The 222,743-nt window shown below is 44.8% G+C and overlaps 1 protein-coding gene and 1 non-coding gene across 3 annotated transcripts; one reads left to right on the top strand and one right to left on the bottom strand.

The window, feature by feature from the left end:
• Window positions 1–44,551: 44,551 nt before the first annotated feature.
• On the top strand, window positions 44,552–189,526 carry HMGA1 (high mobility group AT-hook 1). 2 transcript variants are annotated; one of them, XM_069238849.1, is made up of 5 exons: window positions 44,552–44,860; window positions 53,654–53,765; window positions 59,460–59,540; window positions 79,841–79,891; window positions 186,952–189,526. In XM_069238849.1, exons 2-5 carry the CDS (start codon window positions 53,664–53,666, stop codon window positions 187,015–187,017), a joined length of 300 nt encoding a protein of 99 aa, XP_069094950.1. In that variant the 5' UTR covers window positions 44,552–44,860; window positions 53,654–53,663; the 3' UTR covers window positions 187,018–189,526. The 2 variants fall into 2 exon arrangements, with proteins under 2 accessions (XP_069094950.1, XP_069094951.1); XM_069238850.1 differs by lacking the exon at window positions 44,552–44,860 and adding an exon at window positions 45,790–45,814.
• LOC138302259 (U6 spliceosomal RNA) lies at window positions 50,637–50,743 on the bottom strand. The gene has a single exon (XR_011205351.1). It is a non-coding gene; the product is annotated as a U6 spliceosomal RNA (small nuclear RNA).
• Window positions 189,527–222,743: the final 33,217 nt, after the last annotated feature.

Genomic DNA, 222,743 nt, shown 5'->3' with positions numbered 1-222,743 from the left:
ATCTGTTTGATTCACCTGCACTGCCTCCACAAATCAATCTGAGGATACTAGCCTCCAGTTCAAAGTACTTGACATTAAAGTATGTTTTACAATTTTCAGTTGTACATATAGCCACTTTATTTATATACACTTTATTAATATGTTAATATAATTTAATTTTCCAAGCAGTCATGGCCTCCTGAGGAGGCTTCGCAGACCCCCTGGTGTCCCCAGACCACACATTGGGAACCTCTTTAAAGAGGATGGCAGTAGGAAATACTCTCGCAACCATACCAGGTGATAGAACCCATAGCATCATTCTTTCCTTATTGTGATACACCCCAGGGGACACAGAATAGATTTTGGGAACCTCTCTCCCCACTTGTTATGTCCAACAGTATGCAAAAGTAGACCAGACTCTTGCATGTGCTCAGAAGTCTGGCCTTAATTTAAATCTGCATCCTTATGCGCTTCAATGACAATTCGTACATGTTTGATGAATGTGTAATTAAGTACGTATTCAGGAATTAAATCCAGGGTTTTAGAAATGGCCTTAAAGCATAACTTATTTCTACAAATTGTGACAAAAGTCGTATATGGATCTTTCGAACCCCAGCAATTATACTACTAATGCATTGACAGACATTAGTGAGATAAATGAAATAAACTCGATAAAGTGCTTCAATGAGGCTAGAAAACTGGATGGAAAATACAGGAATTCTCTTCTGCCCTGTCCAACTTTACGAAAGCTGCCGCACTCAAGAGATCCACCTGGCTTCACACTGTCACTTGTGACGCTGCTTTTAAGACGTCTGTGCCACTTCTGCTTGCTTTCATCATCCTATTGCATAGAAAATGCTAGCAGCATCAGATTTCGAGCAAGGCGACCTTGCCCTCCACTTTGTTTCTTTTCTCTCTCTAATGTTCAGTAGAGAGAAATTTCATCACGTATACCCCCACTAATGTTTGGTGTGCTCCTTTCACATTGACACCCTGGAAACTGATTAATGTTTGGCCCATGTAAGGAGTAAATCATGACCAGTTACAGTGGATAGGCTGGCCAGATAAAAACTTTGTGAAACCCTGAAAGCATAACTTGGTGGGTGTGCAAAACGTTTAAGGGTATCTTCACCTTGGAATGCCTCCTCCTCCCCCATGGTAGAAGATTAGCAACCACATAAACGTATATTATAATGGATCAATATTACTTATGAGTATGTGTATTTAAAATTGTGAATTCACTTTTTGTGAATATAAATAAGCCACTTACACGAGTCAGTGGAATTTACATAAGCATCTGGCTTGCTTAGTACGGCTTTGAGCCCTTTGGATGAGTTCTGCAGAGATGTTTGTCAGAAAAGCCTTTGTTCAGATGTGAAAGGAGTGCATTCAAAGTAGTCGACGGTGATTACTGTCCCATCGCACCCAGGTATGTGGTGACCAACAGACGGCGGCAGTTGATTCTAGTCTAGGCGAAACAGGACGTTTAAACTGTCCCTACGGTTGGGGGGAGTCTATCAGCGTCTCTCCTTATCGTGACCATGGAGGATACGGTAACAGCATAAGATGATAGTTCGTTTTAGGCTATCCTCAGCCTTCAATGCGGGTGAGAAAATCCGCATAAACTTTGTTCTGGGGGGACCAAACCTCCAAATCCTTTAGGCATATGTTGTGTAGAGGAAATTTATATCAGTTCCCCAACCAAACCAGTTCTGACTGCCAAGTAACCTCCTTCCTGTGTTACACAGGACACAGTTTAGAAATGTGAGGTCCACGGCTAAACTTATTTATACCTCTCAAGACCAATACACAAAAGCCTGACAAGCACAAAGCGGCTGCTCACCTGCCTTACTTCTGCTCTTCAGAAGGTTGGAAAGATGAACTTTGCTTGCCTAGATTATTTTTTAAACTCAGCTTGCCTTTTGTTTGGTCCCAGCTTTGCGTCATTGTCCCAAAGAAGGATAAACACTGACCTCTGTTCGACCATTAGTTTGGACTTTGAGCCGACTGCTGGTTGCCATATTACTCCAAGCCAGGAGTAGACACAGGGCCTGATTACGACCTTGGTGGATGGGATACTCCATCACAAACGTAACTGATATCCCGTCCGCCATATTACAAGTTCCATTATATCTGATGGAACTTTCTAAAACAGTGGGCGGGATATCAGCCACATTTGTGAAAGAGTATTCCATCTGCCAAGGTCGTAATCAGGCCCATGGACTCTTTTGCTGCATCCTGTCTTGAAAGACGTGGCTGTCTGACAGAAGTAAGGAGAGTTAGACCACTAGTCAGGAGGATATGGAGCAAGAAAATCACAGCAGACGTAAGCCTGCGTCAAGGTCATCTTCATGGACCAAGCCACCCAAGGGGAAATTGCAGCCTGTCTGGTCATAATTCACCCAAGAAGCATTTGCAACTAGAGGGAAAGGGACTGGAGAGAAGCATTCCATGATGGTAAGTGTGGTAAGGGTTCATGATCTAACCCATTCCAGCCCTGACTGCAAAGTAATCACTCCATTTGCAGCCCTTGTGGGACAAATGAGAATTTCTTTTCACCGCAGGGCTTGTGGCAGTCTCCAATTGGTCCATCCCATTCATTTCTGAAATGACCACCATTTCTATTCATGTTTGGCTCAATGCCCCAATTTCCAGTGTTCAGTCCAAGCTGGTGGAACCTGTTATTCCAGTGGGAGGTCTGGTTCACCTATGGCAGGCAGCTAAAAATCTTGACCAGAAGTGGACATTTTTGAAATTCAGGTCCATGAAATTTGGTGCCTCAGGTGATGTCCTTGTGGGAGCTTCTCTTATTCCAGTAACCACATCTCGTGCATTCACTTTAGCCCCTTTGAGCTCCTAACTGGTCTTACACTTGAACAAAGTCTTCGTATTTACACGGAGTACCAGATTCCTAGTAGCCCATTAACTAGTCAAAGACATTTTGAAAACTTGCCTTTGACAATAATATGTTTTAATTCAGGTGAGACCTGCCTTCCAGTTCGCACTGTGGGTTTTTCAGCATGAAGGCTTTTGGGCTGTTACATTAAGAAATAATGTACAGGGCTCACAGCTCCAGAAGGGTGAAGTTTTGCGGTCAAAGCAACTAACTGCTATGGAGTTCTCCATAGCAGAGAACTATGCAGAGGGGAAAGAAAAATAGAATACCCATTCCAAACACACATTATTTTTTTGCGTTGGGAAAATAGAAGCACCTTCCCCAACCCTTCTCAGAAATCGGAGAGTGATCCATTCCCCTTTCCATCCTGGAAAGGAATTTATGCCAACCCCTGACTGGCATAAAAATCCAATCCTTTCCAGGATTAAATGAGGAAGAAGAGTAGGTTATTAAGGCCAACAAACATCCGTGTATGTGGGTGTTCACAAATTCCAAGACTAACCCCACCTTGTAACACCCTTTTTCACACCCCTTGAATTAAATTTCCAGGTGCAGAGAAGTCAGCACTCACGACAGAGATCTCTGGATGTGTAAATGGCCTCATGCCTGCCAGGAATCCCTCTGTGAACTCATTTTATTTGTAGGTAATATGTGAATACACCCTCTAATCGTTTTAAAAGCTATAACTCTTAACGAACATTGACTTTTTGTTTCACCATAATTATGTGTGTCATACGGTACTTGAGTTTCAAACCATCTTGAAGGATGCCTTGGCCGCATGACTTGCCACTATTGGATACTCAAGTGTACAAAGGGTATAACTTAGTTGTCCAGAAGGAAATAAGTATGCAAAAAATAATGATGGGCTGGGACATGGTCCCAAGTAATTACCAGTGGCTATAATTAATTAAAGCATTCCATCCATCACTTTTTTGTATACAACAGGAAGAAACAATGGCAGCTGAGGCTGGAACACACAAGTGATAAACAAAAGTGTCCAGTATGGGCGCTTCACAATAAATACTGACTGCCATTTACAGAAAAAGCCTCACCCTGTAATCACCATTAACTGTTGAGTCTCTCTACTAGACTCTATACAAAACAAGCGAAAAAATGGCTCATTTTCTCACATGCCAAACTAACAATAACTTGCTTGCTATTTAGCACCTAGTACCATACCTCTGCCATATGTAATTGCTGTAAATAGCAGGTGTTACTCTCACACAACCTAATGGTACTCACATTTCCAACTATGGCTAGAGGGAAGGCTGATTTGGCAAATCACACCCAATGTCAAAGGAATTTTTTTTATCACTGACTCATTCTGAATCTCAACCCACACACACTGATGTCATGCCCCTTTGACATCACTGTTTTATGTATATGAGCGTCCCAACAGCATGTGTATAACAGTGTGTGCCCATTACATCAACTCTGCTGCCTCACTGTTTGATCTTTATTACTCTCTCCTTCACCTCCCCATCAGCATCTCTATGCCACGGCTTCTTGGAAGTATATTTGCCATGTATTCAGCAGTCCTGCTATTGTGTATCTTCATGTTCACAAAAGTTTCTTAATGTTACATCTGTAAGTGTCTATGTGTCAGATGTCTATTTGTGAAGGCACAAACCACCCAGAACCCGAATCTAAGGGTCAGATGTAGGAAACTAAAATTTTGCGACTTGCAAATTGCGAGTCTGATCGACTCGCAATTTGCAACTCGCAAAATTGGATGCAGAAAGGTGTCTCAGACACCTTCTGCGACTGGCTATGGGGTCACGAAGACCCACCTCATCAATAATCACGAGGTGGGTCGCAGTTTGCGACCCCATAGCGAGTCCCTGCACTCACAGGGATGGTGGCCTGCTGTAGTCAGCAGACCTCCATGTCTGTGACTGCTTTTTCAATAAAGCAGTTTTTTTTTCTTCATTTTGCAGCCCGTTTTCCTTAAAGGAAAACGGGCTGCAAAATGAAAACTAAACCGAAACCATTTGGTTTCGTTTTTTTCAGAGTAGGCAGTGGTAGTATCAGTCTTCTCCATTTAAGAAATCTTTACTTTGTTAAGGCCTTAAACAGAAAGTGTGTCAGTGAGTTTACCTGCATTAACTGTGGTTCCTTGTTTCAAGGCGATATACCCTGCATTTCTTTATTTTATTCAGCCTTAGACAGGATGTTGTTAATTGACTAGCGCTTCTTTTACAGTGATCTACGATTAAGGGTGACTCTTTGTTGCCAGGCCATGCGCAGGGCATCTGTTTACTTTATTTACACCCTACACAGGAAATGTGTCATTGAGCATTGTCTGTTTTATAATCGTCTGCAGTAAAGGCGATTCTTTATTAAATGTCAATGGGCACCTCATTCTCTTTACTTTACATAGGCCTTGGGACGCGAGCGACCGAGTTGTCATTTTTCCATGATGTGCATTAACGGGGATTCTTTGATGCAAGGCCATACGCACTACATTCTCTTTACTTTAACTTGGCCTTTGACAGAAAGTGTGTCATACAGAGGTGTCTCTTTCACAGTTAGCGCATTATAGTCTCCATTGTCCTGCGAATGCAACTTTCAGGAAGAGCATTTCATTGCATAGTCTCAGCAACAAGGTAAACAAGCAGTGGCAAAGGCGATACACTGTGGCCATGTGAGATCTATTGGCTTTGTTGGAATGGTGTGGCGTGAAGTGGAGAGGTATTATGTGGCATGATGTAGCACTGGGTGGGTTGGAGTGGAGATGAGTAGCGCTGAGTGAGTGAACTGTATGGCATGGAGCGGAAGGGCATCGAGTGATGTGTTTTTGAGTGAAGTGGAGTTGAATGGAGTGGCATGTTACAAGGTGCTTCAACATCTCGTCAGGGTTAGTAAGCACTAGGTAAATACAATTACAATTGCCTAGAGTGGTGTTGCACTGAGTAAATGGAGTAGAGTGATACTTTATGGTGTGGAGTTCTTTTCTGTGGCGTGAAGTAGAGTGACATTGTATGGAGTGGAGTGCATTTTGTGGAATGGAGTGGCATTTTGTGGTGTGGAGTAAAGAGTGGCACTGTGTGTGGAGTGGCATTGGGTGGCATTGAGTGCCATTATGTGTCATGGAGTAGAGTGGCATTTAGTGCAGTGGAGTGGCATCGTGTGGAATGGAGTGACATTGTGTGGAGGGGCACTGTGTAGTGTGTAGATGAATGGAGTGGCATTTTGTGGTGCAGTGCAGTGGCATTGCATGGCATGAAGTGGAGAAGCAATGAGTTGAGTGGCACTGTGTGGCAGGGAGTGGAATGACAGTGTTTGGCATGGGGTGCAGTGGAGCAGCATTGTGTGACGTGGAGTGGCATTGTGTGGAGTGGAATGAAGTGTCTTTGAGTAGAATGACACTGAGTGGAGTGAAGCGGCGTCAAGTGGAGTGGCATTGTGTGACATGGAGTGGCACTGTGTGGTGTGGAGTGATACTGTGTGAAGTAGCATAGAGTGGTCTGGAGTGGCATTCAATGGGGTGGCATTATTTGGTGTAGAGTAGAATGGCACTGTGTGAAGTGAAGTGGTATTAAGTGAAGTGGAGAAGCATTGTGTACAGTGCAGTAAGGTGGAGTGGCATTGCGTGGCATCAAGTGGTATTGCATTGAGTGGTGTGGAATGGAGTGGCATTGTGTGGTGTGCAGTTGAGTGGCATTATGAGGTGCTAAGATGAGTGGAGTGGCATTTTGTGGCACGGTGTAGGGTCAGGTGGCATTTTGTGGCTTGAAATGGAGTGGCAATGAGTGGAGTGGCATTGTGTGGTGGCAAGTTGAGTGACAGTGTCTGGCATGGGGTGGAGCACAACAGTGTGGCATTGGGTGGAGGGGCACTGAGTGGAGTGAGGTGTAAATGAGTAGAATGACACTGAGTGGAGTGAAGCAACGTTGAGTGGAGTGCCATTGTGAGTGGAACTGTGTGGAGTAGCATAGAGTGGCTTGGAGAGGCATTGAGTGGAGCATCACTGAGTGGAGTGGCACTGGATGGAGGCGAGTGGAGTGGCGTTGTAGTTTGTGAAGTGAATTGGCATTCTGTGGTGTGGAGAGGCATTGTGTGGAGTGTCATTGCATGGAGTGGATTGTCATTGTGTGGCATGGAGTCGAGTGGCCTTGTGTGACCTGGAGTCAAGTGGCACTGTGTGGCACTGCATGGAGTGGCACTGTGTGTTGTGGAGTGTTACTCTGTGTCGTGGAGTGGCACTGTGTGGCATGGAGTGACATTGTGTGGTGTGGAGTGACTTTGTGTGGTATGAAAAGTTGCCCGAGTTGTCACTGAATTACCCTATAGCGATTCCAACTGGTGTGCTATGTAAATGCTTTTAAAATGCAATATGTTAATAATTATCTTGGCCTACAACCTATGTAAGTATCTGCTGCCCTTGATCCAATGCAGGAGCTTGTTAGTATTTACAATGTTTCTGTGAAAACTGGTTTGTTTACAAAAAATGTGCTTTAGACTGGGAGGGGCTAGCGAGGGAGGGAGCAACATAGTTCGTACCACAATAAAGAAGGTGGAGCCAGGTGGTGGCAGTGTTGTAGAGCTACAAATGTTAAAAGCCTTTTCCAAACAGGAGTATCAAATGTGCTCAGTACTCACTCATGATAGATAATGATAGTAAAATCACCTTGTTGTGAGAAGAGATGAACAGAATGGACTGTTGGAGGTTTAAACCAAAGATTTTCCAGATTGACAATTGGGGAGCTCTATGACAACTCTCTCAGATGTTGGGGTTGTGGGGTAGTAGAGGTAAGAGGTGAGTGGGCGGGTGAAGAAGCAACACTGACATGGGGGATGGGAAGAAGAAATAGTACCTCTATCACAGAGCAAGCAGTGAATGGACACTAATTAAGATGAATCAAATCAATCAATGCTTGGTCCATGATCCACAGAAAGAAAAGGAAGTGATGCCTGGCATGCAGTGACCAATTAGGCGGCAGCAAAGAAGGGTGACACTGATGTCAGTGAATGGTAAGCAATGGGCAGGCTCCAAGCCCTTTATAGTAAACAATACCCCTAGAAGCAACAGTCCATGAACGGTCGGGTCAGGTGAAACTTAAAAATAACCTCCAATTTGAGACTGCCTGTGTCTGCCTTACTTGCACACCACTCTTATTCCAGTATGTAGGAGGCTGGCCCTCTATGTAGTGTACAAACTAGGCACACTGAGTAGGGCGTCCAGGCTACCACACATTGGTTTCCAGAGGCAAAAACTAGATCACCTAATGCTCTAATGATTGAGGTAGCTTGGTCGAGCAGTTAGGCTAATCTTGGAGAGGTGCAAAGCATTTGTTGTACTCAGGGTATCAATCATGCATCTCACACATTCGAAGGAGTAACTCGAGACCAATTTATACAAATACTTCAGATTTTTATATATATTTTAAGATCAAGATTGTCAAAATTAGTTAAGTACTTTTTGGGTTATGAATTTTTTAGGTTTTAATAAATTCAGTCTTTCTGCGCCTAGCTATGCACCATAGGAATCAATAGGCAGTCATTTTAAAAATGCATATAAAATCGTAAAGGTTCTACTTTTGCAGGTTGGGCCGAGGTCATTGGTGGGCACACTGTGCCAGCTGGAGAGGCTCGGGCGGCTCTTGGTTCCGGTGGGAGCAGCGTTGGAAAGTCTCTTGGAGCAGTTACAGAGCCACTCAGGGGGGCCACTTGGAAAAGGGTGGTTCTTGCAGATTTAAAGGTGGTGCCTTGGGGTACCCTTGGGGTGTCGAGGTTGCAAGGGGTGTGGGATCTTGGGGGCACAGCTGGTTCCTCGTTGCACAGCGCTGGGCGGCCGGGTGCAGGGCGAGTTGTTGATCCAGGAGCTCTGCGCAATGGAGTCCCTTGCAGCTGGAGGTAGGTCTCTTTGAGGGCTGCTTACAGGACAACAGGGGCACTGTGGTGGGAGGTCCAAGGTGTTCCTGAAGTCCCTTGGCTGGGGCTTCCTCCTGATCCTTTTTAAGCTCTGGGGTAGCTGGTTTTCTTGGTGTTCAACGTCCACTGACCAGTACCCAGGGTATTGGTATGGTATGGCCACCAGCAGGCACAGTGCAGTCAAACTTGGCATACTTGCATGGTTTGTCCTGGCGGTCGTCCGTGTGTCGTTGGCTCTGGCTGCAACGTCCGGTTCAGGAGATATCAGCCAGTCAGTGGAGTCATCCTCACTGGGTTGCTGGTTCTTGTTTGGCTGTAGAGTGATACCTCAACTCTGGAGGGAGATCTCGGGCTATTGGCAAAGATTGGAGGTCCTCAGGGTTTGTCGAGGTCAGTCCAGTGGTCAGCTCCTCCGCAACAGCGATTGTCGGGTTCCAGCTGCCGCAAGCAGGGTTTGGCGCCTTTACTTGTGCAGCAGGTCCACAGTTCTCGGGCTTTGGTTCTTCTTGATGCTGCCTTCTCTTCTTTCTTTCACATCTGATTTCTTGATCCAGGGATGCCCACTAAATACTGAATTTAGTGGGCATTTTAGAGGGAACCTGGGAGTGTCCAATGGGACACATACCTTTGGGTGGCTACACCCACTATAGTGACCACTTCCTGTGAGAAGGGTCACCTCCCTAAACCTCATTGGCTATTTTTCTTCCATCAAAGATGGAGAAAATTAAATGGAGGGTTCACCTCACAGGCTACACCTTGGGATGGTGCATGCCAGGTGGGGCTGCTCCTCCTACACTTTGTGTGGTTTCCTGTCTTTGCTCCCTCCAAAAGTGGAGGTTTGTAAAGGGGGAGGCCATCTGCTGCTAGCAGCAGGCCTGGGGGTTGAGTTTCAAGAGTGGTAACCCTTTGAAGCTCACCAGCAGGGCAGGGCACATTCCTGGGGGAGCGGCTGTTAGCACCTCCACCCAGGAAGGGCATTGTTTTACAAACCAGGAAACAGGGCTCTTCCCCAAGGTTTGTACTTTGGCTGTCTGGAGGTGGCAGACTGGATAGAACCAGTCAGCAACCATGCCAGGATAGTTAGCTTATGCAGGAGGCAACTCTGAGGTGACCCCTGGGTACATTTTATAATAAATCTAGTACTGGTACCAGTTTGGATTTACCATTCTGAGTTGTTTGATACCAAACAACCCAGGGATCAGAGTAGTCATCTTGTAGCTGGGAAACTCGTGTTGACCAGTGTCCAGCACAATACATGAAGATGGCTGCTCTGTTCACTCACAATGTCCCAGGTTTGGCAAGGACACAGTGGGGGCATATTGCTCATGCAATTTTAGGGAAAGAACACTGGCACTGGGACCCTGCTCAGCAGGATCCCAGTGCACTCCAGTCCAAGTTGCATTCAGAAACCAGACAAAAAGTGTGTGGGGTGGGTGCTGCAACAAGGTGCCAGTTTCCCACACAGTAGCAACACATAACCTCCTTCATTCTGCATTGCTATGTTCCTTTCAGCTTGTGCTTGTTTTTCTGACCTCTCTCTGTCATGGTACATACATGCAGATTATCTAGAATCTTCTCTGACCCTCTACTATTAATAACATCTCAAAATGTGCAACTGTGCGCGCACCAAATATGGCCTTATATATTTTTTTGACAGCAGGGATATAGAATGAGTGATACATTATTGAAAAATTCATTGGTGTAGTGGAAACAAAATGTAACTAACATTTTTGGAATCTGATAAGTGGAAATTGAAGCTTTGATGATATTTTATGAAAAACTAAACAGTATAGTTCAGTGGATTCAACACAGAGTTAACATTACCTGGATACGCAGGTTTAAAACTAATGTACATATAAAACAGACCAAACAAAGCACTGTCTATATCTGACCAATTTCTATGCAGGGAGGGGGGGTGATCAAGATCCCAACACACAGTCAAATTTTATGTACTAAACAAAAATAAATGTTTACGTTACTTTTGAATACGGACAACAAAAGTTAATTAAAAATATCAGTTATGGGAAGTATTCTAAGGATAGCTGCAAATAAGAAAAACTGCTTACTCCTTGAGGTAAGGATGAGTTGAATTGTACCGGATTCATTTTAGCTTCACACACTCTACCATATTCAATTGAATAACAAGGATCATACAAATTGTGTGGCACTTGTGAGGCCAGATTAGACAGAGGCCATCCTCTGGGGTGATAGCCAACAAACTTTGATAGCACTAAAAAGGTGTTCAAATAGCCCTTATAAGGCAGCTGAAAGCCTTTGAATATGATTGCTGTTGTTAAAATCCTTTCTTTGACCCTGAGATATCCAAAGCTAACCAGAAAAGGACAGGGGTTGTGAGGGGATGGTTCTGACTATCTGGTCCACCCTGATTTTTTGCTTTTGGATCACCTGGTTTTTGACTGTTTACTGTGAGGGAGCCTCATAGTTTGGGACTCACCCACAGTGAACTTAATGTAAAATGAACTGCACATGTTTACTGACGGTGCCGCCTTGTTAAGCACAGGCTGCTGTGAGGCAGTGAGAGTAGGAGGCCCAGGGCTGGTTACACGCATGTGCTCCTGTGTGAGGGATGTGTGGGGAGGATTCCTGGCATGCGCAGCCCACGAACTTAGCTTGGTAGCCTGGTGCAGATAGGACCATGCAGAGTGGGTGGTAACCTGGAATAGGCCTTATGAGATAGGTGTACTCATGTGAGTGATAGTCAGTGTGCTTACTGTTTTGATTGCATGAACACTACATTTTATGTCAATGGGAAATGCTGGCCTAGGGCGCAACTCCAGTTCCCCAAGGTCCACAGACTCCAGAGTCACACCAATGTACACTATAACCTGTATGAAAAGAATAATGCAGTAGGTTACAAGAGCATATTTGTACAGGGAACTGCACATCCAGGGATGTCATCTTTCTGTGACTCAGCTCAGGATTAGGGCCAATTAGTGCTCTGTCCAGTTGCAGGAGAAGAAGATCCTTGCATCAATCAGTCAGCTGTCATTCTGTGCCAGGAATCGGGCCTCAGAGGCCCTGGAAGGAATGTCAGGGAGGAGGGTCCGAGTCTCTCAGAGAACATGTGGAAACTAACTCCTGGACAACGCCATTTTGAACTATCCCAGAAGACTGTGCAAGAAGGTTCGGACAGGGGTCGAGAAGTAATGTGGCACATCTGGATAGGCTAGAGGTGCAGCCCCGCTGGTCACTTCCACCCCCACTTAAAAGATCTTGCACAGGGGAGGGCTCTCTCCAGCCAGCCGCAGCACCACAAAGCATCTGCCCGTGGGAGCAGGCAGACTTCACTGCTAAGCCGCCTCCTGTGGCAGCACGGGAAGGTGCTGTCCGCGCAGTGAGCCAGCGGGTGCGCCCAGGGGTGAATTTCCTATGTCGCTCCACAACAAAGGGCTTACCTGGTGATGGGGGGTGCCTGGGTGGGACCGGACACCCTCAAGACAGTGAGAAGAACTCTGGCTGCAAAGCAGCTCTACCAGCACAGTGGCGGAGCCGCTTATAAAATATGAATGCTCCAGCGAGAAGCACCTCATAATGCCCTGTGGGGCCCCAGCCCCGATTTTACCGCAAAAGCTGACAGTTTTGGGCTTGTGGTGGCCCCAGGAAGATGGAATCACCACCAACATATCACTAATAATTGGGGTTAGGGAGTTGCAGGAAAAGTGCAGCCTCCCCAGTAGGAGTTGCCCAACGTCTCCACCCTAGGTTGGGTGGGACTTAAAGATAATAATCCCCAAAGGGCTACAATGTGTTTTCAACCAAGTTCCAGCTGGAACTTTTGTTCTGGAGTAGTGGAATTGCACAATCTAGGCAGCGAAGATCATGGTTACAGTCCTTGTGGCCTTAATGGTGATAACAACAGGGATGTTGTAACTGAGAACACCCTCTGGGGTGAAAGGCTGCAATTGCAGGTTTTTATTTACAGTAATGAAGTCCCTTAGGGACTATACGCTAAAATGGTAGCATGTTATGCTAACTGTGTTTTAAAATGTAAAGACGCCCCCCAGGAGTGAAAGATGGTATTACATTCTGATTACCAACCAAGTGAGGCCCTTTAGGTACTGTGTCAACTGTGCATCATCTTTGTGTTGAATACTTCAATGTAGATTAGGATGAACCTTGGCCCACACCCATTAGGGGTGTGGGTAGACTACATATATCATGCTGAGAGTGATCCTAGCAATGCCAACCACTCCAGCCTGCTTATAAATGTTCATTGGCAATGCCTTTTTGAGTAATGAGTGACAGCCACAAGTGCTAAAAGTAGATGTATTTTATTGCCAGTATCAGGTGTGCTTACTCCCAAGTTACAGTCAAATATTGCATTAGACTACAAGTGAATGTTCTGCAATGTAGATTGTTGGGTTACAACTCCCCCTGGGAGAGACACAAATGATTACACAATGCCATCCAAACGTAATTCCATCACCTTGTGTATACTTGTAAATTTCTGCGTAGTATTGAGTAGTGTGTGTAATATACACACTTTCACTTTATCAAAAGAAAACGCACAGATTGGACAATCATTTATTGAGGGTTATTCTTGTGTGCTCATGAATGATGATTACTAGCCCACACCACCTCCCTTGAGTAAGCCTTGGACTGCTCTGCAATGCTACCCTATGAGAGTTAAGCACTACAATGGGGTGTTTGGTTCCCAGTGGTGGTCGAGTGCAGACCCATTAATTGTGCAGGCCACAAAACTAATGACACACCCTCCAACAGGGGTATTAAGCATTAGTAGGTTCTATTGAAGGGACATGATAGGCCTGCAAAGGATCTTTAGGCTCAGGAGTACCTTCCAGGAAAACATGATGATGGATCAAGTCTTTTATTAATTTAACTGCGTCCTTGCCAGTTTCACAGCCCTCTGAAATCCCCACAAAGCCTAGGTTGGAGCGCCTGGCTTGATTTTCCAAATCATCCATTTTGATTTGTGCCTCGAGGATCTCCCATTTCAATTGAGTTATCTGAGGTTCTATGCATCCTTGAAAGTCCTCGAGATCCTATATGCGCTTTTCTGCCTGCAACAACCTTGAAATTAATTTGGAGTAAGTTCTGGTTGATGATGTCTAACTGTGCCTGGACTTCCAAGTGGGCTTTTGCCTGGGCTAATCTCAATGTTTTCAATTCTCTTAGGATTGGTAATAGCACAGCCCCCAGCTGAGTGTCCTTCTCTACCTTGGTTGGTATTTCATTAGGAAGCAAATCACTACCACTCCTTTGAGACAGCATTGATCAAAGTACTGAATCACCTTTGATGCCCTCCTCAATGTCTGGTATCGTTGCTCCCCCCAAAGAACTGCCTAGTGATGAAATTGGGGGCACAGACTGGGGTATTTCCTCTGTATCCCCTCCTTCTGGTCCAGGCGTTGTTGCAGATAGTACCTTACTTTCCAGTGATACTGGATCAACCACCTTGCAATCAAACAGCTGGTATAAAAGTTTCTTGTTAACCCCTATTAGGGTTTTCTCTGCCGAAGCTGGCATAGCCAAAATATTAATTGTGTGGGCTGGTGGCGGTGAAGAGTTCATCGTGGTCGCCTCTGTTTGCCTATTAGCCGCCCGGCCCTTGGATCACGGGGAGGAGCTAACCTTCTTAGGACCCTCGTCCGGCGTCTCCTGACTTTGCTTTGCTGAATTAGTATTGTTGACATCTGGAAGGTTGTAGTGCACTTTCATCATTTCAGCCACCTTGGCTTTCCCAGGAGTACACTCTCGCCCTGCAGGGTCCTGAAATATAGCCTTCTTCATCTAGCCAACCAGCTCAGAACTGGGGTGGCCAGGCAGCTAACTGTACGAAGTGGACCTGTACCTCAATCAGTGGGAACAGTCTAAGCGTCAACAGCCGGGGGCCAGCTACCTTTTAAAGGGAAGAACAACACCATCACTCACTTGTGTCAGTTGCATGCTGTTATCTACTGTCCTTAGCATGGAGCGGATAGGTTGGCAGCTATATGAGAGGGAGGGGTAAGAAGCAGGAAAGTAGGAGCCAGAACACGGAAGACCGCAAGCTGCACCTGCACCTAGGTGAGCCGCTTCCGTAGTCTCACCAGCCTGCCCCAGGTCACCATTGCAAGACTGCTACCAGCATGACCACTGCCAGCAAGACACCCCATGTTGCATCTGCTCACATTCTGGTTTGCTTCTTCTGAATGAAGAACTCCGCCATGCTCCCCAAACACACTGCGTACCATCGCCAACATCAATGCGCCAAGGAGACAACTTCTGTACTGTCAAGTCTCCTCAGCACCACGGTGTCCAGTAAGCGAGACCCCGCCCCAACTCCCAAAATATCTCAGCATCAGCAGCTTGTCACCGTCGGGAATTTAAACGAAAGACTGAACCTTTGAAAAAGCAAAGCATCTAGGCAGCTACTGTTCAGCAATCTAAAGCCCACTCTCATGTTTTGCAAAAAACAGAGGAAGCAAATGAATTGTTACAGTCAAGGAAGATAGGCCCTTACTCAAAGAGGACATTGCAACACCGACATTAGGGGGTATTGAAGGAACTTAAATCTTACGGATTGACAGTTGGGGTGATCGCTGCTATCAGCTGCTGACGTTTCGGCGGGGGGGTTATTGGTGGGCAGTTCACTGACTAGTAGTCAACTAACGCAATTAGTTAAGTCAATTCTATGTAGTATATATGGCATTGGTGTGCATGGTTTATTAAGTGCTGTCTAGATTTAGTCATAATAGGCTGCATTGCGATTTCTCCCATATATGTTTTGTGTTTCTTTTTTTTTTAAAGATATCTTTTCAGAGGTCGATGGTTGGCCCCCAGAAGACAGCTTCTTGGGTGCGATGTTAAGGCACCCAGCTACAGGGCAGGAACTGGAGAAGGTCTGGGAGGTGGGAGAGTCCCAGGTGTGGAGGGTTCTCTGAGTCAATCTGCCTCAAGGGTGGAGGGAGGAAGGGAAGGTCTTGAGGTGCTGGGGGGCAAGGTGCGTGTGGTGGGCAGGGTGGTAGGATTCAATATACAGTAAAACGATGTAGCAGTGCAACTATAGGGTCAATTGTCGGCCAGTTACCAAGCACAGGTGTGGTGGGTACCCTAACTACTCTACGATGAGTTATAGATCACTCATTATTTTGTCTTGCAATGTGAATGGTTTTAATAATCGACCGAAGCGGAGTGTGATGCTGGTGTGGTTTAAATCTCTTAGGGCCAGTATAATTCTGTTGCAAGAAATGTATTTTTAAATTAGCTGTACCCACAATTACATTTCCCAGCTATATTCAGCATGTTTTCTTAGCTACAGCTAATTCTATAGTCCGCGGCATCGCAGTATTAATTTGCAGAGATTGTCACTGAAACAATTAAGGTATACAAAGATCCTAATGCTAGATGGATTTGGGTCCAAATGAAACTGCACAACAAATTGAATAATTTTGTTAGTGTTTATGGTCCAACTGAGGACGTGCTCGAGATGCTGTCCACTCGTTATAATTACGCTAAATAGACGTCAGGCCCCTTAGTGATAGGAGGTGTTTTTAAAATACTTTTGCGATACTATGGTGGATTGCTCTTGGGTGAATAGATTGCAGGTGAAACCCAGATCCAGTAAACTTCTTCAAGCTTTTATGCAGGATTTTGCTTTTTATTGATCCTTGGTGGTGCGATCATCTTACGGATAGAATGTATACCTGTCATTCTCAATGATTTCACACATCTTCACGCATTGATTTTTTCTGTTTGATTTTGCTTTATTTGGCAAGAGCACAGTCCGATATATTAGCAAACCCTTTCTCGTATCACGCTGTAATCACTCTTAATCTCAATTTTTTATGACAATATTATTTGCCATCCAGATGGATTTTTGATAAATCCCTATTAGTTAATGAGGCATGGGTGCCGCAAATTCGTCTAGCTTTGCAAGACTTCCTGGAGTGCAATATCAGTCCCGCCACTGAATTTGCAGTATGGGGGCTTTAAAGACTTTTGCCAGGGGGAAGGTCAAAGCCTTCACCTCGCAGCTGACACAATCATGGAGAATAGCTTATCAGTGTTTGCAACTAGCGTGTAATCAAGCAACTGCTGCTTATTGAGCAACTACCACACAAGAATCGAAGGTTAAGTTAGCTTAAGCTCAGCACGCTCTTAAGGACCATTTTCTGTCTACAGAGATAGTAAATCATAATACAATATTACAGCAAAGCTATGAAGAAAACATGCATATAGGGAATTATCTGACCAGGTTGGCCAAGCATAAGGCAAACACGCATTGTAATAAACATATTTATGATTTGGTTCTTGTGGCCCCTACTTCCGTTCCACAATAGATGGCTAAGATGTACCTCTGGCATTATACTGATTTGTATTCCGATGTACTAAACCCGTCTTCAGAGGAGATTGCGCGATGGTTGACAGACGTGAGTATTCCCTCTATTACAGCTGAGCAGGGGGCGACATTGATTAGTCCCATTACTTTAAACAGGAGTTGAGGCAATCTCAAATGTTAAAGCATCTGGAACAGATTGGATCGCAGCCGAAATATACGAGTTGTTCGCTCCTCTACTGAAACAATTCTTAGTACTTTTATTCCATAGTATTTTGAGGGGGAACAAGGTTCTGGACACTTTTACTCAAGCAGTGGTGGTTAGATTTTTTAAGAAGGGCAAGCCTGCACGGGATGTACATTCCTATTGCTTATTAAATTCAGATTACGAGGATCTTGGTAAATCATGTTTCTCGCTTAGCAGCATCGTTATCCATTCTGATTAGAATAGTTTTGTTCGAGACAGAAGTATGTCAATTAATACACACTATCTGATTCAATCGATTGATTGATTTACATCAAATCAAATTTGAGCAGCTATTATATTTTTAGACACAAATAAGGTGTTTGACAAGGTCCAATGGAAAGTCCTCTTTGCGATAATTATGATGTTCGCTTTTCCGATAAAATGTATTCAAGTAATTAAAAATCTTTACATGCATGCAAAAGCATCAGTAGTTGTTAATGGAAATTTAGCAGAGCAGGTAGAAATAAGTATTTAGCCTCTGCTCTCTGACAAGATGATTCAATTCTAGCCCCGGTCACGTGGTCTGCTAAATTAAAATTATGTGCAGGATGATTTGGCACTTTATCTTACTGCTGATACGGCCAATATTCTGCGGGCCTTCGCAAACATTTGTCAGTTTACAGCAATAGGAGGTTACACAATAAATCACTCAAAATCCGAAGCTACACTGATTATTATCCCAGAGGTATTACCTACGTCTATGCATGCCCACTATTCGCCAATGAAGCCCATAAGATATCTGGGGATTTGGGTTTCATCTAAACGTGAGAAGAACTAGGCTCTTAATTTTAAGACGACCTTGCAGAAGATGCCTATGTTGAAGCAAAGGCAAGAGATTTTCCTTTCAATTTTGAGGCGGGTGGCGTTAGTTAAAATATCCATCCTTCCCCTATTCCTTTTTCTATTTTCCAACATTATAACTAAATTTCTGCAAGCTTTTTTTGAGTCAGTACATAGGGAAATTAGACAGTTTTTGTGGCTGGGTTAAAAAAACGAGACAAATCCCAAGCTTTACAGTCGAGCTCTGAAGAAGGAGGTGTAACTTTGTTTAATCTAAAACATACTGTCAGGTGTCTTTGCTCGACTGGTGTAGGAGACTGGCCTAGCTTGTAGTGGGTACCAAGGGGTACTTACACTCTGTACCAGGTCCAGTTATCCCTTATTAGTGTAGAAGAGGTGTTTCTAGCAGCTGAGGCTGTTAGAAGGTAGCTATAGCAGAGCAGCTTAGGCTGAACTAGGAGACATGCAAAGCTCCTACTATACCACTGGTGTCATATGCACAATATCATAAGAAAACACAATACACAGATATACTAAAAATAAAGGTAGTTTATTTTTATGACAATATGCCAAAGTATCTCAGTGAGTACCCTCAGTATGAGAATGGCAAATATACACAAGATATATGTACACAATACCAAAAATATGCAGTAATAGCAAAAGGAAGTAATGCAAGCAATGTAGAATTACAGTAGATTACAATAGGAGCACATAGGTATAGGGGCAACACAAACCATATACTCTAGAAGTGGAATGCGAACCACAAATGGACCCCAAACCTATGTGAGCTTGTAGAGGGTCGCTGGGACTGTAAGAAAACAGTGAGGGTTAGAAAAATAGCCCACCCCAAGACCCTGAAAAGTAGGTGTAAAGTTCCCCAGAGAGCACAGAAGTCGTGATAGGGGAATTCTGCAAGGAAGACCAACACCAGCAATGCAACCAAAGTGGATTTCCGGACGAGAGTACCTGTGGAACAAGGGGACCAAGTCCAAGAGTCGCAACAAAGTCGAGATTGGGCAGATGCCCAGGAAATGCCAGCCGAGGGTGCAAAGTAGCTGCCACCGGATGGTAGAAGCTGTGGATTCTGCAAGAACGAAGAGGACTAGGAACTTTCCCTTTGGAGGATGGATGTCCCACGTTGTGAAGAAGCTTGCAGAGGTGTTCCCATGCAGAAAGACCGCAAACAAGCCTTGCTAGCTGCAAGGGTTGCGGTTAGGGTTTTTGGATGCTGCTGTGGCCCAGGAGGGACCAGGATGTCACCACTTGCGTGAGGAGACAGAGGGGGCGCCCAGCAAGACAGGGAGCCCTCACAGAAGCAGGCAACACCTGCAGAAGTGCCGGAACAGGCACTACGAAGAGGAGTGAACCTGAGCTCACCCGAAGTCACAACGACGCCAGAGGACAACTCAGGAGGTTGTGCACTGCAGGTTAGAGTGTCGGGGACCCAGGCTTGGCTGTGCCCAAAGGAAATCCTGGAAGAGTGCACAGGAGCCGGAGCAGCTGCAAATCACGCGGTACCCAGCAATGCAGTCTAGCGTGGGGAGGCAAGGACTTACCTCCACCAAACTTGGACTGAAGAGTCACTGGACTGTGGGAGTCACTTGGACAGAGTTGCTGAGTTCCAGGGACCATGCTCGTTGTGCTGAGAGGGGACCCAGAAGACCGGTGATGCAGTTCTTTTGGTGCCTGCGGTTGCAGGGGGAGGATTCCGTCGTCCCACGGGAGATTTCTTCAGAGCTCCTAGTGCAGAGAGGAGGCAGACTACCCCCACAGCATGCACTACCAGGAAAACAGTCGAGAAGGCGGCAGAATCAGCGATACAAGGTTGCAGTAGTCGTCTTTGCTACTTTGTTGCGGTTTTGCAGGCGTCCTGAGCAGTCAGCGGTCGATCCTTTGGCAGAAGGTGAAGAGAGAGATGCAGAGGAACTCTGATGAGCTCTTGCATTCGTTATCTACAGAATTCCCCAAAGCAGAGACCCTAAATAGCCAGAAAAGGAGGTTTGGCTACCTAGGAAGGAGGATAGGCTAGCAACACAGGTAAGAGCCTATCAGGAGGAGTCTCTGACATCACCTGCTGGCACTGGCCACTCAGAGCAGTCCAGTGTGCCAGCAGCACCTCTGTTTCCAAGATGGCAGATGTCTGGAGCACACTGGAGGAGCTCTGGGCACCTCCCCTGGGAGGTGCAGGTCAGGGGAGTGGTCACTCCCCTTTCCTTTGTCCAGTTTCACGTCAGAGCAGGGCTGGGGGATCCCTGAACCGGTGTAGACTGGCTTATGCAGAAATGGGCACCATCTGTGCCCATCAAAGCATTTCCAGTGGCTGGGGGAGGCTACTCCTCCCCAGCCCTGACACTTTTTTCCAAAGGGAGAGGGTGTAACACCCTCTCTCCGAGGAAGTCCTTTGTTCTGCCTTCCTGGGCCAAGCCTGGCTGGACCCCAGGAGGGCAGAACCCTGTCTGAGGGGTTGGCAGCAGCTGCAGTGAAACCCCGGGAAAGGCAGTTTGGCAGTACCCGGGTCTGTGCTAGAGACTCGGGGGATCATGGAATTGTCTCCCCAATGCCAGAATGGCATTGGGGTGACAATTCCATGATCTTAGACATGTTACATGGCCATGTTCGGAGTTACCATTGTGACGCTGTACATAGGTAGTGACCTATGTATAGTGCACGCGTGAAATGGTGTCCCCGCACTCACAAAGTCTGGGGAATTTGCCCTGAACGATGTGGGGGCACCTTAGCTAGTGCCAGGGTGCCCACACACTAAGTAACTTAGCACCCAACCTTTACCAGGTAAAGGTTAGACATATAGGTGACTTATAAGTTACTTAAGTGCAGTGGTAAATGGCTGTGAAATAACGTGGACGTTATTTCACTCAGGCTGCAGTGGCAGGCCTGTGTAAGAATTGTCAGAGCTCCCTATGGGTGGCAAAAGAAATGCTGCAGCCCATAGGGATCTCCTGGAACCCCAATACCCTGGGTACCTCAGTACCATATACTAGGGAATCATAAGGGTGTTCCAGTATGCCAATATGAATTGGTCACTAGCCTGTTAGTGACAATTTGTAAAGAGAGAGCATAACCACTGAGGTTCTGGTTAGCAGAGCCTCAGTGAGACAGTTAGGCATCACACAGGGAACACATACATATAGGCCACAAACCTATGAGCACTGGGGTCCTGGCTAGCAGGGTCCCAGTGACACATAACAAACATACTGAAAACATAGGGTTTTCACTATGAGCACTGGGCCCTGGCTAGCAGGATCCCAGTGAGACAGTGAAAACACCCTGACATATACTCACAAACAGGCCAAAAGTGGGGGTAACAAGGCTAGAAAGAGGCTACTTTCTCACAACTGGCGAGGTCTTTTGGTTTGATCTCTCATAACACAAATTTGTATTTAAATCTTCTGCTAAAAGAATCGGAGGTTGGTTTGTTTCCCTTTCTGAAAATCCCCAGGTTACCCAAGAATTCGCGCTACAAGACTTGATGGCTATTGTTGATAGGTTGAGACTGGCTGCATATAATTTTTAATTGTCCACATCTGAAAAATTTCTGGCTAGGTTTTTTTTCGCGGACTTTGGCTAAAACTGCAGCTTCATGTTTTTTGACAATTCACAGATTGCATTATTTGGCTGGACAGGGGCATCTTTAGGTTTGACTGCTGGGCAGCAACAGTTGGTATTCATTTCGGCTTTATTTGCCAGATCCCTGATTTTATCAAACTGGAGGTCGGTCAACACTCCATCGGTTGCAGAATAGGTAACACAAATTAATAGAGTTTTTTAGGGAAACATTGTATGAAAAGAGGTTAGGTTCTACACTCAGATTTAACAAAACTAGGAAAGATTGAGACCAGTAGATGTTTTGTCGATCAAGGATGGGGAGAGGCTGTCTTTGTTTCATTTTGTTATTTATGTAGCATTAAGGCGGGGCAGTTTTGGTTTATGAATTTCCACCTCGATTCATGTGATGAATGCTATTTATTGCAAATAATGAACTGTGCTTTTTCAATATTGTGGTATACTTACCGTATTTTCCGGCGTATAAGACGACTGGGCGTATAAGACGACCCCCTACTTTTCCTGTTAAAATATAGGGTTTTGGCTATACTCGCCGTATAAGACTACCCCTCTTCCAACGCACACCTAATAAAAATGAAAAAACATCAGATTTGATTTTAATATGGTAATTGTAATTCAAATGCTTATGACATGCAGGTACTTAGTAGGAAAACTGTCACTTATAAACATAAGGCTGTTTGTCATCAAACATGTAAACATAAAACAGTGCAAGTGGAATAGCCTGGGGCACGCGCAGGAACACACGCCTGTCCAGACAACTGCCAGCGAGGGTTGCAGCACACTGTAAGAACAGCTCAACTCACACGCGACCGATCAGCTCCGTGTCCACAAGTAACTGAATCTTGTGGGATGCGGAACCCATCATACGCTTGGAATCGATGTCCAAATGCAGCGCACGGTGGCTCAGCTACAGGGCGCATGTCCCTGAAGTTTCAGCACGCCATATACCGGCGTATAAGATGACCCCCGACTTTTGAGGAGATTTTCAGGGGTTAAAAAGTCGTCTTATATGCCGGAAAATACGGTATTTGGTTTTGGTACATCATGAAAAATGTTACAAAATTTTAAAAAAAGATAACACGAAAAATGTGCTACACATCTTTGCACTGCAGTAATATCTATAACATCACCAACTGGCATTACTGTAAGTATTCATCCTCTACCCGGACAACCAATCAGATTATGTAATTTTACAAGACTCACAAGTGCTTATGTCATACATGAGATTAGATTGGACACCACAAGAAAAGTATGATAAAAATGGAATGAACATCAATGGATTTTTCAAACTGGCAATTAGATGTCACCATTGTTGGTATATATTGTGATTACAAGTATCACTGTACAACAACTGAATCCAAATTTTGGATGTGGTACAACCGTTAAAAAAGAGGCAGAGATATGAACAGAATTGCCAATCAGAAAAAAAAATATGTGGAGGAATGCGGAGAGATCAGAGAGAGTTGCCACCCTCTTGTAGAGTTGCTACCATCTCCTACCTGGCCAGGGCACCAGTCCTCCAGGCTATTCGAGGCCATCCTATTACTTCAATAGTAGGTTAATAAACACACAGGCTCCTATTCAGCCAAACAAAGGGCTTAGAAAAAACTACCTTCCATTATCATCCGCGTCAAAAGACAAATACTACAGGAGTCACGGAGCTCAACTCCACAGTCAACCACAGAGGAAAGAATTACATTTGCTCTAACTGGCAAATAACAGTAGCTTTTAAATGACAACAAATATGGACACTATCAATTTAGTTCCAGTACAATTTGCAGCTAACTGTGTAAATTATCAAGCATTACTATATAAATCTACCTCCTGCACGACGTTGCATGCCTATGTACAGGGGCATCCTCCCAGCATGAGCATAACTAAGCATGAATCAATAACCAATAAACTCCATGAGTATGTTGTTCTCCTAACTTTTTGAAATTCAGCCTTACAGTTGGCTTCAACTAATTTTCATGACAAATTGGAGACGAATGGCATGACACCGAGACCCCAAACAGCATGACAATTCTAGTGTGCACCTGCATGACAATGCTGCCAACAGTGTGAATCACATTAATAACTCAAATACATAACAGCCTCACCTGTGGAAATAATGGCTATATACATTCTCATACCACACCGGGTGGATTGTGTGCTGCTTGGACTTTTCTGAATGATTGAGTCATTCTGGAATATTGATGGAAGATTTGACAACTGTGTTGTAGCACTAGGGACACATTTTGTGATGTCGTCTGATTCTCTCTTTAGCATTGCAGTGTGTTGATCGCTGTTCTTTGTTTTTTGGAATGTAGTAAAGGAGTGAGGAGGATTGAGAGGTAACTCTTTGTAAATTGTAACCAGATATATTGGAAAAATGAAGAATCTATGCCACTGTAATCTCAGCCGCCATAAACATTCTTTACTTTTCCTATGGTGTCTGTCATTGCAGTGTTTGGCTTTCTGTTAATATCTGTTTCGCTACCTTATCAGCTTGGGCGACCACACATTGATTTCAAACTGCCTCCAAGCTACATATCAATCTAATGAGCAATGTGAGCATGCCGGAACACATAAGGGCTGATTTTGACTTTAGTGACCTTGGGTATTGGACTTTGGTGATTTTGGGTATTCGCCCGCCATCCTGGGGAACCTCTGACCACCTAATCTAGAGTTTTCTATCAACCCTCTAAGAAATTGTAACATTGACAGGAACAGCCACCACAGAAGTTCATGTAAATATTGTGAAAGTCTGAACTGTTTTGTTTTTAAAAACTGAAAAAAATAATGACTCCACCTTATGGGAGTTTTCTCCTGTGGTGTGGAGGTTATTATTATAGTTTTTCCTTGTCCCAGGCAGTGATGAACAATAAAAAAAAAAGCGTTCCAACCACCTACTCTAAATTGGGCAAGCAGATGGGTGGCTAATATCCCACGGCATGTACTCCTTCGGGCGACCAGAGGAGCATGTTGGCAACAGAGCCAGAGTAGGCTCTGCAGGGATATGTTTAAGGTCCGTCCACCTCTAACTCAGGCTTGGGGGACCATGAGTTTCGCAGTGAGGGTGCTCGTTCACCGTTGCAAAGGAACACCCTCTCAGACAAATTCTAAATCAGTCCTATGGTCTTACAAGTGGACCCGAAGAACTTACACACCTCATCACAAGAAGCTGTAGGCATCAGTCTGTGATAGGAAAGCTGGCATGGTATAGATGGCCCCTGAGACAGTCGAGAACACTACAAGGCCCCACTAAAGTCAGACTCCACACTGCACAAATGCCAATGACACTTCATTGTGTGGGACATTATCTCATTCTGTGCCGTTATGTCCTAGTTCTCTAATTGTCTTTTGAGGCTATTTAGACCGTGTCTGCTTGCTGCGTGATTGCTTTCCCCATGCCCATTCCTGAATACTCTGATTCTCTCATTACAATCCACTATGTGGCTATCTCTGTGAAGAACAGCGATCTCTAGAGACTGCAGTCTCTGGTTTTATATTGATTTCTACATCACTGTAATCTTACCTGGGTTTTGTTGCGCTGTATCACCACATTCTCCATGTCCTGTGGCTTATGACGAACATTGTGTAATATACCTAGTGTGTTCATACCAATGATGTGTTCCTGAAGTTCTGTTGGGTGTTTGAAGCCCCGCATAATGTACATAGTGGTTGGAGTGTATACGTTGATGTGACCTATATATTAGGCACAGGGCATCACGTTTGAGGGCCAGATGCAAACCCCATTAACTTCAGCCAATGAGCTCTCTACATCATACTCTTTCTCCATTATCCCTAGCTTGTAATAATCCACCAGGACACCGACAGAGTGTCACGCAAGATCCTTTATTGGGAGAAGATCCCTGTGGTTTGCCGTAGAGGCCAGCTGCATCTCACCTGGCTAGAGTAGAACACCACTGGAACAGGCTGCACAGAGCATTCCAAGTGCTGAGCAATCTGCTATGTATGTATGTATGTATGTATGTATGTATGTATGTGTGACTTGAAGACTTGAACACATCTCGTTTCCTCACAAAACAAGAAAAGGTGCCACCATTGTTCCGTTTTTTCTTACAACTGTAAGTATAAATAAGGGAAAGAAAACCTAAATAGAAAAATAAAATCAAAAGTTAAGAGAACTCATTCTAGCATTACTTTAAAGTCACAACACACTTACCAAGCCCAGGGTTCTACATCAGCGGTTCTTAACTTTCTGACTTCTATGGACCCCTAATGAATCACTGGTGAAAGCCAGGGTCCCCATCTAAGCAATTTCAACCTCTAAGCAATACACAATACTACAGAACCAAGTATATATCAAACAACTACACCAATAATGAAATAGTATACTTAACTCACAAATAAAAAGATGTGAAAATCAAAATGTTAATGGGAAAGTTGAAGTTTTCAAAAATGTAGTTTTATTTGTAAAATTCGAAGAAATGTGCTAGTTTCTAGCTTATCACTTTGTCTTTTTTTGCACCTTATACATGCTCTTTATGTGGGCACCAACCAGTGTATTCTAGAATATGTTTGCTGCACTTGTGCTGTCCTTATGACTCAAGCTAAGTGTACCAATTTAATTTATAGAAATCGGTTTAGAATTTCTTCACATTTACAGAGCGTTTCAAAAGTTCCGTTTTGCTTTTAAGATTATGTACTTTTTTTATAATCTGCGAATATTTCATTTTTTAAAGAGTGTCCAACCTCCAGAGTAGGTGTTGTAAATCCCCAGGGGTCCCCAGACCATAGGTTAATAATCACTGTTTGTTGTCACTAACTCTTTACGGTTGTATTAATTAGTGATAAGTTCCTTCTAAGGACAGTCTTTTTGTACAGCAGGCAGACAGGCATGAATACCGTGATTTCTGCTCATGGTAGGGTGGCGTGCGCAATTTAATTCTACCCATGTTAATATTTTGGAAAAAAATATGAAAATTTACTGAAAGATATACAAAACAGAAAAGCATATAAAACATCAGTGGGTACATCTGCAGCGCCACATGCAGCCTTAGGCGTCTTCAAAGCAACCAAGAATATTCTAACAGTGAGCAACGACAGGACACATTATACAAGTAATTCAATACAAAGGTCAATTGGATTGTGAATGTTAAATCCGAAACAAGTAAAAGAGATGGTTGTCCCTTAATCACCAAGAATGAAACAAGCCAGCTATCCTTGATGTCATCTTTGGTCTCACCGAGAAGTATAAAAATATAGAAGAGTGAGCTAGCTTGCAAAGGAAATTGTGAATTCCACCCATTTCTCAAGAATCTGCTATACACCAGCATTAGTATGCAAGGGACTGGGTACTCCCAACTCGTTCTCCCCCAGATGTGGATGTTCAGCCCTTGGTTTGGCCACAAGTTTTCTGACTGGACCATCGATCAATAACTGCTTTAGACCAGTGGTTCCCAACCTTATGACTTCTGTGGACCCCCACTTTATCATTACTGGAACCCAGGGACCCCCACTGAATCATTATTGGAATCCAGGACCCCCGCCACCACCACTAAGCCATTATTGAAAGCTGGGGACCTAATCTATTAATATTATTTAATTTTCTAACCAGTTGCAGACCCACTGAGGAGGCTTCGCAGACGCCCATGGGTCCCTGGACCACAGGTTGCAAACCACTGCTTTAGACTATGCCACCAAGGTATGAGATTTGCTGGATTAGAATGGAATGGAATATTTGGGACTCAGCTGAAGACAAGGGCGTGGAAAAGGCCTTACATTGGCTTTTAGGAACCTTCTGTCTAATTTGTTAAGTTGAGACACCAGGGGGAAATCTTGAAATGGTAGAACTGTCCACCTTAATGGGCAGAATGTTCTAATATTACAGACCTTCTGTCCCGACCTATAGTCAATATAAGCCGCAACCAGCTCTCCTATTATTAGCAATCATCTGCAGCCTCGGCCAACCCAGCCCCGGCCAACCCAGCCCCTCGAAGCCATCAGCTGTGAGTCCTAATGCTAAAATATTCTGAAAAAAAGCATACGAATTCTGGATATAGTAGGTATTGATTTTGTGACAAAATCGGAATCTCGTATTACTTCTACTTCCTGCGACAAAAGAGCCAAATGGAACCAAAAGCTTCATTATCTATGTGCACGAAACTCGGCCCTCTAAAACACTTTTCTTCTGCTCCACTCTCAGTAACACACACTTTCTTGTCTTCCTCCCAGTCTAGGAGGTTTGCAGAAATATGTTTTTTTTAAATGGATTTATCTGCCCTATATTTCCTTTTGTGTATCGTATTTTACATGAGACTCTCAATTAGACATTTAGACTAGATATTCAGACATGCAAAACAGTAGCATGTCTTGATATAGCAGTAACTACTGAGCTTCGAAGCACTTTAGTAAACTGTGTAACTATGTATTCATGATCGGTGCTTTATCTCATCCTAACAATTCTGTAAAAGACTTTATAAGGGCTGACACACGGGATTAGTACTATACGAATAAAACAGCTGGTCAGTATGATTAACTGGAATAATTAAATATGCACATGAGCACATTTGTTTCCTATCACCTACTAGCAATCTCATATCCGGATAAGGGCATTAAATGGCGTAGGGGCGTGTATGTCGAGTAACAAGAGTACTTACTTAATTCAACTTACAGCAGGTACCCAGTTCTGGAGGCAAATGGTGCATCTATCCTCTCTCAGTTATACCTCATTTCCCCAGAACATTGACCTGGCTGCAATTTGACTACCAGAGCAATATTTCCGTTTCCAATCACCACCGACCCTCTATATGCGTATGTAATGGCATTTGTATATTTGTATAGTGCACACCCAGCTAGCGAGAAACCCATGCCTTGAACAATGGGTGAGAGCCTTGAACACAATTCAAGATCATTACAGGGAGGGGTGGCCACATGGACTTGTTATTGCTTTGAAGAGAAAGGTTTTCAGTTGCTTTCTGCATTGCAGGACGCATGCTCATGCTGTTGGGGATGTTGTTCTACATCCAAGGTGCATAGTTTGAGAAGGCATGTTTTCTTGCATTTCTTTGACCTCAGTCTGGCACTGTCCTTGCTCCTGGTTTAGGTAGCGCATTTTTCTGATAGGTATGGGGCAGTGCATTTCAAATGACTATGAAGGTGCAGGTTTTGATGGTGTTGCCGGCTTGCAGGAGAAGTCAGCATTGTTCTCTCAGTGGTGGGTGGATGCCTTTCTATTTCTTTGGGTCTTTGATGAAACACGCTGAAGGTTGAAAGGCTTCTTTCAAGGATGCAAGTGGTGTTCGGGAGGCTGTTGAACATAGCGCTGGATCCATCCATATGTGGGACTGACGTTGATTTTGGCTTCTGCTTTTTTCAGGTGACAGAGCAGAAAGCTTGTTGTGTTTGTTAGGTACTGTCTTCTGTGGTCTTATATTCTCTCCCGTAGTCTTCGTGTGAAAGGTCTGTGAAGTGTGTGATACATGGCGGAATGTGAGTGTGTGAGTACCACCAGGGGCTTTTGGGAGCCCCAAAGATAAAATGGCTGAGCAGAAAATAAGCACCTGGTGGGTTGTCACATTTGTACTTAATATTGAAACCTAAATTTAAGCTTATGGAATTAATTAAACCTCTTCTGTTTGGACTTATTTTTGATTTAACATTGGAGACGAGCTTGGTTAAGAAGCAAACCCAAAAGCCTACAGGAAGAGGTAAAAGGATCGACCTCAAGGAATCAGAGAAACTGGAATAAAGTGCAATCCACAGAAGTGGATCTAATGAATGAAGGTGCGCCCCACCAGAACAACTGACTGTGGCAGGCAAAGAACTTTGAAAGGAGAAGATTAAACAAAAAGAGGAGCTGAATGCACCGGTGATGCTCTGTGTGAGCCAGAAAGCAGAAATAGTCCTGTAACACCTGTCTAGAGCTGAGAGGAACTCTGCATTGCACTTCAATCTATGGGTTCATTCCCTAGTGTGTCAGACTCCAGCATCTGGAGGAAACCCCAGTGGGTTGGTAAACAGTAGAACTGGCATAGTGCAACTGCAAGAGATCTTGAGCCAGTATTCAATGTCTCCACATCATAAGCTAGAATGTTTATATTGAGTGGGCTGGTGGTTGCTCCATGTTGATTTTAGATAGTTACGCTTTGCCTCAATTTAAAATAAATTGCCATTGTAAGCTTTGGTGGTTGCCTACTGTGCATAAGGATAGGTATGAAGGACAAGCTCTGAGCTTGGGTCTGCCCAACACTGAAGCGCACCTGAGAGGAAGGAGCCAGTGTGAGGGTGCACTGTGAGTGTGAGGTCAACAGACACAAGAGGAGCGCTGAGCAGAAGAGACACTTGCCCATCTGTGCTGTTAGCTTTGAGTAAATGCGGTCTGACATTAGGGTAGGAGGCAGGTGAAGTTTTCAGGGTATTTCTAAAACAGAGAGCGCTGTGCAGAATCAAACAAAAGTCTTTTTTTAATCAAATAATGGGCTCTAGTAGGGGTTTTCTAAAAACTGAATTGAACTGTCCAGTGCACTTCCATTTCCATTTTGGTAGACAATATCTTTGGTGGCATGTGTATGTATTAAAATAGAAAGGTGATATAACTATCCTTAATCCTTCTACCTGCCTGATTTTTCCCCATGATATCTCCCTGCTAACGCCTCAGTGCTCTAGACCCTACTGTCCCTCGAATGATAACCTGAGTCTTAATAGCTTGGCACCTTTTGGAGAACAGTTTGGTAATGGTAATCCTAGACAGGTTACCAGGACACTCAGCCATACCTTGAAGCATCTAGAAGCCTAAGATCAGCTAGTCCCCGAGGCTGTCGCCTAGCCCATTGGGCTACTCCAGGTACATTTTCTAAACTCAGACCATATCCTTATTCATGGGCGCCACTGGTTTTATGCCGAAAATAAACAATTGTAGTCGCATTGTAAAAAAAAGCCAAAATCGCCGAGTTATAAATTAATTATTTGCTTTTGTAGTAACTGCTCTGTTTATCATGGATGCTCCACTTTAAGGGGTTCCATAATCCATATATACCTTTGTGCACTCCTGAACACTGGGCTAGCACTGCACATATGATGTCCAAAAGAGCACGCAATAATAAATGAAAGTCAACCATCTTGTGAACATTAGTTACAAGGAAGTGTAGGGCTCTGGCCAGAGTTAAAGTAAGTTATAGTAAGTGATTACAGGAAGGATGTGTTATAACAAAGTAGGTGTTATTCACGTCTCGACTTTCTCATTACTTGTAGTTTCAGTCGTGCTAATAAAGAGTTGCTGTATTGTCTCTCTTCGTGCTAAAGGAGAGTGGAGCAGTGATCACGTGCAGTAATGCCAAAATGCATCATCAGAGGGGCATCACTGGAGGCTTTGATTCAGGGCGGTGCCCATTATGATTATTGGCCAATCCATCCAAGATCCCCCCTCTTCTAAACTGTATTCTGCAGCAGTGCCACCAATGGGCAAATAGTTGACACAAAGGTAGAGAATTAATGCAACGGACTGTGGCCTGGTACAGCTCACACGCTCTCACCATTTTTAGGTCGAGCTTAGCAGCGAGCAAGTGCTGCTTTTCCGACGTATTGGTATGTATCTGGGCTTTTAACCGCGCCCACCTCATGCCCATCACTACCACTCGTTTGTGGGCCTGCCCTTCAAAAATCCCTTGATGACATTGGTAAATGGTTTATCTTTGTCCCTCCATGGGGATGTTTTGTTATCACCTTGGCTATTGCCCCGTTACATGGCTAATTGCATTTTGCCGATAAGTTTGACTGTGAGCAAACTTCTTTTTCCCTCTGTGTATCTCTTCACGCTGATGCTCATGGCGGCGTGGCGCTGTGAATCGTCTCACTTATGTGAAACTGTTTTACTTTTAATTTTCAATTTATGTGGCAAGAAAAGTTGGATTAGGAGTTTGCAACGCTAATAGCTCTAACTCGAGTAAATGCAAGACCCATTGCATTGCAAATGCTTGCTACTCACATTATACTCAGTGTAAAGAGAAGGCTTACCATGTGTAAAACCGGTGAAACACCCTCACTTGCTTCCTAAAATGTCACCTTGTAAATTAATTGTGCACATTTTATAAGGACTAGCTAGCCTTCTTAGCTTTGTGTGCTAACAGCAAACTAATCTGTTCGAGATATATACGTGTATCTTGCTGTGTTGAGCCTGATTCCTTGCAGGCAATGGATCAATCTTTATTTTTGTTTAAAATTAAAGAATGTGTCTGATTTACGTTTAACATAAAAATATATGTTTGTAAGCTAGATGTTTAAAATGTGTTTATAAAAAAATATTTCATTAATGAAGGATCAGGGGTGTCACCCTAAGAGGATATCTGGTCATGTTCAAAGAGATGACAATGGAGGCTAGCAATGAGAGTAAGCTTGGAGCCATGAAGTGATGGACACATTCTCTTGATATCTTCTCAAATTAATTTTTTGAATCTTGCCAAAAAGGCAAATTTCAGTGAAGGGTCGTTAAGCCAACAATCCAAAGCTTTTTTCATTTGAAACAAGGAACTCCTGTCCTTCATGAATACCATGGTTAAAGCTCCACACAGAACCGAGTACTTACCTTTCAACCCAAGCTCCCTCGTAGATTACGGCCTGCTCTTTGGCAAGCTGGCATCGCTGCCTCTGCCTATTCTGGGTTCCTTCACCTGGCGAATGTAGGCGAGGCTCTTGGAAATGTAGGAACAAAGTTCATATCATTCTTGTTTTAATGTTGGCTTGGCTTCTTTCGAGGGGCTGTCGTCCCTCCTTCCACAAGTTCCAACAGGAGCCTAAAGTGTGTGAAGAATGTTGCTATTTGCCAGGCGTGGCACTGCGTTTAAACATGTGGGTATAGTCAAGCACCAACTTATTTCACAGGGTGGAGCAGGCGGTGTCTAGAAGACAAAAGCACAGATTGCAAAGTCCCACGAATTCTTCCAGTTTACCACATGTGTAACCATGCAACATTTGAAAGAAAGCTCAGATAAAAGCCTTTTGACCGCTCCACCCCAGCCCCCAAGATCCTGCTTTGGTTCACTGTTGTATTGCAAAGGGGTTGCAATGCATGATAAGACAAGCAGTATAATAAACAAAGAAGTAATCAGTTCCAGGTATCATCACAATGTCACTTTCGGGGCACCGTAGGACTCTCTGCGAGGATCCCAAGGACGCAAATAACTGGAGCACATGTGCACAATGGAGCATGTTTGCGCTATGGTCAGAATAAGGAGCTGGTTATCCTTCTTACATACTTTCCCTAATTTTCTTCCAAGAAGCTGGTTTATTATAAACCCCACTAGAGTGCACCTCATTATTACATGGTGTGATGGTGAACCATTGGCCAGTGGGTCCTGCTTTGGGGAGGACACGCCTTGTATTGGACGTGGGGGCCATGCTACCAGTTTATTTCATGGCATTTGGAAACTACCAGGACCCGAGGTTAATTCTGAGCACCTGCCTCTTCACTTCCATCAGCAAATACCTGTTCCTGGTTCTGCCCAGCAGGGAGCGTCTGGCACTCATACATCTGGCTCACTGCGGTTCAAGGAAAGGCAGAGCAAGGGATCATCTTCTTCCTTTATATCCCATGCGGATGAACCAGGAGCATTGTGGAAGTAGATAGACTGCATGCAGAGAAGCGTAGGATGAAGGCCACAACAGCAGTATAATAGTGTATCCCTGTTGCGGGATCCAGCAAAGCATTACAACCCTGAGGCAATATTTATAGTGGACAATGAGAGGACACAGGTGTATAACATCCATACGGAGGTGGGCTGATGGCATGGCACCTTTTTCAGTCTGTACATTCCAGAAGGTCATAATGTAGAGTAACAGTGCCCCCGAAGAGCAGTAGCAAAGTTGCGAGGAACCTCTTCCTTAATATGAAAATATCTTCTCGAGGTCAACTTTTAGTTTACATACTACAAGGCAAGATCCATACCAAATTCTGCAATACGGGCAAATGCATCATCAAATACAAATATACTGTATCCTGCTTTAAAAAAAGAAACCATCCCCCATACTTAATAAGGATGTAAACCATGCTACTATGTTACTAAACTTTTAAACAAGTATATGATCCATAGGTTGAAGACTCTGCTTGATCTGATTTCATAAAATTCCCTAATTTACATTATAATTACAACAGACCTTTTACCAGCAGCTAGGGTATTTTTTAAATCATAACAGCTCCTAGAAATTGAAACATGAATTCGATGTAACTCACAATAGTACAATTCTTTTAAAAACCTAACATTACTTCCTTATGACCCTGCTGCAACACTTTAATGCTACTCTTACTGCCTGTCCGCATCCTTTCCACAGCATTTACTTAGAGAAAAAAAAACTACCTTCTTCCATAAACTGTGGAGTGAAATGGATAGTAGAGGTAATAGAATAAAGAGACCAGAGAGTGTTCTGTTGGAAAGTAAATAAAGCTGGTGGTCCCTGCGAGGGGACGCTTACTTGTGTTATTGCAGAGGATACCTAGGTTAGCTATCTGGAGGACTTATATGGCTCTCTGTCTATGCTGTCTAATCACCAGGTGGGCCCTCCTCGGAATATGGGGCCCAGTTAGTTTTCCGTAAAAGAGATCAGGTCAGAAATTTACCATATTAAGTTAACTCTGGCAGCAGGTCCAGATAATATCCCGCTGTCTTAATTAAGACAAATAGTGATTGGTGGGGTAGGGTTTATTCTCATATATTTGGTTGGATAACCACAACAGGGCAATATCCTCCTCCGTGGAGAGACTCTGTTGTGAAACCAAAACTCAAAAAGGCAATAGCACACAACCCTCACACTATACGCTGATTAGCTACCTGGATATTTCTGAGAAGGTGTTTTCAACAATTCCATTGTTACATCTGGATGAATGAGCATGTGGAAATAAGCCCATCCCTTTGGAGCAGGGAGAGTCCCAAGAGGGCCACTCTACCTCTTCTTTAAGTTCGTTGTTTTGCCAGTTGGACCATCATCAGGAAATCCCTGGCAGTTAATAGAAGGATGTGCTGTTGCTGACACAGTGGATAGGGGTCTGCTTTGGGAAAAACTTTGCTCCTGGAATATACCATCTAACTTAGAGTGATTCAGGCATTACATTCTGACTACTGGGCGCAGGTGGAACTTGACAAGTCCAGGAGTTTATCAAAAAAGATCCCAATTCAGAATGGTGTGCATCAGGGGTGTGTCCTGTCCCCGACGTTCTTCAGTCTATTTTTAGCAGATTTACCAGCAGTTTTAAAGTTATCAAAATCGTTTTCACCAAAGGTTGGGGAAGTGCATATTCCATAATTGATTTTGTTAAATTACCCCTTCCCCCAACACCACCTCCCTCCTGATTGGTCTAGAAAATAAATTGGACTCCCTCGATACCTATAGTAAACAGAACAGTAAAATGATTTACCAGTGGAATTGGTTGATCCTTATAAGTATTTCGAGCCGACTTTTTATAGCAACCTAAAGTGGAATGTTCACATGGGGGAGTGTTAAGTTCATATCCTAGTTACAAGCAGGATGCCTAGTTAAGTTCAACCAGAAGTATGGGGGCTTGTCACTTACTCCTCTTATGAAAGCCTAGAAAGGAAAAAAAATACCCACCGGCATTGCATGGGGCAGAGATTCTAGCACTTGATCCCTCTTGTAATTGGGGACCAGTGGAGGGTGCAGTCCTCAAGAGCTTTCTGTCCCTTCCATAGGAACTATGATGCAAGGTATAAGAAGGGAACTGAAATTGGTCTTCCGGCAGCTGCTGGCCAACCCCTGCATTTTGAGGTTTCTCAACAAGTTTTCTCTGGACGAAGAAGCTACAAGGTTTCCAAATTATGCTGGGAAGAAATTCTTGCCAGTGAAAGAAAGTGGACCAGAGATGTTTGGCCTAGAATAAGAGATATTGAAAAAATGCACATCCTGTGGGGCCCATTAGAAATGTGGACTCCTATTCCAAGTAAGCAAACTTTGAGGGAATCAACCGAGAAAGTAGGTTGCACATTGGATATAGCTTACTTTAGGGAGAAATGCTCTATAAGCCTAAAAGTGAAGTGCCTTGGCCAGGAAGCTCGTTTTCCCAACTTGGGACAATATCCAAATCCTGGATTACATTTGGAAATTTTAAAAAATAGACGGGGGTGTAGCCCAATTTTTTGGAGGGCCAAATGGTATAAAGAGGTATGGAACAAAAATGCTTTTGTGTGTGCCCCCTGAATGTGAAATGCTCATTGCATCATGTACTCATGGATTGTGTTTTTTTTTTAATAAGGCTGCCCGCTTTAAGTTTTTAAAACCTTTATTTTTAAAGTATTAAACATATTCTAGGGTGGATGCAATGAGATTATTGTCTGAGATGTGTTTAGCGGATGTTGCAGTAGGAATTGCACATTTTTCTGCTTTTAGTTAGCCTGTGCTTTAAAAATGTATTCAATTAACTTGGTTTTAACTGTATGTATTTGTGGTTTTAGGTTGTTTTTAGAATGTATGTATTGGGTTTTAGAATGTTTTATGGACAGTTGTCCCAATAAACTCATTGTAAACCTGAACGCAAATTCTAAAATTCAGCAAGCGTGGTGAGGATCCCTCATTACAACTGCTCATTTCCCTTAGAACTGCAGTGAACACACTCTTGTGACGAACCTTTATGGGGGTAAGTTACCTTGATGTGTTTATATCGGATGATTACAAACTTGACCCTTCACAGTTCAATCATTCGGGTCTTTGTCTCAGTCCTGGCTGATGCCAAAATATAGAAACCAAATGCCTCACTGCCTCACAATTTACTGCTCTCAAACTGATGATGTTAGAGCAGTTTAAGGTCTCTAAAACTGGAACCTATCTCTGGATTGGAAAAGTCCAGGAGAGGGATCAGATGGGGCTGTAAATTAAGAGACAGCCCTGGGCTACCCTTTTGAAGGCATCTTCCAGGTGACAAAGGATCCTTTTACCTCTTCTACTCCTTCCTACCAAACATTATCCTTTACTTCAGCGCCAGCTCTTATGTTCCAATGACGGCATCACAGGAGACTGCAGCTGTGGATGGCAGTGGAACGTTCTGCACCACAGAACACACATGTACACCCCCTGCTGCCCCTGCTCCCGTTCTCTGCCAGCCTTTTCATGGCAGTGCTACTGCCATGAAATGGTTGGTGTTCAACGAGGTTGTAATCCCAAGGGCGGCGCAAGCAGCGCTGCCCTGGCAGATTAGGACCACTGCAACCGCCAGACCTCCGGGATCTCCGATCCTGCCGGAAATGGCGGTTCCACTGCAGCCCAACCGCCATGGTCCTAATATGGTGCCCGGACCGCCGCATTGTTAGAGGAAGTATTTTAATATTGAATTTGGTTGTTGTATTGTAAAGGGTTCCGAAATGAATTACTCTTTTGTGAAAAGATAGGTTCTTGTCTGTTGTGGGGGCATCAAACATTTCAAGTGCTGTTTATGGACTATGACTTTTGTGGTTTGTATGGACCATCACCTCCTTTTATACATACATATTTTATTGAGAGCTGGGATAACATTAGCACTATTTGAAGTTAACATGTGTTAGAAAAATATCCCTAAAATATATTCAATTATAGCTAAGTGTGCAATCAATAAGGCATAAAGTGAGAGCAACTTGAGCAGAGACTCTGACATAAAGTGCAATACAGATAAACATATTTTGGGATCCAATCTGATCAATGCTTAAATGAATCAGCTTTTTAGTAAATAAATAAGTAGAAACATAAATAGGCACCAAATTAACAACATGTTTTTTTTGTTTCTTTTTTTTTTTACAAAAGCTGCTTTGCTTAAAACAAACGTTCAGGGAGTCTTTTAGAGCTGATTTTGCAACCTCGAAGGAGGATCAAAACAAGATAAAACAATAAATATGCATGTGTGCCAAAAAAACACAGTACGTACCACTGAGTTCTCCTTATTAAAATCTTTCTTTACCCAATCTACTAGAAAATACCCCAATTCCTCTGAAATTTCATATCGAGGCACTGACGCTTCTAAAATCATTCATCTCTCTGAATTATAAATTTCATTTTCACCCACCAGATACACACTAGGTCTATCCCTTGATTTACCTTGAATTAGTTGCAATTAAAGGTCAAGCAACTAACACCCCACCTCTCTTTCCCCCTTCCTCCCCCACCCACCTTTCCCCCTTCCTCCCCCACCCCCAGAAAATCTCCATCCCGAGTCAATGCAGCCCACTGACCTGGAAGAACAGTGACTCCCAATAATGTTAAGCTGCTCAAAAATAACTGCTCCCACAATAAAACTAAGTGAGGGCAGCACCACATCATATGTTCCCAAGTTCAAAAGCAGAGTTGAATCAAGTACAAGCAAACACGCAAAAGAGCTGGCTATATAATGTAAATTTTTCTTCTGTCTCAGAACGGGTCTTTAACTATTTATTTAACAGAGGAACCCCTCATGGGTTACCCCACAGTGCACGTGCAAGGTAGTAAAAGAAAGTGGATTGCCCCTTCTCCTATTCTGCCAAGTTAAAAAGTATCATGGACTTACCCAGGGCTCATAACCATCTGTGGAACTTCAAACAGCCAAAAGAAGATTCTTCCAGAGTGGTACGACCCCTTCCAGGATATTCAGCTTAAGCTTCATGCATGTACAACTATGAATTTCACAAAGCCTTAATTAAGTTCAAAACTTGGACATCTTTAAAAATGTAGGGCTTCTCACCTTGACCAAGAAACAAAAATGCTATATTCCAACATCATCTGATAGAATATAGGACAACGAAACAAACTGGACTGAACATTGCGTAATATTATATTAATGTTTTGAGCCATAATACCAATATAATACTTTTCAGGACCTGGAAAAGCACTTCGACCTTGGGAAAGCCCCCTTGTAAGTTTCCTAAAACTTATAAGTCTACTTTTTCCTGTCCATAAAAAAGGGGCTTAGCATCTGAATTTGTTTCTGAAAAAAGAAAGACGAAAATTTGTAAAACTTGAGGGAGAGTAACCGCTTTTAGCATGTTAAACTATTCAATTAGAGGCAAAGGGATTGTTTGCCGGGTTAGGAATTCAATGTCAATCTTTCCTAGCAATGGTTTTAAGTTCAGCTTGTACAATTTTTAATTCTATAACTTACCCCATCACTCAGGGGGGATATAATTGTGTCCCTAATGAAATTTCAGAAACAAAGCGCCATTCGAATTCAGCAGGAATAACCTTGGTTTTCTGAAGATTAGTTCTGTAAGCAAACACTCTGCAAAGTCCTATTTCACTTCAAATACCCTAGATATGTTTACATTTTCAGAATAAAGAAACTGAGACATATCGACTGCATGAGTACGCATTTTAGGTGCTCCAATAGTATACAGCCTTTGCTCTGGATTTTCAGTGCAAACAGCAGAATATTAAGTACAAGAAGGAGGGGTGGAAACAGCTGACCCTTCTGTGTGCCACACTGACTGTTTAATTTACAAATGTCTTTCCCTTCAATAATCAGAATCAAAGAATGACCTGTGCATCAGGACCGTAAACATCAGGCGAGCTGGGAGGCGAAACCCATTTACTCAAGAGAGCAAAATAGGTAGACTCAGTTCACCCGGTCAAAGGACTTTTCGGCAACCAACAAAATATATAAAGGAGTTTTCAATCTCTCAACAAACTCAATAGTTTCAATGAGAAAACACGTACTGGCAGCAAGTAGCAGGTGAAAGTAAACCCAGTCTGCTCCTCACATTTCAACAGAGATATTACTGTGACAACCCTTCATGCAAAATTTCCATAAGGGCATTATACTCGGAGTTTTACAGACTAATTGCACTGTAGGAAGTGCATATGGAAGGTTCTTTCCCGGGCTTAGGAAATATTACTTAACTGCTATGCTTACATGAAGAGGGATTTTGATGAGGAGTGGCATAAATCTCTTATTCGTTTTTTTTTTTTAACTTCCAAAAGGCATGGAGCGTACTATGATTCTTGGTCTAAAAGGATATAATTTTATGTTGGTATGTCTGTCAGGGATTAGGAACATGGCAGCTGAATGCTCTCAAGAGTGCCCCTTGACAAGGCAGAGAGTAGGACTTGCTGTTGTTATGGAAGGATTGAAGCAGGATGTGTGTAGTTAATGTTTAGAGGAGGATAGGATGCTTACCAAACACAATGAGCTGCTCTTTCGTAGTTGTCTATGTTCACGCAGAAGACAAATGGATGAATTAAGAACTTTCAGGACTCGATGAATTCATTAAGCTTCATGGGTTGCAGCATACTGAAAGGAGAGAAAATTGTTACATCATAAATATTGTTCATGAAGGACATGTAGTTGGGAATCAGACTAAGAGCTAAGTTAGATCACAGAACTGGGGGCCAGGTACAGATTCCCAAGGAGGACATAAAATGAAGCACTAAGTCAACAAATAGGCCGGTTGTGATATGTATCGCCACACTCTAAATGCTCCACTAACGCAGGTCAACTGTACTACAGAACTGCATATGAATCAGAGACAAGACAATGTTTGAAATTTGATATTTACCAAATAGAGAAGAACTTTGAATAATATTCCTATAACCCTGAAGAATTCCCCCCTATGCGGATAGGGATGGAACAGGTTGGCTGTGTGTGTTTTAATCCTGCAACAAAAAATGAAATAAGATGTTTTTAACAACAATCTGGATCGTGATATCATTGAAATGGATTTATGACTGGACTTCTTGTTAAATTGGATAACAAATTAATGGTGTTCCCCTTCTGCTATGTATTTATAAATTGAGGCACTGTTTTGTTGTGTTGCAAGTGATAAAATCAACATAGTGAATACATCCTCGTTGGCACCAATAAAGGTACATATGAAACCATGGCGCAAATTAGCTTTAGACATAACTGGACCATAGACCATTTGGAACATGGACAATTTATGATTGGACTTGCCAAATATCACCTTTGCTGTGTGATCACCAACACTGGGCATAACACACTGTCCAACGTAATCAATTCTTCAGAGAAGATTTTATAAATGAGGGAACATCCACTGTCCCGGTAACTGATAAAGCACTGCACTTGACCTCAAATATTATGAAAATACTGTGCAAAATGTCTGTAACATGCACAAGGGCTGCCCTATACTGCCCAAAGGCAAATGATCTGTAGAGAAAATAAATAAACAAATGTTTACAATTGGCTTGCAAGTTAGGTGTGAATGCTGAGAAAGTTCTTTCCTATATGATTTAGAGTTACCATCCCACCCTGAACAGCATAAAAGACGTTTCTCCATTTGTGACCCACACAAGCAGTCACCCTGGTGCTAAGATGGCTCCTTTGTGGCAGAGAAGATGCCATTCCATGTGGGCTGCAAGAGAATCTGTTTTGAAAAGGGTAATGACCAACCCTTAAAAATGCCAAGAGAAAATCAGTATGGAGATGCGAAGTTGATGGAGGGTGACATTGGTATTATCAAGATGCCTGACACGGAGTAGGAGAAGTTCTAATACAACTACCCCTGCACCTTAAATGATGTTGTGCCCATTGCAATGTTCTTAAACTGAAGAATGCATAACCAACAAATGCTCCATTTTGTACCAATTCCCAAGCACAAGTAAGGATCCTGATGCCCAAAACCGTGGCAGCAATATTTCCAATTCTTTAGCAGAATCATCTGAAGAGTCTGTAACTATTTGTCAACTTCCCAGAGTCTGAACACCTACCAAGTAGTACAGTGGATATGTAAAGTCATAATTCCTGCTGATTTAAACTTCAACCCCTACCTTCTCTATATGCTATGATGTATTCTCACAATTTTAAATTGTTTCTTTACCCTATGATTACATATTGAGATGCATTGTCGATCTATTCTTGCTTTCTTTTCTCTTTCCACTTCTTCTTTCTCTTGTTCCATCTTCCTGCCTTCTCCTTATATTTGAATGTTATTACTATTTGAATGCTAAGATTGTCTCGGCCTACCTTTTGCTGTGAGACAGAGCAGGAAAAGGTACTGATGTATGTGAATAGACCTTTCAATCTTCAGAGTTGGCTATCGTCAGTGTTTAATTTGAGAGGTGGGCCCACAGGTATTCATTTTTTTGGAAACAGCACCTATTTTTCCTCACCATACACTGAATACAAGCAAGAGATATACAAACACACAAACAGCAAGGAGAAAAAGAATAATGGAAAGACCGGCACAAAAGGAGAAAGGAGGGACCAAGAAGAGTGAGATAAAACGTCAGAAGTGCCTGGTAGAGGATTTAAGAGGTCTGAGGTGAATTTAAGAGAATGCAGCCTTGGAATTTGGCAAGCAGATTTTTAATAATGCAGTCGGAGCAGAGCTTTGGGCACTGGCCCTCATTCTTTTACAAATTAAGTACTGGTTAGCTTAATTATCTCATATGTCATTACGTCAAAACAGTTGCATATTTTATGCTCAAGTTGCAGTGATAGCTCTTCCACTTCTTACTTCCTTCCTGAGACATAAATATACTTCCATGTGCACATTGCTCCCCTTTAAAAAGTTGGGTGGCTCTTGGTCAAGTCACCAACTTTAATTACTACTCCAACTGTTATTTCACACATTGTTGTCATTATTTCACTCATCTGCAAGTATTCCTGCCTTGTAAATTACGGTCTGGATTACTGAGTCTTCTGAGATTACCCTTCCCCGCCCCCTCTTGGACTAAATGTACACAGTGCTCCATGGCCTATATGGCTTGATTAGTACCATGTGGATTCCTATATATTTTATCTTCTACTCCCACCCATCTCCTAAAACTCCCAGGATTAGCCGAGATCCAGCAAATTTTAGTAGGCAGAACATCTAAACAGCTAGTGCGCAAACCCAACAGGAAGCAGTACCATTCCTTTAATGCATCCAATATAGTGCAGAAGACACACCATATAGTTCATAGTTCGAGCAGGGCTCCGAAGGGCGTTCAGTATTAAAATGACAATATAAAAACATGTCACAGGTGATATGTTTGCAACGGTAAGACGCATTAAGATGCAACCATTGGATCCCAGGGTTAAGTAGGATAATTGGAGATAATGTGAACAACCTGAAAGCAGTAAAGTTTGCCATCTTCTGCCAATAAGTCCCAATGGTCAGAGTACTTAAAATGAGCATTAATCCAGTATGTACAAATAGATCCAATTACTGCAACCCTACAGAAAATACTTGCTTAAGAACGGTTCCATGTCCCTCCTAGCTCACACCCTAAAACACCCTGGTTAACTGTGCCACCAGGGTTTAGGTCTCTGTAGCTTCAGGGCATACTCCATGTAACATGCTCCGTGGTGGACTTTACCTCTCCACATGCTGTGCATATTACAGTCTCAACTTTAGAATGCAGGCAACTCCTAAAATGGTAGGTATGTGTGGCTCTGTCTATTGTCACACTCGCCCATACAACTCATGCTCATGTGTATCGCTGTTCACTGCAATATATTTGATGCACCTCATTGAACTGCAGGTACCTTACTCAATATGTCCTACATAGGTCAAGCTACAATAGGCAACCTGTTCAACCTTGCACTTCAAAAGGGTGAGAGTAAACCAATACAAATTAGAACACTTTGTAACCTGAGCAGGCATATGAAGAGCTATATAAATACTACAATACAAGAGTGCCATGGACCCCAAAGGAGGCAAGGAAATTGGCCCCTGAATGAGTATATGCAAAACCATAATTGAGGGACAGTGGGCTGATCATGGGCATGGTACTTGACCAGTAGAGGTGGACAAGCCAACAAATTAACAGTGAGAGCAGATCCAAGGGTGACTAGGCTCTAAAAGCCTGTGCACGAGCTAAGCCCTGAAAATAGCTGACATCTAAATCACGCAACAAACTTCACGTGGAAATATGATAGTGCCTTTAAAACAAAAGTTATTTCTTTAACATGCAGAAGAGTTCCACATGAGATTATTTTTGTACAGAGCACACCCTGAACTCACGTATTGGAAGGTGCTTTGATATGGGATAATGAAGAAAAAGGAGGCTCTGTAAAAGAAAATATTTGTCTAGGATCACACAATTTGGTCAAACAGGGAAGCCAGGAACTGCCCCGGTTTTTCTGATTTCATGTTATATAATACGCCCATTATATGCCTACTCTTTATCTCCTTTTAACACCAAAAGTTTATGCTTTGTTTTCAATTCTATGTGCATGATGGGAGAGAGTAGGTGGCAGACAGAAGCCACATTAAAGCTCGGCTCGTTTTGGGTTTAGGATTCAAGAAGACCTCAAGCTGAACCTTAGCAAGAGCCGGGCTTCAGCCTTAAGTGGCTTGCCCACCTATCTGTTGGACAGAGCTACTGCGCTGATAATCTGGCCTGGAATCATCTGCCAGACAACTCAAGTGCACCAAACCGGATTACTAGATGACAGCATGTCAAGACGGACACACTATTCCAATATTGGACTTTTCATTCAGTAAAACATTGCTCATATGGGCGTTAGATCAATTCACTAAGCTCACGTGAACAACAATTCCCACAGTGCATTCTGTTGTTAAATGAAAAGTTTGGCTGGTGCACTGTCCTTGGTTGCACAGAGTGATTTGGAACTTTTCTTTCCAACATGTCACCGTTGGTCACATTATCAATCCCACTTGCTTCTGCTGAACTGACTCGAGTGTACCTCTTCCAGAAGGCACCAGCTTTGCAACCGAAAGCTCGGTACAAGAGGTGGCTCGGGATCATGTAGTCATTAATTAACCTCAAACATATGCACCACAATGTGACAGCGAGAACAGCGTCCTGCTGCCGACAGACACACCGCAAAATAAGCGTGCTTCGCTGATAAAAATGTACGCAAAGCTGACGGCGACTCAGTCGCCTCCCCGAACCCGCAGCAGCAGGCATTCATTTCAATAGCGGAAGCGACGGTGTGAAACCGCTCTGTCCTTTTAAATGAGCCCCTGCGCCCTGGATGCCCCGCCTTCTCGGTGACCTCACCCTCCCAGGCCCGCCCCCTCTGAAAGCCCTCCCTGCTCCTCTCTGTGTCCTTATTTCACTAGCAGTCTGTGTGATTTGGCTATTTTTAGCAGCTTTGGCTGCCTTCCAGGGGAGTCCGGGTCCTTCCCCCCCACCTCCCTCTCTCCCCCACCCCTAATGGTTTTGACCCCGCTTCCTTCCTTTTGGAAGAAACGAGGGTTTTTTAATTATCATCATTTCTATAAAGCAGAGGGGCCTCCGGGCTGGTGCCTGTGTTTCTCTCTGTACTTGTTTCTGAGCAGTCTCTGCCAGCAGCAGCCAGAAGGTGGGATTGTCATAAGTGGAGCAGGCGGAGAGCAGAGGCGCTCGCTGCGCTGTGAGTATGGCTGGCTTCTTTCTCCTACGATACGACGGCTTACCACTTACTTTTTAAGTGTTTATTTGTGTGCCTTCGCCTCCTGGTGTTTTCCTCTTTTTTGAGTCATACATTTATTTGTGTATCTTTTATGTATATAAATCCGCTTGTCTATTTATTAGCTACATGTATGTATGACTTCAGGTGATGCTCAAGGCGCGCTGATAACCTACGAGTCGCTGCCTCAATAATTTGCCGAGGGCTTCAGGGCATAACATATGTATCTATTGTGCTTCTTTAGCGCAGCGCTGCTTAGAGCAAATTGAGACTTTTGAGCGCTTTGCACAGGGAAAGTAAGAGAACGGAAAAATACATCACCTCGAAAACATCAATATACAATCTGAAAACATTTACAAGCCGAAGCATACAGGAACAGCCTATGAGCACTTTACATAGAACGTACTTCGAAGTACATTACAGTGGGTGATCAAACTGTGCAAATGCTAACTACAGTTAAAACTATGCGCCTCCACCCGGCACCTTGTATGAAAAGCCGGTGCCTTCGCACTCTGCAAGTAGGTAATCTTTGCATTAGCATTTGTATAGCGCACAATCTGCCACTGGCATGGCATCGCAGCGCTTGGTCCACGTTATACTATGCTATTTATATGTATGTAGCACTAAAAAGCCCAGAGAATTGCTAGGTTCTCAGTGGTGGAGGGAGTAGGAGGCGCACCTTGTTTTTCACGGAGTAGTGTAAATGAGGTGGGTGCCCCTCGAGTCCGCTTGGATGGGTAATTTGCCACGGGGAGTTGATAGTCGCCGGGTACCAGAAACATCTGCCACCTGTGGTGGATTTAAAGAATAGTGGACCGGAGTCTGGGAGTGGAGCGCAGGTGGCTTTTGGATTGGTCGATAGTTAGTCTCTGTTTGGTGAGCGGTGCTGTTGTATCCCATTTAGCTTTGGGTGTGATGGTAAGTGAGGCGCACTGTGATATATGTGTATATCAATGTACACGTCAACCATAGGTCGCCTCTATAAGCAGTATTTCACATCTGCTCACTATGCATGTGTTTATTATATCCATGCGCCTAGTAGCTCACCTGCCACCTGTTACACATCCTGTGTTTGAACTACATGCATCGGTGTAGCGTATAAATACATGCATGCTTTTACGTGCACCTATGTCTTTCTATTTCTGTTTTATGCTTGCGCCACTCTGTGTATTTAGCTAGTTTGTATATATGCTTTTTATACGTTTTAGAAATGTATCGGTCTCTCCTGCAGAATATGTTTGTATCTATCCTGTAGTTGCGTCTTTCCTGCATAGGTGCCTGTTCTCTTCAAATGGAATTTACATGCATCGTTTCTCACTCTGCGTCCTCTATATGTAACTTTGGTACGTCCGTGCACTCGATACCTTTACTCTGTATATATCTCCTATAAGTGCATTTCCTCTGTTTGTCGGCCACACCATACGTATGTTCCCCTTTACGTGTGTGTCATATATAAACGTGCCTGTCCTACGGCCGTACATTTCCTCGATGTGCGTCTCTGGCGTTGAGCAGGTTGTTCCGGCTGACCCCGAGGGTTACTCTCGCGGTCCCTTTCATGGTACCGGATGAAGTCGGTTCCTCCAGATGCGCGCGGGGGAGGGGCTGGGAGAGACGGCGGCAGCTGGTAGGATATGCGAACACGCAGAAATCCGTCCCAGCATTCACCTTATGCCGTCTCTAACTCCACTGTTGTGCCACATTCCGCCCCTTCTCTCCAGACCCTTCACGGATGTTTATGGGGTTCAGAATATGAGGGACCCTTTTATGTTAAATTACGTATGTAGCTACGGTTGGTACCCACTGCCTTTGTTGAGGTCATTGTACATGCTGAACAGTGTAATAGCATTCCATGGCCATAAAGAGGGGGTGTATATAAGGTTTGCATAATTAGCTTTTGTGTAATTACACGAAATGGAAAACCGTAATTTTAGAGCTATATATATTGTGAAAAACACGTGCAGAGAACAACAGCCGCTCACGTTCTGGTCGTTTGCATTGTTCCAGTGCGCCTAAGCTATACTTTTTCCCCCCGCAATTACGCCATGTGCTGTAATGGCTTAATTTTGGGAATTTATAATAGAATGCATAACACAAAATCCCACGAGATTATGCTGGCGTAATTTGCCTGGGCCCAGGGCCTCTTTCCCCACTCATCTTTCAATTCTCTCTCAAAGTCTTTGTAAAAATGTTGGGCGCAGAATTTTCAAAGAGGCTGCTTTTGATAATTGGCTGTACGGAAAAGGACAGGGCATTGGACATTTTTACCTGAACAGACAACTACACAGCTCCTACCCGAATTGATGAAACATGCAACCCTTCACTGAGGTAAACAAAGCGTTTTGGGTCTTGGACTACTGCAACTCGAGCGAACTGCTGAGTCTTTGGAAAACCCCTACCTAAACTAAAAGAGAACAGTGAACCAAGACACTCTGTAGATGAACTGAGGTAGAACCCCCCAATAAACCTCCCCCTTGAGGTTACATTTGGACAGGGACCATGGGCAACCCATTACCGGGCTGCAGAAAGCTAAAGCCACAAGACAATCCCTGCATTACATAGCAAAGGGCAGGAAACTGCGTATACACTCTGAGAGTCGAGGAAAGGGCAGGGCTCTGGAAATACCTCTGAGGATGCGTAAGGCAGGGGCCACCTGGGAGCACCAGCCTGGTGAGTGGAAAGGATAGGGTGTAGCGACAAACCTTACCTGAGCTCACAAATGGAAATGGGCCCTTAGCAATCTTCAGCTGAGGAACGTATAAAACACCTGAAGCATCTTGTTTGATGATAGGAAATGGGACAGCCCAAAAACAGTCAATGCTCTTGAGATAATGTCAGAGCGCTCGCGCCACCCACACCTCAACTGGGTGAAGTACAGACCCTTGGGTTATCCTGCCTATCTGGGTAATGGGAAAGATACTCAGCAATTTCTGATTGAATATGAGAAAGCTGCTGCAAAAGAGGGGCCTAGTGAAAAAGAAACGGACACCTAAGGCAAAAAAAGAACCAAAGGAAAGAGAGATAGCCCAAACCCTGGACCCAACAGAAATCCAGATGGTTCCACTCAGTAAGCTGAACAAGGGAAACCCCCAAAGAGGGGGAAGTCCAAGGCGGAGCCCCACAAACCCCAACAACAGAGGACCCACTCAACACAATCACCATAGAGACCCATCGAAACCAAGGACAAAGAGCCAAAGGCCACCAAGCAATGGGAAGAAAAGGTCACCAACAGGAACCACAAAGCCCAATCAGAGAAAGGGCGCACCAAACCAGGAACAAAGGCAAGCATCCAGAGGAAGATCCGGAAAGAAGAGGGGAGATAGGCGAAGGAAAGAGCCCCCCTACTAGACCATCAACCCAACATGTCAGAAGCGAAAGAAAGTTGCCCTGGTTCCACCATGGGGCAAAACAAAAAACACCAAGCTCCACAAACAACCCAGCACCAGAAACGGCTGGCCCATCAGGAAAGGCAAAAAGGTCAAAACAGACCCCAAAGTCAGGGACAAGGCCCGCAGCCAGCAGTCCAGCTGGATAGAAAACAGCCCCTGAAACAAAATAAAGGTGGTCTAGCATCAAAACATCTTGGAAACCAGCAGGACCAACACCAGAACACCCTGCCACCGACCAACACAACGAACAGACAGAGGCGCAGGGAAAACTACACAAAAGTGGAAAGGTGCCGCCCAAAAAACACAAGAACTCCAGGACAGGCACTGACCAAAAACAAGGCACCCTCACAGAGAAAGCAGCTTCCAACGACACCACCACCAGAGGCTGAGAAGAAAGAACAACCACAACACCAGCCCCAACAGCGACACAACAGAACCCCGTGGACCGGAGTCGCTCGCTGGGATGGTCACACCAAGAAGACAGAGTCCCAAGACAACAAACAAACAAGACCCTGCAGGACCCCATCACTGGCACCCCCATCAGGGGCACAAAAAGGGGACGCCCCAAAAGGCCAAGGGAAAAAACAAACATCCCGTCCTGAAAGGAAAAGCCAGAATCGACACAAAGACAAGTGTGACAAGTCGAGGCCACAGGCAAGAACCCAATTCAGAAAGGCCCCCCCCCCACGCAAACCGGAGACCCCGCAGAAAGGGAACAGTGAAAAGGCAGAGTCAGAGAGGCCAGCGACCCACAGATCTAAACAACACACAGACCTAAAAGAAAGTTGGAGGGAAACAACTCCTACCATCCCAGATGAGGGGCGGAATAGCATGGTACACCCCCAGGGACTGACTGAAGCGCCAAGCCGGGCTAACAAAAACACTCCAGACACAACAGACACAGAAACGGGAGGAAAGAAGCCCCGATCACGAGACCAGAAACAGACAGCACACAGAGGGCCCTAAAGACCCATAAAACCTCCAAATGGCCAACCAGACCACCACAGCCACCCAAACCGGAGGCAGGAGACAGCCAATGAAGGGGGAACAGGACCGAAGCCTACAGCATGCCACCGGTCACAATGACCCGGAGCCACTGACCAGCCACACCTCCAAAAGCGCGAGGCAAGAAAACCCGCAGGATAGGGCACAGAAAACAGGGCAAGGACCCTCCCATCAAGAGCCCCCAATCCACAGCAGAAACAAATTTGAGGCAGGAACCCACCGGACCGCCGACCAGGGTGCCAAATAAACTCATGTGACCACAGCCAGAGCCCCAGGGAAGAAGGAAGTCGGCCAACGAAACAGCTGCAACAACCCTGCATATGCCATCACAGCAGCCAACAAAGCAGAGCACACCGCAGCAACTCCTAAAAGGCCATAGCCAGGGAAACGAAGACCAGCACCAAGTAGAGCATCAAAGCTGCTGAGAAAGATGAGTGGACAAAACCAGCGGCCCCACAATACGAGTCCTGACCCAGAGGTGAACGGGACAAAAGTGACAGCGGAGAGAGCGGCGCAAAGTGCAGTAAAGGCAGCCAAGCCAAGCAGGGGAGACAAGAATAGAGGCCAGAGGAACATTGCCACCCACCGCCCCCCAAGAAGAGCACAACAACCGCAGAAGTGATTGAAAAGGAAAGAGAGCAACAACCTGCTCTACCACCAGGACCCAACAGGAACCAGAAGGCCATAGGAACCCAGCAAGAGGGGAAGAGCCGGAAGCAAAGCCCCCAAACCGCTCCCCCAGAAAGGACAGAACCCCACAAGATGATCTGCACAGGAGCCAAAGAGGCCACCACGCCAAACGGGAAACCAAAAGCTGCACCCAAGAAGTAGAGGGTGATCCAAAAACAGTGGCCAAAGAAGCAGAACAGCACACCGTCCCAGGCAGGGCCACCGCAAGCGGGCCAACAAGCCGCGCCCTAAGGCCCCAGTCCCAAAACCAGGACCCGCAACACCTCTCCCACAGAAGAGGGGAACCCATCCAAAACCACAGAGGGGGGCGAGCAACGGACTAGGGGAACAGGCACATCTAATAAGCCAGAAGCCTGTGAGAGTGCATGCCCTCGAAAAGTAGGGAACAGGCAACCAACACCCTCACAGAAGGGAAAGGACCAAAAAAGACCCAAGTAAGAAACCCCACAACCAGCAGTGAGAGGAGAGACAGAAACATATAGGCCACAGCACGAGGATCGGGGACCTGAATCCTCAGGCCACAGACTACCCCTAGAGCCCCATCTAAAGCTGAAATGTATAACCCCATCAAGACATCTGAGGTGAAAAGCAACCCCACTACCATGCTCACAGCACGGGAAGGCACACATTTGCACAGCAGCTCCCCCTGCCAATGGAATTCCAGCAGGGAATGTTTCACGAAGTTGCATGTCATCCTAGCACAGGGGCTATGCGAACCATCACTGTATCAATCCAGTTGCAGTATATGTGCTGCCAAAGGGAGCACCCACCAAATGCAAAGCCAGGATGCAGGTGGCCCAGGAGGCGCAAGGCCGGAGCCGCAGGAAGAAACGCCGAGAACTCAAACATGTCCCCTTCAAAGGAAAGAAAGAAACATCCATGTATCCGAAAGCAGCCCAGCAGGGAAATTACATCAGACACTCTGGACCAGAAGCTCTGAACCCTGGGTAGCACCACCAAAAGTCATCCATCTTGTGGCAGATCTAAACACCTCCAGCCATCTGCCTGCATCACTGCAACACCTGAGAAAGACACGCAAAAGACCAGTGTCCACGGGGTGGAAAAAAGACAGCGTAACAGGGCCACACTCTGCAAAGGAAGCCTGAGTAGTGCCAGTAACAAATGCCGCAAGGCAGTGCCGGTGAACCGCGGAAGGTAAAGGATGCTCGATAATCGCAAGAGCACCAACATACCCCTGACAATAGCACCAGAGGCGCCCGAGATAATATGCCCCCGCCCCCAGATACCTAAAAGACTCTTGGAAGGCTACAGAATTCATGAAAGCTAACCTCATCACACCAAAACCGTGGTAGCCAGGCATGAGGTCATAGGGGACCTCAGCAAGACAAGAAACGGAATGTGCAGGCGACTGAGTGAACGCACGCCCCAGCAGACCAGCAGACCAGCACACAGCACCACAAAAGAGAAAAAAACAGGCACAGCCCCGTCCTACTGTTCAAGCACTATGCTTCCAATATGTGCCAGAATCCTCCAAGGCGCCAACCTGGAAGCGCAGCCCCAGCCACAGCAGGACCGCTGGACTCTGTCACAGCTCCTGCAGGCAGCGCTCTGACTGCAGTCACACAGTGGACAGGAAGCGCCGCCCAGTCAGGAATGCACCGCCCGGAGCGACGCACACAGTGGGAAAACCAACAACAAGGTGCCCCCAGGCCACACCGTGAAGGGAGATGACAGAAGAAGGCAAATCCAAAGGAGACAACAAAAAAAAGAACAGGACGAGGAGGGGGTGGAGGGAGTTTTTATTTGGAGGAGAGAGGGATCTATTGGAGGCAAGGGGGCCTCATTGGTTAAGAAGAAAGGCGAGGGAGGGAGGGGCGGGAGGTAATGAACTTTGTGTTATCCAGAAATATTTTTTCATTAGATAACACACACAACCAGTAATATTTGCCTGAGGAAATGCCCTGCCCACTGGCTAACACATTCACAAGTGGAGGAAACTACTGATAATAAAACATAACTTGTTATTTCTATAACGCTAGGGGTTGCCATTGTATAGCACTGTACATAACAAGTGTTACTGTTCCTCAGTTACCAACGTCAGAAGGTTTACAAGCATTGGCATTGGCAATAAGTCTGGTTTTACAGGAATGTTGTATGGTAATGGAAAGCATTCCAAGTAGATAGCATGAGAATGTATATGTATTTGTGTGGAAACAAAGAACTGTAGAATAATATTGGTGTAAGTTAAACGATCAAGTGATACTTGCACTGTCAAGCGAGACAACTACAGATCCATGTAGGTTAATGACTGGCATCTTCCCATCTGTGCTGCTGCCAGAGAATAACACCATAAAGGATCTAGCTATCTAAGACACTTTAATAGCCTTACAATGTAATTTATGTGCCTCTGAAAGTTCAAGCTCAGTCAGCTGGATAAATAAAATGACTACTGCTGTGTGGAGGGCAAGCACTTTTTTGTGGGAGCTCACACCCTCTGCCTAGTCAAAACATGCACTCATGGCTCCCAGTGTGTTGGCTGAGCCAAAGCCCATCCCCTCGTGATTCTCACATTATTGTTTGGCGACAGTTGTGCTGTTAAGACAGACCATTAGAGGCAGATTAAAGCCTGTCACAGTCTGAGCTTATGACCTACAGGTTGCACACAGATGATAGCAATAAACATTCTTGCTAGCCTTGCAGTGCCCCTGGATAATCCCTGCATATGCAAATCCCCACCAGCCATGGAGTAATGGAGTGACGAATAGCTCCCCACTATTATATTAACTTATCAGCATTTGCATAGCTCACTTCTACAATTTCTTTGGTCTTTCACTTTCAGAGTCTCGGTGCACTTTGAGATCCTGGGATTGCCATTGGCTGGAGCCATGGTGGCCCGTTGTGCTTTGTAATGTGAATATATGGGTAATGTGATGTAAAGATTTATATTGGTCGAACCGACAAAGTAAGACCTGTCTGATCATGTCAAACATCTTTAAAGAATACTGTGTGTATGGAAACTTGTGCTGAAGGATTTTACCGTTTGTTACGTTCCACTGCGGTTCATGGTTGGCGATTTCTTATCAGGAGAAGGCTGTTCTGTTGGAAGGTATCATAGCCAATAAGAATGCATGTGTGCCTGTGTGTGTTTAAACTATATTGTTCTGAGAGATTCTGATCTAGGTTTTGAATACTGATGTGTGCCAAGGCAGCAATGCTTTGTCAACTATATGGTGTTAAAGCCTCTTGCACGTGTGACATGGGCTCTATCTAACATGTTTTGTTGATGAAGGGCAGGCTATAAGTAAATCCAAAGAGTACTGAATAAGATGCATTGATGGATTGTAAGTGTTGCTTGGAGTTTGGTCCTAGAAGAATACACCGCATCTCAGACACATGATTGTTGTTTGCAAGCAAGGAGATCAGTCTAATGTGGATTGTTGGGTGATTGTGTTTTATTTCTTTATGTTCGGTTCATTGTGATAGCAGACTATAAAGATTATCTGTATCTTTCAGGATGAATGAAAGAAGTTTTGTTGAGTGTTGAGTGGTCTAATGAAGGACATTCTTGAGTAAAGTATTTCCCGCCTCATACCAGTTTGAACTGTGTGGTTTCTCTTCCGCCACTCTTGGTTGTTCCTGATGAGGGCCTAGGGGGAAGGGGGCACCTCATGCGAGCTCTGTTTTTTCATCAATAATGTCACCTTTTCTGTTGCAGTGGAAGGAAGATGAGTGAGTCAACTCCAAAAGGAAGCCAGGCCCCATCAAGCAAGCAGGAGAAGGGGACAGAGGAGAAACGAGGGCGAGGAAGGCCCCGAAAGCAGCCCCAGGTAGAAGCTTCAACCACTTTACATTCTCTGAGTGAGTGAGAGAGGGTGTGTACCTGTGTGTGTGCATGTACATTACATCGCTGAACCTGAAAGTGATATGAATACCATGGTTAGCATATAGTGTACCTGACTCTCAAATGGTAACAAGACCAAGCAGTCAGTGTGTATTACTGGAAATGGTATTGGTTTGGGCCAGGTACTGTATTAAAGAATATTGACACACAATAAAGGTTTGTTGCCATTTATGTTTCTTAGCTGTTACTTTTTAAAATAAAACAAAATCTTTTTATTGCATACAAATCGTGCCCAGCCTGCAGTAAATGCAAAAGTTGACAAAATCACAGGATAAATATGTTCTAAGCACAGGGTCAAACTCGAGCATAGAAATAGCACTCATTACATACAGAACATGGACACAGCACATGAGGTCCATCTGAAACCATTGGAAGCCCACCCATCCGCCCCTGTTGCTGCACCACCACCCCCCACTCAAACATCTAGCTATGACTTTTTATAATCAAAAGGAAGCGTTGGTGCGATTTTTACCTTAAAAACAAACCAAAAGCAATGTCACCTGAACATGGCGGAAATATACTTAAAATACAAAATTTAAACTGGAAAACAATGAACCATTAAACAGTATGAGTGCTTCCTACCAGGCAGGTGTAAACAGTACAGTTGTACAAACTTATTTTAGTTTCACAGGAGAATGTTTCTTATTGACACAAAGAAAAGGTACTATTGTCATTGAATTACGATAACATAAAAACATTTTAAGCAAAAACAAGAGTGGAAAATTTAAAAAATGGTAAAGAATGAGAAACAAACATTTGCAAAGTAAAGTGTCGTCCCACCAGCTTGGGTCTTGCCATGGTAGCTCAGTTGATTCTACCTAAGCAGCAATTACAACTGCAAAGCCCATCCTGACAATGTGGCAAATTCAAAATTAAGTTGAAGCTGGGAATGGCACGTCTTGCTGTCAGTAAAATGTCCGACTAGTCCCCTTTGAGCTTCTGGGCTGCCAGTAATAGTCGTGGGCGCTGCCCAGTATTTTGAGACACTGAAAGGGAGTTGAACATCTCTGAGTTCAGTTCAGGGTGTAAACACGTGTGCAGGGATCTAGTTGAAGTCTTGATGTAAGCACACACTGGAGACTGTTGACTGCAAGCATTAGTAGCTTGGCCCCTACCAGTCTCTGTATTGGAACATGAAAGATCCTGCACATAGATCACCAGAGGCAAGTCTAATGTTTCTCTCGTGCCCATAGGAGTTGTACAAGAGCATCCCATTTCTGGATGCCACTAGGGGAAAAGGATTCGAGTTATGAGGAACTGTGTGGACCTTACTGGAAAGTCAAGTTGACCTTTCTCCCAAGTATGCAGGCAAAGTGGCCTGTGCCCCTAACTATAGTATCAATTCCTCAGTTACCGCAATGGCTGGTGTCTCCTTAGACTTGGTGCACAGAGCTCCTGCCTCAGGTAGGGGTAAGGCACACACTTGATGCACGAGTTGGCCAGCAAGGTCAGCTCTAAGACAAGTGGTACTATTTTGCTTTCCTGTTCCTTCCAGATTTTATTTTGGGTCACGTAAGTTAACCCCAGTTGTTTGCCATCCATTCCTGGAAGCGGTAGACTTCTCTGAATCTGAGCCTGAGTCTTCTCCTAGCAGATTACAATATGTATTTTTCAAATCTGATTAGAGATCCATTCATGTCCCTTCATTGCGTATGTTAGTGGGGTTCAATAGATACAGAACATCACTGGAGAAATCTGTAACACCGAAGAACACCCCATCTTGCAAACAATATTTCATTTCAATTTTATGTTATGCTCTGCCACCCCCACTGTTGGTGTCCTGATAAAAAGGATATTTGGCAGTCAAATTCTTTGCCCCTAGCATGACCCATGGATGTCGGTCTGCTTAAAAGTAAATCATGATCCACTGTGCTGAAGGTGGCAGACGGGCCTGGCAAGCACAAGTTAGAAATGGACCAAGTCCACCCTCTAGATAAAACTGAACCACAGTTTTGTCAGTTTGGTGTGCATTGGTATCTATAACGTGAGAAACGAACTGTGAAGTAATGAGCCACTATACGAGTAGGGAATAATTCAGGATCGCATACAGAAAGAGCAAAGGAGGGGAGTGAGTTGTCAGAGGCGACCTTCTGGGTTGAGGCCATTGAGCTCCTATCAGTGATGGGTGATTGGGGCACAGACTGGACTGCAATGAACGCACATTGTGACTATTCTCTAGGTGGCCCTGTATGAGAAAGAAGACCTAATTTCCTTGGTTTTGCTAATTTTGTAAGAGTGGCTGTACAATTGGAATCACCAAGATTTCACTGTGGACTCTTCAGACTTCTGGGGTGAGAGATGTTAAAGAAAGACAAAGCTGGTAAGAAATTACTTGCTTATGTAACCCTAGTTTCCTTGTTACCATTCGGGCATTGCACAATGCTTGCAAAGACCTGCTCAGGAACAGGATACCTAACTCACAGAGCTGGCACTGCTATATGTGCATTTCTTTAGTGCATTCCATACATATCACTGCCTTCACCTGGGCCATCTGGTTCAGTAATCCTAAGTACATCATGAATAAAGACCTTCACAAATTAGAAATTGTGCCGCACTTTGGTTTTTGTTTCCATATTAACAAGAGCCCTGCTTCTGCAGGTGCCCCCAAAGGCTGTCCCATTCCAGATAGGAACAACATAGTCTTCCCAATAGCTTGGTCACAAGGATCATTTGTAGGGACAAATGTGGACACATTTCCATCTGGCCCTGGCAGCAATTAATCATTCTACAATGAGACACTGTATTTCCCATCACTTCATTTCATACTGGAACATCTCCATGCTCCCTAGGGATCATACCACAATCTGGCAGTCGTGTGAGCTGTTGTGAAGGTATAATGCTTCTATGTCTTTCATGGGTCTACTGATCAATAGCAGGCGAGCCTTGAAGCTCTGCTTGGGAGTCTGTGGTGTACCACCTGGCTATCTGTAAACTCTAAAGCAAGGCCCACCACTAAGCATTGAGTGAAGGCCCACCTGTGCCCTGCCCTACACACCCAGGTTGGAAGCCTATGATGGTAAGCTGCCATGCGTCCCTCAGTATTCTGGTTTAGCTGGGTTCCTGAAGACTCCTCTTCAGTCCCATCATGTACTGTAAGGACAGGTGAACCTCTGCAGATCTGCCCACCACAGACTCGAATGAAGCTTCCTGACTTATCCAGTCTATGGTTTCTAGATGGTGTCATCCCTTCTCCCGCTGAGACACAGCCCAAGCTAAAATCATCGTGGAGCACACCCCTCTACATGGCCAGCAATCCGGACTCTACCAGAGCAGCATGTTCCTTGATCCGCCATACCAGTGGAGTGCCGCACCCCCATGAGGACATCCCCGCCCAGGGCAACTCGGCAAAACCATGGCTCCAGAGTTGCAGTAGTCAATCGCAGTTTCTTTCCCTTGAAAGTTTTTAGGAATTGAGTTATCAGTTTCATTTTCCTCTCGGCTGTCATATTGACATCTCCCTAGGCCAAGGACTAAACGGCCCCTCAGTAGCTCGATGGATGCCCGCAGCATTGCTCCAATGCTGGAGTGAATCCTGTACCCAGCTTTCAGGAAAATGTTTTGTTCCTTCAGGCAGTAAGGATGTCAGCAGGATGTCACACGGAGAGGAAAGGCTGGCCCGGGGCTCAAAGTCTTTGTTTTTTTACTCCTTGTGTTGCCGGTCATGCCCAGCCCCCCTCCTTCTCACTTAACGTTTTCTGTCTTCATGTAGTGCTGTCTGAACACTACTTCCTTGGTTTTTCGAAAGCAGTTTTCATAAATAAATTTTTGTACTGCTAGTTAAGTTAAAAGTGATAGTACTTCTTTTGACTTCAGATAACAGTATGGTTGGTTCCTTTTCACCAAATTCTATAATTTTGGGGAAAAAGGTAACCTGTTCATCTTTAGTCTAACAATGCACCAATAACCTCCTAGTAAACACAGATAAAGAAGTGCTATGACTAAGATGTCTAATGTTCAAAGGAGTTTGGGACTAGTTGCTTAGCTAGTGACTGGGCAACCAGCAGACAGGTACACAAATCCTCCCTGCCCCAGATAACCTGCAACATGTGACTGTTCACGTTCCTATGTACCTCCTTTTAACTTCAGAACTGTTATTTGCCAGAAATAGCAATGCTTGTAAACTGGGTGAACTCCAGTATTCAGTGCTGTATATCTACGGTCATTGTATACATGGTGGAGGAGGCTAGATTTTATTTTTGCTGTCCTATACCTCATCCTGTTTGTAACATTTAGCTGTTGCATTTGACCCTATCATAGTGGTAGTTTTTGTAAAGTGATGTGTGCTACATAATGCTGTCTTGGAGCACTCACTAGGGTAGTACAAGGTGAAAGGTAAAATTAGTGGCTGTGCAGATGAACAAGTCTGGCAATCGATTGTGTTGAGACCAAAGATAGGGCACACCATCTTATTTATTTGTAACCTTTACCCAGATGGTAAAGAGCTGCACACCGGAACACAGTTTGAGTAAGTTTATTCCAGCATAGTTGGGGTGGAAAACACCTACGCTTTTCGGCTGATAAACATCCTTAGTCACGATGCACGACGCCATCTTGAGCTCATTTACATATAGTGTAGAAGTGAAAAAACGAAATAGAAAACATACTGGATACGCCAACCTGCTGCCATTCATAAATCATTATTAGTGAATATACACGATATACAGACGCAACTACATAATCTTTAAATAAAGAGCTTTTGTGACATAATGAAATATTCAATCACAGCAATTGCAGTATATCGAGTGAGATCATCCCTCCAAAATACTATCAAACTTTCTGTTCTGATCTCCCACAATATAATGCAAAAATATTTCATAATAATCCAGCCCAAGTGGACGACTATTCATGTAGATTGAGCAACCCATCAGGGTTTTCTCACCCACCCATATTAATCTTCTTTCCACAAAGTGCACTAAAACAGTCACATGATTATGAAAGGATAATTACATTTGAAGTTGCTCTAATTCTCGACAAAAACAATGCAATGCTAATTATACAGAAATATAGTAAAGTATATCAAAAATATGAAACACGTGCTAAATAAGACAAAATCAACTTATGCAATACTCTAGCCAGAAATTCAAACGAACAAATGTCCTCTGCAAAAACACATCAAGCTAGTGTAGGCAATGCCCTGATATATTAGCTCTTGAATCCATCTTCACAACAATTTTCATGAAACCATCCCGGTATAGTGATGTTTTAACCAATACCATCACTTACTTTTATCTTTGGTATAAAAATACTACGTTTTGTACAAGTTTTTATGTGTTCTAATTTAGATGATTTGAAATGCCTTGCTTCCGAAGAAGTCATGATGTAAGTCCCAAAACACATCAAGATTGTACAACATTTATTTTTAACAACTCAGAATTGATGAAAATGTACACTAAATTAATTGGGGGTTTTTTGTGAAAAGGAGGAAGTTATAATTGAATTTTGCTATTAATGGAAGAAACTTCCAATAATGGTGTGTGCTCTAGATTTGAGGAGGATTTCTTTGATGTTGCAGGTTACATGTATTCTGACTTTCGGAATGCCACTATAGAAGTATCTCAAAGGCCAAATTAACAAAAAAAGTGTTCAGATGTTTAACATCTCTCTTCTTCCTTCTGGATAGGAGCCCAGTGAAGCACCCACCCCCAAGAGACCGCGAGGGAGGCCAAAGGGAAGCAAGAATAAAGCAACATTAAAAGGCCGGGTAAGTAGTCATTGACAATGTTTACCGAAATTCATGAGAGTATTGGAGAAAATGTCACGCACCTTAACCACATTGATGGCACCACAGACCGTGAGATGTCACCAGAAGCTGAGCGTCTCAGCCTCATTATTCACACGAGGTCGATAATAACAAATTCTGCAAGTGTTAAAATAACTTCAAAATGCAACAGGAGTAGATCCATTGCAACCATATTAATCACACTGGAGGAGCCTATGGACACAAATTCAACAACTGATGACTGGTAAGTAATGCCCCTGACAAACGATTTGCACATACCCTGATTTACACTGAATGTCTGCATTTACACTGCTGAATTTGGCTGCCCTAATTTCAGGTTTTTAGTGCAGAGTTCATGCTTCAAAGACGATTTTCCTTGCAAAACGTCAGCAGACCTGCACACTAAAATAAAAATTCACTGTGTGAGTAGGAGGCCTTGGAGAGGGCAGGGCTATATGCTGAGAAGTACCTAAGGCACTTTTGCACCCCCCATCAGCTCGCTCTCCTCCAAAACAAAAAGCTTTCTGAAGCTGGTGCTGATGATCTGGTGGTGTTTCACACCTAATGATGGACATTGGCTATTCAAAACCTTGAAAGAAAACCTGGAACTCCACTCTGTAGGGGTTTCCCTACCACCGTGTGATATCTCCCATGTGATATTTCTCTATCACTGTGCGATATCTTCTCCTCACCGGGTGGGGGTGATTATGTATCATGTGAAGGGAGCTGATATTGTGTGACACATGGTAGCACCATCTGAGTTGGCAGGTCTGCTGAAGTGATTATTGGAAATAAAAGGAAGGGGCTCCATTGACCACTCTTTACTGCTTCATCTGAAAGGCAATCAGTGATGTATTTTGTCAAGTGGTGTGTCAGAAGAACTATTACCTCCCACCAGGCATTGTAACAGAGCAGGCCTTCCGGCACTGCCCACAAATTAACAAGAGATAAACCATTATAGAGGCTTTACATGCTCTTTACCTGACGTACAAGGGGAGACAGGTTATTTTGCTTTCTATAAGATATTCGGCCTCCTGTCTTCATGAAAAACATTACATTTATTGTAAAGTGGCATCTGTGTGCAGGTGTATATGCATAATTATACCAAAAATAGCCCTTTACATAAAACAGAATGTAGCCAGCAGGATAGCTGAGTAACTTGAACAATCGGTGTTATGCCTTTCACAAGTTTAAGTCATGGCAAGCCCAAACAGCTGTAGTGTGGTATGAAGTGCTATAAGTTATTGTTAATATATAATATAATTACTATGGTACGTAATAATAGGTGTGAATGGGTAGTCAACAGTACTCTTTTATTGACCTCAGAACAATGAACCTATCAGCTCTGCAAGTATTTAAAAGTATGCCTTTCTGGTTACAAGTGGATGTTTGTAGCAGGCACGTAATCCACCTGCAGGTTTTGCAATGATCTGTTAAAAATGCACAACCCCACTGGACTATATTAATAGGATTAAAACGTGATCTACGGGTTACACACTTTATGTTTACTTAAACCAATAACCAGCAGATTACACACAGATTTGTCTAGCCAAGGCAACACAACCTGACCTTTCTTGCCAGTATTATTTATCAAAGGTTGTTGCATACACACCAGTTACCAGCAGATACACTTGCAGGCAAATATAGCTAGTGAGATACTTCAGTGGTCCGTGGTAACCGAACACCACAGGTTTGACTCTTTTTGCAGTCTTTCATTTTTCTTGGGTGAATAAAACAAATACCACTGACCTGGGTAACATGTAAAAGTGTGTGTATATTCACTAACCTTTGTTAAAAAAACGGGGCGTGGTGGCGCGGCGAAAGGGTGTTTCACTTTCACATGAACAGAGTTAAAACATCAGATATTGCTTGTAGCAAAGGTGCAACAATCTATAAATATCCACACATATATACATTAAAGTGTCACAGTCAATACAGATCTTAGCCTTGGGCCTGCGTAGCCCTGGTCCTTCTGTAAAAAGATCTGGTTTTGAAAGACGTCTCAGTAGACCGGCCTGGTGACATTTTAAGTATAGATGTGGTACAGGAATAATGACACAACTCACTTTTTTGCCACATTTGCTACCTGCTCAATAGCAAATCCAGCCAAGGCAGGACCAGCTGTACCGGGCATCGCAGGTGTTTCCCCTGGTAGGCTGAAAGGGTTGGGGAGTGCTTTTGTTACTGGGGGACCGGTTTTGCAGCAGTTTCAAAAGCACTGCAGAGTTCTTTGTGTATCCAACAGTTTTCAGGCAACGATAAAACTGCCAATATAACTCTGGTGATTAATGTACCTGCTGGAGAGAGATCAGAGTTTTGTCTAGTGGCAGTTTTGGCTCATCTAAGGTAGGGCAGAGGGTTCATATGCCTGCTGCAAAAAACACGTACTATGCAGATTACAGAACAGCACTAGTGTGCATAGCCAATTGAGATACTGCTTTTGTCATAGAGATTCTTTTGTTACTGTGCAATTCATAAATTACAATTATAATCTAGCACAGTGAGCTATGAATTGCCATCAAAGAGCTGCATGCAACGTGCATGGTACAGGTTAGAAAGTTATGTTTCTTTCCAGTCTTTGATTATCCTAATTTTGCTAAGACGCGTTTGAGTAGAAATAAATTGTTATTAGTAAAGTCATCCCTAACTTCTGTATTACATTCTGAATCCTGAGTTTATGCTTCCCCATGCCAATCACTCTTAAAAAATGAGAGAGAGAGAGAGAGTTTTTTTAATGGAAAGTGCTCTAACAACCTATGCTGGTAAGGGAGGTGCTATAAAACAAATTAAATGTATGTGAGAGAGGGCTATGGAGAGATGAGAGGCACTGTTAGAGGGTGATGGTGAAGGAACCATTGAAGAGCCCCAGTAAGGACTGCCATATCCTGTAGCTCTGTAAGGTCATCATTTACTATGCGTTAAAAAACTAATAAAATTGAATATATAATGATAAATGGGTTGTAGAATGCACAGTTTTTGCCATTTTTTCCCCCAACATTTCTTGGCCACCCAAGCCCCATTGTTTTGGTCAAGCTCACATGATATGCATCCTATGTGGGCTGGTCTGTCAAAATTTGCCAGGGCTGCTTTGGGGTCTCAGCCCTGCCCTGAATACAGCAAATAGGATTTATTCCACACTTACGCTTACCTCTCACATTCGAAAGACCAATGAAGCATACTTATGTTTTGCTTCTTTCTATAAACTATAGATGGTAAGACTAATGGTTAGGAGAAACCTTATCTTCACTTGCTTGTTTAACCTGGGCCAAAACTGTGTAAGGTATATTATTTGTGTTTGAAATATACACACAAATGTATTATTTCCATTGAGTCCCAGAAAAAAACCCTGTATAGACTAATGTGGGATTTGACCATCTCAGTGATGTTCTCTCCAAATATCCCATTTTAGGGTAATCATATTTTGCTAAGTGTGCATCAACTTGTATCCTATTTTTTGTATAACTTTACTACATCCTGATGGAGACCACTTACGTTTCTAAAGGCTCCTCCCATTAGTCCCTGTATTTGCTGTGTAGAGGTGAAGCTGTGCCTTTCTCTGTGAAATTACGGAAGGGCTATGTAGACTAAAGAGAAATTTGCAAGAAAGGGTATTGTGAAGAAGAACATGATCAGTGGCCTTACATTTAGGAAATACAAATCTGATTGGGAAAGAAAAGCATGTCAGCACAGAAATAAACAAGCACTGGCAATTCCAGTAGGTCTGACTAAAAGTGCCTTTTCAGTCTTTTTTTTTTAGTTTAGGCATCAATAAGTCATCATACATGCACTCTGTCTCTTATCTCTGTAGTCATGCATCCATTCTTCCACCCACTGACTCATTCTCGCATTCACTCATTTATTTACCCATCTAGAATAAAATGCACAAACATATTCACTACCCATATACAAGATAAACTTTAAGAATAAAGCTAGAAAAGGGGAAAATGCTAGTGCCTAAGTGTGGTAGGCACACACTTGCAATAATTATAAGCAATATAAACAATAAAACATAACAGTGAACTGCAAATTAGAACAGTATTATACGTGGTGTGTCTTTGTTTTAAAGTTCCAACTTGGCCACCACGTTCAGAAACAACAACAATACTATGCACTGCACAATACCATTGTGAGATGGCCACTCAGTAAACATTGCACTATGTGACCATCTTGGAACGGTATTGTGTCTAGTGTATCACTGTTGTACTGATCTAAGATAGCTGAAATGTTGCTACTATATGTGGCTGCTATTGTAGAACACTACAACTTTGGACATTAACATTCCAATATACTCAGAAATGTAAAAGTAGTGCCCACATGGGATGCAGGACACTTCATTTGGAATGAGCAGCGAGTTGCCCAGCAGCACTGTCTGGCAAACTGCCAGGAGCTCTAATAAATAACAAACAAAGAAAAAAGAAGGAAAACATGAAAGAGATCTTATAAAAGAAGAAAATTGAAAACTAAAGGACTGGCCACGGACCTTGGTACTGGAAGTGCACTCACTGATTATCTGAGTGCCTTTACCTTAGTCTCTCCTAGATGCAGCAGTACTGGGGCAGGGAGGAGCAGCAACGCTGGTGCTGAAGGGAACAGCAACACCGAGGACTGGAAGGAACAGAAGTACTGGGGTGAAAAGAACACTGCCTGGACCTGCAAGGATGAGTCGTAGAGGAGATATACAGGCCAGTAATACTGGGGGTAGGAAGGGACTGTGGTACCAGGCTAGAAACGTGCGTGGTGTATTATATATAGAAGGAGCGGTAATATGGGACCTGGATGTAATAATGGAGTATGGAAAAAAAACTGTGCTAACGGAGCAGGAAAGATCAGCAGTACTGGGACGAAAGAAATAACAGTCCCAAAAGCTGGGAAGAACGGTATCCTCAAGGACACTGACAGATTGGGCTCCGGCGCTGGGCGACAGCAGAGCTATCCTTCACTTGCCACTGGCATCAGAGCGAATCATTGCTGAGGTGAGTTATGCTGCGTTCAGTGGAGAAACCTTATCACTCGCTCCCCAAAAACCACATAGTCCAGACCTGGCTGATCTACCACTAGGTGCAGGCCTGGCTGTCCATCTGTCCGTGATCACTTGTCTGTGAGTACCTATCCATCCAAAGCATGTAGTGTAGGATACTAGACTGCATGAGGCAGGAATCAAGAAGCAGAAACATACAAAGGCATGCCTATCAGTTCTCAGAAAATCCTGTGACAAAGAGCTTCCGGGTCAATCATCTATCTCAAGATACAGAGAGCAAACCAACAAGGGAACTAAAGACGGAAGATTGGTCCCGTGAGCAGGAAAACCTAGACACGGGGACAGCCGAGAAGAGGGGCGAAAGGCCACACAAAGACTGGTGAACACTGCGCTATACACAAAATAATATAACCTCGTTACTGGTGCTTCAAGGAACAAAAGTCCGGCTAAAAGTTGCAGTTCACGTGAAGCTGGAAGGAAGGGTGTCTGGGGGCTGGAACTTGACATATTAATGCGATGAAAGCATCGGAAGTTCTTGAGCTGAAAGGATCCGTAGCGCCGAGGCTGGACAGGGCATTAGTACCGATGACTGTCTGGAAGTAACCTTGTGAGTGAAGGTAGACGGGACAGCAATGGTGATGGGGCTATAGGTATGCCAGTAGTGAAGCTGTAAGAAAAGTTGGATGTGGGCTTCAAGGGGTTGGGTGCCAGCCAGGGCTTTGCTTGTGGGGACATTCTGCAGAGAGGAAATCGTGGCGAGGCCACATAAGGCTTATGGTTCGAGGGCCAGACCCATCATGGCGTGGAGAAAAGATGAGGCACTCGAGGAAGCACTTATGGGTTATGTTATTTCGGTTTGGGGAGCTGGGATGGAATGCGTAAAGTTTGATTTGGGCTGACTCACATCCTCTGTATCTCTCTGAATCACGGGGCGGCGTCGGAGCATGACTGGTGCAGCAGAGCGGGGGTGCACTGTGTGTCTTGCAAGGCGGAAGTCGGGTGTGTGTGCTATACAAGGTGTGGGCGGTGAGTGTGTGGAGCCTGGCAGGGGGGTCGAGGATACAATAAACACTGGGCTTCTTCTAACGCTCACTAGATTGACAGGTGCACCTCCCCCAGTGTGCAGGGTATCTGTGTCACCCAGTTCACGGTCTCCGTCCCTCCAGTATTTTCTTCCTGTCTGGCGCCCCACGAAGCGCAGGGTGCGCCACATGCAGGTGACCTCACCGGACATCAGGGAGGGGAAGCGTGAGTAGAATGTGCATTGAGGTCTGCTCGAAAAGTGCCGGAATTTCAAAGCCAATAAAGCGGGAATGTAGACGGAGCCGCTTGCACGACATCTTAACATGGGACCACCCTGGCAGCTCAGAAGGCATAACCCGTTAATAATTAGCATTTCACACCAAAAACACCATTATTTAACTTTCAGCTCGTCTGTATCATGGCCAGCCGTTTCTTGTGATGGCATGTTAGTGCACCCCGCTTTTAAATACGTTTTTGTCCCCGGAAATGTAGCTCCTGTGGTCACGCAGTGAGTACATCAGCCCACCTGTAAAATACAACATGGTTAAATTCACCTGTTAGCCAAAGCGTTTCACAATTGATAGACTTGGGAGTCAGTCTGTTTTTCTAGGGTAATCTGTGTCCACTTCTTTGAAGGGAAGTCAGTATGGTCTTTTTTTTGTCCAGTGTTGCTTCCTTAGTACTTGAGTTGCGTCACCTCCATTGTATGGAAGTCGGTGCGGCCTTCGGGTGTGGGAGCCAGTGTCACCTTACTATACACGAGTCAGTGTCAGCTTCTTCGTCCAGGAGTAACCGCCGTCTTCTTTATGTGTATGTGCTATTTGTATAGTACAGACTTGGTCATAGACAGTAGAATGCAGTTACAGATGTTTTTGATATATCGAGTTCCGAAATATCGGCTTGCACTTATATAGACTGCACAGTATCGACTACCAATAGGTCATTGAAGTAAGTTCCCATTCGTGATTGTATATTTACTACTCTAACTCCACATCTAGTCTTCTAGATAATATATTGGTAAGTTGCTATTGCGCAGTCAAAAGAAAAGCATTGATATATGGGTAGAACATCCATAGTACAGGATTTCAAGGTCCTTATAGTAGTTCAGGAGTCAGCACCATCTTCCTTGTATGGAAGCCAGTGTTCCAGTATGACCTGGTTCAGTGTTGCCTTCTTAGTCTTCTTAGTATTGGAGTAAATATTGCCTTCCTAGTACAAGAGACCTAACACTGTTCTCCTACAGGAGGTCTGGCCGCCTTCCAGGAAAATGTGCCCTATGGTTCTGGAGATTAGATGTGCTGCAGCATGCTCTGAGGTTGGTCATCAGTTCACCTTTCTAGGTTTTTTAACCCTTCTTATCTCAAACAGTTTGTGACTAGGGTCAGTGTCATTACAGAAATGAGTAGTGTCTAGAGATGGACACCCTCATTAGTGAATCCTGCCTCACAAAAAGGTAATGTAAGGGTGAGCAAGGAAAACGTAATGAAACAGGTACACTTCCACTTATGCTGATGCAGTAGTTGTTCACTTCCCTGGTAACAAATTAGCAAGAGCCAAGACTGAAATAGCAATGAATATCCAGTGTTTGTTACATGGCATACGCCTTTCACTAAACAATGCAAATCATTAAAAGTAATATATGTGTACACATTATCACTACGACATGCAGCCACTGAACTACAATGTGGTCTCGTGGCATTGGCTTGGGCAGCTCATCATTCGCAGCTCACACCATGGTGCCTTTCTTCTTTCTATATGTAGTCCTTTTCTTGAGAGTTCGCCACATATGTGATTGAAAAGCCAGCAGGGTCAAAGCAGTTAGTGGCACCGGCCTGTTGAGAAATCTGTCAGTTTGGCTGCTGTTGCTGCTTTGAATGTATTTAGGGTGCACTGTAGGGGAGACAGAGCCGATGGAGGCAAAAGGCGAGGAAAATGATAGGACTGAGGAGTTTTGAAAATATTTGAGTCATCGGTATGAAGGGAAGCGTCAGGCACCTTTGGTAACCATGTGCTTTATAAGCTGTGTAATCAGTCCTGGCAGGTAGGTGGGAGATGGAGTTTAAAAGGGAGAACTGACATGAAGGTTACTGGAACTCTGGATGAGGTATGCTATTCCTTCCAGGAGGTGCTGGTCAGGGCTGAAAGATGTTGTGAGGTGTGATGGTGTACTTTAAAAGGATTCTCTAAACATCTGTGGTGGTATCATCTTTACAGTTTGGCGACAAGTGTTCTAGGTAATGTGCCTTACCATGATGAGGACCTCTCTGTACTGATACAATGGAGGGTTACTGTCAGTTGAACCCAGCCTCACGGCTGCAACAATCGCATTTCAGGCCTCACCAGTATCATCCATTGAGACTGGTTGTATGTCAAAATACTCAAAAAAATATTGTTCTCCAAACTCACCATTGCTAGAATGACAGCTATCAAAATATTGTGAAGGTAAGCGTATATGTAAGTAAGAATAGACTTGCTATTTTTAACTTCACTTTTGCAACACAAAAGGATGATGGACGGAGTGCTGAACAATGCAAACACTCACCCCCAGTCACAGATCTGGGTTTAATCCATCGTTTTTTTCTCACCATGCCACCCCAGTTTGGACCCAGCCATATGCAAATCAGTCTTTACCCTGTTCCTCATGGGAACAGTCCAGCCCGAACTGCCAAGCCAGGTCCTCCCTGGACCGGAAACAAGCATCCTGGGACCAGTTTCAGGGTTTCACCCTTCATCAGCCAGGCTAGTTTGAATTGAGTGGCACAGTGAGCACGGGACCCACGTCTGGGCATACCCTTCCTACTTAGGGCAACTTTAGCAACACAAAAGGTTGATGGACAGAGTGCTGAACAATGCAAACACTCACCCCCAGCCACAGATCTGTGTTTAATCCATCATTCTTTTGCCTACCATGCCACCCCAGTTTGGACCCAGCCATATGCAAAGCAGTCTTGACCCTGTTCCTCATGGGACCAGTCCAACCCAAACTGCCAAGCCAGGTCTTCCCTGGACCAGAAACAAGCATCGTGGGACAGGTTTCAGGGTATCAACCTTCATCAGCCAGGCTAGCTTGAATCCAGTGGCACAGTGAGCACGTATATATATATATCTGTGGGCAAGGTCGGAATGACCGAAATGCGTCGGGCGGCTTTTGTAATGGCCGCGGTTTGAATTGAACAGAGCTCAGCATTAAAGTACTACGATTACTTTGGAGTGCAGTTTTTTTCTTTCGGTAATCGAAGGAAACAGTGGGATGTGATAACGGTTTGTCTGGCCATAAAACCAGCACCACCGAGAAATTAAAGTGCGCTGGAGCACGCCAACCAAGGACAGCACGACGAGATATATATATATGCTTCAAACTGTTTAAACAATCCAGCGCTGACACACCAAGGTTCTTCCACAATTTTCACTTTTAAACAAGAATCTTCACTTAATGCGTTTCAGCCGTACAAGACAGCCTTGTTCACAACTGGGAACCACTAATGTTTTTCTGGTTATATGCGATCACATGACTATTTCATCATCATAGACATAAAAGTTAAAAAAACAAAACTTAATTCATTACATTAACCTAAAAATTTCTCACATAATCCTAAATTGTAATAAGCAAGACTTTTGTGTGGGTACTCTTTCTGATATTTTATTCCTTTCATGTACCTAATAAGAAATCTACAACACTGATTTATCATTGTGCACACTCATGCAATACCTTTCATCTTGAATTTAGACAAGAAAACATACGAATCCTTAATCCTTAATGCACAACCTGAAGCCATAATTAAGAATACTTCATGATTCAAAAATGAAAGGGTACCCTTCTCAATAATGCATTATGTCTAATGTTATTTTGGATATTTAAACACTAGCGCGCTAGCCCGCATGATGTAATTTGCGTAGACGATTAATCACTAAGGGAGTAAATACTGTCAATTGTTAATGGGAGAACCAGTATACAGATGCTCTACAAGCAAAAAGGTTGTCTGTTAAGTACAGTGTCATTTTTATACAATTTTCTCCCATAGTACACTTTATATACAGAAACCTAGATAGATCATTCCCAAGTGGGTCACACTGTCATACTTTAGCTTACTGTATTTGTAGGAATGCAACCTTTTGGCATGGTTAGCCCCCCACCTTTTGCCTAGTATCTGATGTAATTTCGACAGAAAGTGCACTGGGGTCCTGCTAACAAGGTCCCCAGTGCCACATCTCTTTCCCCAAAGCTGCACAGTTCTTTCCCCAATTGGCAAAACCTTTAGCACCCTCCGTAAGTCCCTGGTAAATGGTACCCCTGGCACCTAGGGCCTGTGGTAGTAAGGAGGTTCCCTAAAGGCTGCAGCACGAATTATGCCACCCAAAGGGACCCCTCACCACGATCTTGCCAGGCTGCCATTGCAGGCTGCGTGTGTTGGTGCAGAAAAAAGTGAAAACATGACACGGCACACAGTCTGTGTGCCATGTCTCCTAACACTGCATGCAATATATATGTCACCCCTCTGGCAGGCCTTACAGCTCTGAGGGAGGGTGCATTATATTGCATGCAATGGCATATCTGCATGAGACATAGTAAGTGGCCAGGGAAGCCATTTTAACTACATGTGGTGGACACCTGTCATTACGAGTTCCCCAGCTACATGATGGCTTCACTGAAGATAGGGATGTTTGGTATCAAACATCTCGTATGGGTGAACCCACACTGATGCCCTTTTTGGATTCACCAAAACATGCACTCAGAGGACACCTTAGAGGTGCATCTACTGTGTTAACTGACTGATCCTAATCAGTTCAGCCACCTTTGCCATATTTCTGACCCCTTTAGGTGAGAGCCAGCTCTCTTGAGGTCCAGAGACAAAAGCCTGCACTGTCAACACCTCCCCGAAACAGGATGGACATTCCAGGGTAGAAAGCTTCAAAGGCATAGCTACCTTTGTAATGCGGCCCAGGTTTTTCCAAATGGCAGAGATGACCAACCCCCCTGTCCTGACCCCACTTTTGGTGGCAAGAAGGCAAGAAAATTAAACAGATTAGGAGGTGTGCCCACTTCATGCCAGTCCCACTTCAAGGACGAGCTGAAGTGGACACCACATTTTAGATTCCTCCATCTTGGTTTGGAAGGAATTAGATCACTAGGGTCAGGGTTATGCCCACTTCCCAAGCAAAAGTGGTCATAGAAAGGGTGTAGTCACCCCAAAGGTGGTCAACCCATTGGCCGCCACCTGGCACTCCCTGTAACACCCCTAAATTGAGTATTGAGGTGGCATCCCTGAACCCCTGAACTCAGAACCTGGCGATCTAAGTTGAAAAGGACAAAGAATATATGCATCCGCAGAAGAGGAGAAGAAGCAGCAGGCCTGCTACCAACCCCACTGGCCGGCACGCACTCCTCAACGGACTCTGCACCAGAAGATGCCTCATCCTGCAGCTGAACCTCCAGAAACCTGGTAGGACTGCCTGCACTTGAAAAAGACTCATGTCTCCTGTGAGCAGCGGACCTGCTCTCCAACCAACTCTAAGCAAATGACTCTGCAGCCTCCAGAACTGCAAAGACCCGACACCTGAAGTCACCGCTGCACCCGCTGTCACCAACCCGAGTGGGAGTGGACCTCTGGTGCCAACAAGGTCCCCCAGCTGTCCAGAGTCCAAGTCCATTGTGGGTTCACCCCTCCTGGACTCCCTGAAGTCTCAAGTAGCCTCTGCACGCAGGCCCTTGTTCCCGCGGCTTCTGTGGTGAGAGAAACCCGATGCCTCAAGCAAACGCTGCACCCATCGCCGAAGGCCCGATTTGAAGTGGACCCCTGGTGTCAACGATGTCCCCCAGCTCTCCTGAGCTTGGGTCCACTTGTGTTTCACCCCTCCTGGACTCCACGACGATGCCTGCAGCCTCAGACCACAGGACTTCCAACTACGAGTGCTCCTGGACAAGGATCACGACACCCCTGCATCCATCACCCCTTGGGCCCTGGTGAAAAGGACTAAAGGTGCATCTAAGCCCCGAGCACCCCACGTTTGCAGTTTACCTGTTGGTTGTCCCCAACTGGCCCCCCAGCCAGAGCCCGCAGCCTAAATCAATGGGGACTAATCCCCATTGAACTACTATGGGCACCCTATGCCATACTACACCCCTGCACCCAGCCGCCCCAGTGCTGCCCGGAGTGACCTGTTGTTGTGGTCCTGACTCTTGCCCAATACTCAACTTAAGCCTTCAAGATTGGTCCCGTGAGTCATTGTAAATTGCTTGTTTACTGAATGTGTTTTCTTCTATAGGCTAACACTGAAGAACTCTGAAACTGCAGTGTCAATTTTTTAGAAGTGAAAAGTATTTATGTTTAAAAACGTACTTACCTTCTAACCAAGTTCTCAGGTTTAAAGTATATATAAAAAGAAGTGTTATTTTTCTAAATTGGTCTTGGATTTATTCTTTTAGCGTGTGTCTCATTTATTGCCTCTGTGAGTACAACAAATGCTTAGCACTAGCCTCTGATAAGCCTAACTGCTCTCCCACACTACCACAAAATAGCGTCCTGTTTACTTCTGCCTCTGCAAACCAGTTGAAGGTAGACTGGACTCTCTGCACAATGTACTTCTTTTTAGTGCACCATATAGAGAGCCAGCTTCCTACAGCTTTACTTTATAATTTGCTCCTCCTTCTATGTCCATCTCTAAGGCCCTAATTAGACTCATTATAAATGCATCATTCAGACTGTACAGTGATCCACTCATGAAATCCTGAATATATATATATATATATATATTCCCCCAAATCATTTTTTATCAGTTATCCCTGGGGAGGTGATAGTCCACGGAGCCAGGGGTTCCACATTGCCCCTGTATAATCATAATATGTAGCCCCGGGGCGGTGGTAGTTCCTGGGGCCCAGGGGGGGTCCGCAGTTACCCCCTATTCATTTTTATATGTAGCCCCAGGGAGGTGGTGGTCCCTGGGAGGGGTCCGCTAGGCTCCTCCTGAATATTTAGCGCATGAAGGCCAGGGAAGTGGTGGTCCCCGGGGTTTCTTAGAACCTTGGGAGGGGGGCCCGTGCGCCCACTCTTTATTTTTATTATTACGTATACCCCCGGGATCTGGGGAAGGCAAAATTAAAAGCAAGACCTGGCTTTTTTTAATGCACAGCAAAATTTGCAAATAATCGCAAATTTTGCTGTGAATTAAAAAAAAAAAGCTTTTTTGCCCTGGCAGGGTCCCAGGGGGAATCCTGCACCAAGGCTAGGGGCTTAGTGTAATCGTACCCTGCCCTATTTTCTTTTTTGTTTGTTTGTTTTTGAGACTCGGCTGAAGCTAATTCTCAAAATGGCTGCCAACACTTCCTAGTTGTGTTGGCAGCCAATCAGACCTCTGCACGAGATCGGCAGTATTCACGAATTCGTCGTGACCCTAGGTATACAAATTTGGATTTCCTTTAATTTCTCGTAAACTACTGAACGGATTGACACCAAATAATGAGAATTGTGATCTGTGGACAAAAAAGCTACCTTTCTGCTAAATTTGGTGTAATTCCGCCAAGTGATTTGGGCTGCAGTTGTGTCTAAAGAGTCTGTGGGAATTAACATAGGAAACACACTTTTTTTTTTTTTCCTCCCTTCCCTCTTTTTCTCGGTCCCGCTTGATGGATTACCCCAAAACTTTTCATGCACAACAAGATTCTAAGGGCACATTTTTGTGAAAACTTCAAGATTCATCAAACGGCGCCAAGATCAAAAAATGCTTTTTTCAATGGAATCTAGGTCCCACCTATAATTACCTACTGGCGACTACCAGTAGGTAAATATGACTATGTGTATGTATGTATGTATGTATGTATATATATATATATATATATATATATATATATATATATATATATATATATTCAGCAGAGGCAGCTGGTAGCCTTGGAAAGTGGTGGGGTGAGCGAAGTGCCCCACTACCCCTTCCCACTAAAAGCACAAAATAAAACACTGCCTCCCTCCAAAAGACCAAATAAAAACATAACCACTAACTAGCTACAAAATAAAACACACCCACTACACTTAGAAGCATTACACATTTTTAATAAATAAAATAAAACAAAATGGTACTTACCCACGGGCTGCGCATCCTCCTCTGTGTTCTTCTCCTGCACAAAGAGGTCCCCTAACCAATCCAGACTCTGCTCTCATACTGTTAACCAGCATGAGAGAAGCACCAGGATTGGATGGAGCGGGTTGACTGGACGCTTCTTCAGGCCCTGGAGGCCTGTGGTTGTTCTCCATCAGCTGCAAAGTGTGCATGTCAGGCTAGCCATCGTAAGCCAGCCAGCCAAACTGACATGAGCACTTTGGAGCCTCCAGTCAGAAACTGCTCCAGTCCTCTGTGCCAATTGGCAGCACAGGAAATGTCCTGCATTTCTCCTGGCTCAGAGGCAGGTGGCTGTGGTGCGGCTCTGTTGAAAAATTAAACTTCAAAGAAATCATTTCATTGCCATTTTATTCTTCACATTTAGCACAACTCGCAGCTCACCCGCCCTCATGAAGAAACTGCTGCTGATATTCACTAGAAAAACAAAGGCTACGGGGGCGTTATAGTTACATTCAGATTTTACACACAGAAACGGATAGAAATCCAGCAGTTATAGTTATATTTATCTCAAGAAACTATAACTCACGCCCCCACCATGCACAATTTTCTCATCAATAATTTTATTGCAAATGTTGCAGTGATATTATCAGTGATGTCATAAAATATATAGACTGATGTTATATGTGATGTAATTAGCAGTGCATGGCGAGGGTGCAAGTTTTATAGTTATGTTAAGGGCACGAGTTAAAGGTTTTTTTTGGTTTTGTAACTATAACGTTCCTGTAATCTATGTTTTTTCCAGTTAATTTCTAGTTTTTTTTTTAACATTAAGTAATGTTTAATTACCATTTGTTAATCCAACAGCTGCTGCGCACTGCCGAAGGCCCTGTAGCCAGCCCCCTGCATGCAGTCAACCCCACGCTGAGCATGGCCTTTGGCCATCCGCGGCGGGGGGGGTGGGCCACAAGGTCTGCAGCCAACACCGCTTATGCAGCCAACCCCTGCCGCGCATGGCCTTCATCCGTGCACAGCAGGGAGTTGGCCATAAGCCTGGCCTGCGACCAGTCGCTGTGACCAAACCCCCCCCTCCCCCCCCCCTAAGGCACCCAGCCTGTGGGCCCCCTTCCAAGCCACTTTTAGCCCCAGGAGCCCCATCCCCCGGGGGCCTGCACATTTTCTTTGGGGAGGGTGGCAGGGGATCCCCTCCATGGGGCGATTTCAGACCTAGGAACCCCATCTCCTGGGGTCTGGCCATATTCTAAATCGGGAGGGGGCTTCTGTGGTGAGAAAAACTCGACGCATCAAGCAACCACTGCACCCGTTGCTGCTGTTCCGAGTTAAAGTGGACCCCTGGACCCCAATGACGTCTCCCAGCCAGTCCCTGTGGCCAAACCCCCAAAAGTTGCCAACCCACAGGCCACATCCCTGAGCAGATTTTAACCCCAGCAATACCATCCCCCAGGCGACAGCACATTTTTGGGGGGGAGCGGGCACAGGGCCCCCATCTCAGGCCGATATTAGCCCTGTAGACCCCATCTCCCAGGGGTCAGCCATATTCTAAATAGGGGAATGGGGGGCATGCAGCCCCCACCCTTAGCACCCCAAGGCTGACTTCGGCCCTTGGGACCCCAGCTATCGGACCTTGCATTGGCCCGGGGAGGGGTATGTGCCCCCCCTTCCCCGGGCCAGTTTTTGCCCCAGGAACCCCATCCTCCGGGCCCCACAATTATATTTAAGGAGGAGTGGGGGCATGTAGCCCCCCTCCCCAGGACAATTTCGGTCCTGGGTATTTCCCTTCCCCTGGGCCCAGCCAAAGTTCAAATTGGCACACAGCCCCTCTCCCTGGGCCGATATCGGGCCTGAGGACCCCATCCCCTGGCACAAGGCCAATCAATAAAGGGGGGAGAGGGACATGTGTTCCCTTCCCTGGGCTGATTTTGGCCTTCGAGGACCCTATCCCCCTGGTCTCAGCACATTTGTTTAGGGGAGGGAATACGCAGCCCCCTCCCCAGACTGATTTGAGCCTCGGAGGCCTTTTCCCCCGTGACTAGGGCCCACAAAGGGTGGGTGCCGTGGTGCCCACCGAGGGCACCCACAGTGTCCTCATTGGGGACTGCGGGTGGAGCCCTAAGGCCCCCGTGTCCCGAGCAGACTCCCCGCATTCAGCAGGAGCCAGCATTGCTCCTGCCCTCAGGCAGCAGCTACAAATGCTGCTCCCTGCGGGCGGGAGCAATATTCATAGCTGCTTCCCTGCCCGCATTACTGTGGGCAGGTAAACAGATCTGATGTCCGCTCCCAGCTGGCGGCAGCATTTTTAAAACTCGCCCACCTGCTGGGAGTGGACTTCGTATTTGCTCTCGCTTGGCAGGAGCTTTGACATTGCTCTCGCCAAGCGAGATCAAACTCAGGTTTCCCTTCCCACACCAGTGCAGGCAAGGAAACCGCTATGTCCTGGGGTGGGCACCCCGGGACATAGCAGGAGCCGGCCCTGGGGATGGCTCCGGGAGGGGGGCTGCATGCCCCCCCTCTTCTTTCTTATTGAGGCCGGGGGATGGGGTCCCTAGGGCCAAAATCAGCCCAGGGAGGGGGTATGTGCCCTCTCCCCCTTTTCAGCTATGTCTAGGGGGTGGGGGTGGGGTACCCAGCTCTGAAATCTGCCCGGGAGGGGTACTGTGTGCCCCTCCCACTTAATTGTAAGCTTGGGCCTTTGGGGATGGGGTCCCTGGGGACAATATCAGCCTGGGGAGTGGGCCCACGCACTCCCCACTCCACCCAAATCAATGTATTCCACCCCCTCCTCCACCCCGGGACCTGGCCCAAACGGGGGCATAAAAAAAACTAGCACAGGCAACCACACTTGTTTTTTTAAATGTTGCTGAGGATCCGCTGCAAAATTAAAAACAATATTTTTGACACAAGGCGGTGTTCCTGTGTGACACCACCACCAAGCCTGGGGGGGGTCAGGTTATTCCTACCCTGCCCCCTTATGTTGCATTTTTTCTTGGGACTCAGTCGTGTCAGAGACCCAACATGGCTGCCTCCACTTTCTGGTTGAAGTGGTGGCAGCCAATCAGATCTCAGTTTGGGATCTCTCGGATCTGCGGACCGTGCGCTACTCTAAATATACATATCTCTTTTTTTCTTTAACTCCCAAACTACTGAACAGTTTTACATCAAACTTCAGAAAGCACTGTTTCTGGACCAAGATCTAGGTTTCTGCCAAATCTGGTGTATTTGCGTTCAGCCGTTCGAGCTGTAGTCATGTCTAAAATCCCTATGGGAAATTGCATGGGGAAAACTGGTTTTGGAACAAACCCTTTTTTGGCCCACGCTCGAAGAATCGCCCTGAAACTTTCCAGACAGAAGCTGAAGTGAGTGGCAAACTGGTTTTGAGAATTCTGTGAAGATTTTTCAAAAGGCCAAAGTTGCTAGCAAAACAAAAAACACTTTTACTATGGAAACTATACCTACTGGTGACTGCCAGTAGGATATATATTTATATGTGTGTGTGTGTGTGCGTGTGTATATATATATATATATATATATATATATATATATATATATATATAGTGTGTGTATATAATCACCCAGTGATGGTCGCCCCTGGGTAGTTATAATTAGGTCAGCTTTTTCATAGGAAAAGTATTTCTTGTTTTGCTAATAACTTTGGCCCCATTTGACGAATCTCCAAGAAACTTACCAAAAAGTGCTACTTTTTGACTACTTTGGAAAGCTTTGGGATGATCCATCAAGCAGGAGTGAAAAAAAAAAGGAGGTCCCAAAATCCCCATGCATTTACCATAGACTTCTTTAAGAAGGGTTACGTCATAAACTGCTGACCAGAGTTGGATCAAATTTGTCAGAAAACCAGATCTTGGTATGCAGAATGTGCTCTTTTGATTTGTGTAAATCAGTTCATAGGTTTTGAGATATGAAGGGTCAAAAATATTTCTATATCTGGACTGCTGTGTTCACAAGAGGCTCGAGAGACTCTTGTGGGAGCACCAATTAAAAAACAGAGCGTTGTGATTGACGCAAGGAGCCATATTTCCTTTAGGCCATCTCGCTCCTATGGGATTCACATTCCGTTATAGTTAGGTGAATATGTCAACGACAACATTAATGTTTTGAACTAAAAAAAAAAAAAAAAACAAGGAAACTCACAAGTTATAGTTAGCAAAGCTAACTATAACTTGCACCCCCGCCTTGCACTGCTTTTTAAATCACATGTGACATAATTTATGACATCACTCATGATATCTCAAATGGAGAGGGCGCAAGTTATCGTTCTGATAACTGGTGAATTTTTGTTTTTTTATAGTTCAAAACGTTAATGTCACTGACATTCACCTAACTATGGCAGTACTTTAACCTTTATTTTGTTAGTGACTATATAAATGTAATATATGTAGAGTTAAGTAAACAAATTATTTGTCTATATACACTTGCCTTCATCATACGTTTCTAGTCAATATTCTGACAAATTTTAATAGCACAATATTTAACATTTTATATTTTGGTAATCTACTATTGAGACTGCCTTGCAAATGGGAACTGAAGGTACAAGAGTCCTTTAAACAATGTGCTAACTGCAGTCAGTACTCGTGGGATGTGCAGCAGATACACCTACATATTACCACATATGGAGAAGACCATGCCATAGAACATATATATGTATATATATATATATATATATATATATATATATATATATATATATATATATATATATACATATTAGCTGTGCACAAGTTGGAAACACAGAGGAATTAACCTTGATAGTAAAGCGGACATTTTACACACAAGCACAAGGTTTCCAGGGAATAAGAGGAGAAATATCAAGAGGTCTAGAGGACACTACACTGAAATTGTGAGTTTGGAACCTTTGGAGCTAAATTGAACTGAGATTCACCCATAATCCATCACAATAGGATGTCCAAACTGTAGTGAAAGGAAGAGAACAATCAGTAAAATGTGTGACAAGTGCACCCTCAAACCCAAGCCTGATGGGCACACGTTGGAGTCGTTAATCTTTTAAAAGTTTATATTGATAGGAAAAGGAGATGGTAGTTTGGGTGGAACAAGAGAATGATTCATACAGTGAAAAGGTGAATAATATAGCATATTTTGGTGTGGGGGACCAGGGAGTAGGAGATGGCTGATATCACGTGATGTCCTCTGATTCAGTAAAATACAGGTGAATTGTTGGCTCTTAAAACATTGTAGATGATGTGTTTGATCTGCTTTATTGTGTACTCTATCTTATTTTGAGACTATTTCGGAGGGCAAAGTAGAATTGTTAGGTTAATGTGTACTATGTTAGGTCAAAAGGTGAGAACTGCAAGGGGTAAATGTGTATGTATTCAAACAGGGAATGTAGATTCTGAGCTCAATGCATATGAGAATGCTTTAAATAGCCCATCGTCTGTATTCTACTAAACCTGTATTGATATCGAGCAATCAAAGCCCTTTTGTGTGTTGGAAAATTTCTGGAAGAATTTGTTTAACAGTGTTTTTAAGAGAACGGAGAGGCAGAGGTTATCAGAGTAAGACATATGTTTACATATGTTCACAAAAGGCTACAGCTTGAGAGGTGTGATAAAGGGCTCTAGAATGAGTCAACTGTGTGCATATGATAGACGTTCTATAGTGAGAGAAATCTGTATGTGCGGGGGGACAAATGCGGGCTCCAGAGGTTTGGACAGCCATGTATGCAAGAACACAGCCCAAGGGTAAGATTTTCCTGTTCACACAAGAGGACAAATGAGGGTTCCTGGAATGAAGTGTCAGTGTTTCAGAGAGGATAGATGGAATTCCAGGGTGAGAGACAGTCTTGTGTGGGGGTGGACAGTTGAGGCACCCCAAAGTGAGATAGCTGTAAACTTAAGGATATACAGAGAGCCCCAGGCTGAGAGTGAACCGTGCAAAAGAGTGAAAGGTGTTAGTGCACGTGTGCGTATGCCTGGGTGTGTCTGCTTGCATGTGTGTCTGTGACGGCCATGATCACTCTAAAGAGGTGGTTTTCTGTCACAAAGTTTGTGACCTTCTAAATTCAGCATAATATGTGAAAAATATGGGTTGAGGACACAATGAATTGATTGTTGTCTTCTAAAATGGTAAATCATCTGCTCAGAGCCCTATGACATATAGAAGTGATAAGGGAAATTGAGGGGAAATCTTTCAAAATCAGTTTTCCTCATGTCCTAATGAGTCTGCTTTCTTTTTCTAGAAATCTGGAGTCTCAGTCGGACAAAAACCCAGAGGAAGACCTAAAAAACCGGTGAGAAGGAACTGTTGTATAAGTGTGAATTCTTCTTAGTTTGCCTACGCCCTGGAGTACATGGCAGATAGAGAAAACTGCTCTGTCGTTCAACTGTGTCTTCAAAAAGAGGCTTTGTCGCCAATATTGTAGTACATTGTTTAAGTGTGCATATCTTAACCAACTACTATTTTTAGAGTGCATTGCAGTGCTGTACAAAAATCATAAAAGGAGAATAATGAAGCTGAGATTGTACTGTGCGGTTAAACGGAAGATAAATGGAAGATGGAGAGGCTTAGAAGGAAAGTAATCTTATCTTAACATTTCTCCTGAAGAGGAGATGATTATGGAGTCCTCTGATTCTCTGAGGTGGGTGGTTGTTCAAAGACCATGATCCTCTGCTTCAAAAAAAGTAAGGGTTGGCAAAGTCAATCGGCCTCGTCTTTGCCACCTATTGACTTTGCCAATTGTTTTTAGCTAAGCTGCACAGCATCACTGATGCAGCACAGCTGAAAAATAGCCTTCAACATGCCCGCTTTATTATTTTTTTAGCTACTAGCTGATCAGATTTGGATATGTAACTAAAATAAATGTGCAATGTGTTTTTTTTTTTTAATTTTGTTTTACATCTGGGTTGGAAGCAACATAGGGGGGTGGGAGCAACACGAAGGGCGCAGGTGTAGGTCGAAACAACATGAGTCAGGGAGCAACACAGAGGGTGAGAGCGGAAGCAACAAAAGCTTAAACAAAAATAAAAAGTAGTGCTTGGAAAGGGATCAGTGGTAGGATACGAGTAATGTGCCTATGCTCCAGGGAAGGGACAAACACAAGAAGAGGAAGGAAAGCCCACAAAAGCAGACAAAGGGGAAGCAAGCAAAACAGCCAGTGATACGCATTGCATGAGCACTAAGCCCATTGTGAGTGAACGATATGTCTTGCTACAGACAGCACATGCACTGTCTTATAGGTGAAACCTAAAAACTGCAGGGAAGCAAATTGGACCAATGTGGAGCATGTTCCAGACATGAGCGTTGCCCATTTTGTATTCAAATACTAGGGTCTGATGATGAACCCATAGATGCTTTGAACGAGACCCTGCACAATGGGGCCCTTATCTAGAAGGCTATGGCACAAGAATGCTAAAGGTTACAGGTATTCAGTCAGGCTGTGGAAGGTGGGAGTGCTCAGCTTAAGCGCTGTTGATGATAATCCTAACTCTACCACACTTCTGTTCTTTTTAAGTGCTATTAAAAACAGATTTTACTTTTACCCAATTAAATGATGAACACTTTAATAGCCTCACAAGGATAAAAGGCTGAGCTTGCCTCAGAGGGTTCAGAGGCAAGGTTGTAACTTGTTGAACCTCCTGACCAGTGTGTTGCACCTGTCAAAGTGGAATCTCTAAATGGATGAGTAAAGGAAGAAAGCATTACCAGTGCAGCACACGTCCTCTCTAATATTACAATACCATAAAAAGTGTGTGTAGTTCCGAAATGCTGACCCAAGCTGTCTGTTTTGATAGATTGGCCTAAATTAGGTCATCAAAGGCAACTTAGTTGTGGAGCACAAGCCCTCACCCACCAATTGGTGGCATGCTTCATTATCAGACTGGTGTTGCAATCCCAAAAGGCCCTGCAAGGGGGCTCTTTGCTGGAGATCTCTTTCAACAAGCCTAAGAGTCCAGAATGCCAGACTCACACCCTAAAAAATCTTACGGAGCGAGAGGTATATGTGCAAAGTAGTTTGGCCAAAAAGAGATGGAAGGAAAGGATTAAAATTAACTAAAGGAAATCTTTATATTCAGGGAGCCTTTCTTGGGATTAAAAACAGTGGGGACCCTTTGCAAAATAATATTTCTAGTGATCATTCGAAACTGGTCAACATGTTTCTTGTGTAATGTTGTCCTCTACCAAATCAGTGGCAATTTATCAGGATCACAGTTACTTTGCTAATCTATGTGAGTCGGTCGCCTAATCAGCAAGTGTACGAAAGCCCACCTCTTTTGACCGAGAATTGGTGTCAAATAAACCTAGCTATGTTTAATAACAGTATTTTGTTGCCCATATGCAGGAAAGAATATATTGGTTCTCTCTACCCTCTCCCTGAATTAAAGTGCTAGCCACAAGAGCAAGTGGAAATGCCTTCTGAAAAGCAGAGCATAAGTTTAGTAGGGCAAGGCATCCAAAAACCTACACCTGCATGGTGGATCTCAGCCTGAAACTGGTACCCTTCTCCAGCTCCTGCATGGTGGGAGCATTATTAAAACGTATAATTGAGTGTGTCACCCTAAGTGGGACAGTTATTCCCAGACAGGGGTCCCATGTATACTTTGTCACTGGAACCAAGCTGGACCTGGCTGATGAGCAAATAACTAGGGTGAGACCAGTCCTGGGTTGCTTGTGTTCTGGTTCAGGGAGAACCTGGCAGTTCAGAATGGACTGTTCCTACTGGAGCAGCATCAAGACTGATTTGCATATAGCTGGGTCCAAACTGAGGTGACATGGTGTGTAAAATAACAATGAATTGGGATGCGGCCCAAGCGGTAGGTCTTCCCCCAAACCTTTTGCTTGCTTGCTTCACATTTCTGCTGATTTCTTTTTGTTGGCCTTAGGACTGAGCACTTTACCACTGATGACCAGTGCTAAAGTGCATGTGCTCTCTCCCTAAAAACAAGCTTTGATTGGTATGTACCTAACTGGCATAGTTAATTTACTCATAAGTCCCTAGTAAAATGCACTACATGTGCCAAGGGCCTGTGTTCCACAGACGGGTTCACTCTAACTCCACGTGGTCCTCATCTATTGGAAGACAGCTGCATGCTACACAGCTTCTCCAGTGCCATTTGCACCAAACATCCCTTTATGTGGTCTCCACACATGTTCGGCGCACTGACAGCATGGAAGCTGAGCCCATGAGAGCAGGAGGGAGTGCTGACGTTAGATTCAGTTTGCGAACAGCGCATTAGTCACATTCCAATTTTGTGAATACTCATGTATTACCAAAAATATTGTTTTTAACACATGCCAGCATCCTTTGTTATGTTCGCCGATACTGGGCACCAGCTGGGAAAGTACCAAAAAATATAAGCTACTTCAAGCACTGCACACCATGGGCCATGATAGACACTTAATACACTGGCTTTATCGGGGGACTTCGTGCACACCTTATGATCTGCCTCAGAGCCTTAAAAACCAAATGGGAGGTAGATCTAACCTCCGAGATTTCGGAAAGGGAGTGAAACTTCTTACTGAAGTACCCCAATAAGATCTTGCTTCACTCGAGATTTAACTGTATCCAATTCTCAATACTACATAGAGCGTACCTTTCATCACAAAGACTAAACAAAATGTTCACCATGTCCTCCACAACATGCCCTCTGTGTCACGCAGTTGATGCAGACCTTGCACATATGTTATGGCAATGTCCCTCTCTATCCACTTATCAGGCATAGTGACAGCACTATCTGAGTTAACTGGTCAGAATCATTCGAACACACTAGAGCTATGTATTTTAGGCCTATATCCCAGGCCTAAAAGCTCCAAGATGATGACACACTACACAGACTTGGCTGTTGGCAAAGAGACTATTAACAAGGCATTGGAAGTCCCCGCAGGCTCCACTAGTGGCTCAGTGACAGGAGGAGGTCGCTCACTGGGGTCTGGCTGAAAGTGGGGAAACCCATATCACTAGAATGGTATGGACTGTTAGAACATTTCAAAGTGCAGAATGAGGCAGTGGAAGGGGAGTAATGAGCGTAGACTTCTGGCACAATTATCCTGGGGGGGAACCACTTTGCAGGCTTTGACCCCCCCCAGCTCTCCTCTGTACGGAACAAAGCCTACAATATGGCGGTGATTCTAACCGCGGCGGGCGGCGGTCGCCGCCCGCCATGCGGTTACCGCCAAATGACCGCACCGCGGTCACAAGACCGCGGCGCCATTCTGGCTTTCCCGCTGTGCTGGCGGGCGACCGCCAAAAGGCCGCCCGCCAGCACAGCGGGAAAGACCCAGCAACAATGAAGCCGGCTCCGAATGGAGCCGGCGGAGTTGCTGGAGTGCGACGGGTGCAGTAGCACCCGTCTCGAATTTCAGTGTCTGCAATGCAGACACTGAAATTCCTTTTGGGGCCCACTTACGGGGGCCCCTGCAGTGCCCATGCCATTGGCATGGGCACTGCAGGGGCCCCCAGGGGCCCCGCGGCACCCCCTACCGCCATCCTGTTCCTGGCGGGAGACCCGCCAGGAACAGGATGGCAGTAGGGGGTGTCAGAATCCCCATGGCGGCGGAGCGCGCTCCGCCGCCATGGGGGATTCTGCAGGGCAGCGGGAAACCGGCGGGAGACCGTCGGTTTCCCGCTACTGATCGCGGCAGAACCGCCGCGGTCAGAATGCCCAGCGGTGCACCGCCAGCCTGTTGGCGGTGCTACCGCGGTCATTCGCCCTGGCGGTTTTTACCGCCAGGGTTAGAATGACCCCCTATATCTTCATACTAATTCCAAATTAGACAAGCACCGGCCCGCTCTGCATCTAGTACAAAACAGTAGCAATACAACAATGCATGTATTGTCTTATATTACTTCACATACACAACCCTCCATGAATACTTCAGTCACCAGGTGACGATGTTTAGTTGCAATGGGGCAAGGGGTTGCTAATATGTATAATAATTGGACAGTGCTCAGTCTGATTTAACGGAATTGTTATACTGTCATGTTATGTATAATGTTATGACTTTGCCTCAATATGTTACAAATCTGTTGCTTATAATTAAAATGCAAAAAAAAGTGTTTAAAAAAAATGTGCCAAGGGCCTGTAGTGGTACTAGCATAGTGCGACTAGTGGGCCTGCAGCACTGCTCGTGCCACCCACTTAAATAGCACTTTAAAACGTGTCCCAAGCCTGCCATTGCAGCCTGAATGCAGTGTTCCTGAATGCATGTTGACTTGACATTCAAAACCCCTTGCCAAGCCTTAAGCTCTCCTTTTATTATATATGTCACCCCTAAGATAGGCCTTAGGTAGCCCATAGGCAGGGTGCTATGTAATTAAAAGGCAGGACATATTCTTTTAAGCTTTACATGTCCTAGTAGTGAAGAACTCTCAAATTCATTTTTAATTATTGTGAGGCCTGCTTCTCCCATAGGATAACATTGGGGATTCCTTATTACATTTAATGAGCTGGAATTCCTGATAGGGAAGGAATAGACCTCTCATGTTTAATACCTATGGAATTGTAATGATAAATCCTCTTTGTTACAATTTTGAAAAACCCACTTTTACAAGTTGACATTTTCCTGCTGTTAGCCCCAGCAGCCTTTCTCCAGTACATGTCTGGGGTGGGGTAACAGCTGGCCTTAAGCATTCCTTCTAGACGACCATAACAAAGGTGTCCTGATTGGCAATCCTGGGCAGGATGGGAGGGAGGAGTTGGCCCAGCCTTACACTTACACCTGAATAGGCTGTGTCCTTACCCCCACACAAGGGACTGCTTAACCCTCTTTAGTGAGCCTGGAGCCAGGGCAGGAAGGAAGGAACTCTGTGCACTTCAAATCCCTTCCTTGAAGTCCACTACTTCAAAGGCACCACTGGGTGTAAGGACTGGACTTCTGACCTTACCAACTCAGTACACTTCCAGACCTGTGGATACTCTGCCAAGAAGAAGAGCTGATGTGCTGTTACAAGGACTTGTACTCTGCTGGGCTGCTGCTCTGGAAGAACTGCTTTCTTGCTGTGCTGACTTGCTGCCTGCTGCCTTCTGTGTCTGGGTGAGAAGGACTGGACCCACAACACTTGAAACTAGAACCAAAGTGACTCCAAGGGCTTGCTGGCTTGCCTCCTGTTTTGTGAAGACTCCGGGACACAAATTAACTCCATCTTATCACCTACAGCACCTGGACTCTGTCATCTGTGAGTCTTGCCCAGCCAAATGGTGCCAATCCAGTTCTGTGCCCTTGGAAGTGGGCATAAAGTGCTGCTCCAACCCAGAATCCATGCATCAACCACGTTGTGCTGCTCGGAACCAGCACATCTCCTGATGCATTACCACTGCTGCGAGGATCGGGGGCATCTCATTACTGTCAATGTGGCAGATCACCTCCAGTTCCAATGCATCTTCGACTCTGTGTCATTCGGAACCGAAGCATCACTTACATCCAAAGGATCGATGACTATGCATCACTTCTTCTGCTCCTCGTGTCTCCCTCGATGTAACCAAGGTACTGTTTTTAGCGGACCAAAGTTGTTCCCTGTATCCGATCCATGCTCCGTCGTGGTCTGCCTGACTTTTCAGATTTGATCCAGTCCAGCACGACCAGATATCCCCAGTTGGCGCTTTATGCTATTAAGCACTACATTGCAGTGTATTCTTTAAAAATCAATTTCTCGAGTTCTACTAATTGGATTTTGGTTGTTTTGGTCTTATTTTGTTCATTAAAGTAAGCTCTATTCTTCTAACCAGGAGTGGTATATTTTTGTGTGGTGTTTTCACTGTTGTACTGTTTGAAGTGTTGCACAAATACTTAACCTATTGCCTCTTAAGTTAATCCTGGATGTTCTGTGCCAAGCTATTAGAGGGTGAGCACAGGTTAATTTAGAATGTGTTTGTGACTTACCGTGACTAGGATCGTGGTTCCTGCTTGGACAGGGTACATACCTCTGCCAACCAGAAACCCAATTTCTGACACTTAGTAATTACCAGAAGCTGAGATTAATTCAAGCATTCCATCCATCACTTTTTTGTGTACTTGAGTGTGACATTTTACAGAGTAGCATAAGTAGACATAAGCAATTTCGGTTACAATGATGGAGATCCTTCTCAGATGAATTAGTCACCCTCAGACACTCCAGAATAATGTGAGTCACACTTAGAGCTTGCGGCCCATACACATATAAGGCAGTCCTCTCGACCCATCATCTGTGCCTACCCTTGTGACTTTGTACTAAAGGAACAACTAAATGGACCCCAAATCATTGCAATGTAGACTCTCCAAGTGAATTTAACAAACCACGACTGGGATGAAAGCCCATCTCTACAGTAGTTTGATCACCCTACTGGACTTGGAGACCAGTTGTAGACAACAGGACAGGATCTGTGAGCACCTACGTGGTTTGTCTCCATCACTAGTGAATGTTGATGAAATGGGTTGTCAGGAGATGTGTCCAACAGACTGTGGGAACACAGGTCAGCTATTTGCTGATTCCAGTGAGCCAGGCATATATGCTGAACAAAGGCGTGGGTCTACCCAAAGTGCCATGCCGATTGCTGAATCTTTTCCCGTGCCGTACGACTGTCCTAGAGAAACCACCCTCTTTCATATGGCCAATGACAATCAAGCTGGTAAAATGAGTTAATCTCTCACTATTGACATTTGCTCTGATCTGTAGGTCACAAGCTGGAATGCCAGCAAAGCAAATTCAATCTTCCATTCCGCTCAGGTCACTGGACTGAGTATGTTTAAATTTGGTTATTCTGATACCTATAACTTAACATGGCTTGTAGAAAGGACAGAAGCGTGGTAGCAGTATATTGCTATGTTTCTCCGAGACAGGAAGGGAATGAGGTTACATATACTAACTGTCAACATCATGAGAAGTATACCTCAGGTATATATTTTGTTGCTTACCCTATCGTTTTATTGCTTACCATACCGTTTACACCATCCTTAGTTTTTATCTATGTGGGAAGTACATCTCTATAGTGAACACTTCCACGTTCGTAATGGATAATCAAAGGATTTTTTTCTATTTGAGGGACAATAGCGATAAAATATGGAGCAAGATGAAATGTTCAGTGGTGTGCAGTGTCAGTATTGTATGACAGACTGGTCTGTCTATCAGAGAAATTGCAATTGTCAGAGGATGGGAGCTAGTTTAGGGCGACCTAACTTCCTGTTTCGGCAAGTTAACATTTATTGTGGCTGCCCATGTGCTATGTGATTCATATTTTTGTGGTTATTTGCTGACTGGTGCATAGAATATTTTTTGCATGTCAGGTGTGGATCCAGGGTGGGTGCTAGTGGTAGATGACAATCCACAGCAAAGGGCAACATAGCCAGTCACAGCAAACAGCACATGGTGAGCACCTGTGACAAGTAATAGTGCAAACTGCAGTTGCCAACATGACCTGTGATAGGGGTGTGGTAAGTTTCAACACTTGTTTGAAGTGCTGTTGTGGTGTCCTGGAAATGAGTAAGCAGCTGTGGTCGCCTCTAAACTCTACTGCTCTAAACCACACTGGCTGCTCAGCTGGTCCACAAGGCACAGCCAACTCCTACAGAACAGTCCATCCCAGACCAACAGAACAAGTGACTGTCCAGGTCTGAAGCTTTGGACCAAACAACACTTTCACTTCTGGATGAACTCAAGGATGGCCACGGCAATGGAAGCTTTGGTTTCTTCTTGTTCTTCTGGGAGGTATCTTCTACATGACTGGTGACAGGAAGATGTGTATTCTGCCGGAAGGTTGAGGTATTCTGAAGCAGCACTCCGTTTTGTTGCAGCAGTAGGACGTTGCAGCATTGTATTACTTCTGAGAGATATTAAACTTTTGGGCACCATCCCCTGCCTTACTGCCATACTTGGAATATCTGCAAAGTGGCAGCACCAACAAACTGATGCTCATACACTTGTGCTGGGACAAAAGAATGCATACTCAGTTCAAAAATGAGGCAGCCAATTTCAAGGAAACTGAAGAGTCACAGGTATTCCTGCAGTCCCCCACGACCATGCAACCCTGCATTGCTTCCAGAGTTCACATAATAGGTGGAGATCTGCTGACAATAATAATTATACAGTGAACCAAAAAGCCACTTACTCCCAGTATTCCAAAGAGTATCATGCAAACATTCCTGTCAAATTAGGCTAGATCATAATACTGGACACCACGTTAGCCTGGTGGAAAGTGACTAACACTGACCCCATGGAAGAGTCAGAAGAACTAGAGCATGGGGCTCACCGCTTGCTGATATCAGTACTTTGGCTACCAAGACCTGGTGTACTGGTCTCATACAGGGAGCACAGGCTCCCGCTCCTGCCATTTTTCTGATTTTCTTGAAAATGGATAAAAATCTGAATGGTGCGACCACTGTAAGGCCCAGGTTCATGATTATCCTGATGCCAACTGAAGAGAGGAAATATTCTGCATGCCCAACATACCCCTTAACTTACTTCTGCTGGTCACCTCCACCTTAGTCTATTACTGAGTCGTCCCAGATGCATTATTGTCCAGAGATCTGCTTCACTCCCACTACAGGTGTGCCCCAGCATAAAACCATTATGAGGGCAGAGTACATGTGACATCTTTGTGAGAACATGGCATGGCATGAATTAAAGAAGATCATGGAAAGCACTGCAGATCCCAATCTGCTCCAGACTGGTGGTCCATGCCATCCTGGTGAGCACACCCGTACCTGGAGGAAACAATGTGCACCTCCCCCCTAAACAATCAGTTGTCACAACCAGGTTCTCTGCCAGATAATGCGCTGCTGGGCCCACCATATTGGCTATAGAATGAACAGATGGAGGAAGGCTGAAATGTCCTAAAGCTGTGGGTAAAAATAGTTCCTCTATGTGTGTAAATGGGTTGTGAAGTGCAGAGCATAAGGCCTGTTGGAGAAATATATTTGCTGGGTTTGGCATGTGGGCCACCAGGTACAAAGAATAACCAGCAAGGAGATCTGCACAGTGCATCATGAACATATGAGGCTCTTGGATGCACCCCGAAATAGTATGCAGGTCGATCCAGCTAGTCTTAGTCCTGGTATATGCAATCTGATCTTCCTGCACTCCTTGGTCCCACCCCATACATTGACAGGTAGAGTTAACTTTGATGTCTACTAGTGATTGTAGGAAGGACTGAGCTGATTACAGAGTAGCCTACTGTAATTACTACTGTTATTGTTTTTTTTTAAGTTTGCAAAACTAGACACTCGTTATTACTAGACTGGTCCCAAAAGGAGTCAGTTGGTTTTGTGTGAATATAGTGAAGGAAACTTGATACAGGTGACTAGATTACTTACAAAACAGACTCAGTAGCAGTATGGCAAGATAGCCATTCAGCTTCGCAGATAAAATGGGTGATTGCCTCTCCATTGCCAGCGTCTGACTGATCTCTCTGTATGACGTGTGGCTACAGATGCCTGCTGGTATGTAGTGAAGATCTGAGTTTTGTATCAACATGTTTTGAGTGCAGTGCAACTCAGTGTGTTGCTGACCCTCCCTACCACCCCAGGGGGTATCTCTTGTTAGGAGTGTCTTGTTGGAGTAAGTGCTGCATCCTGGATTGAGGTTTGGGATATCAGCATGAGACACGGCCTGACAGTCCTGGGCATTCATCGAGAGGGCACTGTGCCCTAGATTTTTTTGCAGTGTTTGTGAGCTTGTCTCATCACATAGGTGCATAATGGGGTCCAGGGTATAAGCGTGGCTCACTGAAACCAGCAAATAGCTGACTTGGGTTCACATAGTGTGCAGGTTCAGGCTCTTGACAACCCATTTCATCAACATGTATTGCTAATGGAGAAAAACCATGTAGGTGCTCACATTCCCTGTCCTATTGTCCACAGCCTGTCTCCAAGTCCTGCAAGGTGGCTGAGCTACTGTAGAGATGGACTTTCATCCTAGTGGTACTTTGTTAGAATGACTGTCAGAGACTCTTTTGCATATTGATTTTTCCTACTCATGTTCTTCAGAAAACATTTGAGGCAGACCCAGGACACACTATCTCTATTTCTCTGTGTAGTCTTATTTATACAGAGTTAGACAACTCTGCAGAATGTGGAGATCTCTGTGGGTGACAGTAGAGGGGTAAGCACCATGGATAAATGCATGGGGCGGGTACCTGACCCAGACCTTGTAGTTGCTATTCTTATTTTGTGCCCAGGCAAACTGTCCACTTAGTGCTGTCTCTAATCTGTATAGTTCTCAGGATCTGATCTGGACCCATCTCAGACCTCCTGAGGAGGGGTGAGTAGAAGTATTCCCAAGGGGCAGATCTTTGATGGCTCAATTACCCTACTGCATCCTTGTCCAGCTCAAGCATCTCAAAGGCTTGCACCAGTCAAAGAAAAGAAGTTTCTATGTTGGAACTGTAAAGGGGATATTTCTTCCATGGGAAAAAACATGAAACTTTCAGACACCCACATGTCCTTTGTGAGGAAAAATTAAGGTAAAACTCTTCGTTGGGCAACTCGGCTACCCAGAAGATGTGAGGAGGGTAGGCACCCTTTCCCACCCTTTCCCACCCTTTCCCACCCTCAAGACACATTACACAGAGGCCCCATTGACTTGTTCGTGAAGAAGTTATCATGCATTAGCACAAATGACGTAAAGCAGTGTGACCTACCGGTCCACGCTAATGAACTAGAAGACTGCCTTTGCACAAAAGGACTAGGCTCACCAATGAATACAAATGTCCTTGATTGTGCACCCCCATCCTCACTCGACATAACATCGCTCAGAAAAAAAGAACTCTGACAGGCCCTGTAATTTGGGTTTCCTGTCACTTGGATCTCAGTATTGTAACTAACATGTAGTGACTGCAATCCCTTATCTACATCAGGCAGGCCACCAACAAAGGCAGCAGTGACTGGGTGAAGGCCACATGAATGAACTAAGGTTAAGGGACTCACAAGTGCTCAAGAGTCTCTACCCCTAACTTTCCACAGCAGTTGTCCAGATGCCATCAGTGGCTGCCTTACAAGCCATGGCATCTAAGATGAGAAGAGCCGGTGATCTCTTGCACAGACTGAAGATACCAACCCTTCACCAGCATCAACCTAGCACCTCACATACCCATCCTCATGTGAACTCTACCCTGCTATTTTGAAGAAACCATCAACTTGCCAACAGTCATCTAAAAGTTGCAGGATAGTCTGCAGATGCAATGGAAGACACAGCCTGCAATGGAAAATACACAATAAATATGTGGACACGCTGTCTGCATTCAGGATAGCTGAGAAAGATTTACAACCAGATAAAATGTTACAACTGTTACGGCTCACCTCCAGTTTCACAGCCTGGTTTCTCACAAAGACCTGCTGTGTTAAATTTAACTAGCATGTGTGGCTGTAGATACACATACTTTGCATAAGTCCACAATCTAGTGTTGGGTCTGGAGTGTTGCAAGTTGTTTTTGTTCGAAGAATCTTTTCGAGTCACAGGATTGAGTGACTCCTCCTCTCCATAATACTGCATAGGCATTGAGTCCTTTGTTAGATGGTTTTTTCTCCACTGTCTAGTTCGGACGTGTGTTCCTCTCGCTCCGGTTTCACCTCGGCTCGGTCAACTCTGAACTGTTCTCTTCTGTCTCTCTATCAGCGACAGTCTTGTTTGTACTCTGATCGGGTTTTCTCTATGTTGCATGGTCGGTCCGAATTTCTGCTCCAGTAACCAGCTGACCGCCCTTCGGGGCAACCTCACCCGCCTCTGGCCTTCTCCTCCACATGTGTCAAACTATGCAAAGCTAATGAAATGTACTCCATTTCAGTGTTGCCCTCCACAGCAAGCTAATCTTGAGTTGACGTCGTCAGATTGCCTTTCTAGGAGCACCCGGTGAAATCCTGGAAGTCTGAGACTCCTGAGCTTTTCAGTGGGACGAACCTGCAAGTCAGGCCGGGTCGCAGTCGACATAAGCCTGCTTCACTTTTACGACTGCGAGTCGGTAAATTTATAGAGCGTTTTTCCAAAAGTTCTCTAAACTTCTGGATCTTTCTGCAGAAGGTCTTTAAAGGTCATTTAGGAGTCCACAGCTCAGCCCAAGGTTCCAAAAGCTCGGAGGTGCTCCTTGAGAGCTAGGACTCCAACTCCCAGAATGCACCTGGTTCAAATCAAAAAATGACCACTAGCCACTGGTCAGCTGGTCAGTTCCTTCAGGTTCTGATGCAGGGGACTATGGTTAGGCTGGCCAATCAGAGAAGAGCACTACAGAGCGGAAACTGGTAACTTTTAGGAAGAGTTCTTAAACTCTTTCCCTAAACTAGTTATATTACATCCAACAATGGCAAGTTGTTGCATTTATTATAGCAATCAGCTCCTTTGGAGAATTAAAATAAAGTCTCCCCATTTTGGCCTATGGAGCCTATTCACTACAGTGAGGGAAAACGAATTTGGCCACTTTTCCTCACCAGGGCTTATAAAACATATTTTATAAGGCCCCTTCTTATACTTACACTGCATCCAACCCTGGTGACACCTAGGGCACACCCTAGGTGTGACATATATAAAAAATAAGGTAATTTGAGACTTTGGAAGTGTTTCTAATTCCAAACTCGATTTTTCATGTAACTTTAATTTAAAAGCAGCTATCAAGGCAGGCCTGCCTTTAAAATTACCCTGGGCACCTCAGAAGTGCACCTATAGGGGCACTACCTATGCTGGGGTCCCTAAACCTACATACCTTGCCATATACTAGGGACTTATAGGTAGCTTGACATAGGCAATTATAATTAGCCTAATTTGCATGCTCATTTTACACAGAGCACAGGCCCTGGGACTGCTTAGCAGTACCCAGGGCACCATCAGAGTCTGGAAAACACCAGCAAAAAGTGAAAATTGGGGCAAAACGTTAGGGGGCTTCTGCAATCAGCCCAGTTTTCTCATACACATGTGTCCTCCCTCCTCCCCAGACAACTGCAGCTGTTGCAGTTACATTAACATATACAAATTGTGGTATGTAAATACATTGTATGGCCATCTCTTTCTCTTTACTCTCTAAACATTACTTACTTCACCCGCCTGCGGGAAAACAATCTAACAAAGGACTCGATGTCCATGCGCATTATCACTGAGAGGAGGAGTCACTCAGTCTTGTGACTCGAAAAGATTCTTCAAACAAAAACAACTTGCAACAATCCAGACCCAACACTAGTTAGTGGACTTATGCAATGCATGTGAACCTACAGCACTACATGACACAAACAGATGTCTACTGGGTAAGTAACATTTTCCTTTCTTAAAATTATTATTTCTACTTTTTATGGGGAGCTCCGCCCTAGTGGTGTATATCTCCACCAATAGGTGGAAAGATACTAACAGTAACTTTTCGGTCTAAAATCAGTCATAGCCTCCACCCCCTAATTTGAGGGGGTTGAGGCTTGTAACTCTATATCTAAGTGTAGAGCTATGCATAAAAATAGAAAATTCCATCACTGAGGAAATTTACACTTAGCTTTAGGTGGAGATTTCCACGAGGAAATCTACACATGCAAACTTATCTTTGTGAATAGGGCACTTTGTTTCCATGTTCTTCATCTGTGAAGAGCAGGCCTATGCAGCATGGTACTTCTAAGAACACACCTTGGGGTGTACTGCAGACTTCTCTTGCCCCAGCTTTTATCTTCAGAATTACGGCCTCGGACAACCTGCACCCACATATACTTAGCCAAACACTTCTCATATATACTGACGTCTAAACAAACCAAGGTTGTTTGTTGCTTTCAGTCACTGTTGCTAAAGGATACCTAACAGCTGTTCCTTCCACCCCTAACCAGTGTGCTGCAGCACTGCCACCTACTGACTCAAAAGGAGTTGCACAGAGCATTCAGCCTCCTAAATCTTCAGGTCTGAGAGCTGGCTCAGCATGCATGCAGTGTTCATGCTCAGTGCATGTTTTTTGTAAGGGTGGGCTGTGCACCAATATAGGAGAGGTGATACAAACTTGTAACATAGTAGAGGGATTGAATCGTAACTGTGCTGTACTCTGGTAATGACAGATTGTGCTACAGTAATACAGCCTAATGATGCTGCCTTTCTCAAGCCTATGCACTCTGCAATACTAGAGGTGATACAGTTATGCCTTCCTATTATATGTAAGAGAGGGAATCGAAGTGGGGCAGCCATCAAATTCAAAAGGAGAGGCAAGCCATGGGTCTGGCTTGGCCCTTAGAGCTAAAGCAATCACAAGACACATCATGTCTGCTAGACATATCTTCACTTTCGTGGTCTACATTTAATTAAACCTGCAAGCCTAGTGTGAGTGGGATAAACACCCATTTTGTATTTTTTCAAGCTCATACTGTGTTTTCCTGGCTCTTGAATTGTCTTTCACGGAGCTGCCTAACGGAGATGGAGAGCGGGAGGCTTTTTCGGTTCCACATTCATTTGGCCCCCTCAGCCATACATCTATCCATGCTTGAGTCTCCCTAGGCTCGTCCGCCTATAGGAAGGAATGCAATCTAGTTATACAGGAGAAGTGATGTAGTTATGTCAAGATGCTCTACTATAGATGTGTCAGTGTATCATAATACAGCAAAGAAAAGGCACTCTGGTCAACGTGCTATAATACTGTTGACTTTTGCTAGTGTCAGAGAAACGTACTTTCCATATAAATTATGCAGCTGTTGCAAGAGGATCCAATTAAATACTCTGTTTATGCGTACTGCAGTTTATCTGTAATTAATTTTGTGGTATGATGTTGGATGTTTTAGAAAGAGAGAGGCACGTCCAAAGTAGCGAAATAGCTCTTTGGTCGAAAATAGAGGTGTAGATGTAGAGAAGTTGGGGTAATTTATGTCAATTCTGCCTGATGTCAAAAAAGGCTCACCACGTAGAGTTTTTGATTTTGTGCAACACTGCTGACTGATCTGAATATCTACAACCGTCTATAAACTGTTTTGGTACAGCGACTGACTAGTGCATGTGTTGACACCATACAGTGTGAATGCTCAAGCTGTAAAATGACCATATGTAATGTTTCATGCTACACTATGCTGTTTTCTTATTGATAAACTGTTGATCGTCCATGTACAGGTTTTGACGTTGTACGGTTACATAATGAGCCTATACCACACTTCTTGAATTCCGCAAGAAGCTGAATACCTGGCTTTTCAGGTAGTCCCTCTAGGGGTGCCTAGACTCAAAACTGCTCAGCACCAGGATACCCTTTCGGATAACAATGAGCACTACAAATCTGCATAACATAACAATGTTGGAAAAAAATAGCACATGTACATATGTTGGTAATGTGTTTTGCTAGTGTCCCTTCAGTAAGGCGCCAAACATATTTACAATATGTAGACAGCAGGCTTTGAATGTTCCAGTCGTTTATTTCACTTCCAGGTCCTTTCATTACTTTCCCTGAGGTGGACACACCTACGGGGAGAAGTGAATGTTTTCAATGGGCAAGTACCTATGAAGGGCTCGAAAAAAATCAGTCAAATGTGAAACACCCCAATGAGCATTTGGGAGGTTTCCAAAAAGGCCCATGCTTCTGAAGGCCTGCAGGTTGGGGAAGAGTTAGTTGCTAAGCAGAGCTAATGGGATTTCTGTGAGATGTGGAGAGGTTGATGGCCTTAAAGGACCGCTGCATTGCTACTAGATGGCATCAAGTCACGCATGACATCTTCGCCCAGTCCCTCCATTTTAGTCAACCGCACTTGAACACACCTGTCAACTCACTGTCATTTGATGGATGTCATCCTCTTTTCACTTATATTCACTCTTGTAACGAAAACATCTCTGTAGGGTCACCCTAAGTTCACTGATTTCAGTGGGTTCACCCTATGAAACATTTGACTTTACTCACATTTGAGAGTGATCGGGTTGACAGGTGTGCTTGAATACTGGAGATTTTGAACCCATACCTATGATGGTGAGGTGAAAGTACCAAGTCTTAGAATGCAGACGCCCTCAGGCAGTAAAGCCAGGATTTGGTTGACATGGATGGCAGGTGGACCCATTTAAGAATGGCAGTTTCAGCCAGTCAGGACATTTTTAGTCAACAGCATTTTGTATGCTGGGAGTTTTACGGCCGCTGTAAATAATACATAAAAAATTTAACTATGATTTTAAAAATGCAGATTGCGGTTGGCTAAAAAGCCAGGACTGACTAAAGCTGCCGCACCAGGGACCCGCAGACAGGCTGGGTGTGATGTGTGCCATACAAGAAATGGATGGGCACTTGGCATACCTGCTTGGCTGGGGGCAGAGTCAACGTGTCAGGTAAGGTCGGTTGTCTTGGAAAGACCCATAAAGCTGGGGAAGAGCAAGTCACTTTTCAAGGTCTACCCTGGAATATATAAATTTCCGGTGAGGCTGGACAACTTACACTATGTATGGCCGGCTCGTAGTCAGCGCCAGCCATATTAGCCGTGAAGGGAAACCGGATTCCCGTGCCGTCTCGTTGAGAGGCTTACGTAGTCACTCGTAGACCAATTTAGCTTCGGAAAATGCCCTCGAAAGATCACTTGTATTCATCCCTAAAGCATTTACTAGTTTAAACACAAGCGGTGGTTTCTGGCCCTTTTCTCCGCGTGTTGTGACGAGTTTTGAAGCCAAACTCATTTTTTTTATTGCTGTTATGCTTTCCTCTCCTAAAAACCCATGCTCGCCTCAGGGCTGGCGCGCTACCAGCAGGAGAGGTGGCGTGGGGGTGGTGGAGGCCGCTTAGAGAACATCACACACAGTCGACACACATGCTCAGAAAAACAAGGCCTCAGTGCCAAGTGGAGCACCAGTCACATCCTGCGTGTGCTAAGTGCGCAGGGCTGCGGCGGGGACATACTGTCCAACCCCGCTCGGTGATCACAGTCCCGGGGAATTTATGAATGAGAGAAGGGGGGTGAATCATCATGAGCTCGTATCCCGTGACTCACACTCAGGCGTGTGTATGCGCGCGCGCACCTCCCCGGGGACAACAGTGGCCGCTGCAGAAAGAGTGGCGGAAGCGTGACAATTCTTTTAAAGATTTGCAGTCCTTTTCATGTTAAACCATACTCTTTTTTAATAAAAAATAAATCCAACTCGTAGAAGAGAGTTCTGTTTAGGACTGTTCGTAAAGGAAAAACTATACATATTAACGTGCTCCATATGGTGCCACCGGGCTTTGAGTAGGATGAAAAACTCAGGTCTCTCAAAGGGGCGTGGTAGTTGTAGTTAAGGACGTGTCATAAAAACACATAAGCTAAAATCTGTGCATGGCGTAGCGTGCTGCACGATTGGTATTTTGCTACTTTTTCTGTAATTTCTTCCAGATATATGTTACATTACACCTAGAACTGAGGGTGAGACCAAAAATGGAGAACTCGATAGGGACCTGTCACAGGGCCTGCTTTCTAGAACTAGCGGTGCTGAGCACCAGTAGGACCCAACCCACTTAAAGCCCCTGGGCGCCAATTGGCTGGGGCATATCTATCAACTTACTCAACCTCATTTGGTCGGTGTAGTTCTCCTTTCAGTTATGTACACCCTCCCAAAAGCAGCACGCCTCCAGAATTTCATTAGGTCAGATTTTTTGCAAATATGCATCGCCTTTTTTTCCATTCACTTTGATGGCTTCACCTTCTTTCAAGAGCTAGTTGATTGAGAGTTACTGGCGGTCCTGAACATTTTGAATAGGTGCAGCACAAGCCTGGGATTTACAGTACCTGGTGCCCGCCCAACTGAACCATTTTTGAGAGGCTGGTACCTCTGTTCTTTTCTAAAACATAGTTACTTAGGCTGTAGATGGGCTGCTCCAAATAACAATGTCTTACTAGGCAACAGCTACTTCTCAATGCGCAGGAAATCAGTAAATCAATGGAAAATCAAATATTTTGTAAACGGCCCTCTTCATTTTCAGATCTTTCCCGAGAAAGCGCATGCATTATCGCTGCAGGATCTATTGTTCTAAACAAAAAAAAAAAAAAAATCTGAAAAGGGCTCACAGCCTACCCATTACCTCACTCTCATTTATTTGGTTTTCAGTCAGTGATTGCAGCTGGTTTCATTTTGTCAGTTTCTCCAGACTGCTCAGATGGCTTTGGGAGGATTTTGGTTTCACCTCTTTAGATTCGACACACACCAGCTTCGAGCCCGCGCATACTCCTGTTTGTTGCTTCCTCTGTCATCGCTTGCCCGTTGCTGCTTGCACCCGCCCACCTCCTGTTGTTGCTGGCCTCCCGTAATGTTGATTGCCCCATATCTGTGTAGCTTCCTCCCTCCCACGGTCCCTCCCTTTGTCCATGTAGCCTCCAACTACCTTAATGAAAAAGGTGCAATGACAGAGCTGGCTGCTAACACAGCTGTTTTAAGATGTGACATCTACAGGTAAGATTATCGGGTTTTATTTTTAAATTAATAAGAGGTGTTCTTCCTCTTTTCATTTAGTATGAGATGATGAGAGAAGAAACCTTACTTTGCTACTGCATAGTGTACCTGTTCTGTGAGGAAGCAAACCTTGCCGTGCTGCTTCCTGATTTGCAAGTGTGCTGCAATGGGGAAAGCTTACACTGCTGCTCTAGCTGTACCAGTCCACTGAAGGACTGAAGCTTATAAAGTTGCTGCAAAATATGTGCCTGTTCTTAGAAGAAGAGTTGTTTCCACTCCTGTTGCTCCATGCCCTGTAAATCATTAGAGACAGTTTCACAATAATTGATGTGAGATACAAAGACCTATAATCTTGTCAAAGGTGCCTGATTTCATAAAGGCAATATTCATGCGCCGGAACATGATGGCAGAAAAGAGAAGTAGCATCCGTTGTTAAATCCTCCTGTTTTTAGTCTTGTAGTAGGGAGGCACCAGTAAAAAGTATTTCTAGCTCACCCACACACAATTTTAAGAGAGATCTGAGTGTAACAATGGTTGAACATAAATATTGAGTTAATGGACATAACTTGACTCAAGCGAGAGTACTCCGCCCTGTGCTAGATGTGGGATCCTTTGAGGAAGCATACTACACTAGGTAGGTGAGGGTTCCCCATCCTGGTGTGTACATAAATGTATGGTACTTTCATAAGAGGTGTGGCTGTTTCTTCCTGGCTGTTGTACCTCTTGTATGTTTATAGAGATAACACAACAGTCATTTACTCCTGTCAGTCTCTCTTGTATGTGTTAGCCACCTGTTCTGTATGTGTGAGAGAAACACGTGATGTCCAGCCTTCTTTTGCCACCTGTGTTTTACTTCATCTGTGTTAGGAAACATTTAGTTGATGCTGCCCATGTTGTGCATTTTTTGTGTTGTGAAGCTCTGTATTACATCTTTCACTTCAGAAAAGAAAAAAGACGATTTGCATTTCTAGTGCTTGTTTAATGCATGATGTGAATTAAAGAGCGAACCCTCACAAATATGTGCGCAGAACTTACCTTTGGTTTTAGGTGTGAAACAATCAGTATTTTAAATGGATTAGACAACTGTAAAAATGTAAAACCAAGCCGACAAGTGGCTTAACGTCATACCTAACGCCAGAAGCCAATTCTGGTATTGCAGTCAATTGAGCTTGCATGCTCAGTATTTGAACCTATAATGGCGGCGTTAAGAGGAAAGCTTCAAGCCAACAATGCAACATGCTATTGGATAAAAAGCCAGGAACTGCAGATTTTTCTGTTTTTTAGCTAAAAATGGCTTTATTTTGGATGTCTCCCGCCTGAAATTGCCTCTCCCTCTCTAGAAGTCAATGGGAGGGATGCATTCTCCGGATTATGTTTTTTAAAGGCTCCGACTTTCCTCTTCTAAAATGTAGGCATGTGTGTACTATAGGCAGGGTCACTGGAATTATGCAGCAGTAGTTGACAAAATTATGCAGATATGAAAGGAAAATTATGAGGCATAATACAGGCAACCTGTACTAGAGTTATTTATTTTGCTATTTTTGCAACTATTAAAACTGTCTGGGCAAAGTTGCACCACATTATTAGCAGTTTAATATCTGAATACAGCTATGAGTGACTCAAAGGTGACCAGTTAAACTTCACAAAGGATCTGACACTGCTCAGAATTACATGTAGTGATTTTAGTTTTTTTTAAAGATTGCTTTGTTTGAGCTAGAAACAATTTTTCTTTTTTGGTGAACTACTCAATTTATGAAGCAGATAGTGCATTATGTTGTGAATGTAGACAATCCACAATTTTTACACAAATCTGCGGCTGTAGAAACGCATAATTCCAGTACTGATTGGCAGACTTTTTAAATGCAAAATAAAATGTAGTTCCTGACTTGTAGGCTATCACGGGTTAAACAACCCAATGAGTGAGAGTGGAGTGATAGCCTTTCAAATGCAGGTGTCAGCCTCTCTCTGCCAATGGGCTAACGTTAACACTCCTTGGCCAAACAAAAGGGTGTGCTGAAAATATATTTATCAGAACAATTGGAGCAGCTGTAGCTAAGGTGTCTGAAGAACCCCTATTCCTGAGCTCAGCCTGGATGTTGATGTGAATTAGGTGGAGAGCCTACAGCCGTCCCCTCCTTGAACAAGTGCAGTCCATGCTGCAGGTGCTGCCTAGCAAGGGCCGCCAACGTTGAGGCGTATGCTAGGGTGACCACATTTTGAAAACCAAATGCTCTGATATGCCTCTGACAGAATTTTGCAGCTATAGAGCACAGATTGTCCTGAATAAAAGTGCTTACCAATATAGAAAAGGGATGACAATGACATCCTAAGGTAACATTATTGGTCTCAATTTGTTCGTGAACTTGACACATATCGTTTGTATCACTTTAAGGGCATCTTAATAAGTGCTCATAACGAATCCTGCACAGTGCACATGACGACTCATCTCCCTGAAAGCTTAGTTGATGATGTTTAAAAGCCAGGCCATAGGAACATTTACACACATTTGCCTTGTAGACTCTGAAAAACTATAACTGTCCTAGCAGATCTGAGATGCCTGCCCACCCTGCAATCAGCATTTAAATATGTGAAACCTTCAGGCCTGCCTTTTTAACCAGTAGCCCTTTGATTGCCAACTTTTTTTATCACTTTGTGGGCAGGCTTTTTTCACTTTATACTTCAAATGTTAAAATGCAACCTACAGTTTCAGAATATAATGTAGGTACCATGTGTAACACGTAGCCATGGAGTTAAAGTGAATCACCACGATTGCACCGTGAATCAGGATTGTACTTGAAGTTCCAAAGTCTTCCTAGTATTGTAATTTAGTTTAGTTTATATAGTGCTCCAAGCCCCTGATGAGACAAGAAATGGCACTAGCAGGCAGCTATGTGAAATCAATCAATCAATCAGTGATTTGTTAAGCGCGCTACTCACCTGGAAGGGTCTCAAGGCGCTGGGGGAGGAGGGGAAGGGTACTACTGCTCGAAGAGCCAGGTCTTGAGATGCTTCCTGAAGGTCAAGAGGTCCTGGGTCAGACGTAGGTTTACTGGGAGGGAGTTCCAGGTTTTGACGGCAAGGTGGGAGAAGGATCTACCGCCAGATGTGGTGCGGTGAATGCGGGGAACGGTAGCAAGGGCGAGGTTGGTGGAACGGAGTTGGCGTGTAGGGATGTGAAAGTTGAGACGCTCGTTTAGATAGGCCGGTCCGGTGTCATGGAGAGCTTTGTGAGCGTGGATCAGGAGCTTGAAGACGATCCTTTTGTTGACGGGGAGCCAGTGGAGATCTCTGAGGTGGCTGAGATGTGTTCGTGGCGAGGGAGGTTGAGGATGAGTCGTGCTGAGGCATTCTGGATGCGCTGGAGTTTGCACTGGAGTTTCTTCTGGAGCTTGGCAGTTATTCCCGCGTAGAGGGCGTTGCTGTAGTCCAGTCTACTGCTGACGAGGGCGTGTGTGACCGTTCTTCTGGTTTCCACGGGGATCCATCTGAAAGTCTTGCGGAGCATGCAAAGGGTGTTGTAGCATGAGGATAGAGAGAGAAGAGTCCAGTATGAAGCCGAGGTTGCGTGCGTGGGTGGTGGTGTAAGAACGTGGGTTTGTTGTGTAGTCTATCTGGAAAGTGTTTTGGTGTAGTGCTTGATAACCAGAGTGGTGCTCCTATCTCTTAGTATGTTGCTGCACTTGAGCATACAGTGCGGGAAAGATGAGCGAGGGACAGAACTACAAACCTCTTTATTATTGTGTCAGGTTGAAAGGTTGGGGTGTGGTCTTTGTCCGAAGTGTTTTGCTGTTGTCCATGTTGAGAGACATGTTCTTATTGCACCTGTGATCATCCCTACCAGGGTAAATTCTGGGTTGTGGATGAATATGGTCCCGAGACTTGTCCATGTCTGCCTTGTGCGACAGATTGGTCTTGGCTCTTATTCAATGCAATCTGGCATTAACTGATTGGTAAGTTAAACATGTCTTGACTGCATTTCTGCATTCTTATTGGGCATAGATGTTTCTTGTCTCGTATGGAAGACTACGTGGAAACTATGTTACGTTCTTTATTTGGTGTGTCACTCTCAGCTCCGCTGACAGTGGAGAGAGCACATAGATCCCGAGGCCCCCACCTGGAACTACGGCTTGGCCCATCATCACCCGATTATTAAATTACAGAGATAGAGACAATGTGCTTAGACTTACGAGGGACCGGCAATCACTTGACTACCACGGCCTGACTGTCTCCTTTTATCCGGACTTCACAGTTGCAGTGCAGGCAGCTAGAAGAGACTTTTTGCCAATCAAACACTCCTTCCTCAAAACAGATGCCAAATACTCTCTGCGGTACCCCGCTAAGCTCTGAATCTTCCATGCCGGAAAAAACAACCTACTTCACAGACCTGAAGACAGCTGCAAGATTTATTAAAGGTATTCCGTTAAAGACAGTCGTACCATGCTCTGGCAGTGCCAACTTGGAACAGAACCCCCTCAACGATAATAAGTAGGGGCTGTCGCTCTTGCCCGTTGTTGCCTGACTGGCAACAGAGACCACTGGCACTGCTGGACATGAGCACCCGAATACGACCTACTATAGGAACTCGGGGCCTTATTACGACCTTGATGGTAGGGTTTCCTCCATCACAAATGTGACGGATATCTTGTCCGTCGTATTACGGTCTCCATTGAATATAATGGAGTCCTAATACGGCGGACGGGATACCCGCCACATTTGTGATGGAGAAAATTCCTCCATCAAGGTCGAAATAAGGTCCTCGGTGTCCATGAAGCTCCAGGCTTACTCTATGTGCATGCTCAATCAGACTGTGCCCCGACGAGCGCTCTCTTTTGTTGCGATTTCTTCCCTGGTGCCCAGCTCCCTCCATCTGGGCATGTGTTGGGCTTCCAGAAGCCCCTCTGGGATGAGTCCCTGGATGTTCCTCTTTACTGGCCCTTGTAGCCAGGATTGGGGTAGGTAGGTGGTTATCGGCCAGATAGGGGGGTCGAAGTGGATAGATGGTTGCAATGTTGTTGGGGTACTTTGTTGGAATGTCCCCCCCCCCCCACCACCTCCTCCTTGGTTCTCCTCCCATTACTGGTCCCTTCCCATCCTTCCACTCGGTGCATGTGTATCAATGCTATGATGCGCAGCTAGGCCTGGCAAGCGCACAGTGATCCTGTTATATCAGCCTAATGGTATCATGCTATGACACCAATCTCCTGTATAACTTGGAGCGTCCAGGGAATAAATGATAGACGCAAGACACGCCAGGTGTTGGCGTATTTGCAGAGACATGGCACTGACATCTGCTTCTTGCAGTAAACCCATCTGGCTGAGGGCACGCTCAACCAACTCCGAGTAGGCTGGATTGGAGAACTCCAAATGGCACACTATTCAAACTATGCCCGCAGGGTCACCATACTCCTGCGAAAGGGCTTGCCTTGGCACACGTGAAAAGGTACTTTGCTACAACCAAGACCATTATGTGCTACTGGCAAAGTCACTACAATGACACCCACTTAAGCTTCTCTCCATCTATGGTCCTAACATGGATGGCCCCGAGCTCTTCGCAGAGTTAAGAAGGCTGGCGGGGTCCCTCAGTCCTGGCGGTTTGCTGTGGGATGAGGACTTCAATGTGGTACCAGACCCCTCATTGGACAGGTCAGGTGACTCCAGGAGGCCTCACCCACACGCGGCCACCCTACTACACTTCATCACGACAGACAGTGATCCTATTGACCTATGGAGGGCCAGTCATGCAGATAGCGGTGAGGGGACCTGCATTACCACGTCCTATCTCACCTGGTCGCAGATAGACCTCTGGTTACCCACACGAGATATACATACATAGACCAGGGAGGTCCTCCACATGCTGCATACACTTTCGGACTATGCTCCAGTCCTGCTGTGCATAACATCCCCAGACTATAGAGCATACGCTTTTACATGGCGGTTGCCCTCCCAATGCGTTGTGGGATCAGGTGTTCAGGGTTGAGGTGCAGGCCGATATAGTTGAATATTTTGTGCATATTCAAGGCGCAGTGGAATCACAAGCCACTTTATGTCTTTATGACTTTTAGCCGTTCAAAGCTGTTATTCGTGGGGCTTGTATTGCCAAGCAAGCTGGGGTGCTGCTGGAGCTGCAAAAAGATCTGTTGCATCTGGAGTCTGAACTCAAGATATTAGAGCTGCAGTTTTTCATTGACCAAAGCAAAAACACACTGGCATCCACAGTAAATTAAATGACTATGAGGAGGCAGTGCAGTGGGTGACACACTATCTGTCCAAAGAGAGCCGAGCTCAATGATATGGGGAGGGAGACAGAGCGGGTAAAACACTAGCGGGCATGCTACGCACACCTTGGGCTAATGACCACATAGCAAAATTGACAACCGAGAGCGGTGAAGCGGCAATGGGCATGACAGCAGTGCAGAGAAAAATTACTAATTATTATTCTTCCCTATACCAGACCACTCAGACATCTGAACCTCCAGAGTTCATTCTTTGATACGTTACAACTACTTTGACTTGAGGACAGACATGGCAGGTTTTTAGATGAACCCTTCACTGTGGAGGATGTAGCTCAGGTGATAAGTGCAATACCTGGGAACACGACTTCGGGTCTAGATGGACTCACAGCTGCATTTTATAAAGAATACGCTCCCCTCTTAGCTCCCCACCTCCTCGCATTTACAAGGAATCTCTGGAGGAGTGCTACCACCCTCCCTATGTGAACCACTAAGAATCACAATCTTAAAAACTGACAAGAGCCCACAGAAGTACGACTCTTACAGACTGCTTTCCATGATCAATACAGACAAAAAATATCCTTGACAAACTGATCGCCTCCAGACTGCTACTTTTACTCACACTTATCGTTCGCCCAGACCAGTCTGGGTTTGTACCTGGGCACTCTACAGCCCACAATCTCCACGCCTTCTTTGCCTTTCTGCACACCATTGAACCTAGTCTTAATGCTGCAGCAGTTTTCTTTGATGTCAGTTATGCCTTTGATTTATTAGAATGGCCATACTTTTTCACATTGCTGACTCGCCTTAGTATCAGCTCTAGATTTCTCAACCTCATCTGCCTTCTCTACACATGCCCTGTTACCTGCCTCCTAATTAACAGACAGATAACCCCACTATTCCCAGTGACACAAGGAATGCGACAGGGCTGTCCTCTGTCACCTCTTCTCTTCGTCATTGCAATGTGACGCCCCTGGCTGCACGACTTCGCCAGCACCTTTCCCACCGAGGCGGCCACGTGGTGCGGATATCCATGCACGCTGATGACACACTGCATGTCAAGCACCCTCACAAGAACTTGGATCCCATAGTCAGGGAGTTCACCACATTTGGAGGGGTCTCTGGAATCACCATAAACTGGACCAGATCAGTAATATTTCCACTTACTTCAGCAATCCAAGAGATGGAGTCGGAATCCCCCCTTCACTGGACGACCGACCCGATTAGATACCTAGGGATCTGGTTGAGCCGGGACACAGACGTTCTCTGGTGCTCCAATTACAGCTGATTGATGGGCTGGTTGGAGGACCGAGTTGAGGCATGGTAAAGTCTTCCACTCTCCTTGACCGGCAGCCTTGCTCTAGCTAAAATGGTTGTACTGCCTAAGTTTTTAAACCTGTTTATTTATCTCCTCCTTCCTCTGATGCAGCACTTCAGGCGCTTCTTATAACCCATGCATTGTCCGGTACACACATCGCCTGGGAGGTTCTCACATTACCATTTGAACAGGAAAAACTTGCGGTGCTGAACATAGATCTCTACTACTACAGTGCGCAAGCACAATTTGCACACTACTGGCTAGTTTCCATCCAATATCCCGCCTGCCCCCCTCCCTCCTAAAGCTGCCAGCCACCACTGCAATTCAAGTAAAGCAGTTTATGATTAATTCACCTTCTGCACAGCTACATGAGTAGGTTTGAACACCAGTAATGGAAATTGGAGGGAGGTTAAGTTTCCCGCTGCAGAGCTCAGTGTACTCCTGGGGGGGGAGGGGGTCAGTTGGGAATCCCAGTTTCCCATTCTGTATTTAACCTGCAGATTGCAGGTTAGAACCCCACATGTGTCCGCTCAAAGATGTTCATCCTTGCAAGGGTACCATTACATTGGGTAATAGTTACAGATATTAAAACACAAGCTCGAAACGACAGGTTTAGTACTTTTAGAACGCCGTTGTTATGTGGTCCCCAAATAGTATTCCCTTAATATTCAGCCTGAGCAGCCTGTGTGTATCTGTCATACTCTCCAAGCCATCAATGCACCCTCCAATAAGAACAAATCCCCCCACCCGCCCAGCACGCTGAAATGGGTGGCTATTATGTCACCTGCTCAAGTTCCCAAATGAAATTCAGCTGGCAGAATACATTTTTAATTGGGACTAAGGAGTAAGTTACAAAAAGTTTGCTCATTATAGGTCAGAAGGATCATTCGTAGACCCGAGCCCCAAAGATGAATATGTTAGAAGTATAAGCACACATAGGAACGGGTGTGGCACATCACTTACTTGCCCAGTTTAAAAACAGTTTAAAGTTTTAAAGTGCTGTCGATCCACATCCTACCAATCCATAAAAAATGAAAAGTACATGTAGAATTATTGGTATTCCATATATCCCTCCTACCAGAACCTCAAAGGCGGGGGAAATCACACTTTACATGGCGCCTCTGAGCGCGTGACCTACTTCCTTCCCCACCTCCCCATGTTGCTGCTCAAAAACCGCATAGATTGTGAAGGATTCCGTTCCCAGCTCAGAAAGGAACAGATGAGCATTTTAATACCTGAGGGTTTGACTCGGGAACGCCTGCTGTGCTGTCAATCGGGCGCTAAACCTTTAAACACCACCTTTGCCTTTCCCTCTCCTGTAGGCAGCATCTGCCTATCCTCTCCCCTCCCCCAGTGACATGTCTCTCTCGCATGGTATGTCAGAACTTCGGGTGCAAAGCGAATTCTGCTCCTAACCTATCCACCTGACCAATCAGAACTCGCTCTACGTACTGTCACTCAGACATGCACAGGATGCCTTCAAGTGCTGTACTCCTGCTGCCAAGGAAAATGGCCGTCTTTGCCTATTCTGGTAGACCTAACTAGGGCACTGCCCACCTCCCCTCCACAGAGCCAGCAGCGGCCGGCAGAGCTCTCATCCTGTTTCCACTACACATTTGACGTGCCTCTTCAAGATACATGTGAACGCCTCTCATTCTCACCAAACTCCCCCTGTTAAGGAGAACGCCTTACATGCAGCCACTGCTGTGATTTCGAAGCAGGATTGTCACCTTCTTTTTCCATCATTTCAGGACGCCTTCGGGCAACTTGCCTTTCAATCTGTGTAGCTTGTAGATAAATATTCTGAGGAAGTCTAAGTGGATTATATGTTGCAGCCATCCATCCGTGCTGTGGCTACAGGTCTGATCTGCTCCAATCCATAGTTGGTTTGTAACGGGGGTAGTTGATTTCTCATTGTGTGTAGTTATAAATGTATTCAATTGACTACTATGTTTACGCAGAGGCAGGGGAAAAGATTGGACCGAGTCTTCGGCAAAGTAAGGAGGCCAAGTGGTGTGTTGCATACTGCATGGTGGATAGTGTGTAGTGAGTGCAAAATATCCACAACCTGATGCCAGCACATCAAACTTTTAGTTGGGGGCAGATTTTACACATCAGCCAAGGAGGCCCGCACTAAGGCAGGGGATACGATGGGTCTATGTCAGCTGAGACCATGCATCAGGCCCCGGGCATTACTTTCAAGAAGCACCATGTTTTAGCACGCTTACGCCAATTAGAGTGAACTACAACTGCCAGAACGCATGTGTTTGTTATGTGCAACCTACAGTTGAAAAACACGGAGTCCTTGCAATACTGAGTCATATGGTTACCCAAGCCTAGAGCAGGGTTTCCATGTTTCTTGATTTTCGCACATCAGTCCCTACATTTCTTGTGGAAATAATACCACATTGTAACTCTATTCTGAAATATTTTGCATTGGATCACACTAATCACAGCCTTTTAACCATACAAATGTGCTTTTGAAACCGGGCAATTCTCTGTTAAGGCTTCACAGGAAAGGGAGCATCCCTTCTAATATTCCGCTATACAACAGTAACAAACAGCCTTCAGAGCAGGGCCACTTCCCAAACTTTAAGATCCAGGTTGAACTGGTGAGGTTCAAGACCCCTGGTGGATGAAAATGTTCATCTGAGTGACCTTTTACACCTTTCCTTACAATGTTGTTCTTGTGAGTCCTGCTTGGGATCCCTGAGCCACCCATTAGAAGCACAACCGTCGGGAAGTCAGTGAAGTTCTGTAACGCTTTGTACCTCCAGTTCTCCATAAGGCACAGTATGTCCATCTACTGCTGAGGGAGGCAGAAACTAGAGGTGGTACAGCTGGTCAGCCATTAGAAAGCTTACATGCACCTGAGCTCTTGACTCTTGGTTTGGCCTCTGTGTAGAGTTCCTGCCATTCCTGGTCCCCTACCAGGGGGAATATTGTCAGTGCCTCCACACTTCTGCACGAACTAGGGCATTATCAATCCATAACCGACTCACACTACAATAAAATGGCCATTTCTTGCTCAAGGTCTGGTGTACTTGGGGCCTGTATAGAAGAAAGTGGTCTCTGCAACCACGTCTCAAAGCTACAGTAAGTCATCTTGCAGAGACTTGAAAGACTGAACACAACCCCTAGCTCTGTGGGTTAATGCAGATTGGGGCACCAGGAGCCAAAGGACTTTGGTCACTAAAACTAGCTTTCTCCTGATCCCTCTAGGGCCAGCATTTGGCAGCAGACAGTAGTAGGGGACTGGGCAACAAGTGAAGGTCTGTACATGCCTCTGGGTGAACTCCTCAGATGTACTCTCCTTGTGTATGATTGACATGTTTTCCTGTGTGTTGTTTCTAAATGTAACCTTCCCCTGAGCGATCCTCACCTTCTGTTTTAGTTCACTGCTTTCGATTCTATTGAAAAATACATTCTGCTGTCCTTATAAGTACTTCTATCATATTTGCTACGAATATTTCAAAACCCTATGAGATTTGTTTACAGCATTTCCTTTTTTGCTGTATCAAAGAATCTCAAACTGTATGTAAACATTAGTAAGTAGCTTACTTTAGAAAAAGCCACACATTTGTCGTCAGTCCTGAATTTGTCTGATTGGTCATTTACTTGTGTTATGTTTGCATCCGTTTTGAACATTAGCCTTTACCTTAGACTATACAGTTTGCTTTAGCAGAGCACCACATTTGAATCATCAGACTTTAATTCGTGAGTTTCTTTCATCATATCTTTGAGTTCATGTATGTTTACTTCCCTCTTTAGCCAACGTGTTTTACTGCTTGTTGTCTTTTTTTCAAGACTGAGGATTTAGTCCATATTTGCATTTGAGAACATGGTCTTGGTTATTTAAAACTGCCTACGAGGCTTCATTCAGGACAAATAAGGCGAAGCTACTTGTGCTAGTTTTTGAGTGGTTCTCATTTCCTCTGTTTGCTGTTCACTAGGCTTTCTGTGCTCAAACCCGTAATAAATGCTGCTGCGTGTTAGTACATGGCCCTAACTCACCCACCAGAGATTAATCTTATCGTAGCTCAGACTTGCAGCCACTTTCTGCTGCCCACCCGATTCCTTGCCCAGTGTAGTCATCAGGATCCAGGGCAGACTCAGTGCATCTCAGGCAAGAGGCACGGGCACTTCTCAGGGGACCCACGGTCAGTGGCTCATGAAATCCTGATGAGCCATTGTCCCTGGATAAGGTGACACCAGCCACAGCCTTGGGTTTAGAGAGGAGCTCGCAGGTGGGAGTCCCTTCAGATCTGTAGCCCCAAATGCCACCCCTCAATTCCAGACTAGGCTTGGCTCAGACTTCCAAAACATTCTCAGACAAAATAGATTCAGGCCACACCCCACCTACGTAATTGTATTAACTCTCAATGTACATTGCCACCTATTCAGCTTGGGCAGTCCCTGGCTTCCTCCCTGGGTTATTAGGGAATGTTGTTATTTAGATGTTTCAGCTCCTGTAAACACTGTACTTCAGGCCTGCCACATTTGGAGCCCACCTTGGGCTCTTAGATAGGACACTCGCCAACCTAGACTAGCCTTCTCTGTGGCCTCAAACAGAATATACGTGCCCAACATAACATTTACACATCCACCACTCTTTATGTATGGAAAAGCCTGCAGTTGAATAATGCCTAGAGGAGAGAAGATACTTTTTAGTGCTGGTGATTTGTTAACTTGTGTTGGGCGCAAGGTGTCTTTGAATCCACAACAGTGTAACACAGGTTTACAGTCCTAAGACTTCCTTAAAATGTTTCTTTTAGAGTTGTTATTTTGAGTCATACCATTTGACCCAAACAATCAAGTATCAAATTAAAAGTGCTTGTGAAAGGAAAGTACAGAACTATAAACTCTTGCATCAGAGGTTCACTGCATGGCTTGGAAAAGCTTTACTGCACTGCCCTGTCTGTTTTCCTGACCTGCTGTTTACTTTTACATCATTATTCGCAACAATCCACAAACTGACTGAAAGTGCTCATCCTTTTATGAAGTACACAAGTTGATAGGAGATACATGCATAGTATAGTCCCAGCCACAGGGAAGGTGGCCACTGCCACTTCTTAACAGCCTATAAATAGACTAGACATGGTGGCAGCAGATCATATATCAGACATTTTTTACTTGCATCCATGGTGGATTGGCCACATAATGGTTCCCCCATGTAAAGGCCATACCAGCCCTCCATAATGCTATATAGAAGTTAATGTGTATGTATATATATATATATGTATATATATATATAAATGTATGTTTGATGGCATGTGTAGCTGCAGATACACATGCTGTGCATTATCCTGCCATCTAGTGTTGGGCTCGGAGTGTTACAAGTTGTTTTTCTTCGAAGAAGTGTTTTCGAGTTACGGGATCGAGTGACTCCTCCTCTTCAGTTCCATTGTGCATGGGCATCGACTCCATTGTTAGACTGTTTTCTTCCTGCTGTCGGGTTCGGATGTGTTTCCTCTCGCTATGAGATTTCGATTCGGAAAACTCTGTAAAACTCTTTTTGTCGGTATTGTATAGATCAGGTTTATATCCTTCCATCGACACAGCAGTACCATAGGGAAAACAACTTTGTTCGCCCTTCGGGGCGTGTACGCCCAACTCGGGCGACCGCATGGAAGCCTCATGGATCGGACTCCATTCCGATTCTGTCCTCGGTGCCACGCAAAGTACCCGTACGAAGACCAGCATTTGGTTTGCAACCTTTGCCTTTCCCCAGATAATCAGGAAGAAAACTGTGAGGCCTGTCAATCCTTCCGATTGAAAAAGACTCTTCGAGACAGGAGGGCACGAAGACTCGAAATGGCGCCGAGAAGCGGTGAACATCTTGACGTAGAGGAAGAAGAACTGATACAAACCGAAGTCTCGGTTTGAGATTCCGAGTCCGAACAGGAATCAGAAGAGGACAGACCGGTCACAGCAGGACAACATGTGAGTACGTCTGCCCCTGTACCCTCACAGAAGTAAAAACACCAGGCCTTGGGTACACCACTGACAGAAGGACATGACTCAGCCTGGAAAAAGACTGGCGGTGACCACCTTACCAGTTCGGCACTGAAAAAGGCCACTCCTACGAAAACATCGGAGACTACAAAACGCTCCATGTCCGACTCCAGTAGACACAATTTTTCAGAGTCGAAAATTAGAAAACCACTTTCGGAGCCGAAACCTTCATCCTCATCATCTTTTTCGATCCCGAAAAAGCATGCTTCGGAGCCGAAAAGGCCAACTTAAACAGAGGAACAGGGACTTTCAAAGAGACTTAAAGAAAGCCACAAAACATCTGAAGAGGAGTTAGTGGTACAACCAATACTAGAAGTTATGGATGAAAGGCAATCCAGGATCCACATCCATAAGGAAACAATGAGAATTCTGACAGCACCTCCTTTAAAAACAAAAAGGAAGCTAGCTTTTCAGGAGGAATTGGACACTATGCAGCCTCCAGCAAAAGTGCCAATGCAGAAGGAGAAACCACCACCTCCTCAATCTTCTCCTCCTCATTCACCTCCTCAGTCTCCACACCTACCTACCTCTCCTCCTACTAGTCCTACACCGGTGCAGTCACCAACTCACCCTTATGATTCACAACAAGACAATGTGGATCCATGGGACCTTTGTGACCCAGATCCCATTCCTAGTAACAACCCAGACAGCTATCCCTCTAAACCATCACCACCTGAGGATAGTACTGTCTATAACCAAGTTATAGCTAGGGCTGCAGCATATCATGGTGTCACCATGCATACATAACCCCTAGAATAGGATTTCTTATTCAACACTCTATCCTCAACACATTCTAGATATCAATGCCTTTTGATGCTCCCAGGCATGGTAAAACATGCAGATCAGATATTTAGTGAACCTGTTAAAGCACATATCATAACACCAAGGACAGAGAACAAATATAAACCTGCACCCTCTGACCCCGACTACATCACCCATCAGGCACTCCTGATTCTGTGGTAGTTGGCACTGCCAGGAAGAGAGCAAATAGTCATTCATCAGGAGATGCACCCCCTCCTGATAAGGAGAGCAGGAATTTCGATGCTGCAGGGAAAAGAGTTGCGTCCCAGGCAGCAAATCAGTGGAGGATAGCCAACTCCCAAGCACTATTAGCTCGCTATGACAGAGCCCATTGGGACGAGATGCATAATCCAGCATCTCCCCAACGAACACAAAAAAAGGGCACAACAAGCAGTGGAAGATGGGCAAGCCATTACTAACAATCAAATACGATCTGTCCTAGATGCAGCAGATACCGCTGCTAGAAGTGTCAATACTGCAGTCACAATATGCAGGCATGCATGGCTCAGATCTTCTGGATTCAAGCCAGAAATACAGCAGGCTGTGTTAAATATGCCATTCGATAAAAACATCTTTTTGTGCCGGAAGTAGACACAGCCATAGAAAAATTGAGAAAGGACTTTGACACAGCCAAAGCAATGGGTGCACTCTACTCTGCACCATACAGGGAGTCCTTTCGAAAACATCAATTTCGAGGTGGTTTCAGACCACAACCAGCTGAGGCATCCACCTCTCAGGCAAAGCCAAACTATCAACCCCAATGCCAACGGGGTAGTTTTAGGGGCACTTATAGAGGACAGTACCCCAGAAATAGAGGAAGATTTTAGGCCTCTAAACAGCCTCGACAGCACCCAAAACAGTGACTTCTCTCATTCCCTTCCAGTCCACACCTCTCCTGTTGGGGGAAGACTACAACAGTTCCACACAAATTGGCAAAATATTACCACAGACAATTGGGTGCTATCAATTATCCGCAATGGCTATTGCCTAGAATTGATACACACTCCTCCAAATATCCCACCAAGGTCACACAAACTATCCACAGAACACACCATTCTGTTACAAGAAGAGGTCCAATCTCTACTACTCAAACAAGCAATAGAATTGGTGCCACAATCTCAAATAGGAACAGGAGTTTACTCACTATATTTTCTAATTCCCAAAAAAGAGGGCACCCTCAGGCCAATATTAGACCTTAGGCCTCTCAATCTTTACATCCTGTCAGAACACGTTCACATGGTAACTTTACAGGATGTCACCCCACTACTACAAAAACAAGATTTCATGACTGCTTTAGACCTCAAAGATACGTATTTTCATATACCCAACCATCCTGCTGCACACAGAAAATATCTCAGGTCTGTCATTCAGGGAAAACACTACCAGTTCAAGGTGTTGCATTTTGGAATAACAACAGCTCCAAGGGTATTCACAAATTGCTTAGCAGTTTTGGCAGCATACCTAAGAAGACAACATATACATGCCTTTCCATTTCTAGATGATTGGCTAATAAAATCAAACAGTCATACACAATGCCAAAATCATACGCATTATGTAATACAAACCTTACACATACTAGGCTTCTCAATAAACTACTAAAAATCACACCTTCAACCAGCTCAAATACAACAATATTTGGGTGCAATACTAAACACTCCGCAAGCTCTAGCGTATCCAAATACACAAAGGATACAAGCTTTCCAAAATTTAATCACACAAATACAAACAAATCAACAATACACTGTCAGATTTGTCATGAAAATTTTAGGAATGATGGCATCATGCATTGCAATTGTGCCACACGCAAGATTAAACATGCAGACCCTACAACAGTGCCTTGCACAACAATGGTCCAGGCACACGGTCAACTTCAAGATCTAGTGTTGATAGACAGCCAAACGTACATGTCCCTTCAGTGGTGGAATTCCACAAATCTAAAAAAAGTGCAGCCATTTCAAGACCCTGTGCCTCAGACCATAATCACAACAGATGCATCAATGATTGGTTGGGGAGCCCACCTAAACAATCACAACATTCAAGGGCAATGGGATTTAAAAACACAAACAGCTACACATAAACCAATTAGAGTTGTTATCTGTTTTTCTAGCACTCAAAGCTTTTCAACCTCTTCTCACACAGAAGAATGTTGTTATCGAAACAGACTACATGACAACCATGTATTATCTCAACAAACAGGGAGGGACACATTCATCCCAACTGTCCCTTCTAGCACAAAAAATTTGGAAATGGGCAATCCACAACCAAATTCATCTATTAGCACAATACATTCCAGGGATAGACAATCAATTGGCAGATATCCTCAGCAGAAATCACTAACAAACTCACCAATGGTAGATTCTTCCTCAAGTACTTCAAAAATACTTTCAAAAGTGGGGGACACCAAACATAGACCTGTTGACAACAAGCGAGAACACAAAATGCCAAAACTTTACATCCAGACACCCGCATCCCCTATTCAAGGGCAATGCTCTATGGATCAATTGGTCAGGGATATTTGCATACGCTTTTCCCCCTCTCCCACTCCTTCCGTTTCTAGTCAGCAGGTTGCGTCAAACTTCACTCAAAATGATACTCATAGCACCAACATGGGCACATCACCCGTGGTACACAACATTTATAGATCTGTCAGTAGTACCAAACTCCCAACCAGACCAGATCTGTTGACACAAAACAGAGGCCAAATCAGGCATCCAAATCCCAAGACAATCAATCTAGCAATTTGGCTCCTGAGGTCATAGAGTTTGGATATTTGCAACTCCCATCAGAATGTATGAAAGTTATTAAACAAGCAAGAAAACCCACTACTAGATAGTGCTATGTAAACAAATGGAAAAGATTTGTATATTTCTGTCAATCCAAACATATTTACCCTCTAACAGCATCAATACAAGCGATTGTATGTTATTTACTTCATCTACAAAAATCTAATTTAGCATTTTCTTCAATACAAAATCATCTTACTGCAATTTCAGCATATTTACAAAATATACAACATAGCTCTTTATTTAAAGTTCCTGTCATGAAAGCTTTCATGGAAGGTTTAAAATGCATCATTCCACCCAGAAAACCACCGGTTCCTTCCTGGAATTTAAATATAGTGCTTTCATGACCTATGGGACCACCATTTGAGCCTATGCACTCGTGTCAAATTCAATTTCTAACATGGAAGGTTGCCTTCCTAGTGGCAGTTACTTCTTTAAGAAGAGTAAGTGAAATCCAAGCCTTTACTCTTGAAGAATCGTTCTTTCAAGTACACAAGCATAAAGTTGTACTAAGAACAAACCCAAAATGTCTTCCAAAAGTGTTATCGCTATTTCATATAAATCAAACAGTTGAACTGCCAGTCTTCTTCCCACAGCCAGATTATGTGGCAGAGAGAGCTCTACATAAATTAGACATCAAAAGAGCTTTAATGTACTATATAGATAGAACTAAACCGTTTAGAAAGACTAAACAACTATTTGTCGCTTTCCAAAAACCTCATACAGGCAGTCCCATATCAAAACAAGGTTTAGCAAGATGGATTGTAAGATGCATCCAAACATGCTATATTAAAGCAAAAAGACAGCTCTTAGTTACTCCTAAAGCACATTCTATAAGGAAAAACGGTGCAACAATGGCTTTTTTAGGAAATATACCAATGGTTGAAATATGTAAAGCTGCCACTTGGTCAACACCACATACATTCACTAAACACTACTGTGTAGACGTATTATCACGACAACAAGCCACAGTAGGCCAAGCTGTACTTAGAACATTATTTCAAACAACTTCAAATCCTACAGGCTAACCACCGCTCATTTATGGGAGGACAAACTGCTTTGTAGTCTATGCATAGCATGTGTATCTGCAGCTACACATGCCATTGAACGGAAAATGTCACTTACCCAGTGTACATCTGTTCGTGGCATGTTCCATGCAGATTCACATGCACCCTCCCTCCTCCCCGGAAGCCTGTAGTCGTTCAAGTTATAAACATTTGTACATATGTATATACATTTACATGAGCATGGACATCTCTTACTTTTTACCTATATACTCTATCACTCCTTCCTGTACCCTCTGCGGGAAAACAATCTAACAATGGAGTCGATGCCCATGTGCAATGGAACCGAAGAGGAGGAGTCACTCGATCCTGTGGCTGGAAAATACTTCTTTGAAAAAAAAACAGCTTGTAACACTCCGAGCCCAACACTATATGGCAGGATAATGCACAGCATGTGAATCTGCAGCGGAACATGTTACAAACAGATGTACACTGGGTAAGTGACATTTTCAATATATATATATGTATATATATATATCTGTGTGTGTGTGTGTATATATATATATATATATATATATATATATATATATATATATATATATATATATATGTGTATATATATATATATATATATATGTGTATATATATTACCTAGTGGGGACCGCCAGCTATAGTTAGGACCATTTTTCCATATAAAAAACGTTTTTTTGACTTGCTTATATCTTTGGCACTGTTTGACAAATCTTCATAAAATTTTCCCAAAAAAGTGCCCCGGTGATTCTTGTTGCGCATGGAAAGTTTCGGGGTGATCCGTCAAGCGAGGGCTGAGAAAAAAGTGGAGGGGTTGTCAAAAAAGTTGCGTTTCCCATGTTAATTCCCATAGGATCTTTAGACACGACTACAGCCCGAACCACTGGACGGAATTAAACCAAATTTAACGGAAAGCTAGCTTTCGGGACGCAGATACCGCTTTAGCTTATTTGGTGTAAATCCTTTCAGTAGTTTTTGAGAAATTAAATGCAATCCAAATTTGTATATCTGTGATCGTGAAGACTTCGCGAACAATGACAAGCTTGGGCAGGGAAATGCACAGCTCTGATTGGCTGCCAACACTTCAAACCAGGAAGTGTTGGCAGCCATCTTGGAACTTGGCTTGAGCTGAGTCCCACTAAAAAAGGTGTAAAAAAAAAAAAAAAAAAAAGACAAGGGGCCAGGGAAGATTCACCCTGACCCCTGAACCCTTAGCTCTTGTGCGGCGGTCCAATAGGGACCCTACCAGATCAAAAAAGCATTTTTTCCTGCAAATTTGTGGGAAAAATTCAAATAAAAAACAAGCACGTGCTCCCACACTTGTTTTTTAATAAGCCCTCGTTGGGCCGGGTCCTGGGGGCATTGTTAATTAAGATGGGTGGGGCCTCTTGGCCCCCTCAGCCCCAGGTACCCCCACCTCCCTGGGGCAGTTGTTAAATCTATGTGGGGCGCAGCCCCCCTGCGGCCCCGGGGACCTGCAGTTCCCTGGTGCTATCATTTAAATCTATGTGGGGAGCAGTGCTCCTGGAGCCCCATGGGCCTCTACCTCTCTGTGGGTATGCACGATGGAGGGGCCCCAGCAGCCCTGGGGACCACCACCTCCCTGGGATTATCATTTAAATCTATGCAGGGGGCGCTTGTGTCTTTCCCCTCCCCCCCCCAACCCCCCCCCCCCCACCCCAAAAGCCCAGGGGACCACCACCTCCCTGTGGCAAACATAAATACTATGTCGGCCCCCAGGGCAAAGTGTAAAAAATAGAAAGGGGTCATTTTCGGACCCCCTACAGCCCCGCGGACCACCACCTCCCGAGGGCTATGCATGTTGGTGGGGGGCCGCGTGGCCCCCCTCGTAAAGTTGCTGATCTGCCTGGTGGCTGCCTCCCCCCCAGGACCGGCTCCTGCTATGTCCTGGGGTGCCCACCATTGGGATATAGCTGTTTGATGTGGCTTGTCTGCAGCTTTGAAGCTGCCGCCAAGCCACAGCAAACACTCCGGTCCAATGAAGGTAGATCTGTGAAACAGCTCTCCCTTCATCGGAACGGAGGTTTCCTCTGTCTCCTTGCCTGCAAAGATGCAGACAAGGAGACAGAGGAAACAATTGCTCTCACAGAGAGGGAGCTGCTTTAGCTGCTCTGTGACAGCAATGCTGGCTCCCACAAGAGGTGGGGAGCCAGCTGAGACTGTGGGAGCCTTCAGGCTCCCCTCCCCCACCAATGGTCCCCATCATTGTGACTGAGTGCCTTGGGGGGGCACCCAGGCCACATGGCCGGGCCCTTCGGGATGGAGTCCCTGGGGCGGAGATTAGCCCCGGGGAGGGGGCCATGTGCCCAAGATCAGCCTGGGGAGAGGGGCTGCATGGCCCCTCTCCCCAGAAAAAAAAATGAAATATTCATTCCAGGCCCGGGGCAGAGATTGGGCGGGGGAGGTGCCACCCCTTCCTGAAAAAAAAAGAAATATTTAGGCTGGGCCCTGTGGAAAGGGGGTCTGCAGGCCTGAGATAGGCCTGGGGAGTGGAGGGGGGGCATGTGGGGTTAGGTTGTTGACAGCAGAGACTAGCTGCAGGCTAGACCATGTGGCCAACCCTGCTGCGCACGGCCATCGGCCCTGCACAGCGCAAGGTTGGGTGGCTATTGGGGTTGACCGCAGTTACCTTAGGGCCTGAGTTATAGTTGCTTGAAAGAACTCTAACTGTAACTGCTGAATTTCTATGGTTTTGTACCTATAAATTCAGAATCTATCTATAACATCCCTGTAACCTTTGTTTTTTTAAGTGAGTACATTGGTGCTAGCCAGTTGGTAGTTATAGTTAGGACCAACTTTTTCCATAGACAGAGTGTTTTTTGTTTTGCTTATAACTTTGGCGCCGTTTGACAAATCTTCATGAAATTTTCAAAATGAATACAACATTCAGTTCAGCTGCTGAGTTTAAAATATCAAGGTGATTTATCAAGCGTGGACTGAGAAAAAGGGGGGGGGGACACTCTTTTACCCCATTCTATGAGTACAGGATTTTTTTAATTTTTGAACACGACTACAGCACAAACTGCTGAACGGATTTGCACCAAATTTGGCAGGGAGTTAGTTATTGGTCCAGAAAACGTGCATTTTATAATTTGGTGTAAATCCATTCAGTAGTTTTTGAGTTATTTAAGGGTATAAAATTATAGATTTCAAGGGACGCTGATCCACCTGTGGAGGATTGGCTGATGTGGTGGAAAAGCAAGGCTATGATTGGCTGGCCGTAACGTGAAAGGAAAGTTGCGGCCGCCATTTTGTTTCTCACACCGGCCTGGGGGAGGTAAAAATATAGTGTGAAAACATATATGGGATCAAGATATAGGTATCCTGACCCCATAGGGCAGATGGACCCCTTAGAGACCCCCTCATGAGCAAAAAAAATCCCCCCCTTTTTTTTTTTTTTAACCTATCCACGGGTCTGCTGTGGGTCTCAGCGCGCCCCCTTTGTAAACTCAGGAAGGATCCGCAGATCCAGGGAAAAATGGAAAAAAATACACCCACTGCATCCAACCCAATGCGCAGCTTGGCTCTGGGTGGCCGTGTGTGGCGGTGGTTATAGTAACATGCATGTATAAAAAGAAAATCATAGAAATTCACTTATCTGAAGAAACTTTAACTCGTGCTGGAAAGTAACTTTTGGCAACGAGTTATAGTTTCTTGACATAAGTATAACTATAAGTATAACTATAGCTGCTGAATTTCTTTGGTTTTGTATGGGTAAAACGTCAACCTAACTATAACACCCATGTAACCTTTGTTTTTTCAGTGTATATGTATATATGTATATATATATATATATAGAGAGAGAGAGAGAGAGAGAGAGAGAGAGAGAGAGAGAGAGAGAGAGAGAGAGAGAGAGAGAGAGAGAGAGAGAGAGAGAGAGAGAGAGAGAGAGAGAGAGAGAGAGAGAGAGAGAGAGAGAGAATTTAGTGCTCTGCATTTTGGGACACCTGGATATATGGAACTTACCATATGAGTTACACAAGATGGTGCTTCCCCTGCTGGCTTCACTTGTCTGTGGTGGACATAACACCCTGCCTCTTCCTTTGTTCCCCTGTTCAAGGCACCCTCCCCAATATTTGGAGTTAAATGTGCAGGCTGTCTCCTAGTAAACAGAGCTCTGTGGCTGAGCCAGTCAGCCTCTAACACACAAATATCCTTGACCAGCTTTACCTACATGACCTGCATGGAAAAGCCTACAAAACTAAGAACAAGGGCCAAGCATGCGCTTCATGCTGACTGTAGAGAGATTTTTAAATTAAGCAAAGCTCGCACTATGGTTGACTCAGGCGTCCTACCTGTTCTGTTGATGTGCACAGGAGACTTACAGATGGAAGTCTTACTAACGTTTGGGGATGGCCATATCTAACAGCCCCCCAAGGGACCCTTATGTCACACCTGCTGCAAGAGCTATGTTCCAGCTGTCCAGATTTTGGAATCACTTGAAACATCTTTTATCAAATGATCCCACAGCAATAACATTTTAAAGTCATAGTAGGAATCTGTAAACTACATTTCCCGTTTGGGACTGGCCAAGACGTTGGTTCAAGTGGGTGCCCTAAACTGACCACCAGGAACATATAGCTGTGCCTGGCCCATTTCGAGTTTGGTTTCCTCAGGGAACTTAATAGTGGCCACTACCTGCTACTACCCTTTTCCCTCTGTGAAAGACTGAACTAATTTCAGCAAGTTTAACTGGTCTCACCCAGGACTGTACTGTACTGTAGTGGACACCAACTAGGGGATTACTGATAGCTCCCAGTGATAGACATGAGCTCATGACTGTCACAGTACTACTGCTGCTCTTCAAAATACATGATGTGCCTTGCTGTCCCACCCCAAGTGGCAGCGTCTCACTTAGGGCTGATGTAATTTTGTGGGTCATGCAACTTGTATAAATGAAGTAAGGATGCAAAAGTGGTTGCTTCTATTAGGGATGAACAATGCTGTTATGCAGGTCAGTGATAGCCATGAAGGGAAATATTGAATTATGCTAGAATTCGAAGAGCGGAATTGAGCTTTGTAAGGGTGCATAGAAGATGCAGAATAGGAACTGGGAGTAAATTATATTATTCATGAAAGGTTTGAGTGAGTATCTGAACTGGGCGTCAACGTTTGAGGGGTTGTTTAATCTATTATAGATAGAGCAGCTTTTAGGTGTTTTCCCCTCAAAGCTGCATCAGCACTTAACTGATTTCGGATTTGCTGAAGCCATGGCATTTACAGCAATCACTGATAAGTGGGTGGTGAACTGGGTAAGGCAGAAGGGTCGGGTAGTCATCCAGCTAAAGGCCACGGTGAGAAGAGTAACCTGCAAAAGACCCATATTTCAAGAAATGTCCAGTGTGGTTATAAGGTTCCCTTTCAAGAAAAAGATAAAAGGAAATGGATCCTTTCTTGAGGGTCTCACACATGGTGATAGCAGCGATAGCAGCAATGTGCCTTAGAGCAAATCCAGAGATGGTTGCTGGAAGTGTGAATGTTTAAATCTATTTCATTACAGCAGATCTCTAGCCTTCTTTTCAGTACAGATGAAGGCTGTTGTAGTGAACCACAGAGTTATTGTTAGTATCAGGGAGAGAATGCATGAAACCTAAACCCTACATCCTTCAAACAGCCAGAATTACCTGGTGCGTCATTTTGTTGACCCATAAAGGGACACTGGACAGCCTGTGTCTGATATGTGAGCAGTCTATCAACCCACTGTCATCATGGATCCACTGGAGCTTGCAAAGGTTTTAGCTATCCTTACACCACCCTGGAACTTACGATAAATGGTGAAAGCAAGATAAGGTCCAAGTAAGGCTAAGGAAAGACCTCAACATGGATTGACTTTAAAGTTTGGGGACCAGTGAGCACTGTGTTAATCTAAGCACAGACTATCACCAAGGCAGAGTCAAAGAGAGGAGATCCCTCGGAGACTACTTCTTCCCAAAGACAGAGGTGCCTTTTGGAAGGCCTAGCTACTGCAGATATGCCAATGCAGCAGCCTGAGAGCCGCTCAAGAGGTGACGCTGCAGAGTTGTGGCCCAGGTCTAGATCTTGGAAGCCTTACTTCACAGTGAGCTCTTGTATCTAGTGTCTGTAGAAGAGAGTAGTCTGGGAGTTCATCACGTAGACCGGAACTTGTAATGCAGCTGGCCTATGAGGTTCTGTTGTCAGGACGCTTGGAGATTTAAAAGGCCAATATGATGCCATCCCCATTTTCTATTAAACCAAAATACAATTCGAAACTGGACAATATTGCTTCTTGTGTCCATCTTGTAAAGGAGGGTTATACTCCTATATGAGAGGAGCAACAGACAGACTCTTCACTGGATGACATCGATTCCTGTCCTGTGTGGCAGTCGCCAACTAGTTACATTAGTACTTATAATGTTCTGATACAGAAAGCTGCTACAATCCAGTCCACATCAAGAGCAGAAATTGCCGGATCTAGACCTAGGTTGCACTGATATTCCGAGAGCCACACGCTTTCCATTGCCACAGAACCTTGGATGCCATTGACTGTGTCACGGACAATCATCCAGTAGTTACAAGCTTTCCGGGTGTGCCTGAACAATGCAGCTACCTCACATAAACAGACTATGAAAAGTGACCAGCAATTCACCACTATGTTCCCTGAGCAAAGTATGTACCTGTGCAAGCAAACTGATTAAGACTGAATTGTATGCTGATGTTGTGCGTGGCTAGATTTCAAACCTAATATCCTTTTATTCTTTACCATCCTTCTGCAGCTCCTAATTTAATGATAACAGTACAGAATGTTACAGAGAGTCTTGTCACGCACTCACCTGGTTCCGACCGCTGAGACCATGCTAGACCTCTGATCCTATCTGGGACAGCAAATGAAACAAGTAACCTTAATTCACCCACTGCCTCAGAGGGGAAGGCGGGCTGGGATAAAACAAGAAAAAAGATGGACTTGCGTCTCAGGATCTACTCTGCATCCTTGCAACACTGTACAGGAAGATCTGGACTCCCTGGACCATAATGTGTGGATGTCAGTGCGGTGCACTAGAAACAACAAGAAGAGTAGTTTACTAACAATCCTTAGCATATGGTGTTTAACCTCTTAGCTGCTGGGCCTTTTTTTCCCCCCAGTGAGGAGCCCTTTTTTGGCTATTTGGGGTAGTTTGCTCTTAGGCCTTCATAACTTTTTGTCCACATAAGCTATCCACGCCAAATTTGTGTCCTTTTTTACCAACTTCCTAGGGATTCTAAAGGTACCTAGAGTTTCTGGGTTCCCCTGGAGGAGACCAAGAAATTAGCCAAAATACACATAAAATGTTGTTGTTTTTAAAAAAAGGGCTGCCGAAGAAGGCTTGTGTTTTTTCCCCTGAAAATGGCATCAACAAAAGGTTTGTGGTGCTAAAATCACCATCTTCCCAGCTTTCAGGAACAGGCAGACTTGAATCAGAAAACCACATTTTTCAACACAATTTTGGCATTATACTGGGACATATCCCATTTTTACTATTTTTGGTGCTTTCAGCCTCCTTCCAGCTAGTGACAGGAATGGGTGTGAAACCAATAATGGATCCCGTAAAGCTTAGCATGTCTGAAAAGTAGACAAAATTCTGAATTCAGCAAGGGGTCATTTGTGTAGATCCTACAAGGTTTTCCTACAGAAAATAACAGCTGAAAAATAAAATATTGAAATTGAGCTGAAAAAAACAGCCATTTTTCTCAGCGTTTTACTCTGTAACGTTTTCCTGCAATGTCAGATTTTTTAAAGCAATATACCGTTACGTGTGTTGGACTCTTCTGGTTGCAGGGATATATATTGCTTGTAGGTTCATCAAGATCCCTAGGTGCCCAGAGCCAATAAATGAGCTGCACCTTGCAATGGATTTTCATTCTATACCGGGTATACAGCAATTTATTTGCTGAAATAATAAAGAGTGAAAAATAGGTATCAAGAAAACCTTTGTATTTCCAAAATGGGCATAAGATAAGGTATTGAGCAGCAGTGGTTATTTGCCCATCTCTGAATTCCGGGGTGCCCATACTAGCATGTGAACTACAGGCCATTTCTCAAATAGATGTCTTTTTTACACACTGTCTTACATTTGGAAGGAAAAGATGTAGAGAAAGACAAGGGGCAATAAAACTTGTTGTGCTATTCTGTGCTCCCCCAAGTCTCCCGATAACCTCATTTGCGTGGGTAGGCCTAATGCACGCAACAGAAAAGGCAACATGGACACATCACATTTTTACATTGAAATCTGACGTGTTTTTTGCAAAGTGCCTAGCTGTAGATTTTGGCCTCTAGCTCAGCCGGCACCTAGGGAAACCAACAAAACCTGCACATTTTTGAAAGCTAGACACCTAGGGGATGGGCTGACTTGTGGGGCTCTGATCAGGTTCTGTTACCCAGAATCCTTTGCAAACCTCAAAATGTGGCCAAAAAAACACTTTTTCCTCACATTTCGGTGACAAAGTTCTGGAATCTGAGAGGAGCCACAAATTTCCTTCCACCCAACGTTACCCCAAGTCTCACGATAAAAATTATACCTCACTTGTAGGGCTAGGTCTAGTGCCCGCGACAGGAAATGCCCCAAAACACAACATGGACACATCTCATTTTGACAATGAAAACAGAGCTGTTTTTTGCAAAGTGCCTAGCTGTGGATTTTTGCCTCTAGCTCAGCAGGCACTTAGGGAAACCTAGCAAACCTGCACAGTTTTGAAAACTAGACACCTAGGGGAATCCAAGATGGGGTGACTTGTGGGGCTCTGATCAGGTTATGTTACCCAGAATCCTTTGCAAACCTCAAAATGTGGCCAAAAAAACACCTTTTCCTCTCATTTCGGTGACAGAAAGTTCTGGAATCTGAGAGGAGCCACAAATTTCATTCCACCCAGTGTTCCCCCAAGTCTCCCGATAAAAATGATACCTCACTTGTGGGGGTAGGCCTAGTGCTCGCGACAGGAATAGACCACACAACGGTCAATGTTGGTACTTACATGAGGCAACTGTTGACCCTGGGGTGATCCATTCCTTACACAGGCACTAGGTATAGGCACTCAAGTGGGGTAGTGTTTTTATCAGGACAGGTGAGGAATCACTGGGTGGTAGGAATTTTGTGGATCGCAGCATATTCCTGTAGTTTGTGTGACAGAAATGCAAGAAAAATTGAGTTTTTATTCAACATTTCCTGCTTTGCAGGGTATTCTGGGTAAGAAAACTTTGGGGAATCCACACAAGTCACACCTCTGTGGACTCCCATGAATGTCTAGTTTCCAGAAATGTTTGGGTTTAGTATGTTTCCCTATATAGCTGCTGAACCCAGGACCAAAAAACACAGGTACCTGCCTTACAAAACCAGTTTGTTTTGTGATAGATCATTTCGATGTCTCCACAACACAATTTGGGCAGTGGAATTCTGGGCTGAACTAAATTGGGGAGCTCCCAAGAGAGCACCCTCTCTGTGCTTGCCCCCGCATTCACCTGCTCTCTAGGTTGGGCTAACCCACTATTGCCCTGTTGCACAGACTGTGCTTCCGAAGGGACAACAGGACTGCCCTAATCACCTCCCTCACAATTTACTGGAAGGAGTTATCCAATGGGACTCCTCCAACTGAAAAATCAAACCGAAAAATCAATCCCAGAGTCTGTGCCATTGTCCTACCTATCCCTCAAATGCTGTTTCAGTATCTGCTGTCTCAGTCTCTGATCCTATGTCAGAGCTGTCCTATATAACCAGAGTGACGTCAGCAGCAGTCATCCATCAAGATGCCATCTCTGCTATTGGCTAAACTGTTGCTCTAAACACTAGCCTACATAGACAATCACAAAATTGCTGGTGTGTGTGTGTGTGATACGTGCAACAGTAGAGGCCACCCTACCTGCGCTTCTTCCCTCAATCAGCACGTTCTTTCAAGACACTCAAACACCTTGTCACATACCATTCGTCACAGTCTTTAGCACCTCCTGCCCCCAGTCCAACAATCATTATTGGTGCTCCCACTCTGTCCTCCTCCTCTGATTCCCTCATTACCACCCAGCAAACGTGCTCTTCATCTCTTTATAGCCCCCTCCCACCCCGCAAATACATTTAATTTGTATTATAGCGCAGGTAGTGGCTGACTTTACTAACGTACTCAGCTATTTACTTAAAATACAGATTTGCTCTTTTCAGTAGTCTTATAAACCTTCTGCGCTTCTATATGGCACTAAAACTGCCACTAGACAAAAGTCTGATCCTTTTGTAGCAGAAACATAATCACAAGACTTACTTGACTTCTTTATTGCTGCCTAAAAGCTACAGTTGAAATGCATCAGTTGAAGCATGTGCACTGCTTTGAAAACGCAAGCTGCAACTGCAAGACAACTGGTGGCATATATAGATCACTTTTATATGTGGGTCTGGTTATCCTGGGGGCCTATTGCAGCCCCCAGGGAAACCGCACATGCACTGACAAAAGTGATATATATATATATATATATATCTACGTGGATATATCTATAGATAGAGATATATATAGATCTATCTATAGATTTCGCCATGTAGATAGACATATCTATCTACATGGATTGATATATCTATATATATATCTATCTATATATATATATATATATATATATAATGTATTTTTTGTGTGGTATTTGTAGGGTTTCCTTGGGGCCAAAATGCCCCCCAGGGAAACCCTACAACTACAAAAAAAAAATTGCCCCCATAGGGGGTCGCCCTGTAACCCCCTGTCAATTTCGTTTTTTTTGTTATTTTTTTTTGGGGGTAAATTAGCCCTTGGGGGTGACGCGATCGCACCCCCCCCCCCCCTCCCGGGGCCCCAAAATCAACAATAAAAAATATGGCCCCACAGGGGGTCGCCCTGCCTATGGGCGACCCCCTGTCAATGTCCTTATTTTTTATTTATTTTTTAAATAGCCCCTGGGGGTGGCGCGGTCGCGCCCCCACAGGGGGCCCCAACATTACATTTTTTAAATATGGCCCCCGGGGGTTGGGGGCGGCCCATTTTCCTAGGGGGGCCGACCGCCCCAAGTGAAATCCCTGGGATCTAGTGGCGTTTCCTGGCCCCCCATCACAGATCGGGGCCAGGAAACGCGTTCAGGAAGGCCTCGTATGAAAGGGGAGAGTCTCCCCTTTCATACGAGGCCTTCCCGAATGTGGGGAAGGCCGTTTGGGGCCGTTTTCCCCATCGGAGCAGGAAGCGGCCCTACAGCCACTTCCTGCTCCGATGGGGAAAACAACAGTGTGACGTCAGCGCAAAGGGGCGGGTGGGGGGAGACACGGAAGCTCTTCTGTGTCTCCCGGGGATTAAAAAAAAAAAAAAAGAAAATCCTTGGGTGCGATGCACGGTGTCGGCCACTGGTCGTGACCCGCACCAGGGAGGTAGTGGGTTAAACAGTTATTTGCAACAATATCACTTACAGTCTTCATCGTAAATTTGGCCTGAGAGCAGATACAAATTCAAAAGGAAAAAAAAGCAGAGTTTCCTTGCACTCCACTGAATGTCCAATATAACAAAGTTCAGTTCAAAAGTTTGAGAATCACAATTATTCGCTCAAAGTCTTTTCAAGAGTACAAACATGAAGACCATTAGATCAAGTTTGGAGCCCCCACAAGGTAATGTGTTAGGAGCGCTAGGACTTTCAAAACATAGGCACACATTTAGTCCATATTTCAAAAATGGGTTGAATCTCCTCAAAGGATCTCAGTCATAGACAGTGCTCAAAACTGAACTGTGGATTAGTGCACACTAGCATGAGAAACAGTACTTATCCTAGAAATAGGTTCTTCTGCAGGAATCCGGAGGAAGGCCGAAGGCTGAGGTGCAAGAAGCTACAAGAGGAGGTTGAATAGTAGCTCAAGATGTGAAGACACTGGAGACATCAACGGAGTCAGGATCATGGGATCACAGGAAGGCTTGGAAGACAAGACCGCTGGAGGTTCCAGGCGACTCAGAAGGTGAGTGCAGGGAAGATGCTTGTGTAGGACTGGAACAAGGCCAAGCACGTACTCTGGGTTTTGATGGGGTTTATATACTTGATTGGAATACTGTTCCAGAAGAGCACGTGGCTCACATGGAAGAGCTGGAAGTTCCTACAGAAACCTGGGAGAAAACACGTGGTAACCTAAACGTAACGGATGTGACTCCCTCCAGGTGCAGGTGCAAATGATGGAAATCTGTTACCCAACTGCCAGAAACAACTGTCAATAGGTCATGTCAGTTGGTGCCAATAACTAAGGCAAGTAGAAAAATACACATAATAGTTACATGCAACAGGTAAAGACGGATTGAGCTAATAATTAGGAACCACGTGATGCTCTTACATGCATGTTACCAGGGAAAGCAATGGTACCGGACGTTCAAGGGGTGAAGGGCTCTTGGAGGGAAACAAGGGTTTGCAGGAGGACGTGAGGTGCCACTGGGAAAAGGCAACATGAGCCCTTAGTGCAAAACCCGCTGGACAGAGGGCACAAGAGGGGTTTGTGGCAAGTCTTATTAAGTGTTAATGCCATAACAAATTAATTCATTTACCCATCATATTACCATCATTATATTTTGGGCATGCATTGTGTTTATTGTGGATGATGCATATACTGCATCTACCAGATGTTCTAACCCTCACCAACTTCTAAAGGTCAGCCTTGATTGATCGACTTCACCACCTCACTGAAAGTCAATGCCAAAAGAGGAACTACTTGGCAATTTAGTGAGCTAGAATAGCACCTGCTTCCTGTGGTTCAAAGTACAGTGACAGTACTAATCACAAGGATTGCATAACTGCCCGTGGGTCACACAGGTGCCAGAGAACTGGCCTTACATACCCCAAGGAAAAGATTTTTATGAAAAAATTAAGCTGTGAGTGCAAAGTTCTGAAAATATTTTGAACGATTGTTTACATCCACTGTGTAGTGGTAAGCACCAAACAGCGTTTAACCCACAGCCAGGGCATTTGAATTTACATGCATATAGACGGTATGCAAATAACTAGAATTTTTCAGCAGAAGCAGCTGAAGGGTGTTCTCAGGAGGCTGACTGTGAACAGGGAGATAGTGGAGCCTAAAACTAAGGGGTTGATTCCGAATTAGGTGGTAACATCAAATTCTGTGGTTTGTGGACAACAAGTCATTTGCTATATGAATAATTGTATTTAACAAAACCATTATCTCATAATGAACAATCAACAGTACTCCAGAACAGACACGACCCCATGTGTTATTCAGAATTATTAACATATTTGTAGAGCATTATGATTTTTGCACCTGTACCTGATGCATTATATTATTTTAGTCTTTTTCATTTTAGGTGTTGTAATCTGTACCTATTGAAACGTAAACCTGTGTCTGGCAGGTTACACTTTGTACACATTGATCCCTACAGAAGACACACTAGTGAAATATTTTTCTAGGTTGTCCCCTCCCTCCATTAGAGATCTAATTTTGGCACAATTAGTATTTTTTCCACCAACAAGCCTGCAGCCCAACCCCCCCCCCACCCACATCCCACCGACCCACACTGACAAAGGTGCACCTAAAGTGGAGGAAAGAAAGTTCAGCAGGGCATCTAAGCTTGTGCCAAATGTAAGACAGAATACCTGAATAGTTCCAGAGTTATATTTGGGATCTCAACTAATGTTTTCACCCACAAATAAAATGGGATATTCCGTAGGAGATTTTTCTGCAAGCATTACTGCGAAACCACTAAACAAAATGACACCAGATTTTTATGGCATTTTTGCCATCCATTGCTTTTTATTGTCTTGAGGAAAATCCTTTCAGCCTCTTTGGAAATGTAATGTCATCTAGGGGATCCCTTATAACCCTGCTGCGTCAGGGCCAATTCCCAATACAACCAATAGATTTACACAGAGGGGATACATAACCATTATTATCTCATCAATGAAAATATTAATTAATCATTGGATAAAATCCTACTTATTTAAGTTTTTTTATTTTCCTTTCTTAATGTATATCTCTTTTTGCATTACTCCCATATGACATAAACAACAGGAAGTAATATCCTACTAAAGTCGTTACTAAAAACAAGGACTGCCTCATTCCAAAGACTGCTTACCTGAGGAAAGGGCTTAGCAGCGGATTTGTTTATGAACGGTTAAATGGAAAAGTGCGGTGCAATAGTTTGTTGTTTTAAATTATTTCACTAATTATATGTCAGAGTATATGTATAAAAGTGTTTTGTACATGGTGTGTAAATAAGGGCATTGGTTGCGTTTTTATGTTGTATGTATATGGGAGTAATGCAAAAAAAGATATACATTCTTTGGAAATGTAAGGCAAAATATGAATGTCCAGTGCGCATCACTTAACAATTGGTGGTATTCCACCCAAATAGATAACTCACAGTTTTGAGTGGTTGGATTCCTCTGGCTACAGAAGTACTGGGTTTGCAATTTCCAGATTCAGTTATCCAGAGTCTGCAAACTCCAGACCTGGGCATTCCAGGCTCGGATGCGGTTGCACATCCTGTGAAACAACTTCCGGGAACATGCAGAGACTGTACCGGAGCTCATCCCGTATCCTTCTGACCACTGCAGTACCATGGGTGGAGCATACAATGCTCTTCACAGAGTGTCCCTTCCCGCCCATTCCTGCCCACCTGCTCTCCTCCCCAGCAAGGCTGGGTACACAAGGAGACACCTGCCCATTATGCAGAGTCCCTGGCCACAGGGCTCCACCTCCTCCCTTCCCATCAAACCCCACCCCGACCCAAGGATCACAGGTCGATTCGGCCAGGGCTGTATGCTCTCCTGTCCCCTCCTCACCACCCAGAGTAGAAAAGGGGGAGCTGAAAAAACTCCCCTCAGCTTGTCCAAGGACAGGTGAGTGTTGAAAATGTCCCACCCAAGCTTTGGCCAAGTGCATTGGGGATGCCTAAGCCCTTCGCTTTTCACATTCCACAAGATGAAGTGGGGAAATTACTCTTTCCCACTTCATCTTGACTTGTGGGCTTTACAAAAAAAACTCAGCCCACCCCAATTGAAAATAGGGCACTGGAATGGGTGGCATCAAGCCTGCTCCTTTGTGGATCTCAGCATTGCAGGCCACAATGAGGGGGTGAGTTGGCACCTGCTATTGCACTGTTTGCAGTTGGCTGCAGGGCATAGAAGTGGTTCATTTGCCATCCCTCCCTGTACCCTGCCTGCAAACACGGTGCAGGGATAGGTGTCACATTTGTTTTAGTTACTCATTTAAATAGCTGACCTGGCCTGATCGGTATGAGGGTGTTTTACATTGCCACAGCATTAACACGTTCAGATTACTTCTAGATGGGGACAGCTTTAACAGTTTTGAACATAGAATGATGTGCTCAGTGCATCTCTGCTGTAAAGTCAGGGATTGCTTTATAATGCTTAGTCTAGGATTTGTCTGGAGGGGTGAATCTTGAGCTGCTTTCAGAAGAAAGAGAGTAGAGTCAGAGTTGTGAGGTCAAGGTTAAAGAGTTTCAGGCTGCAGTGGGTGCACCAGAGAAAGACTGTTTTCTTGCTGCAGATTGTTGAGTTCCCCTACCTCGAGTTCGCTAGTGAATGTATATGTGGTATCCTCACTTTTCACTTTGGCCCTGGCATCACAATAATGTAAGCAAGTGCATAGAGTCCCTGACTGCAAGAGGTCCTGGACCTGTCCTCTGACATGAAGGGGAACACCAAGTGTGTCCTCATTATTGGCAGTGGACTACTGTGCTTGTAATGAGAATGTAGCTCATAGAGCATTGGAGGAAGAATGCCATGGATGAGAGACTTACAGTATGACCAGACCCTTTTATCTGGGTCATTTGGTGTCGTAGTTGGACTCTCTCTCCTAGGTGAGACTGCTGGTTTAGGGATGACAGAACTTTTGTTTGTCGGCAACTAGGCCAACCCTACAACAAGTCACAACTGTCAGCCCAACCCTCCCGGTTAACAAGCAGCACCTCCCCAAAAACCCAGACAGTAAAAGATGATTTCTGGCAGCCTTACACAAGGACTCTATATTGTGACATCTCAGGGGAGTCGTGGTGGAACGGAAATTACCCTTTTCTCACGTTAGCAATAAGTCTCAGTCACACACAGGCAATGAAGGAGATGCAGGAGAGTTTTCAGTAGGTTTATTGAAAAGAATGCAATCTACAGTAAAATGTATGAACTGCAATGATTAGGAGAATGCATAATAAAATAAGCATAGTTGTAAAGTTGAGAGTTGTAAATAAAAAGACCCCCTCACTTATCTTGCAATAAACATGAAATGTAAAATCCCTAGCATAGAAAACCTAATCCCTAACCTAACGAGAGATAAGTGTGATAAACCTAAACTGCTGGTACCATGTCCATGAGAAGCGCCTCCCAACCCTCGTTACCTTGGAATGAGGTCTAGGTCAGACTCCGTGGGGACACAAAGGCTTAGTTCTGCAGCAGGGTGACGGGCAGCATAGAAGGCGTAGATGGCATCTGGTAGGTACCCCTCTGATAACACTGTCTATGTGAGATGTATTTATAGAGAACATGTAGGGCACCTGATGCAGGTATGTTCCAAAACCATAGATAAGGGGGCAGACTTGTGGCAGCAATTATGTAAACAATTCATACCAAATGTACATTATGTTCCTGTCTCACGTAAGTGGGAAAGGGACATGATGTGAATACCTATGCACCTCACTTGATTATGACGCAGAAGTGACGCCTTCACTGAGTGGCAATGATAATGCAAATCAAAACATTTCTCTAACTGTAAACAATAGCAGCCATCTTAAAATAAATAATAAAATAAATAGGCTAAGATAGAGCAAGCTAAGTAGGTTAAAAGACACTAGTTGACGGGGCACAGGCCTCCAAGGCAAAGGTCTAAGCTAATTTCCTGCTTCCCAATAAAAACTAATATGGATTCACCACACCCTGCCCATTGTCGTAACAAGGATGCCAATACATTAAAGAGGGTGCATGAGTCCAAGCTAAAATGCTGTGAGCTAAAATCATACTAAAACTGTCTTAAAGACTAGGCTAAAAACATACAAAGAGATAGAATGTCGACCATGACAAGCACATCAGGCCAAATTGGAATCAAATTAAGGCAATTTGGCATGAACGTTTAAACTTTAGAATAAGGCCAATGGTCAAATCAGTTAACAATTGTCGTGGTCTTGAAGAATGTCTCTGAAGTAATTGAATGGGAGCGGATCCAAGAATGACTCCACATTGTCAGATGTCAGATCGATGACTGGATTGGCAAACGGATGCACGGAGCAGAAGTGCACAGGATCACCTGCGTAGGCAGCATCATCCATAGTGCCTGTTGGAGCCAGATAGCTCAAAAGAGGCGGCTCATAGGTGGCCTCCCGAATCAGCCTCAGTCTCATGGGGCACGACCGGGAATGAACCCTCATCAGGAACATCAGCAGTTCCTTGTCGACAGGAGGCACTGGCGGAACAGAAAGACACACTGAAGGTAGACACTCGAAGAGGCACCAGGTGCAATGAAAAAAAGGTTGCACACACTACAAGACTAGTCGGAATGACAGTGACATGCTCCACCTCCTCCAGCAATGGGGCACCAAAGAAATGCACCATGCGATCACAGCTCAGCTGGGCTGGTGGTAGTAGCTCCATCACTCCGCTTAGCTGAGAAGGCACAACCATTGTGTATTAAGAATAGCAGCAGCAGTATTCCACTAATCCGTTCCAAACTCACAGGAAAGCTGCCAAACACACTTCAAAAGAGTGAATGGATGACGGATGGAATGACTCCGAAGACAGCCTGGAAGATGGAAATGAATCCAGATCCAACAGCCTTAAAGAAGTGTACAATCCCCGCAGTGCTTGAAGCATTGAATATTCTGGGAACCAGCTCTCCAAAGTGCTTGGGGAAGTTGGTATTTATCAGGGATTGTATCTCAGCTGATGATCTTACTATCGGGAGAGCATACGTTTCTCTGGCTGATGTTGACGCCACTCATATTTAGAACAATAGCGCCTTTAGTTTAAGCTTGTCATAATTTACGTTAGTAGTATTAATGTGAGGCCAAGTCTGCCACTCTTAGCTCGTGTGTGTGGGGGTGTGGTGGGAGAATAAAACATGTCCACAACAAGTTACAATTTGAGAGACTGAAATTGCGTAGGCAATTCCTGATCTCATTCCGCAACAGCTCTCATCGTTCAATGCCACATAACTTCCATTCAAAAGTATATGAAATGCTGGAGCAATCAAAGGGACAGGAGCACCCATCAGAAAACCTTCTGTTTCACTGTTCAGACATTTGAACTGGAAAGTCAACTCCCACTCTTCTTTAATATAGCTATCTCCTACCCGCTCTCTGCTCACAGCAAAATGTTTCAAACATTTTGTGATACGAAAGATAGAAATTGGCAGATTTATAACACCATGTACAAGCTATACTGTTGAAGGACTTTCTGCTACTGTGATAGGCAGCTTTTCTATATTAAGCATGGTGTAACTTGCTTCCTTTTTAGCCATTATCTGTTGTTCCCTGGACAAATTAAAAGCAGCAAACAAGTTACTAATGTTATTGTATTTCCATGGGATGCGGCCATTTTTCAGAATCTGCAATGTCCAACCTAACTGCATGATGGAACGCAGCAGACTTTGTCCATGTTGTAAATGGGACATGTCATTCTGTATGAAATCAATCGCAGAAGACAATACGTTATTAAGGGTGTATATTCTGTTGGACAGACTATCCATGCCATTATCGACAACAGCTAAAGCCTTTCCCATATTTTCCTTATCTATCTGCCTTAACCTTGAACCTGCAGCCGCTTCCATTTGAGAAAGCTTCCATATATTCATTGTATATGGCATACAGGAATCATTTTGAGCGGGGCTTTCTTGGACCCAGCAAAAAATATTGCAAGTCTGTTTCCTCCGATACAAGATTATGATGTTCCTTAACTGCTACTCAGGTCTAAGTGCGTAACCGTTGTTGGCACAGTTTATTGACCCTGTATGTGGTAACTATACCTGAGTGTTGACCCTAGACATAGCGAGGGTCTGACCGGCTAGTCTTGAAACCCCCTGAGGAATTCACAAAACACGCCTGACACCCATTTGTGTCTGTTGGCCACAATAACCACCCGCTGGGACTTGAAAGTGTGAAATTATAGGTACCATCCTGAACCAAGCATTTAAGTCTTCCTCTGTGACATTTAGGAATTGTTGCCAATCAGTGAATTTGGCTAGTGTGGGGATACTGGGCGCATTAATTTATTTTATTTTTGCTAACTCTTGGCATTATGTTTGTTGAGCCGTGTCATTTAAAAATATCATTTGAACAGGAATAAGGCATGCTCTAAACAAAGCTTCCCGACCCTGAATTTGCTAATCGTGTGTTCCCCATACACTTTTCACATCAATAGTGCTCTCCCAGTGTTCATAACCTTCAATGGCAAGTTGGGAAATAAAGGAATCTGAATAGATTAATTTGGTATTGGTTAGCAAAATCTTATCGCATTTTGAAGGGTGGCAATTTGAAGTAACATGACTCCTTATTAGTAGTTTTATGCCCAGAAAAGTATGCAAATTTATCTACATATGTTTTGGGGCACCCCACAGGTGGAGTTGAACAATGTTCCCACTGTGTGTGATTAAATATGATTAAATACTGATCTATGTCTAGGTGCTCGGTGCAGATAGTAATGTCCCCAATGATTAGAACAGAGCATTTCCCCATAATTCGCGGTGTTCATGTACACATCATCACTTTCAAATACAGTGTAATCCTGCAGCTCAGTAAGCATTGAATCAACTTTTTGAACATCCAAGTCATCAGAAACAGTCATCAGAAACATCAGAAACAACAGCAGGTGTAACTACATCAGTCATAGATATTTTGAATACATCTGGAATTTGAATAACCTCAGTAGGCTCGTAAATATCAAAGGGAACTTTATCCCAAACAATCCCATCTGGCATTGGTACTGCTGAAATGTTCACAAGGGACAAGTTTCTTCAGATCTTTTGTGAGGAGAAATATGGTGTTAAACCTTCATCTAGTGGCTCAGCAGAAGAGCGTTCAGGAAGCTAATGACCATTAATCAGGAGAAAGAAAACAGTCACAAAACCAATCCATAACAGAAAGACAAGCAATGTCAGATATATCTGCAGATAATACCATGGATAAACCAAATAGTTATTTTTAAGCCATGTATACAGCTTACGTGTCTTTGAAACAGTTTCAGTTACAGGTGCAGATGAAAATGAAGAAAAGTAATCTAGGTCGATGAAGTAACCAGAAGCAGTCTCTGCGAACACAGGAGCCGGTGCATAACTGCTTGATGGATCCATTTCATGTGGAGGTTCATAGTAGGCGATGTCGTCAGTTTCTGTTGAATTGGAGTAGAAGACAGTCACAGCTTGGACAGTTCTTGTTGGTGAAGTGGTAACAGGAATCAGCAGAAGCTCATTCTCTACCCTACCCATGCTCAAGGAGGCATTTGTAGCATTGCTGTACATGCTGGTATACTCTGAAGTGCTGTTGGGTACTGAGAGGAGACCGGGGACTACCCAAGAGACCTGTAGGTCTACTATACAGGATCAGCCACATGATGCAATTTGATGTTGTTGATGGAGACAAATCTGTTCGCTTTGGAACCTGGCAGCAGTGGTAGAATGACAGTTCTGCCGTCTTGTATTCCCAGCGTGTAGAAGTTGTTGGCAAATCCCTTATTCCTAAAGTGGCAGCACTGGCGGATGAATTATCACAAAACTGCTGAAGCTCCTGTAAGACAGTGAGGCGTTCATTTATGTCAAAAGGTGTGTCTGTTGCCACCATACCGGGGCCATCTAGATCTGGGCATACATAGGCATCCCAAACAGGACCTCATAAGCAGAGCGTCCTCCCAAGGACTCTTGGCAGATTATTCAGTGCTCTCTGGACCCCATATAGGTGATGAAATCAACTGCGGCCTGAACCTAATACTCTAGCTGTTAATGACTTCTTTAGGTCATGATTCCTCCTCTCCACAACAGAATTTCCCTCAGGATGATATGGGGAAGAGTAATGGAGTTCAACATCCATCGTCCTTATGATGTCCCTCAATGCCCTAGAGGCAAAAGCAGGACCCTATTCCCAGTGGAATGCTGCAGCCACATACGTACTAATAAAGACCAGCAAGTCTTTTATAATAGTTTGGGCATCAGCCGACTACTGTGGCCATACCCACAGGAATTTAGAACAAGAATCAACAGCGACTAAAATGTATTTGTGTGCACTATCAGGTTGCAAGGGACCAGAGTGGTCCAGGTACAAACATTGTAGTGGCCTATTGGACACTAAGAGGGATGCCTGTGGCAGGGGTTTGATGTTTGAGCCCTTGATTTGCCAGCAAATGTCACAGCAAAGGACATAGTGCTTGGTCTGTTTGTATAGACCTGGCCACCAGAAGCGTTTCTGTAAGAGTTATAATGTGGCTGCGACACCAGCATGAGCAGATGCGACACCCTCATGCGCTGCTTTAATGAGACCTAATCTCTGGTCTTTGTTGGGGATCAGTCAATCTCCAGCCACAGGAATTGTTGCAATGGCAACATTCTGTGCACTGATATGATATGAATATTTAATAGAGTACACTTTTGGGAGAGGTTTGCCTTCAGCCGAAGCTTTCACAGCAGCCAGAATTTCATTATCCAATCTTGTGTAGGAACGAGTCACTGCAGCAACATAAGCCATAGCTACTGAGGATTTGGCTGCTTCATCAGCCAGGGTGTTTCCAATAATGTGTACTCCTACACATTGATGGCCCAATATATGGACTACGTGGGCCTCTGGTAGCTTATCCTTAAGATCAGCCACCATCCCCAACAGTGTTCTGTGTTTTATGGTGATCTCCTTTGTGTCTTTGAACCCATTCAGCTGCCAATGATTAAGATAATCATTGTAGGACTGGACACAATAGTATGAATCACTCACAATCAATGTCAGCTGTTCTGGATCCGTATGTTCCAGTGCCAAGATGAGAGCTTTAAGTTCAGACAATTGTGCTGTGCAGTCTCCCAGGGTCTTCGTGTAGGTATTCTGAGGGTGGAATACACCATCCTTCATCACTCGGCTCACGGCTGCGCAAGCAGCTGACAATTGGGTTTTTTTGGTACCTAAAGGTGGTTGTGCCAAATCATCAGTGTAAATGACTGTCTGATATCTGTCAAGTGGCAAGATATTAAGAGGTGCAGTGTTCTCCTGTTCGTATTGGAGAAATTCTTGTGTTTGAAGTTTTGGGTCAAAGATGTAATCAACATCAGGGGCAGTCAGGGAGGCTGCCCAATGAATCCAACATGGATGTAATCCTTTAGCGTTAGGATCGCTTGTTTGGTGACAGCCTCTAAGGCTGGCATCGGGGTAACGACAGTAATGCATTTCCCTTGGGCAGTTGGCCCTTCCTTGATGACAGCCATTTGTATAGCAGTCAGAATTGTTTCTGTGGGTGTAAAGCGTTGTTCTGCGTTGGAGTATAAATGTGATTTATATGGTGAGGGCACTGTGTCGCCCTCATTAAAGGTGACATAGGGAACCCGATGGCACCAGCAATTATTCTGATGACCAAATTTATTTTGTTGTCACTTGTGTGTAAGTGTTTTCCTTCTAGCATGTCTTGCTGCAGTCCTCTAAGGATGCACATGTGTTCAACTGTCCGGTGTCTGTTTGAGAAATCTGGACAAATTAAATCATAAGAGTGGTTTGATACGTTGTGCATAATCTGGAATGTAAGTTCTGACAAAGTTGAAGAAACAAAGTAAAGACTGCAGTTTCTTGATCATGTTTAGTGGTTGGAGTTGAGCACATTTTTCTAGAGAGTGTGGGGTCAGGCTGTTGCCCTTGTTTAATAGCTCATATCCCAGGAACGATACACTGAGAAAGGCTACTTTAGTTTTCCTAAAATTTAATTTGTAGCCAAGGGCTACGAATCCTAGAACAATCCTATCTACCCTGGTGATATGAATGTTGAGGTCGTCATCTGTGAGATAGATGTCATCTACATAGGACTACGCATCAAGATCAATATCATGCAGTATTGATGTTACACGGGCTGAGAACATCCCTGGGCTGTTCTTATAGCCCTGGGGCAAATGGCAGAAACGTTTTTGCGAGCCAAATGAGAATGCACTCAGGTCCCGACTTTCATGCGCTACGTTTTGGCAGAAAAACCTGTTGGAAATATCAAAGGTTGTTTTGTATTTTTTACGCACTATGTTGTTAATTAGTGTGCTACTGTGTGCATTTTGTATTGCATATGTGCGTGTATAGTTGGTTAGGTGCCTGTAATCTAAGACTATTTGATGGTCTGGTTTTGCACTGGGAATAACGGGTTATTTATTGCAGAGACACAGGGCTCTATTACCCCCTGGTACTTGAGCTGAGTGAGGATCTCTCTCACTGGAGCTTAGCCTCGTGCTAAACAGGATATTGGGGCTGAGGTATAGACCAAATATGTATTACATGGTAGCAGGAAATCTCTATTCCCCCTCCCCCCAGCGTGTTTTCTCTGTAGTGCAAGTGCCCGTGCCATAGCCCAGTCAACAGCGTAGGCTTCTTTTATCGCTTTCGGAACAAGATCCCTATTAAGTTCATCCCAAAAAATTACACTAATGGTGTGCTCTATGTCTCCCTCAAAATGGATATTTAAACCATAGGCCTGGTTGGGTGGGAGAACGTGCCTGTCCGCAGTCTCGACTGCAAGAAAGTTGTTAGTTGCTGTTGCATCCAGATGATCTTTCAGACTCTGGCGACAAATTGTGACTTCTGCCACGCTGTCTGCTTGTTCTTCAGCAATGTTGTCAAGTTTGCTGGCATGTTTAATGGAAATTACTGCCACCTTTTTCTTTTTAAATTGTGGCTTATGTTGTGGGGATTTGACTTCTTTCTTGTCTGAAGACCTCTGTAAGTCTTTCTGCTGTTTCTCATAGTCAGGAGTTTGCTCTGACCAGTCCACTCTCTCACTACGTCTATCTGGTGTATCCTGAATGGAACAATAGTGAATTATTATATCTGTCAGGAGCCTTTATATTTTCTCTGTTTCTGAGATTATATCTCCTTTCGGAGTTCTCCGGATGTGGAGAATCTGCTGTCTGACTTTGTCTGTCTTTATTTTGTTTTTGTTTATCCCAGTGTTCGTTAGAACCCTCTTGTGCTTGTTTAGTACCATCCTTAGGGGTGGCACTCTGAATTTCAGGCTTTTTCGGCTTGACTCCCAAACTATCCCATCCTATACTTGTATAGATGTCAGAAATATTTTCGGTAGTTGCCACTCCTGTTCCAGCTGTGGAATCTCCTCGAGCCGCTGGCATATTGCCAACGCTACTGCTTCTCCTTCAATATTACTGAGTATTACTGAGGAGACTGTGTCGAAGTTATGCATCAGTTTCATTCCCAAGTCTAGGGCTAGAGCAGCCCCGTGCTCATTTTGAATTTGTTTTAACAGTTCCAGTAAATTGGCAAGTGTTGGGGTACGATGCGTAGTAGTGTAAATTGCAGCTAAGACTGTACCCCATGTGGTGCAGTCGTCGACTGAGGGAACCATTCCAATTAGCAAGCACATTGTGAGAATTCTATGTTTATCTTTGGTTCCCGAATGGGGAAAAACTGCTTCCAGCTGGTTAGTTTTTTGTGCTATCCAAAACTGAATCTTTTCACGTTCTGAGGGCTCTTTGCCCATAATAGAATGTATTGCTTGTGGGTTAATCCCACTAGCAGCCAATTGGAGGCAAGCTGGCGCAACCCGTTCTGGGGCGGTGTTCAAGGTCCGCATAGCGAATTGTACTTATCGTCTGTAAAGTTGTACTAGCTCATTGTAAAGTGCGTGGACGTCGTCTATTTGCCAGTGGTGGCCGGCAGCTTTAGGAGGGAGGGGGCCGGGCGGGACACACACACACACTCATTCTTTCACACATAGACATGCATGCACGCAAGCACATCCATTAACAACACTCATACCATTCAAACATGCACGCACACACGCACCAAACATTCATTTTAAAAGATCACACACACTCATTCTTTCTCACACACACATGCACGCACATCCATTAACTCTCATAACACTCAAACATGCATGCGCGCACCAAACATTCAATTTAAAACATCACACACAGACACACACACACACTTACCTTCAGGAAAGCAGCAGTCCCAGCCTCGTCACAGAGTGGGATGGGGTCAATGAGACTGCTGACCCCACCCCACTCTGTGACAAAGTGTCACTGATTGACACTCGCCCTGGGCACTTCAGGGTTAAACTGAAGCACCCAGGGAGAGTGTCAATTGGTGACGCTTTCCTCGTCACCCAGGGGAGGGCCTCGAGGCACCTTTGCTGAGCCGGGAGGTCACGCCCATAAGAGCTGTGACCTCCTCCGCCCAGCAAAGTTCAGCTCAGGCAGCCAGGAGTGTGCGCAAATCGTGCATGTCTGCTCTTGGCTGCCTGAGCTGAACATGGAGAGTGTCTTGTCAGGCTGACCTTTGTTCAGCCTGACAGACACTCTTCATGAGGGGCAAAAGGTGGGGGTGTGTGGCCCCTCCGCCCTAAAGGACGGGCCGCCACTGCTATTTGCATAGCCTGTACGCCAGGATGTGTTGTGCTTGTGGCAAACATGGGCCACGTTGGTCCATCATTACTTAAAGGACCTAATGTCATGGGATGTATTACATGAGGTTGGGCGCCATTGAACCAATTTTGATGTTCTTGATAGGAAAGTAATATCTTTAGATACTAATATGCTCAATACTGCTGCGGTACGTTTGCAATGTGTGAAATGTGTACATTGTAGTGTCTTCCTCAGGAAAGGTAACCCAGGAATATAATGTTTCTGTTTGGTAAGCCTCATGTGCTTCCACAATAGATGTGACATCCCCGCCCTCATCTGTTAAGCCATAGGCTACTAAACATTGTGTTAAAGCATGTCTGACATTTTCTGAAATGTCTGTGGCATATTAACCATGTTGAGTAATGGGTGCAGAGATGGACCACCAAATGGGGAAAAGTCCTTTTAAGACTTCAAGCTTGAACAACTTACAGCCTAGTAAGGTGCTCCTTGTTTAGCTGAGGAGCATGATCCCCAAGACCACGGACGTCTCCATATAATGGTACTCATGGTACCTGCTGTGTGTGAGACAGACATACTGAGGATAGCCGTACATTAGTGCCAAAACACCATTGTTGGTGGCGCCATGTCGTAGTTGGACTCTCGCTCCTACGCAAGACTGCTGATTAGGAATGACAGCAGCCCGGATGTTCTTTTGTCAGCCTAGACATTGCCACAACTCACCCTTGATGGGAAAGCTGCACTGGCTCCCAGTAGCCCAGAGGACCATCTTTAAAACAGGTTGTACAATTTTTAAATCTCTCAATGGCATAAGTCAAGCCTTCTACTAGAACTCAGTGCTACACCCCTAATCGACATCTCAGATCAATCCATCTGAACCTACTGAGTGTTCCAAGAAGCAAAAGGAAGAGGCTGGGTGGGGCTAGGTTCTCAGTGATTCCTCCCCACACTTGGAACACTCTCCCCTTTGATTTGAGATGTACAGAAAACTATGTGGGTTTCAGAAAACAATTAAAAACTTGGCTGTTTAGACAAGCATATGGCCAATTCTTTTGCATGAAGTTGTTTTCTTACCTCAGCCCCAAAACACCTTTTTGGTGTATGAGTGCTCAGATATTTATAACATAACATTTGTGTGTGTAACAAGTGTAACATTTACAAGGTGTGAGTTAGCCAGAGTAGTGAAGGCCAGTGGGATGCAATTTGGACACCTGTGGCCTGGCCTATCACAAGATGGAGGGTGGAGGTGTGTTGCTTGTATTCCTGTTGCTGCCGGGAGGAGTTCCAGACAGTGAAGTAAAGAATGGAGACAGGGCTACCTTTATGAACTTTGTGAGCCTTTTGGTTAGCTAGGAGCTGCTGATTAGTTTCCCTGAGTACTGCCGTCTGGTGGATGGTAGGGAAGAGGGGTGAGAATGCAGAATCTTGTGAAACAGGAGGCAGTCTCCAGATTAGGTCTGACATCTTTGGCTTTCCTTAATTACTCCCCAGACACTCACTTTCTTTCCTTGCAGAAACTGCAACACTGCGGTTATACAATGGGCAAGGTTTGGTCGGAGCTGAAATTATGTGACCACAAAAGGCCCAGTCAGGGCTGGATCTGCTGAATACAATAGGATTTTACTTCCCTCAGAATCAAGTGTAGGAGAGTTGCATGAGGCCCAGTTTGTAGAGCCTTAGTAGGACAGTCCCCAGGCCGCCAGTGGCAGAGAGCATCAACTCCCACGGTTGAGGCCCAGTACCCCTACCTGCCCGCACAAATGGAGTTCAACACAAGTTATGAATTTGAGGTTTTTTAATCTCCCCTTTCCATTGGGCAATGCATTGGTGTACACGCTACTTTCTCCCTTGGTTAATGCAGTAGTATTTCAATTACTCATACAACCACAAACAGACCATCATACATCACCACACCCACAATCATACGACAACACACTCTACATCATATGTCCACACAACCAACATGATAGGCCAATTCACTTGCAATCGGGCTCCACACAACCAGCCTCTTCCATCCATTATACTTCCATACACCCACCATCAGATAGTCGCACAACCACCACACTCTGACATACTTACAAACTTTCACATAATCGACCTGTATGCTAAACACACCCACCGTAATGCGTCCACATTATATGCCACCACACCCATCCTTTGTGTATATACCCACCATCAAAGATCCAACCAACATCGTACATAAACATACTTCCTATTATATGCCAACACACCCACCATCATACAAACATACGACTAGCATCATAGGCGAAGACACCCACCATCGTGGGTCTAGACAACAACATATTTCAATATAACCTCTGTTGTATACCTCACATATGATACCCCACACTTAAGACAACCCACATAAGCAGCAACAAAGAAACAAAATTCCCTAAAAAATTAAAGTAGAAAGGGAGTGAAGATTGAATAATATGTTAACAACAGCTTCGCCAGAAATCAAGGAAAGTTATGAAATTCAAATCCTTAGTTCCTTACCCCTATGGCAATATTAAAACATATTACCATTGCACAAGTGAACCACAATGTGTTTTTATATTACATGCATATTTTGGGCGCTTATCATGAAACAGGTTTAAGTAAAACAACAATGGAAATACTGGACTAGACTCGTTGATTGTAGAAAAAGAAAGTGGAAAGCAATTATGTAGTAATTAACATATTCTTTAGGATAACCCGCCCTTTAATTTCTTAAACATTCAAGCTGTAGAAATCCGATACTGTTTAAGCCACTACCGTCAAGGCAGAGCTATCAGATCAGTTGATCCTGATTGCAATTAAAATATCCAGCTTTCATGAATGGACTATTAATCAACCAATTAGTAGTGTTTATTGCCAGATCTTTGAAGTTACCCCTGTAGTGTTGAGATAGCATAAAGGGCCCTGACTCAATTTAAAATATACATGCTTTGCTTTCACGTACAATCTTCTGATTAACCAACGAGCAAAGGCTACTAAGCACAGGGCTGTTTGAAACTTCTCGTACCCCGTTCAGCAACAATGTGCCCTGATTGCAATTTGAATGTTCTGGTTTCGGTTTAGCGGTTATGAAGAGGTTTCTAATTAAACAAAGGGCTATTAAGGCTTAGATTGTTATAATTTCTGCAAAGTACGGAAACATAATTCACAGGTCCCTGGGATATATGGATTTGTGTTTCACTACATTTTATGTAACAAAAGCACACAGTCATGTCATATATGTGTATGCACAATCATTAAGAAATAGAAATTTCTTTAACTCGATGACAGAATGTAATAATTAGCTCGTTGAGGTAGTGATTTAATAGACCTGAATGTTATGAAAGGCATTGCAGCACTAAGAAAATATTGCAAACCACCAAGATTTATGATCAAATTTCTGATTAATTTTTGTTGTACTTTTTCGTATAAAAGTAACAGATTAGAAAAACAGTAGTGTTTGGGCAGCTAGTGACTCCTTGGATCACAACAGGCAGTCCAGGGAGGTGTGAGCTGCCTACAGCGATTCAGATTGGCTTTCCTCAGACAATCAAAATAGTCCCATAGCATCCTTTCAGTCAAATAGGGCCATGTGATAACAAGTAGCATGTACACTGGTAATTTCGCAGCAGCCCAAAGACTACTACGAAATTACTGCTTGAATTTAGCTCTTCTTTTAGTAATCAGAAATGTATCCCCAGAAATTTGCTGCTTCATACCTGGATTCAATTCTGCGTACTAGGGAAAACAAAATTGCGTACCCCTACAAGATAATGATTTTTGGTGGATGAGGTTAGGATGTATTATTAACTGCTTTCTGTCTGCTAACTCGTCACCTATCCCAGGGCAATTCGACTCATTGTAGATTATCAAGCACCATTCAAGCACAGAGAATGGACAACAGGAGTGGGAAACAATGAAAAAAGCAAATAGAGGCTAACCTCACCCAAACCCACCTCTGTTTATTTGATAAGGGGCCGGAGCCTCACAGCCCAGTCGGCCATAACACATCTGTTTTCTAGATCTTGAATCAGAGATGTTTGGATTATTACCTGCGTTCTCCATGCATCTTGACCTTCAGGAATTTGGACAGATAGCCATACAGTTTTAAGTTATCTAACCTACCTCTGCTTCCTGTGTATCTGGAAGTGGAGTTGGGTAAGACAGCAAATTTGCGGAAGGAGCAAGCCAAAGCCGAGCCAGGGCTCTGTCTTGGTTTTAGTGCCAATGCACAAGCTGAACCGTCAAAATAGTTGACTTAGTTGTGCGTAGGGGTCAATATTCGGCATGTAAATTGAGCAACAGATGTCATCAATAAACATGATAAAGACTTTGAAGTGAACTATTGTTCTCTCTTCTACATTTCTAAGTGTCTTAATTAACTATATAAGATTATATCACTACATTGAGTGACACTTTTTAAAATCAACTGAAAGCATGAACTAAGAAACATTCAGGAACACTACCATGACCTGGCAATGTTCAACCAAGAGATTTCAGTTTATCATGCTAACTATATACAAGGCCGATATAGTTATTAAATGTGATTCAAGATTACTTTCTATTAAACTATATGCAAGTAAGGTTTTTGTGTAGCACAGATCCTGAATTTAATTAGTTCATGTATTCTCTAAGAGGTTGGTCAAGGAAGACAAGACACAGTGAAGTAAAAGGATTTTCCTTGGTGACACAATTTGGTCAAGTGCGGACGCTGGGATTTGAGCCTTTTATTGGCTTTCCTATGGTTGCATGCTGTGCAGATAAGCCACTGGAAGGGTATTTCATTCTCATTAACATTTAAGAATAAAGGTTCAATAATGTGTGTTCAATTATTTCATGTGTATATCTATCTATCTATATATATATATATATATATATATATATATATATATATATATATACATACATATATATATATATATATATATATATATATATACATACATACATACACACTGGTAAAAGTTTCTTATGGTTCTGTGAAACCAAAAAATCCTATAAAATCGACAGTTAAGGTATGCAACACACAACGGACACCACAACTTCCTCCTTTGCATGTGAAAAAAGAGCGGCATGGTATGTACTACTTTAACCTGCCATGTACCAATTCCGTGCTATGCACAATGTCTGCCCATGTGCGTCAGGGATTGGTTTCAGGATCTGGCCGCATTTGCATCCTACCAAGGCCTGCACCCAACCATTGCCACGATGAGTGGACCCTTTTTAAACAAAATTTGAAAACTTTCAACTTTTGAAAGTCGCTAATTTTCTTCTGTCCATTTCTGAATAAAACAAATAGTGGCTGTGTGTCTTTGAGAATTTTAGAAAATTCAGATTTACTAAAGGCTAAGTGCATTCTTTTGTTTTTTTCATATACTTTTTCTACTCCTCTGATTGAATCTACCTATCCTGTTATCATCATGCCTTCCCATTTTCCTAAGTATAATATATCAAAACGAACTAAACTGATTTTTGAGTAAGTTTCTACTTTCTTGCCAAGTTTGGTGGAAAAGGAACCTAAAAAGAGAATGCATCTTTATCTCCCATCCTTCTACATTTCCTTCCCTGTATGGAACTCCATGAAACTTTGCACGTTTAAAATTGCCCAGTTTCCCTAAGAGTGCATAAAATTTCGTGGAGATTTGTCAGACAGCACCAAGGTGTTACAAATAAAAACAAGCATTTGCAATGCAATAAGTCTTGCATTTGCTTGAGTTAGAGCTATTGGTGTTGTAAATTTATAGCTGGACTTTTCTTGCCACATAAATTGGTCAACCCTACCTCATAATTTGGTCCTTTCCTGCCTTATAATTCCAGTGGCCCTGCATATAACTAAAGCACTTCCATTTACCTTCTTCCTCTATCTGCAGCCAAAAATGAAAATGTTGCCATTTAGCATCCTAATTTAAATCTGCCATGCTAATTCCAATAGAATACCACTTTCACCACCCTACCATCAGAGTTGCTAGCTTTCTAACACAATTCCCAAAAAAAGACACAACAGTCACAGAGGAGTAATGACAGAAATAAACTAGAAGGGTCATTCAAACACATCAAAAGTGTTCAAACAGTCATAGGGGGTCATTCCGACCCTGGCGGTCCATGACCGCCAGGGCCGGGGACCGTGGAAGCACCGCCAACAGGCTGGCGGTGCTTCCTGGCTAATTCTGACTGCCGCGGTCAGAAAAGGGGAACCAGCGGTTTCCCGCCGGTTTTCCCCTGGCCAAAGGAATCCTCCATGGCGGAGCTGCTTGCAGCGCCGCCATGGGGATTCCGACCCCCTTCCCACCAGCCTGTTCCTGGCGGTTTACACTGCCAGGAAGAGGCTGGCGGGAACGGGTGTCGTGGGGCCCCTGGGGGCCCCTGCACTGCCCATGCCACTGGCATGGGCAGTGCAGGGGCCCCCTAACAGGGCCCCATAAAGATGTTCAGTGTCTGCTTGGCAGACACTGAAAATCGCGACAGGTGCCACTGCACCCGTCGCACCGCAGCAAATCCGCCGGCTCCATTCGGAGCCGGCTTCATCTTTGCTGGGGCTTTCCCGCTGGGCCGGCGGGCGATCTTTTGCAGATCGCCCGCCGGCCCAGCGGGAAAGTCGGAATGTCCCCCGCGGTCATCTGACCGCGGGGCGGTGTTTGGGAGGTTTCCGCCCGGCGGGCGGCGCCCGCCGGGGTCGGAATGACCCCCATAGTGTAATTGGAATGTAAGTTGGCCTGAATCATGTTCATCGTTGCAATAAGGAGACATTAATAAAACATATAGAATTATCATGTTAACCTAATAAAATATTCATCTCTCACCTACTGCTATTTACTGTTTGGGTGTATTCTTCTGTCTGCACCCAGTGCTCGCATTAAACTGCATGAGGGACTGCTTCAGATCACTGTGATGTGCCTCGCTCTAACGTGCTCATATTGCATGAATAAGAGCATTAGACCTAGACCTATTGCCTTTGCTCTGTCTTGTTATATTAATGAATCTGGCTGGTCTGACAGGAGAAAGGTGGATTTTTGGGAGAGGCTCAACGCTTCAGTGACTACAGGTAAATAATTAGCTAAACAAAGAGGTCTTGGCGCCCCTGCCGAGTTTGTTCCTCGGGTTACAGCTCTTCCAGAGGCACATGCCAAGGGGAACAGAAAAGCGTCCTTTTACATTTTATGACTTTGCTCGGCTGTCCTACTTGCTACCAGTTTTTGCGTTATAAAAAAGATTTTAAGGAATAAGAGGGTCAGTGTGTGGGGTGCCTGATCTGGTTCTAGTATAGAACACATCTCCTTATTACCAGTGGCGTAAGGAAACTTGAGGAGGCCCCCCTGCAAAGAACCTGGAAGGAGCCCCTTTCCACCTGGACCCAGTCAGGGACCTGTCGTCTGTGCACAGGGTACTGTGCTGAGGGTGTTCCCCGACGCTCACTCCACCCACGGATCCCCCCCCCCCACCGCACCGCGGGGGCCTTTGTTACACCTCTGTTTATGACCAGGTTTGAGCTCGAGCCTTCCGTGGCTCACCCACCTCTACCAGGAGGCCCTAGATCTAGGTTGGGTATGCAGGCAACCAATGATTCCTAACTAGTTCATGATTTAAACCCATAATTCACAGGTATGAGTTTATTCATGTGAGTTGCAGGTTTTGAAAAAAGGTTGCTTTTCAAAATAAAAGCTAAACATTTCGAATAGCATTGCACTTTGAAAGAGAGGGAGAGAAGAGGCACGTGAAAAAGTGAGGGAGACAGAGCGAAGAAAATGCAGCGAGGGGTTGGAAGTAAAAGAAATCGAGACACAGAGTGGGTAGATAAACAGATGTCTAGAGAAGCAACTGGAGGGTTTCGGGAAGAGGCACGAGTACTGCAGGCAGACAAAGACATAAATAAGCAGGTACAGAAGAGAAAAGATGCAGTCGGCTTGGTGTAGTGTGAGCACACCCCAGACCTCTGGCAGAAGGTGTCCTGCTCCATCAGGCAAAAAGCATACCCCTGCTTCCATTCTCAGCCGCTTGCACCCCTCTCCCACTCCAGCACGCCTAGTCATATGTTTGTTGCAACCCTGCGGCAGTGTTTTTAGGCATGGGCAGTGTTCACAATTATCCACGACCCCACCTTTCAGTGGCTTCCTAGAAAAGAAGTCCAGCTGGTTCACATATATATATTTTTTTTTATTTGACAGCTTATCAAATTTTTATTTTATTTTTATTTGACAGCTTATCATACCTGGCTTGCCCAGCCTTAACCTTCGCGCTCTCTGGCAGTTTGGTGGCAGCTTAATAGAAAAAAATATGTTTTGTCTCATGTCTCCTTCCTTACCTCTCCTCTCTTTTCTACCTCACACTTTTCTTTATCTCTCTCCCCCTAACTCTGCATCATCATGTACCTACCTCTCTGTATTTTAACTCTGTTTCTCACCTATGTCCCCCTCACCTTTATTGAGGCACCTCTCCTTGCCCTATCTCTCTGTCATGACCACACATCCCTCCCCCTCCACCCCTTCCTCCTCCTGCTCCTCCTGCATTTATTTATTTATTTGAGGATTTTAAATAGCAAAGACTTTACCTAGCAAGGTGTGTTAGTGCGATTCACAAAGTATACAACCTTCGTTTTTTTAGATATATTGAAGCACATGTTGCTGTACCGTGTTTAATATGCATTGGTGTTCCCGAGGGCTCTGGTCAAAGTCGATTTTAGTCCAGGAGCTCCATAAATAACAACGTTTTGGGGGACAACAAAGATCTATATGTTTCAGTGTAGATAGGCAGGACTGTTGCAGTGCACTCTGTTCCAGCATATGACTGGGTGGTTTCTGAGGGGTTCGCCCTGGTTGTTCTAGTGGTACCCTGAGGTAAGTGAGTCTTAGTTTGTGTTGGGGATATTTTTAGTTCAAGGAATTATCAGATCAATGGCGTTCTCTCTGAAATGAAGGATATACAATGAAATTGTAAATCTATCTCTATCCACTTAGGTTATAGTTATACTTTATAGAGAGGGTGGCCCATTCGTTTTTTTCCATTTGGATTTACCAATAGATGAACCTAATTGGAGAAGATAGCAGGGCCATTGAGGAGGGATTGTTAGAAGAGTAGCGTTTTCACCTCCGCTTTAAAGATTATGAGAGAGGGATTGGTTCTAATTGAATGGGGGATGTTGTTCTGGACCCTGGGGGCACATCCCAAGAAGGGTTTTTTGAGGGTTCTCTTTCTTTTGAAGGGGGTATTTTAAGAAGGAAGTTGTTGAAGCTCTACAGGAAGTGTTGAGCTCCTGAGGAGGTCAGTTTCTCAGCCAGAAAGAGTGGGGTCTTTGTGTGAAAGACGCTGTGAATAATGCAGATCAGTTTCAAAATACTTCTGGCTTCAATCACTAACCAGCTTAGTGAAATCAGAGTGAGTGTGATCTCTGCCTCAGCTCTTTACTGCACCACATTCTTGTTTCTGCCTCACCTCACTATATCACTCCTCCATCTCCTTCACCTCTCCCTCAACCTCATTTCGCTCCTTACCTCACCTCTCTATCTCTTACTCGTCCTCTCAGCCACATGTCTATCTCAGGGCTCTCTGTATGGCGTTTCTCTTTCTAACTTACCTTGTCTCTCTCCATCCCACCTCTCACTGCCTCACCGCTTATTTTACCTCACTATTCATTCACTACCGCATGACTCTACTTTCCCTCGCCCGCTACTTCATCTCTCTCACCACCCTATTCCTTTCTCACTAGCTATCTTGTCCTCTCTTCTGTGTCATCTACTCCTCTCTCATCTGTCTGCACATTTCACCTCTGCCACTCTTTACACAGCTCACTCTACCTCACGTCATGTTCTGCCTCATACCCTCTCATCAGCTCTCTTAAGCAACCTCACCCATTTCTTTACTTTGCCTCATTCTCTCTGTCATCCCTTGTCTCTCTACACTTCATCGCTCCTTCTAAGCTTCACCCCTTTCTCTGCCTCACTACTCTGTTTATCTGATCTGTCTATTCCACTTCTCATTTTGCTCCTCTCTGAGGTTCACTGCTCGTTTTCTAGGTTGGATCTCTCTATGCTATGGCACTACCCCACCTGCCTATATTTGCCTACCTGCACCTCTTTCTGCCAATACTTGTTTCTAACCCTTCCATCTACCTCACCTATAACCACCGCTCCCTCTCTATACATTTCTTGCTCCCTATCTCTAGATTCTTTATCTGTCTTGATGCCTCTCTCTCTACATATCTGCTACTCTTCTACCTCCCCATATCTTTCTGGCTACTTTACCTCCACCTCCGTTCTCCCTGTGCTCCAGCTCTCTAGCAATGCCGTTCTCCCTGGCCTCTCTGCCCTTCTCCTGACTCACACTCCATTCCTTCTCTTCCTAGCAGATGCGTGAGGTGCCCTCTAGTGAGAGTGTAGACATAGGAAGATGAGAGGACACACAAAGCAGGACAAGAATGCTGTAGAAAAAATGATCAATTTCACTGATTGTAGGAAGTTGGCTCTGTATATACTATCTCAAAGTGAGAGATGGTGTGCACACAATCCAAGGGTTCCCCTTAGAGGTTGATAGTGGCAAAATTAGATAATACTAATGCTCTATTTTGTGGTAGTGTGGTCGAGCAGTAGGCTTATACGAGGGTAGTGTTAAGCATTTGTTGTACACACACAGGCAAAAATTAGGACCACACTCAAAGACTTAACTCCAGGCCAATAGTTTTTATATAGAAAAATATATTTTCTTAATTTATTTTAGAACCGCAAGATTTAAGATTTGAGGTAAGTACATAAAATGCAAGGTACTTCACATAGGTAAGTATGGAACTTTTAATTAAAGTAGTAGTACACATTATAGGTTAAAATGGCAATAAGCTATTTTAAAAGTAGACACAGTGCAAAAAAATCAACAGTTCCTGGGGGAGGTAAGTATGATTAAGTTTCTCAGGTAAGTAAAACACTTACACAGACAGTCTCCTGGGCAAAGGCAGCTCACCGTTGGGGGTTCAAGTCAACCCCAAAGTCACCGCACCAGCAACACAGGGCCGGTCAGGTGCAGAGGTCAAAAGAGGGCCCAAAACATATGTGCGCCTATGGAGAACAGGGGTGCTCCGGTTCCGGTCTGCTGACAGGTAAGTGCCTGCGTCCTCGGGGAGCAGACCAGGGGGGTTTTGTAGACCACTGGGGGACACACAAACAGGCACACAAAACACACCCTCAGCGGCACAGGGGCAGCTGGGTGCAGTGTGCAAAGTTGGTGTCGGGTTTGCTATAGGAAGCAATGGAGGGACCTGGGGGTCAGTTAGGCGATGCAGGCAGGGCACAGCGGGGCTTCTCGGGCCAGCCACTGACTGGGCTAGGAGAGGGCCGCCTGCTGGTCACTCCTGCACTGGAGGTTGGTTCCTCTCGGTCCTGGGGGCTGCGGGTGCAGAGCTTGGTCCAGGCGTCGGGTTCCTTGTTACCAGGCAGTCGTGGTCAGGGGGAGCCTCTGGATCCTCTCTGGAGGCATCGCTGTGGGAGTGAAGGGGGGGTCGACTCAGGTTACTCACGTCGTCACAGTCGCCTGGGAGTCCTCTCTGCAGTGTTTGTTCTCTGGAGCTCGAGCCGGGGGCATCGGGTGCAGAGTGAGAAGTCTCACGCTTCCAGCGGGAAGGGAGAGTTCTTTCACAGTTGTTTCACAGTTGCAAAGTTGTTGCTGTTGTTGAACAGTGACGCTGTTCTCTGGAGTTTCTTGGTCTTTCGGGTCCAGGGAAGTCCTCTGAGGTTGCTGATCCCTGTCAGATACGTTCATGTGCAGGTTCTTTGAGTCTGGAGACAGGCCGGTAGGGCTGGGGCCAATTCAGTTGTCGTCTCCATCATCTCTGCGGGGCTCTCAGGTCAGCAGTCTTTCTTCTTTGTGTAGGTTGCAGGAATCTGATTTCCTGTGTTGAGGGTCGCCCCTAAATACTAAATTTAGGGGGGTGTTTAGGTCTGGGGGGCAGTAGCCAATGGCTACTGTCCTGGGGTGTGGCTACACCCTCTTTGTGCCTCCTCCCTGAGGTGAGGGGGGCACATCCCAATTCCTATTGGGGGAATCCTCCAATCTTAAGATGGAGGATTTCTAAAGGCAGGGGTCACCTCAGGACACCTTAGGGGCTGTCCTGACTGGTGGGTGACTCCTCCTTGTTTTTCTCATTATCCTCTCCTGCCTTGCCGCCAAAGGTGGGGGAAGTGGCCGGAGGAGCAGGCATCTCTACTAGCTGGGGTGCTGTAACAAAAGGCATGAGCCTTTGAGGCTCACCGCCAGGTGTTACAGTTCTTGTAGGGGGGGGGGGGGGGTGAGAAGCACCTACACCCAGTACAGGGTTTGTTCCTGGCCACAGAGTGACAAAGGCACTCACCCCATGTGGCCAGAAACTCGTCTAGTTATGGCAGGCAGGCAGAAACTGGTCAGCCTAGCACTAGGAGTCGGACTGGTATTCGGGGGGCATCTTTAAGATGCCCTCTGGGTGTATTTTACAATAAATCCCACTCTTTATGGCTATCCTGCACTTACAATATCTAAGGATTTGCTTAGACACTGTAGGGGCAATGTGCTCATGCACAACATATGCCCTCACCTGTGGTATAGTGCACCCTGCCTTAGGGCTGTAAAGCCTGCTAGAGGGGTAACTTACCTATGCCACAGGCAGTGTGAGGCAGTGTGCATGTGCTGAGTGAGGGGTCCCCAGGGTGGCATAAGACATGCTGCAGCCCTTAGAGACCTTCCCTGGCAACAGGGCCCTTGGTACCAGGGGTACCATTTACAAGGGACTTATCTGTGTGCCAGGGCTGTGCCAATTGTGGGAACAAAGGTACAGTTTACGGAAAGAGCACTGGTGCTGGGACCTGGTTAGCAGGATCCCAGCACACTTTCAATCATAACTTGCATCAACAAAAGGCAAAAAGTCAGGGGGTAACCATGCCAAGAAAGGCATTTCCTTACACTGATGGAATTGCGTAAATCCTCAGAGCAGAGTTTCGGTTTCACTGTTGCAGTAAGAACTCCTTTTTTGAGGGGTTATTTAAATGCAATCATACATTTTAGCCAATTAAGGCTACTGGCGGTATAAGACTTCTTATTTTAATGTTATCAACTACTTCATTATACTTCCACCGGGTCACCCCGCCTGCGTCACTCCTACAGTTGAAAGGAAAGGCTTATTAGATACCAAATTTCAATGTAAAAGGTTGTTCAAAATTTGAGTGGGGAGTACTGGACAATGTTTCCCGCTGTTTTATGTTCACCTGTTTCTGAAAGTTTCACATATAAATTCAATATTGTTTTGGCATCAATGGGCACTCAAATTAGTTAGAAATAAGTAGTAAATTCAAAGTGGTTCCGATTAGGGAGCTGAAAATGTGCATTGGCTTTGCCCTAAAAATCCTTCGGATGGCACTGCCCTCCGAGGCGGCTTCAGGGCTCCCAGAGACACTGCGCGAAAAGGAAACTTTGAGCTACGATGGTGACAGTGGAGTCCAGCCCTCGACTGGCTCTTTACTTGTGTGTTTTCTGTTTTTGTTTTTTTGGTTCTTGGCAGAGATCCGGTCTTAACAAGTCAGGTTGGGTTTTCCCCGACCGTTGCTCCCACTCGAATCCCTGGAGTGTGTACTTGGGGTTTGGCCAGACTCCAGATTGTATTTACTGTTGTGGGTAGAGGGGGAGGGCCAGTCTGCAAGCAGAGGAAACATCAGTCAAAAACAGGTAGCCGGACGCCCTCTGGTGGCCCATTTAAGGCAGCACCACAGAGATAGTGGTGGATTGTACACACATATTGCTCATTACAGAGCAAGAACAAGGCTCGTAAATTGGGCATGGAACGGGAAAACTCAGTTTCATACTAAGCTGGACCAGCCACTTTGAAGACCCATCATCATCGCAAATGAATTTTATAAAACCAGTAAATCCTTGCCTGTGTTTTGGAATGTTGGTTTCCTTCGTATTCGTGGGTTCCCTCTGAGGCACGGTGAACTCTCACCTCTTGCACCATTTGGTGACAGTTATTTAATTCCGTTGCTGAGAGAACTGTTGTAATTAGGACGCGGGTTGATTGTAGCCACTAATTAACGACTCGCTTCTGTTCCCGCTGTGGCGCGTCCAGTGACAGTGCCTAGAGAGAGGCTTTGTCCACCGAGGAAAGATGAAGCCAGGCGGAAGCGTGCTGTCAGGAGCGAGGACGCTCCCCGATTGATGGAGTCTCATTAAACAAGACCTTTTGAGAGGCGAGATCGCTTGCAGATGGATGGACTCGACACATTAAGCAGCGCCAGTGTGGCTGTATTGTGGCAATCACTGAGCTGCTAACTCGAGCAAGTGTGACTGTGGTGGGGTGGTTTAAGTGATCTCTAGCAGGTCATGGGAGACAAGGGTCTGCCAGAATGACATTTTAAACAAGCATTGGTAAAGCCAGTCGGTCGCACCTATGCCAGAGCTATTGGCTTTGTCAGTCTCTTAGACCTGTGGTACAGCAGCATGACTGAACGTTAAAGACGTATTGTGACACAACCAGTGCAGGCCACATCATCCCCTTTTTTGGGAGGCGGGATTGAAGGTTACAAGCAGCAACAGGGAGAACGGGGCAAGAAGCAAAGCGGGCGTAGGGACGTGGGGGGTGGGATTGAGCAATAACATGAGAGGGACGGGCCAAGCAACAACAAGGGAGGGGAGCAAGGGGGATGCTGAGGGGGGACGAGGCAAGCAAGATTAGGAGGGACGAGCCGAGCAGCAGTTGGGAGGTACACGGCAAGCAAAAACACAGGAGGGAGTGGAAGGGGCAGCGCGAGCAACAATGCGGGAGAGGGCTGGTGCAAGCAACAGCGCAGGAGGAACGAGGCAAGCAACAATGTAGGAGAGACGTATGTGGCAAGCAACTACGTAGGAGGGGGCCACAAACCTGAGAGGGACGGGGAAGCAACAATGTGGGAGGATGCTGGTGAAAGCTGCAACAAAGGAGAGGGTAAGCGACAACGATGGGGTAAGCAACAAGATGCAGTCGGGTTGGGGGATTGTGCAAGCAAACTCATCGGTATGGGGTGGAGGGCTGTAACAAGCAGCAATGCAAAGGGGGAGAAGGAGGGGAGGATCCACAATGCTGGAGGGGGCAGGAGATTTGGGGCAAGCAACAAGGTGGGAGGGAGTGGGAAATAAAGAGCAAGCAATAACACAGGAGGGGGTGTGAGGGACGGGGCAAGCAACACCGGAGGGATGGGAAAGCAATAATCTGGGGGGTGTGGGTGTAAGCAACAACACGGGCAGAGGTAAGAAACAACACGGATGGTGTGGGGGGGTCAGTCTGCAATACTGTAACTAAAACAAACAAGCACTTGCAATGCAACGGGTCTCGCGTTTGCTCATGTTAGAGCTGATAGCGTTGTAAACTCATAACCCGACTTTTCACCTATCGGCAAAAGTGCACTTATGCACGTAACCCGAAAAAGTGCAATTAACTATGTAAAGCGCTCGACTTCTGCCAAGCGAAATCGCGCTAGTAAATTAGAGAAAAAGTAGTCCACGAGCCGGACAGGAAACAGCGAGCCTCGCATGTTTTCTGTACTTGGTCGATGGGCTCGAGGAGGGCTAGCCACCGGAAAAGGCATGACGTATGCATGCCTTAGACTAATGAAAGCAAGCAGATTTTAATAGGCAAGCCCACGAACCAATGAAAAACACAGACATGACGTCGACAGGGCTCCGAGCCCTTTTCGAAACACTAAAGAGTCTCGCTGCGATACGCATGCGCGAGAGCATGCAACGCAGGCTCAACCCTAAAAAGTAACTCCGAAAGCACGAGCAGTGGAAGGTAGGGGGCAAGGAACCAGTACTTGGGCCATGCTCGAGGAGAGGGACAAACACAGGAAGAGGAAGTGAATTTGGTGTGCCCTGACATAAGAGAAGCAAGGAAATGAGAGTGACCATGAAGCCAACCAATGGTAAGAAATGGGCAGGCTATACGTCCTGTACAAGTAAACAAAATGTCTTGCAAGCAGCAAGGCATGCACTGTTGCAGGCAAGACCTAAAAAGGTGTGTTTTCATCTTTTGGCAGAAGGATGAATTTTCTAAAGTAATATGAAGCTTGATGGGCAGAACGTACTAGATCCAAGGATATGCCTGTATCAAAGTCTAGGTTCTATAGTGGATAGGTATTTCCAGGAGTACTATGTCGATACCTCTAGAAAACTGAATTGCCCTTTATGGTGCACACATAGCCCACTTCCTGACAAGAAAGTTCCATCTCATGTAGAACGTAAGAGACCCAGTGCTGATATTAGCCTCTCTTTCTTTTCCAGTACATAACATCTTGTGCGATCTGCACTTGTTAATTGACTGCTTCCGGGTAAGATTCCAGATGGCTGTTCTAGCCTTTAAAACTCTGTAAGGTTCATAGCTTCTCTTCATACTCACCAGGGTTGCTTTCTAACATACTATATCCTCATAGGGTACAATAATGTCCAGACAGAGCATTTCAATGGACACCTCACATCAGGCACGCAACGCCCATTGGGCCAAAAGGGCTTCAGCCCCACCCCCATGGTGTGCTGTAGCCAGGGCTGCTGTTGATTCAGGGGGACACAGTGTTCTTTTAGTTGTAATGTGCGCTAGCCTCATGTACTTCACAGGACATCCAAAGTCCTTGAATATTGGAGGAGGCTTTGTTTTTTAAGTTTCCTTTTGTGCCCCATGCAGTTTCTCTCTCTTCAGCCAACTTGCAAGGCGTCAGATACTTGGGACAGATAAACGGGGATGAAGAGCTACAGTAACATATCTCTCTCCATTGATAAATACACTGCAGTGGTGCCTTGTAACAGATTAACTTTTTAAAAGGGGAGATAAGTATCTTTTCTTTAAAATGTAAATGAGCAAGACAGCTCTGTTGTCCATCCTATAGAACGTTCCTAATGCTTTTGAGACCCACAGCGCTTTTACATCAAAAACAATTAAATATCATGAAACTTTTCTTCTTTTTCTTAGTGCCTTGAAACCATTCCTAACATAAGGCACTATTTAAATAAAATCTTGAATAAAAACCTTGCATTCTGTCATGAGGTTCCATCAATGATTTTAATTAATGGCCCAGCCCTCCGCATCCATCCGTACTTCTACAGTGCAGTAGGTGTGGGTGAACTGTGAAGTGCATCTGGCATTTTCCTTCCTCTGAAGCTGCTTTGGGGTAATTGGTTAAACTTCCATGCCCTTTATCTGCTTAAATCACTGTCTTTGCACCTTTGAAAAATAGAATCCTGTTTAAATGGATTTGATTAGTATTTGTCTTAATCTGGATCTTTCTGATATTTCGTAAACCCAAGTTCATGCACCAACTAACAGTCCAGTTAAGTCTGCCTCCAAAGCTTGACAGGCTGGCTCAATTTGAGGCCTACAAAACCATTTTTCTAATGTAATTTCTCAAATACTTCTGAATGGATTTACACCAAACTAAGGAAAGGTATTTCATGAGTAAACATCTATTGTCATGCAAAGTTTGGTGAACCTCCATTCAGCTATGTTTTTTTATCGGTCAACAGCTTCCTGTCAGAATTAAAATGGGAAACATCACTATTTTCACTTTTCTGGACCCCCTTCTCCATTTGTTTTGTCCTCACTTGATTGATCAGCATAAAACTTGCCATGAAACTTGCCATGCCAAACCCCAGTGGTCAAGGTTTTAATTTTTAATGTTTAAAGACTCAGGAGAGCTGCAGCAGATTTCATATTACAAATGCTTTACACTTTGAAACAACTCATTCACTGTCAGGTGGCCTCTTCAATGCGCTTTTACTTTACAGCACAAATGTAACCCCTTGCATCCTGGTTTTGGTTAATTATATTTTTTAACTCAAATGAAGACATAGACGTTATACACTCGATTCACAATCTCTGGCAGAATCATATTTTAGAGAAAAGTACACACACTTTGGCATAGACAAATCAGTAATGTTATAAGATTTCGAATGCTTTGGTTCAATGCCTATCTGAAAGGAAGCACTTGGGCATTATCCCCACGGTCACAGAGCACTTAATTTATTTGTTTGAAGAAAGGGCAGAGGCTATTATTGCATTGAACATTGTGCATTGGAGAACAGACTGTTACTTCATGTACTATATACATAAACCGCACCAGGAGTGTGTATGGGGGTTGGGTGTTGAAGAAAATGGAGGTAGGGATGTTAATCTAGTTCATACTCTACATTGCAACTTTGTGCAAACACACTACTGGAAAGAATTGTGGCTAGGGCAATTTAGTGTGGCAGTTCATGTAATTTTCATATGAAAACTGTAAAATGTTGATTTAGTAAAATGAGGCATGTATCTTTTAGACCTCTCACAAGAGAGCATGTCTGTGGAGGTTGATGTTTCTCTTACACCTCCCTGTTGTAGCAATAATTGGCATTTATTTTTTTCACTAGTTTTATGTTGCCCATTGACACAGGATGCAGCACACGTGGATAATTGAAGAAGAAAGTTAAGCAGAAATGCAGTCTTGAAGTCCATCTCTTGCTGATATCTCTGGAATATGGGCTAGTATAGGTTGACAGCAGAATATTGGAGTCCCTGCACTCAGAGAAACTGATTGAAAAGCAATAGACTCAACCAGTCCTGTTTATTGCCTTGAAGACTGTGCAGAAATGGCCATTTTGAGAATTGTTGAAAGGTGACACTTCCCTATAGCCCCCTCTCACACTGGAGTATATATGTAGTGAAGGCCTACAGATATCTGTGTTCCTCTTTTTCTCCTTTGTTGTGTTATGTTGTATGGCTATGTAGAGTGCACTAACAGCTAGGAGGGAAACAAAGCAGTCAGAGTCTAGCCCTGCCTAGGGTGGGCAGGATTATTCAAAGAGCCAGATCTTTAGCTTCTTGAGGAACTCAAGAAGAGGAGGAGGAGGCTCCAGGAGAAGGCCTGGTTTCCATTTATGTTTATGCATAGAATGGGTGCAAGTAGAAGTCCAGCTGAGCAGGGGTGTCTGGTAGGTTTATGAAAGGAGATGCAACTGTCTGGGTAGGCAGAGTTGATGCTGTGCAGTGCCATGAAAGTGTGAGTGAGGAGCTTGAACTGAGCATGTTTGTGTATTGGGAGCGAGTGGTGCTCCATGAGGTGTAGTGTGATTTGGGTTCTGCATGGGAGTTTGAGGGTGAGTCTGTTTTAGAAATGGGGTCTTTGGTTGGCAGTCAGGTTACCCGCTGTCCAAGCAAGGACCCTCACTCTAGTCAGGGTAAGTCACACACAATCCAAAATATCCTGTGCCCACCCTCTGGTAGCTTGGAACTGAGCAGTCAGACTTAACTTAGAAAGCAATGTGTAAAGTATTTGTGCAATAAATCATGCAGTAACACAGTAGAACACCCAAAAAAATATACCACACAGTGTTTGGAAAAATATATAATATTTATCTGGTAAGATGCAGGTCAAAACAATTAAGATGCAAGAAGTAGATGTTGAAATATCACTGTAAAAATGATAGAAAGTGTTTTTAGTCTCTTAAAAGCAACAAATGTCTCTTGCAAGCACAAAGTACCTGGTTTGCGTTCAAATTCTCTGCAAGGGGCCGCAGAGGAGGAGATGCGTGGAAAACGGGGAGGTGTGCGTTGAATTTTCCGGCGCACACAGGAGATGCGTTGTTGAGTTTTCACGCAGGGCAGGCTTTGCGTCGATTTCCGGCACGTAGGCTGGGATCTGCTTTGGGCTGCGGGGTTTTCGGACGCCCCGGGGACGATGCGTTGAAGTCGGCGCTTGCAGGACGAAGTCACAGGGTCTGCGTCGATCCGGTGGGTGTTGCGTGGAAATCTCTACCGCACGGCAGGCGTTGCGTTGATTCCTCTCAGTAAGTCGGGCTGCGTCGTAACAGCTTTTCGTCGATTCAGTGGGCCATGCGTTGAATTTCCGGTCGCTACGTTGGCGCTGCGTCAAACTTCTCCTTGCAAAGACGGGCTGTGCCGTTCCGGTTCGGCGTGCAGAGATTTTCTCACCGCGATGCAGGTTGTGCGTCGTTTCTTGCAGGATGTGCATAAATTTTTGCCACACAGGAAGTTCTTTTGCAGGAATGAAGTCTTTTTGGTCCTGAGACTTCAGGGAACAGGAGGCAAGCTCTATCCAAGCCCTTGGAGAGCACTTCTCAGCACAGCCAGGGAGCAGCAAGGCAGCAGTCCTTCTCAGAAAAGCAGTCAGGTGATTCCTTTGGGCAGCCAGGCAGTTCTTCATGTCAGGTTGCAGGTTCTGGTTCAGGTTCTCTTCTCCAAGAAGTGTCTTGATGAAGTAGAGTGTCTACCTCAGAAGTGTCTGAGTTGGTAGGGGCAGAAGTCCTGTTTAAATACCCAAGTGTGCCTTTGAAGTTGGGGAGACTTCAAAGAGTGGCTTAGAAGTGCATAATGTCCCCTTTCAGTTCCATCCTGTCTGCCAGTGTCCCAGTAGGGGGTGTGGCAGTCCTTTGTGTGAGGACAGGCTATTGTCTTTTGACAGGTAAGTGTCAGCCACTCCACTCTCCCAGCCCAGGAAGCAGATGTGTGCAAGTGCAAGTGTGACTGAGCATCCTGTCTTTGGGGTTGTCTGAGTGAATGCACAAGGGAGCTGTTAACTAAACCTAGCCAGATGTGGATTGGAAAGCACAGAAGGATTTAAGTGTAGAGAAATGCTTACTTTCTAAAAATAGCATTTCTAAATAGTAATATAAAATCCAACTTCACCAATAAGCAGGATTTGGTATCACCATTCAGGCCATACTAAATATACCTTGCTACTCCTTTCAGATCAGGATCTACCACTCAAACAGTATATGAGGGTAGTCCTAATGCTATCCTATGAAAGGAGCAGGCCTCACAGCAGTGTATAACGAATTTAGGAGTTTTACACTACCAGGACATATAGAACACACACATTCATGTCTTGCCTTTTACCTAAATAGTACCCTGCCCTATGGACTACCTAGGGCCTACCTCAGGGGAGACGTATATGTAGAAAAAGGGGAGTGTAAGGCTTGGCAATTACTTTTAAATGCCAAGTCGAAATGGCAGTGAAACTGCACACAAGGGCAGTGCAGAGGCAGGCCTTTGACATGGTTAGGGGGCTACTTATGTGGGTGGAACAACCAGTGCTGCAGCCCACTAGTAGCATTTAATTTACAGGCCCTGGGCACATGTAGTGCACTTGACTAGGGACTTACAAGTAAATTAAATAAGCCAATTGGGTTTGAGCCAATGTCACCATGTTTTAAGGAGAGCGCATATGCACTTTAGCACTGATTAGCAGTGGTAATGTGTGCAGAGTCCTAAATCCAGCAAAAATGAGGTCAGAAAAAGAGAAGGAGGAAGGCAAAAAGTTTGGGGGTGACCCTGCAGAAAGGCCATTTCCTACATATCCCCCTTCCAGCCTAAAGTCAGGGTAGGCTAATCAACACTCTGATGGACTTCCCTGCTTAAGGCGATAGAACATGGACAATGGCCCACTACTTCAGGGGCACTTGCCAGTTCTAAGCCGTTCTGAACGTAGTGAGGCTCCTCTGTCTATACTCTCGGGGGCCACTGAACTGACCCATGGGGAACCCTTCTCCTCATCTGAGGACCCCATCTGTGAAGCTTCTAACTTTAATTTGCTCACAGATGCAGACAGTACCACCATGGCCAACAAAGTGATTTGGCCCGTTCCAACCCTTGGGTCTGACTTCTGTCCCCAATCCAGGGAGAACTCTGTCCACAAGGACAGTAACCAAAAGATGCCACTGACAGCTGTCAGTTTCAGGAGCCAGGCCCCAGACCATCCACTGCTAAGTGGAGACCCTGAGTGGGCCTTTGGATGAGCTTCACCTCCAGCTGGGGGGCTGGTAGGGAGCTCCCAAGGGGCTCCTGAGGCATCTCAGAATGGGGTGCAGTAGCCCCAGGGGTCTTGCACCCCTTCTCCATTCTACCTCCCACCAGTTCAGGTGTGGTACCCTGACACTGGTCACTCGGCCCAGGGTCTGTACCCTGAGGCTGAACAGGGGACAATGGTGAGTCCTTCCTCACCTTGCTTCTCCCTCTGGACTTCCGTGCCCTCCTCTGAGGAGTGGTACTTCCAGACAACTGAACAGTCAGGGGGCCCATAGGGGTCACCCCTCTCAGCTCACGTGACACCGGGGAGCTCCCATCGGGGGATGGTCTCTCAGTGCAGACTAGGTTACCCTGCTTGGGTCCCCTGTGGGAACAGTCCAAGCACTGGGGCTAGGAAAAGGGCTTCCTGAGCCTCTGCCCACCCCACCCCACCCCACCTCTCCTCCTACGTTTAGAAGGGATATGGGACCCTTTCCCCTCTTTTACCATTATGGGACCTATCTGGGTCACTATGCACTCCTCCACTCTGTTGAGGGGAACCTAAACCACTCTCCTTAGGATCACTCCCACCAGCTTTTTCAGACACTCTGGTACTCACCCAGAGGTCTGCCTCCTTTGCAAGTTCCCTTGGGTCAGGGAACTTACAATCAACCAAGTGCTGGCGTAGCTCTGGAAAACAGTGACTGAACATGTGCTCTCTGGCCATCAAATTGTACAGCCCCTCAAAAGTGTTTACCAAACTACCCTTCACCCAGCCATCCAGTGCCTTGCAAAAGTCTCCTACAAAATCCCCCCATGACTGGTGAGGCAGTTTCCTACTGCCCCTGAATCTCAACCTGCACTCCACTGGGGTGAAGCCATATTTCTTGACAAGTGTCTCCTTCATGGTTGGATACCTCAATCTGTCTCTCCCATCTAGGGCCAGAAGGGCATCCCTACCATTACCAGGTATATGCCCCCATAGGACAGCCCGCAATCCTCCTCAGGGATCCCGTGTGCCACTAGGGTGACCTCATACACCTCAAGCCACTTGTCTGTGTCATCCCCTATCTAAAGTCAGGTACCAAATATCTGGGTAAGTTGACCTCTTTCTCAGCACTGGACATTGTCGTTTTGGTGCCACCACTGGACTCTACCTGCTGTGCTTTTAAGTCCAGTTCCTTCAGACTCAGTTAATGAGCCAACAAGATTTTTCTTTCTGCCAAAGCCCTCTCAGCCTCAGCTCTTCTCTCCTCTGCTAGGGCATTGTCAGCCTCAGCTCTTCTTTCTCTGCAGCCAGTTGAGCCAGCTGCACCCTCAGGTCCTTCTCAGCCTGTCTGTCCCTAAGCTCCTCAGGGGACAGGGCATGGGAGGAGACTCTGCTTCCTGCATATTGTCCAGCAGGGGACTCACTCTCTGTGGGTTCCCTTTTCTCCTCTGGAGCCACTGCTAAGTCATTTTTCTCCTCCTCATCATCATCCTTCTCAGGGCCATCACCTCTTAGGTCCTTTGCTGCCTGTTCCTCTTTCCAGCCTGCTTCCTCAAAGTCTACAAAGGCATCCTGCAGTTCCTGCTTAGTGGATCTCTTTGACACAGCCAGGCTCTCTTTGCAGAGCTAGCTCAGCCTTGGTGAGGGATTCAATGGGGACTGTATCTGACTTGTCATTGTCTTCTATGAAGCTGGTATCCATTTCCAAGCTGTACTAAGGTATCGCAGGCACAACACAAAGTTCCAAGTTTACGAAGGAGAGGTAGGATTCAAATTTGAAAAAAATTACCAATGGAGAGAAAAAAAGGAGCAGAAAAAACCTCTAGTAATTACCTTTAACTGTGGGTAGGTAGTGTACACATAGCTATTGTATGTCACTGCACAAATACAAGTCCTATCCTCACCGCTGATCTCCAGTGTTAGAAATTGGGTCTTTGGTTGGGAGTCAGGTTACCCCCTGTCCAAGCAAGGACCCTCACTCTAGTCAGGGTAAGTCACACACAATCCAAATTATCCTGTGCCTACCCTCTGGTAGCTTGGCACTGAGCAGACAGGCTTACCTTAGAAGGCAACGTGTAAAGTATTTGTGCAATAAATCATGCAATAACACAGTAGAACACCACAAAAATACACCACACACTGTTTAGGAAAATATATAATATTTATCTGGTAAGATGCAGGTCGAAACGTTTAAGATGCAATAAGTAAATATCACTGAAAAATGATATAAAGTGTCTTTAGTCTCTTAAAAGCAACAAATGTCTCTTGCAAGCACAGAGTACCTGGTTTGCATTCAAATTCTCAGCAAGGGACCGCAGCGGAGGAAATGCGTGGAAAACAGGGAGGTGTGCGTTGAATTTTCAGGCGCACACAGGCGATGCGTTGTTGAGTTTTCATGCAGGGCAGGCTTTGCATCGATTTCCGGCGCATAGGATAGGATCCTCTTCCAGTTACGGGGTTTTCGGATGCCTCTGGGACGATGTGTTGAAATCCGGCGCTTGCAGGACAAAGTCACAGGCGCTGCGTCGATTCCTCTCAGGAAGTCAGGCTGCGTTGTTCTGGCTCTGCTTTGCATCGATCCAGTGGACCGTGCGTCAAATTTCCAGTCGCTGTGTCGATCTTCTCCATGCAAAATTGGGGTGCGTCGTTCCGGTTTGGCGTGCAGTGATTATCTCACAGCAATGCAGGCTGTGCGTCGTTTCTTGCAGACTGTGCGTCGATTTTCACCGCACAGGGAGTTCTCTTGCAGGAATGAAGTCTTTTTGGTCCTGAGACTTCAGGGAACAGGAGGCAAGCTCTATCCAAGCCCTTGGAGAGCACTTCTCAGCACAGCCAGGGAGCAGCAAGGCAGCAGGGCAACAGCAAGGCAGCAGTCCTTCTCAGAAAAGCAGTCGGGTGAGTCCTTTGGGCAGCCAGGCAGTTCTTCTTGCTAGGTTGCAGGTTCTGGTTCAGGTTCTCTTCTCCAGAAAGTGTCTTGATGAAGTAGAGTGTCTACCTCAGAAGTGTCTGAGTTGGTAGGGGCAGAGGCCCTGTTTAAATACCCAAATGTGCCTTTGAAGTGGGGAAGACTTCAAAGAGTGGCTTAGAAGTGCACAAGGTCCCCTTCAGGTTCCATCCTGTCGGTCAGGATCCCAGTAAGGGGTGTAGCAGTCCTTTGTGTGAGGACAGGCTACTGTCCTTTGACATGTTAGTGTCAGGCCCTCCACCCTCCCAGAGCTGTCAACTAAACCTAGCCAGACGTGGATTGGAAGGCACAGAAGGATTTAAGTGTAGAGAAATGCTCATTTTCTAAAAGTAGCATTTCAAAAATAGTAATATAAAATCCAACTTCACCATTAAGCAGGTTTTTGTATCACCATTCTGGCCATACTAAATATGACCTTGCTACTCCTTTCAGATCAGGATCTACCACTCAAACAGTAAATGAGGGTAGCCCTAATGCTGTCCTATGAAAGGAGCAGGCCTCATAGCAGTGTTAAACAAATGTAGAAGTTTTACACTACCAGAACATATAGAACAGACATGTTCACGTCCTTCCTTTTACCTACATAGTACCCTGCCCTATGGGCTACGTAGGACCTACTTTAGGGGTGACGTATGTAGAAAAAGGGGAGTGTAAGGCTTGGCTATTACTTTTAAATGCCAAGTCGAAGTGGCAGTGAAACTGCACACACAGGCACTGCAGTGGCAGGCCTGAGACATGGTTAGGAGGCTACTTATGTGGGTGGCACAACCAGTGCTGCAGCCCCCTAGTAGCATTTAATTTACAGGCCCTGGGCACATGTAGTGCACTAGACTAGGGACTTACAAGTAAATTAAATAAGCCAATTGGGTATGTGCCAATGTCACCATGTTTTAAGGAGAGAGAGCATATGTGATTTAGCACTGATTAGCAGTGGTAAAGTGTGCAGAGTCCTAAATCCAGCAAAAATGAGGTCTGAAAAAGAGGAGGAAGACAAAAAGTTAGGGGGTGACCCTGCAGAAAGGCCATTCCCAACAATCTGGGTGCCACGTTCTGGATGGTGTGATGTCCTCTGGTGAGTTGCTTGCTGATTCCTGTATAGAGAGTGTTCCCATAGTCTAGCTTGATGGTGACTAGGGCATGTGTGACAGTCTTTCGGGTGTTGCTCCGGAGCCATTTGGAGATTTTATTCAGTATTTTTAGGGTGTGGAAGCAGGATGCTGTAATAGCACTGACTTATGCGGTCATGTCCAGTTTGTTGTCAATAATGGTCGCATGATTCCTGGTGTGGGAGCTGGGAGTGGGGGTGTGTCCAAGGTCAATCAGCCACCAGGGGAGTTTCATGGTGATGGTGTTCTTGCCAAAAGTCACTACTTCGACCTTTCTCGGTGTTTAGCTTGAGATATCATCTATTTGGTTCTTCAGTCATCAGGCTGTGAATTAGTTGTGCCTGAGAGAGAGTATGAGGTGCATGATAGTGTAAGAGAGGTTGTTGATGTGGCCGCAGATGACCCTGGTTAGAGAGATCATGTAAGCTTTGAAGAGGGTGGGGCTGAAGGACAAGCCTTGTGGCACTCCACAGATAAGTTTGTGGGTTTCTGATGAATATGTGGCCAGGCTGGTAGTTTGTGTTCTGCCTATCAGCAAGGAACATATTCAGTGGAGAGCAGGTCCTTTGATGCTGGTATCCCAGAGGCATCAGATGAGGAGGTGGGAAACTGTGTCAAATGCTGCAGAGAGGTCCTGGACGATGAGGGTCGCTGTGTTTCTTCTGTACAGGGACATGCAGAACTCATCTGTGAAAGAGATGAGCGTTGTTTCTGTGCTGTAGTGATATATGGCATGTATAGGTTTTTGTTGGTCAGTGGTAGGTCGCTCCCCCTGCCGCTGCAGCTCCTCCAAGTTCCCGAGTTCCTGTGTTCCTGAGACCCACCTAACTGTTAGTACCCCCCTCCTCCCAGCCCCTCGCCCTGCCCGCGCCACTCACCTTCTCTCCTGCTCCTGCTTCTTTTCCTCCTCTCTGTCTCTTCCTCCTCGCTCCCCCTCTGCAATCTTCTTCTGTGTTCTTCTGTTCTTCTCTTCTGTTCTTCTGTTCTTCCCTTCTGTTCTTCTGTGTTCTTCCGGTCTTCTGTGTTCTTCTTCTCTGTTCTTCTCGGTGCTTCTGTGTTGTTCTTCTCTGTTCTTCTCTGTTCTTCTGCTCTTCCGATCTTCTGCTCTTCCGATCTTCTGTTCTTCTGTCTTCTGTTCTTCTGTCTTCTGTTCTCCTGTCTTCGGCTCTTCTACCTCCTCCGTCTTCTTCCCCCGAGCCTGCCCTCCTGCTCCTTCCTCATCCCCCTCCCTCACTCGCCTCCCCCTCTCTCACCCCTAGCTAACCCGTTCGCTATCTACCTCCCTCACTCCTCCTATCTTCCTATCTCTCTAGCTCCCTATCTCACTATCTAACTCCCCCACTCTCCACCTCCTCCTACCTACCTATCTGTCTATCTATCTATTTCCCTATCTATCGACTTCTCTATCTATTTTCTCTATCTATTTCTCTATCTCTCCCCCCCTCCCGCCACCCCCTCTACTACCTATCTCCCTATCCTCTCACTCTACCTCTCTCCCTCACCCACCTCTACAACCCCCCCTCCCCTATCTTCACAACCCTACTCCTATCTCTCTCCCTAATCTCCAAACCTCCTAACACTCACCCTCCTCCACCCTAAACCCCCTCCCCCAGCTCCTCTCACTCTACCTGTCCCCCCCCTCCCTCGCGCTTTCCCGCCGCGACCTCCTGCACGCCCCCGCCCCCCTGCTCCCATTCGCCCCCAGCTGACCCCTCCCCCCCCTCCTACCTCTTATGGCGGCCGCTGCGCGACAGTGGTAGCGACCCTTGACCCAAGGGTAGGTCGCTCCCCCTGCCGCTGCAGCTCCTCCAAGTTCCCGAGTTCCTGTGTTCCTGAGACCCACCTAACTGTAAGTACCCCCCTCCTCCCAGCCCCTCGCCCTGCCCCGCGCCACTCACCTTCTCTCCTGCTCCTTTTCCTCCTCTCTGTCTCTTCCTCCTCGCTCCCCCTCTGCAATCTTCTTCTGTGTTCTTCTGTTCTTCTCTTCTGTTCTTCTGTTCTTCCCTTCTGTTCTTCTGTGTTCTTCCGGTCTTCTGTGTTCTTCTTCTCTGTTCTTCTCGGTGCTTCTGTGTTGTTCTTCTCTGTTCTTCTGCTCTTCCGATCTTCTGCTCTTCCGATCTTCTGTTCTTCTGTTCTTCTGTCTTCTGTTTGCTCCAAAACCTGCTTCCTAGCTCACCCCAAACGCACCCATGGACCCTTCGCCTGCAACTCCTGCAAACGCATCTTCCACCACGCAACTACCACGACCACAAGCCCACGCGCCATCAACCACCTCAAGTGCATCCTGATCAACGCTCGTTCCGTCCACAAGCACGCCGTTGAACTTTGGGACCTCCTGGACTCCACAGCCCCGGACGTCGCCTTCATCACGGAGACATGGATGAACGCCTCCTCTGCTCCAGACATCGCTACCGCCATCCCCGAAGGCTACAAGATCTCCAGAAAAGACCGCACCAACCAAGTAGGAGGAGGTGTCGCCATCGTCTTCAAAGACTCCATCAGCGTCACCACCTCCACTGAAGACTCCCCTCTCGCCGCTGAACACCTGCATTTTCAGATTCGCACCGACCCAAGGACCACCCTCAGAGGATCCCTCGTCTACCGTCCTCCCGGACCTCGCGCCTCTTTCAGCGACGCCATCGCCGACTTCATCTCCCCGCACGCCCTCGCCTCACCGGACTACATCCTCCTAGGCGACCTCAACTTCCATCTGGAACAAAACAACGACCCCAACACCACCACCCTGCTCGACAACCTCGCCAACCTCGGCCTCAAACAACTGGTGAACACCGCCACCCACATCGCCGGACACACGCTCGACCCTATCTTCTCCGCCAGCAAACACATCTTCTTCAGCCACACCTCTGCCCTACACTGGACCGACCACAGCTGCGTCCACTTCACATTCCGACGCGAGACCTCCCACCTCCGCACTCAACCCACCCCTCGTCGACAGTGGAACAAGATCCCTGAAGAGCAACTCTTCTCCGCTCTCGCCGCCAACCAACCCACCCTCACCACCGACCCCAACGACGCAGCTCTCAACCTCACAAACTGGATCTCCAACTGCGCTGACAACCTTGCTCCCCTCAAACGCACGCATCGACAGACCAACACCAAAAAACCTCTCTGATTCTCTGACACCCTCAAAGAATCAAAGAAAACTTGTCGTGCCCTTGAGAAGGCCTGGCGCAAGGACCACACCGCGGACAACATGACCGCCCTCAAGAACGCTACACGCGAACACCACCACCTGATCCGCACTGCCAAAAGGAACTTTTTCACCGACAGACTAGACAAAAACAGCCACAACAGCAGAGAACTCTTCAGCATCGTCAAAGAGTTCTCCAACCCCAGCGCCAGCGCCAACGCCGTCACGCCCTCACAGGATTTGTGCGAATCCCTCGCCACTTTCTTCCATCGCAAGATCAGCGACCTCCACGACAGCTTCGGACACCAGACCCAACCATACACCACTGAACCCGCTTCCCCGGACATCACCCTCAACAACTGGACCCACATCAACACGGAAGAAACCAAATCCATCATGAACTCTATCCACTCCGGCGCCCCTTCGGTCCCCTGCCCGCACTTCATCTTTAACAAAGCCGACGACATCATCGCCCCGCACCTCCAGACCGTTATCAACTCTTCTTTTTCTTCTGCTACCTTCCCCGAATGCTGGAAGCACGCTGAAGTCAACGCCCTACTAAAGAAACCTACGGCTGACCCAAGCGACCTGAAAAACTTCCGCCCCATCTCTCTTCTACCTTTCCCAGCCAAGGTAATAGAAAAGACCGTCAACAAACAGCTGACCACCTTCCTGGAAGACAACAACCTGCTCGACCCTTCACAAACCGGATTCCGAACCAACCACAGCACGGAAACCGCCCTCATCTCAGTCACAGACGACATCAGAACCCTGATGGACAACGGTGAAACAGTCGCCCTCATTCTCCTCGACCTCTCGGCTGCCTTTGACACCGTCTGTCACCGCACCCTAATCACCCGCCTACGCTCCACCGGGATCCAAGGCCAGGCCCTGGACTGGATCGCCTCCTTCCTCGCTAACCGCTCCCAAAGAGTTTACCTCCCTCCGTTTCGCTCAGAACCCACCAAGATCATCTGCGGCGTACCTCAAGGCTCATCGCTCAGCCCGACACTCTTCAATGTCTACATGAGCCCCCTCGCCGACATCGTACGCAAGCACGACATCATCATCACCTCCTACGCCGACGACACCCAACTTGTACTCTCCCTCACCAAGGACCCCGCCAGCGCCAAGACCAACCTACAAGAGGGTATGAAGGACGTCGCAGATTGGATGAGGCTCAGCCGCCTAAAGCTGAACTCTGAAAAAACGGAAGTCCTCATCCTCGGCAACACCCCGTCCGCCTGGGACGACTCCTGGTGGCCCACGGCCCTCGGCACCGCACCGACCCCCGCAGACCACGCCCGCAACCTCGGCTTCATCTTGGACCCTCTTCTCACCATGACCAAGCAAGTCAACGCCGTGTCCTCCGCCTGCTTCCTCACTCTCCGCATGCTCCGCAAGATCTTCCGCTGGATCCCCGCCGACACCAGAAAAACCGTGACCCACGCCCTTGTCACGAGTCGCCTGGACTACGGCAACACCCTCTACGCCGGGACCACCGCCAAACTCCAAAACCGCCTGCAACGCATCCAAAACGCCTCGGCCCGCCTCATCCTCGACGTACCCCGCAACAGCCACATCTCCGCACACCTGAGACACCTGCATTGGCTCCCAGTCAGCAAAAGGATCACCTTCCGTCTTCTCACCCACGCACACAAAGCCCTCCACAACAAGGGACCGGAATACCTCAACAGACGCCTCAGCTTCTACGTCCCCACCCGCCCCCTCCGCTCCGCTGGCCTCGCACTTGCTGCCATCCCTCGCACCCGCCGCTCCACGGCGCATGGGAGATCTTTCTCCTTCCTGGCGGCCAAGACCTGGAACTCCCTCCCCACCAGCCTCAGGACCACCCAGGACCACTCCGCTTTCCGGAGACTCCTAAAGACTTGGCTGTTCGAGCAGCGATAACCCCCCCTTTCCCCCCTAGCGCCTTGAGACCTGCACGGGTGAGTAGCGCGCTTTATAAATGTTAATGATTTGATTTGATTTGGTTGCCTATGGGTGCTAATTGCAGGGCTGGTGGCAATTTTGGAATACATCAAGTGGGAATGGTGGGTTGTGGTTCTTGTCTTTTTGGTGAAAAAGCATTGTTGAGTGAGGCATTATCTTTGTTGTCAGGAGCCTGATCCCTGGATAGACTAAGAGAGAGCTTGGCTATGTGAATGCTGTATGTAAAATTATGTGCACACACTCTGCTGCTTACAACAAGAACCTCAATGATAAGTTTCTAATACTGCAAACAGATGCAGAAGTTGGTGGACCTGGTGTTTATGAAGAGACAGTACACTATAACAGCAGCACATCCCTTGTATAGGTACTGCATCACTGTGTCTAGCCTTTTCAACCTAGTGTAGTGTGGCAGCAAAATACTTGTGAACCCTTACTCTGCCGTGAACGTAAACCAAGGCCTGTCTATGCAGCATAACTCCAATAATAACAGGTTACCAATAGAAACACATTACACAAGGGAACTACACTACTTTGCGCACAATATGTGCTATTTAAATAATAAGTGTTTATGTCATACTTTTTCCTGTAATTGGTATAGATTTTTAGGACCACCCGTACAGAGAATTTGGACATTCATCCGGAAAGCAGTCTGAAGACATTTGTGACAAAAATATGCATTTTATAAAACACACTGCCCTTCCAACATTTAACCCTAATTATTTGAGTGGGTTTGACCCTGTATGTGCTGTGGGTCATAAAAGAGAATTAAAAGCTGGTTGTTATAATATGTTATTACGCTGTACTGTTCCTCGGCGACGCACAGGAGTGTGCTGCGGAAGGGACTGGTGAGGATATACTGTATACAGAGCGGAGGCGGAGCCAGGTGCAGGAGCGCAGAGTAGGAGCGGCGCAGGCAGAGTGTACGGTGGTGTACAGCAGAGAGTGGGGGCAGAATGTTGACGGGGTCTGAGGCAGCATTTGAGTCCCCCGAGTACCCCCACTTCCCTGAGGTCTGGGAGGGGCATGGCAGTTGGGCAGCGAGTCAGTGGGACAGCGAGACAGCAGGGAGCTCCAGCCCAGGTGAGCTCTGTGCTTTGTTGTCTGTGCGGTGTGGCTCAGTGCCCGTGTATTGGATGTGCTGTCTCTGTCTGCCGCTAATCTTCCTGCAGTCACTCAGATTTGATAGTACCACCCACGCAGCTCCAACCTTGCTTTTGCACCTGCACCCCTGACGGCAATAAGCAACAAACAAACAAATAAACTGAGCAAAGCCAAACGAGCCTGGCCCGACCTCTCCATCACCCTGTCACACCGATATGGTATTGCTGCTATCTGCATTGCATCCTCATCAGCCATACCCTGATTACCACTTGATGACTCGACTACTCGTTAGGAGTAGAGCAATATGGCGTAACATAGTGCTGCACTCTGCACTGCACGTTCTGTGACCTGCATCTTATATTGGAGCTGTGCTGGTTTATATATTGTTTTTCATTAGGAGCATTGCCACAGACACTGCCTTTCCAGCAGAGCAGAGCAGAGCAGCTTCAGAAGTGTGGAATAAGCGTGTACTAAGCATGCTCGTGCCCCCCGGCCTAAATTGACGAAGTGAAGTGATGAAGAGAAAGAGCAGCAAGTGGCAGGGGGTGTGGCGGCGCTCAATATTTTCGGACACTGTCAGATACTGCCACATTAAACTAGCATTTACACTCAACTAGCAGCTAATCTACGAGGTGGACATTGAGTGTGCACAAATCTAAAAAACAGCTCACAAAATTATTGCAAGTCCTTGTAAAATCTAGAAACTTGGAAAAGTCGGAGAATCAGAAGTCACGTGTCAAGAGTTGCAAGACAAAAAAAAAAAAACACCAAAAAACACAAAAATCAGAGCTGAAACTTGTTATGACATCCTTAGACCGGACTCAGCCGCAAAGAGAGGAGTTGGAGCTGGGGTTGGAGTGGTTCAACGAAATAACGATCTCACAACCACGCACAGCAGTGGCAACAATAATACCACCTAGATCATTGTCTGTTCTGATTCCTCCGAGTACTCTGAGCCCCTTAAGTCCCACAGGATACCTGAGGGCAAGAACCGAGATACAAAGGACATAAAAGGTGCAAAGGCCACAAGCAAAACAGGCAAATCATAAGAGGCAGAAGGAACAGAGGGCTTGCAAAATATTTAGTGAAAACTGGAAGCTGGTACACAGAATTTTCTCTGCATGGACGGGAATTAGTAAACCAAGGAGGCAGCCTAAGGTAGCAGACCTGACTCAATCAGCATTCTAGGTGCTGGGCCTGCATTGTAAATCGAATATGTCTAAAACAGGAATCGAAAGTTATTGGTGTCATACGAGTCCCACAAGCATGCAGGCCCTGCAAGCCCCATGAGTCCGATACCATTTGGGACAGAGCCCACAGAATTCACAGAACCCATAGACCCCATAGACCTGAATAGTTGTGTTGGATATGTCAGTGAGCTGACCTTGGATAAAAAATCTTAAAGACTTAAAGATGGGCCAAAAGCGAAAGGTCCCAAAAGTTAGTAAAACATACATACACAACTATTTCACAAGAGAAAGGAGTGGATTTTGTACCATGGGGCAAACTACTGAATCCACTATATCCACGGATAATCAAGGCTCATGGGCCACCACTGCCTCGCCAGAACTGGCTTTTGACCCAGCAATTAAGTCAACGTAAATAGAGCAAGCACAAGACAATGCCAGCCGTGCTGCTGACATAGACAGCAGCATGGATGCTTCAACTAATGGGGAGCTGATAGAGCTGGCGGACACCGTAACAGGAGAAAGTATGAGCATGCATAATGAGAACCATTACAGTCTTACCACCGAGACTAACACTGGTAATAACATTAACACCAATCAGATGGTCGCTGTTCACCAAGCTGAAGCAATAAGAATAGCCCCGATTTCTAAACGGTCAATGAGGGGGCAGGCAGTGCTTCCAAGTAATAGCCAACTGCTAACAGCGGCAGAGATCCATCAGACAGTATTATTCCAATCAGTGGAATCGCACGTACAAGAGTACCATGACAACAGTCTGACCCATTCAACCCCCTCACAGGGGGCACAAAAGGGCTTGCAGGACTTCATTGCATAGTGCAATAGCCTAGGAAGGCTGGATACTGCAAGAAACAAGCCTGGAGCAACCAGGCTGAGAGGATGAGCTCAGGGGAGACCACAGAGAGGACATAGGAAAAGAAAATTCACCCAATGAGGGGTGGGAGGGAGTGTGTAGTGCTGACTGCATCATAAATACTATCAACAATTCCCTTCTAGCCGCAGTTAAGGCTTTCACATGGCAGTCTCATAAGATGGAGATTAATTTAGAATTAACCCACATGCTGGCCCAGAATGTACTTCTGTTAGATAATAAACTGAACTCACTAATCGGGAAGCTAGATAGGTGGGACCACAGATGCACACCTGGCAAGGGAGTGGATGGGAGCCATACGGAAGCAATTATTGATACTGCCAGAGCTGCTAACTAACCTTATTCAACACTGCAAACCAGCTGGGGAAACCAATAAAAAAACTGGCAGTAGGTGGCCTGGAAGCAAGATATGCCACCCCTCAAAGTAATTAGTAAAGGGAGGTCCTCCACACCCACCTCTACAGCTGAGGAGGTGGAAAGCAATGAGAACGAATCAAGAAATGAGCCTCCTTTCATTTTGCTCCCACTTTCTCCCACTAATATTGTGGCTAAAAATAGCCCAGAAGAGCCAATTCCGGAGATAGCCTCAAACCAACTGTGTAAGTTCGATACTGGGAACAATCAACAGCCCAATTAACAAGAACACAGAAGAAGAAACTGAAAAAAACACTCAAAGCCACAAAACAAAACGAATAGACAGAGACATACTAGGAAAACATCTAACGACCCCAGCAATATCCCAGTTCTGTTGGAGCCTTACCCAGCCTTTAAGCAGAGATCGGGGTCTGCTCCCTCAACTGACACTTGTTCAACTGGGGAAGCCCAGACCGCCAACAACAAGCTTAAATCTCAAATTACTAACAATAAGGATGTCCCGGCCAGCAAAGAAGATCATAACTTTCAACTTGCCAGCTTTGGGATGGAAGACCCCACTGTCAAATCTGGCCAAGCACCCCCCCATAGCAGTAGGCCGGATCAATGGAATAGATGACCCAAGGATAACAAAGGGGCCATCACAGGCCAGTTAATAAGAGCCTGCAAAGGATCAAGAGCACAGGGGGGGTGGAAATTCTATACAGGGCCATCTTTAAGACAAAATCTGTGATCTATCAACCTGGCTTGGAGGGAATGAGGAGCATCACAGAAGGCAATCTAGAAAGAGTGCCAAACAATGAGCCACTTGCAAATAATGGTGGCTCAATTCTAAAACAAAAATGTAACAGAGAAAATTGGATGCACGCCATTGATTAGCACTTGGCCCCTGAAGATACTACACTTGAACTCCATAGGGCAAAGGGGCTAGAACCTCGCAGGAAACAGGGGGCAAGTAGCATAACACTGAATCAAGGAAAGCAAACATTTAGGCCAGCAAGAATACAAAAAATACACAAGAAAAATTACATCCACAGGAATATTAGGGATGGATCAGGAGAAGGCCTGGGGTAGAGAAAAAAGATGTCAACCTTTGATCACACATAGTTCTGAGCCCTATCAGGAATACGTTAGGGCATTAAACTTAAAGGGGGTATTCTGACCCCGGCCGGCGGCTGAAGCCGCCGGCCTGGCTGGGACCGCCAGAATACCGCTGCGCGGTCAAAAGACCGCCGCGGGTATTCTGGGTTTCCCGCTGGGCTGGCGGGCGACCGCCAGAAGGCTGCCCGCCAGCCCAGCGGGAAACACCCTTCCATGAGGATGCCGGCTCCGAATGGAGCCGGCGGAGTGGAAGGGGTGCGACGGGTGCAGTTGCACCCGTCGCGATTTTCAGTGTCTGCATGGCAGACACTGAAAATCTTTGTGGGGCCCTGTTACGGGGGCCCCTGCAGTGCCCATGCCATTGGCATGGGCACTGCAGGGGCCCCCAGGGGCCCCACGACACCCCATACCGCCATTCTGTTCCTGGCGGCCAAAACCGCCAGGAACAGGATGGCGGTATGGGGGTCGGAATCCCCATGGCGGCGCAGCTTGGATTCCCCAGGGCAGCGGGAAACCGGCGGTACACCCATGGGAGCACCGCCAGGGTCAGAATGACCCCCAAAGTCTGCAAACTCTCAGGAAAATATTGATCAGTCGACAATAATCTTTACTCCATTATACGTCTCTCAGGGGCCATGGGATACTCTTAATAGATCAAATATTCTACGATTATTACATCACATATGACTATTTGAAAATCTCACATCGGAAGACTTACTGACTGTGATTTTTAACACCTACACACAGATTAGTCAGAACGAATCCCCACTGACTGTATGGTCTGAACTAAGTGACATCGTAAGAATCTTTGAATACGAAGGGCTGCTGGAAAATAGGGGCATAAAAATAAGTAAGCCAGCCGTAGAATGGTATCCCCGAGTCCTAGCTGCCGGAAACCAATCAACACACCTGGATAGGAAACCATTTAGCTCTTTAAGAGGAACTCCGGTTATGGAACCACTGATGCTAGAGGAAAAAATAATGATACAGCTGACAAGGAACACAGGAGAGTTTCAATCTGATGGGATAAATGATGATTACGATAATGTGAGGAGGCAAGGATGGGAATGGCTCCCCACAGCTCTGACTACCAAAGGGAAAACGTATATTTAATTGCAATTGCCCTCCCTTAAAATTTCAATTCTAAACAATCAAAATAATTAGTTTGAATGTGGCTGGTTTGGCCAGCTTCAGTATTAAGAGCTTTGTAAACAATGCAGATATCATGTGCTTCCAAGAAACATGGTCGGCAGAGCCACTGACTATACAGGGTTTCACCACAATTCAGTTTCCCGCCCACAAAAAAACCTGTTTGGAAGATATATTGGAGGACTTGCAGTTAACGTTAAGTTAGACTTGGCTGTCAAACTAGTAACTTGGGAGATATCAATCAATCAGTGCTTGTAAAGTGCAACTACTCATCCCGTTAGGGTCTCAAGGCGCTTGGGGGGGAGGGAGTGTAGCATATATTGGTAAGGTGGTTCTTAAAAAAGCCATGTCTTCAGTTCCTTTGTGAAGCTGAGGAGGGAGGTGGTTTGTCTGATGTGGAGAGGAAGGCGTTCCAGGCGGTGGTTGCGAGGTAGGAGAGGGAGCGTCCTCCTGTTCTGGTTTTCCTGATGCTGGGTATTTCTGCAAGAGAGAGCTGGGCTGAGCATAGGGTCCTGTGGGGTACGTGGAAGTTGAGTCGCTGGTTCAGGTAGACTGGTCCTGTGTTGTGGAGGGCTTAGTTTGCATTGGTGACGATCTTGAAAATTATTATTTTCTCTATGGGGAGCCAGTGCAGTGTACGCAGGTGTTACGAGATGTGGCAGTGTCGAGGTAGGTCGAGGACCAGTCTGGCGGCGTTCTGGATGTTTTGTAGTTTGAAGGTGATTTTCTTGTTGATTTCGGCATAGAGTGCGTTGCTGTAGTCCAGTGTGCTGGTGATGAGGGCATGTGTGACGGTCTTTCTATGTTCGAGGGGGATCCACTTGAAGGACTTGCATAGGAAGTGGAGGGTGTGGAAGCAGGTGGAGGTGATTGAGTTGATTTAATGGTTCATGCTAAGGTCAGAATCCAGGATGATTCTGAGGTTGCGGGCTTGGCTGGAGGGGGTGGGCGGGTTTCCAAGGGTGGGTGGCCACCAGGAGTCTTTCCACGCTTTGGGTTGAGGGCCCATGATGAGTACTTCTGTCTTGTTTGCGTTGAGTTGAAGGCAGCTGTTTCTCATCAAGTTGGCGACTGCTTCCATGCCTTTGTGGAAGTTGTATCTGGCTTTGTTGGGTTCATTGGAAACAGAGAGGATGAGTTGGGTGTAGTCAGCATAGGAGATGATGTTTATTCCGTAGCTTCTGACGAGAGTAGCTAGCGGGGCTATGTAGACGTTAAACAACGTGGGGCTGAGGGAGGATTCCTGGGGCACTCCGCAGGTGGTGGCTGTGGGATCTGCGAGGAAGGGGGTGAGTCTCACTCGTTGAGTTCTGCCAGAGCGGAAGGATTGGATCTAGTTGAGGGCCTTGTCTCTGATGCCGGCTTCGTGGAGTCTTCTTATCAGGGTATGATGGGAGACTGTGTCGAAAGCCACCTAGAGGTCTAGTAGGATGAGTGCCACCATCTCTCCTTTGTCCAGCAGGGAGAGGATGTCGTTTTTTGCGGCGAGGAGGGATGTTTCGGTGTTATGGGGTTTTCCTGAATTTGGATTGAGAGATGTTGAGGATGTTGTGGTCTTCTATAAATGTGGAGAGTTGGCTGTTGACTGCTTTCCCAATGAATTTTACAGGAAATGGAAGTAGGGAGATGGGCCTGAAGATTTTGAGGTCGTGGGGTCTGCCGAGGGTTTCTTGAGGAAGGGGTTGATCTCAACGTGTTTCCAGCCGTCGGGGAAAGTGGCAGCAGCCAGTGAACGGTTGATGGTGAGGCAGAGCTTGGAGGCGATGATGTCTGCGGCTCTGTTGAAAATGTGGTGGGGGCCTGGGTCTGTAGGGGCCCCGAAGTGTATAGACTTCTTTGTTCTCAACGTACCTTCGGTGGTGAGGGGGGTCCAGGTGGTGACTGTTGGTTTGTTGGTGTCGGGAGTAGGTAGAGGGGTTCTGCGCGTAGGTTGTCCTTGCTGAAACTGTCATAGATGGTCTTGATTTTGTGGTGTAACTAGGTGTTGAGTCTGTCACAGAGGTCCTGTGAAGGTGGGATGTCACTGGTGGATTGGGCGAACTCCTTGATGATGCTGCTGAAGAGTTCCTTACTGTTGTGTGCTTGTGAGGAGATCCTGTCTTGTATAGCTTTCTTTCTGGTGTTTCTGATGAATTGGTGGCGGCGGCTCTGAAGTTGCTGTGGGCTTCTGTGGATTTGGTGTTACTCCATATTTTCTCAAGTGCGTCTAGATTCTCGGAGTTCGGGGGTGAACCAGCTGGCTTTCTTTGGGTGGGTGCTGTTGTTCTTTTTGAGGGGGGCTATGGTGTTGGCGCAGTCGGCGATCCATTTATGGAAGGTGCGTGCTGCTGTGTTTGGGTCGTCGTTGTGTGCGATGGTGGGGGCTGTGATGGTGAGGGCGGCAGTGAGCTGATCATCGGTTAATCTTGTCCAGTTTCTATGTGATGGTTGGTTTGGGGTCTGATGACAGCGAGTGTGTTAAAGGTGAAATGGAAGCATCGGTGGTCTGTCCATGGGAGTTCCGTGGTGTGACTGAAGGTAGCAGAGGTTCCTGTAGTGAAGATGGGATCAAGGATGTGTCCTGCTGAGTGTGTTGGCTCTGTCACGATCTGTCTGAGTTCTACGTTGTGGAGGTTGTCTAGGAGGGATGCGGTGTTGGGATCTTGTAGATTCTCGAGGTGGAAGTTGAAGTCTTCCAGCAGGGTGTAGTTGGTGGCTGTGATTGCTTGTGCGGAGATGCAGTCCTTGATGGAGTCGGCGAAGGGTGTATGTGGCCTGGGGTGGGGGGGGGGGGAGCCGGTAGATGAGGTTTCCCCTGATGGTGGATGTCGGGCTGGTGTGTAGCTTGAAGTGGAGGTGTTCCATCAGGCTTGTGGATTCTTCGGAGTCCTTGGAGTGTGTATTCAGGTGGAGGTAGGACCTGTGGACGATGGTGATTCCCCCACGAGGATGGCTGGGGCAGTCTTTCTGGGAGATCTTGTATCCCTGGGGGATGGCGATGGTGATGTCCGGGCCTGAGGTGGTGTTGGCCCAAGTCTCGGTGAGGAACGCGACGTCCAAAGTGATGCTATCAAGGAGATCCCAGATTTCGGTAGCGTGTTTATGGAGGGAGCGGATGTTGAGGAGAATGCACTTCAGAGTTTTCGGGGTCGGAGAGTTGTTGTGGGTGGGTTGTGCTGGGTCCAAGGTGTTGGTGGTGGTGTAGGTTTGGCGGCAGCTGAAGGGAGCGTGGGTGTTACCTGGAGATGCTTGCTTGCAGTTGTTGTAACAAGTAACATGCAAGTGATAACCATTCATGGCCTAGCCTTTTGTAAAAATAAAATAAAAAAAACATCCTGGTAACAGTTGGAAACATATATATTAACCCCTTTCAAGGAAAGAAACAGATGATGGTTAAATCAATTTTGCCCTTGCTGAAGGAGTTTTTACATGAACATCCAGATCATGAATATGTGATTGCAGGAGACTTCAACTTTCGCCAACTTGGTCAGGAAACAGGCCCCTGTTGAGACCCCGCAAGATCAGTCTTAGAAACTTTCTTTAAAGAGTATGATCTTATAATGACAGACTGTAGCAGCACAGCAGTGGGCACACCCATTCCAACGTTTAGAAATATTTCCACAATAGACTACATTTTCTTAAGCCCAGCATTGACGTGTAGATACTCGATCCACAAGGTGATTACTAGAACTGAAAGTGACCATAATCCAGCGGTAATAGAAGTTGATCTTGGCGCAATGAGACATGAACCCTATAAAGCTAGCGGCCATCAACCTATTGCTGGCTTATGCCCATTAACAAAACAAATTAAATGGAGCGCATCTTACAAAATAAAACATAAGGCATCGAAGCAGGCTAACGGCACAGTAAAACTTCAATTTGGGGTGGGTTGTAACAGAGTGCAGGTTAGCCACACCGAGGGCAAAAGACAAAGTGTGGGCAAGCTGGCAGCAACCAAGGAATGTATACAGACAAAAAAAGGAAGTTTTGGCAGGTTGAAAGGCGCTATAAGAGGAACAAAACTCCTGCAATGGAAGTCCTCAGGAGCCTGGCACAGAAAGAGTACAAAAGAGCAATATGATTATTGAAGGTAAAAGTGCCCGAAGAATGTTGGAAACTCTTGGTTGCACTGCTGCCACCTAATAAAAGTAGAGAATTCTGTGACTATATCAATTCTCTGCTATATGCATCAAAAACTACCGTTAGCGTGATTTCTGCCAGTGATTGGGAAAGGCACGTGGGAAATCTTTATGTGGACCCAAAGTATGTAGAGGCCCAAGAACTTGCCAGGGGGCATCACGAAGTAGATGGGCTAGATGATAAGACAGTAACAGTCACTATTAAGACTGTGCAAATGGTGCTTCTGGCCCCAATGGTCTTCAGGGGAGCATATTCAGAGATGATCAAGCTTATTGGGATGAACCTCTGACTGCTCTATTAATGACTGTCTACACTACTCTGTGGTCCCAGAGGCCTGGAAAGGTGCAATACTTCAACCTATTTGCAAAAAAGGGGGCACTACTCTACCTGAAAATTATAGGTTGATAGCCTTACTAGATGTAGATGGCAAAGCTTACGCAAGGGTCTTGCTTCAAGAGTTTGAAAGCTGGATATCTGCAAATTATATCATACCTACATACCAAACCGGCTTCAGACCTAGTTCTCCTACCTTAGATAATGTCCTCGCACTTTCATATCTAGGTAAAAAAGCATTGAAACCATCATCTCAGCCGATTTGTGCATGTTTTATTGACTATAGTGCGGCCTTTGATGGGGTGGTGCGCCATATCCTTTGGAAGAAATTGGCGACTTGGGGGATAACAAGGAAACTGCTTGCATCAGTAATGGCACTATATTCCAACACTTGGGTGCATATAAAAATGACAAACACACATGTAACCAGGAAGATCCTCCACAACAAAGGTTTAAAGCAGGGCTGTGTTATTGCCCCCACACTTTTTAATTTATACACAGCAGATCTGGGTGCGGAGTTGCTTAGAGGAAATACGATCCCTCGGAGACTGGGACAAACTGTGCTCCCCATAATCCAATATGCAGATGATTTTGTCTTGCTCGCCCAAACCCGGATAGGGCTAAAAAGGGGTTTAGATATACTGCACAGCTACAATGAACGAAATGCCTTAAGAGCAAATGCAACAAAAACCAAGTCCTGGTCTTTGGCCGCCAGGTAAAAAAACATCAGAGAACCTGGAAACTTAGACCACTAAGCATAGAGATGGAAGATAAATATCACTACCTTGGTGTTTGGTTATCAAACACATGGAGAATATCACATCTGGTAGTGGCATTGGCATCCAAAGCAGAAACAATCTCTTATGCATAGCAAAACTCCATCAACAGCTTAAGGTCCCAATATCAGAGGCAATAAGGAGAGTGTAAAAGACGAAATTGCTACCTGCAATTACTTACGGTCATCTTGCATTCCCTGGCAGACTGCCAACTCCATTGGAGAGTTGCCAGATGGGAGCCTATAAAAAGGTATTTAGGATCCCCATATCAACTAGGCATGCAGGGATACACCTGGAACTAGATACATTAAGAATGGACATAATGTGCAAAATGGACATAATAAAGTTCCATCAGAGTGTTTGCAAGGCAAATGTCGACAGCCTGAGAGGGGCTCCGAAAGCAGTCTTCAAAGACTAAACCAGCAGTTGAGCCATCTGTCTAACACAGGCCGAGGAACAGTTCAATCTGGCTCCCTTCTATACTTGAGATCCCTCTATCATGAAGGCGATGCTGAAGAAGAAAGAGATAGGTGTGCAAGCCTCTAGAGATCAAGACATTTTAACAATCAGGGATATCAGCAGAGCCAAATGCTTGCGTGAATACTACGCAACCACTAAAGGCCAGCCTTACATTGAAAGCACCTTTAGGAGCTCGAGCATTCTAAAGCATCCTGCAAATGCGCCTATTAACTCTTCCTGTCTGGAACTATTGACGTAAATGGAAGATGTTGCAGGGGCACTTGCAGGAATGTACTCTGTGTAAATATCACACTGAATCTATAACACATCTTTTATGCTGCTGCCCATGTTTGGCCTCAGAAAGATGTCAACTTTTAAAACCCCTGTTGTTGAAACACAGAGTGAGAACATACAAAGAAGCTATAAGATACATATTTACTGCAGTGGTCCCATGGAACTGGCCTGCTTTGGGACATTTTTCCATAAAATGAGAAAGGCCCTACATCATGCACGGGCCAAATTAGTACAGGAATTTACAGGCGGAGTGAGATCTATAAAGAAACGGCATTGACGAAATTGCTCCTACCTCCTAAGTGACTATACATTTCTTCTAAATGGTCCTGGGCACTGGAATGGTGAGATGTAAGAAGTTACCTCTTGTCACTGTTTGGCTAAAGAGCAGGGGCTTATAGAGTCAGCACTTGCACTTCTTAAGGCCAGAAACATGTCCACTGAGTTGAGAATTAAAGCAGCTTAGGGCACACGGATGCTTGCACTTTTTCAATATGAACGCAAGGGGCCTATGGGAGTTAGCATTTGTACTTTTAAACGCTTATTATAGTTCTTAGCGCTGAGAATCAAGCAGCCCATGGCAGAGCCCATGACACTGAGACCGATAAGGCTCTGTGTTCAATAAGACGGGTGCATGGAATGTATTATTTAGCATTTTACTCCCAAGAGATTGACTAAATAGTGGGGCACTTGGAAAGTTAGACTCGGAATTTTGCAAACAAGTGATTAGAGGCTATTAATAACTCGATGTATATGAGCCTAGTGATCTAACAAACAGAAAGTGCTTGTGCAGGGAGGGGCAATGGAAGGTTATGTTTTTCAATTGTAGAATTTCAGGCTGTTGCACGTTTGGGTTATTTTAAACCTATTTTATATGTATTTATTATAGGATGCCATGTGACTTATTTACCCACACAAGTTTTATGTGGGGTTTGTGTTGGTTAATAGTCTTTGCATTTTATGGGCGTTTATCCTCTTTTATTGTATTTGGTGCAACAATTTTAATTAATCATGCATTAAGGATTCATTCATATTGTTCCTGTTTCGTCTGGAGTGATGTGCCCACCGGACAAAGCACCAGATTGGACGCTTCCTTAATGGATATAGCTTAATCATGCAGTTCCCTCCCCCACCCAAAGGTCAGGTCTAGTTGCAGCCCTGCTGCACATCAACCACACATTCCTGAGTACAGGGCTGGAGGTGTAGAACTCATTTCCAAAAGACACAGACCTGACAAGTGGAAACACTCAAATTTCTAGAGGAAATACTAAACACAAACAAAACCTTCAGCTGAAGTTGCTCTATCATAAGTTTAGTGTTGTGGAGAAAAGTAAACTGGTGGATTTGACACCTCAGAGATCTCTTCAGGACTCCTCACCTTCCAGAGCAATAGTGTAATAATGTAGCCAAACACTGAAACACCTCCCGAAGCTCGTTTTGGCCTGCGTTCGAAAGCAGCTCTAGAGATGCACCTTTCTAGAGTATGTTCTCATCACAAAGGTTTCATCTAGCAGAATGTTTGTATATGTTTGGTTTATTTGTTCTCCTTTTATGTATTCATGTTGCATAAAGTAAGCTGGCAACTCATGCCTTTACTCTTCAAGATTAAAAGTCAAGATTATGTTGATTTTGGAAAACTAGCCATTTGTTCAGCGCAAGCCTCTAACCTTTGTTTGCATTCCTCACCCACAGGAGAAGGAAGAGAAGGATGAGCCTTTATCACAGGAGTCCTCGGAGGAGGAGGAGGAGGAGCAGTGAAGCTCACTGGCTGGATGCTACCTCATTAACCAACATGCAACTGCTGATCAACCTCTGGACAGAACAAAGCCTCTTCCCCCATATGCCAATCCTCCATTTCACTGTGTTCCCCACCTTGGTTCCAGTCATAAACCCTAGCCTATCCCACATCCCTCCAGTGCTCTAATCCTACAACAGCATCAGAGAGGAACAGGCTTCGAGAACAAAACCCTCAGTACTGTGGCTGCCCATGGGGGCGTGCATGCTCTAATGCAAAATTATTTTTATTGTAAAAGGGCAGAGAAAACACAAAACACTTTTTTTTTTATATCGGACAAGGTTACACTTTAACCTAAAGAATATAATATAGGGCTTTTTTCATTTGCTTCAGGTAAGCCATTGAGAAGGCTTTCTTTTTTGGGGGGCAGTTGGAAGCTGGCTTGGTGCTAAAGACCTTGACTGCTGTTAGAGTGTGTTAAGGAAGGTTGGTAACGAGGACTTCTTTCTTGCTCTTAGGGCTTTTCTAATTTTGTAGGTAGGAACATTGGTTTTAAAAAGACTGATCCTTTGCTTCTTTTCTCAGATTTTCCTGACGTGTCATCAAAAGTAAGATATAGGTTATTCACTGATATCTGTTACCTGAAATATCTGCATGCTGGAACATCAAACTGTGTAAAGAGTGTTTCAGAAGGAGTGAGCCTTCCTCCTACCCTCCCCTACAGCCAGATGACATAGACTTGTCTATTCTCATGCTCTATTAACAAATGCATGGGATAAAAATATGTCTCCAGTAAAGAAGAGGTTGGGTTTTCCTTGGATTTTTCAACAAAGGACATATTATTTACAGAAGAGAGGACCAAAATTTCTAAAAAGTAATTCTTGACGATTTTAACACACATCTCCTTTTGGTGACTAACTGTCACATCTTTATTCTTAGTAAGTTCAACACTTCAGTAATCAATAAGTTCGGCACTACAGTGCACAGAATTGATGCCTTATTAGGCTGTCTTCCTTCTTGGTTAACTCTAGAGATTATATTGATCCCAGATGGAATATCTCAAAATTGACTGTGGTATAAATTACATTTTTTGCAAGTCTTAGCTGTTTATCCACCTATTGCTTACTAAGAATACATTGTCTTCAGACAGCACTATTTACAATCACTAGCTTAGATTTTTTTATGGTTACATTTCTATTGATTTGCTTGCCTTGACAAAGTGGAAGTGTTGCACAAATCACGTTTTGACTATTGCATGGTCCTGATTTTATTAAGTATTGAAGTGATTAAGAATAAAGATGTGACGGCTGTAATCCTGAAAAGGAGATATGTGTTTGAATCATCAATAGTTATTTTGGGATATGCATGGGTCTACAATTTCATGTTTTATCATACATATTTAATATAGGCACAAGTGCTTCACTCTGTTGTTAAAAGAATGTCCATTCAGGCCAGGTTTTGTTATATTTCCTGGTTTTCATCTAATTACACACAAATGTTGTGTTTCCCTCATCTCTTCCTCCTTAATTCCACAAGATAAGGCTATAACAAATTGGACTGTTCAATTCTCCCAAAAAGAAAGCTCTTATCAAAGATTATTTATAGCCTCAGTGTTGTGGACCAAATCCCTCGGCTTCTTCTGAGAGAGAAGGACAATACACTCCTAGCACTTCTTCCTTCAAATGAATCAATCATCCATTTATCCACAGCCTCAGTGCATTGGAGAGGGCCTTCCATGCAATCTCAGTGCTCCCTCAGTTGCTTGGGACCCCTCATCAGCCTTCAAAACCTCCTGCGGTGATGGATAATTCCTATGCATTTAGAACCCAATCCTCTTCTCCTTCTTCCCCTCAATATGGAAATTCCTGAACTGTGCCTCATTATTGTAGAGGAGCACTGACCTCACTGATCCTCAATCTTTCATTACATTCCCACACTTTGCACCAATAGCTGCCTCGTCACTGGCTCTTGATATTAGCACCATCAGCTGCTCCTGTTTTTTTTTTCACATATGAGCTTACATGCGGGGACTTGTAGGCCCAGACCGCTAATGGGAAAAAGCAGAGCAACAAATGCCAGTGTGCAAACTGCTGTTGCACAAAAAGCTAACACTGACTGAAGCTTTCACACATGACGTGGTCAGTTGGCATCTATATTTACATGGTCAATAGCCTTCCTTAGAGCCTTTTGTATCTGACCTAATGGGAATTCTTCTATAAAGCGCTACTTTGTCATTCTTCAGCACAGCCCCTATTTAAACTTACCCATGCTAAATGTGGACCCACTTTTTTGTGCTCTGATCCATCTCTCTATGGGTCCCCAGAGCAGGCACTGCCTCAGATGAGGGGTTTTACAGAACATGTGTTAAAACTGTTTCGCCATCATAATTGTTATGTGCAGTCAGACTTCTGTTTTTACTGGTTTTCCTTTTTCGTTTTGTTTTTGGTTTCATTCACAACTACCTCTGGTTACATTATGTTTCATGTTCAGATCCACAAATATCAATATTAAACTTGTTACATTGATGCTAAATTTGTTGTGTAGTTTTTTTTCTGCTGAGTTGGAGCAGCTGTAGTTTCTGGATGACCAAAGATACATGAATGATGGTGTTTGTTACCAAGAGAGACCTGCTGTGGTTTACTAAAGGAATCCATGCTAACAATGATGCAAAGCTGCAATCCAGTATTTCTTCTAACATTGGATGTTTTTTCATAATTGTTGTCCCAATTTACAACAAGTAAACAAACTTTTCGAAAATAACAGTATTGCAACCGTTTGTAAAAACAGGCAAGGAAAGGATTGTGTCCTAATGATCTGGACAATCTACTGCTTAGGACAATTCAGTACTTGAAGACAGTGGAGAGAGACAATATATATGTTGTGACTCGTTCCAGTACAAACCTTTCTGAATTAAGCTATCTTCCAAGCCTTATGGAAGGCAACCCATGGTTAGAGTTGCTTCCTTTTTTTTCAAGCAGGACTCACTTGCTGTATGCAGGGGAATGTACTAGTATTGACAGACACCCCATGTTGACAGGATGACATGGCTCTTGTCCCGGGCTTTCCTTTTACAAATCAATGCCAGCGTTCTCAAGTTTCAAGATTCCATGCACAAGTTGCTTATCTAGGGCAGGTTTTATTTACTTAAGTTCTGTGACTTGGTATCATGTTTATCACATTATTAATTCAGGAGTATGAGGGTTGCTTAGCATCTGAGGAAAATGACCTCTTGACCCACCAGCTTCACTCCATTTCCCCCCTCTCCTCTATATTGTGCTACAAATCCTAATCCATTTGTTAGCTGTGTGTGTTCCTGTGTGACGGAGTCAGAGATCTTTTCTTGGAATTTCCTCCTCATGTGTGCTCCTGCTCTTTGATGCCTGGGTGGGTGTCGGTCCCCTGGGCAGCATGTGAGTGTTGCCGTCTCGTAGTCCGGGGCCCGACAACGAACGGTTTGCTTGCTCCTGAGGGGCATTGTTAAATGGTGAATTGTAGTTAATATTGCTTAGTTTTTCATAAAGGAATGTTATTATGCCACTATTTTCCCAAGTCATTATTGTTCTAGAATGTATAATGTAAATTGTACATTTTATTTGCTGCTGTGTTTGGTAGCAGTCCTGGATTCTTCTTGGAGAATAAACTTTTCGTGTTAATTGGGCCTCCTTCAAGTTTCAAGTATTTCCTTTCATCGGAATATGGAACATAATTTTGGCGACAAAAACTTGTGGAATATCTTTCTGAACCCACTGATTGAGAGGCCCTGGTGATTTATTATCTCCTACGTATCTTTTGAGGCCACATTTGAGTATTTCAGTCTTCTCAAACGTGGATTTATATTTTGCTTTTACTCAGTGCCCTCCTGTGAGTGATGTTTTGTGTTTGTCATATACTGTTACTATGGCTTTCCTTGCTGCTTCTTTAGTGGTTGGAAGTTAAGCAGCGTGCACCTTTCAAAACATGCAATTATCTGCATTTTAGGGAGCAAGCATACCTACCGGCATTTTCAGAGTGAGTGCATTCTCAGGATGCACTTCTTTGCTGCATTCGCTCTCCTGTTCGAAGCTACTCCTTCTGCAGTATTGCTGTCACATAGACTTTATCTGCCAAGCCCAGATCACTGTGGAAAATACGTCACGTGTCAGCAATTTCCTTATGTCATCAAAACAAGCCCTATTGGCCTCGGAAAGACGTTTTCTCATGTCGGCGGCCATTTTTGTGCTTTTTGATCTTTGCAATTTTACAGTATTACCTGGATGTTAAACGAGTTTACCGTTATCACTGTTATTTCTTCATTGCACTGCCTGTCAACACGCTAACAGATAAACCTGAAAAGATTATTTGTATTGCTTATTGACACAGTGACCGGCACACCTATAAATTTCAGAATTATTGTGTTTATATTAGGATTATCTACATGGTGCTAGGCACACCTGTGCGAGTGGATATATGTATTGTCTTTACCATAGATTATTACGGTATTTCTGAAGTGTTATATTTACCCTTAATTGTTATTTACTCTCTATTGTGTTATTTCCTGTGCTGTGTTTGTTGTGAATATTTATATTCTCATTTCAGCGTCTAATAATGTTGTGCAACCTCCTCCATTTCTACAAAATCCTGGAAGACTTACTATATCATTGATGAAACGATTGAGAGTTTTTGAAAGCTATTTAGTTGCAAAAGATGCTTCAAAGTATAGCACTATTTATTTTACAGCTTTATTATTCAACCACAGGTCTTTGATAATTTGTCTCCTGCAACAGCACCATCCGGAGATGAGTCTTAGGGTGTATACACAGAAGCCTTAGCTTGCATGAGCAAACAATATTCAGATGAAACATCCGTTATGCTTGAAAGGCATATATATATATATATATTTTTTTTTTAAGAAAGCAGTTGGTGGATGAGTCTATTGAGGATTACTTAGCAGTATTAAGTAGACCCTGCTGATAAGTGCGAGTTTGGAGCAAATCTTGATGTACATCTGAGTGATCAACTTGTTTTTAATTCAAACAAAAAGATTGAAGAGTGTATCCTAACATGTAAAAATCCTTCTCTTAATGAAGTCATGGATATAGCTAGAAGTATAGAGCGATCTCTCATCTCCTCCAAAATTATAGTTGAGGATGGCAAAGCTATTGTACAAGTAGCAATTGTAAATAAGGATGATGTAGTTGAAGTATTTGCAACATCAAATAAGGATAATCAAGAAAGGTACTGATAGAAAGTGCTACAGATGTGGATCAAAATATTACTTAGGTAAGTGTTTCATGTCTATCTCAGGCAAAGAAATGTACCAATTGCAAGTAGATTGGACATTTTCATGCTGTGTTATGTTCAAGTAAAACTAAGTCAAAGGTCAATAAGGTATGTGTTGATGATGAAAGGGTCGCCCAACACCATACTTTCTGATCTGACATTTGAAAGAATGTGGTCAAAACAATTATTGTGACAGTCTGATGTCAATCTGAAAGCATTTGGTGACTATGATATTATAATGAAAGGTTTCTTTATAGACATTTTGAAAATCAAAGGCAGAGAGGTGTTCTCTAAGATATATGTAGCTGAGAAAGGTAAAGACTTAACGGGCTGGCAAGATCAGGCCAAGTTAGGCATTATGTTGAAACCAAGGCATGAAGAACCTTTTGTCCTTGGAGATGTCCTATTATGTCTGTAGATTATTCCCATATAGAAGGTGGGAATGAAAAGATTGATGAGTTGATTAACAAATATGATCAAGTATTTAAAGATGATGTTAAATTTGTTTGTGGTTTTGAATACAAGATCAGACTGAAAGGCAATGCTACTCCTGTTATACAGAAAGTCAGACCTGTGCGTCTTTCAGTCAAAGAAGATCTTAAAAAACAGTTAGATGTTATGTGTAATCAAAGTCTTATAACACCTTTAGAGTATTCCAAGTGGGTGTCCGCATCTGTGATTGCCCAAAACAAATCAGGAGACATATTCCTGTGTGCAGACGTCAGAGTACTCAATCGTAATATACTGATTGACTGCCAACATGACATGTTGGCTAAGTGAGGTTCTAATAGGTATTTTTCCTATTATAGACCTACTGTCAGCGTATCATCAGATACCTCCTTCTAAAGACTCCGAACCTTTAACAATGTTTATAACTCCATTTGGAGGGATCATGTTTTTGCAGATGCCATTTGGCTTGGCGTCCTCTGCTAGTGTTTTTCAACGGTTCACTAACAAAATGTTTAGCGTTGAAACTAACATTTAAGCATTTCAAGATGGCATTCTTATTCATACTGAGAATCTAAATTTTGTTTTGAGTCAATTGGAAAAACATGGAGTTACAATCAACAAACAGAAATGTACCTATCTCGCCAATCAAGTTGATTATTTGGGTCATAACGTCTAATGTCAGGATATCAAGCCCAAGGCTTCCTTACTGAATGCTATCACTGATGCTCCAGTTCCTAACGACAAATATGCTGTCAGGGCATTTCTTGGATTAATTGAGTATTGTGCCAGATTTGTCCAAGGGTATGCCTTAGTAGTACAGCCTCTACAAGAGTTGTTAAAAAAATACTAAGGGCCAGGTTTACAAGAAGCTGGCACAGTGCGGTGCTGTGCCAAAATTAGGAGTGTCACGTTTTAGAATGCAGGGATGTGCGATATTTACAAAAATACGATGCACCCTGCATTTCCCCCGTGCCGGCATTAAATTAAGCAGCTTGCGCCAACGCAGTCATCCTTGCACCATAGTGCAAGGGTGTCTGCATTGAGGGGTGTTCCTTCCTGCACATAAACAATCATCCATGGCATTTTGCTTATTCTATATGTGCTGCAAAATGCAGCACACATAGAAAAAGCAAAAAACATGGAAGAATAAAAGTATTTCTCCTTGTTGCGACATGGTAACTCCACCCCTGCCTCAGATTTATGAATTCTTGTAAATCTGGGGCAGCGTCAGAAGCAGTGGGTGTTGCAGTGGAACGGCCACTGTAACACCAATCGCATGCCCCTCTGACGCTGAAAAGTGCATCAGAGGAACCCATAATTACAAGGAGGCATAAAGTAAAAAGAAAAGTGGCATTACACTTACTTGTAATTATGGAGAAGTGGTTAGCGCCACCAAAGCATCACAAAAAGTGCTAGGGCCTTGTAACTCTGGCCCTAAGTTTCTGTGGTCAGATGAGGAAAAACAAGCGTTTTATAAAATGAAGGGTTTGATAGTAGGTGCACCAGCCATCAAACCCGTGGTGAAAAAAGTGTGATCACTGTAGATGCAAATTCTATGGGACTGGGTGCGGTTTTAAGTCAGATTGTGGATGGGCAGGAAAGCACTATTGCTTTTGCATCTAGAGAATTGACTATGACTGAGAAGAATTATAGTACAATAGAACGAGAAGCACTAGCTTGCTCTTGTACAGCTGAGAAATTCAAAATGTATGTGAAGGGAACTAGGTTTGATTTGGTTACAGATCACAAAACATTAATTTACATGTTGGGAGAAAGCTGTTCTAACAAAGCATCATCTATCACGGTTAGGCTTTTGTCAAGGTTGCAGGAATTCAATTTTGCCATAAAATATGTGCCAGGAAGGAAAATCGTAAGGGCAGATTGCCTTTCACGGTTTCATTGAAAATGAAAGCGAATCAGGATATGTTGAAGAATATGAATGTGTGATGATGGTTTCTGATGCTACAGAGCATTTTGATATTACAGACGTTGAGTTGAAAGAGAATTCTTCTAAAGACGTGTCTCATGAGTTGATTTAGAAGTACCTCATATCTGGATGGCCTTGTGATAGGAGTTTGAGTTCAGGACTACGCCCCATTGCAAAAGTTGCATCAGAATTGTCATTACTTAACAATTTTGTTTTCAGACAGGATGTATTTGTTCCTCTCATGGGTTTGCGCAGAAAAATAATTTCCTTTGCTCATCAGGCACAATTGTTTGTTACAGCTACTGTTAAGAAAATAGAACAAAATTATTGGTGGGCAGGAATCAATGGTAAAGTAAGAGCTTACATTGACAAATGTGCTGAATATCTATGTTCGGATAAACATTGGAAGGTTAATACCAATCCGTTGTGTCCAGTTGAGTGGCCAGATAGATCTTGAGAAAAAAATAGATATTGATTTTGCAGGACCCTTTAACATTCTGAGGAGTGAAACAAGTTTCTTATTGCTGCAGTGGACTATTTTGCAAAATGGTTATATTTTGCTTTTGTCAGAGTTAATGACATGCATTCGGTGGTCAAGTTTTGGGAGAGGTTGTTTCAGGAGGAAGGACCACCGAAAGAATTTGTAACAGATAATAGCATGCATTTTATTTCTGAAGAGACGAAATTGTTTTTCAGAAAACATGGACTGAAACATGTCAGAGTTCCAGTGCATAGTCCTTCCTCCAGTAGGATTATTGAGGGCAAACCCCATGTTGAAGGACGGTATACAAACAGTGGTTGCTAACAAACTGAATGTTGGAGATTATTTGCAACGGAAGGTATGGAGTTATAACATCACTCCTCATAGCACTACTGGTGTTGCACTTTTTATTCTTTTAAGAGGTAGGAAGCCAATTTCATCTCTTAATCCGGCATAGTTGAGTGAAAAAATTGACAACAAAAATGTTGAGTTGAATTTGGAAAAAAATCGTAAACAAGTTAGGACCAAGTAGAATGATGTACATTTTATATGCTGCTGTGTTTAAGAGCAGTCAAGGGTTCTTCCTAGAGAATTAACTTTTTGTGTTAATTGAACGTCCTTCAAGTTTCAAGTATTTGTTTTAATCGGAAAATGCAACAGGCATACATGCCAACTCACCCCCATTTGACTGGCATTGCCTGCTTTCACTCATATTCATCTCTCCTGACAAACAAAAAGTCTCCTTAGACTTCACTCTCTTTTCAGACCTATACCACCCTCAGTATGCATACACTTGAATGGGATCACCCTCTTATAGCATCTGACTCTACCCTCACTGGAGAGTAAACATGTTGACTGGTATGGAAGGGTACTCCCTTTACAAAGAGAGTTGGCCTGAGCCATTGAGTCTGTGACCAAGTGCAGAGTGGTGGTGCAGATGGTGCTGCCTTTCAACAGGTCCTGCCGTTGGGTGCCTCTGCAAAAACAAGCACTTGGGCTTGTGCATTTATGCACATGGAGATATCAGAGGGGCAAGATCCTCGCCACAAACAAATGTGAAAGTGCAGGTTGTTTTCGAAGCTGTACTACCTGATGTTGGTTGGGTGGTGGCCATCTTGGGGTCAGGATCTGCCTGAGGTGGGTTGGCGTGGAAAACACAGATGCAGTAAGTATGTATTCATTGCAAGGTACTCTGACCCTCTGTGCATAAGCCTCTAGTTTGGATTGTTCCAATGAACTGCAATGTTCCCCTGTGATAATATTTCCCAAGACGATGCAGGACTCAGACTCATGCTATAGCCCCTCTGTCTATATGACTGCTTTATGTCAACAACATTGTATGGGTGTGGGCCTGGGCCTAATACACTACACTTCTACGGTGTGTGATTCTGACTAACATACTGGCTCTTTTCTCCTAAGTAACAATGCCAGCGAAACTTCAGACTCCCAGGCAAGGAACATCAGCACCTCAGCTTCCTCATAAGTGTCCAAAGCAAAACAAACGCTGTGGGATAGCGTAACTGGATGGACGGAATGCGGAACCAATCAAACATTCACCCCCAGTCACAGATCTGGGTTTAATCCATCCATTATTTTGCTCACCATGCCACCCCAGTTTGAACCCAGCCATATGCAAATCAGTCTTGACCCTGTTCCTCATGGGAACAGTCCAGCCCGAACTGCCAGGCCAGGTTCTCCCTGGACCGGAAACAAGCATCCTGGGACCGGTTTCAGGGTTTCACCCCTCATCAGCCAGGCTAGCTTGAATCCAGTGGCACAGGGAGCCCGGGACCCACGTCTGGGCATACCCGGCGCACTTAGGGCGGCAAAAGCAAAGCAAAACAAACGCTGTGGGATAGCGTAACTGGATGGACGGAATGCGGAACCAATCAAACATTCACCCCCAGTCACAGATCTGGGTTTAATCCATCCATTATTGACTGGGGGTGAGTGTTTGACAATGTTCAGCATTCCGTCCATCACTTGTTGTTTTTACTTTGTCCTCATAAGTGTCCATCAGAGTGGCGGCCTCTCTTGCTCAAAGTTGGAGATCAAGTTGCCAGTACTGTTGAATATCAGAAATAGTGTTAAGGATTGTAAGAAAATTGCTCAGGAGACAATGAAGGAGATTAAGGCAATCAAAAGCAAAACTTTCAAATAAGACTACAATATTCAAGGGTACCAGCACAACCATGGTTCTTAGACCCATCTAAGTCATGGCAGACATTGTCAAAGTCAACAAGCTTAAAGCAAATTGTTTAACCATAATACACAGACAATGGGCATGACCGAGAACCACAGAGGGAGTGGCCTAAATTAATAGTTGTACATATTTTCCAAAGAAGCCCTTTTGGACTTAGACCAGATCATTAAATGTATGCACTGAGCGATGGTCTTGAAACCAACTTCAGGTGATGAGCCTTACATTATAAGGCAGAAATGTGTTAATTTACAGCACAAAGTGTCTGTTCTTCAAATGTACTGGGCTTCAGGTGGGGTCAACATATTCAGCCAACCAGTACTACTTTTCAATAACTATTCTGCTGGTGTTGTCCATTGCTAGAAGTTGTTCACTTTGAGATTCTATCTCCACTGTTCAGCCACATTCCTCATTAAAAACAAGCATTTGCAATGCAATGGGTCTCGTGTTTGTTCGAGTTCGAGCGATTAGTGTTGTAAATTCCTAACTGGACTTTTCTTTCCACATAAATTGAAAATGAAAAGTAAAACAGTTGACATAAGCGAGCCAATTCAAAGCACCATGGCCGCCATGAGCGTGAGTGCGGAGGAGAGACCTAAAAGGAAAAAGAAGCTCGCTCGCAGTCAAACGTATCGGCAAATGTGCAATTATCCATGTAACAGGGTCGATGGCCAAGGCGGTAACAAAATCGCCCCAAGAAGGGACAAACGTAAAGCATTTACCAATGATGATAAAGGATTTTTAAAAGGCAAGCCCATGAACGAGTGATAGTGATGTGCGTGTGATGGGCATGGTTAAAAGCCCACAGATAGATTACAACACGTCAGAGCTCTTGCACGCTCTACCTAACAAAGAGCAAATGGCATAAGATTAAATGACCATATGATGACAGCCCCTTCTTGTTGCTGGAATACATTTTCTTAGAGGGCAAATTGCCAGGAGATGCAATGAACTTGACATTGAGACTCAATGGTAAAGAACTAGTGCAGTTTAGTCCCATCTGACAGGTTCTGGCCCTATGAACAGTCGCTAAATGGTCTTCCTCGATTGAGCCTTCTCCGACGACGACTGGACCGAGCACAAACAATGGACAGTAGCTGAGATGTGGAAAATGCAGCAAAATGCAGACACCTGTAGTGAGGGACACAAAAGAGGTTGCTGAAGCACCTCACATGATCTCTATATACCTCAGCATTACAGGGCATTATGGATGAATTGATAAGAATTGGTTCTACCTCTCTAAAGAGAAGAAAAAGGAGGAAGAAGGAGTTGCATTACAACGTCATCCACACCACAGGCCGCTTTTGGGCGCGTTCACCACAGGTTGCACTTACAGGACTCACCATTAGAAGGTGAAAATGAGGATCCCTTTGGTTGTGATGGGCATGGTGAGATAATTGTTTGCTGCTTCATAAATCCACCTCTATTTTGTAATCAAGCAATGGGAAGGAACCCAGGAGGACGGTTACCCCTCATGTATATCTGTAGTTACATTTCCAGGATACCTGAACATTCATACTATGCTTGCTAGCATGGGAGGTCTTCAGCATCTGAAGAATTTTGTCAAGTGGGTCCAGTAGATCACAGGACATGAGATGTTTTGAGATGTCCTCAAAAGAGGAGATATTGTCATGAATTTTACTAATTGGGCTGGCTGTTTTGCTGTGCATGCAGCAAAGACTAGAATGATGATTTTTACTGTTATTTAGATTATTAAAGATTGGAAAAGAATGCTCAGATCACCTGGCTTCCTTAGAGTTGGCTCCCATGGGGTAGACGGACAGTTTTCTCTTGAATTCCAGCTTTGGCAGTTTGTGGGCAGTAGCCATAGCATGGGGAGCTTTAATTGCAGCAAGTCGCACCATTTGGTTCTGCACTGGAAAATATGATAACTTGTACAGAACAGGAGCCACTCAGACCTTAATCCTCCATGGAAGCAGCTGAGGATAGTAAATTGTTACATCCTTTCCAACCACTTTATCTGACTTGATCTTGTCTCATTGCTGGCGAACAGCTAGTAAGAGAGGGGCACCGATGGCCCGTTTGAGTCAGGGAACCAGCTTTGCAGCACAACCGCCTCCCAAGTCAAAGCTGTACTGCCTCTGCCACTCCTCCAGTGGGAAGTGCTGTTTATCACATTAGTCTCCCTCTGAAGGAACAGATTTGTGATCTCTAGGTTCCATACTATTCTGTGACTCATACAAGATACAAAATAGTTTCCTTCCCAACAAAGAATACGTCGTCTCGTCTAGATGACTCCACTGTTCTTGTTCTCTAGGGACCTTGAGAAACTCCTTGTTTCTGTTGGTATTCATAGAATTGTGACAAGGGAGTATACGCTTTTAGGGCAGAAACCAGCAGAGCCCCAGCGAGGTGTATAGGATAGCAACATGGGCATCTTCCCACACATTCATCCAGTATTGTCTCCATTATTGCTTTGTTATCCTTCGGGGAAGTTAATATTCTTTTAGTACAAGGGTTTTGCGAGCTGTGACACTTTGACCCAACCGTGCAGAAACTTAGTAGGCGTGGTGTTGAAATTGAGTTTTCTAATTTGTTACAGTTTAAAGGATGTGGCAAGGAAGATGGATGAGACGGTAATGACCTGATTTTTTATCAGTAATCATATTTACTCTGAGTTTTTTCATTTATTCTGTCCCCACTAGAAACTTGCTACAAGATAGTATGGGTGAGAGGTGAAGAGTTCTAAAAACGAATAGGAATAGAGGGAAGGTTATACCTATACAGAACTATCAGAGAGAGAGTGAGAGAGTGAGTGCGTGAGTGCGTGCGTGTGTGTGTGTGTGTGTGTGTGTGTGTTGGGGGTGGTCTATTTTCAGTCTTTTGGAAATGGCACAGTAGATCTATATCATAACATTTTCTGCATTTTTTTGGTCCGCATTTGGGATCCGAGAGACCCAAGAAAGTCACAGGCATATGGCACATTACAGAAAATGCAATCAATTGCGAACTGCACAACCAGCAACTGAAACTAGTTCATCAAATGTTTTAACATTACAGAACATGCCATTCTTTCTGTTCCACTGGAACATGCTGGATGAGTTTTTACTCTATCCTGATTTTTGTTTGATGGCCTAGGCTAATATCAACCAATTAGATCTACAGAGTGCAAGCATTTCTCTGATGCAGCTCCTTCAAGATGGAAACAGGTCAGAGTTTAAAATCATCATCTATCTTTGGACTCCACAATAGTATTAATCTTTCATCAGCTTTCATTATGCTTACTTCCATATTCCCATACCCTGCTGGCATTAACGTTTCCTTTGGTTCACAGGAACAAGTAAACAGCCTAAAAAATAAACCCGTGTCCCTCCGTTATCTGTGTAGAAAACAAATGCTGTTACTATTCCATTTATCCTTGAAGGCACTGGACTCGGTTTGCAAGACTGAAACGCATCTTGAAAATTACCCACCTAGTGAGTTGGGTGTGAAAACCAGCCTAAGGCCATCACAGTTAAAGGAATAGGAACATTTTAACTCGAATAGTCAGGAAGTCTCTGAAACAAAAGCAGAACTCTTAAGGAAGTTTACAACTCAACTTGCATTTATAGTAATGTTCCAGAACTCTGAATAAAACACACACCTTTGTGTATGGCCCGAAGACTCAGTTTCTTTAAAGTTTGTCTCAAAGTTTTATTTACACCTACTGTTTGGGCAGTGTCAGAATTACCCCATAGACCCAAGAGTTACCAGTTCAATGGATATTCCGCCAATTGGCTAGGTCAAGCTAATCCATGATAACTCCAGTTAAATTATATCCATTATTACTCAGGTCCTCAAATAACGGTTTATGGACAAATGCTATTATATCAGACTCTTTCTTTCATTTTACACAATTCCAGGCTACACGAGTTCGTGTATTGCACTGTTGGAAAAATACTGTTACATCACCACCCTTCCTCCAATTCATACAGTTCAAGTTTCTCCAAGTCATTGACTAAAATAAAGAAACTTTTTTACGCTGTAAATGTTCTCCTTTAAAGGTACCCCACCTAACTCTGAGAATAACCAAAGAAGCATGTTGTGTAGCCAGCGCACACTTATCGGAGCTCGCAATGCCGCCAAGGCACTGGATGGAACTCACAAAACTGCTCCTCTGGAGTTTTTCAATGCAAAGCATAGAGAACGCCAGGAACATGGCCAACATAGCAGTCAGGCAAAGATGGCCACTGAGATTACTGCGACTCCCAAGAAGAGTCCAAATCCCACAAGAGTTTGAAACAGAAGGATCCAAAAGCAGCCACCCCCATGACTTTTCAGAGTTGGGTAGTTTGTGGAAGGTTTGTAGATCAGCAAAGATTAGTAATAATAATAATAAAGGTCTCAGCACATTCTGTTCCTAAGCACAGCAGTACTTATGCAATGGGGGTTGAGGGGCAAATGCATTGATGTAATAACACAGCCTAGCTAAATACTGTGGTGCGCAATGAGTCTTAACTGGGGAACTCTTTGGTAGCCGCTGGCGGCCGTAACTCTAGTACCCCTTAAATTCCTCACACTGTCTCTAGCACCTGGCTTCTGCAAACCGTTAGGGGTAATAGTTTAGTGATAAACCTCGGGTGAAATATTATCTGCAATTTTAAAGATCTCATGGGCAGCACTGCACCTTCTACCCCGTGGTCAGACCTATACTACAACATGAGGGAAATCAGCTGGTCAATTCTGATGTCAAATCAGCTCAGTGAAGTGAAGTGAAGTGGTGTCTAGACATCCATTTTCTCCCACGGAAGGGCACTGGATTGTTCAGTCTCTCCGGTTCTCACCACACGTTGCAGCAGGAGGGGCTGTGGTAAGACTCTGGACATAAAGTTGGCCAAGGCTAAGGGTCTTGGACAGAAGGTCGCCCATGAGGTGTTTTCAGCGATCTTTCTTCCCCTCTTGACATTGTCCTTTCTGATTTGAAACTACGACCCCATGAAAAGCACGGATGACGTAAAGGCAGACAGCTGCACAGGGCACATGAGCCAGGTTCTCAAAATCTCACGAATTGTCTTTACTTGTGGAGGTAATTACAGTTCTTTTATAGGACATCAGAGGAGTGGAGAATGTCTTGTATAAAAATGTAAGCCTTTACTTTATTCCAAATGCTCTCCCTCACATTTTAGATTTCAAGACATTTATCTTAGAAGCTGGAATTCGACCATAGTCCTTGAAAATGTTCCCGGTAAATGGATTCGAAGAAGCGAGGTCAGATATATAGTGTAGAACATCATCCATGTTGGCTAATATTCTGTGTGCTAGTTGTTAGCTTTAACCTACCTTCTTCCTCTAATCGCTGTAGTTAGAGGTTAGATTACCAGGAAATATTGGAGGGAGAAAGGACAGCACAGACTGATCACAGAATAAATATCGGACTGAGGGTAAAGTAATCCATTCCTTAGACCATAAGCCTTTGGGGATTTAAGGAGGAAACGGTTGAGTTGTTGATATAACTGTACAACGCCAAAGGTTTGCACGGTGGCAAACATAATTCACATTGTCAAATGTCTCCTTGGTATTGAGGGACAAGATAACACTCCGAGCTTCAAGGACCAGCGACTACTTTGAATCAGCCTCTGCACGTTATAAGCATACTGTTAGCCTTCTAGAAAGGCTAATCCATGAGCATAAATTATAGTAATAATGGGTTTAGTCTCAACACTAGACAGGTAGCAGATACCTTGATATCTGATTTTAGCAATAAAATGGGGCAGCAAGGCAATTCGAAGTATTCATGTGGTTTCTGAAGTGGAACAATTATTACATCTTCTATTGACACAGAGAGAGACAGTCATAAAGGCCTTGTTGAAAATCTTTGCTAAATTTGGAGCCAGAGCATGTACATTGCAGTGATATTTGTCAATGGGCAAACCATTGTGACCTAGGGCCTTGTCCCTTTTGAGGGTGCTGATTGCTCTAATTAATTAACACCTCCAGGACCATCAACCAGAGAAAAGTAAAGGTTTTGGTTATAGCTGATTCTGTTAGCTTGTTGTTATTCTTCAATGAATATGCCAACAATCGTGGTGGGGTCTCTATAACAAGTTTCCTTACTTCCATTGAATTTTCCATCTACCTTGGCTGGTCTAGCATCTTTCAACCCTAGTTCTCTCAAGCCTGTACATTGTGTTGGAGGAGCCCAATCTATCTTCCCACTCCAGGGCCTGAATGTCACTGAGAAAATGTTGCTCCCTTTTTGCCTAAAAGACTTAAGCTTCCCTGACCAAAAAGCAACACATGAGCCTCATAATCATGTCTTGCATTTCATCCCAGCAGTTCTCTGGTGTAGCATCAAGCCCATAGTGGGCAGCTCATTATTCGCAATTCATTTACCCAATTACTTAGCTAAATACCACATTGAAGCATGATTAGTTTAAGTCTCCAGCAGGATGTTTGCTTAGCGGCAGCAAAGGTTGCAATCTCCAGTAGTAGAGATCGCCCAAATGTTCTCACATGAGGTAACCGATCCCAGAATCTGCATCAGAAGCACCCACATGTATATCCATAAATAGCTCTTATGTAGACTGCAATTAATTATATACTGACCTCTTCTGAGATGTTGTTCCTGCCATACATTCCTTTATTCCACTCTGGTGTGAGATCAGCTAACATTTTAGATGATAAACTTGGGCATCCACTGCACAAAGAATTCCGCTCCAGAACAGGGTTCATAATTGTCTATCAAGGTTGTAGTAATCATTAAGGGTCAATTCCTTTTTTTTTTTTAATTAAAGGTACCCAACGTAATGTTTTTTTAAAAAAAGAATGCCCAGTGAGTATTATGAATCAAGCATCATTTAAAATGCCAGCATGTTCAGTCTGTATGTTGGCTCTATGGTTCAAAAGGCCTTTTCAGGGCTCAACCTGATCCCTCAGTAATTCATACTCTCATCAGTACAGGTTCCTAGTTTGGGACATTATCATACCTTGCAGGATCATGAATTAGGAATTTTAGGTTTATCCATAAGGCAATTTTAATTTCTGGATCGATTTGCCTATCCAGTGTTACTGTATCAGGAGCTCCCACCAGGAGGATGACGAGTCTGTCCAGGTAGTATCACCTTAACAAGACAGGATAACGTTACCTACGATGAAGTACAGCTCGTCATAAGAGAGCGGGTGAGGTTTCCTAATCTAGAAATATTGGACCCATTGAGACCTTGCTAGTCCCAGTCTAATGCAGGTTCCCATATTCATTGTGAGATCCCCTCATAGAGTTGTTCCCTAGCTAGCAAGACATATCACTGATAAAGTATAGGAAGATGAGCAAAGGGAGCTCAGATGGTTTGGAAATAAAACCTGGACCTGTTATTCACATATTTGTACCTGCTATCGCCTAATTCTTTCCAACCATTGTTATATGAATTAAATTACAGTAGTATAGATGTACTAATAAGGATACCCTCTGCAACTTGGAAGTGAGAGGTAGAGTCAACACATGTTTGGGCCACCTGTAGAGTGAAAACACTTTCTCAAAGAAGTGTTTGTAAATCCCAGTGAGAGCGGACATTATTCTTTTTGCTGTGTGGCATGACCCTTAGCTCTTGTAAAATCAGCCACATCCTCTAACAGATCATCGCAATTTATTGTGCCCTGGTGAATGGAGGCTGTGATTGCTAAAGCTAGTCTGCTCTGTGTCCCTCAGCTACTGCCTTGTCCCATACCTACTTGAGCAAAAACACATATCCAGACTGAGGAGGGCATACTACAAAGACCTAATTGTAACAGCAACAGGCACCAAACAGCATATTAATAAGATAGAATTTGCAAAAGCACAAAGAGTCATCATGTTTCCAGCAGAGACAGATTAGGAGGACGGTGCAGCAAAGGGTTTTGTTAAAAGAACATCAAAATAAAAGCAAGGCAATCCCTCGGATTCATGCTATAGTTCATTCTCTCTTGCATAGATGGTTGCCTCTCTGCCCCTCTGGATCTAGGGCCTCCTCACAGTGATGAGGAAAGTAGGTGAGGCAGCAACAGATGTAAGGAGAGTAGGCAGCATAGGAGGAGGGGGTGGTGGGGTAGAAGCATCCTCCTTGTGATAGTGAGCGTGTTTCATCTGCTAGTGCTTTCAGGGTATATTAGCTGAATCGTGCATTGTGTCTGTGTCGCAGGTAACCCTATGATCTGCCATTATGAAAACACAGAAGAAAGGTCTCTTCTGCCCCCTCCTCCTATATATGTCCATCACAGTGAGGCTGGCCTCTCAGCTAGAATAGTCCCTTCTTCAGCATTTCATCTTGAGCTGCTGACCCTGCTTGTATATGCAGGGTGTCATGTCAAGAAACAACATGGTTGTGCATGCTCATGCAGGATATCTTGCTGTTTGATCAGCTCTCACCATCACTTCATGCAACACTCAAGTGTAGATACACAACCACTGTTACTGTTCACAGGTTAATGTATCTCTAAAGGATAGTGAGAGAATAAAGATCAGTGCACATCCTCGCTACATATCATGCTAAACCACAAACATATGATGACCACAACACCCAGATTATCTGGAGAAAAAAAACATTTATTGGATGAGGGGGCCTCACCCACTTTGTAATGATATGCTACATCATAGGTGAGATAGTACTATAAGGGTGAACTCAACCTCTGTTCGAGGGAGCTCTTGGTAAGAGTTGCTAGGTGCAACAGGGATCCAAATATGTAAAATTACCTTGAGGTAAACACCCAAAGGTTTAGGGAGCAGTGTCTATGTGACAGAGTATCTTAAAGTGAGTGAAGGATGGATTAGGGGAGTCTAATGCTATTGTTCAAAAATTAACATTCCAAGTGAATAAGGAAACACTAGCTTGTGAAACTATTCGGAATCAAAGCTAGAACTGTGGCCTTTTCATGACATGCTGTAAAATATCGAGTTTCAGTCTACCACTGTTACCATTGGCATAGTGCCATTGGATTCCAAAGACAAAGAAGAGTTCTTGGCATAGAAGATATGATCCCGGAGGCAAACTCGCAAATTTTGAGACAATCTCTCATCTGGTGAAAAAGCAACATCTGAGCACATTACTGTTATACACTCCTAGGCAGTGCTATGTGGTTATGTCATGTAGAACTGGGAATGCAGGAGTGTTCTCCTGTATTCCAGGTTCCAGCTATGGAGCTAGTGTCAAAGAATGTCAGTCAGAGTCTGACTAGCTTGGGATAGCTATGCTTAAGTTGTAGGCAAAGCTAAATTAATAAACAGTCTTTGCCCACCCCTGGCTGTTGTGTCAACGATGCAGGAATTGGCAACAAGGAGCCAGCCAGCACCTACAACTTGTTGATCTGGTGCAGTTGGAACCACCAGGCTGCGGAATCCTCTGGCACTGCTTGGAATCCCAGCCAGGCGTGCACCAACACCAAGATACAAGCAGGGGGACTGTACCCCCCTCTGGTATTTTTTTCTCGTTTCCTTCTTTTGAGGTGTGGTGCAGAGAGATAATGACGAGGCACAAGCACTTGAGAGACGTGTGCAGTGAGGAGAGGCGAGGGGTCACGGAGACTTTTAAGAGACGCACTGCACATTCTCTCACAACAGCCAATCCAGGAAACTTATGTGATGGCAGCATATGTCATGTACGTGGGCACCATCTTGGATTGGGCCCATACTGCACATATGGTGATGCGCACACCCTGTGTACTGTAACATCAGCTGTTTTTTAGCGTACACCTATGGACAACGCACAGTGATCCGCACACCATAGTTGCCAGGATTAACTCTCAGCGTGTTATCTGAATTAAATATCGGTGATACGTACACCAGGATTGACTCACAGCGTGTCATTCACCAGTATTACTGGTGACTGCAAACCAGTGACACACACATCTGTAGTGACTTTAAGTTTGTTTGGTTAAATATAGTAATGTTCGTTTGCACATACCAGTGATTTTTAATATATTTACCTAATACGTAGTGTGACAAGATCTTCTTGTTCCCTCCAACTCGTGCTTACGTTTGGTCACTTATCCTTGAACCAGTATGCAATCTCACAGTACCATCATTTCACCTCTGTTATTTTTGTCACAACCAGGTCCACTGTCATTGGAATGGGAGGATTGGATAGTAATGTTTAAAACATATATTGAGGCATTAAATGGTCAGGAGTTTAGTGCCACCAGCAAAAAGGCTTTACCTTTGAATACGCTGGGTAAGAAGGATCAACATATTTTCAAATATTTATGTGGGGCAACTGAGCCCACTGGTGATCCTATTCAAGATGTGTATGTTGAGGCAAAACAACGTCTTGAGTGCAGATTTGCCAAAGGTGTGAATTTAGTCATGACAAGGTATATGTTCTATAGGCATCCACAAAATGAGAGTAAGTCGATCAATGAGTTTGTTTCCAAACTTAGGGGGAAAAGCAAATTCAGTGCAATGATGGATAAACTAATTTGTGACCAATTGATTGTTCACTGTAAAAGTAAAAAGATTCAAGAGAGGTTGTGGGCTGCAAAAAATCTGACTTTTATGGATGCCTTAGACATTGCCAAAGGAGTGTAGCAGTCGGAACTGTGCATGAAGGACATGGCCCAAAAAAAAAAAAAAAGGACACCAGCTGTAGAATGGTTTCTAATGTGGTGAAAGGAGAGTCTGATGTGGGTGTGATATTTAAGTCTATTAATAGTGCTGGGAAAATCAAGCAGCACACCAAGTTGTGCTATCGGTGTGTAAGCAAATTTCACACTGCAGGCTATAAATGTATAGCAATTATCAGTACTGCAGAAAAGTGTGATCGCAAAGGCCATTTTGTTGTTCTTTGTAAACAGGAGAGCAAACCAATAGTGGCCAAAGTAGATGAAAACTGAATGGTAGAAGTACATGGAGATAGAATCCTTAGTGTAGGAGATGTGGAAACAGAAAAAGGGAAGCGACCGAAAGTGGAATTTGTGGTCAATGGGAAGACCATAAAGCTTATGGTAGATACCATGTATACGGTAATTCTCAAGGAAATGTTTGCGGAACTTTGGTCAGGCATAGCCCTTTTGCCAAAAGATATTAGTCCTGGGGAGTATCAAGGGAAAACCATTGACTTGGTGGGGTACATGGAGTCTACTGTGAAATTTAAAGGGAGAGAGATTAAAGGGAAGATCTGCATAGCAGAGGATTGTCCACCTATTTTGGTTTGGATGCATCAGTAAGACCTTAACAACGTTCTAAACACAATAGCATCCAATCAGGTGATAGCAGTGGAGGACATCACATTATCCAACATTCTAAATGAGGCCCATGATGTTTTCAAAGAACAGTTGGGGCATCTGAAGGGGTATGTTCCCAAAATAGTGATAGAACCCAATGCTACACCAATTCCTCACAAGATGAGGAAAATTCAGTTAGTTGCTCCGCTGCTGTAAAGGAAATGTTGGAAGAAAAACTATTGAATGGGGTGATTGAACTGGTGGAGTCATCCAGTTGGATATCACTGGTAGTAAACAGAAATCTGATGGACGGTATAGGTTTTGTGTTGACCTTAGGTCTCTTAACAAGAACGTGGTTGTGGATACTTACCTGTTGCCAAACATAAATGAATTGATATTGGCTAAAGGGGGTGGGAAGTATTTTTCAAAACTAGATATTAAAAATGTTTACCAACAGATCAAGTTACACCACTTTATTACCATGGAGGGTACATTTCAATTCACACAAATGCCGTTTGATTTCTGTTTGGAGGCCAGTGTGTTTCAGAGAATGATGAAGGTGTTTAAGGGTATGAATAATATCCTGTACTTCCAGGATGATATCTTAATCTTTGGTGATTTGATCAAACAACACAACATGGTCCTCAGACAGGCTTTGCACATGGCGAAAGATGCAGGTTTGTCCCTGCGGCGTAATAAGTGCAAGTTTTTAGTGGAACAAGTAGAATACTTTGGTTACAACATTACTGTGAATGGAGTCAAACCCAAGGAGAATTTGTTTAAAGCCATTAGATTAGCTCCTTCATCTACTGATAAGGGTTGATTAAAATGTTTTCTTGGCCGCATCGAATATTATGCCAATTTCGTGGAAAGCTTTTCAGATAAGACAGAATGCTTAAGATTACTGCTAAAGAAAGGGGTTGATTTTGTGTGGGAAGCAACAGAAATGTTTTGAAATGATAAATAAGGAAATTTGTAAAGCTGGAATCTTGACACAAAGTTAAAGTCATGCTCACTGTTGCTACTGCTGCCACGGGCTTCACGCCGGTTCTCTCACCAGCCCATGGCAAACATGAAAAAAGTGGGCTTTGCCTCCAGAACCTTGACCACCTATGAAAGAAATTACTCAGTCATAGAGCATGAAGAGTTAGCAGCACCATGGGGGGAGGGGAAGAGTATTTCAGGGCTTACCTGTGGGGAACAAAGTTTGTTCCATAGATGGACCACAAGCCATTAGTAAAGATTTCACTTCCAGGAGGAGCCAGAAAGGGTTCTGCAAGGCTAGCCAGACTTGTGGCTAGACTTCAGGAATATTGTTATGTACTGGAGCACATTCAAGGCTTGAGGAACTGTGAAGCTGACTGCTGGTCTATGTTGTCGTTGGGCTGGCGTGAGGTGAATGGGCCAGCTGTGTTTGCAAGGGAGAGCGAGGGTGCGGTGGCATCAGTTTAGGATGTGATTGAGGTTAGAAGTGCACAAGCCATCATGGTGGAGGAATGGAGAAAAGAAATGGAATCTGACCTGACTATTAAGGAAGTGAAACAATTAGTTTTGTTGGGGAGTAGGGGTAAGAGTTCTGTTGCCCCTTCTGTCAGGCCCTATCTCAAAATGTTTGATGAACTATGTGTGTGATGATATGGTAGTCATGAGGGGTGAGAAATTTGTCCCACCTCGTAGGGTGTGGTCAGAACTGGTGGGGGTAGCACATTAGGGGCACCTAGGACAATCCAAGACAAAGAAAAGATTGAGAAGCGAATGGTGATGGCCAGGAATGGATGAACATGTTGCTACGTGGGTGGAGAGGCGTAGCATATGCAAGGAGGGTGAAAAACATTTGAGAGTAGGAGAACAAACAGGCCTGGGATAAATATATGATCCGGGGAGGCCATGGCACCCTGAGCTTTGGATTTTATTGGGCCCATGGATGCACTGTGGGGTAAGTTGAGGGATGCCATGGTGGTGACTGATGGTCATACTAAGTGGTTGATAGTTAAGTTTATGAGAGAGATTTCCACTAGAGTGACAGTCACTTTATTGAAGGAAATTTTTAGTGATGAGGGTGTTCCCTCCCTAGTTGTAGAGGACAATGGCATGCAGTTGACCTCGAATGAGATGCAAAGTTTCCTGGAATCTTATGGAAGTCGACACAATTGTACCTCATTGCATAACCCACAAAGTAACAAGGTTGCGGAGGGGGTGAACAGTATGGTCATGGGTACTGTTCAGATGGGTGTGGCGAATGGGCAGGATGTAGGAAGGATGGTTATGGAGATGATGTGGGCCTACCATACTAGTGTTCATGATGTGACTGGCAAAACCCTATTTGAAAAGATGTGTGGGAGGCTTCCAGGAACGAAATTGGTCCCTGCCTGGATGAAGGAGAGAGTGGAACAAAACAGAGGGAAGGAGGAGCAGAAGTTATGAAGGTAGGGGTAAGTTCTCCGGACGTATCAATGAAGGTGATTGGGTGAAGCCTCGCTGTGGCCAGAGGAGGGTGCTTGACAAAGTTCAGAGGACCTTTCAAAGTTGAACAGGCTGATTGTTATTCAGTGGTACTGGCCAATGGTGAAAAGTGGAACAATAGGCTAGTGGCCTTGTATCAAAGGGGTGGTCAGTGTGATGTCAGCAAAGGGAAACAATGTAGTAGTGCATTCATGTTGATGTAGGATGAGAATGTGTGCCACTCAGCACAAGAGTCTGGTAACACTTTGATGGCTGCCCGCGATAAAGGAGATGCAAGAACGGAAGTTCCTGAAAGGTCAAGCCAAGAGTGAATTTGCCAAGAGCCGCTGACCATCTGGTTACTTAAGTGATTACATTCATTAGGATATACTGTATTCCCTCATTTCTTTAGATTTTCCTTCACATGTAATCTGTTGTTTTGTTTAATATTTGTTTTCATGTTTAGTTTCTTTATGTTCATCCTTCAGAATGTGTATTAACTTTGTGTTCACATTTGTAAAGGAGGAGGATATGTTATACCCTCATAGGCAATGCTATGTGGTTATGTCAAGTAGACTGGGAATGCAGGAGTGTTCTGTAATTTAGGTCCCAGGTATGGAGCTAGCATTCCAAGGATGCCAGTTGGAGTCTCTCTGGGTGAGGGATAGCTATGCTTAAGTTGTAGGGAAAGCTAAATTAATAAACAGTCTTCACACATGGTTGTTGTGTCATTGATGCGGGTGCAAGAATTACCAAGACAGTCCATATGAACCTCAGTCAGTTTGTGGACAATGTCTGTCCGTCACTTGTTCACTTATCATCCCAATAAGTGTGCTCTCCTACAGCGATCATCTGCATGAATATTTGTACCTGGAATGTAATAGAATTAAAATCCACTATTGCTGCATGTTTTGTGAAAATCCTGGGTGTAGAAGGGTGGAGGCCAAATTCTGAACGCTTACCTATACATTTCCCTTCGATTATGCTTCCACCTTCATGATTGTTTAGCTCATTTCTCCAGAACAGGTAACATTATGTGGTTTTATTTAATTAACTTTCGGTTAGGAAAGTTGTAATTGACTGATAATGTTACACAGTGGAAATTACGTTCATGATGTACTCACACAGACATAAGATATGAAGGTGGTTAGTACTGAAAGTATTGATGTTTAATAATATGCCCGCCAAGAACTTGTTTATATATGAATGATTACTATTACCTATCTTGCTTAACAATCAATTGTGCCTATAACTTGGGCAGTTCAAATGCGGTTTGCTTGCTGCCTCACACGCATATATTTCACACTGTTTTCCCATGTACAACCATGAGTATCTTATTACCTCTTACACATATATTTCCCATGCACAACCAAGTAAATGTGAGGAGGTCCAGTTCCACGTGCAACTCAAACTGGCAAATGTGGGACAGTGATGCCACATGTTTTTTATCCGCCAAAACAGTTTATGTAAACTGGGTATTTTAGCAGTTTGGGGAGAGGAACATAGGATGCTGGGGATACCATGATGGACTGGCAAATGCCCTGACCATGACTTTGGAACGGGTTGTGGTCTCTCCAGCTAGCCCCAGGAAAGGTATGGGGGAAAGGGGTACATTTCTGAATATCAGCAGAGAAGAGACTACAAGATTGTCCTAATTACTACATAAAACGTAAGGGATATTTTTCTTGTTTACATCAGCCATAATTGTCTTTCGTTTATTATGGTTTTGGTTAGTGTGTAATAATGACTTATAACTATCTTTGTGGTATTTCTTGACTTTTCAGTTTCAAATGAAAAGTCCCACAAATACAAATAACCATGTAAGGCTTTCTGGCAGGGCTCAGTACTGCAGAGCTGCTGTGCAAGTCCATGAAAACTCAATGAGAGTGAGACCCAAAGAGGGTCCCTGTGGGCTGCAGCATGTATTGTACCACCCTGAGGGACCCCCTCACCTAGCTCATGCAGACTGCCATTTCAGGTGCAGCTAAAAGTGAAAACACTGCATGCAATATATGTAAGTCACCCCTACAGCAGGCCTTCCAGCCCTATGGCAGGGTGCATTATATTACATGTGTGGACATATCTGTAACGGCAGATATGCCCCTTCTATGTCTTTGTCGATTCCTAGACATAGTAGGTGATCAGGGAAACCATTGTAAGTACATGTGCTGGGCACTGGTCAATAGGAGTTCCCCAGCTACATGATGTCTTCACTGAAACTAGGGATGTTTGGTATCAAACATCTCATATTACTAAACCTTCACTGATTCCAGTGATGGATTTAGTAATACATGCACCCAGATGGCACCTTAGCGGTGCCCCCTGAAAAACCAACCAACTGCTGGTGTACTGGCCGGCTATTTTAGCCAGCCTGCATCCAACAGACATGTTCTCGATCTGCAAAGGTGAGAGACTCTGCTCTCGGGTGCTCAGGAACAAAGCCTGCTCTGGCAGGGGCATTAACACACCCCTCCCAACAAGATGACCTGCAAATCTGCATTACAAGTCAGGGGGGCTTCGAAGAGCCCATCGCCCTTGGTAGGCAGAAGTGGCTTCCCTCAGAGGAGATGATGACCCCCAGGGCCCATTTGGTACCTGGACAGGTGAGAAAATTAGTAGTCTGAAAGGGGTGTTCACCCCTCAGGTCAGCTCCACCCCTAAGATGAGCTGGCTGATGTGGACGTAAAATGTAAAAGTCTGCCAACTTGGTGAAGGCAGAACCTGGAACTCTGGAACAGGGTTATGCCCACTTCCCACAGTAAGTGGTCATATCGCAGACATAGTGACCCCAGGGGGAAGCAATTCATTGGCTACTACCCTGCACTCCCCTAATGCTCCTAAATTCATCACTGGAATCAGTGACAGTTTAGTAATATGAGATGTTTGAATCTTCAGATGGACACCAGGCAACATCAGGAAAACCGTCACCCAGGCCCTTATACCCAGCTGCCTGAATTATGGCAACGCTTTCTATGCCGGCATGTCCTCCCATCTCCTAAAGAAACTCCAGACAATACTGAACACTGCTGCCAGACTCATCCTTCCCAGGCGCACCCACATCACACCCCACCTCAGAATCCTTCACGGACTCCCTGTCCAGAAGAGATGTAATTTCAAGCTCCTCACGCACACCTACAAAGCTCTACACGATCAAGGACCGGACTACAACCGCCGTCTACACTTCCACCAACCCACCAGACACCTGGGCCCTTCCTCTCTGGCCCTCACACACACACGGCCAGAATTCCACGCAGCTGCTCTTTTTCCTACATTGCCGACAAGGCCTGGAACGACCTACTCCTCCCCCTCCTAACTGCACCCTCATTAACAGTCTTCAGAAAGAGACTCTAGACCTGGCTCTTCGACAGAGACATCGCACCCCAGTGCCCAGATACCCCGTGGGGGAGACAGCGACACTCTCTACAAATGGCTGATTGATTATTTAGGAGAGCCCCTGGCACCAGGAAATCAGATCCTATCGACCAGCAGCTGACTTGGTCCCGGCTCCACCGGCCTGCCTGCTGTCCTCGACAATTGGTCCAAAGGCGACTTGTCTTGCAACTGCCTGGGCCTCCGAAAGCCTGGTACGACTGCAAGCCTTCAACTAAGACCCAGGAACTCCCGTTGAGTAGCGAAACTGCTCCTCTACATTCTGCAGGCACCCCAGAAGAATTGTGAGGGCTCTGGACAGCCAAAATCTGACTCCAGAAAACACTACTGCACCTGTGCCTCCCTTATTCCAAGTTGAAGTCGGCCAACTGTGCCAGCGTGGGCCCCTGACCCTCCAGAGACAAAGCCCACCTTGGGTTTGCCAACTGTGGTCTTCCCGGCACCACTACAGCGAGTGACCAGGTGAGAAAAAACTGACACCTCATGACACCTCTGCACCCAACCACCCTGGCCCGAGGAGACCACCGAAGGTGTTCGTACGTTCCTGAGCATCATGAGACCTGAGCCCCCTTGCTGGTTCAGCCAGGCTGGTCCCCCAGTCCCAGCTTGTAGCATCTTTCTAACCGGACCATTCCCCCTGGATAACATTAGGGCACCCGACGCTGAAAAGGACCTCTACACCCAGACGCCTCAGTGCCTCCCGAAGTGACTAGTTGGTGCTGCCTTGGACCTTGCGCTATACTTACCTTAACTCCAGAACAACAGTCCTGTAAGTCGTTGCTAAGTGCCCAAATGTAGTATATGTTCCTTTCCCCTTAGGATCGTAGGGTGCCCAGTGGTGAAAAATTTGGAGATGTCCTCACCAACTGTAAACCTGAAGACATTACAGTGTAAATACCAGCATTAACTATTATACAGAACTAGTCACAGGGCCTAGTGGGACGCATTGAGAAGGTTCACAGATGTGAATAATACAAGATGTTATTTCAAAAACAAAAAACTGCACTTTACAGGAGCACAACTTACTGTTGAACAAATACCAACAAGAAAGTACTGAGGGGTAGAATGTAGATGATTCTACAGAAAAAACAAACCAGGGTAATTTGTTCTACAGTTCCAAGCAGCTGAAAAGGAACTAGAGCCTAAACCAAAGGGAAGCTTAATTTGATAAATGAGTACTGATTAAGTTTATTAAAAATATACGTTTCAGCTCTGTACTGCGAAGATCCTCCAATGGAGGCAATGAGGAATTAAAGGTATGTAAAATTTCAACTCATTTTAATTCAGTGGAGATCTAAATAGGCAATTAAATCTGCCAGACAACCCCTTAAGAAATGATTGTGGCCTTCGTGAGACACAAAATGAAAGAGCAAGTGGTTTGTATCACCTAAAAACCAATGGGTAAGATGCACGTAATTTTTTGCCATTTTGTGTAGCGTTGACACTTCACCTAAGTCAATTCAGAGTGCGCTAAATACGTGCTCAAATAAAAACATGCAATCGGTGCGGTAGTGGTGGAAAAAACTGTTGGGGTCAAAAAGCGAATAGATATGTTTAGACATTTCTACATAGTTCTGTGTACATAGAAGTGCGATGATAATGATCAGTCTTCGGTAATTGTTTTGGAAAACTGAGGTGTGCCAAATATAAAAAATGACAGGCAAAGTCAATAGGTCTGGCTTTGGCAAGCTTGTACAGTGGTTAGATCTTTTTTATAAATTGGTATTACATTTTTTAATACATTTGTATTACAACCATATGTTACAAAAATAAACAAAAAAAGAAAACATGCTGACACCTAAACACGGTGGCCATAAGCCTGCAATAAAAAGTCACTCTAAAGAAATGACTATGATATAAAATATATTAGAACAGGGTAGGTGGTTCCAAGCAGGCAGGTGTAGAGGTATAGAATTTTTTTTTAGTTTGAATGCACATCACAGGAAAATATGATTTTTATTTGTGCAGAAAAAATGTACTATTTGATTTGAAATACTTTAACTGAAGACAGTTTAAACACATAAGCATGACTGGAAACTAAACAAAAGGATAAATGGGATTAAAAAGCATCGGAAAAGGAAAGTACTGGCCCAGCAATCCTGGCACTGAATTGCACTTATTTTTAGGTCACTGTGAACATGTAAGCAGGAAAAAATGCTATTATACACAGTGCAACAGAGGCAATGGATGAAGTGAGTTGACCCATTGCTTTATGCTGTATTTTGTGGTAGACCAAAGCAAATTGTGAATGACAGCTGAACATCTGTCTCTAGGCCAGACCAGAAAATGGCTACATGTATATACATGAAGAAAAAAAAAAAAGAAAAAAATATATATATATATATATATATATATATATATATATATATATATATATATATATATCACACACACACACACACACACACACACACACACACTGACTTCAATGTGGCTGAAATGTAGGAGTCAATTTGGTGGGACGGATTTTGAATTATGAGTCTGTATGAGAAGGATGAGTTTGTTTATTTATTTATTTGAGGTGTTTTCCATGGCATCAAACAAATTTTCCCATGGACAAGTCAGAGAACGTTTTTATACTTAAACTGTGCATAACACTGGTGAATGCCTATGGGTGTAATATAAAGTATAATGGAAGAAGTAGTATAGTTGGAGTACTCCACCAGGTATATCAACTATGGCTTCTCTGTGATTGAGCCACGGTCCTGAGTGATGGGTAGTTAGTAGTGAGGGCACTGGTACTTCTTCCTAACTGGAAACAGTTGCAGACCACAAGCAATTCGCCAGTGCAATTTTACCTGGTTGATGCTTCTTTTTGGCAGCGGTATCACAGAGGGCTAAGGGCCAGATTTATGGAAAAGTGGCGCAGGCCGGTGCTGCGCCAAAATTGGCAGCACGCGCTGCGTTACTTTAGAAACGCAGAGATGCGCCGTATTCATTAGAATACGGAGCACCCCTGCGTTTCCCCCTGCACCAGCACTTAATTTACCTGCCAGCGCCAACGCAGGCATCCTTACACCATCGTGCAAGGGTGTCTGCATTGAGGGGGGGGGGGATTGTTTATGTGTGGGAAGGTGTCCCTCCGGCACATAAACAATCACTAATGGTGCTTTTGCACTTCTGTGTGTGCGGCACAATGCAGCACACACAGAAGTGCCAAAGCGTCATTTTCGAATTATTGTTTATGTGCAGAAAGGGACACCTTTCCGCACATAAACAATCATTTCTGGCATTTTGCTCTTTCTATGCGTGCTGCAAAACGCAGCACGCACAGAAAAAGAAAAAAAATGAGGAGGAATACAAGTATTCCTCCTCGTTGCGCCCTGCTAACGCCACCTGTGCAAGTGGCATTAGATTTTGGCACTGCGTCAGGTTTACGAAATTTCATAAATCTGAGGCAGCGTCAAAATGCAATGGGTGTTGCTGCTGCACGCCCACAGCAACATCCATTCACGCCCCTTCCACGCACAGTGCTGCGTGGGAAGGGGCCATATTTACAAGGTGACATTAAGCCACAAAAAGTGGCTTAACGCCACCTTGTAAATACGCCGCATTGCTTAGCACCACAAGAGCGTCACAAAAAGTGACGCTCCTGTGGCGCAAGGGGCATATACATACGCCCCGATGTGGGCAAGAGTCATGGGCCCTGCACTTCTAGAAATCTTCCTCCGTTTACCGTATGACCTTAACTTGCTTGATGGTCTGGTTTTGGGTGTTTGGAGACTCCTATTTAGTACAGAGCAAGTGTAATGAATACCGGTAAGGCAGGGCAATACTTTTGTGTTGGGCACTGAAGTTCAATGCAAACCTAACTAAATTTGGGAGAGTAATTTAACTGGAACTAAAGTAATCGCTGGAAGGTTCACTATTTATGATTCCATTACACAGCCTCATGACTAGTCTTTGATTCTGTTATTCCGTGCAAGTCTGATTCAATCAATCAATTAATTTAACAGGATTTATAGAGCACAACTTATCACCCATGAGGGTATGCAGATGCTAAGAACATAGCTGCCAAGGAGATTAGTTAAACTGCCAGGTCCTACGTCCTTTCCTGAATTCCAGAGGAGAATATGCGGTCCATAGGTGACGGGGGAGGTTGTTCCAGGATTTTGCTGCAAAGTAGTAGAAGGAGCGTCCTTTACTTTTGCTTCAGCAGATGTGGGGAGTGTGTGCAAGGGAGAAGGAAGCAGAGCGCAGGTGTCTGAAGGGTTGCTGGAAGTTCAGGCGGTAGTTGATGTATGTTGGTCCTTGATTGTGAAGGTCCTGTAGGTGTGAATCAGCATCTTAAATTGACATCTCTTCTGAATCTGGAGCCAGTGGAGCTTCTTGTGGTGGGGGCTGGTGTGGGTCTGTTTGCAGAGGTCCAAGGTGAGTCTGGTTGACGAATTCTGTATGGTCTATAGACTCGTCAGGAGGTGCATGGCATTTCCTATGTAGAGTGAGGTGTCGTAGTCTAGCTGGCTGGTGACAGATTGGCTGGTGTCAGACTGGCCTATTATTTTCTTCACTTGCTCCTCCTCCTCCGACTTAATTCTTCATTCCATATCTTTGAAAAGCATGTAAATGTATCCTTCTGCACACATCTGTGATTTCATGGTCATCACCCAAAAACAACATTCTAAAAGTAATAAACCGACAAGGAGTACCTTACTTTTCTTGTGTCAGCTCTCCACATCCTTGTTCAATACCGGCCCCTGAAGAGTAGTTCACTGTTTTTCCACGAGGTCTTAAAATCACTATTGGTGACCATAACATTGTTTTATGTCACATATTTTATAAGTGGCACATTACTGGGGCAGCCAACATTTTTAAATCCAAGAGTGAGTTCCTGTTGTCTACTTTGGAAAACCCTTGGGTTTGATGGGCTAGTGTTAAGTGATCTGCTAGGAGAAACAGTCAGTATTTGGCGATTAACTTTATTGTGCCAGAGGCGGAGACTTTTGAAAGCATTCAACCATCATCTTTTGTTTTTCTTCTTTGTGGTGCCGCAGCATAGGCCCATAATCCTGCTGATGTGCTGAATGAGAAAGTTTGGGGAATTGAAATGACTTCCTGTGATTCGACATAGAGAGTGAACTCTATTGTGTGGGTGATTTGAGGGGAGTTTTTAGACATATCTATGAATTTGAGGCCCATATTTATAGTTTTTGACGCAAAACTTCCCCGGCGCAGTTTTGCGTCAAAAATATTACCGCCGGCTAACGCCATTTTGGTGCGCAGTGCGGGCGTCATATTTATACTTTGCCGCACAGCGGCGCAAACAGGTGGGAGTCATTTTTTTTTTACGCACACCGCGGCGTCAAGTTGTAAAGGAAAACGACGTTAACGCAGCGGAAATGACTGTGGGTCGATTTACAACACCGCAAACCGGATATGCACCGTTTTTGTTTTACGCAACAGCATAAAAAAAAACAGCGAACACAGCCATTTCACAAGAGGAGAGCCAAAATGGATCCCAGATGCCACTACAGACCCCAGGAAGATGACAGCAGACCAGGAACCAGCCAGGAGGACCCACACAAGAACCAGGACACTTTTAAGAAGAAAAGAAAGTGTCGCTTTAGTGCAGAGGAGCAGGAAATTCTGGTTAAAGAGGTGACGGAACACTAGCACCAACTGTTTGTCACATCAAAGTTGCCAATCAGTAGGAGAGGGGCCCTATGGCAACAAATTGTCGACAAGATTTACAGTGTAGCTGAAGTACGCAGAACAGTCATCGAGTGTAAGAAACGCTGGCATGATTGCAAGCGCAGGACCAAGGAAAAGATGGCCAGGAACAGGAAGGCAGCACTGCAGACTGGAGGTGGGAGTCCAGCACACCAGGAGGCCCTGGACCACATGGAGGAGATGGTCGCAGCCGTCATCCGTGAGGAGATCGTGACAGGGATTCAAGGACAGGACAGCGCAGACTACCAGGAGACAACGCACATGCAGGGTAAGTCGCATAGGGAATTAAAATGCAAAAATGTCATCTACAACCGGGGGGGGGGGGGGAATACCGATCACTAAATGCATGGAAGTCATCTAATACATGGTGCGGCATGGGTAAAGGGGCACGGCAGGGGGGCATGGCCCGTTCTGAGAAGACCTGGGGCACACCATTACACAACACCAACAACAGTCCCATGGGGGCATGCTGTCATGCCAATGATGGACCAAAGGGAAAGCCACACAAGGAGGGAAGGCCACTACGTCAAACTGACATCCTGGCACACGTCAGCCAACATACCCCCTACATTAACTAGGGCCCTATTAGCAATCCTCTAGCCATACCGATAACTGGAATGTAACTGCGACAACAGTTGCCACTACCACCTCTGCTCTGTGTGCAGCTCAAGTAGCCAATGGCAGTAACCTCCCTATGGATCATTCACACCTTAATTATGGGTTGAGGATGACAACTGCAACAATCCCCAGAAACAAGACAAAGGCCCCAGTACTCTCAAATGTCAATGCCCATAGTTGTCGCAAACATCAGCCAATGTAAACAACAATAGGAGCTACACAGCACTAAGGACACACCCATGCTGCATATGTCAGGGTCCATCCTGTGCCTGGGTAACAAGGCAACATCCCAAATGTCATACTGCTCAGACAACAGCATTGAGGAGGGGACACATGTAACTGGTCACTGAAATACACCTGCACAGTCAGAGGATGAAATAGGACAACGATACGACTATCAGGGCAATCCAATGTAACACACATTCCCCAACATCAGCAGGACACATTAACAATGTCAACATCCATATCGGATCATAACATTGCCATGCATAGGATATGCCACATGTCAATTACATTTAAGTGGATGTGAACGATCAGAGATTGGGGCAGGTCCAGATTGTTAAGTGTGCTGCCAGGGCCATCAGTACACCCACAGCCAGTGAAAGGTCTCACCATGAGAATGGATGTACACGGAGGGTCGAGTAGGAAAAGAAGGTGGCAATTCTCTATTTGGCATGAATCAACACCTAGAGGCGATGAGGCTGACAAGTCTGATAACTCAATAACATACATGTGACACACAGGTGGGCCATAGGCCTGGAAGAATGCCCATCTGAAGGACTGGAGAAATTAAAACAAAACAAGATCACAAAGTGAATTCATCAAAAGGCAGGCACGTCACATCAAAATTGCCACAACACAGACACACTAATTGTACCCTGTTTCATTGCAGAGGAAGATGGATCTCCTGCCGATATGCCTGTCCCAGATTTCCCTGATGACATGGATGACGAGCCGATAAACATTCCCCAGGAGACTATCCAAAAGGTCCTTGAAACCCTCCAGACCCCACCTTCAGTCACAAGGAGGAGCACAGAACAAGCAACCATCACAGAGGATCCACCCACCACCCCAATAGTAAGACCTGCCAGCTCCAATACAGCTGAGGACTCTGAGGACACTGGCACCAGCTTTGAGAGAACTGTAGTTGGAGTACAGCGGGAGCTGGCCAAGGAGGTGCTGGTGGGGATGCAAACTATGGCAGCCAGCCTTGAGGGGGTGCGTTTGTGCATGATGCCATCTGCAGATCAGGCAGCAGCTATGCAAGCCCTAACATCCATACTGCAAGGACTACAAGAAACTGTCAAGGAATTCACCACTGCAGTAAGGGAGTTGCCACAACACTTCGCACCCCAAACCTTCCACTGCATGCACAAATGCAATCATGACTCCCTCAGGGCCGACCTGGCTGCCTACCATCGTGATGTGGCTGCTATTCTCAAGAACCAGCAGACCCTCCTTGCTGCAGTACTGCCCTTAAGACCTTCACAGGGAGCAGCGACTGGGATGTCTGACTCCACGTCTTCTAACACTGAGGTGTGTGTTGCCCCTTCACAACCAACAACAACAAGGACAAAGCAGGCAACACACACATCAGAAGAAGAAGACATGGAACAGATCACATTCACAAGGAAAATGACCCGGAAGCACTAGTCCCTGCCACATGGCCCACATTTACCAAGGTCCTGCGCATTGTAACTTGCCAGTCTTGCAACAACTTTACTCGAGCACTGTTCTGCAAACCACTGTATATCTTGTCACCCAGCCCAGTGATTGTCTCTCTCCTACTCATTGCCAAATCCTGTCCCTCTGCACTGTCTGAAACATCAACCCCAGCATGTCAAAAGCATTTCCGTAACCCCTTGTGTTGGATCCCAACTTAAAATGTCACTATAATGGTCTCACAATCATAGACAATGTACAGATAGTGCTACAGCACGTTTCAATAAATAGCACTTACACAACAAATCTGTCTCTGGGTAATGTGACATATCAACTGTGAAGTAGATAACTGAAATGTGCCTACTGTCAAATTACGTAGCTTGTCAATACAACTGTCCTGATAATATGTAGTCAGAGAATTCTGCACAGTGCCCATGATTGCATCATACTCTACCCTTCCTGAGGGACAAATCGGATGAAGTGAGAAACCATATACCACCATGCTGTGTTGGACAGAAGAATG

This window comes from Pleurodeles waltl, chromosome 6 (genome assembly GCF_031143425.1).
Source record: "Pleurodeles waltl isolate 20211129_DDA chromosome 6, aPleWal1.hap1.20221129, whole genome shotgun sequence".
NCBI lineage: Eukaryota > Metazoa > Chordata > Amphibia > Caudata > Salamandridae > Pleurodeles > Pleurodeles waltl.
The sequence above is the reverse complement of the archived record's forward strand: the minus strand, read 5'-3'. Positions and strand labels throughout refer to the sequence as shown.

Coding starts and splice junctions, on each gene's coding strand:
- HMGA1 (XM_069238849.1), top strand. CDS start 53,664: ATGAGTGAGTCAACTCCAAAAGGAAGCCAGGCCCCATCAAGCAAGCAG. Junction 59,541..79,840: donor AAGCAACATTAAAAGGCCGG/GTAAGTAGTCAT, acceptor TTCTTTTTCTAG/AAATCTGGAGTCTCAGTCGG. Junction 79,892..186,951: donor GAGGAAGACCTAAAAAACCG/GTGAGAAGGAAC, acceptor CCTCACCCACAG/GAGAAGGAAGAGAAGGATGA.